We start from the raw sequence: 288,358 nt of genomic DNA on the forward strand, positions 1-288,358 counted from the left end.
ACCAGCTGGTTGTACTTACCTAAACTAACCATAACCAGTCTTTTCCCTTGCCTAACCTTAAAGGAACACTCTTCCCCCAAAAAATAAAACAGATTTATAAATATACATATCCCAAAACTATACAGTCTTGTACAAATTAATTTGGTTTGACATTTATTTAAAGACATAGCCTAATGTGTAACATTTCCGCATTAAAATGTCTAAAAACGACGAGTTGTGTACTTACATTATCCCAAATGTTTCCAACAATGTTCAAACCCAGAGAAAGCCATAATTTCCATCAAGTAACGTTGCATTATTTGGTTGCCTGTCAATGGGGTCACATCCCCTTTACCTCCTTCCTAACCCGCCTGCAGCGAGACAAATTGCTGATATCGTGCTGTGATTGGCTGATTGGCTCTTTAGAGGCGCGATCAAATCATGATTAATTAATCATTGATTGCCACGCTGTTTTCCCATCTCTAATCCCTGGTGCCAGCGTTTCCGACCGTTTTAACGATGTTTGTAGACCCATCGTATATTCTATATTATAGCTATGGAGACATACTATGGCTCATTTGAAATGCTTATATTTATACTCCCAACAGGGAGTTTGTTTCTACATACATCGGTTCCTGTGCAATCCCAGGCTAAAGAGTGGCCATTTCCCAAAAATCCCTGAAAATTTTCTAGGAAGCGAGATATCGCGTCTTTTGTGAATCATGCCCCTGGCTTGGCCCGGTGGTGAGTTCTGGAGTTGGACAAGACACCCCCATGTATTTGTAATCCATAAACGTACCTCATCCATTTTGTGCGCCAGCGAATTTGCAAGAAGGAGGCTGGGAAGAGAAGCACTATGAGGAGCCAGAGCTATAGGCTCAGTCGCCCGCAACCTCTGTGGCCCCGCTTCTGCTTTCGATCCCTTGTCTGGGGAGGCGATGTAAACAGACCCGGTGTGCCCGGAGGTCTGACGATGTCGTTCGGTCCATTGAAAAAGATGGAAATATCCAGTAATCCGACATGTGAACCAATGTCCAGTAGCCCTTGTCTTGTGTACAAAGGGTCAGCGCGAATATACTGGGCGAATAGACTGAACAAACATTAGTATGCAAATAATAGTTGATTTGCCGTTTCTGGCGAGACAAAAAGCCGCTGCTTGATCAAGCACCGCCATCCTAGCAAAAAAATCTACTCAAAGGTAGGCGAGACTGCCACCTATCGGGATTTGATCGTCATCACAGTGTTACAAAATCCATACAGAAGGTCCGGTGGACTGTCTAGTATCATAAAAAATCTAAAAAACATAAAACGAATATACTAGTTTTTGGTGTTCAACGCATGGGCACAGTCAATGAGTTAACAGTTCCCTTTCGGTTGAAGTATAACATTTTATTTCCCCATCATTACTAAAATGTTTAGCTATAAACTACAATATCTGTGTTTTGATTATGCTACAACCAACTGCTGAAAATACTTTGTTCAGTAACAAAACCCCTGCAAAACTCAGTCTGCATGCAGCAATATAGTAGGGTCATCTGTGGCACTTCCGTGACCGTGGAGAGCGAAGGTCCGTTTCTCAATGGATTTGTCATCTAGGAGTGTTAATAAACAAATTTAGCCAGGGTGTATTTTTTAAAAAGGCGGGGAAAATTCGTGAGAGACCAAAATCCAAAATGGCTGCCGTGGAAATTGCTCCAAAAGGGATTTTTTTCAAAATCGTCACAGAGCCTTCATATTAGGCTCTAATGAAAGCTCTGCTCATGATGAGTTGAATAATATACAGTATAAGTACACAGAAGTAATCTCTGAGGTCAATAAAGTCAATGTTTGTGTGTAAACAACAGTTACTGATTTGCGGTTTCCCATTAAATAGGGTAGGCTACTGAGAATATGGTGTCCAGTTCATACCATCACATTTTCTTTTTCTTTATCCACTTTTTCTCCTTATTTTTCTATTTTCCTCCCATCCCAATTTCGTATAGCCAATTCTCCCCTCCCCTGTCTTGAACGTTGCTAGACTGGTTGTAGTGAGGATAGAAGCCTTGCATCACGTGTCCCCTCCGGTACACGAGGAGGCAGCCTGTCGCATCTTTTCACCAGACAGCACGGACTCTCAGTGGAGTAACACGTGGGAGGCTCACGCTGCCCCCAATACTTCCTGTCTCTGCTGTGCAGGCGTCACCCAACCGACCTGTAGGAGTCGCTGTCCAATCCCCACCCATCGACTTCCACCCGCTACCTCTGCCAATTGAGATAGTATGACGACTGGCCCAAGCCACAAGCAATGCTGACACTTTGATTCAAGACCGGAGTCTCTTGCATTGGTGACGAGCGCAATCTCCGCTACGCCACCCAGCCGCCTATACCATCACATTTTCATAATGAACCAAAAATTATTTTGCACTATACCCTAACATAAAATAGTATTCTGTATGCAAAGCTAGCACGGTTAGTTGCTTGAGCCGAATTTAACCCTTGTGCGCTTCTTATTTATTTATCTTACTTTGGTGTTAACAAAAACTCTGGGTCCGAATGTACCACATCACTGGACAGTGCACTACCACTGCTATCAACCTGGGCGTAAATGTCCATGGCATGACAAGGAGTAAAGATCTGGTAGACACTCTAGACACAAGAGTGGTGTCTGCATCAGCTCTGCAGATACACTGCTCCTCTATGACCACTGGGCTCTGATGGATGTGCAGGCATCAGCAACCTGCCCACAGGAGATCGCAGACAGCAAGCCAGCTATCGTGATCATCGACAATGACGACTTCAAGATTGACACTATGACAGGTGTCCTACTACAGGAGCCCATCGAACAAATGTCATGTACGTGCAGCCAGAGAGCTATGAAAAGAAACCAGGCAAAGAGACTGCTGAAACGCTCACCAAGAAGAAGGAAATCTCTGCACAGCTAAAGCAGAAGTGTGCAGAACTGACAATGGTTTGCCAGTACAGATGCCCCCCTGGTAGCAAGAGTGAGCCACCTGCTCGTCCCGGGGTAGATCCACCAGTGGATGGGTCAGCTCCGCAGTGTGCTCGCTCTGTGATACATGCACTGTCTCGTGTAGACAATCATGGTACAAGAACACCACCTGAAGAGCAGCGAGTTCCAGGATACAGTGGTGCCCAGTCGTGCTGTCATCCACCACCCAACAAGAGCAAGCCTTACTACCACACAACATACAATAAACCTCCAAGCAAGTCAGTGGTGAATGACATCATGGTGAAACATGTGGAGGCCATGCGGCTGAAGAATATTCCATTCTCCTTTCTTGTTGGTGACCTGCCCACCTACAAGACGATCACTCAGCTCAAGGCGGAGAATCCAGAAATGTTCAAGGACATCATCTCAATCCTCGGAGCTTTCCACCAGCTGATGTCCTACATCTATGCCATCTACAAGAGATTCAAGGGCTCTGGAGTGGCAGACACTCTGGTTATGGTACTCTGAACCATCCCGCTTCCTCAGGTGTGGGGGTGGCAAGCCGCCATATCAGACCCATGTCTAAAAGGCTCACGTAGTTTTGCGGTTCCTCAGGAACTGGTTCTAGGGTGAAAAGCTCTAACAACTTGCTCTTCACAGTCTTGCGCATTGACCCATCCACATTGAAGAGTGAAAGGCACTCCTCTGTCACTCTTCTCTCAAGGGATGATTCAAGTTGTATCATACCAGATCCCTCTGCTAGGTCCACCAGGGCCGCTCGTCCTGATCTCTCCATATTGGCCACCTGCATATGAGCACCAGAAGGTGCGCAGCTCTTTTCACTTGCAAAATTCCGTCTCTTATTCCTGTGGATGGTTGCAGTAAGAGGCTTGATCTTAGTGAACACCCGCTCTTGCAGAAAAGTCTCAACCTGAGCATGGCCATCTGGAATTGCAGTCTTAAGGTCATGCAGTAACTCTTGTGAGGTGACCAGGCCAGACTGTAGTGACCTCAGTGTAGGTGAGGAGATGTCAAATGGGTCAGCTTCAAAATCCCTCATGCATGCCTGCAGGTCCTGAACTGCTTGCTTATCCTTCTTCATCCTCGCTGGCTGGCATTCGACATGCTTCCTGTGACGACGCTGGCACTGGAGGCCCCGCTTCACAGTAGACTTCACCCTTGCAACGTTGTTTGCATTCCTTGTTGTTGAGAACAGTTGTTTCTCATTCTTTAAAAGCTGAGTCCATCCTTGCTTTAGCTTTGAGTTCAGATTCATAGTTGTTTCTATCCAAAGATTGAGGGGCTGGCAGGAGTAGGGTAGCCCTGTCATCGACTGGGTAAAGTGATCGTTGAAGAACTCCATTTGCTCATCTGACAGTGAAGAGAGCATTGCCCAGTAGTCTGGCAACCACCTCCCATAGTCATGGTTGTCGTATGCCATCAGTCCTGGCAGCATGTTGTAGGTTGACGATAGGTACTCAGAGCCATTTCTTCCATGACATGCATCAAAACATTGTACATGTGGGTCAGACATCTCCAAGAACGAGACCCAAAAGTCCCCGATGTCTGTGCCAGGCTTCTCATAAACTCTGTTGATCAGCTCCTTCATGTCGCCATCATTCTCAAGATCACAGTAAGCTGTCTGTAGAGCCTCTTGAGTTTCAGTCAGTGCATTCCACAGAATGTTGAGGTTCTCCTTGATGTCTTCTGATAGTTCTTTGTGCTCAAGAATCTTTGACAGTTGATTTGGGATAAGAACCTCTCTCAAGAGCAGGATGCACCGCACGCCCCGTCTGTAGTGCTTTCCTCGTAGTGCTTGGTCTACCAACCCCTCCACTACTACCCCTGCTGTAACCAGAGTGTCTGCCATTCCAGAGCCCTTGAATCTCCTGTAGATGGCATAGATGTAGGACATCAGCTGGTGGAAAGCTCCGAGGATTGGGATGATGTCCTTGAACATTTCTGGATTCTCCGCCTTGAGCTGAGTGATCGTCTTGTAGGTGGGCAGGTCACCAACAAGAAAGGAGAATGGAATATTCTTCAGCCGCATGGCCTCCACATGTTTCACCATGATGTCATTCACCACTGACTTGCTTGTAGGTTCATTGTATGTTGTGTGGTAGTAAGGCTTGCTCTTGTTGGGTGGTGGATGACAGCAGGACTGGGCACCACTGTATCCTGGAACTCGCTGCTCTTCAGGTGGTGGTCAGGTACCATGATTGTCTACACGAGACAGTGCATGTATCACAGAGTGAGCACGCTGCGGAGCTGACCCATCCACTGGTGGATCTACCCCAGGACGAGCAGGTGGCTCACTCTTGCTACCAGGGGGGCATCTGTACTGGCAAACCATTGTCAGTTCTGCACACTTCTGCTTTAGCTGTGCAGAGATTTCCTTCTTCTTGGTGAGCGTTTCAGCAGTCTCTTTGCCTGGTTTCTTTTCATAGCTCTCTGGCTGCACGTACATGACATTTGTTCGATGGGCTCCTGTAGTAGGACACCTGTCATAGTGTCAATCTTGAAGTCGTCATTGTCGATGATCACGATAGCTGGCTTGCTGTCTGCGATCTCCTGTGGGCAGGTTGCTGATGCCTCCACATCCATCAGAGCCCAGTGGTCATAGAGGAGCAGACACCACTCTTGTGCAGAGTGTCTACCAGATCTTTACTCCTTGTCATGCCATGGACATTTACGCCCAGGTTGATAGCAGTGGTAGTGCACTGTCCAGTGATGTGGTACATTCAGACCCATAGTTTTTGTTAACACCAAAGTAAGATAAATAAATAAGCAGCGCACAAGGGTTACATTCGGCTCAAGCAACTAACCTTGCTAGCTTTGCATACAGAATACTATTTTATGTTAGGCTATAGTGCAAAATAATGTTTGGTTCATTATGAAAATGTGATGGTATGAACTGGACACCATATTCTCAGTAGCCAACCCTATTTAATGGAGAACTGCAAATCAGTAACTGTTGTTTACACACAAACATTGACTTTATTGACCTCAGAGATTACTTCTGTGTACTTATACTGTATATTATTCAACTCATCATGAGCAGAGCTTTCATTAGAGCCTAATATGAAGGCTCTGTGACGATTTTGAAAAATATCCCTTTTGGAGCTCGAAATTGGCAGCCATCTTGCATTTGAAGGTCAACAATAGGTAAAATCATTATATAATCACCAAATATGTATTCTTTGATCAAAATAAGCTCTGAAACCATGTATTGTGCATCATTGTAGGTCAAACCATTAAAAAGTTAATTTCCACGCCAGCCATTTTGGATTTTGGTCTCTCACGAATTTTCCCCGCCTTTTTAAAAAATACACCCCGGCAAAGTTTTTTTATTGACCCTCCTAGATGACAAATCCATTGAGAAACGGACCTTCGCTCTCCGCGGTCACGGAAGTGCCACAGATGACCCTACTAATACTCCAGCTGTTCCTCCTCCTTTTTTGTTTTATTTTATCAGCCTCCTGCCTATTTCTTACATTTTCTAAATTCAACATTGTCTTCAACAGTACAGTTTTCAACATAGCTTATGTTGTTCTTTCAAACTTATTTAAAAATTTTTTAAAGGGGCATGCCACCTACTTTAAGAATTCATGTATGTTCTTCCTGTGCCCCAGAACAGTTTAGTCAGTATTTGTGAACATGCACCACTCTCTCCTAAAGTTTGAAATCTGAGAGAGAACCCCCCCCCCCCCCCCCCCCCCCCCCCCCCCCCCCACAGAACCAATTGGTGATGTCACTGGGATGTCAAATCCAAGGCTGCTCCATAGACAATGAATGGGCTCTGGCTTTAAAATAAATTTTTTGTCTGAGCTCTTACACCCACATGCGGTTTTAATCTGGGTTCAGACCTTCTAGCAATGCTAGAAAAAATTAATACATTTGGGTGTAAGAGCTCACACAAACATTAACCTCACAAAGTCAGAGCACCATTCATTGTCTATGAAGCAGCATCAGATTTTACATCCCAGTTACATCACCGATTGTGGGGTTCCCTCTCTCTGATTTCTAGCTTTAGGAGAGAGTGGTGCGTGTTCACACATATTGACTGAACTGTCCTGGGGCACAGGGAGAACATACAATGGGGCATAATTATGTCAAAGCTAACCATAATTCCTCTGCACAACGTTTGTGTTAACAGATTATCAGAGTGAATACTACGGTTCTGGAGGACATTACGAGTACTTCCAAGGTCCTCCACCATCCCAGGCCCTGACACCAGTAGACCTCGCTTTTGTTCCCTCCTCTGGCCCCACCGGCGCCCCGTTAGGGGGTATGGACCACCACCACCATCCCCACCCTGGGTACCTCCCAGTGGACTCGCCCTGCAGCCCAGAGCTCAGCAGACCGGGGTCCGATGAGATGTGTGGCCCCAGCACGCCCTACACCACCCTCTCTCTGAGCGGCAGCGGATACACCAACCAGTTGTCCATTCCTTCCTCAGAGATGAGCGAAGGCACCGTCTGGTAGCCTGACAGAACACGGAAGGTAAACAGCACAATTTGATGGCAAAAGAAAACTGTAACTTGTATTTATTTATTTATTTAAGTTAGTTATTATGAATGTATTTATTTCTGTATTTATCAATCTATGAATGTATTTATTTCTGTATTTATTAATTCATAAAATTATTTATTTATTTGTTTGTTTATTTATATTGGTTTATTGGTTAAATATATGTATGTGACTTTCATTCATTCATCATTCCCAAATGATGTGGGCCTCATTTATCAAGTATAACTTACAAACAAATTTGTATAGAGAGAGCAATATAAAATGTTCTTTGTCAAATCAAACAATGTGCTTCTACAGCTGCTATATTAACTCAATCAGTGCCAGCTATTGGCCTCGTACTGTTCTAGCTAGGACACGCTTTAAAAGATAGAAGTGTGTCACCTTGTTTGTAGAGCGAAATCTATATTTTATATTATAGCTATGGGTCCAATGTCATTGTCAATTGACAGTATGAAGGTTCCCTTCAATATGCCATAAAGATTTTTTTTTTTCATCAATACATTCCCGTTTTATACCGTAATGAATATGAGCGTTATATCGGAATGGTCTGGGATCATTCCTGCAAAGCTAGTTATAAGGCACTAAGGTAATAACGTTAAAGCGATTGGCGTTTCGGCCCTGCACAAGCTAGAGTTAAATATCCAAATGCATTTGATTGGTATCATGTTCCATCATGAATGCATGAAAGGGGGGGGGTTCTGATTACTGATTACCAGTAACGGCATTAGTATTGAATGCTAAAAACGCTTAGCAGCCCGATCGGTATGAAAACATTGCATGATCAAGCCAGAATTTACGTCAGATAGTCCTTACCTGTGGCCGGGAGTATTCCAAAAATAATATTCCAATTGTTTGATCACCATCTGGTACATCCAATGTCGATTAGGGCCACGGCATAATCAATCACAGCATATGCATCGGATGCGACCGATTGAACCTATAGCCTTGCCACGTAGTAAAAATCTGCCCCCTGAGACCTTACAGTGTAACACAAGGGTCTGGACCAAGGTTTACTGCAGCTCGATACCGCCACCTGGGAGAATCTGGCCGGTACTGCACCCTCGGCATCGCAGTAGGGCTTCTAACGGGAACATACGGGTCCCTGGCCGAATAGGATATTAAAATCGGAAAAAAATAAAAATTAGTCAAACACGTAATATTACGTGGTCTGGCACCCAACGGTTGTCGGGCAATCACGTAATATTACGTGGGTGGCACTGATTGAGTTAATGTTTTGTAAAGGCCTGATCCGGAGTTCAAGTTTGGTTCCCCTGTTGACCCACTGTTGCCCCAGGCTTTGTTTACATAGTGATTTTTAGTTTTTCACTCTGAAATGTTTTGAATGATCCATTCATACAAGGACTAACAGTAACAGCTAAACATTAATTGCAAATGCTTTTTGAAATTGTTGGGTTACATTTGTATTGCTTGTAAATATTAGGAAAAACATGTTAATTTGAGATTTTCATTAGCAAATCTTACCCTTATCTGTCTATTAAATATACTCCAGAAATTCAGGATCAGGACTTCCTGTGTATTTTGGCCCACCATCCCTGACCACATCTGTCAACATTTAACTCAAACTAAAGTTATGATAAATGAGGCCCATTTGTATCCATGTGTTCAGTTGTACGTATTCAGATTATGATTGTAGATCAACAGATTTGACTGAGGAATTTTCTCAAGGATCTAGTAGCTATTTATTTATTTTAGTTGTGTTCCTGCTGTGTAACATGAGTGCAAACACAAATTTGCCTTTAAAAGGATGACTTCAAAAAGTCAAAAAACCCTTTATATGATAGAAAACAATTTGTATATAAGATGGACTCAACATTGTAAAATGTTGGCCAACCGTATAGAACAGTCAACTGTTTACGTAACTTTACAGTAAATTTACAATAATTTTTGTAACTTTACAGTAAATTTACAATGACTTTAGTAACTTTACAGTACATTTACAATAACTTTAGTAACTTTACAGTAAATTTACAATGACTTTAGTAACTTTACAGTACATTTACAATAACTTTAGTAACTTTACAGTACTTCAGGGGTCTCAATATGAGCATTGTTTGAAACCTCTTCAGATGGAGAAACTGTTTGATGCAACAAACCAAACTTTTGTACCTATTCTATACAGTATAATGTGGTTTATCACTGTGCTAGTTTGTATTAATGTGTTCTCTTTGAAAAATAAAACGTGAAAATACAAATAAACAATTGCCAAATAAGGATCACAGCACAAATACTGCAACTGCTTTGCACCTTCTGCGGTTATGTTGGTACTACAATAAATGTATTACATTTCAATAGTGTCTTCAGTTGTTATTTGGATTCTCAGAGTATGTTATAAGCCGAGACAGTACCCCCGAAATCTGCTTTTTTTTGACGATATTGCAATTTTGTTATATTTTGTTTCTTAACATGTCTTATTTCAAACTAGTGGCAATAAAATATCGAAAACACACAATTAGTTGTTTATTTTACTTCATTTTGTCTGATTGTGTCCATAGATCACAATTACAATACAGAACTTTGAGGGCGTTTTCCCAAACATTTGTTTTCTTACACGCAAGAGATGAAATGTCCCATTTCCCTAGCACCTACACACACACCATACTTTCCAAAAGTTTCATAGTGATATCTATTAAAATATTTGTTTTGCCTATTAGGGGGTACTGTCTCGCCAATAATTGGCTGCAGCTTGCTGAATTGAACAGTCTACAATCTATATCCACATATTTGTGTCTTCATGTAAAAATTCAAATGATTTGACATTGATACCAGCAGCGTCTGTGTCTTTGGAATAATCACATATCCTGTCATGTGTCTTGACTGTTCTAATAAACTTCAGGTTAATTTACCACTAACCTATTAGACCACTGGGTTTTTGTTAGCTTGAATAGTTGCAAAGATATCGCAAGTGCACCCAGTGAACATCACACCTAGACGTGGTGTGTATAACAAAAGGACAGACTTATTATATGGACAAAACAACAACAACCTGGTCATGACGTCAACAACAACAAGGCCTATGCAACATACACACTAAGTAGCTGGCATTCTTCATCACAGGCTATAGTGTTATATTGATTTCATTATTGGCTATTATTTACATTAATTTGTATGTTGCCATTTATTGTGCACCCACTGAAAAATGTGTCACACTCCACCAAATGTCTTTCATGATGACAGAATCTCTCCTCAGTGTGTGTGAGGACATAGACATATACAGTATAAAGGTGCTGGCAAATGGATACCGACGTTGCCACATGGTGGCCATCTTGCCACAGGTAGCATGCCCACTCATAACGTAAGGTTATCCTATAACCCTAGTTACATGAATACTGGCTGAGCGTCTCGCTCTGCCTACTGAGATATATCATTATCTCCAGCACCTAGTGTGCTCTGGGAAACAAAACAAATGCACCCACTTGCACGTGACCATGTCACTCCCATGCGTGCCTCTATATTACGCCGGAGTTGGTCATGCCTCACCCTTCCCAGTTCGAATTCCATACGCGGAAAACATCCAAGGGACCTCAGGGCGCTGAAGAGCGAGACGCTCAGCCAGTATTCATATAACTAGGGTTATAGGATAACCTTACGTTATATTATCATACTGGCAATCGCGTCTCGCTCTGCCTACTAAGATAAAGGGCAGAGCAGACGCGTGGCCACGTCAAATGCACCCCCTGAGGGCCCGTAAGCCCCAGCCAGGGAGGAGGGGAGTCCCGTCCACCCGCCCGTTCTAACGAAGGGGGGGAGGCAGTCAACTCCAACCAAAGTGCGAAAAAAAGGGGGAGCCAGGCACCCCCGAACGCACAGCGCAAGCGGGACCACGTGTGACACAGCACCCCGTGGTCCACACCCACACACCCCTGCTAGCCCACCTGATGGCGGGATGCAGGATAGGTCCCGGACCTCAGGACCCCAGTCATGTCCATGAGGTAAAACCTAACGAAAGGACTCGGGGAGGACCAGGAGGCCGCAGCACAGATGTCCTCCACCGAGGCCCCCCCTAACAGGGCAGCAGAGGCCGCCACACCATGAGTGGAATGCGCCCTGACGCCCCCGGGGGAAACCTATCCAGCCAACGTGTAGCAAAGGGCAATGTCCTCGCACAACCAATGTGACAGGCGCTGCTTGGACAGCGCCTCACCTGCGCGAGGGCCACCGTAACAAACAAACAGTTGATCGGAAGCCCTGAGATCCTGCGTGCGACTAAGGTAAACCCCCAGTGCACGGTAGTGTTGTCAAAAATATCGAAGTATCGATACTAGTGCTGTCAAACGATTAAAATATTTAACTCGATTAATCGCATGATTGTCCATAGTTAACTCGCGATTAATCGCAAATTAATCGCATTTAAAAAAAATAAAAAAATTATACCTTAAACAGATCTTTTTCAAGTTCCAAGTTTTAATACTCTTATCAACATGCGAGTCAACAAATGCTTGCTTTGTGCAGCCATTTAACACAAAAGGATGACCCTCATGCATTGCAAATTTGCATCAAATTCAAAACAGAGTGATGCACAAAATAACTTAAAAGAAAATAATAATTTAAAACAATGAATAAAGTGTGCATGAAATAATAGGGGAAAGAAAACGTTAGGAACTTGTTACATTCACACACACAAGGGCTGATTAATCACACACCCCCCTCTCTCCCTCACACACACACTCTCCCAGCTCTTTTTCTCTTTTGCCCCTTCCTCATCTCTCTCACCCCCCTCTCTCTCTATATCTCACACACACACACACACACACACACACACACACACACACACACACACACACACACACACACACACACACACACACACACACACACACACACACACACACACACACACACACACACACACACACTTCAGAAACAAACATAGTATCAATGAGAGCATCAATAATACACCTGAGTGAAGTCTACTAAAAAAAAAATTTTTTTTTTTTTTTTTTTTTTAGTTAATCTTGAGTTAAAAAAATTAGTGGCATTAATAGAATCGGGAGTTAACGCGATATTAACGCGATATATTTGACAGCCTTAATCGATACATATCGATACTGAATATTTAAAACGGCTTCGATACTCATTTCCCGAAGTACCGATACTTTCTGCAGTATCGGTACCAGCTGGCGAGTGTTCTACCGCAAGTTGTTGACGCGCTGTTCAGAGCACTCTTGCCCCTCCGGCTGCTCCAGCCCTCCCCCTCACAGAGTAGTCTTCTGTTAGTAAACAAAACATTTTAGCTGAAGAAGATGGTACATGCAGAGCCTCCACAACTTGTGCTTGTGGATAAAGAAAACAGCAGAAGTGCTGTTTGGAGGTACTTCGGGTTTGAAGTAAACAACGAAGGACAAGCTAATGATGCCCCAATACTATTTGCAAGCGGTGTTAGAGCAGTGCCAACGCGGATCTCCATAAAGAAATGAGAGGTTCGTGACAGCTGCTCTTTCAACGTCACTGTGACTGAAGCATTAAACCATTAACTCTAGTTTAATACATGATACGTTGTCTACTGATGGCGCATAATATCAACAGCTGATTCGTTGTAACGTTACAGCTTTCAGCTAACGTTAGCTACTGCTAGCAGTTAGCTCCGTTAGCTTAGCTGCCCATTTATAAATACTGCATGGAAACGGAGTAACGTTAACGTTTAAACGTTATGTCGAGGTCATACAATACTACAGTCGACATAAGGTTAACGTTACCCCGTTTCCATCAAGTGTTTAAATAGCAGCAATCTTGTTGAAAATGTAACGTTACTAAAATGCTCCGAGCATAGCCAGCCTCTCTCTCTCTCTCTCGCTATTTGCAAGCGGTGTTAGAGCAGTGCCAACGCGGATCTCCATAAAGAAATGAGAGGTTCGTGACAGCTGCTCTTTCAGCGTCACTGTAACTGAAGCATTAAACCATTAACTCTAGTTTAATACATGATATGTTGTCTACTGATGGCGCATAATATCAACAGCTGATTCGTTGTAACGTTACAGCTTTCAGCTAACGTTAGCTACTGCTAGCAGTTAGCTCCGTTAGTTTAGCTGCCCATTTATAAATACTGCATGGAAACGGAGTAACGTTAACGTTTAAACGTTATGTCGAGGTCATACAATACTACAGTCGACATAAGGTTAACGTTACCTCCGTTTCCATCAAGTGTTTAAATAGCAGCAATCTTGTTGAAAATTAACGTTACTAAAATGCTCCGAGCATAGCCAGCCTGCCTCTCTCTCTCTCTCTCTCTCTCTCTCTCTCTCTCTCTCTCTCTCTCTCTCTCTCTCTCTCTCTCTCTCTCTCTCTCTCTCTCTCTCTCTCTCTCTCTCTCTCTCTCTCTCTCTCTCTCTCTCTCTCTCTCTCTCTCTCTCTCTCTCTCTCTCTCTCTCTCTCTCTCCTCTCTCTCTCGTCTCTCTCCTCTCTCTCTCTCCTCTCCTCTCTCTCTCTCTCTCTCTCTCTCTCTCCTCTCTCTCTCTCGCTCTCTCTCTCTCTCTCTCTCTCTCCTCATTATCTTTAAATAAAAATCGAAACTGTTACTAACTGTAATACAAACAGTTCAGTTTGTCAGGTACATGCAACACAGATTACAGTGTTTACATCTGTCTGCTTGAGAAAATACCATGTTCTGCATTTGCAATAAAAATTATTGAAGTGAGATGAACAGTTATTTTTAAATGTGTGATCTAAAGATAAATAAAGTGTTTTAAAAGTGTTATATTTATCTTCTCTTATAGTACCAGAGAGAAGCAAAATTTGAAGCAAAATTTGTTTAAAAAAAAAATATATATATATATATATATATATATATATTTTTCTTTTTTGATATCGAAATAATATCGAAGTATCGATACTTTTCAAGGTATCGTATCGAAGTCGAAATTCCAGTATCGTGACAACACTAGTGCACGGACAGGACACGACAGGTGAAGGCTCGACTCCAACCCACTAGCGTGAGGAGGAGGATGAAACGCCTGAATCACAATATCCCTGGAGCAAAAAGAGCTCCGGATATTCTTTGGCACGAAGACCGGATTACGCCTCAGAGTCGCACCGCTATCGGCCCGAATAGACAGGCACTCAGGCCGCACCGAGAGAGCACACAGCTCACCCACGCGCTTAGCGGAGGTGATGGCCAAAAGGAACGCGGTCTTAAAAGACAGCCGATCCAACGGCGCCTGCTCAAGAGGCTCAAACGGGGCCTCCGACAACCGACCCAGGACCAGTTGGAGGTCCCAACTCGGAGATAGAGAACGCTCCACAGGCTTGAGACGCAGGAAACCTTTCTTTTTTTATTTTTATTTTTTTTTTAACTTTATTTTTTAGCGTTTATCGCTTTCCTGGTCAAGCATGACCGACAGTTGCAGGGTGAAACGGGAGAGAGAGCAGGGGGAGACATTCGGCAAATGACGGCGAGTCCGGGAATCGAACTCGGAGTCAACCAGATCCGTGACGCAGCACGGAGTCCCGCGACGCAGCGCGGTAACATGGTGTGCTACTGGAGCACCCCCTTTTTTTTTTTTTTTTTTTTTTTTGTGATTTCTTTTTTGGCGTTTTATCGCTTTATTTCTACTGGGCAGTCCAGTAGAGAGAGACGGAGGAGGAATGGGAGACAGAGTGGGGGGAAGACATTCGGCAAATAACGACGGGTTCGGGAATCGAACCCGGGTCGGCCGTGTCGCGGCTGAGCACGCTATGTGGTTCGCCACTGGGGCGCCCCGCAGGAAACTTTTCACGAGGGTGGCTGAACAGCGTACCACCCTCAAAGCCCACGTGACAAGAGGATATAGCCGCGGCGTATACCCTCACCGTCGAGGCCGACAGCCTATCCAGGATAGACTGAAGGAAGAATAAAGAACCGAGTCCAGGGAGCAAGACACTGGGTCCAGGCCCCCAACCTCACACCACAGCGTCCCGTGTGCCTGAGAAAGGGCCCGCGACGACCTCGGAACAGGCCACTGCGGGGCCACCAAGAGCTGAATCAGGGCCGGGAACCACACAGCCGTGGCCCGGTCCGGCGCGACCATGATCAAAGTCCTGCGCTCCTGACGTACCCGCTCCAACAGCTGAGCTATCAGGTGTATGGGGGGAACGCGTACAGAATCCTGGGCGGCCACGGATACATCGAGAAGGCATCCACCCCCAGAGAGGAGTTGTCCTTCCGACTGACCGAGAACCACAAGGGGCACTGGTGGGACTGTCTGCTCGCAAACAGGTCCACCACGGCCTCCCCGAATCGGTCCCAGACCTGTCTGACTACAGTATGTCTGGACGTAGTCCCCACTCGTCGGGGTGAGGACCGCCCCGCGACATCACATCTGTACCCACATTCTCCCTGCCGGGGATGTGGAGAGCCCTCAGGCTGCGCAGATTGAGAGACGCCCATAGCCAGAGCTCGACCGCCGCCCGGTCCTGCCATCTGCCTCCTACTGCGTTGGCCCGACACATCCCCCCCATCCCGTGAGGGAGGCGTCGGTGAAGACCGTGGCGTGTGATAGCCTGCTGCCCATGGGGACCCCGCTGGTGAGGGCCCCAGGCCCCCCCCCAGTGGTTGAGATCCCCCAGTACTGACACGGGAACCTTCAGCCGCTTCCACTTGTCTCTCACCGGGTCTATTTTCATACTGGAAAACCACCTCTGTATCCTCCTCTTGAAGAGGAGGCCAAGAGGGACCACAGAGTGAGCAGATGCCATCATACCGAGCAGGCGCATCACGAACAGCGCCGTAACCTCCTGAACGCGCCGAGAATATCCTCCCGCCGCTGCTCTGAGAGGGTTGCCCTCATGGGCCTTGAGCTTAGAACCAAGCCCAAGTACTCCACCTGTTGACTGGGAAGAGGAGTACTCTTCTTCCAGTTCACACCAAAACCCAGACTGGGGAGGAATTCCACCACCAGCCTGGTATGAAACCTGGCGATCTCCTCTGACCGGCTGAGGACCAGAATGTCGTTGAGGTAGAATACAATTCGTATCCCCTGACGACGCAGAGGGTCCAGCGCGGTCTCCACGCACTTGGTGGATGTGCGAGGAGCCAGAGAGTAGCCGAACGGCAGCCTCTGGTACTCGTACGCTATGCCTTGAAACAGGAAGCGTAGGAATTTCCTGTGAGGAGGGAAGATCGGGATGTGAAAATACGCATCCTTCAGGTCTATGGAGGTGAACCAGTCTCCCACTCTGACAGCCGGGAGTAAACGCCACACATCGCGTCCTCCCTTGGGACCACGACGATGGCCTGCTTCGCCAACAGAGATTGGATCTCATCGGCCAGAGCTGTCACTGCTGCGGACCCTGACAAAAGGGTCTGTACCAAACCCAAAAACGGAGGGTGGGGTTGTGCAAACTGTAACACAAGCCCCTCCCTCAGCGTTCTCTCCATCCACCTCGACATATGGCACTCCTGTAACCATATGTGATGATAATCCCAAAGTGCACCCGCAGCCAACTACCGTAGATAGGTGGCCCGGTCCCTCCCGCTGTGTGTTGCCAACGCTGGACTCGCCAACCGCGCGAGCAGGGTGTCTCGCGGAGCCGGGATATCGCACCCTGACTCTACCAACGAGGCAATCGCACCCAAGGGGGGACCCCGATAGAAAGGGCCGGCCTGATACGGGGAGAACGGCCATCACCCCTGGTGACATAGGCTCCTCCGCTGAGCATCTTCCCGGCATAGACTGCTGAAGACAGCCTGCTCTGCAGCTGGACATGCAAGGTGTGTGGTCCCCACGCTGCCCGATAGGGTGAGTCCCTACACACCGTAGCCCTGTAGTGATATTACTACCACCCAAATCACACGTGCCTGACTGACCATCGCCGGTCTTCCGGTCGGGGGAGGCACTAACGTAATACCCGGCCTGGCGTGGGCGGGGCTGGGGGAACCCACGCTGCGACCTCCTGGGCCTAGAGTTCCCCATCTGACAAATGTTTTTAGATACAGGGAACCCTGCTCCGTCGACAGACACAACACCAGGCTCACCCAACACAGATGCAGGACGTGTGGTGTGGGAGCCGCTTGACAGCACAGCATTCTCATAGACAGACCCAGGCCTAGCTAGCAACTGGGTGTCAGCCCCTGTCTCCATGAGAAGCGAAATGTGAGGCCGCTTGCGCTTCACTGGAAGAACGCGGCCCGCAGCCAAAGGGGACAAATCAGAGCCCTGAGTCCCGTAGTGTAGCGGGGGGAGTAACCGGAGAGCGTGCTAGACACAGCTAGATGGCAACTTTTTTTTAGGGCGTGCCAATCTAATCGTGCTCTCACCTCTGGCTGCGCGTGTGGGGCGGTGTGGAGCCCAGGTCAAATACCGCCCGCGCCCCTGGGGACAGACCAAAAAGTCCATCTGCGGAGACAGGGGAGGGTAGAATTGTACAATACGAAATTGGGGACGGGAGAAAAATAGAAAAATGGGGAGAAAAAGTAGATAATAAAAAAAACAAGCGTTGACAGCATCTTAGCCCTCCCTGCAGTTATAGCTTGCGGCTGGGTCAAAATCTGTATAACCTCAAAAACCCGCGCAATGTTTTTCACGTCGGCTGGCCCTAAGGCCCCACCACCCGACACCATTTTGGACAGAAAAGCAGCCAATTGAGCAATGTTATTGGTTGCTGCTAAATTCCGTCCCGCGGCGGTATAAGCTTCATCAGCCCACTCAGCCACCTGCCGGGCCGACTCGCCCTCCGGCGTCGGCTTCTTTCTTTTTTAAACAATATGTTTATTGGTATTTTCCTTTCTTTTTTTTCAGTTTTACAGCATCAGTTCAACAGTTCAACAACCATACAAAAGAAAATGCTGCCAACTGCCCCCCCTCCCCGAGTTACAGAAAAATAGATACAAAATAACCCCCCCCCCCCCCCTGAAAGAAAAATAATAAATCAATATAAACAAAAACAAAAACAAAAAACTCTAGGCCAGACCCCCCCCTCCCCTCCCCCAGACTAGGACCTCAACAAATTCCCGGCGTCAGCTTCTTGGTGGGATACCGTTCAACCATGCCAGGGCAAAGGACCGATGCTACCTGCTCCTCTAAGCACGGCACACCTGTCCTGAGCCCTGTCGTCAGCCCATCCACCCGTGTAAAGGGTAAAAAAGCCTCAGCAAAACCCTCAACATTAGACACTGATTGACCTTCAGCAATTAAATGGTTAAGAGGAGGGAAGAGTGGTGACAACCCCGGCGGGGCACATGGGAATGGCACCCCAAACATCTTAGCATTAGCATTAGCTGCGACTGCGAGCGCTAGGATACTTGGAAAAACATCCAAAAGTGAGTCATGATGACCACGTTTGTCCAAATATCCCGCCCCCTGCGCCAATACATCACTCGGGGTCGTCTCACGAGACAACGAGCAGTATTACACATGCCAGTACCAATGCCTGCTAGCGCAGGTCCTACCTGGGCGCGACGTGGCTCGACTGCCAACCGTCGCGTGAAGTCCCTCGGTCCGCTGTCATGCGACGAGGAAGTACACATTACCACCCGCGACTCCCGGGGCTCTAGCTCAGTCAATCATTTGGTGATCTCGAAAAATCCTGTACATGGTTGTAGCCAATGAGTGTGGCTTTCCAATGATACCCCACATGGGGATTTAATACGGTCGCTATTGATCGATTTATGATAAAGAAAAGCAGGGTCCCCTTATAAGGGGACCTTACAACTTAACAGGTTAAACAGTAATGTTAGGCTATGGTTTTTTCCCCCTCAGATGCAGTGATACTGACTTGTGAAAAGGAATTAGAATCATAGCTGTGTGTATATGCTAATTCTACTACAATCAATCAGATTGCTTGATTTGAGCTCACTTCTCACATCAAGACATGTCTCATGGTTCTGGATGCTTGGCTTGATGAGGAAATAATGCATCTAAGTATGAGTACTTAGTTTCACTTGGTTGTGTAATTTAGGTAGATTGAGGGGATATGAACAAGTGGCCTTGGGGTATAATTCTCATTGCAAAGTGTAAGGTAAGGATAGTAGGAACCTGGGGGGGACCCTGATGTAAACAAGACAAAAACGTCTTTCTCTGGTCTGCATCCTGTGGTATAATATCTAATGTTCTCATGTAAATATAGTCCCCTCCCCTATATCCCCTTACCTGTGCCCCCCCCCTCTCTGTGGAATAAGACACTCCCCTCCCCTGTGTCCCCATTACCTGTACCCCCCCCCCCCATCTGACCTATCAAATGGGACCACACCCCCTCCTGTTAACTATATAGATCTCCTCTTGAGATCTATCCAGGCTTCTTACCTGGGTAAATTCAGCTGATCACCTGGGGGGAAACCCTCAGCCATTCTCTCTATGTATTCTGTTTGGTTAATAAACCCTTGTTATTATCCAAGCCTCGGTTGACTGAGCACATTCTTCATCAGGATATCTACAAATATCCCACAATTGGCGTCTACGAACTTGTGACGGACCTTTTTGCGTCCTCCCGGCGTGCTGTATCATTTCAGCTATACAGAGAAAAGTGAGTATAATAGACTGGTCGACCAAAAATGTATGGAAAGGAATTAAAACCTTCCCGCTTTTCTCTGTGCCAGGTGAACATTACAGAATGTTGTCAAATATTGAGATCATGGCTGAGTAAGAATAATGTGCATTAATATATCTGATCTGTATTGAGAATCGTACCGGGGAAACGCGTGTACCTGGGTCCTTATCTGGACAGATGTTCTGAAAGGATGGGTTGTCTGTGCTATTCCCGGATTTGGCTGTTGCCAAACCGAAAGTTAGGGCACAAAATAAGGTTGTTGGTTTGCTAACCCAAGTCTAGCTGATGCAGGCTAAAATATAGGCAACAAGGCAAGAAACGTGGGCTTATTATGATGTGATATCCTTGGAAAACGCTACTCTATTGGAACCTATTAATTACCAGAGTAGCGTCATAATATTCATTGTTTCAACCTCAAACTAAGCCCACAATATCTTCCATTCCTGAAAACGATGTATTTGGATTGAATTCCAATTGATTATACAGATAGCGGGAAGATGACCGGCGATGTCTCGGGAGTACGTGAATGTACATTTAACGAGTCGCAGGTCGAAGGGACCGTGAGTGTGATTAAAAGGTATATATAATCTAATATATCGCTGGTAAATTTCGAAGTCAGGTTCGGTCGTTATGACTTTAATAACGATGTGTAGTTAAATCAAGGGATAAATGCCTTGTCGCAGCAGATGTTGGCCGACTAAACGTACAGCGATCCAATACAGTCAGATATACACGCACGTTAACTTATATGTATTATTGTTGTTTTGTCTGTTTAAAGTCTCGTTTGTATTTGCGTGCGCCGAGCATTGAGAGACTAGTACCGTTATACACAGAGAATAACATTGAGGTGCAGTTCACGCGACAAACTAGGATAGTAATTTCCGGAATAAACAAAACCGGCCCACGGGAACGACCATTTGGGGAAGTATAGTTTTATCGTTTCAGTTTGTTTACGTTTCACATATGCACAGGCGCGTTCATTCGGTAACAAAACGCTGGTATAGGAATTCCAGGCTATTGAGAGCTCGTGGGAAAAATACTGTATGAATTGCAAAGCGTTATTTCCGAGGCGAATGAGAACGCACGAACGTCGCATGGAGCAATGACGTGACGCTATGCGCGCCGTTAAGTTATGATTTTATATTAAACTATCCATAGGCAAACGTAAAGTTTAATGTGCCCAAGGCCGAAGGTGCGTGAAATCCACTTGTAGTATATGTTTTATTTGTATATGTATGTGCGCGCTGCCATTGGAAAATGTTGAGCTGCGGTGGCGAGATGCGGGTTGCATTATCCCAGACCACCGGAGAAACGAGCCGAACATTGCATTGACGACACGTAATGGATCCAACGTCAACACAACAGTTGTCCCCGGTGAGTATGAAAATCATAAATATAGATGCTTTGATTGATTGATTGAAAACTTTATTAACAGATTGCAGAATGGGTACAATACAGCACAGCTCAATACACAATTGTTAAGGGGATGCAGACCAGAGAGAGACTTTAGTCTTATTTACATCAGGGTCCCCCATTTTCAATACCAGATTTGTTTACATCAGGGTCCCCCATTTTCAATTCATCAGAACATATTAGGACATACATGACAGACAGATAGTCAGTACTGCTACATCTATACATTTATGACATACCAGATTTGCAAATTCAGTACTTTTTGTGATACAAAAGGAGTCAAGAAAAGGGAGTCATTTGACGTAGAAACTGTACATATACACAACTATCATCTCAGTTACAGCAAATTACAACTATCTCAGATCACTTGAGTGTTTATGTTGCTTTAATTTACACATTATAAGTCACATAAAGCTAATTACAATGTCTGTTTCAGAATTATAATACATCTGTGGGCGTACCGGCCATACTGACCAAAACGGAGAGTTAAACAAACACTCCCGGTTTCCAGTATACGGCAGTACAGGAATTGTAGTCCACATAAACAGCGTTAGATTAGGCTATATAAGCTTTTAATGTTGAAAACTTGAGCACAAACAACATAGATCATGTTTAAAAGTAAGAGGTTTAGGTTATATTCACTTGAGTTAATGTGTTTATCTAAAGAACCAATGAAAGATAACAAGCCCTTTCCATTGTAAGACATTTTTAAACATGATTCAAAATGTGTGGTTCCACATTCATATGATGCTTGTGTACATATGCGATATGATTGATAAATGATAACACTATCATTACATCCTAGGACGGGATGGATGAGAAATAGCTGATGTTTTGTTAAGCTCACAGACAATCAAGGAGAACCCACTCAGATGGTCTTAGAAAAGAGTGGAAAATTAACATGTGTTTGTATTTACAGATCTGGCTCTGAGGCGAGATGCAAAACAGTGCATGACTACACCCAAATTGTATCACAAAAGACAGAAAATCCAACAATTTGCATGTCAACCGAGAGACAGTGCAGAGCTGAGAGACAATCGATTGACCATTTGGAACAAATCTACATCCAAACACCCACATGTAAATTTCTTCAGAGTGGACACTTGAGAGACAAAGCAATGCAAATGCCTGCACTCGTGACCACAGACTTGGTGACTCACCTAGCGGTGGATGGCAACAGAGAGCCACTTAGTTGACATGAATTAGACACAAGTGATGAATTTGCAGTTATGAAAGGCTACCATATTTCCCATACTAACAGAATAACTAACCAGTTGTTTTCATCTCTCTCTTTTCAAGAAGGCACACAAATTAGAGATATGATGTCTGAATAACACCAAACAAAGTAGAAGTGCCTGAGATGAAAGATCAATGATGAAAACAACTTAACATACTATCTCCTCCTTCTATTCTCTGCTTAACCACTAACTCCTTGCAATTTCAAGTACTTTCCATGACTGCAAATTATCAACCACCAAAATTGAAGCACAATTATCTAAATATACAAGATATCAACAACATTGATCATTTAGCTGACACTTTTATCCAAAGCGACTCACAGGTTCTGTACGACAGGACATCAGGCAGGGCACACCTCTATCAGCTGAGTAACAATGGTCATCAAAGTGTTGAGTGCTACAGTGTAGGTTAGTTTATTAGGACAAATGCATGACAGTAAGGTTAGTTAGGGTTAGATGACAAAACGAATGATTGTTTTTCATGCAAAATTAACTGGCTACCTAGATTTTATGTTTTTTCCCCATGCTAAATTATGACGAGCCACGCTGAGACGTGAAGAACAACCGAGAAGTCATGGCGAGGTAAGTATCTTGAAGAAGCACACCATCGTACACGGCCTGAGGTAAGATCAACTTCAATTAACATCACAGACTATGAAGAAAAAGAGCTATTTCATCTGATTCAAGACTTTGGCCATTCATTTACAATTTTATTTAAAGCCTAATGCTGTAAGATCTAGTTAGATACAAGATCTGATAAGATTGTAGTGAATGTGACCTTCTTAACATAAAGAATCACTGCTAATGCAATTGGCTTGCATTTCCTGATTTTATTTACAAATGAATTGAATTAATCCCAAAATGATTTTCTTCTTTAGCAGAAAGGCGTTGAATCATTTATGTGAGGAGGTTTTCTAAGGCAGTTTTCATCATCCTCAGATCATGAATTGGTGAGAGGACAGAACGAGTGAGACGACGCGTGACCTGAACCACGAACGACGGTGCGACCAGGCAAGGAGGAACACAACCCAGCGACCTGAGCGACCCACGACAGCATACTACCACCAGGGACGCCGCCAAGGAGCTGCGGACACAACCAGGGCGACGACAACAACCGTGGGAGAACCACCAGCCCACGCAACACAGACGTCCCCAAAGGAAGGGGAGCAGAGACAGAAAGGACGACATGCAGCCCCACCCCGGCGACCCGCGGCAGACCATCTGCAAACGGGAACCGAAGTCCCCGACCATCAAGGTGGATTCCCATGACAAGATTGTCACCCGTGTGAGAGAGAGCGGCCTACTGACTAGCCACTACACCGGCGGGCCCTCGCCCTCCATCAAGTGGTACCGCAATGACGAGGAGAGGACAGCGAAACCAGCACAACACATTCAAAAACGCCCGCCCCCTCGCCCCTCTAGTACCGCGATGACGAGGAACGGGGGGGACCAACCACCACACAGCACGTTCAAGAACGCCCTGACCACCATGTCTCTGGGCCTGATGGGGGCCAAGCGTGAGCACAGTGGCGGATGTGCGGTGGTGATGGAGAGCAGCGACAGGCTCTAGGAAAAGAGTCTGCAAGACCACTATAGTTGACTGCTACAAGTGACCCTTGACAGGGAATGGACGGCGACCAGTGAATATTCCCGACTGCATCGTCAAGAAGAGACACATAGCAAATGAGACCTGTGGACCAAGAGACTTCTGAACACACATTGTCCAAATTGTTATGTATTTATTTACTTTTTACTGTCTTACTGCCACACGACAGGCTCACAGAAACATCAACTGAATGTACGATACGTTCAACACACAGCAGATCACCACAGAAGGACACATCCCTGGCAGAGAACAGATGGTCAACAGCGACGCAGCAACTGTCAGATTCACAAACAAGAGCTGTTTCACAAAGTTCATATGTATCAAGAAAATTATGAACTAAGAATATGATGAAATACAACCAATAAGATTGCAATAACCAATTTATAATAACAATAAGGAATGATCACAGAGTCACATTGAAAATTATATTGTTAACAAGACAGAACTAGTTGGTTTATTCCAAGTCACCAAGGTTGTTTTGACCATTGATAGTAAACACCACAGCAAAATACTAGAACAATGCATAACGATTATCATAATCACCTTTTATATCAGTTTTTATACAAACCACTAGATTAACGGTTTTAAATGTTTTTGTACACATTAGCCACTAAGTTAATCCTTATGTGTAAATCCTATTCCTAATAATTATGCACACAATTTTGTTTTTTCACCCTGTGCGCTCTGACCACACAGAGACAGTGCATGTATTTAATTGGTTTGTTGCGGTGCCTGTGTGCACGACGATCGCGTTGGCTCCCCTGAGTCACGACATGAACGACTGGAGGTGTGCCGGGGTATTTGCACAGCGATGGCTTCTAATGATTGTGTTGATTGTTGTTTGATATCAGAGATGAGGACCACTCATTGATATAGGTATTTTGAGCGATTAATAAAAGAAAAGGGTGATATCTATTCCCACATCTCTGATATCAAAATAACACAGACCGCAGTCCAGTCGATCATGTCATGAATCATGTATGTAAATAATTCTATTTTAAACTGTTATGCCAACAACCAGATCACATTGGCCAAAATTTTCATTATTTTAATTGTTTTCTATTTTCACTTTTACCTGTTCCAAACAATCCTGGTATATTATACATTAATCTCACCCACATTATAAGAAAGAAAAGTGAGTATTGTGGTATAATATCTAATGTTCTCATGTAAATATAGTCCCCTCCCCTATATCCCCTTACCTGTGCCCCCCCCCTCTCTGTGGAATAAGACACTCCCCTCCCCTGTGTCCCCATTACCTGTACCCCCCCCCCCCATCTGACCTATCAAATGGGACCACACCCCCTCCTGTTAACTATATAGATCTCCTCTTGAGATCTATCCAGGCTTCTTACCTGGGTAAATTCAGCTGATCACCTGGGGGGAAACCCTCAGCCATTCTCTCTATGTATTCTATCTGTTTGGTTAATAAACCCTTGTTATTATCCAAGCCTCGGTTGACTGAGCACATTCTTCATCAGGATATCTACAAATATCCCACAATCCCCTTAACAATTGTATTCTTGAGCCATACTGTATTGTACCCATTCTGCAATCTGTAACGTTTCCATTCATTCATTCAGGACTCATTTACTTAAAGTCGTCGCTTCGATTGGCCGCTTTCATAGCTTTGCCAATCCCTCCATCTGTAGCTGATTACCTAGTATGTAGAGCAGCCTAGCAGTGAGACATGACAGGCATTCTAAACAGAATAATACCTTCTTAGTGGCCTTGCCCACCCACTCTGCAATTTCTACATCAGGCATGTCCAAAATCTGGCCCACATCTCTCAAAATGCCTATAGTCTCCATTAGCTATGTTCAGCCTGGCTGGGGCTATGGTCTAGCATGGTATGGTGTGGCTGGGTTTGTGTCTTTCAAAATGCACACCACTAACTGTGGTACACAAGCAAAACCATGATGATACAACATCCCGACCAGGTTTGGCCAGGTTCTAAAGACAATGGAGACACTCACTGTGCTCACAGCATGGCTAAACCCTGGCTAGTAGTCGAACCCTGGGGTCGCCCTGGTGGCCAAATCCAATATGGCCATGCCCCGAAACAAGTTAGTCTACAGTGGTAGTTTAGTGTTTACAGTCAGAAATAGGCAATTCTTCTGTTACTTGAATTTGAAAATACATATACAAAAAATGAAATGCAACTAGAAATACCTTCTCCATGATTAATATGAAGACAAATTCATATTAATACATCAAGTGATCACACAAACTATGCCCGCTGGTTACCCATCCATGTGCGAGACATGGTTGAGCTGCCTGAAAAAACTCTCGCCATTTATGAAGAACTCTTGAAGGGGTCCGATTTAGGACCACATATGAAAGTGGCCCAAATCCGAATTGAAAAGATCAGATTCCATGTGATTTGTGCTGTTCAGACTGTTCACACTAACCTGAGTCACATATGAGAAAATAAATCAGATTTGGGCCACTTTCACCTGCAGTCTGAACGTATTGCAGACAAATTTCTTTTCCGTTACCTCCAGTCACAAGATCATTTATTATTCTGCAGAATGAACCATTGAATATGTAAAGATATACAGTACATTTATTCTACACACGTATTGTACATTGTTTTTGCAGGCTGCCTGTGAAGCATGCTGTATTCAATCTCTACAGTCATATAAAACTGTGATTATGTCTGCTCATTTTACCCTTGCTATTATTTTACTTATTTTTACTTTTATCTCTACGCCCCACTATCCGCTGGGTGCATACTATAACCTTTATCATGTTTTGTAACAGATTACAGAAGCCTATTGGAACTTGAAGTGATATGATTTGATTAATATATTTCCATTATTTTATCCCAATTTATGCTTTTATCTTGCTGCTTGTTTTACATAGATTTTATGTCTCATTTCTTACTGATGTAAATCACTTTGAACTGCAATCCCCTGTATGAAAGGTGCTATACAAATGAAGTTATTATTATTATTATATATGACTTTTCCACATGCCTCTCAAGCAGCAATTATTGTCATGGATTGTCTTCTAACTGGGCTGTATTGCAGATATGAACTTCAGCGTAACGGACATACCTGTATGAATGTGATTATCTTTTATCGTATTATGCACATTGACTGTAATAGACTGAGCAGGTATGATACCCCAAGTCAAAATGAATGGCCCCGTGGCTCAATAGGTATAGAGCACCAACACTGCAAGGGTTTGGGGTTTGATTTCCACTGGGAGCACCCATGCTAAAATGTACTCATGGTATTGTAAGGTGCTTGTGTTGTCAAGTTTTAAACTGTGGATACCAAACAGAGAAGGTAAAGATGACTTTAAACTGTTAAACAGTGATCCAGAACTATTTTATTGCACTGTAAAAAAAACAGATTTTATATGTCTGCACTTTATGTGCTCATTTTATGTCCATTCTATTCTACAATTTTATTGCACTGCACTATTTTACTCTGTCTATTTTATCTTACTCTTTTTATTATTGTCTATTTAAAACTGAATCAAACCCTAAACAAGGTGGCCTGTTGGGATGTTAGATCCTAATGTGAAAAACTGTGATTTTATGTCTGCACTTTGTGCTCATTTTATGCCCGTCTTTGTTCTGTTGTGAAGCACTTTGAGCTGCAGTTTCTGTATGAAAGGTGCTATACAAATAAAGTTTATTATTATTATGTTAAAACACTAAGCAAAATCAGCGGTGTCCTACATTATAATAATAAGCAGACGAATGTAACCGTACACACAAAGCAGCAGTCAGCAATTAACAGAGGAATTAGTCAGTCTAGCGCGCCCCCACTCAAATGAACAGAAGCCCTCCGGGAGACTAGAGAGACCAGTCAAAGGCGCATTTCCAATTATACAACGAAATGAGTCATTTTCTTAATAGGACTCCTTATAATTGTGGTGGGTATTGGGCGCATGCAACCCAATTTGTCTCACATATTTGTTGGTAGGATGTTAATAGAGTTGATGGAGCCAAGGGGATGGCAAAAAAGTAGATGAGGTGGTGGGGGAGGGGGGGTGAGACGATAAAGATGGATCCCTCGCTATTTGTTTGATCCGCTTCATCAGTCTTAAAGGGGAACTATTTTACTATTTCTTTCACTATTTGGGCACTTTTACACAATTCCTGTGAGTCTATGGAACACCTCTATAATTTTTTTTTATTCATTGTTTTGTATTTCTAATCAAGTCCTCAAAAACAGCATTTTTCTACCTCAAGATCTCGAGCCGTTTTGAGGCTGGGCTCCAACCACGGTGTGCAGCTCATCATGTGCCCGATGCCACACAGCCACATTATCATGCAGCGGTGTCTCTCTGACATCACAAATCAGCACATTTTCAGATGACTCAGTTCAGTGAGGGTGAATATTGTGAGAGGAGAATTGGAAGAATGCGCCAATATGAGAATTAGAGACATAGATCATATTAATATAAGTTCACATAGCTAGGAAACAATGCTAAACACTCAAAAAGGCCATTTATAAGATAGTTCCCCTTTAAGGCAGTTAGTTTAAAACCCCAATCCAAATTATTTTTGACAATATAAATGCACTTTGCACTTAACTACTAAGTAATCTACCTTGCTACCTACTATGCTAATATGTCTATACTATTATGCACTCAAGACTGTAGCTTGGATAAAAGAGTCGGCTGAATTACTAAATATAAATGTACATGAGTTACCGTAATTCCTCTAATAGTAACCCCGGCTTGTATTTGTTTCAACTGTAGCGGGTACCAGGCTTGTATTAGGAGGAGGCCTGTATAAGAGGGAGGCCTATATTTCAAATTTTCAAACGGATCATAATGAATAAATCAACATTTTGTGTCAGTTTGAACCCAGTAAAATGTACTGGGTTCATTTATTGAAACCAAGTACTGTATGAAATAGTAAACAGTGCAATTACAGGTGGTCACTGGTCATTTCAACGTTTTCAAAGTGAAATCAAGTAACTAGCTCAGTATGCAGCTCAGTATATTAGTAACCCGGCTTGTATTAGGAGGCCGGCTTATAATTGCTTAGCTCAAGAGCGCACCCGGCCATTAATAGAGACCCGGTTACTATTAGAGGAATTACGGTATATACATTCTTGAAGAGTTCCAACTTGTGGATGTGGAAATATTAGTTGACATTGATTTCTTATACAGGGGGTGGCAGTGGCTCAGGAGTGGTCGTCTGTGATCGCTCCTCTCTACAGGCCTCAAGTGTCCTTGAGCAAGGCACTGAACCCCTAACTGCTCCCAACGAGCCTCCACCATTAGTGAGTGAATGAGAGGCATGTTAGAAAACACATTGGATAAAAGCACTATATTAAATCCATTCCATTTTGGAACTTTTTGGAAATGAACATAAACCTATTACAGCCCCAAACTATAACAAATACTATTTGAATCAACTAGAAAATAAAAATGAGTCCTTTCCTTTTTTAATCTTTGGTGGTGGGGCTACCCCATTGGTTGACATCTGGATCACAGTTTGAGTCTTTAAAAGCCTGGGGGGCTTTTAGACTTTGTTCAGAGTGTTTAGTTAAATTAATGGGGCTTACGATGATGATGGTATGCAAGCAAAATACAGCGAGTGCAATGTTTTACACCAAAACATAGACAGTTGTGAACTTTGAAGTTAGGTAAACTTTATTACATTTGGTGACTCTGAAAACAGGTGATCAGAGTTCACCGCCATAAATATGTTCTCCCTCCTCATTAATAACCAACCAACCAATCAAATAACCATGTTCAGTAACAGGACTAGCAATAACATGTGTTCAGGACAGACTGAGCACTTCCCATGACACCAGTCATCTTTCATAATTGTTAGTGTGACTGAAGTATGTATGATATGGTACAGGGCTGGGATCAAATAATTTTCAATTCAAAATGTAAACAGAACTTAAGTTTATTGTCTTAAAGACAAAGATTTATTTTCCAATCAAGGGAATATTCTTCAATAAAAAAAAAATTGTAGATAAATGTTTTGGTACTTTATTAACCTCCTAAGGGAAACCATCACCCCATTGAACAATGTTTGGGGATTTCTCTTTTTTTATGCATTTAGTTTTAGCTGTCAAAGTGCAATTTCATTAAAGCCTTTGGCCTCGTGTATCAAAAAGGATAAACACATACAAATGTGAGAACTATGACACTGTTAAATATACATTAATACTAGTTGAGAGAATGACAACATTCTTTTCCATAATCTATCATTTTTCAGGGGTACTTTTCTATATTATTTGCCATTGTAATCCCAATGTCAGGGGCGTGTTATTATCCTGGAAATGCTCTACCTCGAGTCACAGTCATCCTCCCTACAGCAGAGAATTCATCCCTGTTCCTCATCCTCCCTACAGCAGAGAAATCATCCCTGTTCCTCATCCTCCCTACAGCAGAGAATTCATCCCTGTTCGTCATCCTCCCTACATCAGAGAATTCATCCACGTTCGTCATCCTCCCTGCAGCAGAGAATTCATCAGTGTTCCTCCGTAATGAACACGTTAACACAAAACACTTGTTTTCTCCTCAGAACGTCAGTATTGAAAATAAGTAACATTTCACATACATTAACAAGAAAAAAAGAATTAAACATAGTATTACAGTACACAAATTAACCATACCTGACAGTACACAGCATGTGAGTCCAGTGAACAGTACCCTTGTTATTTTAACAAAATTACATTTGATAATTTAGTCACTTTAAACTTAAGTTTAAATGTAGTTAATTGAAAAATATTTTCTATGTAAAAAAGAAAAAAGAAGAAAAAATAAGACAAACTCATACAAACATGTTTCTCATGATTGTTTCCGGGAATAAGCCACAATAATTGGCAAAGACGTACCGCAAAGGAGGAAAGATAGAAGTTTTCAGAATTAGTATGCAATCAATAACCGTGTGTGTGTGTCTCCGCGTGCCAGATTTGATAGCAAAAGCTCCGCGGGTCTGATGCTGAATGCAGTGCGAGCGAACAGTTAGCAGTAAAGTGCATTCAAAGCAGCGTTATGTCTAGTTTGAGTGAGAACTGAAAAGTGGCAGCTAATCCTTTGGCTGTGGCTCATGTTGTATTTGCTGGGTGACTGTAGCTGACCCAATGCTAGGGAAACTGAGACTGAAAGGTCTGACTGGAACCCTGCTGGACTGGGCTCAAAATACTTCCAATTCAAATGACTTCAAAAATATATACTGAACCTATGATACACTCGGATGCTAGGACGTTCTGTATCTGTATTGCATACATTGATGTGATATAGAAAACATTCTAGCGAAAGATTTTCAACTTTTAAAATCTGATGTACTTCCTAGATAGAATTGAAAGTGAACTGAGCCCAAGTCTGGAGCCTTGTCCAATCAGCCCCTCAGACTCTGAGCTTTTCTGGCCTTCCAGAAGCTGCCAGCCCCTGCTGCTGTGTTCCCATAGCTCCTGCCCATGCTCGCTGTGTTCCATCTCTAATCAAGTGTTCCCTATTAACCTGTGCAAAACTCTTATTCTTGCTAGCAAGTCCAGCAATACGTTACCATTGTTGAGACTAACACTCACACATTTCTTGCAAGTAAACCTTAAAAAAAAAGGTGTCTTTCGACTTGACAATGAGATCCCTACTGTACTGCAGTGATTGTTTCCAGTGCAACAGGATAGAGGCCACTAATAATCATTAAAAGCATAAGGAGCTTCACTTTGGCCAAAAGGTGTAATCTCTCTCAACACTCCCAACATTGCATGTTAGCAACTAGATATTTCCGGTGTCTGCTTTTAGCGTTTATTATCCCAATTGCACTTAAATACAGTATACTATACATAATTATATGTGTCAACACTAGCACATTGGTAAGACATTTTGTAAAATGCTTTCATTGACCTCTGTCAACTCAGTTCTCTCCCAGTGAGAATCATTGCCAAAAGCTTCATCAGTAACCCTGTAGCCCCAGAGGGCCGTCATGTTGGCTTTTCAAACCCCAGTTTTCTAAGCCCAGGTCTGGATCAGGTGCAAGGCTCCTTCGGGTGTGGGCTGAGCTCAAAGAGAGTGTGTGGGGGCGCTCTCTCTCTAGGACGAGGCCGGGCTGTCCATGGTGGACAGAATGCGCACCACCTCAGCTCGCTGTGTGGGAGAGATGTGCTGGGTCATGTAAACGATGGAATCCATGGCAACCTCTGGATTGGCCTGGACGAGGCTGTGAAGACAAAGAGGGGGTGGAAATATGAAAGCTGTATTGGGGCGTAGGGGGTGGGTAATGATATGTGGAAATGGGTGACTAAAATAATATCCCATGTCAATGACTTTAATTAAGTAAAACCCACTGAGAACTTTGTCTCGATAAGGATATGGTTGCCTTGGTCAAAAGAACATTGGTTAAATAACTAAACAAAAAAAACATGAGAAACATTTAAAACTAAGCAATGCAGCAGGCTTAAAAATACAAAAGCCTGTAGGAAAAAAACAATAACAGAAAGTTCTACCAAACCTTCTAACACTTGGTAGGCTTCCTAAGGGGTGATGGCTACTATGAGAGTGAAAGGTGGTGTTACCTGCGGATCTGTCTGAGGGGTGATGGCTACTATAAGAGTGAGAGGTCGCGTTACCTGCGGATCTGCTTGAGGATGTGGTCCCTGCGGATGTATTTGATATTCTCGTCGATGACGGACCTGGCACCTTCTTCCTCTGCCAGCTGCTTCTCCAACCACTCCACCACTTCTTCATTACTGTCCCACAGGTAGGCCTGAAGAAGAGATTCATAGGGAATAAAACATCTAAATTGCTCAAAGAGTGTATTGCCATGTTGAATGACCATCTGGTCCGTCTGTGGGACAGTTTGTCTTCTACACTCTGCATAGATAGACATAGACAAAATGTCACTTTAAAAATGTTAATCTTTAGAAACACTTTTAAAAGAAGGAGGTACTGTATAGTTTAGATACATTAAGAGTTAACATTGTAAATTGTATATATTTTTTTGTATTATCTTTTTCCCCCTCCTTTTTCCATTTTTCTCCCATCCCAATGTTAGTCGTTATGCCAATTCCCAATCCCCTTCCTGGTCGTTGCGCACTCTACCCCCTACTGTCGGTCTGGGAGGGCGGAGACTATCACATGCTTCCTCCGACACATGTGTAGCCAGCCCACCGCTTCTTTTCACCTGGCAGCGCGGACTCTCACTGGGGGAGTGTAACGTGAGCAAGGGTCACACTACCTCCCCCAGATCCTTCCCTCGCTGTGCAGGCGCCCCGACCGAACTGTAGGAGTCGCTGTTTACAACGACCAGGACCCCACCCCACTGGCTTTCCCACCCGCTGACAATGCCAATTGTGTCAGTATGGATGGCTGACCAAGCCGGAGGTACCGCAGCTGGATTCGATCCCACCGTCTCTGAGGTGGTAGACAGACGATTAGTCCCGCTGCGCTACCCGGCCACCTGTAAATTGTATATTGCATAGTAGTGTATATAAGAACCAGTTTCTCAGGAACCTAGCATGTCTTTTTTTTACCATGCATATCTTGTGTCTTATCTATTTAATTTTTTCTATGCCTATTTTATTATTGTATTTTGCACAATCAACGCGGCATGACCACCCGCATTTCACTGTATGCCCTGGTATGTATGTGACAAATAAACCTCTTCATTCTTGAGATTTGGAGATGTCTCCTTTACATGTCCCCACTTGCATCTGTCCATACTAGGGGTGTAACGGTACATGTATTCGTCCCGCGACTTCACGGTATGGACGTCATGGTTCGGTATATCCAGCCATACGACGAATACGTCTCATACGACACTAGGTGAAACTAGGGTTGCACATTTTACAAATGTATGCTCAATATCTTTACTTTACACTGGCTTACTTTGATCTTTAACGTTGAATATTAAGCTTGTATTGCCAAATTTAGATGATGAATAAAACATTGAAGCTTGTAAAGGCATGACAACAGGGCTCGAGACTAACGGCGTCCCGTCGTCCCTTGGACGATCAAATATTTATTTGGGACGAACAGAAATCTTTGCCGGGACATAAAGGGACGAAGAGGATTAATTTTTTTTCACAGGAAATGTCAAGTAGCCGACTGTCAGTGCGCGCATATATTGCTGTCAAACGGTGCGTGTCTCGTGCTGACTGTTAGTTGACAGAGAGACGGCAACATTATCATGTGGGGCTAAACGTTGCGTGATTGGCCGAATCCAATGACTATTTCCGCCTACCAACGCAGCGAGCTAATCCAGCTCCTGCCCATCATATCGATACTCTTATTTTGAAAATCCTGTGGCGGGTCTCATTTCCGCCTAAGCGCAGCTCCAGCTATAATAACTATGGCTCCGGCAGCTAGAAACGCTCAGTTCATATCGATACTCTTATTTAGAAAATCCCGTGGTGTCGTGACTCATATCCGCTCGGCACACAACACAGCAGTACTCGTCTCAGTAGCAGCAGTAGCGTCTGGAACACGCACATTGCAACATAGCAAGGCTAGTGTGCCTATTTCACGACGCAAAACAAATCCCTGCTGTTTTATTCCGCAACGGGTCAAATGCATCTAACATGCTTTGCAATCCTCGCCATTCCTTTATGACCACGTCGTGTTTAAGACCGGAATTAACGTTACGTTAGCATAAGCTAACATTACAACAAGCTAAAACCCTGTTCAGAGCGATAGAGAATAGCAGAGGGGACTGGGAAGGAGGGGGGGGCATTCTCCCTTCTGTGTGTGTGTGCACTAGTGATGTGACGATTCATCGATTTGCATCGGTGCGCCGGCATAAACGTTCACAATGCGAGTGCACCGGTGGAATAAGTCCGCATCGGCTACAATTCAGGCTGAACTCGCAATGCATCTTGTTGTAGCGTCTTTGCATCGGTCAAAACCGATTCATTCTTATAATTTCCTCTCATCCACTTCTGTCAGCAGTGCACTGTGACTGCACACAGCAGAGACTATTGCTTCGCTACTACAGAAGGCGAGAGCCGCGTCACAGTTATCAACAACAAACAGTGGAAGTCGAGGAGGAGACATGAATAGAATTGATCAATGGCTAACGCTAGTATCCTCTGGCTAACGCCAGTTAGCTGTTCAGCTAACGCTAAACTACAGTGTCTAACTAACGTGACTCTGCAACCAGGGTTTCCGTTAGAATTTTTTTTTGCAGGTCTGAGTGTCCGGTAGATTTCAATCTACCGGACAAATGGGATACATTCCGGTCAGAGTTTATTGAGCTTAAAAACAATTGATAGACTTATATAAAGAATGACATTCTCAAGGCATTTATAATATTTTAACTTAAAACTAGGCTACTTTTGCGTATATACAGTCATTAATATACCGTACTTTTCGCACTATAAGCCGCACCTGACTATAAGCCGCAGCAGCTAAATTGAATGATGTGTACATATATAAGCCGCACTGGACTATAAGCCGCGTGGTTTTTTTTTTTTTTTTTGATCTTTTTCCCCCTCCATTTTCCTCAGATTTTTTCTCCCATCCCAATGTTAGTCGTATGCCAATTCCCAGTCCCTTCCTGGTCGCTGCGCACTTACCCCCCACAGTCAGATCATCTGGGAGAGTGGAGGCTACCACGTGCTTCCTCCGACACACGTCCAGCCAATCACCGCTTCTTTTCACCTGGCAGCGCGGATTCTCATCGAGAGGGCGTAGCGTGTGGGAGGACCACACTATCCCCCTCAAGTCCTATCCGCGCTTAGCAGGCGCCCCGACCGAACTGTAGGAGTCGCTGTTTACAACGACCCGGACCCACCCCGCCAGCTTCTCCCACCCTCTAATACAGCCAATTGTATTAGTGCAGACGGCCAGCCAAGCTGGTGACAACCCCGGAGCTGTGAGCTGGATTCGAACAGGCGAATCCAGCTCACAGCTCCGGGGTTGGTGACGAACGCAATCTCCGCTCGGCCACCTAACCGCCTAAGCCGCATGTGTTTTAATGTTGAATTACCATATGTAAAGAGTGGAGCCTGCGGCTTAATTTGACTCAACACGGGAAACCTCACCCGGCCTGGACACGGAAAGGATTGATAGATTGATTGCTTTCTCGATTCTGTGGGTGGTGGTGCATGTTCTTATATTGAGCTTTAAGTTCCCACCTCTACAGAGAATGACTCCCACCTCTACAGAGAATGACTCCCACCTCTACAGAGAATGACTCCCATTGGGACACAATACTGTCGGACAAATAACCAGAATTAACTCATTTACAAGTTGTATTAAGTAAATAAGGGAACAGATAAATAACATTTCAATGCAGTAAAAAAAGCAATATTTCGATTTTCGGGTTTTGTCCACATTTAAGCCGCACCGTTATATAAGCCGCAGGGTCGAAAAATGGGGGAAAAAGCCGCTGCTTATAGTCAGAAATAAAATAAGTCCCTCGAGACTTCGTGCTGCTGCCGACTTGAGGTGTCGGTGGGCAGTCTGCCCGACATTAATAAACAGCAGTCTGTTATAATCACATTTTTATGAGCTAACGAATTCCGTTATATTGGACATTTGTATTAATTATATCAAGCGAATAACTGAGAAATTTGGCAGAGAGAGACGGCAACATTATCGTGGGTTTGCATGATGTATATCTCCACCTCCCAACGACTTGGTGCTGGTCATAATGTCCGGTGAAAATAATTCCCTCTAAGCACAATTTGATTATTTGAATTGTATTAAAATAGGCTAAAATTAAATAGCCTATGCGATGAACGAAACAATCATTACATTTGTTTCATCGTTGCTTCACCAAGCAGCCGGTCTAATAATGACAACGGTGTGTCAGCGCGAGCCTGCTGCTAGATTTACGTGAAGCATGGAGCTGCAGACCCACAGAGCAGCAGTGTTTTTAGGTCCGGTCTGGGGACCGCTCAGCAGCGCCCCCCACCCAACAGCTGAATTGCCAATGGCTGAATTGGAGTACTGCACTGTGCCGACAAAGTTGGTGGGTTCTGTGGGTCTGCAGCTCCATGCTTTTCGCAAATCTAGCAGCAAGCTCGCGCTGACACACCGTTGTCATTATTAGACCGGCTGCTTGGTGAAGCAACGATGAAACAAATGTAATGATTGTTTCGTTCATCGCATAGGCTATTTAATTTTAGCCTATTTTAATACAATTCAAATAATCAAATTGTGCTTAGAGGGAATTATTTTCACCGGACATTATGACCGGAGAGATTAAATATGTCGGACTTCAACAGATTTTGCCGGTCAAATACCGGTAATTACCGGCTAACGGAAACGCCGTCTGCAACACCAGTTTTATTAGTGAGGGGGGGTATATTGAAGACGCTTGACAACAGGTTCAAAGATAACTTCACATTTATTGGCAATTCGTTTCCTTATATCACTTCCTCCAGGTTCCACTGTGTTGACACCTCTCTCTCTCTCTCTCTCTCTCTCTCTCTATAATAATATAAGCTACATATAAGGAATACAACCAAATCCTCTGTCATACCATAAAATTGTATCATTATTTTGCATCGTGTTGAATCGCATCGTATCGCCCCGAATCGCATTATGTTTAATCAAATCGTATCGAATCGTATCGTATCTCAACAGGGGGTGAATCGTATCGCCCGGTGCTTCAAATGTATCGTTAATGTATCGTATCGTTGGCACCGTATCGAGATGCGCATCGCATCGGCCTCAGTGATGGAGATGCACATCACTAGTGTGCACGTTTGAAAAGATATGATGAAGTCAGACGAGTATATTATATTGATAGTAAATGTACTGAGGGTGGACAGATAATGTTGATATTTAAACATAAAAAATACAATACATAATAAATGTATTCATGATCATCATGCAACATAAAACAATTGCAGCCCTGCCCTGAGTCTAAGGTAAGGACACATTTAAATCACAGAAGTGTAATGTTAGTCTATTGGAACTGTATAGTTATTGACACGTTCGAGTTATAGCTGCTTATTATCTTTGTGCTCACAATAATCAAAAGGTACGGTACACAGTTGGTCTCACCCTCTGTGCCATTATCAGCACAAAATATGTCCCCATATGATCAAATCGACGTTGATAGATTATATATATATAAAAAAAAATTGGAGCGGTTTACATTCACTTTGGGACGGTTAAAACTGTATTTCGGGACGGTTCTGGGACGGTGGTGAAAAAAGCCCTGGATGACAAGCGGACAGAACAAATTAACAACCGCGCACTCCCTTTTACTACAGGTGTCCCGAATGAAAACCTTGAATGAATGATATGTTTGTAACACAGCAGGGTCATTACATTAGGCTGAAAATGTTCAGCCCAATAATGTTAACCAATGGAAAGACACACACACACCAACTTTCTCCCGCAACTTTCAGTCATAGCTGATCAGAGAAAAAAAAGACTAATGCACTACATACTTTTCCCGGACTGATCATCTGAGCTCCTCTTTAGTCAAGCTGCTGTGGTTTTTTTAGTCAATTTTTTTTTATAAATCCTCTGCCATTGTTGTGTAACATATCATCTCTTCTCTAGTCTTCTTTCTCTGCTTCACGTGAAGTTAAATCTACTCTAGAAGTGAAACTGAAACTTAAATAGCATACACAGTGGGGGGTGGGGGCATGGATGCCTGAACACAGAATGACACCGGTATCACCGAATACCGCAGCAAGCCTATGTGGAACTAAGTATAACTTAATTAACTTGTACCGAACCGTGAACCCAAAACCGAGGTACGTACCGAACCGTTGGCTTCCGTGTACCATTACACCCCTAGTCCATACCAACAATATCTCTTCTCTCCATCAGTTACAACGTGGGACCAGACAAGAGTGCCCTCTCTCTCCTCTCCTCTTTGCCCTTGCTATTGAGCCCCTTGCCATAGCTGTATGCGCTGATCGGGCATCTGGAGATTGTCCTTTATGCTGATATTATATCAGAAGCTGCTACTTCATTACCCTGGGTTCTTCATCTATTAAACAGTTTGGTACTATACAAGCTCAATATTAACATGAGTAAACTAAACCCTCTAAATGTGGATATATATACATTAGAGCTGGGCCGTTAACGGCGTTACCGGGCTGTGTTAACGCCGGACTATTATCGCGCGATAATACAATTGACGCAGTTAATCTATTCTCAAACTTGGGTCTCCTCTCCTCTCTCTGTCTGCCTGGGCCTGTCTATGGCTCAGTGTGATCTCTCCGTTTGAGAGAACAAAACGAAAGTCTGGGTACACTTTACGAAAGTCGATGCAGACAAGTTCGACAACGCACGTTGCCACAAGTGCAATAAAACTTTTACAAGTATGGGCGAAGGACAGTGATGATGGAGCTGAAGGAGATGGGTTTTTCCTGGGACAAAGCGCAGGCCAAAGCACGAGACAGGATTCAGTGGCAGTGTATGATTGCGGCCTTATGCCCCAACCGGGACGAAGAGGATAAGTAAGTAAGTAAGTAAGTAAGTAAGTAAGTATGGGTGGCAAATACAAGCAATTTGTTAAAACATCTGTTGTCAAAACATAACATTAGTCTGCAGAAATGCGCCGTTTTCGACTGCTTTACTCGCAGTGTTCCATCTCCATCCACGTCCACTGCCGGTAAGCCAAGATAATACGGCGTTAGCTAGGCTAATAAAGAATTATTACGAATAGGCTAATAAATAAAATATAATTGCTTAGCTAATTGTTTAGCTACAAATATATTTGAAAGATGACAACTTTTTATAGATCGCCATTCGTCAGGCTGAGGCTGCAGCCACCATGTCCCAGCCCACCCCTCCTCCCAGCCAAGCCAAGTCCCTTCACCCTAGCAGCTAGGAAGGATGACAGAGGATAGGGTGAACAGGGCAGTGACCCAGTTTGTTGTCAAACGCCTGCACCCCTTCTGGAGTCCAAGGGCTTTAGGTAACAACTAATCATTCAGTGTATATAGTTTTTTTTATCTTACATTTGTTGTTTATTATAAAAAGTCTATAATTCAGACATTTAAAACATTGTTGCTGCTGTTGCTGAAGAAATAATATTTATTTATTATATTTATTTATAAAGTTATATAAAAGAACATTGCTGCTGCTGTTGCTGAAGAAATAATATTTATTTATAAAGTTATAAATAATAAAGCAATGTCGATAAAGTACCGAACCGTTAAGCAGTATCGATAAGAGTAGTAGTATCGATAAAATCCTAACGATACCCATCCCTAGGTAGAACACACATATTTTGAATGCCTTCGGCAGACTTCAAATGAGCCATTTTAATCTAGATTAATTCCAGGATTGCAGATAGATTTAAAAAAAATTATCTATGCCCACCTCATATATATATATATATATATATATATATATATATATATATATATATATATATATTACTAATTACTAATAACGCATACATATTTTACATTACCCGTAAACATGATCCTGAGCATAATATTTTAGATGTTTACTTTTACATTTTTGTCATGCAAACTTTATGGTGATAAACCATCGAATTATATAGAAGAAACCTACCCAAAATTATCTCCTAGTTGTGCTAAGAAATTAGTCACTCCTTTGAAAACGCAACACTTTGATGAACATTGTTACTCAGCTGATAGAGTTGTACCCTTCCTGATGACTTGTCGTACAGAACTTGTAAGTCGCTTTGGATAAAAGTGTCAGCTAAATGACTAAATGTAAATGTAAAACATGTTTCTCTCACTCTGTCTCTCTCAAAGTATATACTTCCTTGCTTACATTCATGAACTCACCACTTTCTGGTCCAATGTGCACATGGATTTATTTGACTGGAATGCAAACAATTTGTTAGCGTGAATGAATGAATGAATGAAAACTTTATTTAACAGATTGCAGAATGGGTACAATACAGTACGGCTCAATACATACAATTGTTAAGGGGATGCAGACCTGAGAAAGACGTTTGTCTTGTTTCCATCAGGGTCCCCCATTTTCAATTCATATAGACATATATGACATACATGACATACAGATAGTCAGTACTGCTACATCTATACATTTATGACATACCAGATTTGCAAATACAGTACTGTTTGTGATACAGAAGGAGTCAAGAAAAGGGAGTATATACATTTGACGTAGAAACTGTACATTGGAGGTTGGGTGGGGGGGGTTGGGTACATTGGGATATTGACAACCATACTGGGTAATTTACATTGGAGGTGGTTGGGGGGGGGGGGGGGCGGGGGGCACACTGTATAAACAAGTAACACTGTACATTGAGGGGGGGGGGGAGGAGACACTGTATAAACAAGTAACACTGTACATTGAGGGGGGGGGGGGAGGAGACACTGTACAAACAAACACAATTGTACATTGAACTATAAGAGTGACCGGGGAGATACATTTAACATAGGTTTATCACCATACCGGTATGATCCTTTAACATGAACATATTGCCCACATTTCTTTCAATCTTTTTGAAGGTATTCCAGTTTACATCTACGCTCAAGAGATAATATTTATTCTACTATCAGGAGTAAAAGAGCTTCGTGGCTTAAAAGTGGGGCACCGATCGATGCCTGTGTGACTTGACCTGACAGACATTCAAATTCATTAGTGTCGTCATCTATGATCCCAAACCAAGCAGGCCAGGGAGCTTAGGGAAGATTTATAGGTGGCGTTAATGGTCTCATGCCATTTTAAGAGCACTCTGTCAACCACGAGAACATTTAATGCATACATTAATAATTTTTAGTCTGTTTTCTTTTAATTAAGAAACAGCATGTTGCTCCCCTATCTGTATGTGCCAGGGCTCTGAGTAATTATTGCTTAAAGACAACTGATAGAGTAATGCATTATTAACAAGCAGGAAGAGTTGTAAAAACAGCATAGTAGCTGGGTTGCGTTTGGGCTTCGAATAGACGCAGCTGGGTTGGCTCTTTTTCGTGTGATTTTCTTCTCCGTTTCATCGTCACTAGAAGTGCACAAAACAAATTAAATAAAAGTGGTAAAATAAATAATAAGATATCTCACCTTGACGGCCCCCTCGGCCTCCACGAACCAGCGGCGCAGCATGGCTTGGATCTGTCCGTCGGTGAGTTCACCGTTGGCCCCCTGGATCTTCTTCTTCACCGTGTCCTCCAGCAGGAGGCGCCGCAGACGCCAGTAGAAGAACTGACGAGATGTTTGCCATTCAAGGATGTCCTGGAAAAATGATAATAATAATATATATATATATATAAAGGTTTCCTACATATTTTTCATTGTTAAATGAAAGCCCCATACTTTTATAGACATATTTTTGGATAGATTTATCCTTGGCTAATGTATCAGAGTTACCGGTAAATGCAAATTCCTGAACTATTGTTATTGCTCTACATATAGTATTCAGAAAAAGCATATAAATTAGGGTCATCAATCAAGTAATTTTTTTTAATGGGTTAATTGCATGATTTGCTTGCGTTAATGCATATAAAAAATAGGTAGCAATGCCATCTATAGGAGCTGCAGTCAAAGAAATGCATGAAATAATAGTTATGGAAAGTAATCACAAGTACTTATCGATCACAGGAGTCTTCAATAATGTTGAATGGTGATCCATTTTGTGAATACATTTATTCTCTGATGTAACAATATCTTTGTTGGCAGACAGCTATTTTGGACAAGCTCCATTAACATTACCGCTACCAAGCACAATTAGTAAATGGACTGAAGTAAGCGTAGCTCGCCCTGTGTAACTTAACATTACTTAGTACTTGTGGCTCTGCTGGGAAAGACTTTGTATTATGAAATAAGAAATTTTGGGGATGTCTGGTCACTTATTATTCCGCCAGTCTGCATGTCAAGAGTGATCAAGGAATGTAAACACACTTTCCCACAAGTGGCTTGAGCTATGGGAAGTGGTTAGAGTCAAAAAGGGCAATGTGCGTTAATTCATTGCAATTAATAGCTTTTTCAACAAGTCAAGTTTTAAAAAATGTATTGAAAAATTAACGCATCTATATTGACAGCCCAAATATAAATATATTACCAATAATACAATATACCTAAATATCATAATAAATAACCTACGATTTGGAATAAAATCATGCAAATGAGAATGTCTATGCTCTATGGTTTCCATGTGTGACAGGAGGACCTGGGATGAGATGGTGCCTGTATGAGAAGCTGTTCTGGACCATTATGAAAACATGACCTCATAGCCCGAGTGAGATTAGAACACGACACACACCAGGCAGGTACAGCAGCAATGTCCCCTGATACGGCCCTCTGGGTTATTTTTCATTCAGTCACCATCCACAGCTCCACATGTATGCAAAGATATCACACTTTGTACCTTGTAATACACACAGACACGGCAGGCTGTATCGCTACACTACCTCTGCAGGATGTTCTTATATTACTCCGGTCTGGCAGCTCAGACAGGGATTAAAGCAAAAAAAAATCTCCTGACTGAAACTTTTTTTCTGGCCAAGTCATATTCTTATTTTAACCTCTACTGTATTTTTTTTTAATAGTGTTAGCGTTTTAAGGGAGCCTACTTGTAGAGCGAGCCTACTGTCCTGACTGTGACTATAGACCCTACTGTTGTGTGCTGGAGAGCGTGAATGCAAGTCTTGTGGCTAGCTTCTGATTGATGGCGAGCTAGCACCCCTCCCCACTTTGAACCATGAACTAAACGGCTTGTTATCATACAAACAAGGGACTAAACACGTTTCGCAATTATGCCACAACAACAATGGACAGTCTCCTCCCCACCGTTTGTATATATTTATTTACCACCCACTCACTCACCCCCTCCTAATGTACAGTCTCCTCCTCATCATATGTATATATTTACTGTTAGGATCTCTGGGTAACAGTACTGTATATTTGCATATCGTATATGTGACAAAATGTAACAGTACTATTACTATATACCTGTAAGGCATGTATGTCCCTATGTCATAAATGTCATGTATGTTGTGTATGTCATAAATGTCACTATGAATTGAAAATGGGGGACCCTGATGATGTAAACAAGACAAACGCCTTTCTCTGGTCTACATCCCCTTAACAATTGTGTGTATTGCTACTGGATTTACAAGATCCAGAGTGAATGAATGAATGAAAACTTTATTTAATACACGAGACCCTCTTATTGGGACCAAGTAAGGTTGTCGATAATCCAATGTATAGTTACAACCCCCCCCCCCCCCATCCCACCCAACCACATCCAATGTACAGTTTCTTCGTCAAATGTATATACTCTTTTTAGACTATTTTTGTATCACAAACAATAGGCTACTGTATTTGTAAATCTGGTATGTCATAAATGTATAGATGTAGCAGTATTGTCTATCTGTATGTCATGTGTGTCATATATGTTATGATGAACTGAAAATGGGGGACCCTGATGTAAACAAGACGAAAGTCTTTCTCTGGTCTGCATCCCCTTAACAATTGTGTGTATTGAGCTGTACTGTACCCATTCTGCAATCTGTTAATAACAATCAATCAATATTTAACAGATTGCAGAATGGGTACAATACAGTACAGCTCAATACACACAATTGTTAAGGGGATGCAGACCAGAGAAAGACGTTCGTCTTGTTTACATCAGGGTCCCCCGTTTTCAATTCATAGTGACATACATGACATACAGGTATATAGTAATGTTACATTTGTGACATATATGATATGCAAATATACAGTACTGTTACCCAGAGATCTCCCGGACAAATGGGAGAAAGACGTTTATTGAGCTTAAAAACAATTGATAACGCAAATAACGTTCTGATTAACAAAGTCATTCGTTTTGTGGCATTAACGTTATCTAGATTTATCAACATTCATACATTTATCAGAAAGCGAGCGGCGCAAGCACACACACGAAACACCACCACCAACAACAACAACAACAACGACAACAACACACTGCTTGTCACGTAAATAACGTTCTGATTAACAAAAGGCATTCGTTTTGTGGCATTCACGTTACCTAGATGTATCAATAGCAATAGTAATATATATGTTTCTTTAGACTAGAATAAGTCAAATGAACTTACGGTCTAGTAAAAGTTGCCGCATGTTGTTGATGAGTCAAGTTTACTCGCGAGTAGAGCTAGACGCTAGAGAGTCTCAAAATGGGCGCTTCCCATTGGTGCTGAGCACAGCGGAGGCGGGTGAAAGGGCTGTAAACTCAGAACAATCTCGCCTTCTGGTTGGTTGCATTTGCCTGAGAATTTGCCGATTGCTCGCAAATGACTGTTTGGTGCGGCCGCGGTAGGGGAAAAAAGGATATTTGACGCCTCTGATTGGCTCAGGTTAAAATCCGTCACGACTCCGAATCAAATGACGGAATCTCCAAATCAAATGGACGGATATCCGTCCCAAGACGGAACGCTTTAATGCCTGCAGCTCAGACCTCCTCACCGTGCCCTGAATGTGCCTCTTCAGCACTGGGTTCACGACTGAAGACCCATCTCTTCCACAGTGCTTTCCCTCAGAGGTCCAGATGTGTTTTTACTCATGTGCTGTTCTATTGTTTAAATTCATCTGCTCAATTATGATGTATATTTTATTTAGTATGCCATGTTAAAGCACCTTGAGACTACATTGTATTTTAAAGTGTGCTCCGTTTACCGCATATATAAAATCACATTATATAATATCTATATTACCTACTACAGTATATCATCTGCCAGTGTTTCCCATAAGCTCTACAGTTATATAGTGGTAGGAGGCTGGGGAGGGTAAGATACACATATCTGATCAGCACAAAGATCTGTAACATAATACCACACCAGGGGTGCCGTTAATGTATTTTTGTGTCGGCTGGAGAAATCTGTGGTGGGTCTGTATGATATTGCGGTGGGCAGCCATAAATAAATATGTATGGGGAAAGGCTGGCCGGTTTCTTAATGATTGTCAATCACGACGCTGCGTGACACTTAAGAGCTGTGAATCTTCACTGGCCTCACGATTCGATTACGATTCAGCTGTCCACGATTCGATTCTACGATGCATCTCGATGCAGCTCAATAATATATTAAATCCTCAATTTTATAATCTATATTACTGCACATGGCTACTTTTTCATCAATTAATACAAGCAGTCAGATAAATTAACTTTTATTTAGAAAGTTCTTAAATCAAATGTCAAAATAAATGTCTTTACTAGTGTTGCATGATACACACATACTAAAGGTATCTCGATACCCAGCTGTTAAAAATGGTTCAATACTGTGGTGGTGGTTAGACATAATTCACCCACGGAACTGTTGTTGGGAATAAGGGTTCCACACTGACGTTATTTTCAGTGTTGCTTTCCTGTCGGCAAACTAGTCAGTTAGCTAGCAACCCAGACAGAGTGTTGTTGTTTGTATTCATGCAAAATAAATGTTTAGCGTCATCTTTCGACACCCCACCTCAGACTCCTATCCTTCGGCACTACAATACTCCATTTTATTAGTATCAATACTTTTAGAATAGCCTGATGCTGTATTTTCTATGAGTTGAGTGGATGCATGACCAGAGCACAAGCTTTGTGTAGTGGGCGTGTCAACAGTGTAAGCTGAACACAGACCAAGGCATAGCAATATTCACAGATATCGTTGAATGTCTTATTTCATAATACAACGTTTCTGAATGGACGTTTGGATTAAACCAAGTTGTATGCAGTGATGAGTCTTTCCCAGCGGAACACAAGTTAATTAACGTTACACGGGTCGCGCTATGCATACTTAGCTTGCTAACATTAAGATAGCAGGACCCGTCTGCCAACAAAGATGTTGTTTCAACAAATGGATTCACAAAATGGATTACCAGACTCCTGTGACCAGTAAGTAGGTACTACGTACGTCTAACTTTTAGTAACCATTTTTCACTGCAGCAATTTTGCGCAAATTGTTCTACGTTATATGCGTAAATAAATGTGCGCTCTGTGCCTAAAATCACACATCAACGTTAGTAGGCTATAATAATCGATTATGTTCCGTCACTGCATCGATGCAGGATCGTCCACGTCCGCATCGCGATGCATGTTATAGTCGAGAAATGTCCACACCCCTGTACTGACACTATAATGCTCACCGTGATAACGCCCTTCTCCTGCATGCGTCCTGGGGTGTCGTGGAGGTCGGCAAACTGCACAGCCACCTGGTGGTAGATTGGCAGGAGAAACTCCTCCCGCTCCTTCAGCTGGGCCTCCAGCTCCTTGCGCTCTGCGGGGCTCAGCTCTGGGGTGCCTGGTGGAACCACAGAAAGTTACTTACCGGTATTTATTTTTTCTGGGGAGGGGGTAGACTACTACATGTCTCCTCTGTTGGTCTGGGGAGGATGTAGACTACCACATGCCTCCTCTGTTGGTCTGGAGAGGGTGTAGACTACCACATGCCTCCTCTGTTGGTCTGGAGAGGGTGTAGACTACCACACGCCTCCTCTGTTGGTCTGGAGAGGGTGTAGACTACCACATGCCTCCTCTTCTGTCTGGGGAGGATGTAGACTACCACATGCCTCCTCTTCTGTCTGGGGAGGATGTAGACTACCACATGCCTCCTCTTCTGTCTGGGGAGGATGTAGACTACCACATGCCTCCTCTTCTGTCTGGGGAGGATGTAGACTACCACATGCCTCCTCTTCTGTCTGGGGAGGATGTAGACTACCACATGCCTCCTCTTATGTCTGGGGAGAATGTAGACTACCACATGCCTCCTCTTCTGTCTGGGGAGGGTGTAGACTACCACATGTCTCCTCTGTCTGTCTGGGGAGGATGTAGACTACCACATGCCTCCTCTGTTGGTCTGGGGAGGGTGTAGACTACCACATGCCTCCTCTGTTGGTCTGGAGAGGGTGTAGACTACCACATGCCTCCTCTTCTGTCTGGGGAGGATGTAGACTACCACATGCCTCCTCTGTTGGTCTGGAGAGGGTGTAGACTACCACATGCCTCCTCTTCTGTCTGGGGAGGGTGTAGACTACCACATGCCTCCTCTTCTGTCTGGGGAGGATGTAGACTACCACATGCCTCCTCTTCTGTCTGGGGAGGATGTAGACTACCACATGCCTCCTCTGTTGGTCTGGAGAGGGTGTAGACTACCACATGCCTCCTCTGTCGGTCTGGGGAGGGTGTAGACTACCACATGCCTCCTCTTCTGTCTGGGGAGGATGTAGACTACCACATGTCTCCTCTGTTGGTCTGGGGAGGGTGTAGACTACCACATGCCTCCTCTGTTGGTCTGGAGAGGGTGTAGACTACCACATGCCTCCTCTTCTGTCTGGGGAGTGTGTAGACTACCACATGTCTCCTCTGTTGGTCTGGGGAGGGTGTAGTCTACCACATGTCTCCTCTGTTGGTCTGGGGAGGGTGTAGACTACCACATGTCTCCTCTGTTGGTCTGGGGAGGGTGTAGACCACCACATGTCTCCTCTGTTGGTCTGGGGAGTGTATAGACTACCACATGTCTCCTCTGTTGGTCTGGGGAGTGTGTAGACTACCACATGTCTCCTCTGTTGGTCTGGGGAGTGTATCGACTACCACATGTCTCCTCTGTTGGTCTGGGGAGGGTGTAGACTGACACATGTCTCCTCTGTTGGTCTGGGGAGGGTGTAGACTACCACATGTCTCCTCTGTTGGTCTGGGGAGGATGTAGACTACCACATGTCTCCTCTGTTGGTCTGGGGAGGATGTAGACTACCACATGTCTCCTCTGTTGGTCTGGGGAGGATGTAGACTACCACATGTCTCCTCTGTCTGTCTGGGGAGGATGTAGACTACCACATGTCTCCTCTGTCTGTCTGGGGAGGGTGTAGACTACCACATGCCTCTTCTGTCGGTCTGGAGTTTCATTGGTAGAGTGTAACATGTGTGGAGATTCACGCCATCTCCCCCAGATCCCCTCCCTGCTGAACAGGCGCCCAACCGGACTCATACCCCACCAGCTTCCCACCCGTGAACACTGCCAATGTGTTTGTAGGGACGACTGACCAAGCAGGAGGTACTGCTGCCGGGAATTGAACCCGGGTCACTGCGGTGGTAAGATAGTGCTTAGACCAACCAGCCACACCCCAAGGTATGGATTTTTATTATACAATATATATGGTATTGTAAAATAATTATACATACTGTATATTTTTAAGTTAATCACAAAATTATTCCTTGCAGCAGTATTAACACATTGGTCGCCATAAACGAGTTACGCCGTTTTTGAAATCAATATATAATTTTTTCGCCATGGCATTCATAATTCATCCAGCCAACCTCCGACCCTGCAGCGGGACCCTGAATGCGATTGCAACGCCTCAATACCGCCGCCTGGTGGATGGTCGGGCGAGTTACACTCTCAAAACCGGAAGTTGTGATCGGTGCGTCGAGGAAATCCCTCCGGCAGTAATATCTTGCTACAGAACTACAGACAAACACTGGCGTGCATATGGATCGCTTCCATAACGCAATAATCAATATGATTTCGGCGTTTATTGCGCCATACAAACCGGAAATGGATCTAGGCGATCAGCGTCAAATAATTGGGATATTTTTCTTCCAGTCTCATCGGCGAACGGTAAGAGGACAGTAACGTTATTTTCAGCCCGATTGTGCGTTTCTTTGTTTGCAAACAGTCTGATCAATATATCAACCCATACTACATAAAGCCGTTACTGATGATAAAGGAATTATAGACAACCCCGCCCCCCCTTTCCTCCACGCATGATGAAGCATAATGTATACCGATCATATATATTTGAATTTTTTAATATAGCGTGTATAGGAAAGAAACGGCAATCGATAATCTATCATATGCGTTTGGGCCTATAACTAGCATTTTTGGAATTACAGCAGAAAAGCTTATAAACATACTTATATTCAAGACGGTATTAACACAACAATGTATGAATGAAAAAATATAACGTTCCCACATCCGGAACGATAGATAATCGATGTTGAATGGGCGATAGTAATGCAGATATAGCAATACAATTAAAAAAGTTATAGCCCTGCAAAGAAGGTAAACATCTCCATAGGCTTTTAACGGTGGCAGACTGGCTATATTGATGGATATAACCCATGGCGACCAATGTGTTAAAAAGGGTAAAATAAAATAAGACTATTTTTTATTAAATAGAACCATGACAACTGTATTAAAGATAATGACAAAAAGAAAAATGTGATATCACTGGAAAATAGCGCTATACTGTAAAAATTAAGAGAATGATGCATACATCACAAAGATCAGATACAATGCTCAGTATTTATTTTAGCTACATAGGGAGGGAGCATTTGAATTGTGACTTAAATAAAGGATGCATACGATAAAAACAAAGATAACAATGGTGGGAGTTGAGGCTATCCACCCATTATCTCAGTCCCATCTATGTTTGAGCTGGCTTCCTTCCTACATGGCCCCACTACCATTAAAAATGGGTTATAGAACCAGTGTGAAACACCTCAGAAACAGTGTTTTGTTTGTGTTCTCATGCACCGTGGAACAATGTGATGAAGACGGCACAAAAAAAACAGCAGGCAATAGTGGGTGAAAAAGAAGGACAAAGGGAATGTTCCTTAGGAATCAATAGGCACAGTGGGTGAAAAAAAAAACCATCCCTGTAGAACCCCTGGCTGCTGTCAGCGTAGACTGATTTTGGTCAATTCCAATTGGTTAGCCCTCCAAACCCCTATTTCTAGTGTGCGTATGTGTGTTGCCCGTTTAACCCAGATGAAAATCAATTGGACAGGGCAGGAGACAGGAGAGCTGCCGATTGATCTGAGGCTCCTGTGACTGACACATTGTCCCTGGGGAATGCAACAGGGATGATGGTAATCCCCTTCAGATAAAGAACAGGAGTTTGAGCACACATGTTCCCACCTGATGCATTACCCCCTATCTTGGAGAGAGAGAGAGAGAGAGAGGGGGACAGAGTTGCTATGAGCGAGGAAGAGATGAGACACAAAAGATTTTATTCTTTTACCCGCATTTGAAAAAGAAAAAGAAAAAAGGATTGCTGGCATGTAGTGTAAAACACACTATGGAATACCATTTAAAATATTAGATATCAAAAGACAATTAATACAATCATATTTTAAAGATAGAACATACTGTATATTATAAATATTTACCGTTGCACAGAATATTTACTTCTTGGGATGGAAACCTTGAAATAAAGACTCCAGCTGGAGGACTCACCCAGTTTTTCGGACAGGCCTAAGTAGATGGGGTCTACTCTCCTCATGGTCTTCACCAGGTCTTTCCTCCTGAACTTGATCTCCACTGTTCCTTCGGGTTCCAACACTCCACCCCTGGACAGAAGACAGTGATGAGAAAAGATGCAAGAGAACACGCTGGCTGTATGCAGTGATGGTAACGGTAAAATAAAAACATTGGTAAAACTATGAACGCCAGAAGAAGATATTTACAAGGAATGACTACCGGTAATTGAAACAAAAAAAAGAAAAGAATAAAAAGAAAGAAAAAAACAACTTTTATGTTCTTGAATAGATCATGTTTTCATGTAATCCACAAGGCCGATACCATTTACTATACTGAGTAAAATTAACTAATAGTTTTCATTATCGGGTGTCTCTTTCTTGAGTCCTTTTCATCCCGATTGGGAAATAGACCTGTTCGCTGTATACAAACATACCATGTTCCACATTACTGGTGTAGAAACACTTTCACAAATAAAAAGTGGAGTAAACTCAGTTTATGTTTACCCTCCAATTGGATGAGAATAGATATTGAGAAAATATTAAAAAAAAACAGAAAAAGATTTTTTTTTGCCGGTATAAACATAGTCAAATATCATCATACTTGATAACCTTGGCTTAACACCCAGCCCTGACCGCAAGTCCCACTCACCGGCTGTCCTTGTCAGCGTACATCTCCATGTGTCGTGGGTTGATGGTGGGGTCTATGACCACCCAGGAGCCTCCTCTCAGCTCTGCCTGTGGAGGGATGTAGACCAGCACTGGCTGCCGGTACTCCCTCAGCCCGTCCACGATGTAAGCCCCGAACTTCAACACCTGGTCGTACATGTCTGAAAACAATGAGGAGTTTTCATATGGAGTTTACTGCAAATCTAACTGGGTCCCAGTGTAAGTGAAATTTTATTTGAATGAGTTGTACTACCATACTTTGGTAGTATTAGATAGTTACTGTTTAACATAGTACACTGTTTTCTCTTTCCATTTTATTTTTAATTAACCACTTAACTGGCAACAGCCCAGGCCCTCTTGAGGATGATTTGCCCACCGGCGCGACACGCCACTTTGGTGACCTCTAGCGGCTCGGGTGTGCATATTTTTTTATACAATATATCGAATTAAAGCCCTATTTGTTGCCTGTCGATTGCCTGTCAACTCCCGAACTACGCATGCACAGATTGCCCACGGAGTCTAGGTCTATCAATCTGCGCAGTTCGGGATTAGGTGCGAAAAAGTGACTATAGCTCGGCCGAGAAAGTGCCGATCGACCTGGGATTGGTCACGCCATGTTCAGTAGACTCAGGCGTATACAAATATATTGGATCATGTCTCCAGCACCCTCACAGCCGTAGCAACAACCACTTAATGTCGAGGCTCTCATCCACATTCATTCATTTTCTCCCCCCGCTCTCTCCTCCATGAGCTCAATGTAACGTGGAAGTGCAGTGGTCTATCACGGTGTATTTCAGAGGTAACGTACCTTTCATGCCACCGGAGAAGCCCCTCCAGTTGGCGAACACAATGAGAGGCAGGCCCTCCCGGTTAAAGTCCTTGATGGCCTGAGCTGTTTTGAAGGCAGAGTCTGGGAACCAAACCTGGCCTGCCTGCTGAATGATCTGAAAACAAAAACAAAAATAAATCATTCCCTTGTACAGTATGTGTGTAGAGTTGTCACAATAGCAAAATGTTTGCCTACATTACTATACCAGATAAAGTAAGACTATAACAGTTAGTATTATGATACAACACGATACAGCAGAATACTGTAAACAACCAATAGATTAGAAAGTTCAAACTTATTGTCATCATACAGCACAAGTACAGTACAATGAAAATAAGTTTAGCATCTAACCAGAGTGCAAATGTAACAGTAAAGTGCAATAGTAATATACAAGTACATGCGATTAAACTGGATATAAAATATATAAAGAGTACTACTGAGTAATAGTGCTTATCAGATGTATGTACAGTAAGGCCATACTTGTTAACATTCATTGGTTGGAACAGTCCTGGGTGCAGAGGAAGGCTAATGATATAAACTGGCCTGCTATTCAGCTCAGACAAATTTGTCTCATTACGTTTTTTAAATGTGGATACTGAAACATATATTTTTTTCATACTGTATGTTAACCCCTTAAGCCCAAGCGGTCTGGGACGAGATAAATAGATGAATACAGAACGTATTAATTAATGTTGCGTTTCTTTTTCAAATGTAGCCAAGAGTAAAGAGCCTAACCCTGTCAAAACAGCAGTCAAAGTGTATATTTTCAACACTACGTTTGTTTACCAATGATTGTAAGTGTTATTAGCGAAATATGAGTTTATAAATATCTCGGCGCATCCCGACCGAAACCGTAGGAATTAGCCGGAAATAAAGGAAGCTGTCATAAGTGTGTGTAGTCCTATGAATGAGGAGACCCAGGGCTTTAGAATTTCATAAAACTACACTTCCCAGCTCACGCCAGCCCCTGTCAATCATCTGACTTCCAGCGCAAACTTTAAAAAAATAACAGAATTTACATGATTTTCGGGATTATATCTCACGGGGCGAATAAACCTGAATGTTATTGCCATAAAATAGAACGTAGTTTGTTTCTTTACCTTTCTGTGAACGTCTAGAAAAAAACCATGGCTGAATCAGATGAAAAACGTCCATTTACTTAGGTATGTATTTTTAGGGGAATTTTCAGAAAATATGGCTAGGGCATAACTCATTCCGAGTTTACTCGTTATTGGGAGCCAACGCTTGAACACCAACAACGAGTATACTCGTTATTTGATCGCTTTTCCTTTTTTTTCCGATATTCTTATTCATCCAGGGACCTTGCTGTTACCATAAGGACTGAGTCTGAGATCGCCAAAGTGCAATACCGGCCGCATCCAGCTAGACGGCGGTATCAAGCACCCTTTGAAACCTTGTATCTTGGCCTGTGCAACGGTCACTTTTCTTTGTCGGGCGAATGGAGAGGTTATAACGATCGGATTGAGGAGCGTCAAATGCTCCCGATGCATGATGTGTGGTGGATTATGTTGGCGACACGATCGACACCAATAATGGGACTCACGATCAGATAATTGGAATATTCTTTTTGGGGTACATCCTAGTGAAGGTAATCCTGCATTGATCAAACCATGTCTTCACCCCGATCGCAACATGTCTGTGTAACGTTACTCCACAACGTATGCCGCTGGTGACGATCAAAGCATCAAAACAAAAAACGACCCCCCCCCTTTCATGCATTCATGATGAAACATAATACCTATGATATAGATCTGATTTGGGAATAATAGCGTGTACAGACAAGAAACGGCAACGTTTATAGTAGAATTGACGTATAAGGCTATTACTCAGCCCTTCGGGAATTACCCCAGACCACGCTATAACCATACTTATATTCACCACGGTATAACATGGGAACGTATGGATGAAGAAATTCATTATTTTTCACATATTGAATGATAGATAGGTGATGTCAAATGGGCCATAGTATTGTATCCATAGCTATAATATAGAATATAGTTATAGCTCTACCAACAAGGTGACGCACTCCTATCTTTTAAAGAGTGGCAGTGCTAGAACAGGGCCCGGCTAATCTCCGGCGGTCAATGAGTTAAGAGGTTAATGCTACACAAGCTGCATAATTTTGAATTAAGATACAATGCTTTCGATAATGCAATATGTCAGAAATGTGATTATCACAGGGGAAGTTTGTTATCGGATTATTTCTGATTATATCAAGCATTGTGCAACCCCTAGTGTATGTGTGTGTACAATCAGACTTGCATACGAGTACCGAGCGGTCCTTACCTTCGCATCAGAGTCCAGGTTGGCCGGATCTGCTGGAATCGACAGCTCTACTGATCTCGTTTCCACGGCAACCACTCCAGTAGGTATCCCACCCAGCCTGTGGAGAGAGGTCAGCGATCAATGAACCAAAGGCCAACACTCTGAAAGGTCAGAGTTCAACTGGCTCAGTGGTTTAGGTGACCAGTATATTCAGCGTCAATGAATCAGGGATCATACATATTTACATTTACATTTAGTCATTTAGCTGACGCTTTTATCCAAAGCGACTTACAAGTTCTGTACAACAAGTCATCAGGAAGGGCACAACTCTATCAGCTGAGTAACAATGTTCATCAAAGTGTCGAGTGTTACAGTGTAGGTTAGTTAATTAGGACAAGTGCATGACAGTAAGGTTAGTTAGGGTTAGATTTTAGGGTTAGGGTTAGACATATTGTTGCTAATAAAATTCCATGACTATTTCTGTGACGGTTAAATTCCATGATATTTGCCAGTGTCTATGTTCTAATGTTGTTATGTACTAATGTTGTAAAGCTGACTGTTGTTGTCTTGGCCACATCATCATTTTTCAAAAGCTGACCAGATTCACCAGCCAGGCTTGACGTTGAACACTTCCCACGACTGAAATTCCCATGACATATTCAAAGAGTTTTGGATACAGTAAGTATCAATACAAACGTATCCAGGCTGGGAAAACACATTTTTACGAATTAATTTTCTGAAAATGAAATCTTCAGGTTAGGGAGTTACGAGACCACTGATTCTCAGTAGTCGGCAAGTGAATATATCCAGGGACACGAGGTAGCGAGATTAACAACAAGTTGTTTCATGGGGTCATTAAATGGGGCACATGTTCTCCACTCTTGTGGCTTAAAGGAACACGCCAACATTATGGGAAATACACTTTCTCTGTTCTCCAGAGTTAGACAAGAAGATAGATACCAATTTCCACATTGTGCGTTCAGTAGAAAGCTATCCGGCTGCAAGCTAGCATAGCTTAGCACAAATGAACGGATGCGGATACGGACCAATAGCCTAGCTGTTGGCCAAAAACACCTCTCCCAGAGTTTTAAGCTAGGCTAGTGGTCCATATCAGCTTCCATTCATTTGAAGTGCTATGCTATCTTGCAGCCGGATAGCTTTTGATTTGACTTGACTTTCTACTGAACGCACAGAGTTATCAGACTCTGGAAAAGACGGTAAGCGATGATGTTGGCATGTTCCTTTAACAACACATCAGAGCTGAACTAGTTCACGGTTAGGACATGTTCACTTACCTGGCTCTGCCTACTACCACACTCTGAGCCCAGGGCTGCATGATCTCCATGAAGGAGCCATGGTCGAAGAAGCCACTCTGCCACTGGCCTTTAGGTGCTATACAGACAGAGGGACAATACATAAGGTGTTCAGTCTATGTAGTTCACAAAACAATTACACTGTTATAATACTGTGTCACTCACAAAACAATTACACTGTTATAATACTGTGTCACTCACAAAACATCCACACTGTTATAATACTGTGTAACTCACAAAACATCCACACTGTTATAATACTGTCATTCACAAAACATTCACACTGTTATAATACGGTGTAACTCACAAAATATAAAAAGGAACACAAAATATGGAGGAATATATTCTAATACTGTGTAACTCACATTCATATTTTCATGAATGTAATAAAGTAATAAAACAAATAAAATAAACACAGTTATCTAGTTGTTTCAGTAAATACATTCTAACCCCCAATAAGAGTTCCTGATTTGACACTGCTGTCATCCCCACAGGGGAGGAAGTTGTATATTTTGAAGTGGGCAGAAGCTGTGGATGGATGACTGTGTGATGAGGCTGGCTCAGCTCTTCTGCACTGTGTGAGAAAGATGCACCCGTCTACCAGGTTACCCTTCAATTAAGCCTCTCCTCTCATTCACTATTAAAAAAAAGAAAAAGACACAGGCTCGCTTCCCCCACTGCCGCCCCCCGCTCTCCTCACTGCTCCAAGTTGTAATTACACCGATAATGCAATCTGCTTGGCTCTGACCCGCTGTGTAAAACAAATTGCATTCAATTTAGCGCTATCTTTTGATCTTTACTGTGGTGGGTTGATGGTGGGCTCGGCTTGTGGGTTTCTTACAGCCTGAAATGAGGAACCTAAAACATCAGTGTATTCAATCGCAGATGTATTGGTTGGGAAAACACAGGTGATTGTAATCAAATAACAGGGGTTTATCATTAAATGACAACCACGGTCATTGTGCTGTGGCATTGCGCCGTATTGGTTGGTTGTGAAATGTCATGAGAACACTGAATAGATTCAAATGTATTGTCATCATACAGCACAAGTACAGTACAACGGAAAGATGTTTGGCATCCAACTAGAGTGCATATATAACAGTAAAGTGCAATAGTAATATACAATGTACAGATGGTTAAACTGGATATAAAATATATAAATGAGTATTACTACACTAATAGTAACAGTGCTAATCAGATATATGTACAGTGTTATAGTATTATAATGTGCAGTGATGAAGTATAACGACACTATGGTAGTAAGTCCTACTGGCCAGCGGTGTAACTAGTGAGAGAAGGTAAGGGATATGTACAGATATAGATATAGCATCTACAGATGTGTAAAAAGGATTATATGCAGTTATATACAGACACATGTGGATAAATATATATACGGTCACATTATCACATCCTTAGTTCCTACAACATCTTCCATTTCTTGACAGGAATTAAAAGATGCTGGCTAGTGTTCAGTATGATGTATGCTAACAGTGGCTACTGTAGGTCATATTAAATCACTACAGCTGACGGGTACTTTTAACAATTATATCAAATGAGTGACACTTTATTTTATTTAACCTTTATTTAACCAGGGAGGTCAATCAAGAACAAATTCTTATTTACAATGACGGCCTGGCGAGAGGACAAAAGGGCCTCTCGAAGGGTAACAGGGAAAGGGGACAAACAATAAATAAATAAATACAATAGAAAAGAGACAGACGATGCATACATCACAGAGGTAAGGGAAATAAGTGTGGAGCCGTACGCGCGGCGGGACGGAACACCAGTTTTTATCGGTCATCTTTCCGGACTTTTTTGTGGAATTTACAAAACTTTCAAGAGCAGGACATTTGAAATGGTTTTTCCCACACCCGTGTTGGAACACAGTGTGATTTAGTACTCTACTCACTCTGGCTGGGACGTCCGGCTAACATCCAGCGGGGGTCATAGGGAGCCTTGGTGGGCACAAACTCCACGAGTCGGTCTATTGAATCCTTGGCATTGAGGATGGGCACTGGACTAGATGAACGCTGGAGAGAGGGAAAAGAAGTTACAAAAAGATAAAAAACTTTTTTTTTTACAGAAACAACAATACATGTCCCTGTCCCTGATTATTAACACTTTCGCGGCCAACCACGTATATATATGTTATTGGGCGCCAACGGTTAACGGCCAAAAACGTATATACAGATCCAGCACTGAAAAATCAAACCTCTACTGCGCTTCTACCACTCCTCCACCACTCCACTCCAAACTGATTTTGTGACTCCCGTTGTTCTGGACCGGGCCAGATTTCACACCTCCACTGCCTCCCACAGGCTGGGGAGATTTTCATCTTACATTTTTATTCGTCCCAAACACCCCAGCTCAATTCGATTCCTTATAGTCCAGTCATTATATGAAAAAACCTAGGACAAATTGCAACAGTAGCAAACTCAACTGATTTTGTATCCTTATTATGTCCTTAGTGAGGGAAAAAAAGTCCCAAGGAATCCCATCATGGCAAAGTTTTGAAAACGACCTATATATATTCATATCGAAAAATGCCTGTTATAACATAGTGGTGAAAATTTAACTTTTAGATATCACTATAAAAACTCACAAGCTGATTACACACACAAAGACAAGAAAAAAAGTCAATCACAACTTCATTGAATTATTCTGTTTACTCATGCAAATCACACATTATCTTATTTGATATGCACCAATTAGCATACACGCCAGAACTAATCAAAACATTTGATAAAGAAATTTTTTTCTTCTTGGAATATTAGTAGATAGGCTCTGTGGAGCTCAGTCCACGAGGATGGGGCTCAAGGGTTTATGTCCGTGGGGATAGGTCCATGGAGATGGGTTTTTTTTATAATAGGCGGAAACTACATATTTGTACAGCATGCAAAACACTACATGATTCTTGCACAAAACTACATGGGCTTAACATAAATTTGGTATGTCTGTATAGGGGAGGCTTGTAGGTACCCATGTAACCCATTCCCATTAACATATATTGAGGTAGAAGGCCAAGGGACCATTTGAAAAATGGTGATGGCCACATTTCCCTCCCCAAAAAATCGTCTTAACTTTGAATAATTAGGTATGTAGTAGGGGTGGACGGTATAAACGGTATACGGTATAAATGGTATTAATTTGCTCTACGGTATGGATTTTGACTATACCGTTTAACCGGTAGAGCAGCTCTAAAATAGCAATGACGTCATGTAACCACAGCGCGACTATTTCAATCGCATTTGCCCCTAAAAATAGATAGTCATAGATAATAGATATGTGCAAACTGGAAAAAGTTATTTAGGAGGCTTCGCGCAGTGGGCGTGTCAACACGCAATTGTCATTTCATAATAAACACATATCACCGCGGCGCACAGCAAGTTTCAATTTCAGTTCCTGGCATTTTTAACCAGTGGAGAAAGGTAAGATATTTCCCTATCGTTTTTCTTATATGAATTATTCTACGTTAATAAAACATACCTGGTGATCAACTACAGTTTGCTGTAAACATTACGATATGTGTGTAGTGTTATGATAACGACGGCAGCAGCGGGAGCGGGAGGACGGCTGCAGCAGTGGATTTGCGAATAGCATGCAGCTGCAGAGCCGCAGAGCCAGGGGCTCTTTCAGGTCTGGTCACAGGCCCGTCAAACAGCGCCCCCCCACCCTTGCGCCGTTCTGACCCCCATCGTCTCTAAGCATTTTGTGTGTCAATTTGTTGACACATGTGTCAATTTGTTGACACGTGTCAATTTGTTGACACAATTGTCAATTCTTAAAGCTGAGGATGAGTGGCACCTTTGTCTGAATTCTTATTCAATTCAATTCGCTCTGCGGCTCTGCAGCTACATATGCTTCTAGCAAAATCCAGCCCCGCTGTTTGCAATGGGAGCAGGAGTCTCGACTCGGGACTTATTTTATTTGGAATATAATGACTTTATACGCAAAAGTAGCCTAGTTTTAAGTTAAAATATTATAAATATACATGTCTTGAGGATGTCATTCTTTATATAGCCTGCCTATCAGGCAAAAAAAATTATTCTAACAGAAACACTGATACCGTGATATATACCGTTACCGTCTATGCTTCAAATTATACCGTGATATAAATTTTAGACCATACCGTCCACCCCTAGTATGTAGCCCCCTTTCCAATGAGGTAACATGACATGGTTGGTCTCATTGGAAACCCGAGGTTGTCTAGAATCAAATGGTATCTTTACTTTTGAGCTACCTCAAAATTTGAACGCGTCACAATCTCTGAAAGACAGTGTCGTCAGTGATCCTGCCAGCAATCAAGTACATTGAAAAAAAACACATTTCCCATGATGGGATTCCTTGGGACTTTTTTTCTCTCACTAAAGACATATTGAGGATACAAAATCAGTTGAGTTTGCTAATGTTGCAATTTGTCCTAGGTTTAGCCTAATTCTGGCCTATAATGACTGGACTATAGGGGTAACAAAACATTGAAAAAAAAACACATTTCCCATGATGGGATTCCTTGGGACTTTTTTTCTCTCACTAAAGACATATTGAGGATACAAAATCAGTTGAGTTTGCTAATGTTGCAATTTGTCCTAGGTTTAGCCTAATTCTGGCCTATAATGACTGGACTATTAGCTTTTTTCACTGTTTACTTATCATGCATTGCAACACTAATATATGTGCAGTACCCCAAGTCAGACTGCCCATATTTTTTTCTATTTTAATATCCTATTCAATGTCGGGGACCTGTATGTTGCCGTTAAAAGGCATACTGGGACTCCAAAGGTGCAGTACCGGCCAGATCCTGCTAGTAGGCAGTATTGAGAGTGCAGTAAACCCTGTTCTAGACCGGGTGCTACATTTAAACCGCTCCGGACGGACGTTTATAGTAATGGGAAACCTAGGGCTTCACCCGATCGCATTGAATCGTTTTCGGGACCCCCGATCCATATGTTGTGGTGGGTTATGTCGTGGACCAGATGGACATAGGATGGACCAGATGGCGATCAAATAATTGGAATATTCTTTTTGGAATACCACCGACCACAGGTAAGGACAATCTGACGTCAATTTCAGCTTGATCGTGCAAGGTTTTCATACCCATACCCCTGATCGGCGTGTGTTGTGGTAATAACGAATGACGTTACTGGCAATCAAATATTCAGAAACGACCCCCCCCCCCCCACTTTCATGCATTCATGATGAAACATAATACCTATGATATAGATTTGATTTGAAAATAGTAGCGTGTCCAGGGACGAAACGCCAATGGTTTAGAATTCACTTTGCGCCCTGTAGCCGGCCTCCCAGGAATTAGCCCGAATCATTCCGAAATTATACTTATATTCATAAGTATATATTCAACGGGATAACGCGTGAACGTATTCATGAAAACATTTATTCTTTTTTGCATCTTGAATGGAAGATAGTTACTGTCAAATGACCATGATATTGTATCCATAGCTATAATATAAAATATAGATTTAGCTCTACAAACAAGGTGACGCAGTGAAACTATGTAATGGAAAGCTGGCCCAGCTATAGCTAGATGGGGAAATCGAATGGCCGTGAATGTGTTAAGTGAAATCGTAGTAGAGATGTTTATTTATCAACATTGGGGATGAGAGTGGTCGTCTGGTAATCTGAAGGTTCCCGGTTCGATTCCACTAACTGCTCCCTATGAGCAGGTTGGCAACTTGCATGGTTGCCTCCGCCGTCAACTCCACCAGTCACAGTGGCAGGTAGTTAACATGTCTTCAACTGGTCTTTAAAGTTAGTTAGTATGTAAATAGTAACATCATGTGAAAATATAGTATGTTTTTCTGTTCTATAAAAGGTATTTTTGTTGTATTGTTGGACCCCAGTAAGACTAGCGGCCGCTATGGGCATCAGCTAATGGGGATCCTAATAAGAATGCAATGAAACAATGCAAACAAACACACTACAGGTCACTTTAGAAAAAAAAGGTCACTTTAAAAAACACAACTGGATGTTTTTGTATAGTATAGTTAGTATAGTTATATATAGCATAACTGTATATTGTATAGTATATTGTATAGTAGTATAGTATAGACTCATTACCTTCAATTCGTAAGCTTAGCATTGTATCTTAGTACTTTTTATCATGTCTATTTTATTATGTATTCTATTTTATTCTATTATTATTTGTATTTTTTGCACAATCAAGGCGGGCATGGCCACCTTCATTTCACTACATGTCTCGTGTATGTATGTGACTAATAAATCTCTTGAATCCTTTTTTTTATCTACTTTTTCCCCTCCTGTTTTTTTCTCCCATCCCAATTTAGTCGTCATGCCAATTCCCCCCTCCCCTTCCTGGGCGTTGCTCGCATGTGCCCCCCACTGGTCGGTCTAGGGAGGGTTGATAGATACTATCACATGTCCCCTCCGATACATGCAGAGTCAGCCAGCCACTTCTTTTCACCTGCCAGCGTGGACTCTCATTGGTGAGGTGTAACGTGTGGGAGGCTCACACTACCCTCACCATCTCCCTTCCTCGTTGTGCAGGCGCCCTGACCGACCTGTAGGAGTTGCTGTTTACAACGACCAGATTACCACCCACCAGCTTCCCTCCCGCTGACTCTGCCAATTAAGCCAGTATGACGGCCGGCCAAGCCGGAGGCAACGATGACAGCCGGATTCGATACCAGTGTCTCTCGCGTTGGTGACGAGTCCGCTGCGCCACCCAGCCGCCCTAAATCTCTTGAATCTTGAAATTAAATGTCACTTGGGTTAAAAGAGGTTGTTATTAAAACGTTACCATGGGCATGTAGGAGAGCCACTGCAACAGAGTGAAGACTCCCTCGAAGTCGTCGCACACTGTGCTGTGCGTGACGCCGTTGTTGTGCATGATCTGCACCCCACCCAGCTGGTTGTTAGACGTGTACACTTCCCTGCCCAACACCTGCAGAGGGAACAGGAACATTTATTGTTTATCACATTTAAAAAATTTCGAATTAGATGTGAAACCATTACTTTTCTTGGCTGTAGAATTTATACTAGCGATACAGGTAGCCGAGGTAACCCAGTCTTGGCGGCGTCTGCCACCCAAACCAATGTTAAGAAATAAAGGTGAATTAAGTATTTCAAGAAGCAAAGATTATACATTCATCCAGATAACTCCCAAGAATGATGTGATCGTGGAATTTTAAAGCCTTTATTTAAACTCGAAAGGCAACCGAGGTGTCCCTCATTTACAGACACGTCGAGTGTAAAAACATATAAAATCGTAACAATGAGACAACAAGATGAGGCAAAGAGCAAGGATAATCTTGCTTAGCCTTGCCGTTACGGGGGGGATCGGTGGGTTCTATGTTTTTGCTTTTGGACGCTTTGGGGTGCTGTGGGGGTTGTGGTGGGTTCTTCGTGCTGGGGGTCCCTGGGGTGTCGGTGGGTGGGGTGGGGACTGGCCGTGGCTGCAGGTCATTTCTTCCGTGGAGTTTCGGGGGAGATGGTGGAGTTTCCGCCGGGACCGGGGGAGATGGTGCGGCCAGCGGGGGTGGCATTCCCGTCGCCGTGCATGGCAGTGTGAGTGGCGCGCAGGCTGTTTTCCTTCGGTCATGGCACGCTTTATCGGGGGGTGTGTCTTGGATGGGGATGTGGTGGGGATTGATGTGTGAGGTGTTTGGGGGACTGGCTGTTTCGGGGGGGTTCACATGCCTTCGAGCAACATTGTACTTATTTTATGCCTATTCTTAAGTCTGCACATTTATGTTGCACTACTTTTATTGTCTTTTATACCCATTCTTATGTCTGCAATTTATGCATTGTTTTTTATTCTGTCAACTATATGCTGATTTTTTTTTATGTTAATTTTCATACGAATTGCTGTGGGGCACTCTGGACTGCGGTCCATGTATGAAAAGTGCTATATAGATAGTTATTAATATTTATTGTTATTTTGTAAAAAATGTATGCATTGAAATGTCTAAGTCTCGACGACATCGAAAATGAGTGTGACCTCAATTGTCCTTTCGAGAATAAATAAAGGTTTGAATGAAAATCAATTAAAACATGTACAACTTGCTTGACAAAGGTTGGAATAATAATTTATTTGTATAATAGTAGTTTCTCAGTTATCCCGCTAACAGGGTATCATCTTGGTCCTTGAGGTCTAGGGGAGGTATGGCTCTAGTATAAAGATCCCACACATAGCTACACGTGTGCTGGGGGGGGGGGGGGGGGGGGGGGGATGAGGCTACTGAACAGCCCTGCCAATCCTGTTGATAGGCAACCAGGGATCAATCCATCACAGCCATCACAGTGGGGGCTGACAGCATTACGCCTCCTCTCCTCTCTGAATTATTTTCAATTTAACATACAGAGTCAATTAACACCTGGACTTCCTCTGTCCTGCCACACTATTCAGACTGACGTATTGATGAGATGGAGGTCTGGCTTCTCCATATAATTACTGTAGGAAAACTAGAGAGCAGGATGCTTGGTACCCCACTGGGGTGTGTTGTCCATTCTCGCTGAATAAACTGAATGCAGCTTCTGGGTCCCAGAAATGAAAACTAGAGCATTAAACAAATCAGTATTGGCAGCATTTCCAGCTTGTTTCCATTTCTCAGACGTGGAAGCTGCATTCAATTTAACAGCTGTAAGCGAGAATGTGTTCTCACAGTCAACTTGCCTGGTTGCGTGTAGCTTATTCCCAGCGGAAGAGTGCGTTGCGTGCTTCCGCGTTTTCCCTGATTGGCTGCGACGCCCATGTGACCACGGCAGCGCGAGAGAGCGGCAGTGCGGAAATAGGCTGTCTATTGCCATTCTCTAAGACAAACTCTAACCTTAACCAGCTCCTTAACAGCGCCTAAACTTAACCCTTCTAACCTTAACCAACTCCGAAAAAAGAAAAAAAAAAGAAAAAATGACCAACGGACCGCAGGATCCACAGCACGGCGGCATACCAGTTGAGCTAAGGGTCGAATGAAAAACATCAGGGATTACGGCTACATAATGCCGCAAGCTCTGCCGCTCCGCGGATTATCCAATTCTTCCCTCCCCTGTCTCGAACGTTGCTAGACTATGCCTCCCACCGGTCGGCTGCAGTGAGGACGAAGCCTTGCATCACGTGTCCCCTCCGGTACACGAGGAGGCAGCCGTCGCATCTTTTCACCTGTACAGCGCGATCTCTCAGTGGCGAGGAGTAACGCGTGGGAGGCTCATGCTGCCCCTGTTACTTCCTGATTCTGCTGTACAGGCGCACCAACCGACCTGTAGGAGTCGCCGTCCACAACGTCCAATCCCCACCCACCAGCTTTCCCACCCCTAACACTGCCAATTGTGTTAGTATGAACGACCAGCCAAGCTGGTAGCAACGCCGAGAGCTGGGCTCGAACCCAGCATCTCCTGCGTTAGTGGTGAGCACCTTGCCCACTGCGCCACTTAGCCGCCCCTCACAATGCTATTTGATAGTAAATGTGTTTATATGTCCCACCCTCTGAAGTTGCTAATGTCTTTTTAATTTGGGCCTCACAGGGTTAACCTCTTATGACCGAAATATATAGTGAAAGTGTATATTTTCAGCATTACGTTTGTTTACCAATGATTTTAACTGTTATTAGTGAAATATACGATTATAGAAATCTCAGGGCATTGAGTCGGAAACCGGCGCATATCGACAGGAGGAAGTGGAGCAGCCAAAAGTGAGTGTAGTCTTTTGAAGGAAGAGACTCTGGGCTTTTGAATTTAGAAAAACTACCCTACCCAGCTCACGCCAGCCCCTGTCAATCATCTGACTTCTGGATTAACTTTTTTATTTCTCTTATTTTTTGGGATTATCTCCCACAAACCTGAACGTTATTGCCATAAAACAACGCAGTTAGTTTCTCTACCTTTCTGTGAACGTCAAGCAAAAAATGGTGTTGCAATATGATGAAAAATGGTAGAGAAATTTACATTATAAAAAAGATGGCAGAATTCAGTACTGTATCTACAAAACCTGTTTAATCCCCCTTTATTCATTTGTTTAGATTTTTCAGGTCTGGTACATTTTAGCATGGTGTTATTCACAGTCAACGATAAAAAATATTTTTTAAATATAATCGATATTCTCCTTTGGTTCATTACAATTTACTCAAGCCTAGTAACAGACACACTATTTCTGACACTGGGAATACATTCCCTGAGATCCATAGATGTCCCTAGATTCAGATACCAAGGGAATATTTATGCGCATGCGTGGGAGCATGTGCGTGACGTCATTAGAACACAGTGCAACCACCTATGAAATGACCACTGTGAATAACACCATGCTAACATTGACCCGACATGAAATTGCCACTGAGCTCATTCAGCACCTTATTGAGATCAAGTGCACAAAGAATCTAAGCAAATTAATAAAGGGCAGATGATTTACAGATCATTCTTTTGTAGATACAGTACTGAATTTTGCGATCCGGACACATGCAATTTTAAATATGAATATAGAATATCAGGCCTATAAATTACCTTATTATGGCCATGTCATACATCTATGTCTCAGCCCAAATGTCCCCTTTCCAATGGCAGAGTTAAATCTGGATTTAGTACCACCAGGCACCCAGTATAGGGCAGCAAGTTACTTTTTTATAATGTAAATAGCTCCAAAATTTTTCATCAGATTGAGACGCGTTTTTTTCTAGAGTTTCTGCGGCTGCCGCGGGGCGTGTCGCAGCCAATCAGGGAAAACGCGGAAGCACTCGGCAGCACTCTTCCGCTGGGAATAAAGAATAGGCTGCCTGGTTAGGCAAAGAAAGCTTCAATGGGATGTGTGCATATTATGTTTTTGTAACGGTGCGGTTTGTCATTTGTAGTTATCCTGATGCACTGGAGAGGAGCAATGGAGACCAGAGGAGCTAGTGGAGCACACAGACTAGAGGAGCTAGACAGAGCTAGTGGAGCACACAGACTAGAGGAGCTAGACAGAGCTAGTGGAGCACACAGACTAGAGGAGCTAGACAGAGCTAGTGGAGCACAGACTAGAGGAGCTAGACAGAGCTAGAGGAGCTAGACAGAGCTAGTGGAGGACAGAGACTAGAGGAGCACAGACTAGAGGAGCTAGACAGAGCTAGTGGAGCACACAGACTAGAGGAGCTAGACAGAGCTAGTGGAGCACAGACTAGAGGAGCTAGACAGAGCTAGTGGAGCACACAGACTAGAGGAGCTAGACAGAGCTAGTGGAGGACAGACTAGAGGAGCTAGACAGAGCTAGTGGAGCTAGTCAGAGCTAGTGGAGCACAGACTAGAGGAGCTAGACAGAGCTAGTGGAGCACGGAGACAGCACTCTGCTAAATATTCCATTCCGATTGGAGATAAATTATGTGGGTGTTTCTCTCCTGAGTCGGAGCCTCTGGCACATCATTCCATTTCTATGCAAATGAATAATAACACAGTAATCTTTCAATTGTTCCACAAGGAGTGACAGGCACCCTCAGGATGAAAAGGAGGATTCTACCAGGAGAACAGAGCAACGCAGGAGAAGGCTTGATCTGCTTATTTATTTAAAAAATAAACTGTATGTATTAATTGGTTTAATATTCATCTATACATTAGTCAAAATATTTGTTTCCCCCAATTGCAACATTATTGCACATGTACAGTTCCTTCTCTGCATCATCCTCTTCCTCATATGAAAGCACTAAAGTGAATGGCATGACTGCTTAATACACATTAACAGCCCAATTACAGATTTAAATTAAAATGCATTAATTGCCAGAGCTGAGGGACAAATGTATTTAGGTCATGGAAGAAGGAGCACAGTGCACATCACACATTAACATGACGCCCGCTGTCATTAAAAACACAGGGCAGAGAAAACACCACTAAATTACCTTGGAACCAACCAGCAGTTTAAATAGCTCATTTGAAAACATACTTTTGTTGTTTGCTTAAAAGAGCAACAAATGGCTACCGTAATTCCTCTAATAGTAACCCCGGCTTGTATTTGTTTCAACTGTAGCGGGTACCAGGCTTGTATTAGGAGGAGGCCTGTATAAGAGGGAGGCCTATATTTCAAATTTTCAAACTGATCATAATGAATAAATCAACATTTTGTGTCAGTTTGAACCCAGTAAAATGTACTGGTTCATTTATTGAAACCAAGTACTGTATGAAATAGTAAACAGTGCAATTACAGGTGGTCACTGGTCATTTCAACATTTTTTAAAGTGAAATCAAGTAACTAGCTCAGTATGCAGCTCAGTATATTAGTAACCCGGCTTGTATTAGGAGGCTGGCTTATAATTGCTTAGCTCAAGAGCGCACCCGGCCATTAATAGAGACCCGGCTTGTATTTGAGACCCGGTTACTATTAGAGGAATTACGGTACATTAACACAATGTTAAAATAATTTTACCAGTAATTCAAAGTGCTAGGAAACAACTTCTACAGTTAGGGTTCTTCAGGGAACATGAAGTTCTACAGTTAGGGTTCTTCAGGGAACATGAACTTCTACAGTTAGGGTTCTTCAGGGAACATGAAGTTCTACAGTCAGGGTTCTTCAGGGAACATTACATTCTACAGTTAGGGTTCTTCTGGGAACATGAAGTTCTACAGTTAGGGTTCTTCGGGGAAAATGAAGTTCTACAGTTAGGGTTCTTCGGGGAACATGAAGTTCTACAGTTCGGGTTCTTCTGGTCGCTAGTCACCATCTCCATGCACAGAATAAATGTGAGGAAAAGAAAGAAGGAAAATAAAATATGTAACTGTACCTTGTTGAGAGCTCCTGCTCCGGTGAGGATGATGTGAGAGTTGTCCACCTGGATGGTCCTCTGACCAAGCCTCACCAGGTAGGCCCCAATCCCTATGGCTCGACACGTTACCTGCAGGACAAGACCATCTGTTCTCAGGGATCCATAAAGACATGCAAAGGAGCCGAAAGATGGACATGCAGTAATATTCTGTCCGGGGTGGGAAATTAACACCAGCCACCAGTTAAATGCTGCTACGTTTGTCTACTCTAATAAGACACTTTTGTAAGTCAACAACCAGTCTATTTTCTAAAATGAAAGTGTGTGGTAATTGGTAAATGTATGTACTATGGCCAGTGGATGAACCAGCACTGATATCTATTGTACAATATCCATCTACAGCCAATACCACTGCTGCTACTACTGCTGGTCCAAATACAACTATTTCATACTCATGCTACTACTACTACTGCTGGTCCAACTACTACTATTTCATACTCATGCTACTACTACTATTTCATACTCATGCTACTACTACTACTGCTGGTCCAACTACTACTATTTCATACTCATGCTACTACTGCTGGTCCAACTACTACTATTTCTATTCATATTCATGCTGCTACTACTACTACTGCTGGTCCAACTACTACTATTTCTATTAATATTCATGCTGCTACTACTACTGCTGGTCCAACTACTACTATTTCTATTAATATTCATGCTGCTACTACTACTGCTGGTCCAACTACTACTATTTCTATTCATACTCCTGTTACTGCTACTACTGCTTACCAGGTTCATGGTGATGATCTCGTCATAAGCCAGAGAGGTCTCTCCTGCGATCATTCCAGATCCCTTTAGATTCTCCACACCCAAGCCCTCATCCTTCCCTATGATGTCAGTGATCTTGTACCTGTGTGACCACACACACACACACACACACACACACACACACACACACACACACACACACACACACACACACACACACTTCAAAGACCTGGCTCAAACAGCATTTGCACATTCTTCTTAATGGTTTGTTTGAATTATATGTGGATAGTCTAAGGCAGGGGTGGCCAACCAGTCAGAGATTAAGAGCCACAAAAATTACTGTGGTACCACAAAGAGCCACACCATACACCAGCGTTTCTCAAAAAAAAAATCAGTCACGGCACCCTTCATGCGTTTATACAGTAGGTCTCACCCTCTGGCCTCTGAAGTTGCTAATGTCTTTTTTATTTGGGCCTCACAGGGTTAAAAGTACCCTGTGAGACCCACGGTTGAAAAATTACAAAATCATGTTTAGCCATTAAAAAAAAAAAGTCTGTAAATGTTTATTTAAAAAAATGTAAGGACATGTATAGTCAATTGGTCCTGTTGTTCAGCCTCACAATGCAATCATTTTTTTATCCACTTTTTCTCCCCATTTTCTATTTTTCTCCCATCCCCAATTTCGGATTATCCAATTCTTCCCTCCCCTGTCTCGAACGTTGCTAGACTATGCCTCCCACTGGTCGGCTGCAGTGAGGACGAAGCCTTGCATCACGTGTCCCCTCCGGTACACGAGGAGGCAGCCGTCGCATCTTTTCACCTGTACAGCGCGATCTCTCAGTGGCGAGGAGTAACGCGTGGGAGGCTCACGCTGCCCCCGTTACTTCCTGATTCTGCTGTACAGGCGCACCAACCGACCTGTAGGAGTCGCCGTCCACAACGTCCAATCCCCACCCACCAGCTTTCCCACCCCTAACACTGCCAATTGTGTTAGTATGAACGACCAGCCAAGCTGGTAGCAACGCCGAGAGCTGGGCTCGAACCCAGCATCTCCTGCGTTAGTGGTGAGCACCTTGCCCACTGCGCCACTTAGCCACCCCTCACAATGCTATTTGATAGTAAATGTGTTTATATGTCCCACCCTCTGAAGTTGCTAATGTCTTTTTAATTTGGGCCTCACAGGGTTAACCTCTTATGCCCGAAATATATAGTGAAAGTGTATATTTTCAGCATTACGTTTGTTTACCAATGATTTTAACTGTTATTAGTGAAATATAAGATTATAGAAATCTCAGGGCATTGAGTCGGAAACCGGCGCATATCGACAGGAGGAAGTGGAGCGGCCAAAAGTGAGTGTAGTCTTTTGAAGGAAGAGACTCTGGGCTTTTGAATTTAGAAAAACTACCCTACCCAGCTCACGCCAGCCCCTGTCAATCATCTGACTTCTGGATTAACTTTTTTATTTCTCTTATTTTTTGGGATTATCTCCCACAAACCTGAACGTTATTGCCATAAAACAGAACGCAGTTAGTTTCTCTACCTTTCTGTGAACGTCTAGCAAAAAATAGTGTTGCAATATGATGAAAAATGGTAGAGAAATTTACATTATAAAAAAGATGGCAGAATTCAGTACTGTATCTACAAAACCTGTTTAATCCCCCTTTATTCATTTGTTTAGATTTTTCAGGTCTGGTACATTTTAGCATGGTGTTATTCACAGTCAACGATAAAAAATATTTTTTAAATATAATTGATATTCTCCTTTGGTTCATTACAATTGACTCAAGCCTAGTAACAGACACACTATTTCTGACACTGGGAATACATTCCCTGAGATCCATAGATGTCCCTAGATTCAGATACCAAGGGAATATTTATGCGCATGCACGGCGTGACGTCATTAGAACACAGTGCAACCACCTATGAAATGACCACTGTGAATAACACCATGCTAACATTGACCCGACATGAAATTGCCACTGAGCTCATTCAGCACCTTATTGAGATCAAGTGCACAAAGAATCTAAGCAAATTAATAAAGGGCAGATGATTTACAGATCATTCTTTTGTAGATACAGTACTGAATTTTGCCATCCGGACACATGCAATTTTAAATATGAATATAGAATATCAGGCCTATAAATTACCTTATTATGGCCATGTCATACATCTATGTCTCAGCCCAAATGTCCCCTTTCCAATGGCAGAGTTAAATCTGGATTTAGTACCACCAGGCACCCAGTATAGGGCAGCAAGTTACTTTTTTATAATGTAAATAGCTCCAAAAATGTTCATCAGATTGAGACGCGTTTTTTTCTAGAGTTTTTTCTTTAAAGGTAAAGAAACAATCTACATTGTATTTTATGGCAATAACATTCAGGTTTGTTCGACCCGGAGATATAATCATGAAAATAACATCAGAATTCTTTGCAAAGAATATTTTCAGCAGTTTTCACAGAGGCTGGTGTGAGCTGGTTAGTGTAGTTTTATGAAATTCCTATGTCCATTGGAAGCCCCAGGTCTCCTCTGTCTTGGGACTACAATGCTTTCATGACGCGTTATTTCCTCGAGAGCTCTAAGGAACTGGCCGGATGTATGGAGGATCGAATTGATTGGAATCTCCGCTGGCGAACCAGTCTGAGGACGACCAAATGATGATAATAACACTTAAAATCATTGATAAACAAACGTAGTGCTGAAAATATACACGTTGACTGCCGTTTTGATAGAGTTAGGGTCTTTACTATTGGCTACATTTGAGAGAAAAAAATTCAACATTAATTAATACGAACTGTATTGATCTATTCAATTTCGGCCTTGGGGTTACTTAACACTCCATATATTCTATAGCGTGTTGGGTTCAAGTTTCAAGTTTCTTTAATAGTTGTCATACAGAAGTACAGAATACTTTTATACAAAATGCTTCTTACTGTTACGCTCCAGAGACTGTGCAAGACAAGATAAGTATGAAATAAAATAACATAGTATAGCATGTAAATTAGAAGTAAAAAAAATGAGGTCACAGTGTTCAGTATAGACATGTACAATGTTCGATGCAGAATAGACGTAACTGAGTTACCATATAATATACAGTACTGTGCAGTGTACTAATACAATACTATATAGTGCAAGGCAGAAATGGGATGAGGTGCAATTTAGGTACAATTTACAGTGGGTGTACGAGTTGTAGTGCAAATCCTTTATCAATAAATATAAAGTGTGTTTGTGTGGTTTGAGCGTGTGGGTGTGTGTGCTGTGTGCATTTGATGGTTGTTGCATAGTGTTTATTGTTCGTTTAGCAGCCTGATGGCCTGGGGATAGAAGCTTTCTGTCTTTCTGTGCTCGCCTTAAGACTCCGGTATCGCTTGCCTGACCGCAGCAGTTCAAAGAGGCAGTTGTTCGGGTGGCTCGAGTCCTTAATAATTCTCTTAGCCTTCCCCCTGCACCACTTGTTGTAAATGTTCTGGAGGGTGGGAAGCCCCCCTCCAATTGTGCGTTCGGCTGAACGTGTCACTCTTTGTAGTCTGCTACGGTCTTGTGCAGTGCTATTCCCAAACCAGGAGGTGATGTTGCCAGTCAGGATGCTCTCTATTGTACATGAGTAGAAGTTCCTAAGGATCTTCTGACTGACTTGGAACTTCCTTAGGCGCCTGAGGAAGTAGAGGCGTTGTCGTGCCTTCTTCACAACACTGTCAATGTGTGTGGTCCATGTCAAGTCCTCGGATATGTGGGCTCCGAGGTACTTGAAACTGTTCACTCTCAACCGATTGTAGATTAACCGACTGCCTGGCTGACTGCCCATTGTTCAAACACGCAGACTTGAGTGTCGTGGGCAGGTCCGGCTTCACTAGGCTTGTCCGGTCTTGTTTTCCTCATCCAAACTACACCAGTGAAGTGAATGTATAAATAAATATGTATCGAGTTCACGTCTTTTTTAGAAAGGAGATATTGAGCCTCAATGATACCTCCTGGTTAAAAAAGAAAGAAAAAAGGAAATACTTTATTCAGAAAAAGGTACAGAACAGGCAGTGAGATGAGATATACCTGGACTCCCCCTCATCCTCCACGTGCTCACAGTGGACAGAGTTCAAGGCGGACACCTTCTTGTAGTCCTGAGGGGTGAGGTAGAGGTACTTGAAACCCTGTGGTAGAAGAGCAGGAACGAGAGTTTAGAGGATGACAAGCTGTATCCTTGCCCTGAAGAATCATATCAAAATGAATTAAAATCACTTGGGAGTGAGAATTTGATACATCACCAGAAAGTACTCAAACCTCTACTGTCTTTAACATCTTTCCAATATTGAGTTGGACCCCCTTTTGTACAACCAATGAGACGGTCCTTTCTATACTAGTTTCCTCCTCTTCATGATTAAAGTGAATTTAAAGCAACATTCCACAAGAAAAGTGATTTACTATGACCGTCCATAATCTCACACACAAACTATAACATATTTTGTACAAATGAATTAGTCATTTATTTTCATTTTCATAATTTTATTGAGCTGTATTCAATACTTCTGGGAATATATCACACATTCCAACTCTTGTACAAATTAATTTGGTTTGGGAGTTAGAAGACAGTTTATAGTTAGGGGATATTATGATAAATTAGATAAACTTTTTTGGTGCAATGATCCTTTAAGGCAGTGGTCCCCAAACTACGGCCCGCGGGCAGGATTCGGCCCGCCTCCACATTTGGCCCGGCCGCGTGTAGTCTTTTACCAACGGAGTTGCAGTTCCGCGTTCAGGTTCCGCGATCTGATTGGCCACTGACGTTTCTCTCGGTGCCAATCACGTTACGCCTATTTCTGCCTCTAACAGCCTGCTAGCTAGCTAACGCCTACCGCTAGTTCTATCACTGGTTAAGCTTGGCGACTCTTTCGAAGTTGGTTACGGTTAGAGTTTGGAATCAGGGCTGGTGGTCTATCGCCCTGCTCTAAGACAAACTCTAACCGTAACCAACTTCGAAAGAGTCACCAAGCTTAACCAGTGATAGAATTAGGGGTAACGCGATTGGCGCTGAGAGAAACGTCAGTGGCCAATCAGATCGCGGAAAAAAGACTACACGCGGCCCGGCCCCCTAGAGCCCCGGAGCTTAATTTTTTTTTTTTTTTTTTTTAAGATGGCAGCATCCCCATTGTCTGTGCTGAATGTTTGTTAGGTAAGGGATAATGTATAGCTACGAGGTCATTGTCGCAAAATAATTGACCGACACGTAGTTTAAAATACCGAGCCGCTTCGGCGAGGTGTTTTAAACGTCAGTGAAGGTCAATTATTTTGCGACAATGACCGAGTAAAGCTATACATTATCCCGCTTATTACATGGCTAACTTACTAACAATATACCTAATTAATTTGACAAATCGCAGTTGTTCTGTGGCTCTGTCAGCCCAAATAAAGTGATTATTATTATCGCGGGCAGCCTCTGTTCGCTCCGCTGTGTTCTGGCTCCGCTCGTCGCTCCGCCCCCGTCATCGCCGGCAGAACACCGGCAGTGTCTAATTGCACTGAAACAGTGTGTGTCAGTGGGCTTGATTGCGAACAGCTGCGCACAGCGGTCATTATTGAAAAAACAGCGGTCATTATTGAAAAATAATGACCGCTGTCGGGGGGCTATTGACCAATCACAAGCAAGCATTTCGGCGAATGTGAAAACGCCATGTAATAATGTTTGATATTTTTTGTTGGTTTTTAGTACTTTTAAACATCCATTTTTAGTAAGTAGTAGTTTTCATTTGATCCTATAATTATTTCATTCACCGATTTGTGTCCTGAAAGGCGCCTTATAAATAAAATGCATTATTATTATTATTATTATCATCCAGGAGGGAAAAGACACTTTGGATAGTAGGGACTGCATCTCTGCCTGTCCTGGCCAGAAAACACTTTGCAACTGTGATCTCCTCTGGCAGTAGTTGGATATTGTAATGTGTGGCGAGGGGTTGCAGCAATTCCACTGAGAGAAACTGGTCTGAGGCTGAATAACATGCCTGTATGCCTCTCATACGTTGTTCTCCAACTCATGAGAACCTGCTCTCAAGCTCTTGCAGCATTCTGTCGAGGACTGGATAGAACAGTCCATCTCAGCTGATCTCCTGAGCTGAGGTCTGAGCTTGTGCCACAAGATGACTCTCACTCTACTCGTCCATCCTTTTCTGCTTCCTTCTTTGGCTGGTAGTATGTTCCTCAATCCTAAGGCCATTACATATGGCCTTTGCCCTGTCATACATGTCCACTGCCATCTCTGAGGTGCGATAACCTTTGAATGTGTCCTGCACTGTGCTTTTAAATAGTACAGAGCTAGAGCTAGGTGGTCTGTAGGTACTGTATATTTATTTCATAAATAGTGTTATTTATTTCATTAATAGTGTTATTATTTATTTCCTGACTTTTTTTCTGTGAAGATCCCAGAAAGGGTTATTAATATTTGGTTATGTGTGGCTTTCTGGAAAACAATAAATGTTTACGTTTATGCATGATTGTTTCTGTTACAAACTGACCCCGGCCCCCACCAGAGAAGGGAAAAGTTATGTGGCCCTCACAAGAAAAAGTTTGGAGACACCTGCTTTAAGGTGTACAAATTCAGAGCATCCACCTGGATTCATCTGGTGAGTCCATTTCATGGAAAGAACAGGTGTTCCTTATTTGCTGTACACAGACTTGACCTTAAAATGGTCCGTCTCCAAGCCGCCTGCTGACCTTGTAGGGGTCTGCTGGGTCCTGCCACGCCACGTGGAACATGTGTCTGATTTCTTCCGCCAGGCCGATGCGGGCGCCGCTGTTGGCGGCGATGTACATGCGAGGGATGCCGCTCTCTCGCGCCATCTCTGAGGCCTGCAGGAACAGCACGTCTTCCTGAGGCCCGAACGAGCCGATCTTGTGAGTGATGTCGTTGCTGATCACGATGATCTCCCGTCCTGCCGGGTACTCGGGCGTCCGGAGGGTCATCCGCCATGCCACCATGCCGATCTGGCACGGATAAGGAGACATGACAACAGTGTTTATTCATAGAGAAAAGCAAGAGCAAAACATTCTGGTTAGTGTTTAGTGATGGAACAAGGACGCTTCAGAAGGAATGAAACCTTGAGTAGTTGAGCTTATTATAATTTTTTTTTGTTAACCTCTTAATTCTTTCTGCGCCATACCCGAGATGTCTCGGGTTTCAAATCGAACCGTTGAGCGCCAACCCAGAGATTTCTCGGGTTTAGATCCTTTTGATTTTCACATTCTAAACACTCGCGCGGACCTGCCTGTGTCTCCCTGACCGTTATAATTGCAATGACGATCGAATCGAAAGGTGGCAGTATCGCCTACCTTTTGAACTGGGTCTCTCAGTTGTCTTTCAGTACCTCCAGCTGCAGGAATCCCTTACCCCTCAAAGTGAATCAGCACACAGCTATCTTTCGCCAATCTGCTTGCCTGAAACCTATTGTTTCCCGTATTATAGCCAGACCCAATGCACACGCGTAATGGCGATCGCGATGGAACTACACGGATTATTCATTTTGGAGTACCTTCTGACTAAGGTAAGGTCTATTTTAGGTATATTTTACCGAACCTAAAACATGCTTTTGTATTGATCACAGCGTCGTATTTTACCGAACCTAAAACATGCTTTTGGTAACGATCGCAGCTTCGTGAAATGACCCCCCCCGCCCCCCCTTGATGATTTTGTGAAGAAAGATCTATATATGGTATATACCTTTGATTTGGAAATAATATAGGTTTCAGGTGAGCAACCCGAACGATTTGGGCATATGCATATAACACGTCATATCTCAATATCTAGAAAATGAGACGATGTTTAGCGTGGAATAGCGCACAAACAAAGTATGTAGAAACTAACTGGTTTGTCAATGTTGGACTATAAACAGTGCCCGTCAAATGAGCCATACTATTGTCTCCATAGCTATAATACAGAACACACGATGGGTCCACAAACATCGCGAAAATGGTCAATAACGCTGGCGCCATTGAGTAAAGATGGGAAAACAGCGTGGCGCTCAATGAATTAGGCATCAGACGGCCCGACTCGCAGCACGTCTTTGCGCTCGTCTGCCGGCTGAATTTTTTCGCCTATCATCCAATACACAGTTCGAAAGTTGAATTTGCTCCCTTCGATTGCCACCACACTCAACCAATTGCGTGCTTCGGGTCTCGAGTTACATGATGATATATCCAGTGTCATTTGACAGGCCACTCCGTCAAATGACCACGTCCGGTAATGAACGGTCCTGAACTGACCAATCACCGCTGATGGCGAAAATGACTGATCATTGTTGTAGCCAACGAGCGTCCGCTCCAAAAGCTATCCCAAATGGGCAGGTGAGAGTGGGGGAAGGTGACACAAGAAGATGAAGAAGTCTGAAATAATGAATGGCAGCGGATGGCCATTTTGGATAATCACGCTGTAATTTTACCAGTACACACATTACTAAAACACAAATTGTTATGATTTTTATTAAATTTGGACCTGTACTACATAAGACTTCAGGCTATGGAACCGCTGTGTTTTCAAGCTCCTACCTCTATGCTGGAACTTAAAAACAGGCATCTGGTAACCACTAAACAGAAATGTGAGTACCGGTACACACAACTTTTACTTCAGTTCAATCCTCCATTTCTCTAATACATTAGCAACTTCAGAATGTTACCTTTCAAAAGAGACCAGACTCATGCATGTGCTATAAGTATAAAGTATAAAGCTAAGCTTGGAAAAAAATATGGAGTTGTCAAAAACGGCCCCGTTTTGCCTGATTCTTAACTCAATCCCTGCCAACAACATTTATATACGTGTTTGGCCGACAACCGTTGAACGCCAATCACCTATATATACATTATTTTATCGTTTTTCCTTTTCCTCTATATTTTTATTCATTATTCATCCGGGGACCTCGGTGTTACTATAGGGAATGAGTCTGAGATCGACAAAGTGCAATACCGGCCGCATCCAGCTAGACGGCGTATCGTGCACCCTTTGAAACCTTGTATCTTGGCCTGTGCAACGGTCAAATGTCACCGGGCTCACTTTTCTTTGTCGGGCGAATGGAGCGGTTCTCCCGGTTCCATTGAAGCACGTCAAATATCCTAGATCCATATGTTGTGGTGAGTTATGCCGTGGACCAAATGGACATCGGATGTACCAGATGGCGATCAAACAATTAGAATATTATTTTTGGAATACTCCAGATCACAGGTAAGGACTATCTGACGTAAACTTTTGCTTGATCGTGCAATGCTTTTATACCGATCGGGCTGATACGCGTTTTTAGTGTTCAATACGAATCCATTACTGGCAATCAAATAATCAGAAACGACCCCCCCCCCCCTTTCATGCATTCATGATGGAACATAATACCTATGATATAGATTTGATTTGGGAATAATAGTGTGTACAGGCAAGAAACGGCAACGCTTATAGTAGAATTGATGTATAAGTCTATTACTCAGCCTTTCGGGAATTACCCCAGACCACGCTATAACGATACTTGTATTCACCACGGTATAACACGGGAACGTATAGATGGAAAAAATTATTCTTTTTCACATATTGAACGATAGATGATGTCAAATGGGCCATAGTATTGTATCCATAGCTATAATATAGAATATAGTTATAGCTCTACAAACAAGGTGACGGACTCCTATCTTTTAAAGCGTGGCAGTGCTAGAACGGGGCCTGTCTAATGCCCGGCGGTCAATGAGTTAACCTCTTCCGCTGTGCGGTCCGGAGGCGGACCGCAAATTACATCACGTCATAAATCAAGCTCTGCAGGCTGTCTGACAAAATTATCGTTTTATTTTTCAAACGTATTAAAGTATAAACATCATAACCATGTCACAACAGCAGTTATAATGTATATTATCATCAATACGTTAGTTTACCAATAGGCTAAAGTGTTATTAGTGCGATTTTAGTATTAGTTTTTGTGTTTTGATCGTGAAAGTCGGCCATTTTGAAAAATTTACAGTCGGTAATTGTAGTAATTTTTTCAAAACCTCTATCGGGCTTCAAGCTAATTACTTCTGTATGAATTTTTTTAATATCTCTTATTACTCGGGATAATATACCACAAAACTGAACGTTATTGGCATATATTGGAGCGCAGTTAGGTTGTCTTCCCTATTCTGAGCATTTAGCAACAATCAGATTTGAAATCAATTTCAAAATGGCGACACTGGCAGGAATAAGAAATCTACTGTACATACAGTAGATTTCATTATCTGTTCTTATGCACGCCTGGTACTAAATCCAAATTGAACTTGGGCATTTGAAAGATAAGATTAGGCACAATCCATAAATGTGTAAATTGGCTATAATAAGGTCATTTATAAGCCCGTTATTATTTTTTGATCAAGTAAAATAAAGCCCTCCCTCCCTCCCCTCCCCCCACCCCTATACCAGACAAAATCACTTAAATATCTTAACACTTTGAATGCTGCCGACGACTATTCTCGTCTTATCAGACCCCCCGTTGAGTGCCGACGACGTGTATTGTCGTTTGATTTTTTTTATTAGCGATCTGAATTCATATTTCATCAACCGAGTCTCCCGTTGGTACAGCAGACTCTCTAGGATCTCAGATGGGAAAAAACCGCCCCCTATCGTCTATCCCTGTGTAACTGCAGGTCAGTCGATTATACTGGGAGATCCCTGTGGGGGTGGCCAACTGGCTGCATTGTGCTGGCGAGCCGTCTGATGAGGGATCTGATCGCGAGATGGAAAGCAGCCTGGAATATATATTTACAGCAGCCAATAATCAATCAATAAACGCGATGGATATTTGGAATGGCGATCAGGAATTGGAATCATCTTTTTGGAGAACATCTGATCTAAGGTAAGGAGTCTATGTTACCAGTTTTAGGATAATCAGACCTGTATTCACTGAGATAACAGCGTGTCCCGTATGTGTGTGTGTGTGTGTGATCTTGAGGAAATGGATAATAGATTTTTCAGCCCGCCTATATAGCGTGCATAAGTACACATATACTATCGATAATCTAGCGTTTATTTGAAAAGGATTCATAAATAGGCCGACAAATGACTACGTGTCTAGTGTATTGTAAATGTAAATGTATTCGAGAATATTCCAATAAATGCCGTTTATGGGGGAATCTTTCAATTTTCCAAAAATTTGAGAGAACGATAGCTTTTCAAAATGCTATAAAAAGGATATGAACAGATTAAAAAACAATCCGTTACGACAATGTTGACTGCAAACAAGTCATTGATAAGCGACGGGCAGATTAGACACATAGCCATAATTTAAAACATAGATTATGCGTTTTTAACGCTAACATTGAAGTGGATGATGGCATTCAACGGGGTAAAAAGGTAAACAAGGTCGGCACTGATAGTGTTAAAGCATTTCTTGATAATTGTTTTTCCTTTTAAATCACCAGACAGTAGCGAATATATGCATCTCTTGTATTCTGCAGATAGAGAAAGAGAAAAATAAGAACATAAAAGAATAAGAAGCTGAGAAACGAGGAGGGCCAGTCAAATCGCCTCTGTCACATTATCCGCTTCCATATCCTCAAAGAAAGTCAGGAAAGGATCCCAGATATTGTGGAATTTTTCGGTACAACCTCTGACAGTATACCTGATCTTAACTCGGCATATCTGCAGGCGAAAAGCAAGACAAACGTCTGGTCGATTAAGCATGATGAATGTACAAGTCTGGTAACCCCCCCCCCCCCCCCCTCCCTGACACCTATAAAAAACAAGGTGCCCAAAATACCCTTCAGAAACTAATCCACACATAAGGTGCTTGTGTTGGGGTTCTCTAAAGAGCCAACCGTTCGGGCCCTCGTCGAGCCCCTTAGGCAAAAGAAAATAATAAAGAGAAAACAAAATAGGAAAAAGAAAAGTAAAGGTTTTTACTCAGATCTTGATATTATATCAAATCTTCTGCTGCCCAGTGAGGTACACCTAAACAGGCAAGATAATATAGGTGGCAACGGTAAACGGTAAGCATAATAGTAATATATTAACATCATCACATTGAGTAGGCCCCGGAGTAAGACCGAACACCATACTCCTGAACAAGGGGGACCAGTATGCCCCGTTAAACACAGAGATGGGTGCCTGGTTAGGTAATATAGAACAAATTAGAAGGAGGAAATATATTACTGGAGGCAGGTAACACACAAACGTCAACATGACCTCTTCCTCTGAGCGATAGAACCCATAGCGATAATTGCACATGGGTGAGCACAGTGCCGTCTGGGAGAAACGCGAGGCCCTGTGCGATATTTAAACGCGAGTAGATTGCATTAAAAACTCACCAAACGTCCAAGAGGAAGGAGACAACCGTGGAGATGATAAAGTTCACCAGTCCATATTGTGCCCCCCATTGGGATGAACTTGGGAGTCTGTTCCTAGTTTATCTGCCACACGTTAGCACTCGATAACGTAGCTAACGCTAGTTAGCTGTCCCTGCCTTTAGCTAAGCCGACATGGCTAGCCTGACTGAACTTTCTAACATGCAACAACTTTCATCTTCAGTCCATCTGCCGAACGTCCTCTTCGTCTTGGCATAACCTAATCACTATACTTGGTATTGATAAGCTTACGGCACGCAGCGTTATTTATTCTGCTCCGATGCTGCACAGCGCTCCCGTGGATAGCGCCGAATAGTCAGACCCCGTACGCTTCTATACTTTAAGCAAGTGGCTTGTCCTTCTGCATTCCCGTTTTGCGCTCCGATTGGCCACGCACGTTTCTGGTCATGTGACATGTGCGGAAATTGTGGGACGGCAAGTTTTTGGACGGTTAAGCTTAGGTGCTCTTTCGAAGTTGGTTAAGGTTAGAGTTTGTCTTAGAGCATGGCGATAGAACGCCTGCCCTGATTCCAAACTCTAACCTTAACTGCGAAAGAGTCGCCTAAGCTTAACCAGTGATAAACTAGGCGTTAGGTAGTTTGCAGGCTGTTCGACTCGGAAATAGGCGCAGAACTTGCCATCCCACGATTGGCGCACATGTCACATGACCAGAAACGTGCGTGGCCAATCAGAGCGCAAAACAGGAACGCGGAAGGACAAGCCACTTGCTTAAAATATAGACGCACCCCGTACCTGTAAGTTATGTAACCCCTCCCCTCGTTGAAACCAATAGTATATCTGCAGAGCCACAGAGCTCCAATAGTGTATCTGCAGAGCCGCATAGCTCCAATAGTAAATCTGCAGAGCCCGGAACAAGTCAGACACATTCTACAAATGTGTCTAATGTGAAATATATAAGCATGTAAGCAAAACTAGATTTTAGGTCGGTGATGGAAAGTGATTGTTAACATTCATTTTTTTAATAAAAAAAAAATATATATATATATATATATATATATATATATAAAATAAAGCAGAGACTCGACAAGAGCTCAAACAGACCGCGTGTTAAACCATTGCCAGCTTCATAAGCCTGCTATTCTATAATAATATTTCAAATTGCATTGGTCCGGATGGGAGAATTCAGTACTGTATCTACAAAACCTTTTGTTTAATCATCTTCCCTTTATTAATTTCCTTCGATTTATTGTACACGTGATCTCAAGAAGGTACTGCACGAGCTCAGTGGCAGTGTTTCATGTCTGGTCATTTTTAGCATGGTGTTATTCACTGTCAAAGATGCAAAGAAAAATCATAATTCATATTCTCCTTTGTTTCATCACAATTTAAGCAAGCCTAGTAATAGACACAATATTTCTGACACTGGGAATACATTCACTGAGGTCCATAGATACCAAGAACATGCAAATGGACCTTGTAGAAGTGGAGCAATATTCCATTTACTTATGTATTTTAGGCGGATTTTCAGAAAATAGGGCTCCAGGCTTAAGAGGTTAAGTCAAATCTGCAAGCTTATTATTGGTATACAATACAATAATATAGGTGTGTAATGTGTTGTGAACTGCTTTCGCAATACTGTTAATTTTTCAACATCAATGCCAATAAACAGGGGTGTACAGTGCGACATATATATATCGCACGTGCTACAGCAACAGCTGTCTGTGCGATGGATGGATTTACTTCAGTAGCACTGGTGCGATAGGGATTCGGTTCATATAGATACTCTTATTTTGAAAATCCTGTAGCGGGTCTCATTTCTGCCCACGCGCAGCTCCAGCTAGGCTCCGAAAGCTAGCAACGTTCAGGTGCATATGATACTCTTATTTTAAAAAAACTCTTGTGACAACTCGACGAGTCGTATCCGCCCTATCCGTACTTCTGCAAGGAGCAGCGCGTTGGTCGGTTGGTGCGCACTGCTGCGTTAACACAGCAGTGCGCCTACACGTCCCGAAATAAGTCTGTGGTGTTTTTTCTTTCTCGCAACGGGTCAAATGCATCTACATGCTTTGCACCGTCGCCATTCCTTTATGCGCAGATCGCCCGAAATTAACGTTTATGTACCATTACAATCACTACAACGTTAGCAAGCTAACAAGCTAATCCTGATCAGAGGCGCAGAGCCAGCAGACACAGTGTGGAAAGGGAAATGGGGGGGCACTCTCTCCCCTTCCCTGTGTGTGTGTGCGTGCGTGCGTTTGGAAAGACGATGAAGTCACTAGTCAGGACTCAGGACAGGAGTATATTATAGTAAACTGAGGATGGACAGATAATGATGATATTCAAATATAAACAAGTTTCGAGAGGAGTGAAAGTTTGAAGACAGACTAGACTACAATATGATGCGGGGGTGGTGAGTTGAAACAGTGTGTGTGAATGAATGAATGAAAACTTTATTTAACAGATTGCAGAATGGGTACAGTACGGCTCAATACACACAATTGTTAAGGGGATGCAGACCAGAGAAAGACGTTTGTCTTGTTTACATCAGGGTCCCCCATTGTGTGTGTGTGTGTGTGTGTGTGTCCCAACCGACCCCACTTTTATGTTTCAATAAATTATTTGCATTTAAAACTATTAACGCTGACTCATTCCTTCAGTCCACTAAAAATTATGCTAATATTCCTTATGTTGTTAATGATATTAATTGAAAATAGCATATGAGAGTATCATAGTAATAATAACACATGGCGATATACTAAATGACAGCCAAACATGGCACTGCAACTAAATAACACAAATACAATAGGCACATTTGTGACTGTTACAAATATAACACGTTTTATACTTGTGCTACAAGATTTTGGCCTGTGCTACAAAACTATCAACCTCTGTAGCACCAGTGCTATGTGCAAAAAAAGTTAACGTACAGCCCTGCAATAAAGCACCTTTGAATTTGTATTGAATTTGAGCTGCGTCCTCACCTCGTTGCCACCAGGCAGTCGGTTCATTTGCACCAGCTGACCGGAGTTGTCGAGGACCAGCTCTGTGAAGGTGAGCAGCTCAGAGGGCAGGGGGCACTTGGGCAGCTCTGCGTGGGCCGCGGTGGAGCCCCACAACTTCCTGAGAGCCTGGCAACACAGACAGAGAAACACACTCCATAAACTGTGACACATATATTACCTGGAACAGAGCCACTTAACTTAACTTGCCGGCTCCGGGCTGCGTTTTTGCCGATCAACCAATACATTGTTCGAAAGTTGAATTTTTCACCTTTTTCGATCGTCACCCTACTCGACCTATTGCTTCCAGTCTTGAGTTACAAAATGAAATATTCGATGAGCATCATTTGACAAGCCATTTGGACAAGTGACCATGGCCAGTTTGGCCGGGTCCTAAACAGACCAGTCACGTCTGAGGGTGAAAATGCAGTGAGATCAATCAAAATCCCAAATCCCACTTCAGAAACAGGGAAAGTGGGACTTTATAACAAAGAAAATGTTTACTTTTTGTAATGTTTAATTTATACACACTTGGTAGTAAAAAAAATAAAATTAATGAATGAATGCATGAATGAATCCGAATCAAAAAAAAAGATTGTTAGAACCCATTGTTATAAGCCTTCTTTTTACACACAACACTTTTATACTTAATTTACCAAACAAACTGAATCAAATAGAAACATGAATGGCTGATAATCATATATACCCATGATAAACAGAAAATAATCATACTTGAGGGCCAAACTTAATTTTATTCCCATTGAGTGTATGGGATTGACGGAACATGGACGTCAGATAGGGGGGTGTTGACCCAAAAAAGGTCAAGAACCACTGGACTAGATTATCTAACATGCAATTGTCCAAACCTAAGAAGATATGTTGATATCTAACAATATCGACAAAAGGTCCTGATGAATATTGAGATATCGCTCCAGCCCCTATACCATCATGTGGTTACAGCCCTAGCCCCTACACCATCATGTGGTTACAGCCCCAGCCCCTACAGCCATCATGTGGTTACCTGTCGGAACATTTCAGGGAAGTCGTAGACGTAGGTGGTGCCCAGGGACTGGGCCTGGAAGCGCTTGGACTGCAGCAGGTCCTTGGTGACGTAGGGTGTGTTGATGAGCATGCCGTGCAGAGGACCCTGTTTGTCTCCGTACGCCTGGAACATGATCTGGAAGGTACAACGGGAGGGAGAGAGTGTCACCCACACATTTGAGGCAAGTACCAGTGTACAAAACATAAAGAAGACTAATCCATCAACTGCCTTAAAATGTGAAAATGGCCTTTTCTTGTGCTTTACATTGTTTTTACAGAATTACATTTTAAATGTTAAATATGTGCCTTTTCTACAGTTCAGCTGTGAAAACAACCCTCCCTCTTGAAACGAGCCATTCAGAATTGCGGCCACAATGGCAGTACTTAGTCAGACCTTGTGTGCACGTGTATGTGCGTGTGAAGAGATCTTGATCAAATTTGCGTGTACAAGACAAGGTTCTATTGGTGGAATCAATAAGGGATGATACAGTATCTTTTGTTTGTATCCATTTGATCAGTCTCCATCTTATAGACAGATCAGGTATTCCTAATGTTTTGTACACAAGTGTCAAGTGTTTATTACATCAACATGATGTTAGATGGATCTGTGTATTGAATAGCATATTTCCAAATGGGATTTTGGACCCAAAGTGGGGTTTTCCACAAGGCTTTTTGAATGTGCAGACAGAGTTCAAAATCTGTCTAGGAAAACCCATTGTTAGAAGCCATTGTTAGAAGCCTTCATTTTACAGACAAGACTGACAGGCTTAATTTACCAAACAAACGGAATCAAATAGAAACATTAATGGCCGCCTTATATTTGGCACAATAAAGAAAATATTTGTAATTGTGATTATGAACGAATGCTTAAATTCTGGTAACCCATGTACTGCAAGGTGCAGACACCTTTCCAGTATGAGGTCACTGTTGTCCCATGTCTAGATGGAAGTCACAGTGAATGGGGTGCGACGATGAAAGAGAGATGTGGTCCCCACCTGTCGGTCCTTGGGCCCCACCTGCCCCGTGCGGGCGTCGGTGACCTCTTTGTACAGGCTGATGTCCAGGTAGTAGCCCGACTCGTTGGTCAGGAAGAGGCGGATGGGGATCTGTTTGCCCGTGGGAGTCAGGCGGATGTTGATCTTCAGCTCGGCCTGCAACACGCGCAGCTTCCACAGTCGGCTGCCGTAACGCATCACCATGGAGCGCACGGACTCCTCAATCTGAAGAGTGAAGAGGAGATTATTGAATGACACGAATGCTATGCTTAGCCTACTGAAAAGCTTGATAGTATAGAGATTAAAAGATAAGGTACTTTAGTTAATTTGACATGTAGAATGAACACATTTATTTATTGTTTGTGTAAATGTGAAAACAAATATATACTGTAAATAATCTAAAAAAGGCAGAAAAATAAGGCAATATAAAATAAATTATGAAAAAGAAAAACAATGATTAAAATTTCATGGAGACAGAAGCATGCACAAGAAACCACATATGAATCACAAGACAATAGACCTGTTCACTGTATACAAACATACCGTGTTCAAGACAATCAGCAATACCCACTGAGTCATGTGACTAAGTTGCCCCCTACCTGCGTGAGCTGCTGCGCTAAAAAAGTATGACGTGGCTCTATGGAGAAACCATGGCACTCCCCTGAGTAAAGGTTGTTTCAAACGAAAACGGCTGGATGTCATTTAGCCAAATCAGCATGGCTGTGAGTGCGAGTATTTCACCTTTTACATATCTAGCTTTGGCATGGATTGATTGTTTAGATCGCTAGCATAGTTTACAAATGCAAATATATTGTAGTCTGCCCCGTTCTGACCGGGATTACGTTCCTTTAGAATAGAATAGACTTTTAATTGTCATTGCACAGTATACAACGAAATTTCAGGGGAGCTCCCACAGACCGTAGTACATATATACATACATGAACACATAACACATATAACACTGTACATAACAGAATATTTTAAATAATAAAGTGCATAATGGGTGGTAATCAGAGATTATCAAGTGCTGTGGTAAGTGCATGGTGCACGTGAGGGGACAGTCAATGAGTATTTAACAGTCTGACTGCTTGGGGGGAAAAGCTGTTCTTAAATCTTGTACTCTTGGCATGTATGGACCGGTATCTCCTCCCTGAGGGAAGGAGCTGAAAGAGGTGATGTAGCGGTGGAGGCAGCGGGAGGTGAAGACGGAGGTGATGTTTGGTAGAGGAGTCCCGACGATCCTGCCTGCCGCCTTCACCACCCTCTGTAGAGCCTCTTGCTCTGCCTTTGTGCAGCTGGAGAACCACACAGACACACCGTAGGTCAGCACACTCTCAACCGCACAATGGTAAAAGTTGACAAGGAGATTTCGTGGCAGGCCAGCCTGCTTCAGCTCCCTTAGATAGTATAGGCGTTGCTGGGCTTTCCTGATCACTGAGGCGGTGTTGGTGCTCCAAGACAGGGTCTCACTCACACTGAGACCCAGGAACTTGAACTCAGTGACCCTCTCCACTACCTCGTTGTTGATGAGCAGAGGGGAGTGGTCAGGCCTTGATCTTCTAAAATCCACTATGATCGCTCTTGTTTTCTTTATATTGAGCGCCAGGTTGTTATTGTCACACCAGGCTGTAAGGTCCTCCACCTCCCTCCTGTAGGCAGACTCATTGTTGTTTGTTATGAGACCCACAACTGTGGTATCATCTGCGAACTTGATGATGTAATTGGAGGGGTAGGAGGGGGAACAGTCATGTGTGAGCAGGGTGTACAGTAATGGACTGAGTACGCAACCCTGCGGGGCGCCGGTGCTGTCTCTCAGATGAGCGCACACAGAGTCTGACAGCGAACAGGTCTATAGTCATGGGCAGAAATCTGTAGATGTGCATGGGTTTGGAGTATTCACTGACCTTCGATGGGTCCATGATGACGGTAGGGACAAAGTTGAGGAAGATGTGGTTGCAGTCGGTCCTCACGGTGGTGTTGTTGAAGGCCACCTCCAGCTCATCCATGGCTTCCAGCAGCAGACGCTCTGCCTCATTGTGGAGGTACTCGAATGATGCCTCCTACACAATTCCAAGCAGAAAAGACTTTACTGCCAAGCAATAAGTTGCTGGTGTAGCAGAGCAGCCCTGTCTGATGCCTAGTAGTGTTGTCACGATACCAACATTTCCACTTCCGACACCAGCCTATCAAGAGTATCACGATACCAGTTCTAAAACGATACCACGTCAAAAACTTTAAAATATCAGGAAAAGTAGAGCGGCTACGTGGCATAGTGGGCAAGGCGCTCGCCACAAAATCTAGAGACGCTGGGCTTGCCTGTTCGAGCCCAGCGCTCCACATTTGCTTTCAGTTTAGCTGGTCGTCCGTACTAATACACATTGGCCGTATTAGGGGGTGGGAAACTGATGGGTGGGGATCGGGCGTTGTGGACAGCGACTCCTACAGGTCGGTTGGTGCGCCTGCGCAGTAGAATCAGGAAGTGTCGGGGGCAGCGTGAGCCTCCCACGCGTTACTCCTCGCCACTGAGAGATCGAGCTGCGCAGGTGAAAAGATGCGACTGCTGTTACCTCAAGTACCGGAGGGGACTTGTGCTATGTATGACTTAGTCCACATTGCAGCCGGCTTGTGGGAGGCAAGAAACAGCGTTCGTGACATGGGAGGGTTGAATTGGATGATACGAAATTGGGATGGGAGAAAATATAGAAAATGGGAGAAAAAGTGGATAAAAAAAAAAAATATATATCAGGAAAAGTTATGGAATATAATATATTATTATGTCAATATAAGATCCCAGTAAATGAACTTGCGCACACATTTAAATAAAATAATAAACACAAACATGAGAAACATTTACCAAATGGAGGACAAACATTTATCCTGTTTCCCTATGACCTCACCTTGGTGACCAGATCAGAGTGTCGGATGATGGCTCGTACAAAAAAGCGGTAGTCGGTGACCTCCGTGCCCGCCTCCACGCGGGCCGCCCCCAGGTAGAGGTGCATCTTGTGGTTGGCACAGGGAATAGCGGTGAGGGCAAAGTTGCGCAGGCGGTTTAGCTCCAGCTGGAAGGCCAGAGCGGGCTCCAGGTGACGGTAGATCCTGTCCTCTTCAAACTGGGAGACAAAGGGGCAGCCAGGGACACAATCAAAAACACTAAAACTCTCTGAAAATCTACAAATCTTTGAAACTCAAGAGAAGTGAAACATTTATATGGTATTTTCACAACTGAATAAACAGAAAATTGGGTCCTTGAAACACATTTCTGTTTCACTGTTGTTTTCAATGGCAAGGCCGGCAATTTTGTTGTCAAACATATTTACAGCTATCAAAGTATCTTCTAGGTTTACATTTTATTAGCAGTGCCTCAAAATGTACCTCATTTTATGTCTGCACTTTATGCATTGCTTTTATTTAGTCAATTCTCTGCTCATTTTATGTAAATGACTGCTCATTGTATACCCGTATGTCTATTTTATGTCCATTATGTCTACATTACTGCTGTGAAGCACTTTGGGCTGCAATTATTGTATGAAAGGTACTATACAAATAACGTTTATTATTATTATATTCAAATTATTTTGTTTCGATTCATGATGACAAATTTGAATAATTACAAGAATTACATGTAATAAATACATGAAGTCAGAGAAAATAATTACGCCCATATAAATGTGTTTTGTAAACTAATTGTAGGTTCTGCAAATGCAAACAAATCTCCCCTCATCCAAAACCGCATAGTGCATCTTTTAAGTTGTATCTTGAGGCCAAATATGAGATGTTTTAGAAGTTGGGCAGTCCTCCAATCATGACCTCATTCAATAGAAAGACAAAGAGTGGAGTAAAGGGTTTATAATACAGTAGAACGATGCCCGTGAGCCATAATACACTGCATAAGTGAAATCTAAAAGGCAATCTCAATCTCAGAGGGCTGCTAATGGGTGTAATTTCTCTTAAAATGGGAGTCATAATTAAATAGTTCATTACTGTAATGGGTTCTGGTGGGCACCATTGCAGTGAAACTATCAAGGGGTGACAGAGAGGAAGAGCCATCATTGATCATGATGGAGTGACTTTTACTGCCAACAGGGGGTGAGAAAGTTATTTCTAACAACCATATCATGCTTTTGAACAACCCCTGCAGTCTAGGCTGCTAGCCTAGCTTAGCACAAATGAATAGAATCAATAGATATAGTTCTCGTCTGACAGGTAATTAGTATCCATCTTCTTGTCTGACTCTGGAGAGGGTGGTAAGTGCATTTCCCATAATGTTGACGTGTTCCTTTTAACTGTCAAATAATCAGGAGCAGTAAAACTCAAAGTGTTGGAGAAAATGAACAGTTCTGTTCTGAAGTTACAATGTTAAGATGTGAATGGTTTGACTGCATGGGGTTGTTCAAAAGCATGCTATGGTTGTTAGAAATAACTTTCTCATTGGCATTACAAGTTTAAAAGCTTTCTACTGAAGGCACAGAGAGGAAATTGGTATCCATCTTCTTGTCCGACTCTGGAAAATACATAATTCCCATAATGTTGGCGTGTTTCTGAGGGTTGACATGCTGGTATGCAAACACTCACCTTGTCTCTGGCACGGAAGGTGAAGAACTTGGGGAATTCTCTCTGTGTGAAAGGTAGAGAGAGCGAGACAGAGATCTAATACCTAATAAACTCAATAAAGATCAACAATAGTTCAAATACACACTTGGATTTTCCAATCTACCAGTTATTCAGGTTAGTTAATAACTGGTAGGTTGGAATTATTGCTCGTATTATTGCAATGTTGAAACTTGAATTTTGGCTGCAGAACACTTTCTGGTTGAATCAATGTGCCTGTGAGGGCATTTACATGTACATTATTATTCTGATATAATTTAGTATTTATAATTTGGTACTCAAGTACGGTATTTCACCTTTGAGTTCCGGTATATTAAGATGAGTCTAAGACCTTAACGGGGATGTTAGCTAGCATCCGTAATATGAATGTGTATGTCTAAGACCTTAACCGGGATGTTAGCTAGCATGCGTAACATTAATGTGTTTATAGATTATTCTGTGATTATCAGGAACCCGTTTTACATCCAGTGGTCCCCGAGAGTATTTCATGGTGCAGAATTAACTCTAGATATTAACATAAAATATCTTCTGAGGTTTTGTTTAAAACTGAAGATCAGTCGATATAAATGCAAGACATCTACGGCAACAAACATCCAAATTTAATTTGACAAAATATATATATTAAAAGAAATGTGTTTGATAGTGTTGTCTACTGTACCTAGCAGGGAAATCAAGTCAAATTCACCCAAATTGCATGTTTGTATAATTACAATATAATAACATTTATAGCGCATTGTCCACGATCCTACTGAATAAAACATTCCCCATTACTACTCAAGATATTTTGAATGTCTAAAATGACATTGTTGCCTTGCATGCCGATACTGGGGGTGAAGAGTGTCCCACTTCAAACAATATCAGACTAACTGTAGATTAGCCTAAACAAGTCAAAGCCTGCATTATAATAATGGGAAATGTGATTACATACAATCATGGACCCCAAATGGCCACTGCAAATCTGTATAGGCACAATTTGATGGTGTAAGTGTGTATCACATTCACACGGCACTCTACATTGCACACAGATAACTGTATTACAATGAGAGTATGCAGAATGGTGGAGTGTGTTCAACATCTACTGAATATTACAGATTTGTGTAACAAGTACCACATAATAAGGGTGACGGCAATCAAAGCAATTAGCTCTCATTAGAGCCTTTTCTTCTGTCAAAAAGGAGAATTAGGGGCTTTTGATGCAGAAATAAATCACACCTGGTATTTTCCTTTGAGGTTTTTCTTAAAAATGTCATCCAACAGCATGGTATTGCACTTCATTTACATCTCTTGTTTTTTATTTCAGTGGGTATAGCAGAGGCATTACTACTGTTGGTCACACCTCAGTCTCTGCCAAGAGAGGTCTGGAGAAATTCACTGTTTAATAAGTTACTAAACTTCAATAGAAATAGAATAGAATAGAAATACTTTATTCATCCCGAGGGAAATTTGGCACTACAAATCGCTCATAGTAAACATTTAGGTAGACAAAAACAAAAGTCACAAATAAGAATAAAAATAAGCCTAAGAATAAAATACGGTCCGGGATATACATTTCCTATGTTACATTCTAATATAAAATATACAGTAAAAATATACAGAAATATACAGTAAGTGTAAATTGTACTATGTCGGTTTAAAAGTAAAAGTAAAAGTCCAGGAACATAGTACCGTCACCCTGTGCTCAGTGATGCAGTGAGGCACAGTGATGCATTATAAAGTCTGATGGCTGTCGGAATGAAGAACTTCCTGTGCCGTTCAGTGCTACATCTTGAGAGTCTTAGGGCTTAGGAACAAAGAATGGATTGCACGGAGCAAGTTGCACCCTTAATTAAAATTCATTATGAATTGAAAATGGGGGACCCGTGCAGATTGATTGAAAATTTTATTAACAGATTGCAGAATGGGTACAATACAGTACGGCTAAATACACACAATTGTTTAGGGGATGCAGACTAGAGAAAGACTTTCGTCTTGTTTACATCAGGGTCCCCCATTTTCAATTCATAATGAATTTCAAGTAAGGGTGCAACTTGCTCTGTGAAATCCATTCTTTGTGGATCTAGCCCTTAGTCTAGCACTGAACGTGCTCCTTCTGTCAGCCAAGTCTGTGTATAGTGGGTGGGAGGGGTTGTCCCTGATGGCGTGGAGCTTAGCAAGGCTCCTCCTCTCCTCACCCCTACCACGTTACTAGCCTTCCTGACCAGCTTATCCAGCCTGTTTGCGTCCAATCCACACATCAGACCAAAATCAATTAAGAAAAGTAAACAAAGTGCAATACTTAGCTGGGCTGTTTTGCCTCAAGGTCCCTGTCCCAGATTCTACATTTAAGGTTGACTTTCTGACATTATCATCCTCATTTGAAAGCTAGCTAGACTGACAATCGACCAATCCAAGGTAAATAATGAAAGGGTTTTATTACAAAAAGCCCATTTTGTGTTCATTGGTCATTATTAAAAGAAGATACAAACTACATGCTCTAAAATGATACTTATACATAAAAATAGCTAATAACTTGTGAGATCTGTAGGCATAAGATTTTTCATCCCATCATTCTCTCCACTCACATGAAACCTCTGGTCCACCTCACAGTTGACCTGCTTCCTGAAATCCTATCCGTACAAATAACAAGGCGAAGGCGAGACATACAGGAAGGGGACAGACAGGAGAGAGGATTGGAAATCAGGGGGGGGGAATTTATTTTAAATGAGAATATTTGTTTAAATTATGTCAATTCCTATAATTATGAAGACAAACTTCCAATATTTATTTTGCTCAGTATCTTATTTCTTCCTTTCATTTCTATTATTCCCATAATGATGTCATTCCATACACACAGAACACAAAATTGGTAATTACCCAAAAAGAAATGGGGCGATTGACATTATTTGAGTGATCTTTGAAACTGGTTAATCAGGAGGGAAACATATAATTCAGAATAGGATGAAAAGGAAGTTTCTCACCTTCTGAGCCACAAGGAAAGTCAGTCTGCGGACGCCATGTTCAAACAGCACAGATTTCTAAAAAACAAGAAAAAAAAAGAGTCCATTAATTTAGACGGGAAAAATGCCGTCGGTTGTGTGATAGTAAAGGGCTAACCTTCTGTATTGTCACAGTGAAAGGGTTAACCGGCTGTCGTGTGGCAGTGAAAGGGTTAACAATACATAAATTAAAAACAACATAACTGTGGAACATTGTAAGGTTGCTGATATGACTTTGAAACATTGCCATAGAGACAAATGTGCATCTCAAATGTCATCATTGTGTGGAATATGGTGTTTCTGGTGATTCTTCTGACCTTTGACTGGGTGAATTCCCGGAACATGGCTGCCAGGCCGTCATCTTCAATGTCGCTGTCAGTCTTGATGGCCACGTTCAGTATGTGGATGGGCTCCTCCAGTATACTCTGGACAACATTAACAAACCAAGTTACTCAATGCGATCACGATGAATGTTGTTTGTGTATTAATAAGTTGAGATACAGCCACTCAAAATGTGATATCAAACCGACTAGTGGGCAAGAAAGGCAGCATTAGAACATGGAAAATAATGTTTAACATGCATAGGTACATACCAGATAAATGTACAACTTAAATCTAAGTTTCTAGAATATTCTTCTTGCAGAGTCTACGACAGACTGTTCAAAAGATACAATAAGGGGGCAGGGCAAAAACAGACCAATGAAAGTGCATCTCCCCGCGGAGTCCAGCGACCCCTCTCGCAAGTCTCAATGACAAACGGTTAAAAAGATAACAAAAGTGGGCGGGGACTATGAATAGGGGGCGTGAAAAACATAGATCAATGAAAGAGTACTTTCCCACAAGTCCAACGGCGTGACCCACATTTCTCTACGACAAACAGTTCATGAGATATGAAAGGGGGCATGGGCATGACTTCAGAATGGGGGCATGGCTGCAGAAAGGGGGCATGGGCATGACTTCACAGTGGGTGCCTTCAGTCTATACCGAGTTGACACCTCCCATAAGTCTCTACGGCACACGGTTCTTGAGATATGGATACGGTTCTTATTATTTGTGTATACAATTTAGGCCACTGTTGTGATTTACAAAAGGTGAAGCAGAAACTCAAAGTGCAGCTGCTCTACTAGTTTTGAACATGTTTGAATTTTCCACCAATCATTCCTATGGAGCTATTCAAAGTAGATAGCGTGGTGAAACTTTACAAAAAGTAATAGCAACTCAAGTTGAAGCAGGCCGGTCATTTTGAGTGTGATGTGATTGGCTTTACCAGGTCACTACATAAAGCCGCACAGGGCCATTGCAGGGATCCAAGCATTATGACATTAAGCAGTATGGTATTGTGCATTGGGCAATAGGGATTGGACAGGATGTATTTAGGCATTAAGCAGTATGTCCTTGGGCATCAGGCTGGCACCAGAGGAAAGGTCAAGATAGCTCGTCAGTTTGACCTGATGGTGGCACTAGAGAAGAGGTAATGGAATGACCAACATCAATAGGGTTGTTCCTCAAGAGGTCATGAATATAGACAGCAGATTTTGTGACTACAACTAACAGGGCAGGGAATACACTTGGCTTGGCCTGATGGTGGCACGAGAAGAAAGGTCATGGGTTCGCCATAAACATATGTTTTCCTTTTCTTGAGGTTGTGAATGTGCACAGCAAATTGTATGGCAATCCGGCCATTACTTTGAGATATCTTGTTCTCAATTTGGCCTGATGGTGGCGCTACTGTAAAAGTGATGGATGAAGTTCAGAAATCTGTGTGAGGTACACTGTAGACCCTTTTCACATGTAAAAAGCTGGGCAAACAGGTGCAGTTAACATTAATTGTGAGTCTGCTTGATATAGGTGTGCAGTAGTCAGCATTGACAATTAAAAGGTAAATTTTGCACGATTGGCTCAATAAATTCACGCAATGAATGTTGTTTGTGTATTATTAAGTTGAGATACAGCGACTCAACTTTGGTGTTGATAGGACAATCATTTTTAAAAGCCTTAGAGCTTTGCATTAAATGCAAAATAATTGCATAAATGCATTGCAATTGCATAAATGCAAAAAAAAGCAATTCAGTATGGCACACATTGGTGGTCCTAACAGCAAAGGTGTAGAGCAGGGGTCTCAAACTCGTGGCCCGTGAGCCAATTGCGGCCCGCTGGGTGATATTTTGCGGCCCCCTACTTGACAAAGATTAGTGTTAGTGCAGCACGCGCGCAACTGTTTGCCGAGTCGTTGCGCGAGAGTTGGACGTTTTATTTATTTTATCACTTGTAGGCTACCATAGCGCAGGCTCATCACAGCAACGTTACGTTAGTGACTTGGTTGAAACGTGATTCCGGAGTGATACCAAGTAAAGTGGAAGGAAAATGCATCCTCGCTATCTCCTCTGCATGTCCGGCTGCACTGCCACACTGTCTGTGTCTGTGTACTCTGCTCTGGTCCAATCACATTCAGCGTCCCGTCAGCGTTTTCCCCCCCACCCACAGTCTGCGAATCAGATGCAGAGTAGGGCGGGTCTTAAACAGTCCGAGTCAGAGCAGAGTTGACAGCGCATCTACAGTAGCCTCGCTCCCAGTTTTATCTCCGTGAGATAAATGTAGCTAGTTTCGCCAGCAGGCAGCCAGCAGAAAAATATGGCATGTTCAAAGATGGTCAGTAAAAGAAAAGTCGACTGCAATTCAAAGGTGAATGGGCTGAAAAATATGCGTTCATCCTGAGTCCCAGCACCAAACCAATGTGACTAATATGCCAAGAAACATCGGGGTGGAGGACGCCATCATCTACATGCTCCACAGAGCGTACACGCACCTGGAGAAGCCGTGCAGCTCAGTGAGGATTATGTTCTTTGATTTCTCCAGCACCTTCAACACCATCCAGCCGTTACTGCTAGCGGAGAAGCTCTCTGCGATGCAGCTGGAGCACGGCATGGTGGCCTGGATCAAGGACTACCTCACTGAGAGACCGCAGTACGTCAGACTAAAGGACAGTCAGTCTGACGTACTGGTGAGCAACACCGGCGCCCGCCAAGGAACTGTGCCGTCACCCTTCCTCTTCACCCTCTATACCTCAGACTTCTGCCGCAACTCAAGCGGATGCCACCTGCAGAAGTTCTCAGACGACTCCTCCATCGTAAGCTACATCACCGACGATGATGAGGAGGAGTACAGAGCCCTGGTGGAGAGCTTTGTGGGGTGGAGCGACAGCAACCACCTGCAACTCAACACCAGTAAGACCAAGGAGCTGGTGGTGGACTTCCGGAGGGGCAAGAAGAGGCCCCCCCCGATTCCCATCACCATCCGAAGGGGTGGAGGTGGAGGTGGTGGACTCATAAGTTCCTTGGGGTACACCTGAACAATAAACTGGACTGGTCGGATAACACAGAGGCCCTCTACAGGAAGGGACAGAGCAGGCTGTTCTTCCTGAGGAGACTCAGGTCCTTCAACGTGTGCAATAGACTGCTGCAGTCATTTTACCAGTCTGTAGTGGCCAGCGTCCTCTTCTATGCTGTGGCATGCTGGGGAGGCTACATCAACTCAAGGGACACCAACATGCTCAACAAGCTGGTGAGGAAGGCTAGCTCCGTGGTGAGAGTCGAGCTACCTAGACTAGAGGTGATGGCAGAGAGGGGGATGAGAAGGAAGCTGGCTGCCATCATGGAGAACCCCTACCACCCCCTCTACGACGAGCTAGTCAAGATGAGAAGCTCGTTCAGCCACACTCATACCCCCCCCCCCCTCCCCCCCGACACTAAACTAACCGCCTCGGACAGTCCTTCATACCAGCGGCCATCAGGCTCCACAACAGGGCAGCGACTAGCGGCCTCCAGGCTCCACAACAGGGGGCAGCGACTGCTGCCAGACATTGACCTAGGACTAATAGGAACCCAAGGAGGACAATAACACTACCTTAGCCTTAGGCATACTGCACCTTATGTGGATACTGTGATACTGTGAATAATGTATATTTCAGTGGATACTGTGATACTGTGAATAATGTATATTTCAGTAGATAGTAAATTATAACACTACCTTATGCATACTGCACCTTATAGGACACTGTGAATACTGTGAATATATTTTTCAGTTAGTTAGATAGTAAATTATATTGACCTATTTGTTTACACTGCTTGTGTTGTTTTTACTACCTGTACCCCCCCCCCCCTTCCCCCATGCTGCTATGATGCCTGAATTTTCCCAAGGGGATCAATAAAGGAATATCTTATCTTATCTTAAGAAACGGTAGCTCTTGTGAAGGGTGGCAATTTGAAACGCCACTACGAAACAAAAGTTATTTGAATGCAACCTTTCCTCAAAATTCAGTGCTAAGAACCACAAAAATAAATGGAATGAAATAATCATATCAAGCTGCAAGCAGAATTATTGTTAAATCGATGTCACAATGAGAAAAAGCAACCAAGTCCTCACTGGCATGGGTGTTGGCTAAACACAAGAAGCCATTCTCTCTCTCTGATGCATACATAATAAAATAATGTATGACTGAAGTGATGGAGACCATGTTTGAAGGCAAACAAAAGCAAATCCCCCTCAGATCGCACAGCAACCAGAATAACTGAAATACTGTCTGGTGATTTGATTAAACAGTTTTGTGATAGAATAAGAAAATGCACAGTGCATTTCCATAGCTGTGGATGAGTCCACTGACACCACTGAGAAGCCTTCTGAAGAACCGTTCATGTTCTGAAGAACTGTTCATGTTCTGAAATGTTATTGCTAAAGATTGAGAAGATTGGATCAGTTGTACTTTTTTTGGAATACTTGAAACCCTTTTTTTGTGGAATATTTGATGCGGCCCAGCCTCACCCAGACTCTACCTCCAGCAGCCCCCAGGTAAATTGAGTTTGAGACCCCTGGTGTAGAGCATGTTCAGCTTCAAATGTGTATTACGTTTTGTGTCAGTTAGAGTTGTGTGGTTATGAGTTATGGCCTTTTAAGTTAAATTTGTTACTATAGCGCCACCATCAGGCCGAAATGGGTGCATGGTCTTGCCTGAGTAGTGGGGGGCCACAGGAACAGTAACATGGTTACTTTGGGACAGTTTATGAGCTGCACTTGATTTTAGCAGAGAAACATAATAATCCTTACAATTTGACCCCCAAAAAAAACTAAAACGAAATATGTATCAAATTTGTTTAAGAAATGTATTAATATGCCAAAAGATGCATCTGTCTGTGTGTGTGCTGGGTACGTTTTAGTATTGTTATGAAATGTCTAAATGACATCCTCCATGTCTCACCTTGTTGTCTTCTTCCCCGTACAGCACAGGGTTTCCTCCCTCAGCGAAGGTGGGGCTCGGGGGAGGAGAGTCCGAGAAGCAGCTCAACACGTCCATGATGTTCCTGTAGAGGAGGTAGCATGCAGTGTTTCAGATACCAAGACATCCACCCAAACCTTTTACTCCATGGAGAAAAACAAACCAAATAACAAAATGGCACCAGCAACAACAGGGTCCCCACTTAAATCTAAATCCTTAGTCTGACTTTTCCACATCCATCCTGGTTAAATGTTATTTCCCCCGACTTTTCTACATCTTTCCTTGTTAACTTTATTCCCCTTGACATTTCTATATCTTTCCTTGTTAACTTTATTCCCCTTGACATTTCTATATCTTTCCTAGTTAACTTTATTCCTCTTGACTTCTCTTTCCTCATTAACTTTAATCCGCTCAACTTCTCTATATTTCCTAGTTAACTTTATTTCCTCTGACTTTTCTCTATATTCCCTAGTTAACTTTATTCCGCTAGACTTTTCTCTATATTCCCTAGTTAACTTTAATTCCTCTGACTTCTCTCTATATTCCCTAGTTAACTTTATTTCCTGACTTTTTTCAATATCCTAGTTAACTTTATTTCCTCCGACTTTTCTCTATATTCCCTAGTTAACTTTATTTCCTCTGACTTTTCTTTATATTCCCTAGTTAACTTTATTTCCTCTGACTTTTCTCTATATTCCCTAGTTAACTTTATTTCCTCTGACTTCTCTATATTCTTTATTTCCTCTGACTTTTCTCTATATTCCCTAGTTAACTTTATTTCCTCTGACTTCTCTATATTCTTTATTTCCTGACTTTTCTCTATATTCCCTAGTTAACTTTATATCCTCCGACTTCTCTCCATTTCCTAGTTAACTTTATTTCCTGACTTTTCTCCATTTCCTAGTTCACTTTATTTCCCCTGACTTTTCTATATTTCCTAGTTAACTTTATTTACCCTAAACTTTCCCACATATTTCTAGGTTTCTCCATGACGTCAAGAACGCCACATCAACCAAACCAAATGCATCCAGTTTGAGTGAGAAGCACTGACCTGCTGAACTCCTGGAAGGAGCGGAAGGAGACCATGGCCCCCATGCGCTGGCAGGGCGGAGTGAAGGAGGTGTCCAGCAGCACGTCACTCACGCTGGCCATGTGCAGCATGCCGTAGTGGTTGAGGTTGGACGAGAAGGACATCCTGGGGGGACGTCAACACAGAACCATTAGGGGGGTCTGTTGTGTGCACAACTTTAATAATTTAATAACGGCGGGATGGGTCAGGTTGAGAGAGCGTAGGGGTGTCTACAACGTTAGAAACAGACTTATTGTGAGTGATTGGTGGTCACAACAACAGCATAACAAGGCAGTGTAGAAAAACACGATGCCTCCATTAGATCAGAGAATATTTGTGTCCCTACAAATATTGCAGAAGGCCTATGTAGTGGCCCTATTTCACTATGACAGCATGTGAGCAGAATGGCTCATGGATGGGGGAGGGGGGTAGTCAAAATAAATGGGGATTTTGCTTAGATTTCTTGCTATTGCCAGAGCTGTTAATTAAATAAACAAGGCTTACATATGCCATTTTTCAATTGATTTGACAATCGGTACAACTGAATTGATGAAAAACAGTCATAATTTGAGAATATACAAAGGTCATCCGAGTAAAGACCAATGAGAGTGTCATTTCCCCCTTTCCCCCACATGACGGCAAGATGCGTCCCATCTCCATTGTCACACCATAGTGGAATAGGCCAATTGATTAAAAACGTTGAAAATATTCCCCAAGCCCAAAGATCCAAGTACAGTTTCAGTAGGGTGAAGAATATGTAAAAACAACCAGGAAGACACCAGTTTTGCCCAGGACTAAATTATATTAAATTATATATTCAAGAGTTCCTTTGTTTTAGTCCCTTCTTTTGGAGATTTCTGAATCCATAAGTGACATTAAGAATTACTTAAAGAGGGTTTTTGCGAGCCCAAACCTGTCCACTGATGCCGTATCATCTGAAGCTTTATCCGCCTCAGTGTTAGCATCCTTAGCTTTACTGTCCTGGGTCTTATCGTCCTGTAATTTACTGTCCGTGTTTGTCTTACTGTCCAGAGGTTGAGCAGGCATTCGCCTAATGGGACAGTGACATATTTCAGTACAGCAGAACATTCTACTTTTCCCCCCAACATTACAAGACAAATACATAATATTCAATGCTCTACGTCTGCATGTTATTTTATTGTTGTGTCCAATGTGAGTAGCTGTTTTTCTGTCTAGGCAAATATCTTGCCTGCTTATTTTTATTCATGTTATTGTTACTTGTGTTTATTGAATGTTCTATGTCTGCATGTGATTTCATTGTTGTGTCACTGTCCAATGTGAGAAGCTGTTTTTCTGTCTAGGCAAATATGTTGCTTATTTTTACGTTATTGTTATTTGTGCTGTATGACTAATAAAAAAAATGAAATATAATGTTAATTTATTGGGTGTGTAACCCACGACTCTGCAATGTTCAAATGCATACAATAGTTAAAACATGGGTAACACAACAACAGACATGCACACAGACACACAGTTGCAGGTGTTTTGTACAGTATGCTGAATGCCAGAGGCCATGCTATTGTCATTTAAGGATCATCAAGCCGATCGACAAGAATACATACTCCCATTCTCTGAAATCACATTCATTTAGGTAACACTCAGGATTCTTTTTTTTTAACAATTTACTCAAGGCATTACAGGTCATAATGGTGATTATAATTAAGTGTATTGGCCACAAGAATCAAATCAAATTTATTTGTAAGGCCCGACAACACACGTTAATGTCCCCATGGGCCGGACACGTCTTCTTTAAACAAGTCAAGAAGAAACATAACAATAAGTCAAGAACACCATAAGGTCCAACAAATTTAAAATAAATGCAAAGAAGATCTGGTAATAATCATTATAATAGGTTGTAAAATGTATATCTGGGAAGTGGGAACCCTGATTTAGAGCATTATAAGCTAGTATGCATGTTAAAGCTGCACAATGTAGTTTTGGAATAGAAATTATAATTTTATATAAAAAGTGTCCCAAGAGGAAACTATTCTGGGATTTCTGAAACACGGTACGAAGCTATAAATTATCCATTGGGTGTGGTGTCCTGCCCTCGCACCACATCTACAATACATCAAACAATCTTCTCAATTCATCTTGGTCAAGTAAGATTTCTAAAAGTTAAATTTGTTGAGACAAACGGGTACTAAGCATTTGTAACTAATTATTCAAGTAATTTTCTTTCCCAAAAAAACGATTACCGTATGTATCTTTAATAACCACACTTATAATGTGTTTATAAGTCGCCATAACTTGATCAATTATCACAGATGTGTGCCTTGAGTAAAGTGTTACTAAAAGTAGCGTAGCCAAACAACTTTGACTCAACCATCAGGACCGGTAAGAATAAGTCATTATTTCATCATGACTGATAATACGTCATTGATTTATCATGACTGGTGGGAATAAGTCATTGATTAATCATGACTGATAAGAATTAGTCATCGATTCATCATGACTGATAAGTCATTGATTAATCATGACTGATACGAATAAGTCATTGACTTTGAGAGGATTCAGTTGTTTGACCATGCTGCCAGCTCGTCTAAACAGGAATCTCTAGGCCTATGAATCGGTTGCAATAAGAAGAATGTTTACTGTACCTGTTAAGCGTGGGGATGTTCCCTCTGCAATCAGACAACTTTGATTAATATGTGGTTAGTGACAGGCGATCAGGAGGTGGAGGAGGAGGAGACGGTCAGGGTCTGGCGTGACGTTTGTGTCAATCCATTCATTTGAAACTAAGGAATTTGGTTAATAGTCTAGATCAGTGTTTCTCTAGATCAGTTTCAGAGAGCTGTGAACAGTTGTTTGTTTTGTCTCTAGTAATGCCATTGCTAACGGCTGTAGAACTCGATAACTATTAGGAAAGTCTGACTACTAAGTGTGTCTGACTCTTAACCACCAAAACCTGCACAGACTACAACATATGATGTATATCATGCCAGCTAGGGTACCTCATAATACTGCACCTTGCGTATACCGTTTACTTTTACTCTTAGTATATATATATATTCAGTAGGGCTGACCCCTATTAATCGATTAGTCGACTAATCGGTCGAAAGGAGCCGTAGTCGACTGGCCAACCTCTTAGTCGAATATAATAAAAAAATAAATATTCGAATTTTTTTTTATCATTTTTTCCAAAAGAAAAGAGGCCTAGAAGCGTGGCTAACGCTAATGGCACGCATACCAGAGGCTAACTGCCTACGAAAACAGGCACAGAGGCACTGAAAGAGGATTTCACCCATCTAATGAACACACTAGACTAGACAAATATCAAGATGTATCCATCAGTGGACCAATTGCATGCTTTTGCAGAGGACAAGAAGCCTTCAGTCGACTCCTTCAGACATTAACACTTTGGGTGCCATGGGTTAAATTCATTATATACCATAGGTTGCCGGCTCTATTTGTCTATGGAGAAGTACCCCTTCTTTGCATGGCTATAACTTTTTAAATTCTATTGCTACATTGCCATTATTAGGGCCCATTCAAAGTCCTATATGTATTGTTCATTGTGTAGCAACGTTAAACGTTTTCATTCACATATTCATAGTAAAGTATGGTCTAATGTATAAGTATGTTTTCATCTCTTTCTGCAGCTTTCTCCAGAACGTGATATATAGCCCCAAATGCATTATATTGATGATGAAATACAGTTTGATGGCAATCGGGGCGATATAAAAAATTTCAATTGGACGTACTTCTAGAATGATCTACGTATGATCTGATGATGACCGGATGGGCGGGGGATCGTTTATAATTCCGTGGGCAGCGTTATATCATTCATCTAGTGTGGGTGATATGTTCATCATAACAGTTTATATGGAATACGATCAAAAATAACGCTGAATCTTACCGTATCCTCCTCACGCCGTTGGGCGATGAGCGTGGAACAGTCATTTACCTATTATGGTATGTAGAAATATCGGGTCCATTTCCAGCTTGTATAATAGTATATATGTCCAAATCATGTTGTTTATCGAGTTATTGGTAATCGATCGATATGTATTGTGTCGAGATCGAGTCCCGAGAGCCAAACAGAGTGCCCGGAAGTAATACGGCCGACCAGCACAACCTCCATAGCACTTCCTGTTTGGCGATTGCGCCGATCGGCCACCAGATGGCGCTCCTGAACCGCCAGAGAGCTCAGTGGGTCCTCCTGGTGGATCTCAGGCCAGCGGAGGGGAAATATGAATCCGATCGCAGATTTTTGAAATATTGATATAAGGACGCTGTACAGCGTCCTCCGGCAACTTGAGCATGGCCGGGAATGACGCTGTAAAGCGTTTCCCGGCAGTCAAAGTGTTAAGCACCCTCCCCCCACAGCCCAAATGGATTGATAAAAAAAAATAATAATAATAAAAAAAAAAAAATACATGTTTTTATTTATTTATTTTTTTAAGTCGACCAATAGTCAACTAACGGCAAATTTTGGCCAATCCTAGTCGACCATCCAAATCCTTAGTCGGGGACAGCCCTAATATTCAGATTACAATTCTATATTGCCTATATTTATTGTAACATATAATATAACATACAGACCCTCATCTGCACCTTTGTTTATTTTTCTCACATTTTTATATTCAGAGTTAATTATATTGTTTACACCGTTTCATAAATTTTTTTATTTAGGTCAGGGAGTGTTGAGGTCAGGGGGTGTTGAGGTGTGGAGGTCAGGGGGTGTTGAGGTGAGGGGGTGTTGAGGTCACGGGGGTTTCGTTCCATCGTAATGTGCGCCTGTACATTGATACATCCGAGAAACACCGGTCTAGATCTCAATAGCACAAATCAAACTTCTATCCAAATCAAATACTGGAAATATAGTAAGCTAAGCTACGGTGGTGAAAAAAACAGTAGGTAGCTCTCATTAAAAACACACGCCTCAGATCCTGACCACACCTTCCACAACATGCAACATGATTATACTGGGGCATAATCTGAGACTAAGAGAGGATATCCATGTCATGACTCTCTCATGCAACCATTTAGCTAATAACCAGGAATTACAATGAGCCAATCACAGGGGGTTCATTAACATACATGGAATCAGATTCATGCAATATATGATGATGATGATGATGAGGGTTACAGTAGTTAACCAACTCGTCAGTAAATAAAAAGCACAGCAAAGCAATAGGACAATATGTGCATTCACCCCCACATATTATAGCACACACACACCTGGCATGAGGGGCTACACGGGTCGGATACAAGCAGCCATTTCAAAACGCTGATCATGTTCCAAGACAAACACCTGAGTTTGTCACTCAGGTTCAGAATTTTTATTGGTACAGAGTATTAGAGGCCACTCATTTTACCTAGGACATAACCCTTTCACTACCACACTACCAAATGGTTAACCCTTTCACTGTGACAATACAGAAGGTTTCACTGCCACACGACAAAGGGTTAAAAGAGAGCAACATATAGCACTCTTGATGGTGGGGAAGCTTGTTACTCATTGGTAGGGATGGGCATTGATTTTCAATTGATTTTTATCGAATAGTTTATACGAATATCGTTTTGTCTCAAGAAATATTATATAATGTATTTTCCCTTGTTTTTACCGGCACCTACACTGTGTAGTCTATTGAGAGGGGACCCTATTAACTGTTACACCACTGAACGGCATGCTGGGTACTGCTCGCTAGTTAGCCAGGTAGCATAACAAATCTGTTAACATCTGGGAGAACGGTAAAGAAAGATGAAGAAAGAGAGACCGGAGATGTTACATGGTAGCAACGTTTTGCACATTTAACATGTTGCTCACACATTTCAAGCATCAGTGATGTAATATTCAGAATTAATACTTTTGTTCCCGGAAATACGTTAGCCTGGTACGCTAGCGTTAGCTGTTAGCAATGACAGCAGCCAGCTAGCTCGCTTGTTTGATTGATTATCTCACGTTTTCCATTACGTAAAAACAAGAATAGAAACTTTGCCCATCCCTAATCATTGGCGCTTGCACACTTTTTAGCAAGTTTAGCTAGTTTTGTCAAATGCCACCATAATTCTTCGCCCAGGACTTAAAAGAGAGCGGCTTATCATAGCACTCTCGATGGCAGGGAAGCTTGTTACTCTTTGTCTCTCACAAAGTCTTTAAGCGAGCCAGGAGGAATATTTCTAGTGTTGTTGTCAAACGCCTTCTTTTTGCACACAGGGAGCGTTTACATGGAGTAGAACTGATGGGGGGAGGTAGTGCTAAAGCCATGGCAGTGTGGAGGAACATCCTGGAGAGTGTGGACGCGTATGGTGTGTGATACTGTACCTGTTGGGGTGTGATGTAGGAAGCATAAATTGGAACTCTACGACACAAGTGTTGTCCTTCAGCTGTCGATGCTGAACACTATTCAGCTCGTAGGCGATGTAGGCTCTCCGCACGTACACCTGGGACGACGAGGGAGTGGGAACATGGGAGATAAAGGGTTAAATGTTAAATTCTCAAAGTGCGGCCCACAGGCCAATGGCGGCCCTCGGAAATGTTCCTGGCAGCCTGCGGTTAGTTAAATTGTAAATGCATGCATTGTATTCGGTCGGCTCCAATACAGTTTTAAACCAACCTACATCACAATGTTAGGCCTCTCACACCGGGAATAATTGGTTCGGAACATGAAGAATCGGTGCTCAGTGTTTTCTTAGAGGGGGGCGAACTAAAGCCTCAGTCATGTTACGAACCAATTATTCCAGGTGTGAACGCGCCGGCCGGTTCGAGATTATGTTCGGGAACCGGCTCCGGCACGGACCCCGGCCGGTGTGAAAGGCCTAACAGTACTTTGCTTTTAAGAAGGTAAAACTGCGCCCCCTAGGCTAAGCTGTCAAGTTAGGAATGACAGCTTGTTGAAAGCGTGCTAGGCTACTGGTTGCATGGGCGAGTTGCCTACTCACGAGACAGATTACAAATAATTTTTGGGTTCTGTTTTTTCTTAGTTGGCCCTCAATTCAATTAGTTAGAAAATTGACCCTCAAGTCATAAAAACGTTCAGAGCCCCTGTGATATATGGACCAGCCGACGTCCTTTCCTTACTCGTCAGAACCAAATAACGCAGTGTTTCTTTGGAACTGTGGGTTGGTTGACACCGAATGGGTTTGAGGGATTGTTTTCCTGTGCGTCCCCCACATGACAGTGTAGCAGTTTGTTTTGGTGAAGCCCCCGGGGCATGAAAGAGACTGAAGCTCTTATTATGGGTCCCAGGCTGGAAAACTTTACACCATTTTATTATTTATTATGCCAATACTCTCACACATATCCTAAAATTATAAACTTGTCTTGTAGAAATGCATTTGGTTTGAGAGTTAATGAGGTAAGCAGTTGTGTGATGTCATTATGATGTGAATCCAGGAAGTGTTAAATACAGTTCAGTGAAATTATGGAAATTAAATGAATGAATTAATGGGATATTTGAGAGTTTATGGGCAGAATAAATCAACTTTAATTGTTTTTGGTGGAGTACTTCTTTAAGAAGACCTGAAGTTCAGTAATACTCAGTATATCATATGTAGTATTCAGTATAGTATATAGCACTCAGTATACTGTATATATATATATCCATCTTAATCACCTGTGCATTGTATATTACTACAATTTACATTTGCACTCTGGTTAGATGCAAACTTATTTTCGTTGTACTGTACTTGTGCTGTATGATGACAATAAATGTTAATCTAATCTAAACACAAAGTGCCTTTCAGTAGATTATATTATTAAACATTCTCACCTCCAAGGCTGCCATCCTGACTACCTGGTTACTGTGGTAGAAGAAGTTGGGCAGCACGTCAAAGATGGATGTCTCTGAGAGGATCAGTTTCTATTGGGAGAGAAGAGACAATTCATCAGCATGAACTCTTGAAGGGTTACATTTCCAAAGCCAACATTTTTTTGTCGCTGAAGTTTTTCTTCATTCCGGATTAATAATTGACTCTTTTTGGAGATGCAAGGTTTTAGCCTGAAAACAGCGGATCAAGTGCTGTTAAAAGGGGTTTATTCACTCAATGTGTCCGATGTATGGTCGATTACAACCTCTGAAATGTTAAGATTAAGATAGCAAATGTTTTTTTTTAATTATCGATAAACCCATGGAAGCTAGTCCAGTTCCTCAGTCCATACCTGCAGGTTCTCGATGCAGAACTGGTGGCCGTACATGTCGATGGCAGAGAGGAAGATGGACTCCACCTGGTTGTGTCGGAGCTCATAAGAGGGCAGGTGGGAGGCTATCAGCACCTGGGGAAACATCAATGGAGAAGTTACTTCTGTGCACTGTTACTGTCACGATTTGGGGCACAATTCCCTGTATAGGTCAAAAGATCAGAGCAGGTCTCTAGAGGAGGCAGGATGGCCTAGGTAAAGTGGCCGGCCAGTAACCTGAAAGGTCACCGATTCGATCCCCGGCCCCTACAGGAGGGTGTATTCCAGCTGTGAGCTGGCGACTGAATAGTGACTGGTATTACATCTACGGACCATTCTGTCTAAGTGCCCTTGAGCAAGGCACTGAACCCCAAAACTGCTCCAGGGGCGCTGCACTGTGGGCAACCCTGCGCTCTGACCTCTGATGAGTGTGGGGGACTGTGTGTATGTGTAACTAGGAAGGATATGAGAAAAGACTAATTTAAATTGCCTTGTGTTCATTGGCAATAAAGTCATCTTCTACTTCTTCTAGTACTGTCAAGGGTTGAGGGTTTCTTTCCCACTGGGGCAACACATAGCACAGTGTAAAGCATGTACCTACAGTACTATAAGCTACTTGGAATAAAAGTGGAACTCTGACACTGATGGAGACTCAAAACATTAACTGTGGATAAAAATACCCTTACTTTTCACTGGCCGTTGTCATTCATTCATAATAGATTTATACATATTTGGAGATCGATAAGACGCCATACAGAAATTCAGCTTTTTTTTGTCTCTGGTACAATTGGGATGCAAGACAAATTTGTGGACAGAAAATCCAGGTAGATTGCCTGACCTGTCGGGCACGCAGTGCCACCTTGGCATTGGTGGTCTTGCTGAGCTGGGTGAGTTCAGTCAGGATGGCCATCAGCTCGTCTGTCAGCGTGGGGTCGCGGCCACAGAGCTGGTCCTGGACACATGGGAAGATAACATAATATATACAGGTAGATGGTCCTGGACACATGGGAAGATAACATAATATATACAGGTAGATGGTCCTGGACACATGGGAAGATAACATAATATATACAGGTGGTCCTGGACACATACCATGACATATACAGGTAGATGGTCCTGGACACATGGGAAGATAACATAATATATACAGGTGGTCCTGGACACATACCATGACATATACAGGTAGATGGACCTGGACACATAACATGAGATATACAGGTAGATGGTCCTGGACACACATGGTTAGATGCCAAACGTATTTGTACTTGTGCGTGCTGTATAATGACGATACATTTTAATCTAATCTAAGCCAAAGTCTGTAAGAACACTTACGATCAGCATAGTGACCAGCAGGTTCTTCTTGGTGACCTGGGCGTGGGAGAAGATGTAGTTGAGCACGTTGGCCATGTCGCCCTTGTTCTCCTCACGCAGCGTGAACACACACTTGTCATAGTGTCCTGTAAACAAGCACACATCCGATTCCAGTGTAAGGGGGCTTTCATGCTAATTCAACCTTGCCGACGACTAGGTCTTGTGGGAGGTTTGCCCTGAGTGGGAGGTCCAAAGGGTCAAAGTGGGTATCAAACAGGAGGGAATTATTATTATTGTGTAATAAAGGTGCCCAAGAGACCATAGGAAGGGGGTAAATGTGCTCATGTTTCAAGTGACCGATCTCATAAAGCAAGGCTGTGTTCACATGGTTTGAGATAAGCTGGAACAGAACAATGAACTGAAAAACTGGCTAGTACAAGGATAAAGGCAACTGAAGCCTAGAGGGTAACATGTTTTATTGTGAAGCAGCGCCCTCAAGTGGATATTAATAATAATAATAATAATAATAATAATAATAATAATCTTCATTTATATAGCACCTTTCATACACGGAGTGCAACTCAAAGTGCTTAACAGAGACACGTCTTCTTTAAACAAGTCAAGAAGAAACAACACAATAAGTCAAGAAAAAACAAGAATACCATAAGGTCCAAAAAATTATAATAAACTCAAAATAAATAAATGAATGCATGCATGCATGAAACACTCCTAGAGTGTAACTTAACCCTTCTGAGAGACCCCTGGAAGACACCGCACTGTGGCTGAAGCTAATCTGCTGATATTTCCCTTTACATATACAGACTCTCTGTATTAAAGTACACTGGGTGGAGGTCATTGTTTCCCCGACCAGCATAGACCCTACTGCCAGGTGGAGCCGCCACCCACACCTCAAATATTCACATTGGCTTTGGTGTCAAGTCTAAATGCTCTTTTTGGATGCCTTTCTACAGGGTTCCCACAGACATTGCAAAATGAAATTCAAGGAATTTTAAGTACTTTTCCAAGCACTATTTTTCTATTTCAATGATGTCACTCGAAGGATACAATTTACTTTTAAATGCTGTTTTTTTTTAAGCATTTTCTTGGCCAGCTAGAGCAAGCTAGAGCAACACACGCGAAAAAGAAATGAGGAGGGGGGCGGCTGGGTGGCGTAGCGGAGATTGTGCTCGTCACCAATGCAAGAGACTCCGGTCTCGAATCCCGGTGTCAGCATTGCCTTCGGCTTGGGCCGGCCGTCATACTGGCTCATTTGGCAGAGTCAGCGGGTGGAAGTCGATGGGTGGGGATTGGACGTTGTGGACAGCGACCCCTACAGGTCGGTTGGGGGAGTCCTGCACAGCAGAGACAGGAAGTGGCGAGGGTAGTGTGAGCCTCCCATGCGTTACACCTCGCCACTGAGAGTCCGTGCTGGCAGGTGAAAAGATGTGACAGGCTGCCTCCTCGTGTGTCGGAGGGAACACGTGATGCAAGGCTTCTATCCTCCCTACAACCAACCAGTGGGGGGCATAGTCGAGCAAGGTTCAAGACAGGGGAGGGGAGAATTGGATACACGAAATTGGGATGGGAGAAAAATAGAAAAATAAGGAGAAAAAGTAGATTAAAAAAAAAGAAAAAGAAAAGAGGAAAATGGAGTGCACGAGACAGCGACTCGTCAGATTTAATTAAAACAGAACAAAAAAAACATTTCTTGATTCAGAACAATTTGATCATGGATGAACAAAACATTCAATGCGAATGGTTGATTTGAATTTCAAGGACTTTGTAAGCACCTTGTTAAAGAATGGGCTGTTTAAGGAATTCCAGGCCTTGACTTTTTTGGGTAAAAAAATCAAGCACTTTAAGCACTTCAAGGACCTTGTGCGAACCCTGTTTCTACCCTGCCAAATCAATAAATCTGGAATGGAGGATGGGGGGGGGGGGGTCTCACCGTTCTGGAACTGGACCTCTACTTTGAGGTACTGTCTGAGCAGGTCCATCACCACAGCCTTCATGTGACCTCTGATGGCACTGCGGTACCTGGTAAGAGACGAGAGCAGTCTGGTGAGGGACAGTCAGAGAAAATGTAAAACGGAAACCAAGAGGATAGCTAGTTGTTGGTGCCCTGGCGGCGTCTATGCCTTCTACAACGCCGCTCGGTTTCCGGGTTCCTCTGATTGGCCACGACGCCCACGTGACCCTATGCTAGCACGGCCCCTTATCGCGGCCAGTTCTCGGTGCGGGCTCGCTCTGAGGGAAGAAGGCCGGTCATATTCATTTCTACATTTTATACATAATATCCCAGCGTTTCAACCAGCTGCACATTATACTCACATTATGTGCTCATTAGAAGAAAAGAATTGACGCATATTGGTCAGGAAATGGCGAAACGCTAACGTTATAAAATACCCTGACATTGGGTAGAAATGTAGCGGGGTTAGGGTGACCTATTGACGGGTCTGGGAGAGAGATGCGGGGGGGGGGGGCTGCCTCGCGCTGGCGCTGCCCGCCTCGAGGTGCACACAAGCGGCCGCGCGTCTCACATCACCAGCCACACCTGAACGAATCTATCCCCCCCAAATCAGCAGCCCCTCTCGGCTAGAGACATTCGCCCTATATTGTGCCATGTAGTGCATGTGTGCACTACCTACTATCTGTTGATACAATTATATATAAAACGATATATTTTATATAATATATTTTAGGCAGTTTCGTGGCATGAATTGCATTTCGCTGTAGACTACAAGAAATACAGCGAAATGCAATTCATGCCACGAAACTGCCTAAAATATATTATATACAATATATCGTTTTATATATAATTGTCAACAGATAGTAGGTACAGTAGTGCACACATGCACTGCATGGCACAATATAGGGCGAATGTCTCTAGCCGAGAGGGGCTGCCGATTTGGGGGGGGGGATAGATTCGTTCAGGTGTGGCTGGTGATGTGAGACGCGCGGCCGCTTGTGTGCACCTCGAGGCGGGCAGCGTCAGCGCGAAGCAGCCCCCCCCCCCGCGCATCTCTCTCCCAGACCCGTCAATAGGTCACCCTAACCATGCTACATTTCTACCCAATGTCAGGGTATTTTATAACGTTAGCGTTTCGCCATTTCCTGACCAATATGCGTAAATTATTTTCTTCTAATGAGCACATAATGGGAGTATAATGTGCAGCTGGTTGAAACGCTGGGATATTATGTATAAAATGTAGAAATGAATATGACCGGCCTTCTTCCCTCAGAGCGAGCCCGCACCGAGAACTGGCCGCGATAAGGGGGCGTGTAGGGTCACGTGGGCGTCGTGGCCTATCAGAGGAACCCGGAAACCGAGCGGCGTTGTAGAAGGCATAGACTCGCCCTGGCGTGAGAAGGACAGAGGGATACCAACTTGATTGGAAGGACTGGAGTGAGTTCTGTTCTTGAAGCGTTTGCATTTGAAAAGTGCAGTAGGTGCTCTGAGGCGCTGACAGCGAGGTGTACTGTGCGCTTCAATCTGGAGACTACTGTAGGTATCAAACGATCACAGTGGACTCACCATTCAGGCTACTGCATGTTTACATCGAACCATGAAAGTTACATACTCCTGACATTTCCCTTGAGCAAGGCGCTGGCTTACTCTGAACTGGAGTTTCCCCCGGGCTGCCAGACTGCGGCTGCCCACTGCTACTAAAAAGTATTATTTAATTTTTTATTTTACCAGGAAATCCCATTGAGAGATTCAAATTCTCTTTTCAAAAGAGAACTGACAGGTTAGGATGGGTTAATGAATGCAGAGGTCAAATTCCTGGTACATATGTGAACATTTTTACTTGGCAATAAAGACATTATAATTCCAATTCTAAAAATCAACTACAGTCAAAGACAGTCGGGACCAGTCTTAGGAATCGCAAAATATAAACGGTCCCATGGTTAATGGTGTACTCACTTCTGCACCAGCTGGACAATACTCTGGGTGTTCATGAAGAAGACCTCTCTCTCCGACTTCCTGTTCAGAGTAGCGGCGTGGCTGTCTAAGATGTTGGCGATCTGTGAATGAAGGAGAACAATTGCTATTTACACAGGAAAAACAACACATGTCTAACTTAGCAGAGCCTTGGATGAGTGTTACGTACAATGTGCAACTGTGGTAGGGCTGTCCTCTGTTAAAGACGTGTTTCAAGATAGAGTGCATGTCAGCGCATGGAAGAGTGAACCTGAGGAAGCCACAATGCGAAACATGTTTGCTCCTACACAGTATGTTTTTATTTACGACTATGAATTAAAACTAAAGTGGATTTGAATAACCCTGCACTGGAATACTTGAAATGTTGTAATTCTTCTTGCTCTGGCTGCACCCTGGATGGAGTGCATGGCTGTGCACAAGGCACCCGCCGATTCTAAGTCATAGGAATCGACTTAATCCATTAGTCAATTTAAATAGACAAATCTGCGTTTTCCAACATGCAATCATGCAGAGGTACCTATTTTCCCCCTCCAGGAAATAACTCATTCAGCATGGACAAAAACAACAACATATTACAAAAAAAATTTAATAAGACAAAGTAACAAAGTCTTGGTCGACTGAGATGGGAACCAAGCGATGAATCCACTAAAGTGTGGTACCTGCTGACTGGGGAACTGGCAGAGCACAGAGGTGATGTTGCTGGCATACTGAGCCATCTCCTTCTTGATGGACTTCTCCACGGCAGGGGGGATACGACCGGACACGCTGGTCATGATGTCCTGCAGCTCCAGCAGGGGTAAAGAGGGGTCCCGCATCGTCTTCATCAGCCTCTCCACCCACTCCTTCAACTGGGCAGGCAGGCAGGCACACACGCAGGCACACACACACACACACACACACACACACACACACACACACACAGATTAGATAATGAAGGGGCTGGGATCTCTGGTGTTATGTGTGTATCAGGGTTGTGATCAATTCACTTTCACTATAGTGGGTTCGGGAATAGGGGTGGGACGATAGGAGTGACTCACAATACGATACTGTGATGATATTTGGCCCTTGATAACGATAATATCATGATACACGATATGTGTGATAATCAATATATTGCAAGAAATACTAACTGAAGAAGAAAAAATAACTCGTAAAAAAGGCAAAAAGCAGGAATGATGTATTTATTCACATAATTGACATTATGTACATTGGCCAAATGTACATGAAACAATGCTTTAAAAAAAGGCATAGTGTCTCCTTAACACACTGACCACAACTTTTAACTATTAATTATGTCCCCTTCCCCTAACGGAAAACTTTGTTACCATCTGCAATAGTATACATCTGTATTATCTAATAAGATAAAATGTTCAGTCTGTTCACCTCAGTCAAATAAAAAAATTTGCACCTCATTCCAATCAATTCTTCTTCTTTAAAAATAGCATCACTGTATCAAATATTGGCACACAAAATATTGCGATATATTGCTGTATAAATTTTTCCGCCTGACTGACTTTTTTTTTGCCATGAAAACTTTGCATCATTCAACCCATTGACAAGTCCATGAGAATGGATGTTCCATCATCAGCAAGTAAATGACAATTTCGGTTTACATTTCTTTAATGAACTGATCTCAATCCTGGTGTTTATTCTATAATGTGGGAAAAATACATCACAATTCTCACATCAAGTACAGGGTATAAAAGTCTTACCTTGCCGCTGAAGAAAGGTTCTGGTAAGCAGAAGCCGTTCATCATGTGGACCAGGTGGTCCAGTGTGCTGTGGAAGACCCGGTGTAACTTCTCCCCTCGCAGCGCCACCGCCTGGACGGTGGGGAGGGTCCCTGTGTTCAACTCAGCCTGTAGTGGACAAAAACACAGTGAGTAATGCAAGAAAGGACATAGCTAGTCTCCAGGGCCCTCATTTATCAACAATTCTTAGAAAGTGTTCTATTTTCATTCTTAACACTTTCAGCGCCACGCCTGGTTTTCCGTTTTACCGCTTGAATGCCACCATCGGCGCCAATGTTAAGGTTAATATCGCCTAATCTATGTTTTAAATTATGGCTATGTGTCTAATCTGCCCATCGCATTATCAAAGACTATTTTCCAGTCAGTGCTGTGAAGGCAGATTGTTTTTTTATCGCGTCGTTGCCGTTTCAGAGCAGTTAGAAAAGCCCCCGTTTTGATATAAAAAACAGCTCATTCTGGAGCATTCTATGAAAATAGTCTTTTAGTGGAATATTCCACAACGTTGATATTCGTCAGCCTTTTTATGAATCGTTTTCAAATAAACGCTAGATGATCAATATTATACGTGCACGCACGCACGCACATTACGGCCGCGCACTGATAATCGCTCCGTTGATTTCCTCACGGACTTTTACAGTGAAACCGAAAGAAGACATTTCACAAAACAGCTTATAACTTCATCAAACTTACTCTGATTATCCTACCACTGATAACATAGAGTCCTTACCTGACATCAGATGGTATCCAACTGGTATATTCCAATTCCTGATCACCATTCGAAAAAAATCGATACGTGTATGGATCCAACGCGATACAGTAGAACTCCATGATCCGCGGGGATCTGAGGCTCCAGAATGAACTCTAGTAACCCCGGCTGGATCAGTGAACTGGAAAATGTGGAGTACCGGATTTTTTTCCCCATTCATTTTCATTGAGTCCATTCCAAAATCACTTATGTCATCTGGGAGACGACAGGGGGCGCTTTTTTCCACAGTGATCGCCGGCGCCCCTCGGCTATACTCGGGTAGGCTCGGGTGATGCAATAATTTTTCAGATCGCAAAAAAAATAATAATAATAATAATTCCGAGAAATCTCGTGAGTGGCATGCAACCACCTATAAAAAAACCAGAGAAATCTCGTGAGTGGCACTCAAAGTGTTAAGCACAGAATTTAGAATGTGTGTACCTACAGAAAAATCGGGATTTATCACACGTGCGTACACAGGTTCTACGCACACTCCCGTGTTGATAAATGCCACTTGTTCTACGCTTGTGCACGGTTTTACGTATTTGCATATAGCACCGCCCGTAATTAACCATATATGGTCATGAAACACCCCCATGAAATGTGGAAAAGTGGACTAAGCCGAGCGAATGCCTGGGAGAAATACGCGACAGGCTGACAGACATCTATTAACTTCTTAAAGACCATTGCTGCCTCAGGGCAGCGCAAACACTAATAAAGACCGTTAACCACTGTTTGCCATTGGTGTCATTAATAACCATGCTGGAATATGACTGCTTTTTCTTCGTTTCGTTCGATTAATACCCAGGGATTAAAGTTCTCCGTCAATTTCATTCCAAATCGCGACGGATTTCCATACATTTTCTACCTGCATATGATTTGTAGAGGCATACAATCTATTTTGATGTCGGTATTAGTAGCCTATATAAACAATAATACGAGAGCATATACAAGAACCTTTCTATTCACATAACTGCATTTGTGATGGAGCTTTGACAGCTACATGGGTGGTACAGACAGTAACAGTCTATTGCTCGATCCATCTCCAATATCACGATGGACCGTGCCATGTAGCCTATGTATAGCCTGCCTATGTGATCAATAAAAACACGAACTTGAATCCCATCGTATATATTTATATGTTGTGTCTGTCCACTATGTTTGTTACTTTGTTATTTTTTCCCCCCCATGTAAAGCGACATTGGGTCTCTTGAAAGGCTCTATATAAAATGAAGCTATTATTATTATTATTATTATTATTATTATTATTATTATTATTATTATTATTATCACGTCTGTGCGAGAGCTCACAAATAGACTGTCTTTTAGTCTCAGTGAAGTTTCAACGGAGGTCATCTATTCTAACCAACAAATTGAAGTAGAAAGCATTTCGTTGTGACCAATCTTATTTGGAAACATGACACAAAATAGTATTTCGCTTTTTATTTTAAACAATATTTAATCGTGTTTGGAGGTGGGTGTTCTGCGTCTGCCCCCCTGTGCCAAACAAGCAGGCCAACCTCTTGTTCGAGCGTGAGCCCGTTATAATTACACTACTGTCGCTATTTTACAATTAACTATAATGAATTACGGGTCATACAGAACACGCGCCAGTGTTGGAAGTAATGCACAAAAGCTTATTCCCGCATCTGCAGTCTCCATATTCTACCGCTGGGCGCCAGGTACGCACGGTCGGAGCTGTGCGTATATATATGCACAAAGTCAAGCACATGTTCAAATTGATAAGTCCCACACTTTGCTTAGAAATGATCGTACGCACAGGTTACTCACATATCTGTGCGTACGCAACATTGATAAATGAGGGCCCAGGGCTGTCCCTGGTATAGGGGCACAGCGCCACCATGTGTTTAATCATTTTTTAATTATAAAAATAATTTTCCAGTGAAAGCTTGGGACCATCTTAGAAACCGACGCATCGTCCAATAATATGTTATTGCTCTGTCCTCTGTTCCACTGTGTGTGTGTGTGTGTGTGTGTGCATGCGTGTGTGTTTTCGTGTTCAACGTTAAACTATTGTGCAACCTTATACACTATACTTAATAAATAACCTTCTTGCTATCTTTATTGCAATTTTGTTTTGCCTCCCTTTATTTATTTATTTTAGTCATCCTTCTGTAGGCCTAGTGTGTTGGATAATTCTTTGACAATTCTGCCTCATGTCTGTTCAAGATTGGGAATGTCCTTGTTGTACTGACTATGAGAGGGAATATTAACGTTGATGCTCGAGCACTTATGCACTGAAATGACAAACGACCCACAACCGCACTGGGCTGCCTATCATTTGCTAAACAAAACCAATGCTTTGCTTGTGGATTTTGCCATGTCTGAATCTATATTTACATTTACATTTAGTCATTTAGCTGACGCTTTTATCCAAAGTGACTTCCAAGTTTTGTACAACAAGTCAGCAGGAAGGGTACAACTCTATCAGCTGAGTAACAATGTTCATCAAAGTGTTGAGTGCTACAGTGTAAGTTAGTATATTAGGACAAGTGCATGACAGTAAGGTTAGATATAATTAAAAAAAAAAAATAGATATTGATTGAAGAATTGCATCTTTGGTCAACAGCGAAAGATTGGTCGGGTTTTGGCTGGGAAGTTCGTTCCACCATTGTGGGGCAAGGACCGAGAATAGGCGGCTTCTCTTTGATGACCCTCCCGGAGCTCGGATAGGAGTAGGTCTATATGCAGAGGTTGATTAGCATGAATACTTTGGGAATGAGGAGTTGTTAAATCCCTTACATATCCATCTAAAAGGTGGGAGCTACCTGTTGCACTCTGCTGGGGTCATCCAGCTGTAGTTTGGCGATGACACAGCCAGACTCCAGCACGGCCCCAGCCCTCTTCACATAATGAATACAGCCCGACTCCACCGCAGTCAGAGTCATCACCATCTTCATCACCTGGAACACACACACAGTTTATTAGTATCATTAACCCTTTCAGGTGTACTTTTTCAGATACGAGAACATTCTAATGACGATGTCACTCGGTCATTGAAAGGTATAGGGAGGTGTAGTGGTTACGTCATTGGTGTTTCCTGTGCGGTCCACCCTCCTGTATTTCCAAATAATAAAGCATGAACATTGGCATGGTGTACCTTTCTGTGTGTATTCATCCACAATATATAGCTCAACATGAAAACATTTGCAATTAAATCGTAATAGTAGCAAAATAACAATGTTTATGTTTTTGTTCACCACAGCGTAGACTCCTGGCTTTATTAGGCGACAGCACTGAACGACAGGCGTTCTACTGGTAAGTGTAGTTATTTTTTAACGACAAATTTAAAACCTTATAACTTTATTTCAACCAAAAATGCTTAAATAATAATGTTAGTGATAGAAGGGAACTCATTTTGTGCAAAAATGGAAAGCTTGCCAATGTTCATGAGGCAGAATTATTACAATAGCCGATAATACATTTAGCCAATGATAAATCCCTATACGGGTGGACCGCGTGGGAAACTAAAGTGACGTCAGACTACACCTCCCTATTTGAGTGATACGATTCTGTAAAAACATTCCAGAACACCTGGCCTAGGGGAGCAGTCTCAGGGGGGGGAAGGGTTACACATGAAAAGTGAACAGACACACACCTCTATCTCAGCATAGCACTGGCCAGAAAACACGTGGCCTCCGTCCTCCACCGTGTACGAGACGAGTTTTCCAGCGGAGGGTGAGCGCAGTAGTGACGGATCGTTCTCCTTCTCAAAAACACATGTCTTGTTCCCAATAGTGATGCGATACCTGTAGGCAAAAACAAATGCATATAAATAAATAAAAGGAGGAAAGAACAAAAGACAGAATGAACAAACTAAAGAAAGAAAGAAAGAAAGAAAGAAAGAAAGAAAGAAAGAAAGAAAGAAAGAAAGAAAGAAAGAAAGAAAGAAAGAAAGAAAGAAAGAAAGAAAGAAAGAAAGAAAGAAAGAGGTATTTGAATGAGTATCATTGCCCCCACTGCTAAATTGTCTTTTTACAAAATAAAAACATAATGTAACTCACAGAAGCAAAACACAACATGCACAATGTTTAGATTACGTTTAACATTTCCACCCCTATAATAAAAAGACTCCAGAAAATAACCAACAATTGCCACAAAAGGTAGGAAGATAACAGAGGAGAGAGAGAAACCTCTGATCAGAATTATATCATTGTGATCACTTCTAGTGCATACAATTCTAGTGAAATTAAACTATTCGCATTTGTGTCCCATCAAGGACCCCACACTTTGAGAACCACCGCTCTAAACCACGAGAGTTCCCAGTACTGTTCCGAGGTACCTGTCCACCTCCTCCTTCATGTAGGTGGTGTAGCTGCTCCCATCGTAGGACAGCAGCAGGCCTCCGTCGCTGAGCCGGTGGACGTCCACCTCCACGGAGGAGTTGTTCATGATCACCACGTAGGAGTTGGGTGACTGGCGCGTTACCGTCAGCGCGTACTTGGTGCCTTCGTAGATCAGCTCCACGTCCACCGTGTTCAGGAGCGTGTGCGCCGGCAGCACCTGGCCCCTGGACCGGGTCGGAAGGGGAACGGCGGTCAATATATTCACTACGAGGCAATTTTCAATGTACCGTATCGGTCCAAATATATAACAACCCTGATTATAAGACTCGCTTTTGGAAATAATTACTATTTTGAAGACCTACCGGTAATCTTGTTTTTATAAAGACAATTATTTTATTTGAAAATAATGTGTACAAAACAAATGCCCACTAAACAAACTTCAATTTCTATAATAAATAAATAGTCTAGGGCGGCTACGTGGCGTAGTGGGCAAGGCGCTCGCCACGAATGACGGAGACGCTGGGCTTGCCTGTTCGAGCCCAGCGCTCCACATTGCTTTCAGTTTAGCTGGTCGTTCATACTAATACACATTGGCCGTATTAGGGGGTGGGAAACTGATGGGTGGGGATCGGGCGTTGTGGACAGCGACTCCTACAGGTCGGTTGGTGCGCCTGCGCAGTAGAATCAGGAAGTGTCGGGGGCAGCGTGAGCCTCCCACGCGTTACTCCTCGCCACTGAGAGATCGAGCTGCGCAGGTGAAAAGATGCGACTGCTGTTACCTCAAGTACCGGAGGGGACTTGTGCTATGTATGACTTAGTCCACATTGCAGCCGGCTTGTGGGAGGCAAGAAATAGCGTTCGTGACAGGGGAGGGTTGAATTGGATGATACGAAATTGGGATGGGAGAAAATATAGAAAATGGGAGAAAAAGTGGATAAAAAAAAAAAAATAGTCTACAGATTAGCGAGTAACAAGGTTTTTCTGGAATATCATATATATATTTTTTTGTATTACCTTTCCAGAGAGTGCAGGAAGTTGGACACACTGTTCCTCAGATTGACGTCTGCCACATGGAGAGCCCCGCTTACGATTCCCAGCATAGTATCTGGACGCTCCGCCTGCGCACACATACACAGACACACAATTACACACTCTTCACAATGGAACTCAGTTGTCATCACAAAAGCCTAAAAAAATTACCTAAATACAAAATAAATACAAAAATACCTCCACTCAGGTATTTCCGCTCATGTAACGGCATGTCCGTATCAGTAGTCTATGAACGCTACGTAAAGTGGGCGACATGTTGTTGGCACAATTTGGAAAAGCACAAACATGAACCACTGTTTTTATTTTAGATAACACCAAGCTCGCTTTTAATGTAACAACGTTGCTGACCAGTGCCGTCTTCCTGCAACAACTCATGCCTCGCAAGATTTCTGTTTCAGTGGCACAAACGAGCACTTTGTGATACAAAGGAAAATCAAGCAACCCTCAAAAACCACTCGGTCAGTAGAAACGCCCATCCCTGGCTCCTACCTGCATCTTCTCAGAGATGAGCCTGTCCAGCCAGCCCGTGTCAATGGTGTTCTGTTGGAAGCTCTCGGTCTCCAGCAGCTTAATGAGGTACTCTACCGTGGTCCTGAAGTCTCCTCTGATAGACAGCTCCTTCAAGGCCACCACCATGTTGCTACACAGAGACAGGGATGTCAAACAGACACGTCAAACTAAAAAACTAAAATGCTCCAGTGGATAATCTACTATTGAGGAAGAGTGCTTTTTTTTTAGTAGGGATGATATAGTGTAGGTACAGTATGACAAAAAGAAGGCCATGGGAACCATGTACCGCATTGGTCCGAATATAAGATGACCCTGATTATACGATGACCCTGATTATATGACAACCCCTCTTTTTCAAGACTCATTATTGGGGAAATACAATTCTGTTTTTATAAAGAAATAATTGTATTTGAAAATAATGATAATATAACACATAATAATTCAATGTACTGTAGGTTGTTATTTTTTATCATCTTTTGGTAAAATTATTATTAAAGGTGACATGCATTATAAACAGTGTTGGGACTAACGCGTTACAAAGTAACGCGTTACAGAAACGAAGTTACTTTTTGCCGCAACTAGTACTCTAACGCATTACTTTTGAAATTCAGTAACGCTACTTACGTTACTGAATGGTTCGTCACTGCGTTATTTGCGTTATATACGGCGTAGATTGATAGCGAGCGGTAGTGATTATTATTATTATTATTATTATTATCCTCATATCCTGGCTGCGGGGAACGCTATGCTTGGGGCGTGTTTTGTTTACTATTCCTGAGATTCCTGACTGGCAGCGCCCAGGCAGAGCACTCGCGTATTTATCTTTTGTCGAGCGAAAAGAAAATAACGTTTTAGTTATGTCATTTGTGTTTTGGCTCAAAGATACTGGAGTCTAACGTTAACTACGAGGACTGTCACTCATCCAAATCCACTCGCCACCCGCGTAGAATGATACGAGGCGAGTCTGGCCACTGGCCAATCAGAAATGCGCAAACCAGAAATGCGGCTACGGAAAGAAATAGACCCTCTCTATTGTAAACAAAACAAACGCTCGCTATGAATCTACATAAAAAGAACGCAGTAACAAACTAACAAACCATTTAGCAACTACTTGGAGAGATAATTAATATACAACATGGAAACGAGATAAAGAACATGTTTGAGGCGCTGCTGGAGTCAACTGGACTAACGTAACGTTACTACATCTCGACCACCGCAGACTTTGGTGAGTGCAATGTGTTCACTGAAACTCAAGTTGATCAACGGATTTTGACTGTACGAAATCTGCCAGGGAATCTCATAATACTAATCAAACAATATAAATATAGTCCTTTCATGCACAATTGATATCCTAACTATTCTAACGTTGCAATGCTTTGATTGATATCTTAAACAACGTTGCAACTTGCAAGATGGTGAATGAATGAATGAATGAATGAAAGAAAACTTTATTTAACAGATTGCAGAATGGGTACAATACAATACAGTACGACTCAATACATACAATTGTTAAGGTTTGGCAGACCTGAGAAAGACGTTTGTCTTGTTTCCATCAGGGTCCCCCATTTTCAATTCATATAGACATTTATGACATACACAACATACATGACATTTATGGCATAGGGACATATAGGTATTTAGTACTGATACATTTGTGACATAAACGGTATTCAAATATACAGTACTGTTACCCCTAGCTTTGGGTAGGGCGTTCCACATTGTTGTGGCATAATTGCGAAACGTGTTTAGTCCCTTGTTTGAGCCGAATCTGGGTTTTACATGATTTGTTGAGCTTCCTCTGGTGTAGTGGTTGTGGTATTCACTGACCTTTGGGAAGTATTTTGACATGTACATGGGTACCCCGGTCGTATAGTGTATCTTGTAGACCAGGCCCATTGCAAGTTGCTGTACTCTGTCGTCTACTCTAAGCCATCCTAGGTTGTCAAAGTGGGCAGGGGTGAGGTGGGTTCTGGGGTTCAGGTCAAGTAGTAGTCTGACCAGTTTGTTTTGTGATGTTTGTAATTTTGTTTTAAGCGCCTTTGAGGTGCTTTGGTACCATGAGGTGCACGCATAGTCGTAGTACCCTTGAATTATAATGGTTATAATGAAACGCTCCGGTGACATCAAGGCTGTTCCTTCAACCGGCGCACTTCTTATTATATCGACTCGGGACAACATTTGTTTGTGTCAGATTTGTGTTTGTATCTAGACCACATTGCTTAGCAGAGTTCGGTGATGTGAATGGAAACTGTCAAGTTGATCAACCGATTTTGAGTACTATCTGGGGCATGGGACTCGGGAGCAATCTTTTTTTTTTTTTTTTTTTTTTTTTAAATAACTAAATAGTTACTTTTCACAGTAACTCATTACTTTTGGGTGTAAGTAACTAGTACAGTAACGAAGTTACTTTGAAATGAAGTAACTAGTAAAGTAACTGAGTTACTATTTTTCAGTAACTAGCACAACACTGATTATAAATGTCTTTTTTCAGTGTCTAGCATTGTATTATAGTAATAGGAGTTAGTATCAATGTGTCTGTGTCTCTAAATACCATATTGGCGGATTGCCGTCATTCAGGTCATTCATTTCATTCATTTCCTGCTCCATTTAATCAGGTCGTTCTGATTTGACTCGCATGGTGACGTCACGTGGCGAGGATGGAGCGGATAGTGATCCGATTGGCTCTGTGGTTGTAGCGCACCAAACAGGGTTTGACAGAGAGCGAGCGAGAGAGAAAGGGAGAATCAGATAGACCCTCGCGACAGAGCACACATACACGTGCGCGCGTCGCGCTGTCGTCTCTCGGTCTGTCTCTCTCTCTCCCCCTCTCTATCTCTCTCTCTCGATTCGGGAGCATAACTAACGCCCCGTCTATAGCTGTAGCGCACGGCACAGTGGAAGACTTCCTCAAACGGGAGAGGGAGAGAGAGAAAGAGAAGGGGACCTGCGTATCTCACACGCAGCTGTGTTTACACAGTGCTCTCTCTCTCTCTCTCTCTACTCGCAGACTGTGTGGATGACTGTCACTGAAAGTGCTTATGGGCGGAGCCCAGCCAATAACAGGCTGAAATCTTGAGGCTGGAAAATTATGCTTTTGAGTACCCCATTAGAAATATAAAACAATGATTTTTTTTTTTTAAATAAACCTTACAGATGTCTTCCATAGACTCACAGGAATTGTATAAAGTTGCCCAAATAGTGCCAGGAATAGCAATGCAGGTCCCCTTTAAAGAAATATATAAAAAACACATTGAAGAAAATAATAGGCTGTTGTTTTTAACATCTTTTGGTTAACATCTTTTCTCTTACTGTTTGCATTTCTAAGGCAATCTTTTTGGGTTCGCCATCTTCTAACATTACACTCTGTAACATATTTCTTGGCTGCTCGACAGTTTGATGACTCTGCTTCGTTGATCACCATGATCTTAAAATTGGCATCATAACTCCTCCTCTTAGGCCGTATGGTGAAGGCTGTATCGTTTCATCCTGTCCCCACCTCTGCGAATTACACAATTTTCACTCTGGGTGAAAGATAGATTGGTGTAGATTTAGGAACAAAAAGTTCTCCATTGACAAAATAGCCCATTTTGCGCAATCATCATTTTAAAGTCGGGACTAGATCTTTCCTCGCGAACGGATATTTGGTCACCAGAGTTTTATTTGACGCAATTGGTGCGAGTTCGGTCATGTATCTTGCGCTCGACCAATAGCAGCTCTCTTTGTTGTGAGGATCCTCGCAACAAAGAGAGCTGCTATTGGTCGATCCGGTGTCAACAAAATCCACAGACTAACGTTACATCAGAACAGGATGAAAATGGACACAAAACACCTTCTAAAGTTTGCAAAAAGGTTTTCTAAACAATGTTATATACATCTCACGTCCGTTCAGAAAGAACGTGTACAAGATTTGAACGGTGGGATAGATATAGAAACTGCGTCGAATGGTGGCTTAACCTACCAGTCCAGAATCATACCATTGTGGAGACATACAAACATTGTTTAGAGATCGATTTGTGTCATAAATGTCATGATATATATTTGTATATCTGTATGTTGTGTATGTCATAAATGTCATGATGAATTGAAAACGGGGGACCCTGATTAGATTAGATTGTACTTTATTGTCATTATATTTGCATACAACGAGATTTGGGACTCAAACCTAAGGTGCGGTAATAAAATCACAAGTAATAAAAGAGAAACATAAAATCCTATACAGGAACATTAAATGCTATACAATAAGACAATGTTAGTCCTGTACAATATACAAAATAACAATATACAGAATAGCAATACACAAATAACAATCACAGTGTCAGACGGTAGTGGGTGGGTATTGCACTGTGGATATTGCACATCAGGATGTTGCACAATGTGGGAGGAGGGGGAAAGGTGAATTACCCTAGACCAGTCTACATTTGATGGTCTTAGCAAATATGTGTGCCACCTGTATGGCCAGCCATCAGCTAAGAATGTGAATGATGCCAGATATAAAGCATTCTGCATGGCATCATCGGCTTTGCCAGAACTCTATGCCCCCGACAAGTGGCGCATTGTACCAACACTGCAAAAGGGCAAATTACCAAGCAGCTATAATGAGACATTCATTGAAGCTATGTGTGCCCCTTTACCTGTTGGCAATGGGTGGCATGTCGAGGATGGGGAGTTAACAGTGACTATGACGGATGACTACAAATCCGGCCTCTGATAGTGTGTTGCAGGTAGTCCACTAAGGTTGCAAACAAGGACAATTTGAGACAGGAAGATGTTCATGTGTGTCTGCAAAACTGCCATGTACAGATCTTTGTCAATGCCAAAACTGTGCAAATGTTTCTAAGGAAACCGAAGATAGGGCTACATGGGATGATGACTCAGATGATAGTAGTGAGGATGATTAACATCTGGGAAGTGTGGTGGTGGATGAGGGTGTGGACTGGGGTTGGGATGTATAGGGCGAGGGGATTAGGATTATACAGTAGTAGTGTGATTCGTTTGCATTTGTTGAGATCAGTTTGACACTGATCTCTCCACACACCTCACTGTTTACTAATTTTACTCTGTATTGTATATATGTATATTGAATATTCCTCTTTACTTACTTACTTTTTTTTTACTGTATGAAGCACACTCTCAGGGGCTCATACAGAAACAAGCATTTCATCGTAAAGTACCTGTATTTTATTGTGATAAATAATAAACAAACTTGAACCTTTAAACTTGTGTTAGTTGTGTATGTATGTGACGAATAAACCTCCGGTCAGTCCTTATACCAGCGGCCACAACAGTGGGCAGGGACTGCTGCCAGACATCCAACTACAACTACTAGGAGCCTAAAAAGGACAATAACACTACCGTATGCATACTGCACCTTATGTGAATACTGTATATTTCAGTTAGTTAGTTAATTATATTGACTCGTTATATTGTTTACACTGCTTGTTTTTACTACCTGTACCTCCCCTGGCTCCCCCATGCTGCTATGATGGCTGAATTTCCCCAATGGGACGAATAAAGGAATATCTTATCTTGATTGATTGAAAACTTTATTAACAGATTGCAGAATGGGTACAATACAGTACGGCTCAATACACACAATTGTTAAGGGGATGCAGACCAGAGAAAGACTTTCGTCTTGTTTATATCAGGGTGCCCCATTTTCAATTCATCATGACATTTATGACATACACAACATACATGACATCATGACATTTATGATACAAATCGATCTCTAAACAATGTTTGTATGTCTCCACAATGGTATGATTCTGGACTGGTAGGTTAAGCCACCGTTCTACGCAGTTTCTATATCTATCCCACCGTTAAAATCTTGTACACATTCTTTCTGAACGGACATGAGATGCATATAACATTGTTTAAAAACCTTTTTGCGAACTTTAGAAGGGGTTTTGTGTCCATTTTCGTCCTGTTCTGATGTAACGTTAGTCTGTGGATTTTGTTGACACCGGATCGACCAATAGCAGCTCTCTTTGTTGCGAGGATCCTCGCAACAAAGAGAGCTGCTATTGGTCGAGCGCAAGATATGTGACCGAACTCGCACCAATTGCGTCAAATAAAACTCTGTGGTGACCAAATATCCATTCGCAAGGAAAGATCTAGTCCCGACTTTAAAATTATGATTGCGCAAAATGGGCTATTTTGTCAATGGAGAACTTTTTGTTCCTAAATCTACACCAATCTATCTTTCACCCAGAGTGAAAATTGTGTAATTCGCCGAGGTGGGAACGAGAATCGTTTTCTAGCCACTTCTCACTCAGCTTTCACCATACAGCCTATCTGTTGTTTGTTAACTCGCCCGACTTTTGAGCCACTTTTTTGGAGCTGGTCTCTGTGTGCGTGTGTGCGTGTGTGTGTGTGTGTGACAGACCCCGAAGATAAGACGATGCCCCTTTTATTTGTCTTATATTCGGCACAATACGATACATGGATATTGAAGTGAACTAAACAGATGCAGCACAAGGCTGAAAGAAGGGTTGGATTCAATTCACTTTCAGTTCCAACGAATTCGAGAAGTGGATTTTCACACTGAAAAACCGATTGCAAGCAATGGTTTTCCTATCCAGCCTATTGACAAGTAAATAAGAATTCATGTCCCATCGTCACCAGGTAGACGGCAACATTCTGTTTACATTTCTAATTGCCTGAATTGAAAGTGAAACCCTGACATAGTGGAGCTACTGGCATCGTATCAACATCCACCGGTGGTGTGGTGCTCACGGTGGTCTGGAGATACTGCCAGGGTTCCCACAGACATTGCAAAATGAAAATCAAGGACTTTCAAGTACTTTTCTAAGCACTATTTAACATTTTAAAAGGGCATTTAAAAGGATACAATTCACTTTTAAATGCTGTTTTTATAGAAAAAAAATCTGATCCAATATGTATGGCTTAAAATCTATTTCCGACAATTAGTTAAGACTCGTAAAAAAAAATGATATTTATTGATTCAGAACAATTTTATCATGGATGAACAAAACGTTCAATGTTTAGTTAGGTTGATTTGAATTTCAAGGACTTTTTAAGCACCTTGTTAAAAAATTAGCTGTTTTCAATATTTTTATTTTTAAATAAAGCACTTTAAGCACTTCAAGGACCTTGTGCGAACCCTGGGAGATACTGCGTGTACTCACGAGATGGCTTCCTCGCGATTCTCTCCCCAGGAGAAACAGTGTCCAAACTGCGAGTCGGCGAACTCGTGCAGGCCTCCGGCCGCCGCCACGCTGAAGTAGCCCCACACGTTCTTGTTACTGCGGAAGTTCAGCTCCTGGACCGTCCCGGAGCTCGGCTTGAAACCCTGCGATCAACACAATCAATTCAGCCTTCATCAACGACAACAAAGAAATACACAAACCTAGCATGGGAAAACTACGTTTCCTTCACATTTATTACATCGTTTTGTTTGTTTCGGCCTACTTGCAGATGTGTGGGGTGCAATGAGTGCCAGAAGGTTTTAGATGATCACAGGGAGGAATTTGAACGTCAATTTAGGTCATGAAATCATTAATTAAATTATGTATTTATTTATTAAGAGAAAACAACTTGACCGAGCTCCGATTAAAAAAATAAACGTTGCGATAAAATACCCAAATCTGACAAATCCAATGAAACAAAAGTGTAGAGGATGTGACTAGAGGGAAGGACAGAATATCATAGGTATTTTAAATGGAGGAGTAACTCAATCTCAACCTTTAGCAAAGCACTGAACCCCTAACCTGCTCCAGTGGAGCTGCTCGGTGTCCCAGTGGGGGACTGTGACTGTGCTGGGTAGGTTTGAATGTATGGAACAGTGTAGAGTTAAATAAGAGTACTCAGGTGTGAATGTATGGAACAGTGTAGAGTTAAATAAGAGTACTCAGGTGTGAATGTATGGAACAGTGTAGAGTTAAATAAGAGTACTCAGGTGTGAATGTATGGAACAGTGTAGTGTGTAATCAGAGTTCTCAGGTCTGAATGTATGGAACAGTGTAGAGTTAAATAAGAGTTCTCAGGTGTGATTGTATGGAACAGTGTAGTGTGTAATCAGAGTTCTCAGGTGTGAATGCGTGGAACAGTGCAGTGTGTAGTAGAGTTCCCAGGTGTGAATGCATGGAACAGTGTAGTGTGTAGTAGGGGTGTCGCTGAAAAAAGGACAATGCGATCACAGCTAATCTTCCTCAAGCGACGATTGCAAAGTTGCATCCCGTCTCCGCCAGGACCAGGAGAGAGGGTGGAACAAAACGTACCTCGTCTGGGTTTTCACTGGTGATGCGGGCGGCAATGACGTGGCCCCGCGGGGAGGGGGCTGTGGACAGACCCTCGAAGTCGATGAGAGAGTCCCCCCAGGGCTGGACGGCATACAGCATTCTGATGTCCTTGATCCGATGGAGAGGGATCCCCATGGCGATCTGACGAGAGACCTCACTTCATCAATGTGTAACCCAATGGGTCGAGAACACTACCAACACGTTTAGGGGTTAGGGGTTCTAATCCCCTGTGTGTCCCAATCAGTCGAGAACAGTACCAAAACGTTTAGGGTTAGAGTTTCGAATCCCCCCTGTGAAGCCCAACAGTACCAACACATTTAGGGTTAGGGGTTCTAATCCCCCCTGTGTATCCCAATGGGTCGAGAACACTGCCAACACGTTTAGAGGTTCTAATCCCCCATGTAACCCAATGGGTCGAGAACAGTACCAACACGTTTAGGGTTAGGGGTTCTAATTCCCCCTGAACAGTACCAACAGGTTTAGGGTTAGGGGTTCTAATCCCCTGTGTATCCCAATGGGTCGAGAACATTACCAACACGTTTATGGTTAGGGGTTCTAATCCCCCCTGTGTAACCCAATGGGTCGAGAACAGTACCAACACGTTTAGGGTTAGGGGTTCTAATACCCCCTGTGAAGTGAAATTCAAACCATGCAAACATAAAACACACCGACAACACTTAACTATAGTCTACTATAGTCGAATATATTATTTTGACAATATTGAAATCACGATTATTAACACATTGGGCGCCGGTAATTGTGCCCATCATTATACCCAGTCTGCCAGCGCTGTGAGCCTATGAAGATGTTTACCTTCTTTGCAGGGCTATAACTTTTTAAATATTATAAGGGCGGCTACGTGGCGTAGTGGGCAAGGCGCTCGCCACGAATGCGGAGACGCTGGGATCGCCTGTTCGATCCCAGCGCTCCACATTGTTAGGTTCTCATCAAACCATCCCAAGTCCTTAGATTGATATATATATGGACCAGCTGACAGATTCAAGCGACAAAGTTGTATTTCTCAGACGGTATGACATATTTATACCCTCATGGATGAAGAAGAGAAGGGGAGGGGTGTGTGTGTGTGTGTGCGTGTGTGTGCGTGTGTAAGTATGTGTGTGGGCTTATGTGTGCCTGTGTCAGAAGAAGGGGGGCTAGGGGTAATGGGTTAGAGGAGGGAGGGCTGTTTAGCTGAGATCATGTCAGCAGGTGGCCCAGGGCAGGGTGGCAGAAAGGCCAGGGAGGGGAGAGGAGAGGGATGTTTAGGAGACACACAGAGAGAGAGGGGATGGAGAGACACATGAGACACATGTGAGCTATAGCATGTGAGCTGTCGTCATGCTGATCAGGACAAGAGCCAATTGAGAAAGTGGCTCCATTGACCGGCCTGTGACCAGGCACTGTGTGTGTGTTTGTGTGTGTGTGTGGGGGGGCAGATGTACAGAGAGCCACAGCGACGAGCATGTGAGGCACTGGACCCTACAGCCTGAGGGCCCGGAGGATACAATCATGCTATCAGAGGAGAGCTTCAAATATTAATGAAATATCCTATAACATTGCTTTCAGTTTAGCTGGTCGTCCGTACTAATACACATTGGCCGTATTAGGGGGTGGGAAACTGATGGGTGGGGATCGGGCGTTGTGGACAGCGACTCCTACAGGTCGGTTGGTGCGCCTGCGCAGTAGAATCAGGAAGTGTCAAGGGCAGCGTGAGCCTCCCACGCGTTACTCCTCGCCACTGAGAGATCGAGCTGCGCAGGTGAAAAGATGCGACTGCTGTTACCTCAAGTACCGGGGGGGACTTGTGCTATGTATGACTTAGTCCACATTGCAGCCGGCTTGTGGGAGGCAAGAAACAGCGTTCGTGACAGGGGAGGGTTGAATTGGATGATACGAAATTGGGATGGGAGAAAAATATAGAAAAATGTGAGAAAAAAAGTGGATAATTTTTTTTTTTAATATTATAGCTATATCTGCATTGCTATGGCCCATTCAACATCGATTATCTATCGTTCCGGATGTGGGAACGTTATATTTTTTCATTCATACATTGTTGTGTTAATACCGTCTAGAGATTATAAGTATGTTTTTAAGCTTTTCTGCTGTAATTCCAAAAACGCTAGTTGTATGGCGCAATAAACGCCGAAATCATATCGATTATTGCGTTTCGAAAGCGATCCAAATGCACTCGAGTGTTTGTCTGGACCCACGTAACAAGATATTACTGCCGGAGGAATTTCCTCGATGCACCGATCGCCACTTCCGGTTTAGCGTGAGTGTAACTCGCCCGACCATCCACCAGGCGGCGGTATTGAGGCGTTGCAATCTCAGACAGGGTGCCGCTGCTGTCCGGAGGGAGGCTGGATGAATTATGAATGCCATGGCGAAAAAATTAAATATTGATCCCAAAAACGATTTACGCCGTTGTTGGCGTTCAACGCATGGCGGGCAATAACGACTTACGCCGTTTATGGCGCACAATGAGTCTCATTCCCGAACGAATTTACGACCAAAAATGTCCTCTTAGGCAGATTTCTGCCCATTTAAGACATATTAGGGCTGGTAGCACGAGTCCCCAAATTTTCCTGAGATCAGATTTGAGCGTGGCTGAGAGCAGATGTAAGAGTGCTGAGGAGCACACTTATGATTGATTGACTAATTGAACATTTTATTAACTTGACAGACTGTGTTCTCATAGTGATTCCTTCATGTTAACGCTACAGGCCTCCTTGGAATTAATTACTTAATCATAATTAAAATAAATACGACAATATTTGTATGGTAAGAAATTACGCATTTGATGTCGGAAAAATAAATAATAAGGATTCATCTGATCACAGGGCAGCTGCTTAACCATATCTGAACCAGCTATTTTGGACAAATGTATAATTACTTTAATTACTCAGATATTCAAACACAATTATTGTGAAATGATTGAAATTAATAATTATTTAATGCCTTCTGTGGAATTTGTATTTATTACACATCCGTTTTAATGATTAATTATATACATTTGAAAGAATGCAGGTCAACATGCAATATATCCCATTGATTGGTATACAATGACAGACCTTTGATTGATTGATTGATTGATTGATTGATTGATTGATTGAAAACTGTATTAACAGATTGCAGAATGGGTACAGTACAGTACAGCTCAATTACATACAATTGTTAAGGGGATGCAGACCAGAGAAAGACTTTCGTCTCGTTTACATCAGGGTCCCCCATTTTCAATTCATCATAACATATATGACACACACGACATACAGATCCAGATACAGTACTGCTCTATACATTTATGACATACCAGATTTGCAAATACAGTACCGTTTGTGATACAAAGAGTCCAGAAAAGAGAGTATATACATTTGACGTAGAAACTGTTGGAGGAGGTTGGGTAGGTGGGGTGGGGTTGGGTGGGTGGGGGGGGGGGGGAACTGTACATTGGAGGTGGTTGGGTGGGGGGGGGGGGTAGGAGGGGTGGGTGGGGGACACTGTACAAGCAAAACTGTACATTGGAATATTGACAAAACCATACTTGGTAATTTACTGTACATTGGAGGGGGTTGATATAGCTATAAACCTGCATTCCTTCGAATATATCATTAATCAATTAAACGTATATTGAAATACACTATATAGCCTATACACCAACACTGAAATGACAGTGGATAAATAAATAAATAAGAACTAAAGCTAATCGCATGGAAATAGACTGCATTAATATTCCATAACAAGTCTTGTGTGCGCCAGTATGGCCTACATGTCTAATGAACAGTATAGGCTTAATATATTCTAGTTACTTGTTTCATTAGGATTTAGTAGATACTATATATGCTCTGCCTCTGCCCTACGTACAGTATAAGTACAGACTGTACCTATACTGTACGTAGGGCAGAGCATATAGTATCTACTAAATCCTAATGCAACAAGTCATTAATGGAATAATAAGCCTATACTGCGTTCATTCATTACGCCGTAGGCATTCATGGAATAATGAGCCTATACTGCGTTCATTCATTACGCCGTAGGCTACAGTATACTGCGCACGCGTCCATGCGTGCGGGTGCGCTGCGGCAGGTGTACCACGAGCTGTACTATGATGACAAGCAGTACTGTCTATCTGTATGTCATGTATGTCATATATGTTACGATGAATTGGAAATGGGGGACCCTGGTGGAAACAAGACGAAAGTCTTTCTCTGGTCTGCATCCCCTTAACAATTGTATGTATTGAGCTGTACTGCACTGTACCCATTCTGCAATCTGTTAATAAAGTTTTCATTCATTCATTCATTCACAATACATTAATCTAATTTCGATGGGTCGCGCAAGACTAGCAAGGCACGTCCGCATCCATTTCCACACAGCTGCATCATTACTTTGCCTTATAAGGAGCTCTGGAGGCGTTGTTTTGTATGCAAATGACCTGAACGGGAACACGCTTTTGAGTTCAAGACATAATGCCATTCTCCAAGCAGATATTAGATCATATCACAGGTGCAACCGTTTCAGCCCCTTAAGACATATTACCAGCACATTCGGGACTCAGAGTGAACTTGTCATTGATTCTGTCTCAGTCGGTTCCAAGATAAGTCTTCCAAGAGAACTCTTTGAAAAATGTTGGAGAATGAGAATGTTAAACACGATTACTCGTTGATTTGAGAACATCATATGACGACGATTTAATTAGTTTTTACCTTTCTTCTCGACCAAAGGCTGCCTTTCTTTTTTTCTTTTTTTTTTATTATCTTTCTTCCCCTCCTTTTTTTTCCCCGATTTTTCTCTTATCCCACCCTTCCTGGTTGTTGCGTACTTTCCCCTACTGTTGGTCCGGGAGACCGGAGACTGTCACATGCTTTCCTCCGACGCATGTGCAGCCTGGGGCAGGCCAACCTGGCCGCGCAGGTTCTCACCGGGGAGAGTGTAGCGTGTGGGAGGCCACACTATCTCTCCTTAGTTCCAACCCTTGCTGAGCAGGCGCCCCGACCGAACTGTAGGGGCCGCTGTCCACAACGCCCAGGACCCACCCTTCAGCTTTTCCCACCCCCTGATACAGCCAATTGTATCAGTGTGAGAGGCCAGCCAAGCTGATAGCAACGCCGGGAGCTGGATTCGAACAGGCGAATCCAGTGTCTCCCGGTGTTGGTGACGAACGTAATCTCCGTGCGCCACCTGCCCCCCAAAGGCTGCCTTTCTGTCATCTTCTACAAGTTACCAAAGACGTTTTTAATTTTTTATTTGAAATCTTTATTTCGAACATGTAAATAAATACAAACAAAATAAATAACTAAACAAAAGCAAAACATAACTAAATTTACATGTTCAAAAAAGAGTAGGAGGAAGTATACACTTATTTAATCCTACCCCTTTTCCACTACTGAAATGAGTGTACTAATTAAAAAATTTCAAAACAAATATATATATATATATATATATATATATATATGCAAAAAAAAACTATATATGTAAAACATGAAAGAAATAAAATAAAAATTTAAACACCGGTGAATATCAAGTCCCTTCCTCATCCCTGTACCTCGTGAACATAATTTCCTTATAAATCAGTTTGAATTGTCTCATACTTGGACATTGTTTTAGCACCACATTCAGACTGTTCCACAGTTTCACTCCACGTTTAAAAAGAACTGGAGAAACATGCCGTGGCTCATCCTCCCTCTCTGAAAATGTGTTGAAACTACTGTTTGGGCTTGGGGGGGGGGGGGGGGGGGGCACATTTTCAGTACAGTATAGTCGTTTTAAAGGAATAATTTGCCTTCCAAAACATTTTAAACTCAATACACTGGAAGAAACCCTTACTGACCAGCAGGTAGAGCACAGTTCTGCACATATCCAGTGTCTTTCAGCTTGGGTGCCACTGACCTACATACACACACACAGGCCTAAACACTACAGAGTGGAGCACGTGACCCCACGCCACGAGAGGAGAGTACTACAAAATGTTTCTGCATGGTGGCTCCTTCCTGCCCACTTCGGTTTCCATGGATACACGGCCTAATCCGGGGGCCTAGTCCGGCACCGAGTGGTCAGGGCCGGCGAAGCGTGCTTAACCCCGGACGCCACGGAACAGACACAGGGGGCCTCAAGTACACGGTGTGTAATGCAACACTGTCTAGTATGTCTATGGATCATACGCATGTCATTTCATGTGACCCGGCACGGCCTAGGCCGTCTTGTTAAGGAGCTCACGATTCCTCAGAAAACGTTCCGTCTCAGATGTCGGAGACGAGACGCACAGAAATGAAAAGAGAGGAGATGCACCAAAATCCATTCCAAGACAACAGGCCCAGTACTTTATTGGGAGGTGTGGAAATATGCAGAGAAGTATGGGTGGGAAGAAGGGTGTATCCGAAAGCTGTCTACAACATTTGTAACAGATGATGAAAAAGTGAACAAATAATTAACTGTATTAGACATTTGTTAATGATGAATAGGCTTCACTTTAGATTAGGGCACACAATAGCATCTGCAAATGATTTATAGATGTTTTAAGAATGTCTTAACAAATCATTTGTTGAACATGAACAAATAAATGGAGGTACAGTATACCGGTAGTCGTTTTTTCATATAAATTTTTCAAAGCATCTACAAATGTCTTACTACACATTAAACAACATTATTTAAGGTGAACAGATCAAGTACAAACAATGTTGATAATGAGTTATAAATAATGTAGAACTAATTTGTTATACAAATAGTTATAAATGATTTAATAATAAATTACAAATGTAAATAAATGGTTTGTTCATGATTAGTTCATTATCTACAAATACCTTATAAAGGTCTTATAACCGAGTGTTATTATAAAGTGTTACCAGAATATTTAAGCAATAATACATGAGAAGCCATGGTATGTCATGAATATTGCCACGGCTGCGATACGCCCGCAGGCATCACAGCCGTGGCAATATTAGACATACCACTGGCTTCCGAGTGTATTATTGCTTTTATACAGCAGGTTGCAGCGTTGGGAAAATATGGGATGAATACAGACTAGGGTCTTTTATATCGATTTCAGTGAACTTGGCGTAGAAATCTTTTTCTAAATATGTCTCTTTGCTATGGAATTTCAAATGGAGTAGGCTATCAACAAGCTTGGCAACGCAAACTAATGATGTATTAGTCTAATGCAGGGGTAGGCAACCCTAGGCACGCGTGCCTGCATAGGCACGCGGGGGCATTTCCATAGGCACAGGGGGCAGCATTAAAAAAATTAAAAATTAAATATTAGATTTTTTTTGCATATATATTAGATTGTTTTACTCAAAATGTGTGAGTATTACCAAGTCAACTTGTGTTCTTAAAACAATGACAATAAACATAGTTTTATTAGGTTGAAATAATGTGGTTGTGTACTTATTTTTCTGTTAACTTATTATGGATTGAAAACTGAAAACCTTAATGCACAGTAACTGAACTCAATATTTTTAAGTTCTGGTAACTTATTATTATTTTATTTTTTACAGTGTAGTCTTGCGATCAATCAAAACTTATTTACACGATATACCTCACATTCACCCTCCATTCACATCCTGGTGTTCTCCTGGTGTTCTACATTAGGCCTGTAGGTGGAGCTATGACAGCACACGTACAGTACACACACCGATGGTGTGTGATGTGTCCAAAAATGAATGGGCAAATGTGAGTGAAATGGTAGCACTGTATGCAGCTGTTTGTCTGCATTGCATTCCCCCCCCCAACTCAGATTTAGGGTTGATACAACCATCATAATAATATTGTTAATAATAACAATAACAATAATGATGTAATAATGTAAAAATTATCATTAAAAAGACCCGATTATGAGGGGAAAAAATTACGATGCATGGAATATTGTTGAGGCACACTAGTTACAACTATATTTCAAACAGGCACTCCATGTCAAAAAGGTTGCTGACCCCTGGTCTAATGCAAGCGAAAGCCGGAGAAAGTCATCAGCACCTTGGGGGATTAGCACCTTGGACAGTTCCGGGAGTTGGGCCAGTTCAATGACCAGGCCGTAGACTTGGTGGTGTTAATTTCATTGCGGCTTTCTTAGGTTTTCATAATAATAATCATAGCTACCTACCTCATAGTCTACCCATATAACTCTGTATGATAACATGTACAATAGTGCTGTATATACTGTTACATATACATTTATATTTCATTGAGACATGTAACCGTTGAGACTGACCTGTAGCTGGGCGGCAGGCAGGTTGACGTCGGCCACCATCTCGGTGCAGGGATGCTCCACCTGCAGGCGAGGGTTGAGCTCCAGGAAGTAGAAGCTGCCATCTTGGCCGTAGAGGTACTCCACTGTGCCGGCGCTGACGTAGCCCACCATCTTAGCCAGCTTCACGGCACACTGAAGAGGGGGGGGACAAGTCAAGTCAGCATTCAATGTTCAAAACAGCCCTTTCTCCTTGGAGGAGATTAAATAAACAAAGACGGAAATTTCCATGAAGAAAATAGTACAATTCTTGAAAACATTTCCTAATATTGGGATGCCAGCAACACCTAAGATAAGAAAAAACCATAATTGTATTTACATTTTTTTTTATTTATTATTGAATAAAATAAATATTAAATAAATAATTACTAAATTACATACCGGTAGTTAAAACAAATGGAAATAGCTATACTGTGTAAATCCACACAAATCCTTGACTGAATAGGGGAATCAGGCAGGCCAAGCACAGGACGTGTCATACCTTCTCCATATCCTCAAACACAACAGAAGTGGCGATGGTGGCGGGAGCCTCTTCGATGATCTTCTGGTGACGTCGCTGCACGGAGCAGTCTCTGCCGAACAGGGAGATGGCATTGCCGTACTGGTCGGCGAGGAGCTGCACCTCCAAGTGCCGTGCGTGCTTGGCCAGCTCCATGACAAAGATCGGCGATCCCGGTACCTCGGCCTGAACCTGGAGAAGCAAGGACCAAAATCATCAACGTTTTAAAGAAAATATATATATATATATTTTATTTCCCCCCACAATCGTCCTGGAATGATCCCAAACTACGGTTTCAGTCTGTCCCAAATCCAAAAGAATATGGCTAGGTACAAGGCAACTATAAAAGAAGGAAGGGTCATCATGTCAGATTACTAGATTATGCTCTGCTTGGTGCCAGACCTTGGTGCCAGTTCTATTGAAGCCTGTATTCAAATTCTAAATATACAAGCTATCTGAGGAAATATACATCAACCAATATCAAACGTTCGTTAGTTAGTTAGTTAACAAAACAACAAACTGTAGACAATTCTGAGGTAATAACCTGTTTAAATGACAATGTCATAAACGAGGAGATGGTGATCCCATTCAACTCAATGTCAGCCAAACAAGTTTCCACACTTGGCACCAATGTGGGTTCACATGCTACACAGTGATACACAGTGATGACCCTTCCTTCCTATATACAGTTTCCTTGGTTATGTATGAAATATATTTAAAAGACACATTTTCCAGCCTTGTGATAATCAAGACAGACTTTCTAAAAGTGACTCGATATTAGATGATTTTACCTAATGTTTTTCCACTGTGCAAACATTTATAATTTTTCATTTATTATTATTTCAATTTTGTTCCTTTAGCCTTTATTTAACTAGGTTTGTCTCATTGAGATCCAGGGTAACTTTTACAGGGGAGACCTGGCCAAGAAGAGCAGCAAGACGTTTAAAAATAAACACAGACTTTACAGATATGGCTTCAGCATAGCCTTAAATACATTCAGGGTTACCAAGCTTTTAATTTTAAGATCAGACTATATATTGTCCCAAGCAGTAGGTGCAGAGAACCTAAACACTTTCTTTCCCCATTTCTGTTCGGACTTCAGGAACAACCAAGTCCAGAGAGTGCTTCGAACGGCTTTATAATAATAATATATATAATAATTTCCATCATTCAAATTAAAAAAGAGACAATATTATTATTCAATATTGATATTATAGTAGTAGTACGGTATATAGTATAGTTGTATTGTAGATATAAAGTAAATATTGGGAGGAGATTTGATGGAGGCTGTCCACGTTACCTGTCTGTAGAGGTTGGGGAAGTCATCGGCGCAGTTGACTTTGCGGATGCCCTTTCCTCCTCCTCCCTCGGAGGCCTTCACCATCACAGGGTAGCCCACCTCCTCCGCAGCCTGGCACAGAACAAACACAAGCTGAAGATATGGCCTGAGCATTGTGGGACATTACTCCCTACTACCGTCAGTTCCAATTTGGCACTAAAAGGACCATATCGGTATGGCGATAAAAACAAACCTTCCTATTACACTAACAAAAATGTCGCTACGGAAAGTGTAGAGTTTGCCGACGTAAACGAGGAAGTGCTATGCGAAGAGATTTTTTTTTTTTTTTAATAAAAAGGCAAAAATAAAAGTAAGCTACGCTCAGGAAAATAGTCAGCGGTAATTATTGATTCTGAAGGCTTGGATTCAGGTTTGAATGAGAGGTTCTGAAGGCTTGGGTTCAGGTCTGAATGAGAGGTACCAACCTTCATTCCAGCCTCCACATCGTGGATACAGCCTAACTCATAAAGATCTGGAGGAACATTGATGACTTTCTTCTTCTGGTCTTCTTCTGTCCATTCTACTGTCAGCCCTGAGACACACAGACACCTCAGAATCAGCCACTGACTACATTCATACAAATCATATTATATATAGCCATTTCCTCTGTGATTAGTGCAGACTGTGATTATTGATTGAATGCAGTCAAGATGTGACTCCTTACAAGACATTAGACCACAACTGGTCGAGACATTACTGAAGAAACAATTACGAGAGCATCAATCCAGTGTGCATGGATCAGCTCCTCTTCTCCAGACCTACCGGATCCGCTCCAGGGGAGGGTGGGAATGCCAGCTGTCTGAGCCACAATGGAGGAGGCGATCTTGTCTCCCAGAGCCCACATGGCCTGGCTAGGGGGACCTGGGGGAAGAGAACGCACCATTAAAAACGAATCATGCATTCACTTTATATTTTTACTGTATCTTTCTTCTTCTGCTGCAGGTATACTATACTGTAATGTGTACTATATGCATGTACTATGTAAATGAAAACAAAAAGGGGTAGTCTTTAGGGGTAGGGCCCGACAAGCCTAGTGCTTCTCCCTAGCCCTTTTTGGACAATTGGACAATGCTGCAATAGCAGCTGGTAAAACGTTGGCGATTTTTGGAATGACCATTGTTATGTGTCCAAAACCCGAAATAAAAAATAACTGAACTGAACTGACCGCTGCAAAACTAGAGAACTATTATGAATGTCTGACCACTAAGTGTGTAAAACCTGCACAAACTATAACGCATATAATGCCAGTTAGGGTACAGAGTTCATCAGAGTGCGTCTTCTTCTACAAAGGCGTCGACGTGAGGCAGCGTGTCTTCCAATCAGATGCATCAATACACTGTTTGAGTCGTAGCCTTGATGCTAGCTAGCTAAAACGGAATATTTTGTTCATAGACTGAGCACTGGTATCAACCAGAGAATGCCAAGTAAAACAATAATCCATACACACTGCTGATGCTCCATTTCCAATACTTGTTTTGTGATTTTTGTATTTGCGAGGGAAGAAAGATCTGCATGGCGTTTGTTTACAAGTTTTGGTCCGCTAATTAACACAGCTGTGTGAACACAAACCGAACAAAGGGGCAAGTGCAACATTGTATCATATTAGTCCCTGAATCGGAACAAAGCAAACAAACTACAGGTGTGAAAACGCCCTCAGTTATGCTCAGTCTTGACTTCCGAAGGAGCGCACACTTTTTATTCTATGCACACTGCCAGCCAGGCCTTTATGCAACGGAGAGATTCAGATACAATTGAACACAAACGGTTCCAACAGGTATTAATGTTTCTCTGCATATTTTCACTGCCAACAAAGTAGCCTACTGGGATTTGGTAGCTGTCATTTCTGTGTGTCTCCGTCTCATCTCCAACACTTGAGACCTTAGCCACGCCCCCGCGACACAACTGTAGTTCTTTCCACTGCGTCGGAATAAATACAGTCGGACAATATAACAATAATTAACACATTTACAAGTTGTATTAAGTTTAGCAAATAAGGAAACCGATAAACATTTCAAAGCACTCAAAATTGTAAATTGTTGACCTATTTCTGAATTGTGCAACGTTTTCAGCATTTCTGAAGAATTGTCTCTGCCGAGATATGGCGGCCTAGACCGTGTCACATAGTCTCTCCACATTGGATTTTTTTTTTAAATATTAAGATGCAGGTGCTCGGAAAAAGATGCTATACAGTATGGACACAAGGCCTAAGGCCTCTCTGGAGAAAAGCTTCCACCAAATGACATGTTAAGTTATGTGGAGGACTCTTACCCATGAAGGCGATGCCATGCTTGTGAAGCAGCTCAGGTAGCTTGGGGTTCTCTGAGGCATGGCCCCACCCGGCCCACACCGCCTGGAAATAACATCACAGGACACATCGTTTCTTCTGCACGTTTAAGTCATTAGAACCCCATTGCAAGCGTATTGCAGTAACTTGTGTGTGTGTATGTCAGGGATGGGGATGGGCATGAGTAATGTTTTCCCAGATCGTGTCGCATGAATTACTCCAGTAGTGGGGAAAGTGGGCGACATGTTGTTGGAACAATTTGAAAATGTGCACAAACATGAACCACTGTTATCATCTTTTAGATAACGCTAAGCTAACAAATTTTTTGCGGTAACGTTAAATGTACCATCCAACATTACAGTAAATGCACAAACAAGCACTTTTCCTCAAAGACTCGAGTTCAGTTGAAACGATTACTCACGCCCATCCATAGCATATGTGTTTGGATTTGTGTTTGTAAATCACAGATACAACTCTTATAGCTCTTCCATAGCTTGGCCCTTGTATTGTTTTTATTTGGATAATTTATGACAAAATGTATTGATTATAAAAAGGTTAAATAGCAGTTTTTTTGTACACTCGGGATACATGAAAAAACTGTGAATGGTACCTGGACAGGTATGCGCTTAGCGATGTCCAATATGAGTTCTACGTTGGCGTAGTTGTTGTTATTGGTCCCTCCGGGAACAGGTACGTAATGATCTGCCATTTTGATGTACTCTGTGGAGGACAGACACATGGGAAAACTAATAACATTAATAACATCCTCTCATTGATGAGTTATTTCATTTGATGTTGAATCATTTGTTGTGTTTTTCAATGTTATCATTATTATTATTTTAATCATTCTCTTAACACATTCGGGGCCAGACCCGAGATATCCCGGGTTTTAATCGTTATTTCTTTTATTCGCTATTGCCATTCATAATTCATCAGGGAAGCCTGTGCATACTGTTCTGAATGTGTCTGGGCTGGCAGACGGTCAATACCGCCCTCTAACGCCTTCGGCCACTATTGCACTCCATTTGAAACGATGTAGTTTGTTTTCTGGGCTGAGCCGAGCCGTGCGGACGGGGTTTAAGCCGGGTAACGTGGGACGGACCTCCGCGACCAGTACTTGGAACAACGTGATAACTGGATTTCACTAAAGGGCTATTTTCGCGTCTTTTCCTGTGATTACTCAGAATCACCCAAACTATACTCTTATTCACCACGGTATAAAACGGAAATGTACGGATGAAAAAACAATCTGTTGGGGAGCTCCAGTAGCTCACCGCATATCTCGGCGCTATTTCTGCGTCGGGGAAAACCGTGCTCGTCACGGATCTGGGGGACACGAGTTCGATTCCCGGACCCGCCGTCATTTCTCAGAATGTCTTCCCCTGCTCTACATCCCGTTTCAACCTGTTTCTGTCGTCATACTTGACCAGAAAAGCGATAAACGCTAGAAAATAAAGTTTAAAAAAAAAGAAAAAACAATCTGTTTTTTGCATGTTGACCAGAAGGAACTCACTTACAATCAACAGCGTTATTAGATCCATAGCTATAATATTTCATATATTTTAAGCACTCGCAAACACGGCATTCTCTCCATTGAACAAAGCGCTGGCACGCAACGGCCCAATGCCCATAGCGCCCTCTGGCGGCCAATGTGTTAATGGAATTCAGTATTTGTATTATATTGCTTCGTTGGAGAGGAGCCCAATAATTAAATGGATAAAATAATAAAATTGGCAGCTAATGGGGATCCTGATAAAACAATAAACCACCAAGTGCAAATATTTGTAAACTGACTCCTTCCGATACAGCATTTACTATACTGTATTATTAACATATTTTTTATTTATTTTACTATAGGCATAGTAGCTTACAACACACACAGGTTTATTCTTTATAAACTTCATATGCCTGGGTCAGTTGTCCTGTGCACAGTCCAGGCTAAGAAGAAGGCTGAGAACATTTTAATGGACCCTGTATGCCCCACCTCCTCAACCTCACACACATTATACATACACAGTGTGTGTATTTGTGTATGCAAGATGGTTCTGCAGAATCCGCACCCCCTTCTGCAGAACAAAGAGTTAGCGGAAGTGGATGATCCCTAAAGCCATAACAACACATGCCTAGTGTTGAAAACTAGCACTTGTGCTATAAACGCACAAAACAACACATCTGGTCTGTCCACTGTGACTGGTCCAATGTACTGTAGCTGTGGTGTCCATTTTAAACGTTTTCATTCATTCATTCATTCATGCAACACTCTCAGAACTCATTCTGGCCTGCTGCACTTTACACTCTCAGAACTCACTCTGGCCTGATGCACTTTACACTCTCAGAACTCACTCTGGCCTGCTGCACTTTACACTCTCAGAACTCCCTCTGGCCTGATGCACTTTACACTCTCAGAACTCACTCTGGCCGGCTGCACTTTACACTCTCAGAACTCATTCTGGCCTGCTGCACTTTACACTCTCAGAACTCACTCTGGCCTGCTGCACTTTACACTCTCAGAACTCACTCTGGCCGGCTGCACTTTACACTCTCAGAACTCACTCTGGCCTGATGCACTTTACACTCTCAGAACTCACTCTGGCCGGCTGCACTTTACACGCTCAGAACTCACTCTGGCCGGCTGCACTTTACACTCTCAGAACTCACTCTGGCCGGCTGCACTTTACACTCTCAGAACTCACTCTGGCCTGATGCACTTTACACTCTCAGAACTCACTCTGGCCGGCTGCACTTTACACTCTCAGAACTCACTCTGGCCTGATGCACTTTACACTCTCAGAACTCACTCTGGCCGGCTGCACTTTACACTCTCAGAACTCACTCTGGCCGGCTGCACTTTACACTCTCAGAACTCACTCTGGCCTGATGCACTTTACACTCTCAGAACTCACTCTGGCCGGCTGCACTTTACACTCTCAGAACTCACTCTGGTCGGCTGCACTTTACACTCTCAGAACTCACTCTGGCCGGCTGCACTTTACACTCTCAGAACTCACTCTGGCCGGCTGCACTTTACACTCTCAGAACTCACTCTGGCCTGCTGCACTTTACACTCTCAGAACTCACTCTGGCCGGCTGCACTTTACACTCTCAGAACTCACTCTGGCCTGCTGCACTGTACACTCTCAGAACTCACTCTGGCTGGCTGCACTTTACACTCTCAGAACTCACTCTGGCCTGCTGCACTTTACACTCTCAGAACTCACTCTGGCCTGATGCACTTTACACTCTCAGAACTCACTCTGGCCTGATGCACTTTACACTCTCAGAACTCACTCTGGCCGGCTGCACTTTACACTCTCAGAACTCACTCTGGCCGGCTGCACTTTACACTCTCAGAACTCACTCTGGCCTGCTGCACTTTACACTCTCAGAACTCACTCTGGCCTGCTGCACTTTACACTCTCAGAACTCACTCTGGCCGGCTGCACTTTACACTCTCAGAACTCACTCTGGCCTGCTGCACTTTACACTCTCAGAACTCACTCTGGCCTGATGCACCCTCAGTCAGAACTCACTCTGGCCTGCTGCACTTTACACTCTCAGAACTCACTCTGGCCGGCTGCACTTTACACTCTCAGAACTCACTCTGGCCTGCTGCACTTTACACTCAGAACTCACTCTGGCCTGCTGCACTTTACACTCTCAGAACTCACTCTGGCCTGATGCACCCTCAGTCAGAACTCACTCTGGCCTGCTGCACAGCCAAAGTGTAGGATATCACGTGTACCATATTCGATTTATGTTTGATTAAAAAGGTTCACTCGAGATTTTTTATGAATTGAAATGAGGACTGTGTAGACTCAACCACACACAGTTGTGTGGAATAAAATACTACATAGTCCTCGTCCCAAATTATGGAAAATCTTACAGCATGTTAGATCTCTCTAATGGAGATATATTTATTATATCGAATCTTTTTCTGTTTATTTTTATTAATATTGAAGCCGTGATTATTAAACACAATTACTTGTTGATATGTGAGAACATATGACGACAATTTGTTTTTACGTTTCTTCTCGACCAAAGGCTGCCTTTCTGTCATCTTCTACAAGACACCAAAGACGTTTCAAAATAACTGGAGAAAGGTGCCGTGGCTCCTCCCTCTCAACGCGAGCTGAAACTACTGCTGTGAAGGAAGGGTGCGATTTACAAGACAAAATGAAAGCAACGCGGCATTGGGGCCCAATAATAATTTTATATAGATAGTAGGGCTGATTAGTCGACTAATCGGTCGAAAGGAGCCGTAGTCGACTGCCAACCTCTTAGTAAAAAAAATGAAATTACTGCCACGCAAATGGACGCCAGCTGCCACGCCAGCCCAAATGGAACGATTAAAAAAAAATAAAAAAATTTAAATCTTTTTAGTCAACTAACGGCAAATTTTGGCCAATCATAGTCAACTATCCAAATACTTAGTCGGGGACAGCCCTAATAGATAGATCATCTTGTTTTCATGATCGTGGGAAGCCAAAATCATAATTGAAATTTAAACTTGATTAAATCGCCCAGCCCCATTATATCTCAATCATTTTGTATCCACTGATGGTCTATACTGTAAAAGTAATGGACTGGTACTTGGTATCAACCAACACTAGAAGTTTAGCACCTGGTAGTAACAACAGTGGTATGGAAGCATCCCCAATTCCTACGACCATCTTTGGGAGCACTTAGTATGCGTTTGTTCAAACTCAGTAGCGCTAAGGCTCAGCTGTGTCAGGTGTTTTGCCGTGTCATTAAGCAGCAGAAACAGTCGCCACACCGCCTAAAGGCGATTACCTCAGTAGAGTGGTCACGGTAGTAGTAGCTCACCTGCGTTGGCCTTCAGATCCTCAGGGGTCACCATGACAACGAAACGGATTGCCCTCTCGTTGCGAAACATCTCATATGCCCAGCGACGGATGGAGCGCATGCATTTGACTGCCGCGATGCCGTTGTTGGCGATGAGGACCTGGTGAAGAGGAGAATGAGTGTGACATTTTAAGAGGAGTCAAATATTAGAACCACAGTGATTAAAGTCTAGCCAGCACTGAAGTCATGTATCAATTCAATACCAAAAAAACATAATGACCATTAAAAGGCACAATAACCAATTTGAGGAGAAAAGGCCTCTATACCTTTCTGCCCCAGCTTTCATTCAGTTATTCAGGGTATCTGCGGGTATCAACAAGTTACATTTAAGACTTTTTAAGTCCTTTTTAATACCACTTATACAAATTTCAAGGCCATGCTAAAAAATCACCAGACGAACAAAGCTCCTGGTAACCCTGCAAAAAACAACGACTTAAATACAAAAAAAAAATTTGTATCCACTTTTTCTCCTCTTTTTTTATTTTTCTCCCATCCCAATTTCGCTGTGCCAATTCTCCCCTCCCCTGTCTTGAACGTTGCTCGCATATGCCTCCCACTGGCCGGTTGTAGGGAGGATAGAAGCCTTGCATCACGTGTCCCCTCCGATACACGAGGAGGCAGCCTGTCACATCTTTTCACCTGCCAGCGCGGACTCTCATTGGCGAGGTGTAACGTGTGGGAGGCTCACACTACCCCCGCCATGTCCTGTCTCTGCTGTGCAGGAGTCCCCAACAGACCTGTAGGAGACGCTGTCCAAAAACACCAGATTACCACCCATCGACTTCCACCCGCTAACTCTGCCAATTGAGTTAGTATGACGGTCGGCCCAAGCCGGAGTCAACGCCGACAGCCGGATTCGAACCCGGTGTCTCTTGCGTTGGTGACAAGCGCAATGTCTGCTGCGCCGCCCAGCCGCCTATACAAAAACATTTCATACATTTAACACTTCCAGTGCCACTGGTTAACATGGTAAAACGTGGTTGAATGCCAGCACCCACTTCAATAATAGCGTTGTGAACGCATAATCTCTGTCTTAAATTATGGCTATGTGTCTAATCTGCCCGTCGCTTATCAATGACTTGTTTGCAGTCAACATTGTCGAAATGGATATTTTTATTTTTAATTTTTTAAATTTTTTTTATCGCTTCATTTCCGTTTGATAGCATTTTGAAAAGCCCTCGTTTTCAAGGAAAATATAAAGATTCCGTGATAATCGGCATTTACTGGAATATTCTGGCATACACAAAAACGTTGTCATTTTTCGGCATATTTATGAATCGTTTTCAAATAAACGCTAGATTATCGATAGTATATGTGTACTTATGCACGCTATAGAAGCGGGCTGAAATATCGATTCTCTCATTTCCTGATCAGCGAGCACACACAGACACACACATATGGGACACATTGATATATCTGTGAAAAAAGCTCTGATTATCCCAAGACTGGTCAAATAAATTCCTTACCTCAGATCAGATGTTATCCAAAAAGATTATTCCAATTCCTGATCGCCATTCCAAATATCGATCGTGTTTATTGATTCAGCGTTGGGTACTGTAAATACATAATCCACGCGTTTTCCGGGCCGGCGATCACAATGGATTCTTCAGTTGGCTTGACGGAAAAGTAAAAATGAGGAAACTGGCCCGCCCCCCCATCAGTCTAAAGTAATGGGGTGCAGTTACACAGGGAGAGACGATAGGGGGCGGTATCTTCCCAATTGAGCTCAGAGAGAGTCTGCAACACTAACCTGAGGCTCGATTGATGAAATATGAATTCAAATCGCCAATAAAAAAAAAATACGACAAACAAATGCTATATAGCGTTGCCGGCACTCAACTGGCGGCATGAACTAACGACAAAACGCGTTGCTGGCACTCAGTGTTAATAATTGAAATACCTGTGCAAATGAAATGTAAGACTAATACACTTGAACTCAATGGCCACCAACAACGATTATATACGTGGTTGGTCGACGACCATTGAACGCCAACCACGTATATATACGTTATTTGATACGTTATTTCTTTTATTTGATATTTCTATTCATTACAGGCACACAGACTCTGGGTTAACATGGGGAATCATCCTGAGAATGCCAAAGTGCAATACCAGCCGCATCACGCTAGACGGCGGTATCGAGCACCCTTTGTAACCTTGTATCTTGGCCTGTGGGACGGCCAAATGTTTGATTTCGGAATAATAGCATGTACAGGCAAGAAACGACAATGTCTATAGTGGAATTGACTATACGGCTATAGCTCAGCATTTCGGGAATTACCCTAGACCGCTCTAAAACCATACTTATATTCACCACGGTATAACATGGGAACGTATGGATGGAAAAATGCATTATTTTTCACATATTGAACGATAAGATAGGTGATGACAAATGGGCCATAGTATTGTATCCATAGCTATAATATAGAATATAGTTATAGCTCTACAAACAAGGTGATGCAGTCCTATCTTTTAAAGTGTGGCAGTGCTAGAGCGGGCCCCCGTCTAATTCCCAGCAGTCAATGAGTTAAGGCCTTAAATTGAGAATTATGAATTTAATACTTTTTAATACCCCGCAGACACCCTGTTATCACACACATTCAAGGGCTGGAGGAGTTTTATTCCAAACGAAGTGAGAAGATATGCCAGTGAAGTGAACATTATAGCGACAGCTAGGGATGGGTACCGAATTCGGTACTTTTGAGGTACCGAACCGAAACACGTCGGTACTACCGAGTATCGAATGAAGTGAGAAACCAAAAAAAAAAAAAAAAAAAAAAAAAAAAACATTATTTTTTTTTTACTTTTTTCTTTTCATGTCAACATTCACACGCACAATATATGCTTACCTGGGATTTGACTTGATTCAACAACAAAGCAGTCGGAGCAATGACAAGCCGAAAACTGTCGAAATTGTAGTTATTTGAAGTTTGGATTATTTTTTTTACGACTGAGGTAGGTCAATTACATTTCTTGAGACTAAAGTACCGAAAAAAGGTACCGTTGGGTACCGGTATCGATTCACAGGTACCGGTACCGGTATCGGTTCAAATGTGAAAGGTACCCATCCCTAGCGACAGCACTTTGGAACTTTGTTTTGAAACGTTGAAACATTTTTGCATACCTTCTCGATGACCTTGTTGCCACCAAAGCGGGTGACAAACTCTGCTGGGGAGGCCACCGTGAAATCTCTCTGCAGGTCAATACGGCGCCGGTCCCGGCCCTGCTTCACCAGGTGCAGCCCCGACATGCTTGGCCTGTTGGGAGGCGGGAGGAACGGTGTTACCGTTAACATGTAATCAAGACAGGATTCCCACAGACGTTGCAAAATGAAATTCAATTACTTTTAAGTACTTTTCCAAGCACGTTTTTTTTTTCAAGGATTTCACTCGAAGGATACAATTCACTTTTAAATGCTGTTTTTTAAGCATCTTCTTGGCCTGCTTGCCAGCTAGAGCAAGCTAGAGCATCACACTCCAAGAAATGAGTAAAATAATTGAGGAAAAGAAATGAGGAAAAGCAGTTGGAGCGTGCAAGACAGCGACTAGTCAGATTTTGTAAAAGAAATTCTTGATTCAGACATTTTTTATCATGGATGATGAACAAAACATTAAATGCGATTGGTTGATTTGAATTTCAATTACTTTTTAAGCACCTTGTTAAAAGATTTGCCGTTTAAGGAATTCCAGGCCTTGACTTTTTTTTGTAAAAAATCAAGCACTTTAAGCACTTCAAGGACCTTGTGCGAACCCTGTCAAGACCAATAGGTTATGAGGCAGACAGATTGTTAATGGTCATTCTGGCATTGGCCTGTTGGAAGGTAAACATGTATAGTGTTTTTGCTACCATCAAAATGATCATTACATTTTTCATTAGATTAAAATGTTTCATACTGTAGGTATAAGACCAGCAATAATGTAACAGATGTATAATGCCGGATATATCAGTCATATAACCAGTCCACATTGCAGAGACACGGTAGCCTAAACATTGCTACTAATCTCCATGTTTAGACAGTTAGACAGTTTAAACAGTCTATCCTCAAGCAAAACAAGAGCAACATTTTTACAACATGACCAGTTAACATCCATCATTCCAGCTGATAACATGACAACACCACCACGAGGACTGATAAAAGGAAGACTGGTGTCTGGAGCAACTGATTTGACTACAGTACAATTACAGTTGCAAGGTTGTACCACCTCCCGTGCACAAGGTGTTGGGCTGGAAAAAATAAAAGTACAGCGTAATCTAAAGGCAGAATGGACCTTATTCTACCCTAATAAGTAAAACTAAATATATATATTGTATTATTGTGCAACCTTATACACTGTACTTATTTGGAAGTTACCCTTTTGTTTGCTAGTTTACTAGTATATTCAGACAGATATTTATGTTATACACATATATATACGGTACATACAGCACTATTGTACATGCTATCATACAGAGTTATATGGGTAGACTATAGTATGAGGTAGGTAGTTATGATTATTTGATTAATGATTACTATGATTACAGTGTACGGCAGTTGTAGACAGTTGAGTCTAGGCAACAGAGTTCAGAGTTGGTACAGTGTGGGTAATAGGGCTGTCACTTTAACAAAAAATCTAATTTGAAATGTGTTGCAGAATTGTAGACAAGTTCGAATATCAGTAAAAAAAAGAAAGAAAAAAAAAACCTAAACCTAAAAGAAAGCTAAGCTATTTTCAAAGTTTTGGCAACTTTTTTTTTAACATGGTATGTTTGGTATCATTTTTTTCAGCACAGTCTCACCTATATGACCGGACAGTTTTTTTTTAATTATTATTATTAATTATTATTATTAATTATTATTATTATATTATTATTATTATTATTATTATTATTATTATTATTATTATTATTATTATTATTATTATACTAATATTTAAAATATGGGTAACAGAGCCTAGGGTACAGTATGGTAACAGTCGTACAGTATGGTAACAGAGCCTAGAGTACAGTATGGTAACAGAGCCTAGGGTATAGGCAACAGAGTTCAGAGTTGGTACAGTATGGTAACAGAGCCTAGGCTGTGCATGCCAATTAAAAGACCTCTGAGCAGGTCCTGCATTATTATTATTATTATTATTATCTATGTCTGTCACTATAGCCAATGGAAATGCTAGAAATTGTCATGTGGACTGAGAGAACCAATGGAAAATTCCTATCGTTTCTCATCCAGTCCGCTCCACAGAACGGGCCATCAGATGCTGGTTGCACATAATGTAGGATAGACCGATAGAGAGAGGCGCTTGTCTCTGGTTTTATAATAAAATGGCAAAAGCAAAAAGACAAAGGTATAATGTTCAGTGCAAACATGTAGCCATTATATATAATAATGGAAAGTAGAAGAAATTGCTTGTTTACAGTTTATTATGCCACCTAATGCAGCTCGTTTATTTTTATCCTGCCTCTGCCACAAATGTATGTCTTAGTTAAAAGGTGGTCTGTCACAGAGTTAAGGTTTTTTCACTATCAACTCATTAAATTAGCCATTGATTTTGGTTCTGGCCCGCCATATAATGGGTTGGAAGTTGGAACAAATTTGGCCCGAGGCCAAACTTAAATTGCAGACCCCTGGCCTAGGGTATAGGCAACAGAGCTCAGAGTTGGTGCAGTGTGGGTAACAGAGCCTAGAGTATAAAGAGAGATCAGAGTTGGTGCAGTGTGGGTAACAGAGCCTAGAGTATAAACAGAGCTCAGAGTTGGTGCAGTGTGGGTAACAGAGCCTAGAGTATAAAGAGAGATCAGAGTTGGTGCAGTGTGGGTAACAGAGCCTAGAGTATAAACAGAGCTCAGAGTTGGTGCAGTGTGGGTAACAGAGCCTAGAGTATAAACAGAGCTCAGAGTTGGTGCAGTGTGGCGGGTAACAGAGCCTAGAGTATAAACAGAGATCAGAGTTGGTGCAGTGTGGCGGGTAACAGAGCCTAGAGTATAAACAGAGATCAGAGTTGGTGCAGTGTGGGTAACAGAGCCTAGAGTATAAACAGAGCTCAGAGTTGGTGCAGTGTGGGTAACAGAGCCTAGAGTATAAACAGAGCTCAGAGTTGGTGCAGTGTGGGTAACAGAGCCTAGGGTACAGTATGGTAACAGAGCCTGGGGTGTATAGGCAGTGAGGCCGTCTACAGGCCTGACGCAAGCAGGCAAGGCATGTTCTGTATCGTTAGTGGCTTAGCTTGGCTTCGCCTTCTGCACTATCTCGCGTACGTGCACGCGTACTGAATAAACCACAAATGTACCTCTAATACCAGTATTAGTCTGACCACACCCCTCATCAGCTTACCTTCATAAGCAGGTGTGTGGTCACCTGCTCTCCTCCTTCTCGCTTTCACCACAAGGAAGAGGTGCCTCGGTAGATCCCCACACTTGACACCATGATGGAAGAAATTGGATTAGGAACAGCTTGGGAAACAAGGATACGTTGACATCATATCTTTATTTTCTCTCTCACTATTTTCGAGAAAATACGGCGATATTGTCTTCGTACTGGAGTGTCTAGAAGATGATGATCATTCTACAAACCCTCCACCGGTTTTCGTATTGGGAGCACGCCGCTGCATGCTTCTCAACTGCAGTTCCTTGCTGTGTTTGTTGGGGTGAAACCTGTCAGGCCACAGCTGAACTGTCGGACATGCCGCTGTTGTGAGGAGCGGTGCGTTCCAGGTTGGGTGAGTAGTGTTTGCTGGCAGGCTCCACTTGTCTGTTAGTGCTATGGGGGCTACTAGACAAAGTTTATGGAAACCGGCCCCAGGCTAGGGTCCTTTGTTTAGCCGTCTAGGCGACAGAAGGCCTTGGTCTGGCGACCATTATAGTTTTAACTAGTGGGCCGCGACCATTGACACTGGTGATCCCTGTGTGTTCTGGACGAGTGGATTCTCTCTGTCACCGTGTTAAGACCCCATCTTTCATATCCAAATGAGAGTATTCCTTCACGAGGGGATATGTGCATGTAATGTGCGATAGCGGCAGATTCATGTTCAAAGTCAGCTATACAGGCCAGTTGGTACTGTGCTGATTCCGCCGGACGTGTTAATGTCACCGTTGTGAAGCGGTGTTGACGTCTTGTTTTCTCTTTTCTCTTAAAAAGTGAGGAGGGTTCAGAACGGCGGCCTGTCTGGGTGAGTGTTATGTCATTGTTTACATGTTCATAGCTTACGGTTAGCCGGTCGGTGGCCTGGCGCGGGGTAGCTTAGGCTTCTCGCGCGCCGCCGGGAGCTCGCTCCTGATCGCGTGCGTCGTAGATCGGCGTCTCGCGAGCGGAAGCGATAGCACCAGAACGGTTGGAGCAGCCGTTAGCTTGATGCTATTCTGTTGAACGTGCTTTGATTTTTAACATGTTTTACACTCTTGACCACGACGTCATCTTTGACAGGGGATGTTCGTCAACCCTGCCTGAGCCTAGACGGGGATTGCGTCAACAAAGAGGGCTGTGTTCTACGGTGGCTTATGACTGCACTTCGCTGATCTGCGTTCCGGGCAGGTACGGGGTTGGCCAGACCCTCATAACACGTCTTCTGGTTTTACCTTGCTAAATGTATTGTGAATGACGGTGTTTTTTCCCAAAACGTGTGTTGTTGCAATGCATTTGAGATACGTTGCGGGTTGTGTGTGAGCTGTTTTTGTCACTGGCAGTAGCTTCTCCGTGCAGGTCGTGATGTATTGATCTGGTTGTTGTGTGAGAAACATCATGGTGTTTATGTGTACCGTGTACTCACTACTAAGGCAACTAACCTATGAAGCTATGCTTGGTGACGAGTGAGTAAAAGAATGTTCTTTCTCAGACTGTAATGACAATGGACAGTGAGTTCACACATTAACAGGTTTTCCTGTTTTAACTGGCCGTGTTGAGGGTAAAATAGGAGGATTGTGTTTTTCCCCCCCCGGTTCCCTGGGGACTTTATCACCTCCTATCAGACATGTTGTGCATTAATTGTGTCTTTTGTGTGGTAGGGATACGATGTAACTCTCAGCTTGATTGCTGAGGTTGTGCTAAATCTGCTGGAGAAACTTATTTCCTAAAGGGAAATTGGTTTGGTTGCTGTCGTGTGCTTAGCAAGGCCTGTGGTCGATACTAATCAAGAATGATGTATTCTCTCATTGTGATGATGATGGGTTGTGTGTGTCATGTGACCTACAACTGGGTTGTACTGGCCACAGAAGCACATGTGTATGTTGGACCGGGGTTCTTAGAGCCCTCTCTATTCTGTGTTTTTCCTTAGTAAAAATCAGATAGCAGGTTAGCTCGTGCGCTGTGTGGAGCTGTGAAACGCTTCATAGAGCTGACTATGACTGTGTCATATTCTCTTTTTGTCGTTACGTCGTATCATGGGTGTGGGGTCGTAAAGGGGTGAACTGGTAACCTTTCCTCTCCCCATTGTTCTGTCGGTCAGGGGTACACCCCCTGTCCTTCAAGGTTCCCGTCACGTGGCGGTTCGGCACGTTACGGGGGGGGGGGGGGGGGGGGGGAGGGAGTTCCTGGTCCCACGGCCTGGTATATTGGGCGTGTGCACCGCAGGAATTCCCCCGCCATAGAGTACGTCACCGTGCGCGTCTCTGTTGGTAGGACTTCCGTGTGCTGTTCAGGTCCATGTGATGGATCTGTTTTCAGGGGGGGTGGTCAGGGCTCCTCCTCACCAAGCGCCTACTCAGGCCTTCTGTGAGTTCGGACTCCTTCTTCCATGTGATCCATGTGAGGAAGCCTCCATCAGAGTACAGAGCCTTCCTCCTCAGATTGTCAAAGTGAGTGGACCCTCTAGAAGGGTCCTTTTCTATTGTATGTATATTCGATTCAATTCGTTTATTGAGTGTGTATGGGTTCGGTGCCTCTTCCCCGGAGGCCCTAAAACCAGTTTTTTACATGGCTCAAGGTGCAATATATTCTTTTCAATCTGTACAGCTCGCGTGGGAAGTCTCTCTGGGGATCCCCGTCTCTTTCCTATGGGAGGGTGGTGGGATGTAAAAATGTGAACATTTTTTACCCCGGCTGTGTAGACTGGGATACATACTGTTGATACTTCCTTCTTTCTATTCCAGAAGTGTTGGAGTTAGGGAGTGTCACACCCCTCTTGTCGTTCCCCTGGGCGCCTTGGGGATTCAATGGCAGGTCTAAATAGCCTGTTCATTGATGGGGGTGTGTCCCGACGCACGTATAGTGCTAGCTCGCTGTAAACAGGCGATTGACTGGCACGCCTTAGTTGCTTGTGGTTGAAACAGCGTTTTTATAAAGCAACTGAGATGGGGGTTTTTCCTCTTCCGGCGACCACATCCCATGACCTGGGTGGGTTGTCGACGGATCCTCGTTCATGTCTGGGGGATGATGACGGGATGGATCTGAACATATGTAGTGGGGTCTCACGCCCTTGGGGTGGGCCACCAGGCGCGGTTCGTCCCGACGTCTGGGTGGCGCCTTCTTTTCATGTTAAGATCAACACGCATATCTGCCCTTTTCCTGGGGCATGTCGGCGTGGTTAGGGCACGGGACTGGTTCTGGTCACGCTGGTCCAGATCAGTTGAACCCGTTGTCCGCCGGGGATGCAGATCTGCTGTTCTGGTACCCTGAGGGACTTGGGCTTTTTTCAGGGGGAAAAATGCCAGGTCGGTCTGGGTGTCACAGGGTTAAGCGCTATGGAGACCCTGGTTGGGTATGTTTTTTACTCAGCACTGTCGTCATGGCTTACAGCCATGCCATTCTGTACGCGCTCGATCTCGTCGGATCTCGGCCGCTACACAGGTTGGTCCTGGTTAGTACTTGGTTGGGAGACCGCCGGGGAATACCAGGTACGGTGTGCTTAGGGGCTGGTTCTCCATTGTTTTTCGCTCCTCTCTCACGCATGGCGAAGAGGGGCCTGTGGGGGTGGTTTTTTGACCTCCTCTGGTGACCCTGTGCTTCCCGTACCGCCAGGCCCGGTCCGAAGTGATGTTTGCGACCCGTAGGCCTGGGTTAACCCTTTTTGGAAACTGAAACACTTGTACTGCGGTATAGCCGGTGTATACCCGCAGGTGTGTTTTGGAGTTTTTTCTTGAGGGGTTATAGGAACAACCACCGCATTGGGTAACACCGAGGTGGTTGGTTCCCTGGTGTGTTGGAGCAGTGTCAACTCCCGGGTTCACCGGTTGAGGGTGCCCCTGCACGTTCATGACGTCTGCCAATCGTGTCAGCCTTCTCTGCCTCGACCCCTCTGGGTGGGGGTTGTTAAATGGAGGCTTGGTCATGCAACACCGCCAGCTTACGCTCCTTCCGCCGGGGCGGCTGTGTTCAGCTGTCCCCTCTGGCGCCTGTCTCGTCCGCAGTCTCCAGGCTAGGGTTAACAGCCTGTTGCCTGGTTTTTCCCCGGTGCGCTGCCTGCTTCCGTTGGTTAACCTTTTTTGTGTGCTTACGGCCATGCTGACTGCCTATTCTGCAGGGTCAGTGTGCCAGGCGGTGTACTATTGGGGGGACGGGGCCCGCTCGGCTTACTGGCCTGGTTGGTTCCGCCTGGGAATACCAGGTGCAGTAACTGAGGGGCCTTTGTCCGAATACGCTGGCGATGTGGGGGGCGGGGCACTACGTGCCCACCTGGTGGGGTCTTGATGCTGGCATCATGGACTTCTCCGGGCCCCCATTCCAGGGAGTCCAGTCCTTTTGGTGGGTCTGGGTCTTCCTTCGTGCTCCGCTGCTACGGCCTTGCCACGGGGTTGGGTTTGCCCTTGACCCCGTGATTCTGGGGGCAGTAACGAGGTTGTTCCTCCGTTCGTTCCCGGGTGGCATGCGGGTTGTGCGTGTGTGTAGTCGTGGGTCAAGCCACGGTCTGCTCACCCTGTGCGTTGAGTTGCTTGAGTGCCTCTTCGCACGGTCGGGTCCGTCGCCCTCCCGTGACGTCCCTAATAGGGGGGCTACCCTCCATTAGGGGGGGTCGGGGGGGCTCGGCCCTCCCTGTTCTGATGGTTTTGGGGGGCTGTCAGCGGGGTGTATTTGTCAGCCAAGTGGCTCCGCTTGGCCTCCCTTGTGCAGAAGGCGAAGCCAAGCTAAGCCACTAACGATACAGAACGTTAGGTTATGACTATAACCAAGTTCTGTTAGTTAGGGGCGATGCTTGGCTTCGGACGGCCGCTGCAGCCCTTGACCTCACCTTGTGGTGAAAGCTTGGGAAGGAGGAGAGCAGGTGACCACACACCTGCTTATGAAGGTAAGCTGATGAGGGGTGTGGTCAGACTAATACTGGTATTAGAGGTACATTTGTGGTTTATTCAGTACGCGTGCACGTACGCGAGATAGTGCAGAAGGCGAAGCCAAGCATCGCCCCTAACTAACAGAACTTGGTTATAGTCATAACCTAACGTTCATTCCTGAAAATGAGTTGGGCAATAAGAGTGACAGACAGAGAGGTCCCCTGGATGAACCTCCAGCCTCGAGAGGGAGCAATTGGTAGGACAGAGGGATACATGGAAGGAGGCGAGGGGTGCAAGGGGGGGGGGGGGGGGGGGGGGGGGGTAGTAGATGGGGGAGGGACCACACAGTATTGCAGGAGGGTGTGGCAAGAGCTTGTTTGACTGGTTGGCCTGGTTGACACTGTACTATTGCATCACGTACTGGCATGAGAGACTAGTGACACACAAGTGAATGAATGGTGAATAAATAAATAAAAACTCAATAAAGAGAGAGAGAGAGAGAGAGAGAGAGAGAGAGAGAGAGAGAGAGAGAGAGAGAGAGAGACAGGGAAGTGAGATAGAGATAAAGAGAGAGAAAGAGGAGAGAGAAAGCGAGGAGAGGAGAGACCAACCCCAACCTTCCTCCTCCCTCCTGTGCAGTACACTTCTTGTGAAACTGGATACACAGAACAGTCTGAAGCAATTCCAGCGAGCCTTGTACCCTCTTCATTAGGAATCATGGTCAGGGGGTGTTGGACCTGTGAAGCCCATTGAGAGATGCCATTTAGGACAGGGCCACATGAAAGAATTTCACAGGACGATAATCATCTGGAATTGTTTAAATAAAAAATAAATAAATACCATGATAACTGCTGATGACGTGAGACAAATCGCAAGATAAATCCCTTAACATACTGAAGACAACATTTTAGTTGATATGTAATCGTTATTATCATTATCATTTTAGATAATAGACAATATCATAATTTCATCACGGTATGATCATGATTCAATATGATAGAATTTGAATATAAACCTAATTTGGGCGTTTGCTCACAATTATGTTATGGCCTCACAAAGTCAAAGCTCCATTCATCATCTATGGAGCACTGGAGCAGCCCCAGATTTGACATCTCAGTTACATCACCGATTGTAGGGTTCTCTCTCTGGGTTCTAGCTTTAGGAGAGAGTGGCAGTGATGTACCTGAACGCGTTCAATGAACGATCGTTCATGAACGCGTTCGTATTTTGCGCGAACTTGAACTGAACGTACTGTATATCCGCTAAATGAACGTAATTGAGAACGCGTTCATTCTCAGCCCTGTGTAACGGAGTTCAAAAGTGCGTTCATTCTCAGCACTCTATTATAACGGCGTTCAAAGATGTGCCATATTTCATAATGCATTTCAGCGAAAACTCAGTTAAAACACTGTAAACAGGCTTAAAAATTATGCGTAAAACCACCCGATCTGGCAACCAGCCTGTCACCCCCTGCTGCGTCATCAGACTCCTCTTCACAACAAGCAGTGGAACAGGAATCTGCGCGCAGAAGCAGAGAGCTGCAGCAGCAGCAGCACTCTCTCAGTCGGAGTCAGACTCTACCTCTAGACGTCACGTCGGCGTATGCATTTAAAAGAGTTTACAATTCAAACTATTTGATAAACTTCTACTTTCAGCCCGGAAATGCATTCTGATAAACTGAATTAAGGATAAGCCTCCATTTTTACAAATGTGGTATAGAGAGATCTTCGGTGTGCTCCTACCCCATGAAAGACACTGTGCAATGCATAGAGTCAACGACGCTTCCTTTCAGGAGGTGTGGGCCCCACTATTAGACTATTTTCCTGCTGAAATGTATCGGATCCTTCTAAAGGCCCAGTGCCCCATTGTATGGACAGACCTAGGATAGGAAAAAATAAATATATGTATGTCTACATGTGAATGCGCTCGAGGCAAGTGCAAGTGCCTGTCTTGGTCTGCTTTCCTTTTTGCTTGTTTTTCTTTTTGTTTTGTTTTTGCTTGCTTATGGTGTGGATGATGGCATAGAGATGAACTGGAGGACCCCCCCCCCCCCCCCCCCCTTGTCCCAATGTGTGTTTTTGTAATGTAAGTAACTGTACGTGAAAAATCTATAATAAAAAAAAAATTAAAAAAGAACTAAAAAGAACTCAATTAGTTCATTTTTGAAACCATGAACTTTAGTTCAACATTTTGAATTATGAACTATGAACTGAACTAGTTCATTTAAAAAAAAATTAACTGTGAACTGAACTAGTTCATGTAGAAAGTGAACTTTCCCAACACTGGAGAGTGGTGGGTGTCACACATACTGAGTGAACTGTCCTGGGGCACAGGAAGAACACAATATGTGAACTCTTAAAGAGAAAAGAGAATTACTTTTATTAATCCCCTTGGGAAAATGCATCCTCTGCTTTTGACCTGTCCTAACTACTTAGGAGCAGTGGGCAGCCACACAGTGCGGCGCCCGGGGACCAACTCCAGCTGTAATGCCAGTACCTTGGTCAAGGGCAATGACAGGAGTATATACCTTGCATGCATGTCTTTTTATGAAAAAAGAGAGAGAGGAGACAGGAGACAGGAGAGTGAGATAGTGAAAGTGAGAGTGAACCTATATCTATAGTTAGCACGCATGTATTTGTATGGTGTGGGGGAAACCTGGAGGTAGAGCGAGAAGAACTCTACACAGAAAGGCCCCCTGCCGTGGGTTTCAAACCAAGTTTAAATTTGTTTTTATTTGTCACATATAAGGTACATGTACTTTACAGTGAAATGCTTGGTTCTGTATGAGCCCCTGAGAATGTGCTTCATATGGGCGGCTACGTGGTGTAGTGGGCAAGGCACTCGCCACGAGATCTGGAGACGCTGGGCTCGCCTGTTCGAGCCCAGCGCTCCACATTTGCTTTCAGTTTAGCTGGTCGTCCGTACTAATACACATTGGCCGTATTAGGGGGTGGGAAACTGATGGGTGGGGATCGGGCGTTGTGGACAGCGACTCCTACAGGTCGGTTGGTGCGCCTGCGCAGTAGAATCAGGAAGTGTCGGGGGCAGCGTGAGCCTCCCACGCGTTACTCCTCGCCACTGAGCGATCGAGCTGAGCAGGTGAAAAGATGCGACTGCTGTTACCTCAAGTACCGGAGGGGACTTCTGCTATGTATGACTTAGTCCACATTGCAGCCGGCTTGTGGGAGGCAAGAAACAGCGTTCGTGACAGGGGAGGGTTGAATTGGATGATACAAAAATTGGGATGGGAGAAAATATAGAAAATGGGAGAAAAAATGGATAAAAAAAAAGAGAATGTGCTTCATACAGTAAAAAAGCAAGTAAAGGAGGAATAACACTATACAATATACAATATACAAACTAAAGTACAACCTAAGTAGAATCTAAGTACAATGAGTAAAAAAGCAGACAATGAGGTACAAAAACGTTAAGGCAAGGTGCTAATGCAAATGAGGTATGAATGCAAATCTCTTTAATAAATAGATAAATATAATGTAGTGTTAAAGTGTCTAAAGTGAGTGTGAGTGTTTGTTTAAAGTGAGTGTGTGCATGTGGATGTGTGTGCAATGAGTGTAGATTAGGGTGACCAAGCCGTACGTCCTCTTTTGCCCGGACATGTCCTCTTTTCACGCCCTGTCCGGGAGGTTTTATAAATTCATGAAAATGTCCGGGTTTCATTGTTTTTCACGGCACTTTGCGAGCGTCTGAAAGCTCGGGCTGCATTTTTCGCCGAACATATAAATTACAGAGTTAAAGCTCTATTTGTTGCCGTTCGAATGCCACCTCACTCAACAAAATCTGTGCCTCGGTTCTCTAGTTACATGCCGATATGTCAGGTGTGCAACTTTTTACGTGCACACGTCAGATTATCTCCCCAGACTCCCGAGTCTCCAGAACAGTCAATCATCCGCCGATTGCGAATATGATTGGTCAGCATTGTAACTTGTAGCCAACAATGAGTGTAGCTTTCCAGTGATATCCCACGTGGGGGTGTGCGAATCAGGGATCTAGGTGAAAATTAGCAAGGGAAGACAGGAAGTGATAAAAATTCCTAATGAATTTACTTGGATGAGGAGATGGAGAAATAGAAAGCTTTTTTCTTGGCACACGGTTTACCCGTGTATAGGAGCCAAAGCACTCATGAGTTATACCTTATTTCTATTGGCTTAGTTGCCTACACTGTTAAAGTCTACATTTCAGAATACAATGGGGCTTAGATGTATATTTAGGTTATTGTATTATATGAATGTTTATGTTTATTTTTATAACCTTACATTGAAACGGCATTAGGAATATTGATTGGATTTAGATAGTCATTGAACCGTCTTATTTGTCATAATAGAACATTCTAGAACATTTGTGATGTCACAGTATGATGTCATAATCAAACATTCTAGAACATTTGTGATGTCACAGTATGATGTGATTGATTGATTGATTGAAAACTTTATTAACAGATTGCAGAATGGGTACAATACAGTACAGCTCAATACACACAATTGTTAAGGGGATGCAGACCAGAGAAAGACTTTCGTCTTGTTTACACCAGGGTCCCCCATTTTCAATTCATCAGGACATATATGACATACATGACATACAGATAGTCAGTACTGCTACATCTATACATTTATGACATACCAGATTTGCAAATACAGTACTGTTTGTGATACAGAAGGAGTCAAGAAAAGGGAGTATATACATTTGACGTAGAAACTGTACATTGGAGGAGGTTGGGTGGGGGGGGTTGGGTACACTGGGATATTGACAACCATACTGGGTAATTTACATTGGAGGTGGTTGGGGGGGGGGGCACACTGTATAAACAAGCAAAACTGTACATTGAGGGGGGGGGGGGGGAGACTCTGTACAAACAAACAAAATTGTACATTGGACTATTGACAAAACCATACTAGGTAAATGACTGTACATTGGAGGGGGTTGGGTTAGGATATTTACAGGGGCCAGTGTTGAATTGCAGTCTCCCGTAGGTGTCTCTTGAGAGAGGTTTTGAAAGTGGGTAGTGATCCACATTCCTTTACAGCTTTGGGTAGGGCGTTCCACATTGATGTGGCATAATTGCGAAACGTGTTTAGTCCCTTATTTGAGCCGAATCTGGGTTTAACATGATTTGTGGAGCTCCCTCTGGTGTTGTGATCGTGGTATTCACTGACCTTTGGGAAGTATTTTGCCATGTACATGGGTACCTTGGTCGTGTAGTGTATCTTGTAGACCAGGCCCATTGCAAGTTGCTGTACTCTGTCATCTACTCTAAGCCATCCTAGGTTGTCAAAGTGGGCAGGGGTGAGGTGGGTTCTAGGAGTAAGGTCAAGCAGTAGTCTGACCAGTTTGTTTTGAGATGTTTGTAATTTTGTTTTTAGCGCCTTTGAGGTGCTTTGGTACCATGAGGTGCAAGCATAGTCGTAGTACCCCTGAATGAGTGCTCCTGCCAGAGTCTTCAGGGTATTCTTGTTTACCAGAGAGGAGATCCGGTACAAGAATCGAGTTCGTTGGTTGACTTTTTTTATTACATTGGATGCCATTTTGTCACAGGAGAGATTAGCCTCTAGGATGGAACCCAGGTAGGTAATTTCATCTTTCCTTGTGACAATATTGTCACCCACTGTAACTGAGAAGCCGTCGGTCTTGCTGAGTTTGTTATTTGAACCGAAGAGAATGGACTCTGTTTTGCCCATGTGTAATGATAGTTTGTTATCAGCGAGCCATATGCAGATTCTGCCTAGTTCCGAGCTGAGGGTTTTTTCAACCTGTAACTTGTTCTTGTCAGAGACCAGCAGGGCTGAGTCGTCCGCAAACAGGAACAAGTTGCAGTCACAAGCTGACGACATGTCATTTGCATAAATTAGGAACAGTAGCGGTCCTAGTATGCTTCCTTGTGGAACACCACAGCTCACTGTGAGAGGGGGGGATAGGGTACCGTTTACCTCCACCATCTGTTCCCTCCCCTCAAGGTAGGATTGCATCCAGCTCACTGATAGACTATCAAAACCAATTGCTTTTAGCTTGTCAATCAGAATGGAGTGATTGACCGTGTCAAAGGCCTTTTGTAGGTCCAGCATGACCATGCCGCAGTATTTGCCTGCGTCCACCTCTTGTTTGATGTGGTCATTCAAATAGAGAAGGCATGTGTCAGTGGAGTGGGATGTTCTGAAGCCAGATTGGAATTCGTAGATTAGATTTTTTTCCGCTAGGTACTTTTCGACCTGTTCGTAGACTATTTTTTCCATGACTTTCGAGATGGAGGTGAGAATAGAAACAGGGCGGTAGTTGCCTGGGTCTAATTTGCTGCCCTTTTTGTGCAGAGGGGTCACCCTCGCAATTTTGAAGTCCTTGGGGACGTGTCCCTGTTTTATGGAGAGGTTTATTATGTGTGTGATGATTGGGGTGATGGCGGCTGCTGAGTCTCTGAGGAATTTGGAGGGGATGTTGTCATGGCCAGTGGCCTTGTTAGGTTGGAGGGCGCTCAGTTTCTTGAGTACCTCATCTGTTGTTACCATTTCCAGCTTGAAGTCGTCCTTGCGGACCCCTAGGTTTTTGTAGTAAGCTACTATGTGTTCTACCCCATAAAGCCCTGAGTGGGAGGGTAGTTTGTTTACCAGTGTTGTGGCTATGTTTGTGAAGAAAATGTTTAAGTAATTGGCTACATCCAGCTTGTCTGTGATGAGCGTGTTGTCCGTTTTTATGTTTATGTTTGAGAATCTGGTTTTAAGTTTTTTACTGCATCCTAGTTGATTATTGAGTAATTTCCAAAGTTCACGTGGTTTGTTTTTGTTTTCCTCAGTTTTGTCATTGATGAAATTCTTTTTTGCAGTTTTGATCATGGAGTTTACGTTGTTTCTTAGTCTGTTTCTTTCTAGTTTGAGTTCAGTCACGTGGGCTTGGAGTTCACTGCTCGTGCTTTTAGTAAGCTTTGACTGACTTTTACGAAACTCGGAGCATTTTTTGTCTCTGGTTTTCATAGCGGCCAGTATTTCGGAGTGCATCCACGGCTCAGCGCGATTTTTTACCCTGGTGGTTCTTAGGGGGGCCATGTCGTTTAGTATTGTTGAGAATTTGGTTTTGAAACCAAGCCATGTTTCTTCAACCAGTGTACCATTGAGTTCATCTGACCAGTCCAGGCTCTCCAGTTCAAGGTTAAAGGCCTCGCTAGAGTAGGTTTTGAGGTCTCTAGATGTGACTGTTTTGTGGCAGCCAGCCTTTTGTTTTAGTTTTTTGCGGGTACAGAATATCATATAATGATCACTTAACCCGCATGCTATAACCCCTTTCTTGGAGATCTTGGACTTGTCGGAGGTCAGAATGATGTCATAATCAAACATTCTAGAATATTTGTGTATCTATATATATTCAACAATTCTCTAATGAGTGATTGTATGACAAGAGGAGCAGAGAAGAAGGAGACAGAGACGATAGAAATGTGTTTTGAAGATGAGAAGAAGAGGAAGAGGAGTGTAAACTTTCTCAAGTGTGGGCGAAGCAAGAATTGTGGAGGGCAGTAATACGCCACGATGCGTCTACACTGCCGGAAATTCAAATAAGAAGAAGAAGAAGAAGATCTCATTGTGCATCTTAAAACAGTGCTGAGCAGTACTGAACAGATAGACTAAACAACATAGATTGAAGCCTGCATTTCTAGACCAGGGTGCCTTGCCTACCGTTTTGCTGTGGAAAGAGCCGGCAAGGTGAGGTTTACAGCTTTCAGGTGTGGAGGATTTTTGTCATGTGTCGAGTCGGTGGTGATTTTGGAGACTGGGACAATAGTTTTCTTACCTTGTAGTAGTGACGTGAATATTTTGTGGCAGTAAACAGCCAAACAAGTTTTAGTTTAGGAAAATAGCTTTAGGATCACTTCTGTAAAGAAAGACTTCGCTGTGGAAGAGAAATAAACCATTTGGATATCTTTGTTTTACGCCGGAGCGGCTGTGGACATTATTTTTCTTTATCAATGAACGTACTACTCATGAGTAAGCAACTTTAACCAGTAGAGTGGACCGTCGGCCCTCATAACCTGGATGTCTCTAGAAGACTACTTTCTGAACGGATTTGTATCAAATTTGGACCTGTACTACATAAGACTTCAGGCTATGGATTTGCAGTGTTTTACAGCTTATACAAAAAATATATACTATATATTATTTTGGAATATTGCAACTACTACAAAAAAACGTGAGTACACAAGTTCAAGTTCAACTCAAATTCAGCCCTATGTTACTCTATTTCATTAGCACTAAAATATTCTTTATTGTGTAAGAAACTTCAGAATGTTATCTTTCAAAAGAGACCAGACTTATGCATGTGCTATAAGCATAAAGTATAAAGATAAGCTTTGCAAAACAAAGTATGCAGTCCTCAAGTTCAAGTTAAAAAGAATTGCCGCTTTTCTGGGTGCATGTTAAGAGGTTAAAACAATAAGGCATCTTTGAGTAAACTTTAAATATCATTAAGTATCTTGAGGCTGGGGACAGCATGTCCTCTTTTTTGGAAATCAAAATCACCCTAGGACCCAGGACATTCTTTCTGTGCTAACCACAGTGCTAACCACTGTTAGTGCTAACTACAGTACTACTAACCACCGTTGGTGCTAAGAGTATTACCCACAATGCTAACCACTGTTCGTGCTAACCATGCTACCCACAGTGCTACCCACTGTTCGTGCGAACCGTGCTACCCACAATGCTAACCACTGTTCGTGCTAACCGTGCTACCCACATTAGAAAAGTTAGGGAATGCACAAGAATGGGTCATGTTTCACCCTCTGCACTGTTATCTACCCCATAGATAAACACTGCAATTAGAAACTGGCCCCTGTAAATGTCCAAATCCCCCCCTCCACCAATGTACAATTTGTTCCCCTTCGGGTGTATATCTTTTTTATGATCTCTTTTTACTACACAGTTCTGTATATCTGTTTGTTGTGTATGTCATAAATGTCATGATTAATTGAAAATGGGGGACCCCGATGTAAACAAGACGAAAGCCTTTTTCTGGTCTGCATCCTCTTAGCAGTTTGTTTTGTATTGAGCCGTACTGTATTGTACCCATTCTGCAAAAATAAAGTTTTCAATCAATCAATCAATGTAGTTCAAATAGTAATTGTACACACCAGTAGGCTACTACATTGAAGTGTGTCTGTGAAAGGCTGCGGGGACTGGCTGGGGAGCTCAGTGAGGGTGTTTAGGGGCTGAAGGCACAGGAGCAGGACTGTTCTCGCTCAGCCCGGTAGCACAACGATACAGTTTGGTGGAGCGGAAAGCTGGTGGGACCACATTTTTCACATAAGCGAGAGAAGGGCCTCCCACCACCCAGGGGTGGTCCAGACAGGACGGAACACTGTGTACTTCAGGCCAGAGTAGGGCTGTGCAATATGGCTGGAAAATCATACCACAATATATTCTTCTCATTTATCTTATAAGGTATTTTCTTCCTCAATACAAAATTACACTTGAGATGAGATGTATTTTTGAATTTGACATCAGTGAAATTGTAGTCTATTCTCATCCAAGCCCATTGTAAATTCCTTATAATATACAGTAGTTGCAAATACAATTGTGGTATTAAGTGACTCAGGGGATTTAAGTAATGCAATGAATAAAATATAGTTTGATGACATTATTGTAAGATGCATACCCCTTTATAATAATAAGTGATATTCTTCTTTGCATCATTACAATTTACTCAGGCCTAGTAACAGACACAATATATACATTCCCTGAGATCCATAGATGTCCCTAGATACCAAGAACATGCTAATGGACCTTGTAGAAGTGGAGCAATCTTCCATTTACTTAGGTATGTACTTTTATGTGAATTTTCTGAAAATATGTCTCGGGCTTAAGAGGTTAAATTATGCTGTTCCTTCCAGCCTATTTAGGTCAGAGTTTCCCAAACCGAGAGCACACAAGAAAAACAATGTTGATTAGTTGATGTTTTATTCTCTCTACACGATGTTCTCCTGCGGGACGAAGGAAGTGCAGTCAGCTGCACACAGTGTACCTCAGGCCAGGGCTTCCCGATCCGGACTGATAACACTGTTTCACTGACGATACCTATTCCTACATTTTGAGTATCGGCCGATACCGACAACCGATCCGATCCATTGTTTTTAATGAACAGTACCTACTTATTCCTCCATTAGATAAGATAAGATAAGATATTCCTTTATTGATCCCCTTGGGGAAATTCAGGCATCATAGCAGGCATTAGAGAGATAACGTGTAAAAATTATGCAAATCAAGTCACTTTGCTTTGATCTCTGCCTGGCATGTTGGTATCGGATTTTAGTATCAGGGAAATTCTCAGACAGTGGCCTGCACGATTTTGGGAAATAATCTAATTGCGATTTTTCGGACAGATATTGCGATTGCGATAAAATTTGCGATTATAATTAAAAAATAAATTAAGCAGCCCCACAGAGGTTTATTGTAAAATGTGGCTTGCATCTGGCCTACGCGGTGGGTCTTTTCGGGACACCGAGCCTGAAAATTTTTCTTTTTACCTGGGAATCGATACCGGTACCCTGTACTTTACTCTCCCTCTCTGAAGTCTAAACTTCACAACACACAATCTAAAACCCCTTACCTCCCTCTCCCAAACCGATCTTGTATGTCAATGGGACTTCCTGGTTAAATATATATATATTTTTTAAGTAAAAAAAATATATATGTAATTGCGATTTTTTCTTTTTTTTGCCATTTGATAATTGCATCATTCCAAATCGCGATTTCGATTTTAAATCGATTAATCGTGCAGCCCTAAAATATTAGCCTGCCTGGTATCAGATCCATATCCAATACCAGTATTGGTGCATCCCTACAATAGACCCCATTTAGCACGATTTTGACATGGCTGCTCCATTCTAAGAAGATGCCATATTGTACATGGGCGGTAGGGAGAGTGAAACCTATGGTGACCTCATACTGGCTCACTGTGTCAACTTCTACTTCAGGAAATAACATATATTCCCTATTATTCCAGGGATCCACCTAAAGTCTGCTGGGGGCCAGAGCCGCCCCAGTCTGGGAACCACTACATGAGACAGAAGTTGGCCAAATGCACCCAGCGAAGACAGTGAAGAAGACCTCATATACCTAAGTTTCTACTAAACACCAGGACTGACACCTCCACTTAAAAAATCAAACCAACTCTGCGAAAAAGTACGTATTTTCAAGATACAGATATAGAATCAGTGCATCAATGCTTCAGTAGAATCAGCTGGGTTTACATTACAAGCCATAAACAAAAGGCAACGTAAAAGGCCACAGCACTGACCTGAGGTTATGCAGGGAGCCGTCAAGGTGGTCAAACCCCATGTCGCAGGTGCTGTCCGAGCTGACCGAGGATGGCGACAGGGAGCGGGGGGTCATCGAGCGGGGGGTCGAGCGGGGGGTCGAGCGGGGGTTCATCTTCAAGTCGGGCTTCCCCAGCGTCTCGTCCTCAGAGTTCTCCTCCGACACTGACCCCACAGTGAAGTGGGAGTGCAGCGCGGCGGCGACGGCCGGGTTCTTCTTGGCGGCAGTGGGGGCATCCGGCTCGGCCATGGCTGGACACGGACAGGCTCCAAACGCTGTCGAAGAGACAGACGGGCCGACAGGCGACAGCTACGGTTATAAGAGCACAATGGTTCCAAAAGTCATGGGCAGAGACTGATAGTCCAAAAGGTCATGGCACATGGTGAGACCAGACTGTCTTTTCATGGCTGGCAGACAGTAGGCTGGTGTTTGCCATATTGCATCAGGAGGTTGCACAATCTGAAGCAGATTGAGAAGGCAAGATATATTGCAAAACCATGACCCAGTACTGGCACTAGTGGTGTGGAGAACATGATGTTTCCCTGCCCGCCTTGTGGGAGACAACCACATAATCAGCAGTGAAATAGGGATATAAGAGTTTCTTCCAGTACTGCAATATCATTATAACGAGTGGAGGCTGTGGAGCACATATTCTGTAGCATCAGGCTATTTAGAACATATTAAGAGTACATACTGTACTATAGGATTTACAGAATACCATTGGGGCGACAGTGGATCAGGAAGTAGAGAGGTTGTCTGGTAATCAGCAGATTCCCGGTTTGATTCTGGCTACTCATGACAGCATGTCGAAGTGTCCTTGAGCAAGACATTTAACCACTAACTGCTCCCGATGAGCAGGTTGGCACCTTGCATGGTTGCCTACGCTGTTGGTGTCTGAGTGGATGGGTGAATGTGAGGCATAAGTTGTAAAGCACTTTGGAAAAAAGCACTATATAAATACAGTGCATTTACCATTGCTACTGGATTGTGGCAGGCCGACTGGGAAAGATTGCTGTCTGGAATAGCACAGAACTGAAACAGTTGAGGTACGGCTTTGGGGGTGGTTGTTTGAATTTGCTCTCCCTTGAGGCTTTTGGCAGGATTAACATCTCACTTAACACACTGGTGTTATTATTAATGCAGTGGCCAGCCAGGATACAACGAGACAAACACACTACACCTGCTGGGGGCGCGGTCCGGACCAGGTCTAGACGCTGATGATGGGTGAAGATGATACATTAAACACTGGGATATCATCCCCTCACAAATCCATGTTAATTAGTCTCATATGAACAACAAGTGTGTACCGTTACACATATAGTAGAACTAGGCACACCTTAGCTTCCAAGGCTAACGTTAGCTATCAACTATTACCTTACACAAACCCGCTTGTAGGACCTGAAAAACAAGCATAGCAGTTGCATTGCAGACAAGTCAGAAATGTGAGCACAACTGATTTGGGGGGTAACTGGAGAATTTAATTTAGAGTTAGACTACCTTCTTCTGGCTTGAAATGTCGGCAGCAAAAAAAACGGCTTGCTTGGTTAACTAGCGTTAACGTTACCCGTCAAGTGGAGCTAACCGGCTTTAATGATAACACGTTACAGTGTATACAGACAGTCAGAGGGGAGTGAGTGACAGCTACCTACTCGCAGCTAGCGAACACAGCAATACTATAGAAGGAAGGGTCCTTGCGTCAGAATACCAACGTTCTATGCTGTGCTTGGTGCCAGTTCTATTGAATCCTGTATTTTAGTTAGATAGTCAACAACACAACACATCGGCGATGATTATGTCATCAGAGGTAATAACCTGTTTAAATGACAGGTCATAAACGAGGAGAAGGCTTATCCCGTTCAACTCAATGTCGGCCGAAATTAAAGTGTCCACACATGGCACCAATGTGTGTTCACCCGCTACACCGTGACGTGACGGACCCGTCCTTCCTTTATAGTTTCCTTGACTGTAAGCTAGTACACTACCGGCACGCGAGAAGTAACTCGGTGCAGCGTGGGGTAGATTACTGTATAACAACTCACCGTGTGAGACAAGTCGACACGGAATCCCGAAAACCTTGGCTCGAGAATGGCGATTATATCCAACTGCTATTTCACTTCGTCAGGGTTCAGACATCATGTTCAAGTCACGGATGGTGAGGGGGGGGAATCACACCACGCTGAGCTCGCCGCCGCCGGTACGCGTAGCAGCAGAGAGTGGGGTGATGTGATGATGCTGCGCAGAGCGGGTTTACTTCTGGCCATTCACCCCTGACCTCAGTTTCATCATAGAATTAGAAGAGATAGAAAGGCGCGTCCTCCACGTTTAGTAAAGTAAAGTCCCCCATGCATATGGATGACGTTTGTGAGAAAATAGAATGATTTGTAGAAATATATCATATATATACATTACACACTATATTTAAATAATAAAAGACTACTTAGTTACATATATCCAGGAGTCCAGGACCCTGTAGCCTCACTATTATGGACAGTATAGGCTCAAAAACAATTTGCAATGTGTAGGATGTGCAAAGTAAAGTGACAAAAGGGAATGGTATTATTGCAGTCAATGAGTAGAGTTCCTAAACATATAAGGGTCTTTGTTTTTCTTGTTTACATACCAGATGGCTGGTGGGTAGTGAATGAATGAATGAAAACTTTATTTAACAGATTGCAGAATGGGTACAATACAGTACGGCTCAATACATACAATTGTTAAGGGGATGCAGACCTGAGAAAGACGTTTGTCTTGTTTCCATCAGGGTCCCCCATTTTCAATTCATATAGACATTTATGACATACACAACATACATGACATTTATGGCATAGGGACATATAGGTATTTAGTACTGATACATTTGTGACATAAACCGTATTCAAATATACAGTACTGTTACCCCTAGATCCTGACAGAGTATATACATATGATGGGGAGGGGACTGTACATTAGGAGGGGGTGGGTGGGTGGGAGAGAAATATAAATATACATACGGCGGGGAGGGAATATATACATGCGGTGGGGAGGAGACTGTCTATTAGGAGGTGGTGGGGGTTTTGGGCATTTACGGTGGCCAGTTTCGAATTGCAGCCTCCCGTAGGTGCTCTTTAAGAGCGGTTTTGAATGTGGGCAGGGATTCACATTCCTTTACAGCTTTGGGTAGGGCGTTCCACATTGTTGTGGCATAATTGCGAAACGTGTTTAGTCCCTTGTTTGATCCGAATCTGGGTTTAACATGATTTGTTGAGCTTCCTCTGGTGTAGTGGTTGTGGTATTCACTGACCTTTGGGAAGTATTTTGACATGTAGCCTCTCTTGAGCCTCTGTGTTGTTTACAGCAGTCATTCTCAACCTGTTTAGTCTCAAAAGACACACGCAGCCTGCACAGCAGAGACAGGAAAATGGCGGGGGCAGTGTGAGCCTCCTACACGTTACTCCTCGCCAAAATGAGAGTCCACGCTGGCAGGTGAAAAGATGCGACTGGCTGCCTAGTGCGGGTGCCTACACATGTATCGGAGGGGACATGCGATGGGCTTCTATCCTCCCTACAACCGGCCAGTGGGGGGCACATGCGAGCAACGTTCAAGACAGGGGAGGGGAGAATTGGCACGGCTAAATTGGGATGGGAGAAAAATAGAAAAAAGAGGAGAAAAAGTGGATAAAACAAAAAAAGACCCCCTGAATTGATATAAATTAAGCTTGGACCCCCATTTGATAAGATTTTGTCTCAGGGACCCCCATCTGAGAAGATGTTTGTCGTTGAATGTGATTAGGCCCAGAATTCGGTAGGCGAGGTAACAGTGGAGAAAGTGAAAGTTATGATCAGAGTAGTCTCAGTATATTCTTTCATTTGGGCTGTTGGCCCTATTTTTCTGGGGGCCCCCAAAAGTCCTAATTCTCAATTTAAGGCCTTAAAGGTATACATTTTAACATTTTGAAATAATATAAAATATTTATTATATTTGTATTCAAGTAGTTTTTTGCAGGGCTAGCGGGAGCTTGGTGCATCTGGCGAGAGACTGTATGGAACGCACAAGAATTTCAATTAAGTGTCGCTATGTGTTTTTTTTAGTATGGTTGTGAAATTGGTATTACATTTAGCTCTAAGTGGTATTTATAGCTCTTTACAAAGTCTTAAATCTAACTTATTGAAAGCTGCAGATACCCTGTTACCAGGCCCGGACTGGCCATCGGGAGCACCGGGAGTTTTCCCGGTGGCCTGGCCTGCACGCGTGAACACTTTGGGCAACGCACATGTACTTCTGCTGCATGTATAGTCACTGTGTGTTGTTGTAGCCACCGGGTAAATCGCGATTTTTTTATTTGTTTGTCATGACAAACCAATTACATAATCCAACATGTGTAAAGGCACAACATATTCCAGTTAACGGTATCTTTTTTTAATGATTCGTTACGGCGCAATCAATACTTCCATTTGTATAAATTGTGTTACAAAGGATCAGATTAAACCGAATATATATATTTATTGATTGATATATATTGCATAATATTTGTATATCGTTTGATATCCCTTGTATATTCCTTGTACATATACACGGAATATCCCTTTAGCCTAGTACAGACCATAATATTTCATTCTCCTATTGGACAGCGGTCCACAGGCGCCAAGGCCATGCCTCCAGAGTCAGGTTCAAAGCCACCGTCAAGACATGTCTGTACATGCCCGGCCTTGCCCAAGAATACGAGACAGAAATGAGGTTGGCACTAGATTGTTCGCCGTGCATATAAATATGGCGCAGGTGAATACAGAAGCACTTAGAGAAACTTAGTGTTGTTACCCAATAAGTTGAAGCCTCACTGTTACATCCCAATGTATATATTCCCCAGTGTGTGTCTCCATGTGTGTGTGTTCTCCATTTTGTTTCCTCCCTCCAGCCATTGTTCCCTCCACCATTGGTCCCTGCCAGGCCTGCCCTCACATTATAGCAACACAGCACCGATTGGTGGATGGTTTTCCAGACTCCAACACTCAATCAACACCACCCAATCATGGATCACCCCACACCTGTTAAAACATGGCTTCTCACTTCAGTCACTCTCTCTCTCTGGCATGAGGCTAGGCCTAGTGTGATTTTGTAACCTGTAACTTTGACAATATTGCATTTCGTTTATTGGCCTTTGGTGCTTAGTAGAAATTTCCTTGTGTGTGTATGGCCACAGAGAGAGCATTGTTAGTTATAGTTTGTTTTTGTATATATTCTGCCTTTGTTTTCTGTATCATTAATGTGTTTTTCTCTCTTTCTCAGGAAGCACAGATGGGGTGAGCTGCCATTTCCTTTGGATATTGTTTTCTCCTGTTTTGGTTAGGTAAGAGTAGTTTAGGTAATGTAATTTCTTTTACCATAGATTAGATTGGGTTTATTTGGAGTATAGTGGTGTTTGTTTGTTGTTTTGGCCTGGGCTCACCCTTGAGCTATATGTGCTTCCTTTGCATCTTTCAATAAATATCATTGTTGTTTACAAACGTGGTCCATCTTTTCTGTCAACCAACTGTTATGTTACAGTACAGCCCTTTACCCTTAGACTCACAGGGGTCGTAACATAAATGGGGGCTCTGCCTGGATTTTGTAACCCGTGTTCAATTGTTGGTTGATGGATTTGGTGAACTGTGTTTGTTTACACTTGTATAGTTATTAATTAATTTGTGTGTAAAAATGGCATTTGTGTAAAAAAAAAATAATAATGGCAGTTAGTACTTTTGATCTGGGGAAATTCTTGAGCAATCCTACTTGGGAAGCGCTAGATAGCTGCCGCAAGGCAGACTTAGTGGAGATTGCCACACATTTTAAACTCTCGGTTCAACAGAAGCATCTTAAGCAGGATATCAGGTGTCTTGTGGTAGATAAGCTGTTGGAGCAGGGGACGCTTGTTTTACCTGTGGTCTCTGATGAACATGCAAGTCCTCCTGGTGAACCTACTGAAGCACAGCCTTCTGTATCTGAGGAGCAAGCTCATGGTGAAGGTGCTGAGAAGGCAGGTGTGAAAGTCACATTGCCACATTTTCACTTGACCTCTCCTGTGTCATCTGGACCTCGAGAAGGGGTCAAGGTTAGAATAGCCCGTCTCCAGATGGAGGCTTAGGAGAAGGCACAAGCACGTGAGGCGGAGTATCGGCTTCGTAAAATGGAGCTTGAGGCGGAAAATGAAAGGGCTGTTAACATCCGTAGGTTGGAGCTTGAGGTGGAAAAAGAGCTCAGACTGCGGGAGTTGGAGCTGGGAGACCAAAGGAGTGGATCCAACTCTGCTACACCGACTCCTCCACAAGGCCCGGCTATGTCCTCCTCCACAGCTTATTCATCACACACTTTTGATATAAGTAAACACATTGCTTTGGTGCCTCCGTTCCGAGAGACAGAAGTTGATACTTATTTTAATGTGTTTGAGCGTATTGCTGCTTCATTGCGCTGGCCAAGAGAGGTCTGGCCTTTGTTGCTTCAATGCAAATTGACTGGTAAAGCCCAAGAGGTTTGTTCAACACTTTCCCTAGAAGATAGTTTACTGTATGATACTGTGAAGGCTGCCATCCTTCGTGCATATGAGCTTGTGCCCGAAGCTTATAGGCAGAGGTTTCGCAGTCACAAGAGAGCTGTCAACCAGACCTTTGTAGAGTTTGCTAGAGAGAAGGGAACTCTCTTTGATAAATGGTGTGCAGCAAGCAAGGCCTCAGATCTTAACTCTCTCAGAGAACTCATTCTATTAGAAGAGTTTAAGAATCGTTTGCCAGAGCGTATTGTAATTTACCTGAGTGAGCAGAAAGTGTCCACTCTGCAGCAAGCTGCTGTATTAGCTGATGAGTTTGCGCTAACTCATAAAACTGTGTCTGTAGATAGGCGTGACTCGTTTCTCCCCCATGATTTCTCTCAGAAACATTCTGTCCCCAACCATTCAGAATTCACACACCCCCGACCAAAAATGTCACCTCCACGCTCAAAAGAGGAGCGGACATGTTACTACTGTCATAAGCCTGGTCATGTTATTTCTGACTGTTTAACATTGAAACGTAAGCAGCAACCGTCCTCTCAGAACTTTAGACAACCCAAAGGGGTTGGTCTGATTAAAATGGCACCTGATTCCGATCAACAGATGCACAATGATCAGGATGTTCTCGATCCTTGTTTCAGGCCATTTACTTCCAAGGGTTTAGTTTCCTTGACAGGGGATCCAAAAGATCAGTGTACAGTTCAGATCTTACGAGATACTGGAGCCTCACAATCCTTTATCCTCTCTGATGTACTACCTCTGTCTGAGAAATCTTCCTGTGGTTCTAGTGTCCTGGTTCAAGGTATTGAGATGGGTTTCGTTCCAGCCCCGTTACACTGTATTCATGTACAATCTGATTTGGTCACTGGTTTCTTTAAAATAGGGGTGAGACCTTCCTTGCCAGTTAAAGGCATTTCCTTTATCATGGGAAATGATTTAGCTGGAGGACAGGTGAACGCTGTGCTGGAAGTGTTGGATCACCCAGACACAGATTCTCTGCCTGATGACTTGTCACAGAACTTCCCTGAAGTTTTTTCTGCAAGTGTTGTCACTCGGGCTCAATTGAAAAAGAGAGGTGATGAAATTAATTTGTCTGACTCTGTTTTTGCTTCAGCTTTTGTCAGGGAGGAGTTGCTGGCTCCAACTTCTGATACCGCTGACAAACCACAGACTCATAGTAAGGTACCCCCACAGACAACTGTAACTAGTTCCGACGCATTGAAGTTACCCGTTACTCGTGAAATGCTAATTACTGCCCAGAAGGCTGACCCTTCTCTTGCAAAATGTTTCTCTTCTCTTGAAACAGAACAGAGGAGAGAGTTGCATTCTTATTTTGTGGATGAAGGAGTTTTGATGCGTACCTGGAGGTCCCATGGTACTAGACTGGCAGAGCATGCACAATCGGAGATAGGGCTACCAGATCAGGTGCCAGACTGGAGCACTGTTTATCAGATTGTTGTCCCTGCAGTTTATCGTCAGCATGTACTGTTCTTGGCCCATGACCACCCTTGGTCTGGACACTTGGGAGTCACTAAAACATACAACAGAATACTTCAACATTTCTTTTGGCCCGGTTTGAAGTCCGATGTAGCACAGTACTGTCGTACCTGTAGTACTTGTCAGATCACCGGAAAGCCAAACCAGGTAATTCCACCTGCTCCCCTCTGTCCTATACCAGCGGTCGGTGAACCATTTGAACATGTCATAGTTGACTGTGTTGGTCCGTTGCCAAAGACCAAAGCCGGCAATCAGTTTTTGTTGACAATAATGTGTACCGCCACCCGTTTCCCTGAGGCTATCCCTCTTCGCAGAATTACAGCGCCTGTAATAATTAAGGCTTTGACGAAGTTCTTCTCCACGTTTGGACTGCCTAAGGTAGTACAAACGGACCAAGGCACCAACTTCCTGTCTAGGTTATTTGAGCAAGTGTTACAGTCCCTGGGTATCCGACATATAGTGTCCAGTGCCTACCACCCTGAAACTCAGGGGGCTCTAGAACGTTGGCATCAGACCTTAAAATCCATGCTGCGTAAATATTGCTTAGACACAGAGAAAGATTGGGATGAGGGTGTCCCCCTTGTTCTATTTGCTGCGTGAGAGACCATACAGGAGTCTCTTGGTTTCAGTCCTGCTGAGCTTGTTTTTGGGCACACTGTTAGAGGGCCTCTGAAAGTTCTTAAAGAACGGTTCATGTCAAAGGGTGCCAGCACACCCACTAATGTTCTAGATTTTGTTAGCCAGTTTCGAGAGCGACTGCATCAGGCGTGCTCTCTCGCAAAAGAAGCGCTCTCTTCTTCCCAGAGAACTATGAAACGGCACTATGACGAGAAAGCTGTTTCTCGATCTTTCCAGCCAGGTGATAAGGTTCTAGTCCTGTTACCTATCCTTGGTTCTGCTCTTTCCGCTCGTTTTTCCGGACCGTATGCAATAGACAAGAAGATAAGTGATACAGACTATGTGGTTCGCACCCCTGATCGTAAACGTCACTCTCGTGTTTGCCACATCAATATGCTTAAACCATATTTTTCCAGAGATAGTGTGCAGGTGAAGACCTCAGACCAGACAGCCGGACTGGCCGTCTCTGCTGTTGCCTCAACTCCAATAGTTCCGGACTCTCCTGACGTTAGTGGTGAGGATGTAGATGGCTTAGAGTTGCGCAATGCAGCCCATCAGGGTGCTAGATTGTCCAACACTGAGATGTTATTGAACCTGCCCACTCACTTAGCACACTTACCTGAGGAGCAGCGAGAGGACATCACAAATTTGATTCAGGCCTACATGGCTCTGTTTGGTGATGTTCCCTCCTGTACTTCTGTATTGGCCCATGATATTAATGTTAACAATGCTGTGCCTATCAAGCAACATGCATACCGTGTTAACATCACCAAGAGGGCCATGATGCAACAGGAGGTTGACTATTTGTTAAAACATGGTTTAGCCAAGCCAAGTTGCAGTCCCTGGAGTTCACCTTGCTTGTTAGCTCCCAAATCGGATGGAACTCCTAGATTTTGTACTGATTTCCGAAAGGTAAATGCCGTGCCTGATTCCTTCCCACTGCCCCGCATGGAAGATTGTATTGACAACCTTGGATCTGCCACCTATGTTAGCAAACTAGATTTGTTAAAGGGTTACTGGCAGGTCCCTTTGACCCCCCCGTGCCTCGGAAATCTCGGCGTTTGTTACTCCTGACAATTTTTTGCAATATACGGTAATGCCTTTTGGAATGCGTAATGCCCCGGCCACTTTCCAGCGACTGGTGACCCTAGTCCTGGCTGGTGTTCCAAATTGTAATGCCTATCTCGATGACCTGGTTGTCTATTCGACCAACTGGCGTGACCACATGACAACCTTACAAACTGTCTTTGACCGCTTGGCTGGAGCCTCCCTGACCCTTAACCTTGCCAAGTGTGAGTTCGGCAAGGCTACGGTTACCTATCTTGGTAAGCAGGTAGGACAAGGCCAAGTGCGTCCGGTGGATGCAAAAATATCTGCAATCACAACTTTTCCAGTGCCTACTACTAGGCGGGAATTGCGTAGATTCCTTGGGATGGCTGGGTATTACCGTGGTTTTTGCCGAAACTTTTCTTCTGTCGTCACTTCTCTCACTAGCCTGTGTAGCCCGTCCAAACCATTCATTTGGACAGCTGATTGTCAAAATGCATTTGATAGTGTTAAAGCTCTCTTATGCAGTTCCCCTGTTCTCTCTGCTCCAGATTTCTCCCTGCCGTTCCAGCTGGAGGTGGATGCCAGCAGGGTGGGAGCTGGAGGAGTGTTATTACAGGAAGATCACGATGGTGTCAGTCACCCGGTTTGTTATTTTTCCCGGAAATTTAACAAACATCAACTAAACTATTCCACTATTGAAAAGGAGACTTTGGCTATGTTGTATGCGTTGCAACATTTTGAGGTGTATGTCGGTTCGAGCGTATTACCAGTGGTAGTATACACCGACCACAACCCATTGGTTTTTCTGTCGCGGATGTACAACCACAATCAGCGCCTCATGCGTTGGGCGCTCATAGTGCAAAATTATAACCTCAGCATAAAGCATAAGAAGGGGTCTGAGAATGTGTTGGCGGATGCTCTGTCTCGGAGTTAAATCTCTGTTGCTGTCGACTCGTTGTCTGTTGCTGTCGACTCGTTCTACTGTATATTGCTGTCGACTTGTTCTATTTTGCTGTCTACTCGGTCTGTGTTGCTGTGGACTCGTTTTATGTTGCTGTCGACTCAGTCTCTCTTGCCGTCAACTCGTTCTGTCATTGTTGACCCGAGTGGTTGTTGTACCAACTGCTAGTTTTTTTATAGCTCTTTGTTTTGAAGTACATGTTATCTCAGAGATGTTATCTCGTTGTTAAAAAAAAACATGTTTAGTTGGTGTTAAGTGTCAACATGTTTTTGTCTTATGTATGGGGGTGTTACATCCCAATGTATATATTCCCCAGTGTGTGTCTCCATGTGTGTGTGTTCTCCATTTTGTTTCCTCCCTCCAGCCATTGTTCCCTCCACCATTGGTCCCTGCCAGGCCTGCCCTCACATTATAGCAACACAGCACCGATTGGTGGATGGTTTTCCAGACTCCAACACTCAATCAACACCACCCAATCATGGATCACCCCACACCTGTTAAAACATGGCTTCTCACTTCAGTCACTCTCTCTCTCTCTGGCATGAGGCTAGGCCTAGTGTGATTTTGTAACCTGTACAACTGTATAACTACATACAACTGAACAGTGACATCTCCTTAGCAAATGACCTCAATACCTTCTATGCGAGGTTTGATGCTGGTAATAACAACACCAGCTCACAAGCCACGGCAATGGGGGGGGGGGGTCGGCTGCTGATGGAGGCGCAGTGTTCAGGGTAACAGAGCATGAGGTGAGGCGGACCTTTAAAAAAGTGAATATCAGGAAGGCAGCAGGTCCGGACGGCATCCCCGGCCGCGTCCTAAAAGTCTGTGCCGACCAACTGGCCCCAGTATTCACTGACATATTTAACCTGTCCTTAGAACAGGCTGTCATCCCCACCTGCCTGAAGAAGTCCACTATTATCCCTGTACCCAAAAAATCCAAGCCTGCTTGCCTCAACGACTACCGCCCTGTAGCTCTCACCTCCATAGCCATGAAGTTCTTTGAGAAGCTAGTAAAGGGCTACATCTGTTCCTCCCTCCCCATCAACATGGACCCCCTGCAATTTGCATACCGCCCCAACAGGTCCACGGAGGACGCCATAGCCCATGTGCTGCACACAGCAGCATCACACCTGGACAAGAGGCAGGGGAACTATGTGAGAATGCTATTCATCGACTACAGCTCGGCATTCAATACCATAGTCCCCTCCATACTCATAGCCAAGCTCAGGGACCTGGGCTTGGGCTATGACCTCTGCCAGTGGGTCTTGGACTTCCTGACTGGCAGACCCCAGGTGGTGAGAGCAGGCAACTGCACCTCCTCATCCATCACCCTCAACATAGGGGCCCCCCAGGGCTGTGTTCTGAGTCCCCTCCTCTACTCCCTGTACACACACGACTGTGTGGCTCAGCGGAGTAGCAATACAATCATCAAATTTGCTGACGACACAGTGGTGGTGGGCCTGATCTCTGCCAACGACGAGAGGGCCTACCTGGAAGAGGTCAAGGTCCTGGCGGGATGGTGCCAGGAAAACAGCCTCTCCCTGAACGTCAGCAAAACAAAGGAGATGATTGTGGACTTCAGGAGGTCGGGGGTCAAGGACTACAGCCCCCTCAGCATCGACGGGGCACCGGTTGAGAGAGTCAACAGCTTTAAGTACCTCGGAGCCTACATATCCGAGGACTTGACATGGACCACACACATTGACAGTGTTGTGAAGAAGGCACGACAACGCCTCTACTTCCTCAGGCGCCTAAGGAAGTTCCAAGTCAGTCAGAAGATCCTTAAGAACTTCTACTCATGTACAATAGAGAGCATCTTGACCGGCAACATCACCTCCTGGTTTGGGAATAGCACTGCACAAGACCGAAGCAGACTACAAAGAGTGACACGTTCAGCCGAATGCACAATTGGAGGGGGGCTCCCCACCCTCCAGAACATTTACAACAAGCGTTGCATGGGCAAGGCTAAGAGAATCATTAAAGACTCCAGTCACCCGAACAACTGCCTCTTTGAACTGCTGCGGTCAGGCAAGCGATACCGGAGTCTCAAGGCGAGCACAGAAAGACTCAGAAGAAGCTTCTATCCCCAGGCCATCAGGCTGCTAAACGAACAATGAATGAACACTACACAACAACAACCACCAAACGCACATAGCACACACATCCACACGCACACACTCACTTTAAACAAACACACTGTAGCACCCACTCCACACACTTTATAGCACACACCCACTTTAAACAAACACACTGTAGCACCCACTCCCCACACTTTATATTTATTGATGAAGGATTGCACTACAACTCGTACACCTTACTGTAAATTGTACCTAAAATTGTACCTCATCCCATTTCTGCTTTGCACTAGATAGTACTGTACATTAGTACACTGCATAGTATTGTATATTATATGGTAACTCAGAACATTGTACATATGTCTATACCGAACACTGTGACCTCATTTTTCTTCTTCTAAATTACATGCTATATTATGTTATTTGATACTATCTTGTCTAGCACAGTCTCTGGAGCGTAACAGTAAGAAGCATTTTGTATGAAAGTATTCTGTACTTCTGTATGACAACTATTAAAGAACTTGTAACTTTGACAATATTGCATTTCGTTTATTGGCCTTTGGTGCTTAGTAGAAATGTCCTTGTGTGTGTATGGCCACAGAGAGAGCATTGTTAGTTATAGTTTGTTTTTGTATATATTCTGCCTTTGTTTTCTGTATCATTAATGTGTTTTTCTCTCTTTCTCAGGAAGCACAGATGGGGTGAGCTGCCATTTCCTTTGGATATTGTTTTCTCCTGTTTTGGTTAGGTAAGAGTAGTTTAGGTAATGTAATTTCTTTTACCATAGATTAGATTGGGTTTATTTGGAGTATAGTGGTGTTTGTTTGTTGTTTTGGCCTGGGCTCACCCTTGAGCTATATGTGCTTCCTTTGCATCTTTCAATAAATATCATTGTTGTTTACAAACGTGGTCCATCTTTTCTGTCAACCAACTGTTATGTTACAGCCCTTTACCCTTAGACTCACAGGGGTCGTAACACTCACCCACGATACTCCGTCCGGTGAAGTATGGCCTGTTTGGCCCCAAATAAGAGCATTGAGACCGCGTGCGAATTAATAACTGAATTGTCAGAGTTTGGCGCTATACCGTCGAGTGCGACATATTTCTATTAAGTCAGTAATAGTCTATTTGTGTATAGTGTATCGTGCGGCTAAAGTTCTACAGTGACCAGCATCACCAACGCTTCCTCGTATCAGCTAGAGAGCTTATCCAGGCTGGGCTGCTTTCATGGCGCTTTCACCCGAGGAGCCCTAGACGAGAACCGTGTGGACATGTACACTGGATTAATCTACCCGACGACTACATAGCCCTTTGCGGCTGGATTATATTTGCTTTTGGTCCTGTGATTAATGGAGCGGAGAATCGCCGACGCCTACACGTGTGTGGGATTTACCCTGTGAGGAGCCACGTCGAGTCTGCGCCTCAGAGAGCCTGAGGCAGGCTAGCTTTCTTCCCTGTGGATCTACAGGCTACGGAGAACAGCTGTATTCGTCTGTGGATCAAGATCTTATTGCACCGTCTCCCGTACTCGGAGTCTCCTTATCATCGTTGACCCAGGCTCTACTACCGACAGATCCTCTACCCTGCTGGCTTACAACCGGGGGGACCCTTCCAGTATCTCCCGCTATATATTACTAGTGTACCATAGATATAATTCCCTAAGATTCAGGTTGTATAATTACCTCCTGCGTAACCAGAGAATGGACATTCATTATTGATTTGCCTACGCACACTCCTTTGCCTTATAAGCGCGTCCAAAGTAAAATAGAGAAGTATATTATGTACCTTTTGCTGCAATAAATACTTAATTACAACTTTGTGTGGAACCGATTCATTGTGGGAAGTGTTCATCATATTTATATATCATGTACTGTATGGCCAGTAATTAAAGTACATAAGACGGTAGTGGTTTAATGATACCATACTTATCAATACAGTCAGGGAATTGTACCCCTCAGTTACAAATTGCGTTCGGGACCTCCATGTTTTGGGGGTATTCATCAGAAAAATCGGATCCGGGATTCGGCTCCCATCAGTCGGGCAAGAACTGCGGGTTTTCAGCCTCTCTCCTCTCTCCTGGAGCTTAGCGCTCGGCCAATCAGAGAAACGCGGAAGGCGCTCAGCCAATCGTAGAAACGCGGAAGTAAATGTGCGTTGCCCAAAGTGTTCACACGGCCTGCACAGATAAAGAAAAAATTATATAAAAAAAATATATATATATAATTTTTTTTATTTTTTTATTTTTTTTGCCAGGCCATTGTTTCTAGTTGTGGCGGCGCGATAGTTAGATAACCTAGGTTGGTGGGGAACAACCAGAATGTCACTGTCTGCGACAGAGTTGGAGAACTATCTGAGATCTCTCCCTCTCGCGGATCACACACACACAAATGGAGCCGTGCTGCCGCATGTGATTGGTGGAGGCGGGACCAGGCGATACAACTGATTGACAGCGGAGGCGGCAAATGGAATGGCAGATGGCACTCAGATGCAGAATAACAGCCAGGCAGTGAGCCAGGTAGTGAGGGACTCGGGAGAGATACAGTAGAGCGAAAGTCAATTAACGTCGATGTCAAGATGGACAGTGGAAGAAAGAGAAAGGGTGGAGCAGAGAGGGATAAAACAAAGAAAAAGAAAGGCCCTTACAGGAGATGCTGCTAAATCCGGCAACATGTATCAAATGTTTTCTTGCACCAAGGTCAAGGAACCAGCAGGTTAGTCAGTGATAAAAATAAACATGTGGATGTTAGCTAGCTAACGTTACCATGCAATGCATCATCTCCCCTGTCAAAAGCCCAATGTTAAATCTGCCAAGAAACAAATAAATAATTTAACCCTTGTGTCTGAAAACTAAAGTGTTATACTCTTACCATATTAGGGGACTAAATTGAAAAACGCCATAAAAAGATTATATGTTGAAATAATTTCCCACTTTCTTTTCCATAAATATTTTATTCAACTTCAGATTAAAAATGAAATACTCACACTTTTCTGAAAGGAGTTGTTAAATCTGACATTACAAAAAACCATATGTGGTGGTTATGATCGGGCTGAAGTTGAATAAACAATTTATGAAAGAGAAAGTCAAAATAATTCCAAGATAATTCAAAGATTACACACCTTTGCCACATATATTGGCTACAAACATAATCACTGCAAAGTTATCAAAAAATAAGAATCTGATCAGACACAAGGGTTAAGTTGTCCCTTTCTAATTTCCTCAAAAACATCTAGTCTAGTTAATGTGATCAATATTATTTGACAATTGATGCTTTTTGTTGGAAATTTCAGTCAGTGAGCTCATACTTTGAGCTCATTTTATAGTTAAAATGATTGAGACAACGCAATCTTCTGTCTTCGTTGTGCATGCATGCGTGTGCTCACCACACGCGATACATGTGTCACTATTCGGCAGTACTGTTATTATAGTATTGTAATGAAAGGTCTGTTATTTAATGTTTGTGTAAAGGGCTATTTTAACTGTTGATGGGTAGTGCATCAGTAAAGTGAATATGGTATTGTGCTCTTGCTCTGTTTGAATAGGTGGAGAGAGTGGTTAACTGTATTATAATAGTAAATAGAAAAATATGTTGTGCTCTTGCTTTTTTCTTTTTGAAGGTGGAGAGAGTAGCATTGCTATTGCCCCAACAGTTTTATTTGAGGTTCATAACAGTACATTGTACTAAGCAATTGTTGGCTCATTCGTTTGTGATTCAATTTCACATGCACTAAAATTCACCAGAATGCAGGAAATGAAGTCTTTGTAAGACAAATTTTCCTGGTGGGGGACCCCCAGACCCCCCGCTTAAAAAGTGGCCTGACTGGGGCTATATTTCGCGCTATATCTCCCGGTATTATTTCCCCAGTCCGGCCCTGCCTGTTACAGTATGTAAATGCATTAAAACTCACTTTTAGTTGTACCATATAGTCTATTCTTGTATCAAGAGCTCACTCAATCAATTTGAGAATAAAAAAAATGATCTCCAATATCATGGTTTTATTTTCAGTGGTGGGGCAACCCGTTAATTTACATTTGGATCACAGATTGCACCTTTAAAGCCCAGATAATATTTTTCCAACCCTAAGCTAGTGGGGTGTATATTTAAGATCAAAGAATGTTGGGGCGCCTGGGTAGCGCAGTGGAGAATGCACTCACCTACAGTACCACTGCAGAGACTCTGGGATCGAATCCAGCTGACCTCCGGCTTGGTCAGTCGTCCCTACTAACACAATTGGCAGGGTTAGCGGGTGGGAAGCCGGCGGGGTATGTGTCCTGGTCATTGTAAACTGCGGTTCCTATACTGGTCGCTCAGGGCGCCTGTTCAGCAGGGAGGGGATGGGGGGGAAATAGCGTGAACCTCTGCACGCGTTACATTCCCCCAGTGAGAGTCCTCGCTGTCAGGTGAAAAGAAGCAGCTGGCTGACTCCACATGTATCGGAGGAGGCATGTGGTAGTTCTACACCCTCCCTAGGCAGACAGTGGGGCAATGCACGCAACAACCAGGAAGGGAATTGGCATAACAACTAAATTGGGATGGGAGCAAAAATACAGAAAAAGTGAGAACAAAAAAAAATTATTAAAAATATCAAAGAATATGATCTTCAGATTGAACATAAGATTTTTGGATCATTAAATTTGACAGATTTGAGCAAATTTTTTACAAAAAAAAAACATTTTACAAAAAAAAAGGGCACACCAACATTTCTTTGGTGGTGGGGTTACCCAATTGTTACATTTAGAATTATTCTTCCAAGGGAGGGCTGGGTTGGTTGCCTTGCTGTGGAAGTAGAAAGGCTGTTGGCGATTGAAAGGTTAGTTGTGTTTGTTTGGATAGCCCTCCTCCCCATCATATGTAGGCTATATATTTTCTGTTAGGATCTCTGGGTAACAGTACTGTATATTTGCATATCGTATGTCACAAATTTAACAGTACTATATACCTGTATGTCATGTATGTCCCTATGTCATGATGTCATGTATGTTGTGTATGTCATAAATGTCACTATGAATTGAAAATGGGGGACCCTGATGTAAACAAGACAAACATCTTTCTCTGGTCTGCATCCCCTTTTAAAACAATTGTGTGTATTGAGCCATATTGTATTGTACCCATTCTGCAATCTGTTAAATAAAGTTTTCATTCATTCATTCATTGATCAGAGTCCCTTCTCAGCACAGTCCAGGCTGTTACTCATTCTACTGTAGTTCCGATTGTTTAGCCACAAGCTAATGTAAATTCAAGATTCAAGAGATTTATTTGTCACATACACATACAGACATGTAGTGAAATGAAGGGGGCCATGCCCGCCTTGATTGTGCAAAATACAATAGTAAAATAGAATAATAAAATAGAATAGATAATAAAATAGACATGATAAAAAGTAATACGAATAAGATACAATGCAATGCTAAGCTAAGATGCATTGTAACACACTGTATACAATATACAGTTGTGTTTTTTAAAGTGACCTTTTTTGTAGTGTGTTTGTGTGTGAGAGAGTACAAGTGAGGTTGTGTGGTGTGTGTGTGTTCATGTGTGCTTGTGTGTGGAGAGATCAAATTAAATGGGGTCAAGCTCCTGTCTGTACAAGCTGACTGAAGGACACTCACTGAAATAGAATTTGTTTGCACTGTGGAGTAAATTTCAGTTTCCTTCAATGAGCTTGTACAGACAGACGCTTGACCCCATTGACTTTGCATCAGTTTGTGGCTAAACAGTTGGAGCTAGAATGAGAAACACAATGGATTGTGTGTGAGAAAGGATGCTACAGAGCAACAACATCATCATCATCATCATCATTTTGATGATGGTTTTTATTTATTTGTACATGGAATTGTTACAGTCCAACAGTGTCTTCAGTAAATATAGTTCACTTAATAATGATCCACAAAATTCCATGGCCGAAAGGAACAGGAAGAAGAAAACTCTTATTGTACCTGCCCCTACATTGATTGATTGATTGAATTGATTGATTGATTGAAAAGTTTATTAACAGATTGCAGATTGCAGGGTCCCCCATTTTCAATTCATTATAACATATATGACACACACAACATACAGATAGACAGTACTGCTACATCTATACATTTATGACATACCAGATTTGCAAATACAGTACCGTTTGTGATACAAAAAGTGTCCAGAAAAAGAGTGTATATACATTTGACGTAGAAACTGTACATTGGAGGAGGTGGGGTAGGTGGGGTGGGGTTGGGGGGGGGGGGTTGTACATTGGAGGTGGGGGGGGGGGGGGGGGACACTGTACACTGTACATTGGAATACTGACAAAGCCATACTTGGTCATTTACTGTACAACTGGGTTAGGACATTTGTAGGGGCCAGTTTCGAATTGCAGTCTCCCGTAGGTGTTCTTTGAGAGTGTTTTTGAAAGTGGGTAGTGATTCACATTCCTTTACAGCTTTGGGTAGGGCGTTCCACATTGATGTGGCATAATTGCGAAACGTGTTTAGTCCCTTGTTTGAGCCGAATCTGGGTTTAACATGATTTGTGGAGCTCCCTCTGGTGTTGTGATCGTGGTATTCACTGACCTTTGGGAAGTATTTTGACATGTACATGGGTACCTTGGTCATGTAGTGTATCTTGTAGACCAGGCCCATTGCAAGTTGCTGTACTCTGTCGTCTACTCTAAGCCATCCTAGGTTGTCAAAGTGGGCAGGGGTGAGGTGGGTTCTAGGACAGGAGTCAGGTCAAGCAGTAGTCTGACTAGTTTGTTTTGAGATGTTTGTAATTTTGTTTTTAGTGCCTTTGAGGTGCTTTGGTACCATGAGGTGCAAGCATAGTCGTAGTACCCTTGAATGAGTGCTCCTGCCAGAGTCTTCAGGGTATTCTTGTTTACCAGAGAGGAGATCCGGTACAAGAATCGAGTTTGTTGGTTGACTTTTTTTTATTACATTGGATGCCATTTTGTCACAGGAAAGATTAGCCTCTAGGATGGAACCCAGGTAGGTAATTTCATCTTTCCTTGTGACAATATTGTCACCCACTAACTGAGAAGCCGTCGGTCTTGCTGAGTTTGTTATTTGAACCGAAGAGAATGGACTCTGTTTTGCCCATGTGTAATGATAGTTTGTTGTCGGCAAGCCATATGCAGATTTTGCCTAGTTCCGAGCTGAGGGTTTTTTCAACCTGTAAAACCTACACACATACAGTACACCGATAGACTGTTCATAGTGCAATGTTTACCAAACCAAACAAAATGTACATACTTATTTTGCAGAAATGAAAACATCAACACAATTAAATTAACATCAATAAATACCTTTTGTGTATCTATCAGTTAAATTGCATATTTACTGAGGTTCATTCATTTATACACACACACACACACATTTATCTATAGTACACTGTTCTATTATATAATGTATTATTCTATATTATACTTCTATATACTATAATACTATATAATTGTATTATTTAAATTGTATTATACTATAACTAAATCATTCTATTTATACTACACTATATTATATTGGTATACATCATTGTTGAGTAAGAAATAGGGCTAGGGTTCTATACATCAGAACTATCGTGGTAGGGGAGAGAGAGAGAGAGAGAGAGAGAGAGAGAGAGAGAGAGAGAGAGAGAGAGAGAGAGAGAGAGAGAGAGAGAGAGAGAACTGAGGGACAGTGAGTGACAGTCACCTGACATGTTTACGCCGTAATACTTGATGTTTTATTTTACGATGATATTTTGTATGTACTTATATCTGTTTGTAATCCATGTTTATGTTTAATATTGCTTTGGCAACATGTAGAAGTACGTCATGCCAATAAAGCCATTTGAATTTAATTGAGAGAGAGAGAGAGAGAGAGAGAGAGAGAGAGAGAGAGAGAGAGAGAGAGAGAGAGAGCAAGAAAAGGAGATAGTGAGAGTCGAGATAATGAACTAAGAGAAAACAGCTCAGTTGTGTCGGTACCGGGTCCGTGTACGTTTTGATAGTTCGTTTTTCGTTTCAAACGGAAAAACGAAAGAAAACGGAAATACGAGGTGTTTTCCTATTTCCGTTTGAAACCAAAATCGACAAAACCTGAAATACGGCGCTGTTTTTTGGTGTCAGAATCAAATGAAAAAAAGGGGTACATAATGGGCCGTGTACTTTTGATAGTTCGTTTTTCGTTTTTGATGTGAAGAATGGAGAACGGAACCACGTGACAAGTACATTTTTCAATGTAAAAGCCATTCACGATCTAACGTTAACGAATATGTATAACGTTATGAATAAATACACATGCATACAGATCTATACCAGGGTAACGTTATATACATAAATTTTTTGTTTTGTGCATTTCATTTAGACATGATATTGTATGTGAAGTAATAGCCTAATAATATGGAAATAGCCTGTGTGGTCTGTTTGATTGATTGATTGAAAACTTTATTAACAGATTGCAGAATGGGTACAATACAGTACAGCTCAATACACACAATTGTTAAGGGGATGCAGACCAGAGAAAGACTTTCGTCTTGTTTACATCAGGGTCCCCCATTTTCAATTCATCAGGAATGTCCCAAGCAGTGTTGTCTAAACGCACGTTATACAGATATCCTAGTTCAGTGCAGTGGTCGGCAATAGGCGGCTCGCAGGCCGAAATAGGTCCGCCAGCAATAATATCTGCCGGTCAGATTATTTTGAGAATATGATTTGTGATGAAGACTCGCTTTATTGTATCGGAATCGGGAGACTTAGGTAAAGTTAGAAAGATATTCACAGATTCGAATTTCCGCGTCAATAATTCTTAAGCGAAATGTTTTTAAAACACAAAGGACACCTCTTTCCTATCGTAGTAAGGTAATGAGCTACAACCTTACTTTCACCTAAACGAGGCGAGCCGGCCTCGGAGCTGTACATTTAATATAATACTAATTGATCTATATGTGCAGTCGCAGTCGGCCTTGATGAGGCAAGTGCGCAGCCAGGGACCGTCTAAAAAGTGCAACACCGAAAAGAGGCACTGCAAAAAGATTCAATAACTTCACGTCATACAGTGTATAGCAGGGCTATTCAACTAAATTGTTCAGGGGGCCACATTGTCAGAAACCCAAGGGGCCAGGGGCCGGACTGCCACGGCGCCTCCCCGTGCTATGAATATATGTACACTTGACACAACACGCAACCACATTTTCACAACTTTTATTTAACTACATTGCAAAAGTAGTATACTTTTCAAAAAAAGTGCTTCATTTATGTGCCACATCTGCAACATCTCCTGCAAAAAGTGCTTCATTTATGACTGTGCAACAACTGCAACATCTCCTCTTCAACATTTCAATATAAAAATAAAATAAAAAACAAACAAGTGCATGATGTGCATCTGAACATTCTAACATCAACACTTGAACAAAAAAACACATTTATAGTGCAGCTGAGCTTATGAAAAAGTGCTTCATGTCTGTGCAACAACAGCAAATCACAGCATCTTATTAGCACTTATTGTCCACTCTTAACTCTCAAACATCAGGGGGGTGGGGGGCAGACAGGCCTAGCCTACATACACACATCTAATGAGAGCGATTGCACTTCTTTGACTGGGCAATGGCAGAGAAAGAGGGTTCATAGGAAGTGAGGGCTACCCGCAAACAGTGATGCAAATGCTCATTTGTCAAGGAGGCACGGTTGCTTGTTTTTATGGTATTCATGTGAGAGAAACTGGATTCACAGGTGTATGTTGAGCCAAACATTGTTAGCACAGATATTGCCAGCGTTTTTATTTTGGGGAATGTCTTGACATGAATACACTTTATCCAAAATGTTGTGGTGGATTCATTCTCAAGTGCCTGCTTCAGAGCAGATGATGCTTGCATGTCAATTATTTCAAGTTGCAGGAGACCTTCATCAATGTGAAGTGATGCAAGGAACTCTTGTCCTTTTGTGGAAATAGCAGCTACATTGGCAAATGGGTTGCTCACAAAATGCATCAATTCTCTGGACATGTCAAATTCATCAAATCGACTTGCAAAGTTTTCCCTCAATTTATAAATGAAATCTGTCATTAATTGAGTGACTTTTGGCTCAATTGTGCGTGTTAACGTTGACATGAAAAGAAAAAAGTTAAAAAAAAAAAAACATTAAAAAAATATATATTTTTTTTATTTTTTTTTATTTTTTTTTATTATCATGTAATCTTTGGTGGGCCGGTCAGAATCATCCCGCGGGCCGGATCTGGCCCGCGGGCCGCCAGTTGAATAGCCCTGGTGTATAGTGTCACCAAAATCACTGCACACATCATCAATGGTATCCTATTGGTTATACTACAACACTTAGATTTGAAAAAAATGCTTTTTCATAATTCTGGGGATTTTGTATTGGAAAAAAACATTAAATATCTTCACTCAGAGTGTAGTGTCACCAAACTCACTTAACAGATCAATTTTATCCTATTGGTTATACTACAACACTTAGATTAAAAAATATATATATATATATATATATATATATATATCCTTTTTCATAATTTGGGGGATTTTTGATTGAGGAAAATAGTATAAAATAGTTCACTCTTGTACACTGTAGTACCACCAAATTCAGTTAAAAAAAGCGTTGCAAAATCATCACAGTAGAAAAAAAAGATTGCACATCGGCGGAAAATATTGCACATGAACCATTATTGCATTATCCCAACATCTGTCATATTGCACATACAAGTATAAATTATAGTGAGGTGGATGTAGATGTGGTGGCAACAATAGGGGGGGGGGGTGATTGTTCAGTTCAGTGATGGCTCTCGGCAAGAAGCTGTTCTGCAGCCTGGAGGTGGAGCTTTGAAGGCCCTGTATTGCCTCCCAGTTGAAGGCCCTGTATCGCCTCCCAGATGAAGGCCCTGTATCGCCTCCCAGATGAAGGCCCTGTATCGCCTCCCAGTTGAAGGCCCTGTATCGCCTCCCAGTTGAAGGCCCTGTATCGCCTCCCAGATGAAGGCCCTGTATCGCCTCCCAGATGAAGGCCCTGTATCGCCTCCCAGATGAAGGCCCTGTATCGCCTCCCAGTTGAAGGCCCTGTATCGCCTCCCAGATGAAGGCCCTGTATCGCCTCCCAGTTGAAGGCCCTGTATCGCCTCCCAGATGAAGGCCCTGTATCGCCTCCCAGATGAAGGCCCTGTATCGCCTCCCAGATGAAGGCCCTGTATCGCCTCCCAGTTGAAGGCCCTGTATCGCCTCCCAGATGAAGGCCCTGTATCGCCTCCCAGATGATTAGTTTGCACAGACTAAAGACAATGCCTAATTTCCTCTACGAATGGAATGTAACACATTTCATTCACAAGTTTTGTGTGAATGTATCTGAGAACGTATTTGAACACACTTGACGACCTGAGCTATTGTTATGCAAGGTATAGCCAGGTGGGTACTTAGCGAGTTGGCGCATCAGTCGAGTGCAGCGCATTCCTCAGGTTTGGTGTGAACGATGGTCTGACTCAGGCAGAGCACCGTTCACACCAAACCTGTGAATGTGATTGCCATGAATTGTTATGCTTATGCAAGGTAGCCAGGTACACGCGACGAGTCGAGTGCAGCGCTTTCTTGCGTGCACGCGCTTCTGCTCACAAAAGCTTGGTTGCCCGGTGTGCAACCCCGTCCCATGAGCAACGCACCAACACCATGGAACTAATGACCAATTTTACAACGTTCCCTGTCAGAATAGTCAGTCATTTTATATAGTGCTAGCTAACGTTTCAACATACTTGTCTTGTTCCCCATCAGCACTGGCAAATGCACTATTACTAAACTAGTTACAGTAGGTTGCTAGCTACATCTGCTTCCACGTCTTGTGTTGAATGTCGGACTGGGACTTGACATGACATTACCAACATCTTTGAATATTTATTTAAATTTTTTTTATAGTTGACCAATGAGGTCAACAGGCTACTACCGGCAATCTATGTCTGTAATAATAATAATAATAATAATAATAATAATAATAATAATAATAATAATAATAATAAAACAAGAATAAAACATAAAAAAAATGTAATTACAAAAAAAATTATAATAATAATAATATTTTTTATCTTAGGGGGGCTAATATTACATTCAGCCCCCCTAAAAAGGGTCTAGAACCGGCACTGGCTTGCACACAGATGGTTATTTTTGAAAATTATTTTGTTTATGGAATTAATTCTTATATACGTATATAAAATTCATAAAAAAAAATCAGAGTTGATAACTTGACACTTTAGGGAGTACAATTAACACTCCCAAATAGTAAAAATGTAACTTGGAGCAGTGTTATTTATCTAATCCCCTTAGTGTTACTTTAACTCTGTTTTGGAGTTAAAGAAGGAACTGGCATAGTGTTAAATGTTTAACTATTTTACAAGTGTTAATTGGAGCTATATAAACCCTGAAAAAGTGTTGAAATCAACTCTGGGAGTTAATTCAACACTGGTCTTTTTGCTGTGGGCCGGTCCTTCAATGTGTCCAATAGACTGCTGCAGTCATTCTAGTCTGTAGTGGCCAGCGTCCTCTTCTATGCTGGGGGCGCTACATCAACTCAAGGGACACATGATGTAAACAAGACAAACGTCTTTCTCTGGTCTGCATCCCCTTAACAATTGTGTGTATTGAGCCGTACTGTATTGTACCCATTCTGCAATCTGTTAAATAAAGTTTTCATTCATTCATTCATTCGTTCAACAAACTGAACAAGCTGAGCTCTGTGGTGGGAGTCGAGCTGGTCAGACTAGAGGTGATGACAGAGAGGGGGATGAGAAGGAAGCTGGCTGCTATCTGTGTTATCGAGACATGCACTATGGTACCTACTGCATTCTCGAAGTCAACTTCCTGCCTGTTGTTGCTACGCAACTGCAGCGTGGGGGGAAACTGCCCAGCCTGGTACATTGTGTACGGTTCATTTAGTGCAGAAACGGATGGTTAAAGCGGCAAATTAAAGACAATCAAGCGGAATTTTCTTCAGTCCTTCACAATGCCAAAGAGCTGCTGTGTTACGCGTTGTACTAATGACAAAAACAGAAATCCAAATCGCAAGTTTTATACCATCACAGAGGAAAAAGTGGCTGTGGCTAACTTTCGGCTAACTCGCTCTGCTGTTGTGGTCGTGGTAGCTACATGCTAAGCTAACGTTAATCACATCATATCGAACCGATAGGAGCTTATTTTATCTAATCTTACATGGATGTTTGATCGGGTAGTGGCACACGTGGTACCACCACGTAAGATTAGATAAGATAAACTCCTATCGGTTCGATATGATGTGATTAACGTTAGCTTAGCATGTAGCTACCACGACCACAACACCAGAGCTAGTTAGCCGAACGTTAGCCTCCGTGATGGTATAAAACTTGCGATTTGGATTTCTGTGTTTTGTTTTGTTATTAGTACAAAACGTAACATAGCAGCTTCAATTTGGGTATTCGAGAGATGGCCATGTCTGTATGTGTTTTGTATGGACATTATGTCAAGTCAATCAGGGGGCGCTTCTTTGAATCATATCTCGCCTTAGAATCACCAGAAAGGCTTTCGAAATAGTGAAATGCCATGTTGGCCTCAATATTTTCAAAACAAATCGTATGAAAATGTTATGATATGAACAAGAATGTGATAAAACATGTAATAAAAACGGACCTCAACACATGCATTTGATACTAGAAATCCGTATGGCCCCCCTATACCAAGATGGCGGCGGCAGGGGCGGAGCTAGGGGGTGGCTACCTGGGCTCAAGCCCCGGATGTATTCTGAAAAGCCCCGAATCTATTTAAAAAAAAATTAAAAAAAATTAAAAAAAATAAAAAAATAATTTTTTTTTTTTTTTTTTTTTTTTTTTTTTTACAATTCATCATTGTTACATGAAAATATGTTTGCACCAGATTTAGCAGAAGCTAATTTCCATCTGTGGTCTATCCAGCTGCTAACTGTATTTGAGTGAGTTAAGTCTTGGTGTTATGGTAGACTCAGACCTAAGATTTAAATCACAATCAACAAGTTGACAAAAACTTAATTCTTCCACCATAGAAACATAGCTAAAGTACGGCCATTTATAAATCAAAAGGACGCTGAAAACCAGATCCATGCCTTTATCTCAAGCCAACTCGACTACTGTAATGCACTCCTTACCGGCCTCCCGAAAAAATACGATGATAACTATTTTATTGCAATGCACTATTGCATTATTTTATTCTATTTTACTAACTATTTTATTGCACTGCACTATTTTACTTTGTATCAGTGAATCATAGACGCCTGGCCATAAGAGCATTCGGAGCATCTCTGCTCTCCCACTATTGAACTTGGGGGAGCAAAGGTATGCTCTTGCTCCACCACTTTTTGATCATATGAAAAATATTATATATCCCCCCCCAATATATAAATCTAACCATAACTACGTTATGGTTAACTGAGTTTTATAGTGAAAAGAGCAGCTTTATTGGTCAAGATTGAAGGCTCTATATTGCAGGAAATTGCACGTACAGGTTAATTAAATTCAAAGAAAATCTGTCGTGGAGGGGGTCGTGCCTGACCCCCTCCAAACCACCCCTTGCCTGCACAAAATAAAAAAAAAAAAAAAAAAAATGTAAAAAAAAAAAAAAAAAAAAAAAAAAAAAAAGGGGGGCCCATCTGGGCTAAGCCCCGGATCTCCTACAATCCTAGATCCGCCCCTGGGCGGCGGTCTCGTGACATCAGAGTGTCTTCGAGAATATCACTACACTATCCACTACACTATCCTGGAGAATCCCTCCCCCACCCCTTCTACTAGGATAACCAGTAGGATAACATTGATGTGTGTGCAGTGAGTTTGGTGACACTACACTCTATAAGCAGGCATGCGTTGTTCATGGGACGGGGTAGCACGGTGTTCCACCCCATGATAAGTACTCGCTATTTGCATATCAATAGCGCCGGTCGTCAGGTGTGTTAAATACGTTCTCAGACACATTCACACCTAACTTGTTGTGAAGACGTGTTACATTCCATTCGTAGAGGCAATTAGGCACTGTCTTTAGTCTGTGCCCTAGCGAGGGGACATTAAATGCGCATTCGCGGGAGCGCGCGCACGCGCCCAGATGATTTCAATAACGCACCACTGTCTATAAGAGTGAAGATATTTAATGTTTTTTTCCAATACAAAATCCCCAGAATTATGAAAAAGCATTTTTTCAAATCTAAGTGTTGTAGTATAACCAATAGGATACCATTGATGATGTGTGCAGTGATTTTGGTGACACTATACACACTGTATGACGTGAAGTTATTGAATCTTTTTGCAGTGCCTCTTTTCGGTGTTGCACTTTTTAGACGATCCCTGGCTGCGCACTTGCCTCGTCAAGGCCGACTGCACATATAGATCAATAATTATTAATTATTATATTAAATGTACAGCTCCGAGGCCGGCTCGCCTCGTTTAGGTGAAAGTAAGGTTGTAGCTCATTGTCTACCTGTGACGGGTGGCATTAATGAGAAAGGAGGAGGGGCCTCAATGAGCCAGGTTCCGTTATAGGGGGATACCTGCGGGAGGAACGTTAGTTGGAATTGTTTGTTGCGGCCGGTGCAGTGAGGTTGGTGCACACCTCACTCCGGAATGCAGGAACAAGCATTACACGCTAAGGTAGGCAGTGGTAGTATTATGGTATAGGAATAGCAGGTTTTAAGGTGCTCGGCAATATGTGTGACATGGAGTGTTTGTTCCAGATCACTTGCCTGGTTCCCAGCGGGATTGAAAGTAGTCGGTAGGATTATAGGACCACCGACGAACCAGGTATTTTAAATGTAGTACTTTGTTTTAGCATGTAATGTTGTTTAATAATTATGCGTGTTATTGTTTTAATAATAAAGTGTTTTAATACTGTTGTGTTTGTTTCCCGGCAGAGCACCAGTGGTCCAGCTGCTCTTGTCGTGAAACACTTTTAGTATATTGTTTGGTAGTTTAATATAATGTCTAATCCGCCCGGGCCAATGGGCCGGTAGACGGGCAAAAAGAATTGGGTCTTGCCCTTGGGCCGGATTAGTTTTCTTTACATGTATGTTTATTTGTGTGTCCGTTTCCCCCCCACCATAACACCAACCCATGTACAAGGTACCTCTCTCAGACGTGAACACGGGCAGGCTTAGTGTGCCATTATCATATGGATGCCGTGGTTATGCACAGTTTGCACAAGTTGAATCACAGAGTGGTAGGATATCTGTTTACTTCATTGTGAGAAGTTTGACATCCCTTTTTATACAGTTCTTGACGTGGTATTTATTGATGTGTGATAAAGTTTCCTTCATTGTGTGAAGTGCTATTTATTAACAATCGATATCGTATGAAGTGCTATTTATTGACAATTGATCGTATGACATGCTATTTATTGACAATTGATATTACTCTCCTTCATTGTGTGAAGTGTCACCAGGTTGCTGTGAATAAAACCCTGCCCGGTCAAGACTGATTGTGGTTCCTGAGCATGAGGTTGAAGTGGGCTTATAGAAATGTTGTCCACTCCTTTTTATGTAATAAATATTATGGTTAAATTAACCTACACTCTTGTGTCTTTCTTAAAGCTAGGAACTTAGCGGGTGTAACATACCTTACTACGATAGGAAAGAGGTGTCCTTTGTGTTTTAAAAACATTTCGCTTAATTATTGATGCGGAAATTCGAATCTGTGAATATCTTTCTAACTTTACCTAAGTCTCCCGATTCCGATACAATAAAGCGAGTCTTCATCACAAATCATATTCTCAAAATAATCTGATCGGCAGATATTATTGCTGGCGGACCTATTTCGGTCTGCGAGCCGCCTATTGCCGACCACTGCACTGAACTAGGATATCTGTATAACGTGCGGTGAGAGACTGCGGTCAAGTGAGCCGTCTTTTGCTTTTGCGTGGTCAAGTGAGCCGCTCTTGTTTTTCGAGTGCGCGATTAGTTCCAGGTTTACGGTAATGCATTCAAACAACCCTGGGAGGCTGTTGTAATGAACCGACGTGACTTTTGAACACAGTCTCGCAAGTAGATCTTACAGAAATACTTAATATGACATTGAATGCGCATCGAATCAATAGGACGTTTAGTCTAATCAATAGGACGTTTCGTATGTGCAGTATTATTGAACATCGAATCAATAGGACGCGCAGTATATTCGACCACTAAACAAAAGCTACAGACAATTCCACAGAGGAACACTTCCGGTGAGGATTTCAAAGTAAAGGATGGCATGTGGTTCATTTCTATTATTTCATAAGTAGTTTATTACACTGCCATGTTTGTACTTAATACTTCTCAAGACTACTTGCACAAATAATATTAACTACTTTTACTGTGTACTTTGAGTAATTTGAGTTTCAAAGTCCTTTTTATAGAACAATGAGTATTTTCGACTAACTTTGATGTGGGATAAAAAAAAGATTTTCCCATAAGCACTTTATGAAACTTCCATGGTTGTACTTAGTACCCCTTAGACTACTTGTACAAATTATATGAAATATTTTTACTGTGTACTTTTTGAGTAATTTCAGTTTTAAAGTCCTCAGAATCAGCATTTTCGACTAACTTTGATGTGGGATAAAAAAAGATTTTCCCATAAGCACCTTATGAAACTGCCATGGTTGTACTTAGTACCTCTTAGACTACCTGTACAAATTATATGAAATATTTTTACTGTGTACTTTTTGAGTAATTTCAGTTTCAAAGTCCCCAGAATCAGCATTTTCGACTAACTTTGATGTGGGATAAAAAAAGATTTTCCCATAAGCACCTTATGAAACTGCCATGGTTGTACTTAGTACCTCTTAGACTACGTGTACAAATTATATGAAATATTTTTACTGTGTACTTTTTGAGTAATTTGAGTTTCAAAGTCCCCAGAATCAGCATTTTCTACTAACTTTGATGTGGGATAAAAAAAGATTTTCCCATAAGCACCTTATGAAACTGCCATGGTTGTACTTAGTACCTCTTAGACTACCTGTACAAATTATATGAAATATTTTTACTGTGTACTTTTTGAGTAATTTCAGTTTCAAAGTCCCCAGAATGAGCATTTTCGACTAACTTTGATGTGGGATAAAAAAAGATTTTCCCATAAGCACCTTATGAAACTGCCATGGTTGTACTTAGTACCTCTTAGACTACTTGTACAAATTATATGAAATATTTTTACTGTGTACTTTTTGAGTAATTTCAGTTTTAAAGTCCCCAGAATCAGCATTTTCGACTAACTTTGATGTGGGATAAAAAAAGATTTTCCCATAAACACCTTATGAAACTGCCATGGTTGTACTTAGTACCTCTTAGACTACTTGTACAAATTATATGAAATATTTTTACTGTGTACTTTTTGAGTAATTTCAGTTTCAAAGTCCCCAGAATCAGCATTTTCGACTAACTTTGATGTGGGATAAAAAAAGATTTTCCCATAAGCACCTTATGAAACTGCCATGGTTGTACTTAGTACCTCTTAGACTACGTGTACAAATTATATGAAATATTTTTACTGTGTACTTTTTGAGTAATTTGAGTTTCAAAGTCCCCAGAATCAGCATTTTCTACTAACTTTGATGTGGGATAAAAAAAGATTTTCCCATAAGCACCTTATGAAACTGCCATGGTTGTACTTAGTACCTCTTAGACTACCTGTACAAATTATATGAAATATTTTTACTGTGTACTTTTTGAGTAATTTCAGTTTCAAAGTCCCCAGAATCAGCATTTTCGACTAACTTTGATGTGGGATAAAAAAAGATTTTCCCATAAGCACCTTATGAAACTGCCATGGTTGTACTTAGTACCTCTTAGACTACGTGTACAAATTATATGAAATATTTTTACTGTGTACTTTTTGAGTAATTTGAGTTTCAAAGTCCCCGGAATCAGCATTTTCGACTAACTTTGATGTGGGATAAAAAAAGATTTTCCCATAAGCACCTTATGAAACTGCCATGGTTGTACTTAGTACCTCTTAGACTACCTGTACAAATTATATGAAATATTTTTACTGTGTACTTTTTGAGTAATTTGAGTTTCAAAGTCCTCAGAATCAGCATTTTCGACTAACTTTGATGTGGGATAAAAAAAGATTTTCCCATAAGCACCTTATGAAACTGCCATGGTTGTACTTAGTACCTCTTAGACTACCTGTACAAATTATATGAAATATTTTTACTGTGTACTTTTTGAGTAATTTCAGTTTCAAAGTCCTCAGAATCAGCATTTTCGACTAACTTTGATGTGGGATAAAAAAAGATTTTCCCATAAGCACCTTATGAAACTGCCATGGTTGTACTTAGTACCTCTTAGACTACCTGTACAAATTATATGAAATATTTTTACTGTGTACTTTTTGAGTAATTTGAGTTTCAAAGTCCTCAGAATCAGCATTTTCGACTAACTTTGATGTGGGATAAAAAAAGATTTTCCCATAAGCACCTTATGAAACTGCCATGGTTGTACTTAGTACCTCTTAGACTACCTGTACAAATTATATGAAATATTTTTACTGTGTACTTTTTGAGTAATTTCAGTTTCAAAGTCCTCAGAATCAGCATTTTCGACTAACTTTGATGTGGGATAAAAAAAGATTTTCCCATAAGCACCTTATGAAACTGCCATGGTTGTACTTAGTACCTCTTAGACTACCTGTACAAATTATATGAAATATTTTTACTGTGTACTTTTTGAGTAATTTGAGTTTCAAAGTCCCCAGAATCAGCATTTTCGACTAACTTTGATGTGGGATAAAAAAAGATTTTCCCATAAGCACCTTATGAAACTGCCATGGTTGTACTTAGTACCTCTTAGACTACTTGTACAAATTATATGAAATATTTTTACTGTGTACTTTTTGAGTAATTTCAGTTTTAAAGTCCCCAGAATCAGCATTTTCGACTAACTTTGATGTGGGATAAAAAAAGATTTTCCCATAAGCACTTGATGAAACTGCCATGGTTGTACTTAGTACCTCTTAGACTACCTGTACAAATTATATGAAATATTTTTACTGTGTACTTTTTGAGTAATTTCAGTTTCAAAGTCCCCAGAATCAGCATTTTCGACTAACTTTGATGTGGGATAAAAAAAGATTTTCCCATAAGCACCTTATGAAACTGCCATGGTTGTACTTAGTACCTCTTAGACTACGTGTACAAATTATATGAAATATTTTTACTGTGTACTTTTTGAGTAATTTCAGTTTCAAAGTCCCCAGAATCAGCATTTTCGACTAACTTTGATGTGGGATAAAAAAAGATTTTCCCATAAGCACCTTATGAAACTGCCATGGTTGTACTTAGTACCTCTTAGACTACGTGTACAAATTATATGAAATATTTTTACTGTGTACTTTTTGAGTAATTTGAGTTTCAAAGTCCCCAGAATCAGCATTTTCGACTAACTTTGATGTGGGATAAAAAAAGATTTTCCCATAAGCACCTTATGGAACTGCCATGGTTGTACTTAGTACCTCTTAGACTACCTGTACAAATTATATGAAATATTTTTACTGTGTACTTTTTGAGTAATTTGAGTTTCAAAGTCCTCAGAATCAGCATTTTCGACTAACTTTGATGTTGGATAAAAACAATTCTTCCCATAAGCACTTTATGAAACTGCCATGGTTGTACTTAGTACCTCTTAGACTACCTGTACAAATTATATGAAATATTTTTACTGTGTACTTTTTGAGTAATTTCAGTTTTAAAGTCCCCAGAATCAGCATTTTCGACTAACTTTGATGTGGGATAAAAAAAGATTTTCCCATAAGCACCGTATGAAACTGCCATGGTTGTACTTAGTACCTCTTAGACTACTTGTACAAATTATATGAAATATTTTTACTGTGTACTTTTTGAGTAATTTCAGTTTCAAAGTCCCCAGAATCAGCATTTTCGACTAACTTTGATGTGGGATAAAAAAAGATTTTCCCATAAGCACCTTATGAAACTGCCATGGTTGTACTTAGTACCTCTTAGACTACCTGTACAAATTATATGAAATATTTTTACTGTGTACTTTTTGAGTAATTTCAGTTTCAAAGTCCCCAGAATCAGCATTTTCGACTAACTTTGATGTGGGATAAAAAAAGATTTTCCCATAAGCACCTTATGAAACTGCCATGGTTGTACTTAGTACCTCTTAGACTACGTGTACAAATTATATGAAATATTTTTACTGTGTACTTTTTGAGTAATTTGAGTTTCAAAGTCCCCAGAATCAGCATTTTCGACTAACTTTGATGTGGGATAAAAAAAGATTTTCCCATAAGCACCTTATGAAACTGCCATGGTTGTACTTAGTACCTCTTAGACTACGTGTACAAATTATATGAAATATTTTTACTGTGTACTTTTTGAGTAATTTCAGTTTCAAAGTCCCCAGAATCAGCATTTTCGACTAACTTTGATGTGGGATAAAAAAAGATTTTCCCATAAGCACCTTATGAAACTGCCATGGTTGTACTTAGTACCTCTTAGACTACCTGTACAAATTATATGAAATATTTTTACTGTGTACTTTTTGAGTAATTTGAGTTTCAAAGTCCTCAGAATCAGCATTTTCGACTAACTTTGATGTGGGATAAAAAAAGATTTTCCCATAAGCACCTTATGAAACTGCCATGGTTGTACTTAGTACCTCTTAGACTACGTGTACAAATTATATGAAATATTTTTACTGTGTACTTTTTGAGTAATTTCAGTTTCAAAGTCCCCAGAATCAGCATTTTCGACTAACTTTGATGTGGGATAAAAAAAGATTTTCCCATAAGCACCTTATGAAACTGCCATGGTTGTACTTAGTACCTCTTAGACTACCTGTACAAATTATATGAAATATTTTTACTGTGTACTTTTTGAGTAATTTGAGTTTCAAAGTCCTCAGAATCAGCATTTTCGACTAACTTTGATGTTGGATAAAAACAAGGCTTGCGAAAGGTAATGTGTGTTTTCATGCCTTTTACTTATCCACACCTTGTAGAGCCAAATTTGGCTGTGAAATGGCTTACTTGCATGTGTACATTTTGTGTTATAGTACTTTGGGTTTTCTATTTTGTAATTTAATATACAAATTGAAACACCATGATTTATTTTTAATAAAATAAGGCATCATATTCCTAAGAGAACTTAAAAGTATTTGTATTGCTGTTATAGATCAACTTTAATGATTATCAAGCTGTGATCGCCTTTGTAAATGTTGACGAAACACACTGGAAGTTGCTGGTTAGTGATTGTTTTCATTCAGAAATCCCTTTCATTTAAATATGTATATAATGTTCGATGCTGTTTTGAAATAACATCACTTTTTTTTAGTACGTATTTCCTGCCATAGGATCAGTATTTTTGGTGGATCCAGCGGCAAATACCAAAGAGCAAGCAGACTCGGAAAATGCTGCGAAAAGAGTACGGTAAGTCAGCAAATTAGATATTAAGTGATCTTAGAATTATATTTTGTGTTTAAGTAAACATGTATAAGTATGTTAACAGAAGTTCCCAAACCCACACCACTGAAGCATTTATTTTGTGCTCGGTGGTCTCAGCTGTTTTTTAAATGATATTTCCTTATCCCGCCCTTAGTATCTGTGTACACAATTCTAAATGAAGTAGCTCAGTAAGCAAGGTAACCTACAATATTTTCCAGTGTCCATATTGTTCGAATGGAGTGTTTTTATTTTACACAATATTTAAAGATTTGTATTCTACATGTGTCTGTTGGGAGTTACATTAGAGACTATTCCACAATGTGTTTTACAAAGGGATTACTTCAAGATGAGGAGGACCTGCTATGGCAAGGAGGACTGGGGGACTGTCAAATGGAGAGGAGCAACCATGAACCATCCAGTTCAACGTGATGGCAGTAGCTGTGGGGTCATAGTTACCATGGTAACATCGTTTTTTACTTTAACTATATGTAATATTTATGCTTCTGCTACATATATATATATTCTTATATTTATTTCAGTCGCTTGATTATTATACAAGTTTAAAGAATAAAATAGTCAATGATGTTAAAAGATAAGTCATTCATTTCTAAATTATCAATTTTCAGTTTATTTTTTAGGGGAAAAGTGATGAGGGCTGGTTGTTGACACAGCAGTTTGTCATGTACATTCTTCAAGTTGTGTTAATTACCTCATTACAAGTATTAGTTATTAATAGTTTGATCCTTTTTATTGAAATATCAATTCAATTTATAAATTTTATTGGCAAAAACGATGTAGCGCAGAATAGATGACAAGTGTGATTGTGTGTGTTGGTGTGTAGATGGCAAGAGCAGTGATGGAGGCCTTTCCTGCATTACCAGTTATGTCCTTTGGGACATCCAAAAAGGAGATGGCTTGTGAGAGGAGAAAGTGTGCACTTTCAATACTCAATGGTTCAGGTTTGTAAGTCATTTGTCCTGCTTTATGTTATGGTTCTTAGTTAGTTGTTATGGAAATAATTATCTTCTATTAATCCAATGCAATCAAACAAATCTACAATAACTACAGCCTGTAAAATTGCCTTTGAGTCCACACACTACAGCATTTATAGCCTACAGCATCATAGATTTTAAGCACAGGGCCCAAACCAAATATCCCATACATATCTCACTTGAACCCATAACTTATATTAATTTTACTTATATTGAGACATTAACAGTTGAAGAATAACTTGTTTTCCTGCTGCAATAAGGAATGTTGACACTTAACCTGTCACGGTTTGTATCAGGAGAGCAGGGAAGAGGAAACGAATACAGATTGTTCCAGGCATCCAGGAACAGTTTATAGGTGGTTTATTGAAAAAAATAACAGAAGATTGATTGATTGATTGAAAAGTTTATTAACAGATTGCAGAATGGGTACAGTACAGCTCAATACATACAGGGGTGTTAAGGGGATGCAGACCAAAGAAATACTTTCGTCTTGTTTACATCAGGGTCCCCCATTTTCAATTCATCATAACATATATGACATACATGACATACAGATAGACAGTACTGCTACATCTATACATTTATGACATATCAGATTTGCAAATACAGTACTGTTGTGATACAAAAAGTGTCCAGAAAAAGAGTATATACATTTGACGTAGAAACTGTACATTGGAGGAGGTTGGGTGGGGTCGGGTGGGTGGGTGGGGGTTGTACATTGGAGGGGGGGGGGGGGGGTTGGGGTAGGGGGGGACACACACTGTACAATGTACATTGGAATACTGACAAAGCCATACTTGGTAATTTGCTGTACAACTGGGTTAAGACATTTGTAGGGGCCAGTTTCGAATTGCAGTCTCCCATAGGTGTTCTTTGAGAGTGTTGCTTACAGGCAGAGTGGCAGGAGGCATGGGTGAAATATGGAACACAAAACAGGGCTTAGAGTGAAACAGTGACAAATATTAATTCCTGCATTTTTTTATTTGTTGCATACAGGTCATTGCCTAGTAATGTTTCGAATATTACGGATTGTTTATGTATGTCTGCTTATATGTTGTTCTGTTCTGTTAACTGTATACATATACAGTATGTCTAAATAACATATTTTCTTTTCCTGCAGTGTTTCAAATGGAGGACAACTGTGCAATGTGCTCTGCCTCAAAGCCCCCAGGATCTGGGCCTCCCACTACAGATTGGGTGAGTGTTTGTCGTAGTGTATAGTGTGTCTAATCAATTCTAATCAAATTCTATTTATGATATTAGATGTATTTACAAAACTGTTGAGTCACTGGGTCTATCCAGATCAGGCGGTCCAGTGAAAATGCTGCAGGGCCATGCTTCGATTTCTACTTTTCGGCGCATGGCGAATAATGTTTTTACGCCAACCTCGTGCGTCAGCCCTGCTGCAGCCCACACACATTAACTCTATTCAAAATGACTGTGTAACCGATATAAATTGATTTACTAACAAAACAGTCAAGACAACTTCTCTCAGATAAATGGTAATGTATATACATTGTTTACACATATAATGAACAGAGAGAATATAAAATGTGATGAGTAGTGGAATAGGGATACTGACAATTCTAATCATGTCTAATAGCAACATATTAAATTAAAGTGTAACTTCACCCCAGGTTTGAGCCTAAGTCCACCCACATGATGACAATAGCCTCAATGCAGCGTTGACAAAGCTACATTAGCTTGGAAAATAGCAATATGGGGCACTGAATTAGCACACCCCGCGGTTCCTCCACCTCACTCTACGCCGCTGGGAGACTGATGGTACATGTCCACCAGATCAGGCCTGGAAACCAAATTATACCTTGAGGCAACACAAATTGACCACTTGGAGAGAGGTTTGTGTGTGTTATCTGCTGGTGTCCTCTTTCACACACCAACATCCTGTAAGTCACTATTAAAACATGGGAAGCAGGGAGAAGCAGGTCGTATGCAATACATAACTGACCAATGAATACCAAAAGGTAACTACATTATAGTGATGCAACATGGGGTTTTCCCAGAACTATAAATCTTCTACCTATAACTACCTAAAAAACATTTCTATTTGAAAAACTGAAAATTTAGACATAATATACTTATTTTCTGATATTATTAAACTGGTGTTTGAGGCGAGTATGCTACAGACTATAGCTACATGTAATAAAGTTGACATGAATCTAATTTTGCCAAAATTATTCTCTATTGCACTTCATTACTTCATCATTTCCGATGACAAGATGTATCAGATTTGATGGTGACTCATTTCATTTTACAGCTACAGTGTGACACCTGTGAAAGATGGTTCCATGAGCAGTGCCTGGGGGTGAATCAGGACCAACTCCAAGAAGCCAGGAAGCCAGGAAGCAATTGGAATTGCTGTCTCTGCAACTAGGGCAGAATAATTAAGAAAAAGGGGGGAAAATCTGTGTTGACAGAGTCACATGGGGAGCAATAACTGGTCATGACGACGAGGTCTCCTTTAGCCTTAACTGGCGTGGTTTATTTAATATGTACATTTGCGCCACTAGACCTGCTCTCCATGAGAGCTAGAGAGAGAGAGAGACAGAGGGGCAGGGAACAATCCCTTATACCTGATACCTGACGTCAGTTACAATAGCTGCGTCTCCTTACGCCTATAGCGCCCTCTTACTGTGGAACAGTTAAAGTGCAGTTACATGCAAACATTAATACTGTACTTACACTTAACAATCTGTTTGCCTGTTTTTGTCATACATAAACACAATCACTGAATGACAGTGTTTCAGTTGATAAGCTTTCATTTTTTGTTTTTAATATTTTCTCCTTTAGCCTTAACTGGCGTGGTTTATTTAATATGTACATTTGCGCCACTAGACCTGCTCTCCATGAGAGCTAGAGAGAGAGAGAGACAGAGGGGCAGGGAACAATCCCTTATACCTGATACCTGACGTCAGTTACAATAGCTGCGTCTCCTTACGCCTATAGCGCCCTCTTACTGTGGAACAGTTAAAGTGCAGTTACATGCAAACATTAATACTGTACTTACACTTAACAATCTGTTTGCCTGTTTTTGTCATACATAGACACAATCACTGAATGACTGTTTCAGTTGATAAGCTTTCATTTTTTGTTTTTAATATTTGCTCATCTCCTATGCTTATCTATGTAGTTTAGTTGGATATTCATATTTTTATTATTGGCATGACTACTTACTTTTAGTAGAATGTATATATATAGTTAAAGGTGTTCATATTCATTTTATTTTCAAATATATGTTATAAGTATCTACGTTTATTGATATTATATGTGTAAATAGTAATTTTGTATTTCAAATACATCATGCTAATTTCAAAGATGCTTGTATGTGTGTTTTTATTGCAACATCAAAGCAACCTAGGTAAGTTGAACATCAAATGCCAAAACAAAAGTTAAAAAACAAACTATAAAAACTCTAATATTGGCACGTGCTACTACAGTTATACTGTTTTAAAGGTAAAAGTTAAAATATCTTCTTGCAATACATCCAAAAATCATTTTCACTGTGTTTCGTGAAATTTTGACAATGCAGTCTAAAAGTATAATGAACCAACCCTGTTCATTTGTGCTAGATAATCAAAAACAGTCATTCCACAACTACATGTTCATGACTTTTTGCTAAAACTATTGTATTGATTCAATCATTTAGAATTGCAATGTCATTGTGAAATAGAAATGTTCATCATATTTTTTTATTCAGCACAAAATCAAGACAGTACAGATATGCAGATATACTTTACAACACGTTTAACATCATGTCTGTACCGAGACTGCTATGCTTGGGGAAGGGGCGTGGGGGAAACATAAAAAGAAAAAGAAAAACAGGTACACCAGAATTTGCAGATAAAAAAATACAGTACTGTTGAGTCCAGAAAAGAGAGTATATACATTTGACGTAAAAAAGACGTACATTGGAGGAGGTTGGGTAGGTGGGGTGGAGTCGGGGGGGGGGGGGGGGGGGGTTGGTTAGGCGGGGTGGGTGGGGAACACTACAAGCAAAACTGTACATTGGTAAGTATTACTGGTGAGATAAATCAAACACATTTTTAAAAGAAAATGACAATCAAATGGGAAATAAGATGAAAATAAATATAATGCAGTGCCTTTATAGCCCTATACGCTCTATACAAGCCCACTTTATATCGAACTGTTCACCTTGCAACCTGATCAGATGAGTCATCCTCTCCATGTCCTGAATTTCTTTAACTTTGTTTAGCCATTGGTTATGTGTTGGGGGACTGTGTGATAATTTTCTTGGCAGCAGTTAACAGTATTTGAAGAAGATACACACTTTTCCTTCCCTCAATGCCCTCCGTTATGACTCCGAGGATGGCAGTTTTGAAATCTTGTGGGATGTCCATGTCGAATACTTTTTTTTACATCCCTGAATGCAAAAAGTCCAAAAGCAGGACAACAGTAAGATTTTGGTGGGACAAAGTGGGACAGATAGATAATGTACATTTTTGTATTAGAATAACTCGTCTTCACCGAATAGATTAAGGTTAAATCAAAATAAATACAAATTAAATACAGAATTATATCTCTCCACATTCATCTTGGCACTGGCAGCCGGCTTGTTACCACCTAACATCTGTTTTAAATATTCAAACTTTATCACTTGACAGGAATGTCTTGTGTTCGATTTTTGCTTCGAAAAGAGGGACATCCTCTCAATACGTGGGACGCGGTCTCAAATGGTGGAAACAGTACAACCAAAAGGGGGACACCTGGTCACCGTACCCAGAAGTGACATAATTTTGGGCATGTCCAGAAAATGTATGGTTAATTTGTTCACCACATCCCCTCCAGCATTGGCTTGTGGGAGTTGTACCTGCTTTAGCAGTCAATAAGGGGGTCTTGAAAAACATACTAATGACCTTCCATATATATTCTCTCCAGGAGTTAGAATTAGTCACCTTATGTAATTCAGTACAAACATCGAACCACTCCTCTTCTTGTGAGATCTCCTGTTGGAGCTCAGCCTCCCACTTCAACTTAATGTATAGCGAGTCGTTGGGGTTCATTGATATTAGGTTTTGATATAATTTAGAACGAATTTTTTGTTTTGAAGCATCAATTTGTATATTAGCTATAAAGCGTTCTATTGGAGAAGGGTGTCGAATTTTTTGTCCCAATCTTCCTGGTTTTCAAAAAAATGCCTTAATTGGAGACATCTGAAAAAGTCAGTACTAGGAAGGCTAAACTCCACTCTGAGTTGTTGGAAGGATTTAAGCTGGCCGGAGTGAATAAATTGGTAAACAAATTTCAGACCCTTTGTCCTCCATCCACTGAATCCTGCATCCAGAGTTGATGGTGTAAAGTCCCCAATGAAACCAATTGAGGTCAGGCCCGATGTTAAAGGCAAACTGAACTCTTTCTGGACCGCTCTCCATATTTGTATCGTAAATCTCGACCATGCTTGGCCAGCTGTAATGTTTTAAAACGCACTAGGTAATTTCCCCTGCCATATTAAACGTGAGAGTAATTGATTTAGTAAATTTAGTAAAAGTGTGGTTACCAATTGGGATGGCCAGCATTAGAAACGGATACAGTAGTCTAGGGAGTATGTTCATTCTGATTATTTCCACCCTCCCTATCAAGGAAAGAGGCAGAACAGTCCATCTATCCACGTCCTCTCTGATCTTATTGATAAGCCTCGTGTACTTGGCTTTATACAAATTGGTCAAATGTGGGTGTTATGGTATGCCTAAATATTTAATACCAGTACTTGGCCATTTAAAAGGGAAGAGGGATATGGCCTGTTGAGAAATGTTCCCCCCAATAGCCAGTGCCTCTGTTTTGTCTATGTTAATTTTATATCCAGAGTAATAACCAAATGTTAAAATTTTACTCATACGGCATGGAATCGACCTCGAAATAGAAATGTTCATTAAAAGGAAAAAGGAAAAATCTAAACCCAAGTACTAAGTACAACCATGGCAGTTTCATAAGGTGCTTATGGGAAAATCTTTTTTTATCCCACATCAAAGTTAGTCGAAAATGCTGATTCTGGGGACTTTGAAACTGAAATTACTCAAAAAGTACACAGTAAAAATATTTCATATAATTTGTACAGGTAGTCTAAGAGGTACTAAGTACAACCATGGCAGTTTCATAAAGTGCTTATGGGAAGAATTGTTTTTATCCAACATCAAAGTTAGTCGAAAATGCTGATTCTGAGGACTTTGAAACTCAAATTACTCAAAAAGTACACAGTAAAAATATTTCATATAATTTGTACAGGTAGTCTAAGAGGTACTAAGTACAACCATGGCAGTTTCATAAGGTGCTTATGGGAAAATCTTTTTTTATCCCACATCAAAGTTAGTCGAAAATGCTGATTCTGGGGACTTTGAAACTCAAATTACTCAAAAAGTACACAGTAAAAATATTTCATATAATTTGTACAGGTAGTCTAAGAGGTACTAAGTACAACCATGGCAGTTTCATAAAGTGCTTATGGGAAGAATTGTTTTTATCCAACATCAAAGTTAGTCGAAAATGCTGATTCTGAGGACTTTGAAACTCAAATTACTCAAAAAGTACACAGTAAAAATATTTCATATAATTTGTACAGGTAGTCTAAGAGGTACTAAGTACAACCATGGCAGTTTCATAAGGTGCTTATGGGAAAATCTTTTTTTATCCCACATCAAAGTTAGTCGAAAATGCTGATTCTGGGGACTTTGAAACTGAAATTACTCAAAAAGTACACAGTAAAAATATTTCATATAATTTGTACAGGTAGTCTAAGAGGTACTAAGTACAACCATGGCAGTTTCATAAGGTGCTTATGGGAAAATCTTTTTTTATCCCACATCAAAGTTAGTCGAAAATGCTGATTCTGGGGACTTTGAAACTGAAATTACTCAAAAAGTACACAGTAAAAATATTTCATATAATTTGTACAAGTAGTCTAAGAGGTACTAAGTACAACCATGGCAGTTTCATAAGGTGCTTATGGGAAAATCTTTTTTTATCCCACATCAAAGTTAGTCGAAAATGCTGATTCTGGGGACTTTAAAACTGAAATTACTCAAAAAGTACACAGTAAAAATATTTCATATAATTTGTACAGGTAGTCTAAGAGGTACTAAGTACAACCATGGCAGTTTCATAAAGTGCTTATGGGAAGAATTGTTTTTATCCAACATCAAAGTTAGTCGAAAATGCTGATTCTGAGGACTTTGAAACTCAAATTACTCAAAAAGTACACAGTAAAAATATTTCATATAATTTGTACAGGTAGTCTAAGAGGTACTAAGTACAACCATGGCAGTTTCATAAGGTGCTTATGGGAAAATCTTTTTTTATCCCACATCAAAGTTAGTCGAAAATGCTGATTCTGGGGACTTTGAAACTCAAATTACTCAAAAAGTACACAGTAAAAATATTTCATATAATTTGTACACGTAGTCTAAGAGGTACTAAGTACAACCATGGCAGTTTCATAAGGTGCTTATGGGAAAATCTTTTTTTATCCCACATCAAAGTTAGTCGAAAATGCTGATTCTGGGGACTTTGAAACTGAAATTACTCAAAAAGTACACAGTAAAAATATTTCATATAATTTGTACACGTAGTCTAAGAGGTACTAAGTACAACCATGGCAGTTTCATAAGGTGCTTATGGGAAAATCTTTTTTTATCCCACATCAAAGTTAGTCGAAAATGCTGATTCTGGGGACTTTGAAACTGAAATTACTCAAAAAGTACACAGTAAAAATATTTCATATAATTTGTACAGGTAGTCTAAGAGGTACTAAGTACAACCATGGCAGTTTCATAAGGTGCTTATGGGAAAATCTTTTTTTATCCCACATCAAAGTTAGTCGAAAATGCTGATTCTGGGGACTTTGAAACTGAAATTACTCAAAAAGTACACAGTAAAAATATTTCATATAATTTGTACAGGTAGTCTAAGAGGTACTAAGTACAACCATGGCAGTTTCATAAGGTGCTTATGGGAAAATCTTTTTTTATCCCACATCAAAGTTAGTCGAAAATGCTGATTCTGGGGACTTTGAAACTGAAATTACTCAAAAAGTACACAGTAAAAATATTTCATATAATTTGTACAGGTAGTCTAAGAGGTACTAAGTACAACCATGGCAGTTTCATAAGGTGCTTATGGGAAAATCTTTTTTTATCCCACATCAAAGTTAGTCGAAAATGCTGATTCTGGGGACTTTGAAACTGAAATTACTCAAAAAGTACACAGTAAAAATATTTCATATAATTTGTACACGTAGTCTAAGAGGTACTAAGTACAACCATGGCAGTTTCATAAGGTGCTTATGGGAAAATCTTTTTTTATCCCACATCAAAGTTAGTCGAAAATGCTGATTCTGGGGACTTTGAAACTGAAATTACTCAAAAAGTACACAGTAAAAATATTTCATATAATTTGTACACGTAGTCTAAGAGGTACTAAGTACAACCATGGCAGTTTCATAAGGTGCTTATGGGAAAATCTTTTTTTATCCCACATCAAAGTTAGTCGAAAATGCTGATTCTGGGGACTTTGAAACTGAAATTACTCAAAAAGTACACAGTAAAAATATTTCATATAATTTGTACACGTAGTCTAAGAGGTACTAAGTACAACCATGGCAGTTTCATAAGGTGCTTATGGGAAAATCTTTTTTTATCCCACATCAAAGTTAGTCGAAAATGCTGATTCTGGGGACTTTGAAACTGAAATTACTCAAAAAGTACACAGTAAAAATATTTCATATAATTTGTACAGGTAGTCTAAGAGGTACTAAGTACAACCATGGCAGTTTCATCAAGTGCTTATGGGAAAATCTTTTTTTATCCCACATCAAAGTTAGTCGAAAATGCTGATTCTGGGGACTTTAAAACTGAAATTACTCAAAAAGTACACAGTAAAAATATTTCATATAATTTGTACAAGTAGTCTAAGAGGTACTAAGTACAACCATGGCAGTTTCATAAGGTGCTTATGGGAAAATCTTTTTTTATCCCACATCAAAGTTAGTCGAAAATGCTGATTCTGGGGACTTTAAAACTGAAATTACTCAAAAAGTACACAGTAAAAATATTTCATATAATTTGTACAAGTAGTCTAAGAGGTACTAAGTACAACCATGGCAGTTTCATAAGGTGCTTATGGGAAAATCTTTTTTTATCCCACATCAAAGTTAGTCGAAAATGCTGATTCTGGGGACTTTGAAACTGAAATTACTCAAAAAGTACACAGTAAAAATATTTCATATAATTTGTACAGGTAGTCTAAGAGGTACTAAGTACAACCATGGCAGTTTCATAAGGTGCTTATGGGAAAATCTTTTTTTATCCCACATCAAAGTTAGTCGAAAATGCTGATTCTGGGGACTTTGAAACTGAAATTACTCAAAAAGTACACAGTAAAAATATTTCATATAATTTGTACACGTAGTCTAAGAGGTACTAAGTACAACCATGGCAGTTTCATAAGGTGCTTATGGGAAAATCTTTTTTTATCCCACATCAAAGTTAGTCGAAAATGCTGATTCTGGGGACTTTGAAACTGAAATTACTCAAAAAGTACACAGTAAAAATATTTCATATAATTTGTACAGGTAGTCTAAGAGGTACTAAGTACAACCATGGCAGTTTCATCAAGTGCTTATGGGAAAATCTTTTTTTATCCCACATCAAAGTTAGTCGAAAATGCTGATTCTGGGGACTTTAAAACTGAAATTACTCAAAAAGTACACAGTAAAAATATTTCATATAATTTGTACAAGTAGTCTAAGAGGTACTAAGTACAACCATGGCAGTTTCATAAGGTGCTTATGGGAAAATCTTTTTTTATCCCACATCAAAGTTAGTCGAAAATGCTGATTCTGGGGACTTTAAAACTGAAATTACTCAAAAAGTACACAGTAAAAATATTTCATATAATTTGTACAAGTAGTCTAAGAGGTACTAAGTACAACCATGGCAGTTTCATAAGGTGCTTATGGGAAAATCTTTTTTTATCCCACATCAAAGTTAGTCGAAAATGCTGATTCTGGGGACTTTGAAACTGAAATTACTCAAAAAGTACACAGTAAAAATATTTCATATAATTTGTACAGGTAGTCTAAGAGGTACTAAGTACAACCATGGCAGTTTCATAAGGTGCTTATGGGAAAATCTTTTTTTATCCCACATCAAAGTTAGTCGAAAATGCTGATTCTGGGGACTTTGAAACTCAAATTACTCAAAAAGTACACAGTAAAAATATTTCATATAATTTGTACACGTAGTCTAAGAGGTACTAAGTACAACCATGGCAGTTTCATAAGGTGCTTATGGGAAAATCTTTTTTTATCCCACATCAAAGTTAGTCGAAAATGCTGATTCTGGGGACTTTGAAACTGAAATTACTCAAAAAGTACACAGTAAAAATATTTCATATAATTTGTACAGGTAGTCTAAGAGGTTCTAAGTACAACCATGGCAGTTTCATAAGGTGCTTATGGGAAAATCTTTTTTTATCCCACATCAAAGTTAGTCGAAAATGCTGATTCTGAGGACTTTAAAACTGAAATTACTCAAAAAGTACACAGTAAAAATATTTCATATAATTTGTACAAGTAGTCTAAGGGGTACTAAGTACAACCATGGCAGTTTCATAAAGTGCTTATGGGAAAATCTTTTTTTTTATCCCACATCAAAGTTAGTCGAAAATACTCATTGTTCTATAAAAAGGACTTTGAAACTCAAATTACTCAAAGTACACAGTAAAAGTAGTTAATATTATTTGTGCAAGTAGTCTTGAGAAGTATTAAGTACAAACATGGCAGTGTAATAAACTACTTATGAAATAATAGAAATGAACCACATGCCATCCTTTACTTTGAAATCCTCACCGGAAGTGTTCCTCTGTGGAATTGTCTGTAGCTTTTGTTTAGTGGTCGAATATACTGCGCGTCCTATTGATTCGATGTTCAATAATACTGCACATACGAAACGTCCTATTGATTAGACTAAACGTCCTATTGATTCGATGCGCATTCAATGTCATATTAAGTATTTCTGTAAGATCTACTTGTGAGACTGTGTTCAAAAGTCACGTCGGTTCATTACAACAGCGTCCCAGGCTTGTTTTAATGCATTACCGTAAACCTGGAACTAATCGCGCACTCGAAAAACAAGAGCGGCTCACTTGACCACGCAAAAGCAAAAGACGGCTCACTTGACCGCAGTGTTTAGAGTAGACAACACTGCTTGGGACAGACCACACAGGCTATTTCCATATTATTAGGCTATTACTTCACATAAAATATCATGTCTAAATGAAATGCACAAAACAAAAAATGTATGTATCATAACGTTACCCTGGTATAGATCTGTATGCATGTATTTATGTATTTATTCATAACGTTATACATATTCGTTCACGTTAGATTGTGCATGGCTTTTACATTGAAAAATGTACTTGTCACGTGGTTCCGTTCTCCATTCTTCACATATCAAAACGTACACGGCCCATTATTGACTCGTTTTTTTCATTTGATTCTGATACCAAAATACGAAAAACAGGTCCGTATTTCAGTTTTTGCCCGTTTTTTCGAGTTTGGTTTCAAACGGAAATAGGAAACACCCCGTTTTTTCGTTTTTCCTTTTGAAACGAAAAACGAACTACGAACTATCAAAACGTACACGGACCAACCACACACACCCCCTCACTCTACAACACTGGGCAACAGTAGAGATAGCATTTAGGAGGGTCCGTGTACGTTTTGATAGTTCGTTTTTCGTTTCAAAAGGAAAAACGAAAAAACGAAAAAAAACGGAAATACGAGGTGTTTCCTATTTCCGTTTGAAACCAAACTCGAAAAAACGGGGAAAAACTGAAATACGGACCTGTTTTTCGTATTTTGGTATCAGAATCAAATGAAAAAGAACGAGTCAATAATGGGCCGTGTACGTTTTGATAGTTCGTTTTTCGTTTTTGATGTGAAGAATGGAGAACGGAACCACGTGACAAGTACATTTTTCAATGTAAAAGCCATTCACGATCTAACGTTAACGAATATGTATAACGTTATGAATAAATACACATGCATACAACAGATCTATACCATTACCAGGGTAATGTTATATACATAAATTTTTTGTTTTGTGCATTTCATTTAGACATGATATTGTATGTGAAGTAATAGCCTAATAATATGGAAATAGCCTGTGTGGTCTGTCCCAAGCAGTGTTGTATAAACGCACGTTATACAGATATCCTAGTTCAGTGCAGTGGTCGGCAATAGGCGGCTCGCAGGCCGAAATAGGTCCGCCAGCAATAATATCTGCCGATCAGATTATTTTGAGAATATGATTTGTGATGAAGACTCGCTTTATTGTATCGGAATCGGGAGACTTAGGTAAAGTTAGAAAGATATTCACAGATTCGAATTTCCGCGTCAATAATTCTTAAGCGAAATGTTTTTAAAACACAAAGGACACCTCTTTCCTATCGTAGTAAGGTAGACAATGAGCTACAACCTTACTTTCACCTAAACGAGGCGAGCCGGCCTCGGAGCTGTACATTTAATAATAATAATAATTGATCTATATGTGCAGTCGGCCTTGACGAGGCAAGTGCGCAGCCAGGGACCGTCTAAAAAGTGCAACACCGAAAAGAGGCACTGCAAAAAGATTGATTGATTGATTGATTGAAAAGTTTATTAACAGATTGCAGAATGGGTACAGTACAGTACAGCTCAATACATACAATTGTTAAGGGGATGCAGACCAGAGAAAGACTTTCGTCTTGTTTACATCAGGGTCCCCCATTTTCAATTCATCATAACATACATGACATACAGATAGACAGTACTGCTAGTACTGGGGGGGTTGGGTAGGGGACACACACACATTTTACACTGTACATTGGAATACTGACAAAGCCTTACTTGGTAATTTACTGTACAACTAGGTTAGGACATTTGTAGGGGCCAGTTTCGAATTGCAGTCTCACGTAGGTGTTTTTTGAGAGTGTTTTTGAAAGTGGGTAGTGATTCACATTCCTTTACAGCTTTAGGTAGGGCGTTCCACATTGATGTGGCATAATTGCGAAACGTGTTTAGTCCCTTGTTTGAGCCGAATCTGGGTTTTACATGATTTGTGGAGCTCCCTCTGGTGTTGTGATCGTGGTATTCACTGACCTTTGGGAAGTATTTTGACATGTACATGGGTACCTTGGTCGCGTAGTGTATCTTGTAGACCAGGCCCATTGCAAGTTGCTGTACTCTGTCGTCTACTCTAAGCCATCCTAGGTTGTCAAAGTGGGCAGGGGTGAGGTGGGTTCTAGGAGTCAGGTCAAGCAGTAGTCTGACTAGCTTGTTTTGAGATGTTTGTAATTTGTTTTTTAGTGCCTTTGAGGTGCTTTGGTACCATGAGGTGCAAGCATAGTCGTAGTACCCTTGAATGAGTGCTCCTGCTAGAGTCTTCAGGGTATTCTTGTTTACCAGAGAGGAGATCCGGTACAAGAATCGCGTTCGTTGGTTGACTTTTTTTATTACATTGGATGCCATTTTGTCACAGGAAAGATTAGCCTCTAGGATGGAACCCAGGTAGGTAATTTCATCTTTCCTTGTGATAATATTGTCACCCACTGTAACCGAGAAGCCGTCGGTCTTGCTGAGTTTGTTATTTGAACCGAAGAGAATGGACTCTGTTTTGCCCATGTGTAATGATAGTTTGTTGTCGGCGAGCCATATGCAGATTTTGCCTAGTTCCGAGCTGAGGGCTTTTTCAACCTGTAACTTGTTCTTGTCAGAGACCAGCAGGGCTGAGTCGTCCGCAAACAGGAACAAGTTGCAGTCACAAGCTGACGACATGTCATTTGCATAAATTAGGAATAGTGGCGGTCCTAGTATGCTTCCTTGTGGAACACCACAGCTCACTGTGAGGGGGGGATAGGGTACCGTTTACCTCCACCATCTGTTCCCTCCCCTCCAGGTAGGATTGTATCCAGCTCACTGATAAACTATCAAAACCAATTGCTTTTAGCTTCACGTCATACAGTGTATAGTGTCACCAAAATCACTGCACACATCATCAATGGTATCCTATTGGTTATACTACAACACTTAGATTTGAAAAAAATGCTTTTTCATAATTCTGGGGATTTTGTATTGGAAAAAAACATTACATATCTTCACTCAGAGTGTAGTGTCACCAAACTCTCTTAACAGATCAATTTTATCCTATTGGTTATACTACAACACTTAGATTAAAAAAAAATATATATATATATATATCCTTTTTCATAATTTGGGGGATTTTTGATTGAGGAAAATAGTATAAAATAGTTCACTCTTGTACACTGTAGTACCACCAAATTCAGTTAAAAAAAGCATTGCAAAATCATCACAGTAGAAAAAAAAGATTGCACATCGGCAGAAAATATTGCACATGAACCATTATTGCATTATTGCACATGTCCCAACATCTGTCATATTGCACATACAAGTATAAATTATAGTGAGGTGGGTTGTAGATGTGGTGGCAACAATAGGGGGCGGGGGGGGGGGGGTGATTGTTCAGTTCAGTGATGGCTCTCTGCAAGAAGCTGTTCTGCAGCCTGGAGGTGGAGCTTTGAAGGCCCTGTATCACCTCCCAGTTGAACAGTTTAGTAATAGTGCAACAGTAGGTTGCTAGCTACATCTGCTTCCACGTCTTGTGTTGAATGTCAGACTGGGACTTGACATGACATTACCAACATCTTTGAATATTTATTTTTTATTTTTTTTATAGTTGACCAATGAGGTCAACAGGCTACTACCGGCAATCTATGTCTGTAATAATAATAATAATAATAATAATAATAATAATAATAATAATAATAAAACAAGAATAAAACATAAAAAAATGTAATTACAAAAAAAAAAAAAAAAAAAATTACATTCAGCCCCCCTAAAAAGGGTCTAGAACCGGCACTGGCTTGCACACAGATGGTTATTTTTGAAAATGATTTTGTTTATGGAATTCATTCTTATATACGTATATAAAATTCATAAAAAAAAATCAGAGTTGATAACTTGACACTTTAGGGAGTACAATTAACACTCCCAAATAGTAAAAATGTAACTTGGAGCAGTGTTATTTATCTAATCCCCTTAGTGTTACTTTAACTCTGTTTTGGAGTTAAAGAAGGAACTGGCATAGTGTTAAATGTTTAACTATTTTACAAGTGTTAATTGGAGCTATATAAACCCTGAAAAAGTGTTGAAATCAACTCTGGGAGTTAATTCAACACTGGTCTTTTTGCTGTGGGCCGGTCCTTCAATGTGTCCAATAGACTGCTGCAGTCATTCTAGTCTGTAGTGGCCAGCATCCTCTTCTATGCTGGGGGCGCTACATCAACTCAAGGGACACATGATGTAAACAAGACAAACGTCTTTCTCTGGTCTGCATCCCCTTAACAATTGTGTGAATGAATGAATGAAAACTTTATTTAACAGATTTCAGAATGGGTACAATACAGTACGGCTCAATACATACAATTGTTAAGGGGATGCAGACCTGAGAAAGACGTTTGTCTTGTTTCCATCAGGGTCCCCCATTTTCAATTCATATAGACATTTATGACATACACAACATACATGACATTTATGGCATAGGGACATATAGGTATTTAGTACTGATACATTTGTGACATAAGCGGTATTCAAATATACAGTACTGTTACCCCTAGATCCTGACAGAGTATATACATATGGTGGGGAGGGGATTGTACATTAGGAGGGGGTGGGTGGGTGGGAGGGAAATATACATACGGCGGGGAGGGAATATATACATGCGGTGGGGAGGAGACTGTCTATTAGGAGGTGGTGGGGGTTTTGGGCATTTACGGTGGCCAGTTTCGAATTGCAGCCTCCCGTAGGTGCTCTTTAAGAGCGGTTTTGAATGTGGGCAGGGATTCACATTCCTTTACAGCTTTGGGTAGGGCGTTCCACATTGTTGTGGCATAATTGCGAAACGTGTTTAGTCCCTTGTTTGAGCCGAATCTGGGTTTAACATGATTTGTTGAGCTTCCTCTGGTGTAGTGGTTGTGGTATTCACTGACCTTTGGGAAGTATTTTGACATGTACATGGGCACCCCGGTCGTATAGTGTATCTTGTAGACCAGGCCCATTGCAAGTTGCTGTACTCTGTCGTCTACTCTAAGCCATCCTAGGTTGGCAAAGTGGGCAGGGGTGAGGTGGGTTCTGGGGTTCAGGTCAAGTAGTAGTCTGACCAGTTTGTTTTGTGATGTTTGTAATTTTGTTTTAAGCGCCTTTGAGGTGCTTTGGTACCATGAGGTGCACGCATAGTCATAGTACCCTTGAATGAGTGCTCCTGCCAGAGTCTTCAGGGTATTCTTGTTTACCAGAGAGGAGATCCGGTACAAGAATCTAGTTCGTTGGTTGACTTTTTTTATTACATTGGATGCCATTTTGTCACAGGAAAGATTTGCCTCTAGGATGGAACCCAGGTAGGTAATTTCGTCTTTCCTTGTGATAATATTGTCACCCACTGTAACTGAGAATCCGTCGGTCTTGCTGAGTTTGTTATTTGAACCGAAGAGAATGGACTCTGTTTTGCCCATGTGTAATGATAGTTTGTTATCAGCGAGCCATATGCAGATTTTGCCTAGTTCCGTGCTGAGGGTTTTTTCAACCTGCAATTTGTTCTTGTCAGAGACCAGCAGGGCTGAGTCGTCCGCAAACAGGAACAAGTTGCAGTCACAGGCTGACGACATGTCATTTGCATAAATTAGGAAGAGTAGCGGTCCTAGTATGCTTCCTTGTGGAACACCACAGCTCACTGTATTGAGCCGTACTGTATTGTACCCATTCTGCAATCTGTTAAATAAAGTTTTCATTCATTCATTCATTCGTTCAACAAACTGAACAAGCTGAGCTCTGTGGTGGGAGTCGAGCTGGTCAGACTAGAGGTGATGACAGAGAGGGGGATGAGAAGGAAGCTGGCTGCTATCTGTGTTATCGAGACATGCACTATATGCCTACTGCATATCACTACACTATCCACTACACTATCCTGGAGAATCCCTCCCCCACCCCTTCTACGAGGATAACCAGTAGGATAACATTGATGTGTGTGCAGTGAGTTTGGTGACACTACACTCTATAAGAGTGAAGATATTTAATGTTTTTTTCCAATACAAAATCACCAGAATTATGAAAAAGCATTTTTTTCAAATCTAAGTGTTGTAGTATAACCAATAGGATACCATTGATGATGTGTGCAGTGATTTTTGTGACACTATACACTGTATGACGTGAAGTTATTGAATCTTTTTGCAGTGCCTCTTTTCGGTGTTGCACTTTTTAGACGATCCCTGGCTGCGCACTTGCCTCGTCAGGGCCGACTGCACATATAGATCAATTATTATTAAAATGTACAGCTCCGAGGCCGGCTCGCCTCGTTTAGGTGAAAGTAAGGTTGTAGCTCATTGTCTACCTTACTACGATAGGAAAGAGGTGTCCTTTGTGTTTTAAAAACATTTCGCTTAAGAATTATTGACGCGGAAATTCGAATCTGTGAATATCTTTCTAACTTTACCTAAGTCTCCCGATTCCGATACAATAAAGCGAGTCTTCATCACAAATCATATTCTCAAAATAATCTGATCGGCAGATATTATTGCTGGCGGACCTATTTCGGTCTGCGAGCCGCCTATTGCCGACCACTGCACTGAACTAGGATATCTGTATAACGTGCGTTTAGACAACACTGCTTGGGACAGACCACACAGGCTATTTCCATATTATTAGGCTATTACTTCACATAAAATATCATGTCTAAATGAAATGCACAAAACAAAAAATGTATGTATCATAACGTTACCCTGGTATAGATCTGTATGCATGTATTTATGTATTTATTCATAACGTTATACATATTCGTTAACGTTAGATCGTGCATGGCTTTTACATTGAAAAATGTACTTGTCACGTGGTTCCGTTCTCCATTCTTCACATCAAAAACGAAAAACGAACTATCAAAACGTACACGGCCCATTATTGACTCATTTTTTTCATTTGATTCTGATACCAAAATACGAAAAACAGGTCCGTATTTCAGTTTTTCCCCGTTTTTTCGATTTTGGTTTCAAACGGAAATAGGAAACACCTCGTATTTCCGTTTTTTTTCGTTTTTTCGTTTTTCCTTTTGAAACGAAAAACGAACTATCAAAACGTACACGGACCTAGGAGGATGTGAGGACGGCTGGTGTAAAGTATATACAGCGAGTGCGACCATTGGGTAAAGATAATAATAATAACATTATTTGCATAGCACCTTTCATACAGGGGATTGCAGTTCAAAGTGCTTTACATCAGTAAGAAATAAGACATAAAATCAGTGTAAAACAAGCAGCAAGAGCAAAGCATAAAGTGGGATAAAATAATGCAGATATATTAATCAAATCATATCAGAACCTCACGTTCCAATAGGCTTCTGTAATCTTACAAAACATAATAAACGAGTATGCACCCAGCGGATAGTGGGGAGTAGAGATAAAAGTAAAAATAAGTAAAATAATAGCAAGGGTAAAATGAGCAGAGATTAAATCACAGTTTTTCACATTAGGATCTAACATCTCAACAACCCCTTGTTTATGGTTTGATTCAGTTTTAGTAGAATAGAAAAGACATGAATGATGAAATTAGCACAAAGTGCAGACATACTATTAAAATCACCGTTTTTTACAGTGCAATAAAAAAAGATGGAAACTGATTAGTATTTCTCTACAGCAAAACTGTCCTCTTGGATTGGACATTAGGGAGCTCCATAGTCCTGAATCCTCTGTGTGCCTTGTCCTGTGTGATTGTGCCCTCTACTGGAATTCACTCATTAAAGCCTCTGATTGTGACCTTGATTCACATGCCGTTCCTCAAAGTGACATAGTAGGTTAACCCTTTCAAAGGGTAACCCTTTCACTGCTACAATACAGAAGGTTAAACCCTTTCACGGCCACACTACAGACTGTTAACTGTCTGTAGTGTGGTAGTGAAAGGGTTAACCTTCTGTAGTGTGGTATTGAAAGGGTTAAGTGAAGCACAAGTCCGTGGAGGTGCCCGTGGTTAAGAACATAGTGTTCTATATATATCTATGGTTAAGAAGTGCTCCTCTCCTGTTCAGACAACCTTTGACCTCTTAGTAAAACCGGGTCAACTCTACATGGACATTGGTTCTGGGTGAGACGTGACTACAACAGCTCAATGCCACCTGGAAAAGCCTGCAGTTCAAAAGCAGATCGATATACACGCAGCTATATAGAAACACTATGTCATTTTACATTTAGTATTGAAATCACATGAAGCTCTTCTCTCTTTACATGAATTTACTTTAGCAGAGATTTGTATTGTGTCTTCAGTTCTCCGCTGCAGGTATAAGCTGCTGATATTTTGTGAGGTAGAATTGTATTATATTTGTTGTAGTAAAATTGTAGTTTACATTCAGTAATTGGCAAAACTGTGGTATTCTGTAGCAATGAGAAATAATAACCTTTAATCTGTCCTACACATAGTAACCCATTATGTTTTCCAGTTCTCTCTAAGCTCCACCTCTTGTTCTAAATACAGGAAATAAACATCTGTGTCACCCGACCCTGAGATTCACCTGACTGCAGTAAAACATTCCAGACAAAACCCACAGCTCGTACTGAAGGAGCAGGACTAGCTTTAGACAAACAGAGGAAGGAATAGTGATCAAAACAGTGACTTCAACCAGCTGCTGACTGAATCAAAGTAAGTTTATAACAATCGTGATTGAAAGAGAACGTCAGGGAACAGTCCAGAGAAAGGAGTGTTACTGAGTGACAAAATGGCTTCCATGTTGTCTCATTGTGAAGAGGATCTGTCTTGTGCTGTTCTGTGTGCTGTGACATAAAGCAGGGGTGTAAAGTACTTGAGTAATTGTACTTCGTTACAATACACTACTACTGTTTTGGGGGATTTGCACTTATTAGGTTTGTATACGTGTACTTTTACTCAATTACATTTCAGAGAAAAAAAACATACTTTTTACTCCTTACATTTAAAATGTAGACCTACAAAGTACAAATCCTGCAGGTCCAACCATTTGAATTACATTTGTTTCTCTGGCCGAACTAATGTTAACGTTATTAATCCTGCGGCCGCACTTTATTTAAAAACAGCTAATCAAATCCCCATTATAGGAGCACATGAGTTATACCTTATTTCTATTGGCTTAGTTGGCTACACTGTTTAGGTCTACAGTTCAGAATACAATGGGACATAGCTGTATATTTAGGTTATTGTATTATATGAATGTTTGTTTATTTTTATAGAACCGGCTTATTTGTCATAATAGAACATTCTAGAACATTTGTGATGTCACAGTATGATGTGCAACTTGTTCCTGTTTGCGGACGACTCAGCCCTGCTGGTCTCTGACAAGAACAAGTTACAGGTTGAAAAAACCCTCAGCTCAGAACTAGGCAAAATCTGCATATGGCTCGCTGATAACAAACTATCATTACACATGGGCAAAACAGAGTCCATTCTCTTCGGTTCAAATAACAAACTCAGCAAGACCGACGGCTTCTCAGTTACAGTGGGTGACAATATTGTCACAAGGAAAGAAGATATTATACCTACCTGGGTTCCATCCTAGAGGCAAATCTTTCCTGTGACAAAATGGCATCCAATGTAATAAAAAAAGTCAACCAACAAACTCGGTTCTTGTACCGGATCTCCTCACTGGTAAACAAGAATACCCTGAAGACTCTAGCAGGAGCACTCATTCAAGGGTACTACGACTATGCTTGCACCTCATGGTACCAAAGCACCTCAAAGGCGCTAAAAACAAAATTACAAACATCTCAAAACAAACTGGTCAGACTACTGCTTGACCTTACTCCTAGAACCCACCTCACCCCTGCCCACTTTGACAACCTAGGATGGCTTAGAGTAGACGACAGAGTACAGCAACTTGCAATGGGCCTGGTCTACAAGATACACTACACGACCAAGGTACCCATGTACATGTCAAAATACTTCCCAAAGGTCAGTGAATACCACGATCACAACACCAGAGGGAGCTCCACAAATCATGTTAAACCCAGATTCGGCTCAAACAAGGGACTAAACACGTTTCGCAATTATGCCACATCAATGTGGAACGCCCTACCCAAAGCTGTAAAGGAATGTGAATCACTACCCACTTTCAAAAACACTCTCAAAAAACACCTAAGGGAGACTGCAACTCGAAACTGGCCCCTGTAAATGTCTGAACACAACCCCCTCCAATGTACAGTAAATTACCAAGTATGGTCTTGTCAATAATCCAATGTACAGTTTTGTTTGTACAGTTGTACAGTGTCGCCCACCCACCCCTCCTACCAAACCCCCCCCCCCCCCCCCCCACCCACCCAACCACCTCCAAATGTACAGTCCCCCCCCCACCCCCACCTACCCAATCCAATGTACAGTTTCTACGTCAAATGTATATACTCTTTTTTTCTGGACTCTTTTTGTATCACAAACAGTACTGTAATTGCAAATCTGATATGTCATAATAAATGTATAGATGTAGCAGTACTGTCTATCTGTATGTCATGTATGTCATATATGTTGCGATGAATTGAAAATGGGGGACCCTGATGTAAACAAGACGAAAGTCTTTCTCTGGTCTGCATCCCCTTAACAATTGTATGTATTGAGCTGTACTGTACCCATTCTGCAATCTGTTAATAAAGTTTTCAATCAATCAATCAATCAATGTCATAATCAAACATTCTAGAACATTTGTGATGTCACAGTATGATGTCATAATCAAACATTCTAGAACATTTGTGTATCTATATATATATATATTCAACAATTCTCTCAGAAGAGCTCATTGTGCATCTTGAAACAGTACTGAACAGATAGAATAATGGAAAATGAAACCCACCTATACTCATGCTGATTGGTCCTTGTGCAAGACTAGAAAGCGAGGATCTTTGATTAAACACCTGCTATCAGAAGAATAGACTTGTCAGAAAAAAACATTTGTACTTTTTAGTACATTTAAAAGTAGAAACTTTTTTACTTTTACTCAAGTGTGTTTTTAGCCTGATACTCTGACTTTTACTTGAGTACGATTTTGAGACGGTACCCATACTTTCACTTATAGTAAGTATAATTTCTGGGTACTTTTTACACCCCTGCTATAAAGATCCTGTTGTCCTGTCATGTAGCCACAGCTTCTGTAAAGTCTGTCTGCAAGAATACTGGAAAGAGAAAAAAGAAAAGAACTGTCCAGTTTGTAGGCGCTCTTCAACATTTGAACCTCCTTGCAACTTGGTTTTGCAGAACCCGTGTGAGGCCTTGATGGAAGGAAGCCAGAAAGTGTCAGCAGGCTCTGAGGTGCTCTGCAGTCTGCACAATGAGAAACTCAAGCTCTTCTGTCGGGATGATCAACAGCCCATCTGTGTGGTGTGTCAGACCTCCAAAAATCACAAGAACCACAACTGCTGCCCCATAGAGGAAGCTTCAGAGGAGCACAAGGTACAGCAACATCATTATTATACTACTATTCAATACTACTACTTATTACATGGCGTTTTAACATTCGCCGAAATGCTTGATTGTGATTGGTCAATAGCCCCTGACAGCGGTGAATTGATAACTCACCTCTGCCATGGGCAACGCGCAATAATCACCGGTGATTATTGCTTTTCGCAGCTGGAGCAATCAAGCCTACTGACACACACTGCATCAGTGCAATCAGACACACCTGCCGGCTGCCGGCGATAATAATAATCACTTTATTTGGGCTGACAGAGCCACAGAACAACTGCGTCTGCATTTGATCTCGTCTTGTCGATGGTGTAAAATGAATTAGGTATATTGTTAGTAAGTTAGCCATGTAATAAGAGGGATAATGTATAGCCTATACTCGGTCATTGTTGCAAAATAATTGACCTTCACTTCACTATGTTTAAAACACCTCGGCGAGGCGCCTCTGTGTTCTAAACTCCGTGTCGGTCAATTATTTTGCGACAATGACCTATACATTATCCCTTACTTATTCAACATGTGTCAAATCCAACTTATGATACATTACATTGGCTTCAAATAAAATGTATTAATCATGGTAGATCAAACTAAACTCTGGAGATGTACAATGTATCGGCACAGTGTTCAACATATTGGTTTGTTTGCTTGTTCATTTCTCTGTATGTCACTTCAAACACAAAGGAACACTTACGTGCTTATCCTTCAAAGTAAAAGCATATTCCTATTGAACAAAATGCTTCACTGCAGGAGGAGCTCCGGATTGCATTGAAGGCCTTAAAGGACAGGCTGAAGGCCTTTAAAGAAGTTAAACAAGAATGTGACCGAACAGCAGAACAACTACCGGTACATATAAACTTCAGTAGCAATGAAATAACAATAATAATTCAATTGTGAGAAGTTACATAATTGTAAATTTCTAGTCTATTGTGGGACAGAGGTAAATGTTTAACCCCATGTCTCCAGGTCCAGGCCCAGCACACAGAGAAGCAGATTGAGGAGGAGTTTAAGAAGCTTCACCAGTTTCTACAGGAGGAGGAGAAGGCCAGGGTAGCTGCAGTGAAGGAGGAAGCTGAGGGGCTGAGCAAGCGGATATCAACCATTTCAGACACAATCAGAGCCATAGAGGAGGAGCTGAGAGCTGAAGACGTCTAATTCCTGCAGGTCAGGACTGTTCTCTCCAAGTTCATATGGAATGACTGGCTGAGGATGTTTAGTATTGTTTAACTTAATCTGTCTTTACCTCCACAGAACTAAGCCCACAGCGACACTGACTCCTGAATGTTCTTCCAGAGCTCAGTACAACCTGCCAGATCCACAGCACTGATGGACGAAGCCAAACACCTGGGCGACCTGACCTTCAGAGTCTGGGAGAAGATGAAGGAGAGGGTCAAGTTCACTCCCGTCATTCTGCACCCAAATCCTGCAAACCCCAATTTCTCTCTGTCTGATGATCTGACCAGTGTGGGAGGTGGAGGTGGGAGACCAACCTTTCGGTTCGAGTTATCACCTGAGAGCTATGGGGGCCCTCGAAACTGCACGCCGCCGTAATTTCTTTTTACTTTTTTATTTTCTTTTTCCTGAAATTGCGGCCGTTTTCGAAGTCATATTTAGAGGAATATCTCATTAGGATTAGAGTCTAATACTAGTGAGTAAGGGCATCACACAACAGTCTAATCATTAGACTATTGTGTGATGTCATTATTCAGTCTAATTCTTAACCATCAATATTTGCTCATTTTCGTACTCACCTCTGATATATAATGCCATATTTACTTATTTGCATTTTGCATCTGATAAAATACAACAATTGAATTTGACAAATGAGATTTTTTTTTATCAAATCTTTTTTATTACATTTTTTCCACATGAAACAAGACACAACACAATACAATAATAATACATACAAAGACATCACAGGACAGTAACTTATTACAATAATGACAAGACAATAATTGAGACAGACTGTATAGTGACCATATGAGACAACATTTATTAACTTGAATGAACATTTATTTAACTCTGTCTGCACTTATAAATCAAACTAACCAAAAAAAAGGAAAATAAATAGTTGTATGGCACATTTATCAGGATACAGTAACATCGACGGATAGAACATAAAATCATAAATACTTGTATGAATCAAAATAAATAAATTAGTGCTGTCAGGCGATTAAAAATTTTTATCTAATTAATTACAGGATTTGTAATTAATTAATCGCATTTTAATCGCATAACCAATTTTTAGGCCTGATATTCTATATTCTATAATCATATTTCAAATTGCATGTGTCCGGATGGCAGAATTCAGTACTGTATCTACAAAACCTTCTGTTTAATCATTTGCTTAGATTTTTCAGGTCTGGTCAATTTTAGCATGGTGTTATTCACAGTCAAAGATTAAAACAATTTAATTGATATTCTCATTTGGTTCATTACAATTTACTCAAGCCTAGTAACAGACACAGTACTTCTGACACTGGGAATACATTCCCTGAGATCCATAGATGTCCCTAGAATCAGATGCCAAGAACATGCAAATAGACCATATTAAAAAAAAAATCTGTAAATGTGTATTCTTATGGAATGAATGAGTAAAAAAGAAATCTATATATATATTTTTTGTAATTAATTTTGAGTTAATTTTAATAACGCGATAATTTGCTGTGTAATTAATTAATCTAATTAACGCGATAAACTGACAGCCCTAAAATAAATGTTATAAACAAATGTGCACATGTATCAAGAACAGATTTTTTTTGCACTGAACAGAAGGATATTTCAGTAGCGGCATCTTCTTAGAACAACAACAAAAAGTATACTACTGCAGCATATATTAAAGTATATTTAGTTTTTAAGAATTGTAAAGGATAGGCAAAAATAAGCATGTGCTTCAGCCTATTCCTTTTTTCGGTCATTGAGTTTGGATTTTGTGTGTGAGCTTACTTTGAATATGAGCTGACCGCAATGCGGTCCACGTTTAGCCACATACTCATCCCCGCCGACATACCACAAAGCGCATTTGGGCAGTCCTTTGTGCCGGTGGCAATCAGGCTCCACAACCAAGCAGGGCCAGGACGGGCCAACTGCTGTGAACTGGAGGAGCTGGGTTGTGGACTGTAACAAATTAATTTAATTATTTAACAACACATTCATGATTGGACTTGTTTCTTTTCACCACTCTTTTTGAGCAATTTTTAGTCCTATTTTAGCTATTTTTATCCCTGTGTACTTGTCCATCTTGTTTTAACACATGTATGTTATGTATAAACTTTTTTAATTGCTGTTTTTAAATTGCTGTTACCTTAATCTCCCCTCTGGGATAAATAAAGGTTTTCAATTCAATTCAATACATTTGTGATTTTTTCTTTTCCTTTTGAAAGTCCACACGTGTGTTTTTGATTTATCTGTAAACAAAGACCGAAAATAAACTATTCATCATCATCATCATCATCATCATGTCACAAAATAAGCAGCAACATTAAACAACAGTAATAAAATGCATTCTTCAGTCTCAGTTCAGCTCTCTTGTCTTCCTCCGTTTCAATATATATTTTTGGGTGCAATTATTCCTTTAAGCCAGGTATGCCTACACTCTATTCACTGTATTATTTTACAGATTACGTTTGTTTTTCTACTTTAAGTGTAAATACCATAAAAATACAGTAAATAACCTTTGATACAAATATTAACCATTAAATAAAGGTTGTAATCTGTAAATTGATTTAATGAGAAATAATCTTTTTTTTACAGGATTATTCCATTGCTTAATTGTCTTGAATGTTAAATTACATGTAAAACACCTATACATCCTTTTATTGTATGTGAAAATAAGGCAACTTTCAGTTTTTTGCTGTTAAACTTTAAATGTAATGTTAAATAATGTTAAAAAATAAAATAATATAATTAAAAAACAGTAAAAACCTTCAGTTATTCTACAGGTAATTCTTTTTAAATACATGTATTTGCTTAATTGTGTTGAATGTTAAATTACATTGAATTGTATGTAAAAACACATAAGATACTCATAATTTTACTGTATGTGAAAATAAGGCAACTTTCAGTATTTAAAAAAATTATGATCAAACACCTTGAATAAAGTGACAGAACTTAAAGTTCAGCAGTGAAACACTGTTATTTCATAAGTTTTTCCTACATTTACGATGAAACACCTTCAATTAAGTGACAGAACTTAAAAGTTCAGCAGTGAAACACTGTTATTCTTCAGGTTTTCCCATAATTATTACAATCAAACTCCTTCAATTAAGTGACAGAACTTAAAGTTCAGCAGTTAAACACTGTTATTTTACAGGTTTTCCCATAATTATTACAATCAAACTCCTTCAATTAAGTGACAGAACTCAAAGTTTAGCAGTGAAACACTGTTATTTCACAAGTTTTTCCTACATTTACGATGAAACACCTTCAATTAAGTGACAGAACTTAAAGTTCAGCAGTGAAACACTGTTATTTTACAGGTTTTCCCATAATTATTACAATCAAACTCATTCAATTAAGTGACAGAACTCAAAGTTTAGCACTGAAACACTGTTATTTCACAAGTTTTTCCTACATTTACGATGAAACACCTTTAATTAAGTGACAACGAAAGGTTATCCTATAACCTAGTTATATGAATACTGGCTGAGCGTCTCGCTCTAGCCATAATGAGATATCTCTTATCTCCAGCACCTACTGTGCTCATGAACAAACAATTGCACTCTCATGCACGTGACCAGGCCACGCCCCCGCGCCCTACTATATGACGCCGGACATGGTCACACTCCCCCTTCCTCAGAAAAAGTTTCCAACACTGAAAACCCAACCAAGGGACCTCAGGGCGCTAAGAGCGAGACGCTCAGCCAGTATTCATATAACTAGGTTATAGGATAACCTTTCATTATATTATCATACTGGCCAATCGCGTCTCGCTCTAGCCATAATGAGATATGGGGCAGAGCAGACGCGTGGCCCGACAAGTGTACCCCCTGAGGGCCCGCAAGCCCTACTACCAGGGGGGAGGGGAGTCCCGTCCACCCGCCTGTCCTAACGAAGGGGGGAGGCAGTCAACTCCACCAAAGTGCGAAAAAGAGGGAAACAGAGACCCCCTAAAAATGCACAGTACAGGCGGGACCATGTGTGACACATCACCCCGTGGCACACACCCACACACCCCTGCTAACCCACCGACAGGCGGGACGCAGGGGAGGTCCCAGACCTCAGAACCGCCTGGGAGACAGAACCCCCAGTCATGTCCATGAGGTAAAACTTAACGAAGGGACCCGGGGAGGACCAGGAGGCCGCAGCACAGATGTCCTCCACCGAGGCCCCCCTAACAAGGCGGCAGAGGTGCGCCTTGACACCCCCAGGTGGGGCCAGTCCAGCCAACGTGTAGCAAAGGGCAATGCCCTCGCACAACCAATGTGACAGGCGCTGCTTGGACAGTTCCTTACCAGCGCGAGGGCCACCGTAACAAACAAAAAGTTGATTGGCAGCCCCGAGATCCCGAGTCCGACTGAGGTAAACCCCCAAAGCACGGACACGACACAACAGATGAAGGCTCGCCTCTAACCCACTAGCGTGAGGAGGCGGATGAAACGCCTGAATCACAATATCCCTGGAGTGAAAAGAGCTCCGGATATTCTTTGGCACAAAGACTGGATTAGGCCTCAGAGTCGCACCGCTATTGGCACGAATAGACAGGCACTCAGGCCGCACCGAGAGAGCACACAGCTCACCCACGCGCTTAGCGGAGGTGACGGCCAGCAGGAACGCAGTCTTGAAGACAGCTGCTCCAACGGCGCCTGCTCAAGAGGCTCAACGGGGCCTCAGACAACCGGCCGAGCACCAGTTGGAGGTCCCAACTCGGAGACAGAGAACATTCCACCGGCTTGAGACGCCGAGCGCCAAGCAGGAACGTCCCACGAGAGGGTGGCTGAACAACGTTCCGCCCCCACACTCGACCATACGCCACTCCCCAGCGTAAGCCGTGGTAGAGGACGGAGCGCGCGCATACCGGATAGCGTTAACCACAGAATAGTCAAGACGCATCCCCACCAGATTCACAGCAGCCAAGCCTAGATGCTGCCCCAGAACAGGAAGGCAGAACAGAGTTCCGCGTGCCTGAGAGAGGGCCCGTGGTGACCACGGAACAGGCCACGGCGGGGCCACACAGAGCTGAATCAGGGCCGGGGACCACACAGCTGAGCCCCGGCTCGGCACGACCAGGACCAAGTCCCGCGCTCCCGACGTACCCGCCCCAACAGCTGAGCTATCAGGTGTAAGGGGGGTAAAGCGTACAGAATCCCAGACGGCCACGGAATTGGTCCCAGACCTGCCCGACTATGTCTGGACGTAATCCCCACTCGTCAGGGTCAGGACCGCCCCGCGACATCACACCTGCACCCACATTCACCCTGCCGGGGATGTGGAGAGCCCTCAGGCAGAGCAGATGGAGAACGCCCATAGCCAGAACCCGACCGCCGCCCGGTGCAGACGGGGGGAGCGCACTCCACCCTGTCTGACAATATACGACGCTGACATCGTGTTGTCCGTCCTGACCAAAACATGCTTGCCCACCACAAGGTGGTCGAGCCGTTTGAGGACCAGAAGGACTGCCTTCAATCCCAACACATTGAATGTAGCGCAGACCGGGCAGCATGGCAGCTGCCCCCTACTGCGTTGGTCCGACACGTTCCCCCCCCATCCCGTGAGGGAGGCGTCGGTGAAGACCGTGACGTGTGACAGCCTGCTGCCTAAAGCAGTCCCGGCGCCATGGGCGGGCATTAGGGGGCCGGGCCCGCCCACTGAGTCAACTGTGCCCACCCTGGTAATTTTTTTTTTTTTTTAATCAAAGTCAACTATCCAAATCCTTAGTGGGGGACAGCCCTAGTGGGCACTGATGTCAACAACAACACTACTGAAGCTAGCACGGCACTCTATGAGAATTCGTTTTCTACCCTCAAGAACGTCTTTACCTCTCCGCCACCCTCGCTAGAGTCCAGCTCCACCCCAACCACGCTACTGGCCTTCTTGACCATCTTATCCAGCCTGTTTGTGTCCCCTGCTCTCAGTCCGCTGCCCCAGCAGGTCTGTTATATATATCCGTTCAGACTATTTTTGTATAAGTGAAAGTTCTTAAGATAGAGAGAAATTAGATTTTTCAATTGCCTCTCTGCTGTTTAGTTCAGCACCGTGGGCAGCGCCAAGCAAGCCACAGCGCCGCTGTCCCAGCTGAAACGTATAAAAGGGAACCTGTGTTGAAAAACCATTGTGCCCCCCCGAGAACATTTTATGCCCCCCCACTGATTTGTTTCTGCAGCCTGGTCTGGCCTAAGGGGACCCCGCAGGTGAGGGCACCAGACCCTCCCCAGAAGACGATGTCCCCCAGTACCTTCAGCCGCTTCCATATGTCTCACACCGGGTCCATTTCCATACTGGAAAAAACCACCTCTGCATCCTCCCCATGAAGAGGAGGCCAAGAGGGACCCCAGCAGCAGGCGCATCACGGACAGCGCCATAACCGTCCTAGGACGGAACCTCCCGAGCGCGCCGAGAACCCAATCACTCGCCGCCGCTCCGAGAGGGATGCCCATATAGACCTTGAGCTTAGAAAAAGCCCAAGTACTCCACCCGTTGACTGGGAAGAGGAGAACTCTACTTTCAGTCTACAGCAAAACCCAGGCTGGTGAGACACCACCCACCTGGTATGAGACCTGGCGATCTACCCTGACCGGCCAAGGAGCAGAACTTCGTCCAGGGCAGAATACACTTCGTAACCCCCGACCACGCAGAGGCCCCAGTGCGGTCTACACGCACTTGGTGAAGATGCGGGGAGCCAGAGAATAGCCGAATAGCCGAAGCTAAGCCCTGCAAAGGAAGCGTAGGTAAGCCCTAGGATGGAAGATCGGGATGCGAACACGCATCCTACAGGTCTATGGAGGAGAACCAGGCCCCCACCTGACAGCGTCTAACAGGTGGGAGACAGTCAAAATTCTGAACCTTCCATGGGACAGGTCCAGTATGGGTCTGACACCCCCCCCCCCCCCCCCCCCCCCCCCGATTTCTCGGGCACCAGAGAATACCGGGAGGAAACGCCACACATCGCGTCCTCCTTTGGGACCACGACGATGGCTTGCTTCGCCCACAGAGATTGGATCTCGTCGGCCAGAGCTGTCACTGCTGTTGACCCCGACAATAGGGTCTGTACCAAACCTGAAAACGGGTGGGGTTGTGTAAACACAAGTCCCCGCCTCAGCGTTCTCCATCCACCTCGACATATGGCACTGCTGTATCCCAAGTGCGTTCTCCATCCACCTCGACATATGGCACTGCTGTATCCCAAGTGCACCCGCCGCCACTTGGCGCTGGTCCGCCAGGAACCATAGATAGGCGGCCCGGTCCCACCCGCTGTGCGTTGCCAACCCTGGACCCGTCAACCGCGCAAGCAGGGTGTCTCGCGGAGTCGGGATATCGGACCCTGACACTACCAACGAGGCAATCGCACCCAAGGGGGGACCCCGACAGAAAGGGTCGATTTGATACGGGGAGCTGGGTTGTGGACTGTAACAAATTAATTTAATTATTTAACAACACATTCATGATTGGACTTGTTTCTTTTTCACCACTCTTTTTGAGCTCTTTTTAGTCCTATTTTAGCTATTTTTTATCCCTGTGTACTTGTCCATCTTGTTTTAACACATGTATGTTATGTATAAACTGTTTTTTAATTGCTGTTTTTAAATTGCTGTTACGCTGCTTATGCTGTAAAGGACATCTTAATCTCCCCTCTGGGATAAATAAAGGTTTTCAATTCAATTCAATACATTTGTGATTTTTTCTTTTTTTCTTTTCCTTTTGAAAGTCCACACGTGTGTTTTTGATTTATCTGTAAACAAAGACCGAAAATAAACTATTCATCATCATCATCATCATCATCATCATCATCATCATCATCATCATCATCATCATGTCACAAAATAAGCAGCAACATTAAACAACAGTAATAAAATGCATTCTTCAGTCTCAGTTCAGCTCTCTTGTCTTCCTCAGTTTCAATATATATTTTTGGGTGCAATTATTCCTTTAAGCCAGGTATGCCTACACTCTATTCACTGTATTATTTTACAGATTACTTTTGTTTTTCTACTTTAAGTGTAAATACCATAAAAATACAGTAAATAACCGTTGATACAAATATTAACCATTAAATAAAGGTTGTAATCTGTAAATTGATTTAATAAGAAATAATCTTTTTTTTTACAGGATTATTCCATTGCTTAATTGTCTTCAGTGGCGGCTCGCCACTATATGCCCCTGGTTATATGAGAGAAGAACAAGAACATTTTTTTTTTAGTTTTTTGTTTTATAGCGCTATAAATAATATAAACATGTTTAAAATGAATAATATTTACTAATTTTAAGTATGTTTGTGTTTCCAATGCACAATATAACGTTAATATATAAAATAAAAAATACTCGTTTTCCTGAACAGGAAGTGACTCATTTTTTTTTTTTTTTTTTTTGTATTTCTCGGCCCGGGCTAGACGCAATAACGCTCTGAGTGCGCGTCACTGTTTGATCGCTGTATCCGTCGCAGCCAATCAGTGCGTAACGCGTTGTGCGTTGAAATATGACTATTATGTTGGAATCCGGGCGCGATTTGAAGCGGTCTAGGCAGCAGCGTCAAGAATTTCTGTAGCCGCATTTCGCGGAGACGCTCTCTGATTGGCCGACGTCAGTTTTTTTTCTCCGTAGCAGCATTTCGCGGAGACGATCTCTGATTGGCCGAATCCAATTTCTATGTTCCAATTCTAGCTTGGTGGTAGAGATGGTTGTGTTGTTGTGACTGAGATGCGAGCTATTTGTCTTAGAGCGTGACTGCAAGGTCTTTCGACGGTTAAGCTTAGGCACTCTTTCAAAGTTGGTTAAGGTTAGAGTTTGTCTTAGAGCATGGCGATAGAACGCCAGGTAGTTTGCAGTCTGTTCGACGCGGAAATGGACAAAGAAATCAAGTACTGTCTTGTTGTGGTGCTAACAGCTAACAAGCTATATGGCGGATCGGATGCAGTCTGGACAGTGGACAGTGGTCTGGATATACATCATCAACAGCGGATTATACACTTTATCAAGCCCACCACGTTTCAATTAAAGGGGAACTATCGTATAAATGGCATTTTTGAGTGTTTAGCATTGTTTCCTAGCTATGTGAACTTATATTAATATGATCTATGTCTCTAATTCTCATATTGGCGCATTCTTCCAATTCTCCTCTCACAATATTCACCCTCACTGAACTGAGTCATCTGAACATGTGCTGATTTGTGATGTCAGAGAGACACAGCTGCATGATAATGTGGCTGTGTGGCATCAGGCTCATGATGAGCTGCACACAGTGGTTGGAGCCCAGGCTCAAAACGGCTCGAGATCTTGAGGTAGACAAATGCTGTTTTTGAGGACTTGATTAGAAATACAAAACAATGAATAAAAAAAATAAAAAATTACAGAGGTGTTCCATAGACTCACAGGAATTGTGTAAAAGTGCCCAAATGGTGAAAGAAATAGTAAAATAGTTCCCCTTTAAACAAAGTGAGTTTATGCTGTTGTGAGATGCAGCTATTTGTTGTTATCTCACACAGTACTTGTTGGCTATAAGCTATATATGGATGCAGTGTGGAGGGACATGCACAATGGACACTGCCATGGAGTGGATATATACTTTATCAAGCCCTGCTGCCTGCTCTGCTGTCAATTTAACAACAACAACAAGGTAGATTTGCAATACTCTGTCTTAGCTGGTGAGTCGCGATCTTTTCCTCTCTCTCTCTCTCTCTCTCTCTCTCTCTCTCTCTCTCTCTCTCTCTCTCTCGCTCTCTCTCTCTCTCTCAGCCACTCAGCTAACGCTTCTCTCTCTCTCTCTCTCTCTCTCTCTCTCTCTCTCTCTCTCTCTCTCTCTCTCTCTCTCTCTCTCTCTCTCTCTCTCTCTCTCTCTCTGCGTGTGTTTGGAGACGGAGCGAGTTTTGTTTCTAACTTTTCTATTTATATATTGTTTTTTTTTTTTTTTTTTTTTATTTATTTTTTAGCGTTTATCGCTTTCCTGGTCAAGCATGACCGACAGTTGTAGGGTGAAACGGGAGAGAGAGCAGGGGGAGACATTCGGCAAATGACGGCGAGTCCGGGAATCGAACGCGGAGTCAACCAGATCCGTGACGCAGCACGGAGTTCCGCGACGCAGCGCGGTAACATGGTGTGCTACTGGAGCACCCTATATATTGTGTTTCAAGTTGTGAATTAGACTGTACTTTATTTGACTGGTTGTTGTGTGTTGTTGTAGTAACAGCTGAGCGACTCGTTCATAAGAGCCGATTCATTGCCGTGAGCGTGAGTCGAATCGCTCACGTCTTGCCATGAGTCGGTTGCGTGGTACATGTTTGCAAAATGTTTTGGTATAGCGCCCCTAGTGGAGAAAAATCCAGCAGCCACCACTGATTGTCTTGAATGTTAAATTACATGTAAAAAACCTATACATCCTTTTATTGTATGTGAAAATAAGGCAACTTTCAGTTTTTTTGCTGTTAAACTTTAAATGTAATGTTAAATAATGTTAAAAAATTAAATAATATAATTAAAAAACAGTAAAAACCTTCAGTTATTCTACAGGTAATTCTTTTTAAATACATGTATTTGCTTAATTGTGTTGAATGTTAAATTACATTGAATTGTATGTAAAAACACATAAGATACTCATAATTTTACTGTATGTGAAAATAAGGCAACTTTCAGTATTTAAAAAAATTATGATCAAACACCTTGAATAAAGTGACAGAACTTAAAGTTCAGCAGTGAAACACTGTTATTTCATAAGTTTTTCCTACATTTACGATGAAACACCTTCAATTAAGTGACAGAACTTAAAAGTTCAGCAGTGAAACACTGTTATTTTTCAGGTTTTCCCATAATTATTACAATCAAACTCCTTCAATTACAGTAAGTGACAGAACTTAAAGTTCAGCAGTTAAACACTGTTATTTTACAGGTTTTCCCATAATTATTACAATCAAACTCCTTCAATTAAGTGACAGAACTCAAAGTTCAGCAGTGAAACACTGTTATTTCACAAGTTTTTTCTACATTTACGATGAAACACCTTCAATTAAGTGACAGAACTTAAAGTTCAGCAGTGAAACACTGTTATTTTACAGGTTTTCCCATAATTATTACAATCAAACTCCTTCAATTAAGTGACAGAACTCAAAGTTTAGCAGTGAGACACTGTTATTTTACAAGTTTTTCCTACATTTACGATGAAACACCTTCAATTAAGTGACAGAACTTAAAGTTCAGCAGTGAAACACTGTTATTTTACAGGTTTTCCCATAATTATTACAATCAAACTCCTTCAATTAAGTGACAGAACTCAAAGTTTAGCAGTGAAACACTGTTATTTCACAAGTTTTTCCTACATTTACGATGAAACACCTTTAATTAAGTGACAACGAAAGGTTATCCTATAACCTAGTTATATGAATACTGGCTGAGCGTCTCGCTCTAGCCATAATGAGATATCTCTTATCTCCAGCACCTACTGTGCTCATGAACAAACAATTGCACTCTCATGCACGTGACCAGGCCACGCCCCCGCGTCCTACTATATGACGCCGGACATGGTCACACTCCCCCTTCCTCAGAAAAAGTTTCCAACACTGAAAACCCAACCAAGGGACCTCAGGGCGCTAAGAGTGAGACGCTCAGCCAGTATTCATATAACTAGGTTATAGGATAACCTTTCATTATATTATCATACTGGCCAATCGCGTCTCGCTCTAGCCATAATGAGATATGGGGCAGAGCAGACGCGTGGCCCGACAAGTGTACCCCCTGAGGGCCCGCAAGCCCTACTACCAGGGGGGAGGGGAGTCCCGTCCACCCGCCTGTCCTAACAAAGGGGGGAGGCAGTCAACTCCACCAAAGTGCGAAAAAGAGGGAAACAGAGACCCCTAAAAACGCACAGTACAGGCGGGACCATGTGTGACACATCACCCCGTGGCAGTGGCACACACCCACACACCCCTGCTAACCCACCGACAGGCGGGATGCAGGGGAGGTCCCAGACCTCAGAACCGCCTGGGAGACAGAACCCCCAGTCATGTCCATGAGGTAAAACTTAACGAAGGGACTCGGGGAGGACCAGGAGGCCGCAGCACAGATGTCCTCCACGAGGCCCCCCTAACAAGGCGGCAGAGGCCGCCACTTCCACGAGTGGAGTGCGCCTTGACACCCCCAGGTGGGGCCTGTCCAGCCAACGTGTAGCAAAGGGCAATGCCCTCGCACAACCAATGTGACAGGCGCTGCTTGGACAGTTCCTTACCAGCGCGAGGGCCACCGTAACAAACAAAAAGTTGATTGGCAGCCCCGAGATCCCGAGTCCGACTGAGGTAAACCCCCAAAGCACGGACACGACACAACAGATGAAGGCTCGCCTCTAACCCACTAGCGTGAGGAGGCGGATGAAACGCCTGAATCACAATATCCCCGGAGCGAAAAGAGCTCCGGATATTCTTTGGCACGAAGACTGGATTAGGCCTCAGAGTCGCACCGCTATTGGCACGAATAGACAGGCACTCAGGCCGCACCGAGAGAGCACACAGCTCACCCACGCGCTTAGCGGAGGTGATGGCCAGCAGGAACGCAGTCTTGAAGACAGCTGCTCCAACAGCGCCTGCTCAAGAGGCTCAACGGGGCCTCAGACAACCGGTCGAGCACCAGTTGGAGGTCCCAACTCGGAGACAGAGAACATTCCACCGGCTTGAGACGCCGAGCGCCAAGCAGGAACGTCCCACGAGAGGGTGGCTGAACAACGTTCCGCCCCCACACTCGACCATACACCACTCCCCAGCGTAAGCCGTGGTAGAGGACGGAGCGCGCGCATACCGGATAGCGTTAACCACAGAATAGTCAAGACGCATCCCCACCAGATTCAGGGCCAAGTCCCGCGCTCCCGACGTACCCGCCCCAACAGCTGAGCTATCAGGTGTAAGGGGGGTAAAGCATACAGAATCCCAGATGGCCACGGAATCGGTCCCAGACCTGCCCGACTATGTCTGGACGTAATCCCCACTCGTCAGGGTGAGGACCGCCCCGCGACATCACACCTGCACCCACATTCACCCTGCCGGGGATGTGGAGAGCCCTCAGGCAGAGCAGATGGAGAACGCCCATAGCCAGAACCCGACCGCCGCCCGGTGCAGACGGGGGGAGTGCACTCCACCCTGTCTGACAATATACAACGCTGACGTCGTGTTGTCCGTCCTGACCAAAACATGCTTGCCCACCACAAGGTGGTCGAGCCGTTTGAGGACCAGAAGGACTGCCTTCAATCCCAACACATTGAATGTAGCGCAGACCGGGCAGCATGGCAGCTGCCCCCTACTGCGTTGGTCCGACACGTTCCCCCCCCCATCCCGTGAGGGAGGCGTCGGTGAAGACCGTGACGTGTGACAGCCTGCTGCCTAAGGGGACCCCGCAGGTGAGGGCACCAGACCCTCCCCAGAAGACGAGGTCCCCCAGTACTGACATGGGAACCTTCAGCCGCTTCCATATGTCTCACACCGGATCCATTTCCATACTGGAAAAAACCACCTCTGCATCCTCCCCATGAAGAGGAGGCCAAGAGGGACCCCAGCAGCAGGCGCATCACGGACAGCGCCATAACCGTCCTAGGACGGAACCTCCCGAGCGGGCTGAGAACCCAATCACTCGCCGCCGCTCCGAGAGGGATGCCCATATAGACCTTGAGCTTAGAAAAAGCCCAAGTACTCCACCCGTTGACTGGGAAGAGGAGAACTCTACTTCCAGTCTACAGCAAAACCCAGGCTGGTGAGACACCACCCACCTGGTATGAGACCTGGCGATCTACCCTGACCGGCCAAGGACCAGAACTTCATCCAGGGCAGAATACACTTCGTAACCCCCGACCACGCAGAGGCCCCAGTGCGGTCTACACGCACTTGGTGAAGATGCGGGGAGCCAGAGAATAGCCGAATAGCCGAAGCTAAGCCCTGCAAAGGAAGCGTAGGTAAGCCCTAGGATGGAAGATCGGGATGCGAACACGCATCCTACAGGTCTATGGAGGAGAACCAGGCCCCCACCTGACAGCGTCTAACAGGTGGGAGACAGTCAAAATTCTGAACCTTCCATGCGTGCTCATCTAATGTAGCCGATCCCTCTGCCGCCAAGGCTGCCGGCCTTGCGATCACCTGTTGTATTTGTGTCCAGGGTACCTCAGGCGGGGGAAACATGGCCTCTGGTTGAGGGCCTCGCCACAGCCGCTGGTGAGGCCGTGCCTTCACCTCTGGCTGTGCGGTGTGAGGCGGTGTGGGGCCTAGGTCAAATACCGCCCGCCCTCCTGCAAAAAGACCAAAGTCCCTCTGCGGAGAGGGGAGCCCTGAGGAGGGAAAACACTTCTCTCCTCCTCAAGGGGAGACTGATCCAACCAAGATGTCTGTAAACAAGCGTTGACAGCATCCTAGCCCTCCCTGCGGTTATAGCTTGCGGCTAGGTCAAAGCTAATAACCTCAAAACCTCGCACGATGTTTCGGCCCTAAGGCCCCGCCAACCGACACCATTTTTTACAGAAAAAACAGCAATTCGAACAATGTTACTAGTCGCTGCTAATTCTATACTGTGGCGGTATAGGCTTAACAGCCCACCAGCCACCTGCCGGGCCGACTCGCCTCATGGCGTCGGCCGGGCAGGACACCGTTCCACCATGTCAGAGGCAAAGGACTGATGCCACCTGCTTCACAAGCACTGAGCACCAGTGGTGGCTGCAACAAAAAACTACTACTAGTGAAGCACTGCCTCACCAGTATAAATGCAGCAACCTCCACTGTGGTGTGCACCCATGAATGGGTAAATGAATAAACAAACGAAAACTCCACTAACACACTGCAGAATGGGCTAGCCCATACACACAAATGTTAAGGGGATGCAGACCAGAGAAACACCAGTCCCGCACACAATTCATAGATTCACAAAAAGCACACCAGCCCTAGGCCTCAGCCCATCCACTCATGAAATGGTAAACAAGCCCCCGTCAAAACTCCCAACAGTAGACATCGATTGACCGTCAGCATGAATGGTTAAGAGGAGGGAAGACCTTTTAGAAAAGACAGCCCTCGGCGGGGAACAAGAACGGAGACCCAGCATTGTAGCATTCCCAAATATTCTGCCCCTCGCGCCAATACACAACTCGGCTGTCTCACGGGACAACGAGCAGTATCACAAATGCTAGCATTAACACAATCGCGGCCACTGGGATGAGTCTAATAAATCTCAAGAGGACCAGGAAATGTAAACAGACGTGGGGCTGTTTGTAGAGCTAAATCTATACTTTATAGTATTGCTATCTGTCCATTCTCATTGTCAATTGAGACCATAAACCGTCCCTTCAAAATGGTTTAATACGTTCTCATTTTATCGCGCTGTGAATATAAGCGTTATATGGGATTTGGTCTAGTATATTTCCTGGAAGGCAAGATACAGGGCTAATAGCTACTACCGTTATATCCAATGGCATTTCCGTTATACATATGCTACAGAAATAACTCAAACTGCATATGATCGGCACGATCCTCAAGCATGTATGCATGAAAGGGGGGGGGGGGCGGGGGACGTCGTTTCTGATGATTGATTACCAATAACCGCGTTAGCCTCATTAGCCTCATTCATTGATCGGATGGATAGCTATCAAAACAAGGGATGTACTTTACGTGAAAAAGATCTTACCGTGGGCCGGTGGGATCCCCCCGAGCATTTCCCCATTATCGATCGCCATCTGGTAGATCGATATGTCCATTGGCTGATGATAAATCCCCTTATTGCATAGTGAAATCTGCGACCCAAAACGTAATCCAAGCTACAGGCTGCACATCCAGAATCGAGCTAACTGAAAACTCCATTGAAAGTAAAAAAAAATATTCCACGTTCAGCCACAGGGCACACTCCATTATCGCGACAGCGGCCCTAAGAGGATCTGGCCGGTAATGCACGTTGGCGAATTCAAAGAGTAGCGTAAATCTGCAGTGCCACTCGGCGACCTTGAATAGGTTATTAAAATGGAATAAAAGCAATAACAACTTGCCACGGATATATCCGTGCTTCTGTCCACAATGGGTGGAATCGAAACACGGAGATCTCCGTGGTCGGGCGCCATTGTGTTAATGCCTGGCAGCGCAGGCCCTACCTGTGCGCGACCTAGCCCGACAGCTAGCCGCTGCGCGACGTCCCTCGGTCCGCTGTCACAAGACGAGGAAACCCAGGACAGGCCCGATGCGCTGTTAGTATGTGCCGAGAAAATTCCAGGGGCTGGTGAATCTCCGGCGAAAACCCAACATTGTGTAATTTCTCTCTGCATTTCATAACAACTAGTTCATGGAGTGCACTGCAGCGTCCATGTTGGAAACAAAAAAAAAGGAAGGGGGAGTGTGACCATGTCCGGCGTCATATAGTAGGATGCGGGGGCGTGGCCTGGTCACGTGCATGAGAGTGCAATAGACCTGTCGCTAAACCACGCCCCAAAATAGAATTTGTCCAATCATATCACAGCAAAAATCCTCGCTGCAGAAACCTCGTCAACTCGGTTTGTTGGCTGTATCAAACCAGACGGCTGTGATCGAAACCACTGTGTAAGAGTTCAGTTTATATGTTATTATCTACCTAATATCCGATGGTGAAACGCTGTGCGTGGGGTACCTGTAATTCGGACACCAGGTACCCTGAAAGACTGGATGGAGGAGTATATTTCATACCTTTCCCAAAGCCCAAACGGAAACTAGAGAAATGCAAGCGGTGGATTATGTTGTGTCGTCGACCACATACACAACTGAATGTGAAGACCATTACCAAGGACACTTACAGTAGAAGCCCTCGAGAATCACGTCCCCACTGCCACTCATCTACCACTCCAATGTCACTTTAGAACTCACTCAGGTGTTAATTTTCGGGGGCTGGTACTTAATTTAAGTGCTTCCCCAGGGAGGGGGTCGGGGGCTACTGCCCTCAGACCCCCAAGATCATTTTTATATGGGCAGTCTGACTTGGCATACTGACCATATATTAGTGTTGCAATGTATGATAAATAAACAGTGAAAAAATCTAAGAAATCGGATGGGGCTGGGACATTTGGGACGAATAAAAATGTAAGATGAAAATCTCCCCAGCCGTGGAGGTGTGAAATCTGGCCCGGTCGAGAACAATAGGAGTCACAAAATCAGAGTGGTGAAGTAGTGGCAGAGTAGCAGTAAATGCCTGACTTCTAAGGGCTTCTACTGTATGTTTGCTCAAAGGTAAGGTCAATTCATAAAGACATAATATTTGACGGCATGTATTAGAAACGTAGACCAAACTATTAGTTTGCTAACGTTTGACTTTGACTGCGAACTAGCTATCGTATATCCAGCCCAGTTAGCTAACGTTAGCAGCTAGCTAACGTTAGCTGCCAACATGTTTGCTATCTACTCGTCCTCGCTAGTTAGCTGGTGTTTTTAGCTAACTTTTGCTTCTGTCTTTTCACCCCAAAGCACTTCAGAGATGGGAAGCCAACTCTGGAAAATCCAGATCCCATCCGACCCTCACCCAAAAAAAGTTAGCCTTCTGTATCATAAGGTTAGCTTTCTGCATCGTAACGTTAGCCTTCTGTATCATAAGGTTAGCTTTCTGCATCATAACGTTAGCCTTCTGTATCATAAGGTTAGCTTTCTGTATCATAACGTTAGCTTATACTCTGGACTGGATTTATAGCAGGGCTAGTACTAGTAGAGCCAGCTAGTTCCCCATCTCATCAGCAACGTTACCGCAAGCCAGGTGCATAACAGTGGAAATGATGACCAACAAGGACAGTTATAGTTATAGATGTAATGTAGTGACCACCATTGATAGTATAAAGAACTGGCTAACAGACAACAGAATACTAATAACATGAATACTACTACATGCACTAAGAATGCTCGATGCACTTCAGATGCCATAGTGCCACTTGAAACCAGTAACAGCAGGGACAACGATGTAAATAAGTCTGACTTTTCATTTTATCCCTGACAAGGCAAATACAAATGTTGATCTGTCAAAGTTGTTATGTTTGTTGTCAATAAAATCCACTTTGAGCTGCATTTTATGTATGAAAGATGCTCCATAAATGAACTATTATTATTATCTGTCTATGCTTAGCTAATACTCAGCTTTTTGTGTTTTTTTCACAGAATGAGGTGTGCTGGAGATGTTACTGCCCTCACAGAGACAACACAGGTCAACCCAAGACAGGACATGAGTGACAATGAAAGAGGTCTGATTTATGTTTTTGGACTAAAGTGAGCATCATGGAATGTGTGCAGCTTTACAATCATGTCATTGATGAACTGAATAATATCCCTCTCTCCTCATTCACCTCTCCCCCTCATCCCTCTCCCCTTATCCATCACCCCTCTCTCCTCCCCTCTTAGTCCAGATGAGGAGTGCCGGCCTGTGGGCACCAGGCTCCCCCAATGGAAGGTGGACATTACTAGAAAGCTAAACAGAATGCTTAATAGGAATGTTAGAGGTTCTAGAAGGTACTACTATAACATCATCACCAACGTTCCAGAATGATCGGGCAGAACTAAGGTTCTATAATGTACTGCCATGACATCATCACACACGTTCCAGAATGTTCGGGCGGCACTAATTTTCTAGAATGTTCCTAACAATAGGTCCGTGGGTGAATTATGTACCATTACAATCACTACAGTACTGTATTAAGTTTCAAAAGTAAAAGTACAGTACATATTCTATAGGGTGTTCTTGTATTTCAGTGTTTGAATGTTTCTCCTTCCAAGGGTCATCAATAATCACAGCAAATGTTGTGACTATGACTAACGGGTCAGGAGATTGACAATGTGCATCCAGCGATAACATTTTAATTCGATTTGTGAACTATGGGTGTGAGGTTTTGCCCGCTGCTCACCACCTTCTCTCTGTTTCTTTAAAGCCTACTGTTAGAAATTCCCTTCTCACTCACTCTCTCTAGCCCCCACCCTCTCGTTCTTTACTCTCGTTTACTCTCAGTGGCCACACCTGGACTATTATCAATTACCTCTCGCACCTGTGGTGGCAGGCTAATTAGTTCCCCTGTGGGCTTTAAATACCAGGGCTCTTCCCCTCGTTTCGGGTGGGGTCGTGTTGTATTCATGCTGAGTCATATTCTCTAACATCTAGACTCTTTCGGGAGATCCTCTGGTCTACCAATGCTGTACATGGATTTCTCCAGCCTTGAGATGTTTTGCTCCAGCCTTCATCTGCTGTCGCCGTAGCCTGTGGAGGAGACTGTTCTGCGCTCCCTGTAACTTCCACGGGAGGCACCCCAGCGTTCCTCTGCAGACCCCAGCGCAGCTGTTCGTCCTGACGCACATCTAGACCAACGCGCATCTTCCGGACCCTCGGGCTTGGCACGCTCTCCAGTCACCAGCGCGCAACGCGCATCTGCAAGGGCTTGGCACGCTCTCCAGTCACCAGCGCGCAACGCGCATCTTCAAGGGCTTGGCACGCTCTCCAGTCTCCAGCGCGCAACGCGCATCTTCAAGGGCTTGGCACGCTCTCCAGTCTCCAGCGCGCAACGCGCATCTTCAAGGGCTTGGCACGCTCTCCAGTCTCCAGCGCGCAACGCGCATCTTCCAAGGATCCTCGTGCTTGGCACACTCCTCCTCGCAGACGCACCCCGAGGCGTCTCTCGGTTCCGACGCGCACACCAAGGTGTGGCGCGCACTCTGTTCCTCGGCTCCGACAGCGGCTACCCGGTGGACGACACCCTCGCCACCGCCACTGTTCCGACGCGCACACCAAGGTGTGGCGCGCACTCTGTTCCTCGGCTCCGACAGCGGCTACCCGGTGGACGACACCCTCGCCACCGCCACTGTTCCGACGCGCACACCAAGGTGTGGCGCGCACTCTGTTCCTCGGCTCCGACAGCGGCTACCCGGTGGACGACACCCTCGCCACCGCCACTGTTCCGACGCGCACACCAAGGTGTGGCGCGCACTCTGTTCCTCGGCTCCGACAGCGGCTACCCGGTGGACGACACCCTCGCCACCGCCACTGTTCCAGCACTCTGTTCCTCGGCTCCGACAGCGGCTACCCGGTGGACGACACCCTCGCCACCGCCACTGTTCCAGCACTCTGTTCCTCGGCTCCGACAGCGGCTACCCGGTGGACGACACCCTCGCCACCGCCACTGTTCCAGCACTCTGTTCCTCGGCTCCGACAGTCGGCTACCCGGTGGACGACACCCTCGCCACCGCCACTGTTCCAGCACTCTGTTCCTCGGCTCGGACAGCCAGCCACCCGGTGGCGATGCCCTCGCCCCGCTGCTGTCCCTGTACCATTACGCATACGCCTGGGTGAGTTTTGATTGTGATGTCACTCACCCAGCGTAGTGCCCTTGCCCCCGTTCCCGCTGCTGTCCCTGTACCTTCACGCATACGCCTGGGTGAGTTTTGATTGTGATGTCACTCACTCAGCGTATTGCTTTTTGCCCCCGTTCCCGCTGCTGTCCCTGTACCTTTACGCATACGCCTGGGTGAGTTTTGATTGTGATGTCACTCACTCAGCGTAATGCCTCTTGCCCCCGTTCCCGCTGCTGTCCCTGTACCTTTACGCATACGCCTGGGTGAGTTTTGATTGTGATGTCACTCACTCAGCGTAATGCCCCTTGCCCTCGTCCCGCTGCTGTTCCTGTACCATTACGCATACGCCTGGGTGTGTTTTGATTGTGATGTCACTCACCCAGCGTATTGCCTCCTTTAGTTCTTAGTTTGGACATTTCATCTCCCACTCTGTTTTTGTTCTCACTTAGATAGTATTTTTGGACATTACATCTCCCCCTGTGTGTTTGTCACACGAAGATATTATTACTTTGTTACTTTGATTATTTGGACTGTTCTGCATCTGCTCTGTTTGTTCCCTTTTGAATATTAACCCTCTCCTCTGTTCTGCAGAGCGGCCCAGATGTTTTCCCACCAGTCCCCAGTTCCTCCCTGTCCCCAGCCCGCCTCCGCGGGTCTCTGTCCCCAGTTCCTCCCTGTTCCCCAGCCCGCCTCCGCGGGCCTCAGTCCCCTCTGTCCCTAGTTCTCCTAGTCCCTAGTCCTCTATTCCTAGTCCCTAGTCCCCTATCCCTAGCTCTCCTAGTCCCTAGTCCTCTCTCCCTAGTTCTCCTTGTCCCTAGTTTACCTAGTCTCTAGTTCCTCTGTCCCTAGGCGTTCCCTTAACCTTCCCTTAGGCGTTCCCTAACTTTCCCTTAGTGTTCCCCTTTTCCTGCCCGCCTCTTAAAGGCACCTTTCCTTCCCCTCATATTATATTCCTGTATTTGTGATTCTCCCTTAAAGGGACAGTGCCCTTTTCCCTGTTTTTCCCTGTTGTTCAATAAATATCTGTTTCTTGGCAAACCATCATACCTGTCTTGTGTTGTGCGATTGGGGTCGGTTACAAACCATAACAGTACGACCCCACCAAATCGACGACCCCAGCCAGCACAGACGGTGTATGTTGAGTTTGCCTTTTTTTTTCTTGTTCCCTCTAGCTCCCCTGTTAGCTCCCCTGTTAGCCCTGTTGGCTTCCCTGTTAGCCCAGTTTAGCTCCCCTGTTAGCCTGTTAGCTCCCCTGTTAGCCCTGTTGGCTTCCCTGTTAGCCCTGTTTGACCCCCCTGCAGCTTGTTAGGCCTCTACTACCAGCATGGCCCCTGTCAGCTAGCCTTGCCCTGGCAGCTAACCCAGTCCCTCAGCAGAGCCCCAGTCTGCTAGCTTAGCCCCGGCTGCTAGCACAGCCTCTATGTTATTGCAGCCTTGCAGCTGGCATAGGCCCTGTAGCTAGCCAGGCCTAAGCAGCTAACCCGGTCCCTCTGCATGGCCTCCACTTTTTTGTGTAGTTTCCCCACTGCTAGGACTGCCCTTTCAGCTAGCAAGGTCAGTATTCCCACTGCTAGGACTGCCCTTTCAGCTAGCATGGTCAGTTTGCTCCCACTGCTAGGACTGCCTTTTCAGCTAGCAAGGTCAGTTTATCTCACACAGCTAGGACTGTCCTTCCAGCTAGCTTGTGCTCTCATGCTGGTCCAGCCCTGTCTGCCAGCCTAGCTCCGGCAGCTAGCGCAGCCTCTATGTTGATGTAGCAGTACAGCTAGCATAGGCCCTGTAGCTATCAGTGCCCTGGCAGCTACCCTTTCCCTCTGCTAGCCTGGCTCCGGCAGCTTGCGCAGCCTCTATGTTGATGTAGCAGTACAGCTAGCATAGGCCCTGTAGCTATCAGTGCCCTGGCAGCTAACCTTCCCTCTGCTAGCCCTTTCCCGGTGCTTCCATGGTTACCCCTTAGCTACCCTGCTCGCCCCTCAGTTCCTCTAGACCAGTTGCTCTAGACCAGTTCTCTAGACCCAGTTCCTCTAGACCAGTTCCTCTAGACCAGTTCTCTAGACCAGTTCTCTTGCCCAGTTCTCTAGACCAGTTCTCTTGCCCAGTTCGCTAGACTAGTTCTCTAGACCCAGTTCCTCTAGACCAGTTCCCCCAGTTGCCCCTCTGCTACCCTAGTTACCCCTCGGCGACCCTGTTTCTTTTGCTAGCCCCACTCTTGTGGTGGCTTCCCCTGCTGGCTTGGCCAGTACCTCTTGTTTTGCCCCCTGCCACTCTGTCTGTATTTGTTTTGGGTCGCCAGGTGGCTCCCGTTGAGGGGGGGGTACTGTGAGGTTTTGCCCGCTGCTCACCACCTTCTCTCTGTTTCTTTAAAGCCTACTGTTAGAAATTCCCTTCTCACTCACTCTCTCTAGCCCCCACCCTCTCGTTCTTTACTCTCGTTTACTCTCAGTGGCCACACCTGGACTATTATCAATTACCTCTCGCACCTGTGGTGGCAGGCTAATTAGTTCCCCTGTGGGCTTTAAATACCAGGGCTCTTCCCCTCGTTTCGGGTGGGGTCGTGTTGTATTCATGCTGAGTCATATTCTCTAACATCTAGACTCTTTCGGGAGATCCTCTGGTCTACCAATGCTGTACATGGATTTCTCCAGCCTTGAGATGTTTTGCTCCAGCCTTCGTCTGCTGTCGCCGTAGCCTGTGGAGGAGACTGTTCTGCGCTCCCTGTAACTTCCACGGGAGGCACCCCAGCGTTCCTCTGCAGACCCCAGCGCAGCTGTTCGTCCTGACGCACATCTAGACCAACGCGCATCTTCCGGACCCTCGGGCTTGGCACGCTCTCCAGTCACCAGCGCGCAACGCGCATCTGCAAGGGCTTGGCACGCTCTCCAGTCACCAGCGCGCAACGCGCATCTTCAAGGGCTTGGCACGCTCTCCAGTCTCCAGCGCGCAACGCGCATCTTCAAGGGCTTGGCACGCTCTCCAGTCTCCAGCGCGCAACGCGCATCTTCAAGGGCTTGGCACGCTCTCCAGTCTCCAGCGCGCAACGCGCATCTTCCAAGGATCCTCGTGCTTGGCACACTCCTCCTCGCAGACGCACCCCGAGGCGTCTCTCGGTTCCGACGCGCACACCAAGGTGTGGCGCGCACTCTGTTCCTCGGCTCCGACAGCGGCTACCCGGTGGACGACACCCTCGCCACCGCCACTGTTCCGACGCGCACACCAAGGTGTGGCGCGCACTCTGTTCCTCGGCTCCGACAGCGGCTACCCGGTGGACGACACCCTCGCCACCGCCACTGTTCCGACGCGCACACCAAGGTGTGGCGCGCACTCTGTTCCTCGGCTCCGACAGCGGCTACCCGGTGGACGACACCCTCGCCACCGCCACTGTTCCGACGCGCACACCAAGGTGTGGCGCGCACTCTGTTCCTCGGCTCCGACAGCGGCTACCCGGTGGACGACACCCTCGCCACCGCCACTGTTCCAGCACTCTGTTCCTCGGCTCCGACAGCGGCTACCCGGTGGACGACACCCTCGCCACCGCCACTGTTCCAGCACTCTGTTCCTCGGCTCCGACAGCGGCTACCCGGTGGACGACACCCTCGCCACCGCCACTGTTCCAGCACTCTGTTCCTCGGCTCCGACAGTCGGCTACCCGGTGGACGACACCCTCGCCACCGCCACTGTTCCAGCACTCTGTTCCTCGGCTCGGACAGCCAGCCACCTGGTGGCGATGCCCTCGCCCCGCTGCTGTCCCTGTACCATTACGCATACGCCTGGGTGAGTTTTGATTGTGATGTCACTCACCCAGCGTAGTGCCCTTGCCCCCGTTCCCGCTGCTGTCCCTGTACCTTCACGCATACGCCTGGGTGAGTTTTGATTGTGATGTCACTCACTCAGCGTATTGCTTTTTGCCCCCGTTCCCGCTGCTGTCCCTGTACCTTTACGCATACGCCTGGGTGAGTTTTGATTGTGATGTCACTCACTCAGCGTAATGCCTCTTGCCCCCGTTCCCGCTGCTGTCCCTGTACCTTTACGCATACGCCTGGGTGAGTTTTGATTGTGATGTCACTCACTCAGCGTAATGCCCCTTGCCCTCGTCCCGCTGCTGTTCCTGTACCATTACGCATACGCCTGGGTGTGTTTTGATTGTGATGTCACTCACCCAGCGTATTGCCTCCTTTAGTTCTTAGTTTGGACATTTCATCTCCCACTCTGTTTTTGTTCTCACTTAGATAGTATTTTTGGACATTACATCTCCCCCTGTGTGTTTGTCACACGAAGATATTATTACTTTGTTACTTTGATTATTTGGACTGTTCTGCATCTGCTCTGTTTGTTCCCTTTTGAATATTAACCCTCTCCTCTGTTCTGCAGAGCGGCCCAGATGTTTTCCCACCAGTCCCCAGTTCCTCCCTGTCCCCAGCCCGCCTCCGCGGGTCTCTGTCCCCAGTTCCTCCCTGTTCCCCAGCCCGCCTCCGCGGGCCTCAGTCCCCTCTGTCCCTAGTTCTCCTAGTCCCTAGTCCTCTATTCCTAGTCCCTAGTCCCCTATCCCTAGCTCTCCTAGTCCCTAGTCCTCTCTCCCTAGTTCTCCTTGTCCCTAGTTTACCTAGTCTCTAGTTCCTCTGTCCCTAGGCGTTCCCTTAACCTTCCCTTAGGCGTTCCCTAACTTTCCCTTAGTGTTCCCCTTTTCCTGCCCGCCTCTTAAAGGCACCTTTCCTTCCCCTCATATTATATTCCTGTATTTGTGATTCTCCCTTAAAGGGACAGTGCCCTTTTCCCTGTTTTTCCCTGTTGTTCAATAAATATCTGTTTCTTGGCAAACCATCATACCTGTCTTGTGTTGTGCGATTGGGGTCGGTTACAAACCATAACAATGGGTCTGGGGTTGGGACAAAATAATTTTTTTTCTATCCACTTTTTCTCCCATTTTTCTATATTTTCTCCCATCCCAATTTCGTATCATCCAATTCAACCCTCCCCTGTCACGAACGCTGTTTCTTGCCTCCCACAAGCCGGCTGCAATGTGGACTAAGTCATACATAGCACAAGTCCCCTCCGGTACTTGAGGTAACAGCAGTCGCATCTTTTCACCTGCGCAGCTCGATCTCTCAGTGGCGAGGAGTAACGCGTGGGAGGCTCACGCTGCCCCCGACACTTCCTGATTCTACTGCGCAACGATTTATATTTGATATATTACACGTTATTGTGCATTTTAAACACAAACATACTTAACTCATTCAGCACCAGGGATTAGCCGGGTCCCGTTGTAGCTATGCCATGCTTTAAAGATAGGAGTGCGTCACCTTGTTTCTAGAGCTATGTCTATATAGCTATGGAGACAATACTATAGTCATTTGACACTGACTTTCTTCCATCGAACATGCAAAAAAGAGATAATGTTTTCATGCATATGTAGACACCTGAATATGTCTGACAATAATTCAATGTGTCTAACGCTAATTCCTTGCATTCCCTGTGTTCGCGAGGGCGTTGTGTAACCGGCTGACCGTTCTTGATCCTTCCTACCCTAACATTGACACTTAACTTGCTACCTCTCTTGATGGGTCCCTATCCTAACATTGACACTTCATAGTGGGACAGGATACAGGTGCCGCCAGGGGGAGCTGGTGACGACGTTGGGCAGGGAGATACAGGTGAAGAAGGATGGGCTCAAGGGCGGCGCAGACGGGAGGCACTTCCTCTTCAGCGTTTTCCACAGAGGGGAGAGGACGCACGGAGCTAGAGCTCCGGAGATCAAGCACGCGAGATATAAACCCTGTTACGAAGCGGGTTAGTAATGAGTATGCGATAGCTTAGCTTTTAGTTAATGCAGAAGAGACATTGTGAGCGTAGAAGCAGTCGAGCGACTGCCGAAGAGTGTGGTAGAGATTGCCCACATTGCGTTTTAGTAAGTATATGCGTCATGACAGGGGGTTCACCACGATCCACAGCTTAGCTTTGTTTAGGCTAGCACCACAGTTTAGCCCGCACGTCGGCCACCTTCAGCCCAGCAGCGGACGTCACTACACTGCACGCTCCTCCAGCCCCTCCGAGCCGTTGCCCCAGCAGTCACCTGCCCAACGTCTACCCAGCCCGGCTGCCTGCTATAACGGGACCTCGAGACTGCCATCTCACCACACGGACGGTTGGTGGTGAGAGCGGGCCTGCCATTTGGATAAGTACAGCAAGCGCTCCGAGTGCTGAAGTTTTATTGGTAGACATTCGCCACTGGGCGGCGCAGGCTCTCTAAGGGCGAAGAGAAAACAGTGCTTTGAACTGACGCTGATAACAGTGTCTAGGGGCGCCCCGACCATTTATTATTTTGGGGAAAAGCCGGCTATACAGTATATAGGACTTTTATTTGTAACGTGGGCCCACTGTCATTTGGTTGAGTGTAATAATAACGTGTGTTCTTTTACAAAAATCCCATTGAACTCCTTTATCCCTCTCCCTCTTCTTCCCCTCTCTCCCCCACCTACGGAGAAGCGGAGCAGTAGATAACCCTTAAAGGGAAGAGGTTATTACTGTGTCTAGCCCAGTGTGGGAATAACTTGAGTCTGTAGTATAGAGCGAGAGCACTAGGTGCCCAGTGTGGAAATAACTTTCATAGGTGTGTAATAATCTGTAACGTGCATCAGACTTCCAGTAAAGGAGAAGTAAATGGGACCACTGTGTGCGTGTCTGTTAATGTGCATTCTGTCTAACCCTTTCCTTTCCGGGTAATGCTCATTACAGTTTAACCCTTTCCCCACCCCCTGCCTATAGTTCATTGTGAAAGGTCTCTACTCATCATTAAGGAAGGGTACTGCTTTGGGGAGCAAATATATCATCCATCTTTACTGCCATCGGGTGTGGGAGGGCCCAGGAAGTATTGGGGAAAGTGTGGGTGTGTGGGGAGCTACTGCTGATCGCCCTGGAGGGCAAGAAGGACCAGCGTAACACCCCTAGGTCAGTGAATCCTAGGCCCCATCCGCTCCTGCTGCTCGACCTCCACTTCAACATTCCTGGCCTAAAGTCGGGGACTCAGCTGGACCCAGCTCTTCTGCGTCCTCACTACCAGGTGGCCGTGTACATTCACTCCCATAAAGCAGGGATAATCCACCCTGCTACACATACATTTGTGCGTTATCCCGTGGTGAATATAAGTATAGTTTAGGAGGGATCCGGGATAATTCATGAAACGCTGAGTTATAGGGCGCTACGTGTATTCTACTATAAGCGTTATTGTTTCTTGCCTGGACACGGTACTATTTCCAAATCAAATGTATATAATAGGTATTATGTTTCATCATGAATGCATGAAAGGGGGGGGGGGTCATCTTTTTATGCTTTGATGGCCAGTAACGGCATTCGTGTTGAACACTACAGAAGCCGATCAGCTAGATCGACATTGTTGGATCAAGCTGAAATTGATGTCAGATAGTCCTTACCTCTGGTCGGGGGTATTCCAAAAAGAATATTCCAATTGTCTGATCGTGATTTCCAGTATTGGTGTCCATCTGGTCCCGGACATAATTTGGCACAACTTATTGATTGAGTGTGCCAGATGCGTTTTGAAGTGGTCGGCTGAAGCGATTCATTCGGCTCCGTCTAAATATAGTGCCCGGACACATTTGAGGGTCTGGAACAGGGTTTACTGCACTCTCGATACTGCCACCTGGGAGGATCTGGCCGGTACTGCACCCTCGGGGTCCCAGTATGCCTTCTAACGGCAACATACGGGTCCGTGACATTGAATAGAATATTAAAATCGAAAAAAAAAGGAAAAACGATCAAATAATGAGTATACTCGTGGCGCTCAACCGCTGGCGGCCAGTGCATGTGAGCGGATCGGAGCGTGAGCGGCGCGGGGCGCGGAGCGGCCGGTTTTGACGTGAGCGAGGAGTGGGTTTTAAAATGAGTCGGCGCGACGTCCGGAGCGAGAGTTCTCCTCCGCTCCAATCCACTCCAGGCCGCTCACAGTGGTTTAACACTGTTGATGTAATATATACATGCAGTACAATGTCAAAGCAACAGATGGCGATGTACAAACATGAAGGCCATTTTCAACCAATGAGAAGGGTTCAGGCTTCGTCACTGTAGAGACGCCCACCATAGATATCTATGACGCCCACACTCACTCTCCTGTTAGAAAAGGTATCGACGCCATTGTTGTTGACGTTAGCTTACATGCTAACGTTAATGGCAGCGACCATAGCATTGTGGCTCGGCTAGCCTATCATCGCTTAATAGAACTAGTGAATGGATAAACAACGTTATTTAACATTGCAGAATGGCTACAATTACAATGCGGCTCAATACAAACAATTGTTAAGGGGCCCAGGGGGTGTAGACTGTTGTAGTTTGAGCTCATTTACACCATGCTCCAAAAAAGAAAAAGAAAAACTGCCGAGCGATCTGGCGCGGGGAGCGGGGAGCGCTCGATTCAAGGTGAGTGGGGAGCGAGCGGAGAGCGACTTGGGGGCGGGGTCAACATGAGCGATTAGCGGAGCGGACCAAGCTTTAAAGAGCGAAGAGCGGATTTCTCGGCCGCGCCGATCCGCTCACATGGTCTGCTGGCGGCCAATAACAAGTATACTCGTTGTTGGCGGAGAAAGTATTAACATGAGTAATTATTATTTATTTTAAAAATGTTTATTATATTTTTAGGGGTCAAAATCTAAAATCCAAAACCACTATTTCTTCTTTCTTCTTCTCTCTCCACCAGGGGGGGGGGGGGGGGGGGGGGGGGGGCGGTGCCCTAGCGCCCTCTATGGACCAGCCGCCACTGCCTGAGAGAGTCCTAGTTACACGGGAAGCGACACAGGTTTTGACCACACACTCACCCACAGAGACTAAATATATTGTTTTATGGGATTTATTGGATATTGGATTTATGTTGAAACTGCAGAGGATATTTTTGTTAAGCTTAAAGCAAATAAATGTGATTTTTGTTGTAATTTTAATGCTGGATCTCTGCTTATTATTTTCTGGATTGTGGAGGATTTGTGCGTCAAGAAAGTTTGAAGAAACCACCCGCTCTAACTTGGACGGTGGCTAATGTTTTGTTGAAAAGAAGCCACTACAGTATATGCATACACACACACACACACACACACACACACACACACACACACACACACACACACACACACACACACACACACACACACACACACACACACACACACACACACACACACACACACACACACACACACACACACACACACACACACACACACACTACTAAACAATATGGACAGAGAGGGAGAACAGATTCTAGCCAACACAACAGTGACTGAAGAGCATGTTATTTCTGTGAAGCTGTGGTATATATAGGCCACATGTTGCAACTACAGTGGTCTGCTATCACAGCAGTAATCATGATCATATAATTAAAGTAAAATATAATGAATAAAATAACTCATTGATAGCCAAATTGGGTTCTCAAAATAAATGTTTTCTTTTCACTTCTCTTTCCATTCTGTGTGTTTCCCCCTGACTCGTGTGTGTGTGTGTGTGTGTGTGTGTGTGTGTGTCTGTGTGTGTGTGTGTGTGTGTGTGTGTGTGTGCATGCGTGCACGCGCGAGCGTGTGTGTGTGTGGTGTAATGTGGCCCCAGGGGAGAGTATTGTCCTGGTCCACTACAGCAGCACGAGACAGACTGCCTCCTTTGTCTACAGAGAGAGAGAGAGAGACAGAGAGAGAGAGAGAGAGAGAGAGAGAGAGAGAGAGAGAGAGAGAGAGAGAGAGAGAGAGAGAGAGAGAGAGAGAGAGAGATGGGGAGAGGAAAAGAGAGAGATGGGAGTGGGATATAGAGAGATGGGGTGGGTGGAGTAGGAGAGAGTGAGGCAGGGAGGGAGATGAGGAGGCAGGGAACAAGAGGAGGAGGTGGGGTGGAGAGGAGAGGAGGAGGCAGGAAAGGAAAGGGGGAGGTGGACAGAAAGGGTTAAAGGAGGATGAATGTAGCGTTACAGCAATATAACCCCTCATTCTTTCAGATATTGTGAAAGATATACATGAATGGGAAGATGGAATCTTTTGAGGATTAGTACACACAGTATGTAATATTTACAAGTAATCACTGCTGTAGATACAAAAACATACTTGTATCTACAAAAGGGTAAATGTTTTAGAATTCAATAAAAAAAAACTTGGTTTTCAGATTGACAGCCATGTATTTTTTAAGTTATACACAGTAAATTTCGCAGGGTAAATTTTACTCAAACTGAGTAAAAAAAATTTACTCTGCGAAATTTACTGTGTACAGTACATTCTTTTTTGGATGGTTCAATGTAGGTGTGTGTGTGTGTGTGGGGGGGGGGTCATGAAACCTGCTCACACAACATAGAGCATATTTTTGTGTCAATAGAGGCCTCTCGTGGAATGCTTAGATTTTGCCCATTTGTCCTTCATTGTTGGAAGAATCAACGGTTGCCATGTGCCGATATGATAAATATATGAACAAAGATCTATGAAGTGTCTTATTACTGGATCTTGTAAACAAGTCGCGGTGGAACAGTAATATGTTTTTCCAGTGTTTTACCTAATCTGCCACTGCACAGAAATTGGGCATTTTCTTTTGAAAGTGGTTACCAATGGTTACAGGCAGCCATGTTGGAAGAAGGAAAACTACACAGACATTCTGTGCAAGGCCTCCATTCAATTAGAAGCATGAAAATTACCTGCATTGTAGATACAAGGCTTTCACCCGACAGCAGGAGGTACCAGGCTTTCACCCGACAGCAGGAGGTACCAGGCTTTCACCCGACAGCAGGACGTACCAGGCTTTCAACCGACAGCAGGAGGTACCAGGCTTTCACCCGACAGCAGGCGATACCAGGCTTTCACCCGACAGCAGGAGATACCAGGGGGACATCCCCATCAAAATGAAGAATACCTATACTGTAGGGGAAATATCACTGGAGTTCATGCCTTTATTTATTTCATTACTGCCACGTTGACTTCACCCGAGTCAAGCTGAGGAATAGCTTAATTTCATAATTATTTAATAGAAGCTAGCGTTAGCAGAATAAGAATTGTGTTTAAAAGAAAAAGTTTAAGAATGACTATTGTGATCATATCATACTGTCACTCTCCAATGATATCTCCCCAATTAAAGTATACAGTTCATACAATTATGGACTAAATGATAAATAACAACAAGTCTTCTAAGATGAGTGTCACTGGAGTGTGGGTCTACATGATGAATTGAAAATGGGGGACCCTGATGTAAACAAGACGAAAGTCTTTCTCTGGTCTGCATCCCCTTAACAATTATTTGTATTGAGCCGTACTGTATTGTACCCATTCTGCAATCTGTTAACAAAGTTTTCAATCAATCAATCAATCAATACTGTAGCCTTGCCCTTCTGGTCACACGGATAACAACACTGCCATCTGTCGGCCACTTACAGCATGGGGGGAACCATGAACAGATAGATCAACGTTTTACAATGAAGGTACATAATTAGAATAGAGCCTGACATCTGAAGATATTTACTTTTTCCCCACATCGTTGTTCAGCTGTAAACGAGGTAAATGGGCTTGGGATTTCAAGTAAACTGTTCGCTGTCATTGTCGCTATGTCCAGGCAGTCTCGCTTATTCTAAAGTGTGTTCAGTATTTTTAATACAAGGACCAAACTGATCCCAATGGAAAATCGCTCTGAGATCCACAAGTGTCTGCATATGATTTAGGCTACATGTATTGGCCACTAGGGGGAATGTTAGTAAATAAATATGTACATGTAACTGCCCAGATTGTATTAAATTACCCTTACTAGCGAGACACACCTCCATGGTTCTAATTAAATCCATTTGGGATCTAAGTCATAATTTGAAGTATTTGCTGAGAAGTCTGTGCCAATTTCTATCCTTCAACATCCTCGTTGGATTTACAACACTGGCAGCCTAGTGTCTGCAAGTCTCACACGTCAACTCGAGGGTATCAACCTCCATTATGCTTTCACGCAAACTAGTACAGTAATGCCCTCTAGCGTGTGTTCTTAACGCCATCCTGCCATTCTCTGCTGCTGCCGCTACAACAGCGAGACGCGCATGGAGGAGCCCCGCCAGCCAGCGGCGGTTGACCAGTCTCTGCAGCAGCATCGGTGCGCCCTGCAGCTCGCAGCCGCTCTTCTATCCCGAGACGCAGGTGAAGGAATTCCATACGTTTGAAAAGGTGAGTACATTCAAATAATCTATATCTGTCCTCTTAAATGCAACGTGTAAGTGTTCATCATACGGTACCGGCGTGGCGTGTCGATGTCGAGAGCGGAGACATGAATGATATTATACGGGCTGCTGGGTGAACTTCAATGCTGCTCCATCGCGGAGAGAAAAGAAAACGCTCATGGAAATGGTCTCCTTCTCCACAAGCGATCATCATGTATACGCTCTGTCCAGCCGCTATTTCAGCTTAATTATCCTACATGAATTAGGCTGTATTCTTTATCGGCAATGCAATGCAATGCATATATGCATTTATGTATGTATTTACTGATAATTTAAAACAGTGCAGATATGGCCTGCGTGTTTTTACAGGCTACCCCAAAACGCTTCGGGGTGACAGCCTTCCTCCGGTGCTCAGGACAGTGAAACGAGATAGTGTGTGCCTGAAACAGTAGCTGTGTAACGGAGAGGCGGTATAGAGAGAGAGCCTCTCAGTCCTTCCCCAGCCTTCAGCCTGAACCAGTTCCAGTGCAGGGTGCTTTGAACTCCACACCGTCGCTTTAGGGTCGCTGTCTGTTTCACGGGGGTTCATTATTATAGGTGTCATGCTATACGTCGTTCATTTTGACAGCGGGCTGTGTGTACATAGCTGGAGCAGCCCGGTACCGGTGGCTTGACTGAGGCTGCTTCACCGGGGAAACGTCTGAAAATCTGGTATGTCATAAATGTATAGATGTAGCAGTACTGTCTATCTGTATGTCATGTGTGTCATATGATGAATTGAAAATGGGGGACCCTGATGGAAACAAGACGAAAGTCTTTCTCAGGTCTGCATCCTCTTAACAATTGTATGTATTGAGCTGTACTGTACTGTACCCATTCTGCAATCTGTTAATAAACTTTTCAATCAATCAATCAATCAATCCGCACCGGCTCGTGCCTCTCAGCGGCAGTATAGCAGGTGTGGTTTTCAACGGAGCTCAGCGGGGTGTGGAGCTCAATACATGGAGTGTGACACTGTGTCACCGAAGTCACTAAAGGTAAATAATGATGCTATTTATAAGGATAAAAGCGTCCACCGAATCGCACTGTGCGGCCAGGAGAGCATGATGTGACCCCGGCACCATCCAAGGAAATGGTCATTATTGGCAAATTATTATTATTTTATTGGACTAAAACAGCTTCATGGCTTGACTGACTGTCAGCCAGGAACAGGGATTATAACTTCAAACGCCTCTCAGCCACATCTCACTACTCCTTTTGTTGCCAAATAAATCCTACTGTGTTGACAGTCTGCTATGGGGCGACAATAATATGTTCATGAGGCATGGTTTCTATCTTTAGCCATAAACAGCGTGGTTTATTTCACATGCTCCACAGCAGTACATGATACATCCTTCTCTTATGAGAGCGAAGGTGGAAGAGACAGAGGGGGAGTACATCTCCTTAAATACCCTCTACCTGGCGGCAGCATTAACGGCTCCGCCTATAGCGCCCTCTTGTGGAATCAGTTATATACAGTTAGACAGACCCGAGGATAGTCGGGTTATCTCGCCACCCGTTCAGCGCCAGACCCGAGTATAGTCGGGTTTTCATCGTTATTTATTTTATTCGATATTTCTATTCATTACAGGCACATGGACTCGGGGTTAACATGGGGAATCATCCTGAGAATGCCAAAGTGCAATACCGGCCGCATCCTCCCAGGTGGCAGCATTGAGAAGCGTCTAATGCCCCTGATGCATCTGTTGTGGTGGATTATGTTGGTGACACGATGGACACCAATACTTGGACTCGCGATCAGACAATTGGAATATTCTTTTTGGGGTACCTCCTAGTGAACGTAAGGACTAAATGATATCAATCCTGCTTTGATCCAACCATGATTTCACCTCGATTGCAACGCATTTGTGTAACGACGTTACTCCACAACGTATGCCGTTGGTGACGATCATAGCATCAAAAAATTACCCCCCCCCCTTTCATGCATTCATGATGAAACATAATACCTATTATATACATTTGATTTGGAAATAGTAGCGTGTCCAGGCGAGAAACAGCAAAGCTTTTAGTGAAATTCACATTTTGCTGCATATCGTCGTTTTCTGGGATTAGACAGGATCACTCTAAAACTATGCTTATATTCACCACGGTATAACGCGCAAACGTATTGATGAAAAAAATTATTCTTTTTCACATATTGAACGATAGATAGTTGATGTCAAATGGGCCATAGTATTGTATCCATAGCTATAATATAGAATATATATAGCCCTGCAATAGGGCTGGGCGATATGGCCAAAAACTTTATCATGATAAAATAATAAAATAATTTTCATATCACTCGATATCGATAATTATCGATATACATGAAATAATTATTTCTGTCAAGTTTAATTAACTTCTTATGCCCGGCGGGCTATTAACACATTGAGTGCCAGCAGGGGGTGCACGATTTATCGCTTAAATGCCAGCCTTTTGCGACTGTTTTTCCGATATTTCATGATTTTCGCGGAGCTATTTCTATATTCTATATTATGGCTGTGTCTAATGCGCCCGTCGCTTATCAATGACTTGCTTGCAGTCAACATGTACGAAATGGATTGTTTTTTCATCTGTACATTTCCGTTTTATACCGTTTTGAAAAACGGAAGTTTTTGGACATTTTTAGAAAAAAAATTATTCTGCAGGAATCGTCCTTTAGTGGAATACACACAACACGTTGTAATTTTCCGGCTGATTTATGAATCGTTTTCATATAAACGCTAGATTATCGATAGTATGTGTACTTATGCACGCTAGAGAAGTGGGCTGAAAAATCGATTATCTATGACCTGGTCAGCGCTAACGTCATATACACACAAATAGGGGACACGTTGTGAAATATGTGAAAAAAACATCTGATTACCCCAAGACTGGTAAAATAGATTCCTTACCTCACATCAGATGTTCTGCAAAAAGATTATTCCAATTCCTGATCGCCATTCCAAATATCGATCGCGTTTATTGATCCAACGCTATGTACTCGAAACACATATTCCACGCTGAGGGTCCCCAATGAATGCAGTAGTCTCGGGTTACATTGCCTGAGAAGTCAAATGTGGAATCCGGGTTTTTTCCCCCCCATGCATTTCCATTGAGTCCAATCCAATGGGTGCAATACCATCCGGGAGACGATAGGGGGCGGTATTTGCCCTTTTCGAGGTCAGAGCCAGTCCCAATGATAACGTGAGGCTGGATTGATGAAAAATTAATGGATATCGCTAATAAAAGCAATAACGATTAAATAACGAGATTTCTCGTTGTTAGCACTCAACGCATGGCGGCCAACAACGAGATTTCTCGTCGTTGACACTCAATGTGTTAACACTTTAATCGCCGGAAACGCCGAAACTCGTCATTGCCCGCCATGCTCATTCTGCCGAAGACGCCGTAACACGTCTTTGATATCAATATTTCAAAAATCTGTGATCGAAATCATATTTCTCCTCCGGGGACCTGAGATATACTGCTGAGCTCCACTCAACTCTCTAACGGTTCAAGAGCGCCATCTGGTGGCCGATCGGCAGATCGCCCAACAGGAAGTTATGTGGATGACGTGGTGCTCACCCATATTTCGTCCGGGCACTCGCTATCATTAGCAGGACTCCATCTTGACACAGTGAACACCGATCGGTGCAAATAACTCGACAAACAACATGATTTGGACGTATATACTATTATACAACCTGGAGATGGATCTGGTATTTCGACATCCCATAATAGAAAAAATTCTATTCCACGCTCATCCCCCAACGGCGCGAGGAAGATACGGTGAGTTTCAGCGTTATTTTCTAATGTCTGCTATACTAACTGCTCTGATGATCATATGACCCACACTAGATGAATGATATAACGTTGCCCACGGAATTATAAACGACCCCCCGCCCATCCGGTCAACATCAGATCATACGTAGTAACTTCTAGAAGTACCTCCAGTTGAAATTTTTTATCTGGCACCGATCGCTATAAACTGTATTTGATCATCAATATAATGCATTTGGGGCTATAAATCAAGTTCTGGAGAAAGCTGCAGAAAACGATAAAAACATACTTATACTTTAGACCGTATTTTAGTATGAATATGTGAATGAAAAAGTATAACGTTGCTACACCCTGAACAATAGATATAGGACATTGAATGGGCCATAATAATGTCAATTTAGCAATACAATTTAAAAAGTTATAGCCCTGCAAAGAAGGGGAACTTCTCCATAGACAAATAGAGCTGGCTAGGGATGGTAAATTATGAATTTAACCATGGCGATCAAAGTGTTAATAGACGCACTTTTTTGCTGCGGTAGAACGAAGTAGAACTCAACGTCACTACGAGTTGGAGAGCCGTCGTGTGTCGAGCCAACCCTTTGAGAAGCTTTGTGGTCCTGGCTTGAATTCTCCATGAATGTGTCTATATTAGTGCTGTGAATCGATTAAAATATTTAACTTGATTAATCGCATGATTGTCCATGGTTAACTCGCGATTAATTTTATCGCATTTTCTTTTTTTTTACCATAAACTGATATTTTTCAAGTTTTAATACTCTTATCAACATGAGAGTCAACAAATGCTTGCTTTATGCAGCCATTTAACACAAAAGGATGACCCTCATGCATTGCAAATTTGCATCAAATTCAAAACAGAGTGATGCACAAAATAACTTAAAAGAAATAATAATTTAAAACAATGAATAAAGTGCATGAAATAATAGGGGAAAGAAAACGTTAGGAACTTGTTACATTAACCCACACAAGGGCTGAGAACTCTCCCAGCTCTCTCTCTTGCCCCTTCCTCATCTCTCTCACCCCCCTCTCACCCCCCTCTCTATCTCTCTCTCTCTCACACACACACACACACACACACACACACACACACACACACACACACACACACACACACACACACACACACACACACACACACACACACTTTGAGTCAGAAACAAACATAGTATCAATGAGAGTATCAATAATACACCTGTTTTGAAAACGTTAATCTTGAGTTAAAAAAAATAGTGCCGTTAATAGAATCGGGCGATAACGCGTTAATACCGCATTAACTTTGACAGCCTTAGTCCATATATATATAAATCCATTCTGTTAGATACAACACTGTCTGAATGTTTCTTGTGATCCGTAGCGCCGCTACGGAGGTGCTTGCAGTTGCAGCACAAGCTTCACTGGTTCTTCTTGGCTGTCGGCTAACGCCACCACTCCTTTCCGACTAAATTCGCTTGCATTCAGTGTACTCTAATGGGTGATACTGTTTCAGGTGATGGAACATGTTTGTCGTGTCGGTGTTACCCATTTTGGTTAGCACCGGTCTTCAACACATTTTGCAACGAACGCTGCTCTGATTCTTGTCCGACTTTAGAAACCCAAAATGTGTCCATACTGCCGACGTTGAAACACCTTTCTTATTTACAATTTCTTCTACATTTTAGCTAAGGCCGTAGGGTTGTCGTCTCCTTCGCTGTCGCTCGAATTTTCGTTCATTTTCCTAATCTCCTCAGAATAATAACGAAACAAAACAGTAGCACATGGACTGCTGTGGTGCGTGAGCGCATCATCATGTAACGTAGCTCTATTCCTGATTGGTTGTTAGTGCGTGTGCATGATATCCAAGCATGGAAAATAGATATATCGAAAATGTGCGACCACGTTTCCTGTTTATTTCGAGGAAATAATTTATCGCGATAATTATCGTTATCGTTTTATTGCCCAGCCCTACCCTGCAAACACCGCCACTTATTCCTATCTTTTAGAGCGTTGGCGTGGTAGGAACAAACAATGCTCAAGTCAGTGGCGTCCAATGAGTTAAGAATGAAGTAATTCTTTTTGGCAATGTGGATATTCTCCATTATATAATTTAAGTATTAATTAATGTTCTCACTTGGAAGTGGCGGGTAGGATAAGATAAGCTTAGGCTTCTTTCTACTCCTTTTCGAACAGTGATATCTATATTTTTCGTTGTTTGTCTTTTTTATTCGTTTAATTTTTTTTAAATGATGTTCGAAATAAAGATTCATTCATTCATTCCTGCTGTTGCTCTTGAGCAAGGCACTGGCATTACAACTGGGGTTGGTCCCTGGGTGCCACGACCACCTCAAACAAGAGGTGGACGCGGGCAAATACTGCACCATGGTCATGCTGGAACTCCAAAAGGCTTTCGACACTGTCAATCACTCCTTTCTGATTGACAAGCTAAAAGCAATTGGTTTTGAATTTTTGATAGTTCATCAGTGAGCTGGATGCATTCCTACCTGGAGGGGAGAGAACAGATGGTGGAGGTAAACGGTACACTAATCTTTCCTGTGACAAAATGGCAACCAATGTAATCAAAAAAGTCAACCAACGAACAAGATTCTTGTACCGGATCTCCTCTCTGGTAAACAAGAATACCCTGAAGACTCTAACAGGAGCACTCATTCAAGGGTACTACAGTACGACTATGCTTGCACCTCATGGTACCAAAGCACCTCAAAGGCACTAAAACAAGATTACAAATATCACAAAACAAACTGGTCAGACTACTGCTTGACCTTACTCCTAAAACCCACCTCACCCCTGCCCATTTTGACAACCTAGGATGACTTAGAGTAGATGACAGAGTACAGCAACTTGCAATGGGCCTGGTCTACAAGATACACTACACCACTAAGATACCCATGTACATGTCCAAATACCCAAAGGTCAGTGAATACCACGACCACAACACCAGAGGGAGTTCCACAAATCATGTTCAACCCAGATTCGGCTCAAACAAGGGACTAAACACGTTTCGCAACAATGTGGAACGCCCTACCCACAGCCGTAAAATAATGTGAATCCCTACCCACCTTCAAAACTGCTCTCAAAGAGCACCTACGGGAGGCTGCAATTCGAAACTGGCCCCGGTAAATGTCCAAACCCCACCCCACCCAACCCCCTCCAATGTACAGTTTCTTCCCCCTCAAATGTATATATTCTCTTTTAGAAACTCTGTCTCTTAAACAGTACTGTATATTTGTATATCTTGTATGTCATAAATGTCTGGATGTAACAGTACTGTATATCTGTGTCGTGTATGTCATAAATATTATGATGAATTGAAAATGGGGGACCCTGATGTAAACAAGACGAAAGTCTTTCTCTGGTCTGCATCCCCTTAACAATTGTGTGTATTGAGACGTACTGTATTGTACCCATTCTTCAATCTGGTAATAACGTTTTCAATCAATCAATCAATCAGACTGTGGACGCCCACTGCTCCTAAATAGTTAGGATGGGTTAAATGCGGAGGACAAATTCCTTTTGTGAGCAAACATGCACTTGGAAAATAAAGAGATTCTAATGAAAATGTAATTCTAAGTCAGGGGTTCCCAAACTTTTCAGGCCGCGACCCCCAAAATAACAGTGTCAGAGAGCCGCGACCCCCACTATTATAGGAGGGGGGGGGAAATAATTATAATATATATATTTTTTTATAAATGGAAATGTATGGTTGAAACATGCAAACGTTCAAACGCACACACACTAATAAGCATTGGAGGCTTTTAACCAGGGCCGGACTGCGGAAATCATTCAGGCCAGGAAATATAGTGCGAAAATATAGCCCCAGTCAGGCCACTTTTTAAGCAGGGGGTCTGGGGTTCCCCCACCAGGACATTTAGTTACAAATACTTAATTTCCTGCATTTTGGTGTAGTTTTTTTTTTATTTGTACCCTTTAAATGCCAGTGTTTGTGATAACGTCACAAATTATTGTTAAAAAATAGGCTAGCATAGATTAGCAACAACACTGATTTTGATGGATTTTTAGTTTTGTGTTAGGGTCCCGTGTGTGTGTGTGTGAGCAAGAGAGAGATAGAAAGAGATAGTTCTCCAACTTGTGTGAGTTGCAGTGATCTCCTGGTTGTTCCCCACCTAGGTTATACTATTGGCCTGGCCTGCTTCTAAGTTCAGTGGCCTAACTGCATTAAATTATTTTTAATTTTTTGGATTTTTTATTTATATATATATTTTTTTATCATATGGCGACCCCCCCCCCCCCCCCCCCCCCCCACGGCCAGGATGCTGTAGCCTCTCATACGGTTAGTAGAGGAGATGGGAGGGGCCAGGATGCTGTAGCCTCTCATAGGGTTAGTAGAGGAGATGGGAGGGGCCAGGATGCTGTAGCCTCTCATAGGGTTAGTAGAGGAGATGGGAGGGGCCAGGATGCTGTAGCCTCTCATACGGTTAGTAGAGGAGATGGGAGGGGCCAGGATGCTGTAGCCTCTCATAGGGGGAGTAGAGGAGATGGGAGGGGCCAGGATGCTGTAGCCTCTCATAGGGGGAGTAGAGGAGATGGGAGGGGCCAGGATGCTGTAGCCTCTCATAGGGGGAGTAGAGGAGATGGGAGGGGCCAGGATGCTGTAGCCTCTCTGCATCATCCAATAGGAGTCCTAGGTATGATGACGATAAGTGGGTCTACTTTCCCACTGAAGTACACTGCAGAGGAGGTGATGAAGCTGGGAGGTGTACTGCGGAGGAGGTGGTAGGGAGGTGTACTGCGGAGTAGGTGGTAGAGCTGGGAGGTGTACTGCTGAGGAGGTGGTACAGCTGGGAGGTGTACTGCAGAGGAGGTGGTAGGGAGGTGTACTGCTGAGGAGGTGGTAGGGAGGTGTACTGGTGAGGAGATGGTAGGGAGGTGTACTGGTGAGGAGGTGGTAGGGAGGTGTACTAGTGAGGAGGTGGTAGGGAGGTGTACTGGTGAGGAGGTGGTAGGGAGGTGTACTGGTGAGGAGGTGGTAGGGAGGTGTACTGGTGAGGAGGTGGTAGGGAGGTGTACTGATGAGGAGGTGGTAGGGAGGTGTACTGGTGAGGAGGTGGTAGGGAGGTGTACTGGTGAGGAGGTGGTAGGGAGGTGTACTGAATGAGGAGGTGGTAGGGAGGTGTACTGGTGAGTAGGGGTGGGACGATACATCGATTCAGATCGATATATATCGATCTATTATCAATAATCAAATAGGATCGATGCAACGTAAAAAGATCGATTTATATTGCGATACTCTTATTTTGAAAATCCCGCGAGTCATATCCGCCGGCGCCCAGTATTGTGAAACTCCGTGAAGACATTACAGCAGTGTTTGCGTCTGCTGTAAAGCACTACAGAGCGTCTATTTTGCGACCCGATATAAGTCTGTGCAGTTTTTTCCCCGCAACGGGTCAAATACATCTAACATGCGTTGCATCGTCGCCATTCCTTTATGCCCACGTTGCGTTAAATATCTAAATGAACGTCACGTTGGCTGCTTAAGCTAAGCAGCTAACCGTGAGAGAGAACAGGAGAGAACAGAGGGGAAGGTGGAGGGGCGGGGGCAGTCTACCTTTCAAGTCAAGTCAAGTCAAGAGTTTTAATTGTCACGGCATACAGGTATACAATGAAATGCGGCTGGTCTTGCCCGCGACGATGTGCAATACAGTGGTACAACATATAATAGAATCCAATAAAATACAGTGGTACAACATATTAATAGAATCCAATAAAACAGTGCAATAAACAGGTACATGGTGTGCCATCTCGGTATCTGTACATTAGTATTTACAGAGCATATAGGACATGCTAGGTAGCTTTAGTAGTGCAATACACTGTTCCTGATGCTATACTACTTTAAGTGGCCTTTCCTCTGGCCAAAAGTGTGCGTGTGTGCGGCATGAGTGTTAAAGTGGCTGCTAGTGTGTGAGCGTGCTCAGCGTGCGTGTCGTGTATGTGCTTGTGTGTGGATAGTTCAGTTTCTGTGTCTCTCAATGTTCATTGTTCAAGGCTCTGATGGCCTGGGGGAAGAAGCTTAGCCTAAGCCTCTCCGTCCTAGTAGCTGGAGTTCGCAGGCGTCTGCCTGACCTCAGCAGCTGGAACAGGCTGTTATTGGGGTGGTGGGGGTCTTTCATTATCCTGCAGGCTCTGGATTTGCACCTCTTGTTGTATAGAGCCTGCAGGGGAGGTAGCGCAATACCTGTGGTACGCTCGGCTGAGCGCACCACACTCTGTAGGGCCTTCTTGTCCTGTGCCGTGCTGTTCCCATACCAGGCAGTGATGTTTCCGGTCAAGATGCTCTCTACAGCTCCTGAGTAGAAGGACTGGAGTATCTTCCCCGATACTCTGAACTTCCTTAACTGTCTCAGGTGGTAGAGGCGCTGCTTCGCTTTCTTTACTACTGTGTTTATGTGTGTTGACCATGTCAGGTCCTCTGAGATGTGGACCCCCAGGTACTTGAAGCTGCTCACCCTGTCCACGGTAGCCCCGTTAATCGTCAGTGGTGTGTGTGTCTCCTGCTGTCCTCTCCTATAATCCACGATCAGCTCCTTGGTTTTACCAATGTTCAGGAGCAGGCTGTTGTCCTGGCACCAACGTTCCAGTACCTCAACCTCCTCTCGGTAGGCCTTCTCGTCGTTGTCCGAGATCAGCCCCACCACCACCGTGTCGTCGGCGAACTTCACAATGGAGTTGGAGCTGAACTTGGCCGCACAGTCGTGTGTGTAGAGTGAGTACAGCAGGGGGCTTAGAACACAGCCCTGGGGGGACCCGATGCTCAGGTTGATGGTGTTGGAGGTCTGACCCCCCACCCTGACCGCCTGGGGTCTTTCACTCAGAAAGTCCAGTACCCAGGCGCTCAGGGCGGAGCTCAGGCCTAGCTCGATCAGCTTGTCCACCAGTCTGGTGGGGACTATGGTGTTGAACGCTGAGCTGTAGTCAATGAACAACAGTCTCACATAGCCCCCCTTCTGACGGTCAAGGTGGGAGAGAGTGCTGTGCAGTACCTGGGAGACCGCGTCATCAGTGGACCTGTTTGTCCTGTATGCAAATTGCATAGGGTCCATATCACTGGGGAGAGAGGCACAAATGTGGTCCTTGACCAGCCTCTCGAAACATTTCATGACCACAGAGGTGAGTGCCACCGGTCTGTAATCATTTGGACATGTTGGGGAGGGTTTCTTCGGTACAGGGATGATGGTAGACATCTTGAAGCAGGCAGGGACTACTGACTCCGCCAGGGATTGATTAAATATGGCGGTGAACACCGGGGCAAGCTGGTTTGCACAGGACTTAAGTATGCGTCCTGTTATACCATCTGGGCCTGCAGCCTTCCTGGTGTTCACCTGCATAAATGCTCTTCTCACACTGTGTTCCGACAACGAGAGAGCGCCCCCGCCCCCCCGCGGTTGCCCCCCCCCCCCTCCACAACAGCCGGTGCGCCAGTGACGTCACTAGCCAGAGGGCTAGCGGCGACACTGTCTACACCGAACCGAGCGTAGAAGGAGTTGAGTTTGTCCGCTAGAGAGGCGTCGTCGCTCCCCATTGAGGGGGCGCTGACTTTGTAGTCAGTTATTGTCTTCAGTCCCCTCCACAAGCCTCTTGTGTCGTTTTGTGCCATTTGTGTCTCCAGTTTCTCAGCATATGTCCTCTTAGCAAGTTTAACAGCCTTGCGCAGAGTGTAGACTGAAGCCTTGTACTCTTCCATATTTCCTGACTCTCTGCCCAGGTTATAAGCCGTGGTGCGTGAGTTTAGGGCTGTTCTTATAGTGCTGTCCACCCAAGGTTTCTGGTTTGGGAAAACCCGCGCCTTCTTTGTGAGGACAATGCCGTCTACCACTGTTGCTATGTAACAAACAACGGTATCAGCGTACTCGCTGACGTCACTGGCGCTTCCTTTAAACATGTCCCAGTCTGTATCCGCGAACGCGTCACAGAGATCGGTCTCTGATTCGTCAGACCACTTTTTTGTCTCACGTGACACGACGACGTCACGCGATCTTTGTTTGTATGCTGGAATTAAAAAAATGGAGTCGTGATCGCTCGCGCTTGTAGAGCCCATCAGTGGCGGAGCCGCTACAGCCTTGTAGGCAGCTCTGAACGGGGTGTAGCAGTGGTCGAGTGTGTTCCCCCCTCTTGTGGAGCAGGCGATGTGCTGAAAAAAGGTCGGCATCACTTTTTTCAGGTTTGCCTGATTGAAGTCACCAGTCACTATCGTCGCGGCTTCTGGGTGCTTGATCTGCTGTTTGTTGATGTAGTCGTGTAATTCCCCCAGCGCTTTGCCAGTATTTGCCTGTGGGTGAATATACACGACGGATAAAATGACCGCGGTAAACTCACGGGGTAGGTGATACGGGCGACACAGGATCTGGAGATGTTCCATATCTGGGGGGGACTGGGGGAGGGGCATTGTGTGTGCGTGTGCGTGTGCGTTTGTGTGTGTGTGTGTGTGTGTGTTACTGAGGATGGACAGATAATGTTGATATTTAAACATGAATACATAATAAATGTATTCATGATCATCATGCAACATAAAACAATTGTAGGAAGTTTGGGAGAGGAAGGGGTTTTAGCTTGCGTGTTGTGAGTTCCAAAACATTTTACTTAAAGTTTAAAGCTCAATATATAAAAAGTTAACAGGTCTATTTGTATTAAAAACAATAGATTGTTTTTCATTTAAATGTCTGGAAGTGCTAAAAAATAAAAACATCAATTGATATTTCCTTAGCCTTTTTTTAGTTGATCTAAATGTGACTGATTGTGTTAAATGGGCACATAATATCGCCTCATATCGATCGATGTTTATGTTGTCAAGTTTGAAAAGTACTGTATTGCACACGTTACCACAACGCTTTACGGTATTTTCACAGCACTGTCGCAACACCGTTGTGATCCACATACACAACAGTTAGCTCTCAGAATAGCCAGTTAGCCCGCAGCACCAGCAACGGTAAGCGTGTCTCATTTAATTTCCACCACTGAAGCGGGTTTCCCCCTATCGTTTGCGTCTTCCTGTGTGTAGACAACCAGCTCTGCGTGTGCTCGCTCCACTAGTGAGGACTGGTCTCGCCCTCTGCTGGCGTGTGCTGTGTGTGCACTACAACCAATGCCGTGTAATAGAAACTGAAACGCATCTGTGATTTTGACGGTATTGATTTTCAATACCGTCGAGATTTCTAAATACCCTGGTTAGGGGTGGACGGTATAATTTGAAGCATAGACGGTAACGGTATATATCACGGTATCAGTGTTTCCGTTAGAATATATTTTTTTGCCTGATAGGCAGGCTATATAAAGAATGACATCCTCAAGGCATGTAGATTTATAATATTTTAACTTAAAACTAGGCTACTTTTGCGTATAAAGTCATTATATTCCAAATAAAATAAGTCCCGAGTCGAGACTCCGTGCTGCTCCCATTGCAACAGCGGGGCTGGATGCTGGATTTTGCTAGAAGCATATGTAGCTGCAGAGCCGCAGAGCCAGGGGCTCTTTCAGGGCAATTCAGCCGTTGGGTGGGGGGGCGCTGTTGAGCGGCCTGTGACCAGACCTGAAAGAGCCCCTGGCTCTGCGGCTCTGCAGCTTCATGCTATTTCGCAAATCCACTGCTGCAGCCGTCCTCCCGTCCTCGTTATCATAACACTACACACATATCATAATGTTTACAGCAAACTGTAGTTGATCACCAGGTATGTTTTATTAACGTAGAATAATTCATATAAGAAAAACGATAGGTAAGATCTCTTACCTTTCTCCACTGGTTAAAAATGCCAGGAACTGAAATTGAAACTTGCTGTGCGCCGCTGTGATATGTGTTTATTATGAAATGACAATTGCGTGTTGACTGCGCCCACTGCGCGAAGCCTCCTAAATAACTTTTTCCAGTTTGCACATATCTATTATCTATGACTAATTCTATCTATTTTTAGGGGCAAATGCGATTGAAATAGTCGCGCTGTGGTTACATGACGACGACGTCATTGCTATTTTAGAGCTTCTCTACCGGTTACACGGTATAGTCAAAATCCATACCGTAGAGCAAATTCATACCGTTTATACCGTATACCGTTTATACTGTCCACCCCTAACCCTGGTATACCGTAATACCGTCATACCGCCCAAGCCTAGTATAAATGTTGCCCCCTCTCAGTCAATTAGTCGATAAATCTGTCAGTTTGATCATAGTCCATAAAAACTCAGTAGATTTTTTAAGTAATTTCTTTTTATGATTTGCACCCATCCCACCCAAGTCGTTATGCCCTTCCTGGTCATTGCGCACATTGCCCTACTGTCGGTATTGGGAGGGTGTGTAGACTATCACATGCTGCCCTACTGTCGGTCTTGGGAGGGTGTGTAGACTATCACATGCTGCCCTACTGTCGGTCTGGGGAGGGTGTAGACTACCGCATGCTGCCCTACTGTCGGTCTGGGGAGGGTGTAGACTCACATGCTTCCCTACTGTCGGTCTGGGGAGGGTGTAGACTACCACATGCTGCCCTACTGTCGGTCTGGGGAGGGTGTAGACTACCACATGCTGCCCTACTGTCGGTCTGGGGAGGGTGTAGACTCACATGCTGCCCTACTGTCGGTCTGGGGAGGGTGTAGACTACCACATGCTGCCCTACTGTCGGTCTGGGGAGGGTGTAGACTACCACATGCTGCCCTACTGTCGGTCTTGGGAGGGTGTAGACTACCACATGCTGCCCTATGTCGGTCTGGGGAGGGTGTAGACTCACATGCTGCCCTACTGTCGGTCTGGGGAGGGTGTAGACTCACATGCTGCCCTACTGTCGGTCTGGGGAGGGTGTAGACTATCACATGCTGCCCTACTGTCGGTCTGGGGAGGGTGTAGACTCACATGCTGCCCTACTGTCGGTCTGGGGAGGGTGTAGACCACAGGTCGGCAATAGGCGGCCCGCGGGCCGAAATTGGCCCGCCACCAATAATATCTAATATAATAGAGACACACACACACACACCCCGAAGCAAGATGGCGCCTGTGTCGGCCAGCCGTCGGCCTCGTCGGTACTGTCCGTTTAGTCTCCTGCTTGTTATTACTCTGCTTCTATGTATCTTCTGCCGAGACATCTCCACCCTACTGGTTTATGATCGACAAGCTCTTTTAAATCTAAGAGCCTTCAGCGAAACGCTTTCATCACATTGTTTGGGTGTGTGGGATATTTGTGGATATCCTGAAGAAGAATGTTTCTCAGTCAACCGAGGCTTGGATAATAACAAAGGTTTATTAACCAAACAGATAGAATTACATAGAGAGAATGCCTGAGGGCTTCCCCCCAGGTGATCAGCTTAATTACCCAGGTAAGAAGCCCTGGATAGATCTCAAGAGGAGATCTATATAGTTACAGGAGGGGGTGTGGTCCCATTTGATAGGTCAGATGGGGGGGGGGGGGTACAGGTAATGGGGACACAGGGGAGGGGAGTGTCTTATTCCACAGAGAGGGGGGGGGGGCACAGGTAAGGGGATATAGGGGAGGGGACTATATTTACATGAGAACATTAGATATTATACCACAATACTCACTTTTCTTTCTTATAATGTGGGTGAGATTAATGTATAATATACCAGGATTGTTTGGAACAGGTAAAAGTGAAAATAGAAAACAATTAAAATAATGACATTTTTGGCCAATGTGATCTGGTTGTTGGCATAACAGTTTAAAATAGAATTATTTACATACATGATTCATGACATGATCGACTGGACTGCGGTCTGTGTTATTTTGATATCAGAGATGTGGGAATAGATATCACTCTTTTCTTTTATTAATCGCTCAAAATACCTATATCAATGAGTGGTCCTCAACTCTGATATCAAACAACAATTAACATAATCATTAGAAGCTATCGCTGTGCAAATATCTTGGCATACCTTCAGTCGTTCATGTCGTGACTCAGGGGAGCTAATGTCATGGTTGTACATATACAAACATAGTAATATTTACAATAGACATTACCTTAGTGGCTAATGTGTCAAAATAAAATTGAAAACCGTTAACCTAGTGGTTAATATAAAAGGTGATTATGATAATCGTTATGCATTGTTCTGTGGTGCATACTATCAATGGTCAAAACAAATTGGTGTCTTGGAACAATCCAACTGGTTCTGCCCTGTTTAACAATACCATTTTGCAATGTGACTCTGTGATCATTTCTCATTGTCATTATAAAATTGGTTAATGCAATCTTACTGATTGTATTTCATCATATTCCTAGTCAATAATTTTCCAGATACATATGAACTCTGTGAAACAGTTCTTGTTTGTGAATCTGACAGTTGCTGTGAAGTGTTGATCATCTGTTCTCGGTCTGTCGTGTGGCAGGGCCAATACATACATAACAATGTGGACAATGTGTGTTCAGAAGTATCTTGTTCCACAGGTCTCTGATGATGTCTCTTCTTGACGATGCAGTCGGGAACATTCACTGGTCGTCGTTCATTCAGAGGGGGCCTACAGGAGGTCGCCGTCCGCTCCCTGTGTACCTTGTCAAGGGTCACCGGTAGCAGTCAACTATAGTGGTCTTGCAGACTCTTTTCCTGCAGCAATTGTTGTTCTCCACCACCATCACATGTCTGCCACTGTGCTCACGCTTGGCCCCTATCAGGCCTAGAGACATGGTGGTCAGGGCGTTCTTGAACGTGCTGTGTGGTGGTTGGTCCCCCCCGTTCCTCGTCATCGCGGTACTAGAGGGGCGAGGGGGCGGGCGTTTTTGAATGTGTTGTGCTGGTTTCGCTGTCCTCTCCTCGTCATTGCGGTACCACTTGATGGAGGGCGAGGGCCCGCCGGTGTAGTGGCTAGTCAGTAGGACGCTCTCTCTCACACGGATGGCAATCTTGTCATCGGAATCCGTCTTGATGGTCAGGGCTCTGGTTCCCTTTTGCAGATGGTCTGCCGCGGGTCGCTGGGGTGAGGTTGCATGTCGTCCTTTCTGTCTCTGCTCCCCTTCCTTTGGGGACGTCTGTGTTGTGTGGGCTGGTGGTTCTCCCACGGTTGTTGTCGTCGTCTCTGGTTGTGTCCGCAGCTCCTTGGCGGCGTCCCTGGTGGTAGTATGCTGTCGTGGGTCGCTCAGGTCGCTGGGTTGTGTTCCTCGTCCTGTCCTCTCACCAATTCGTGATCTGAGGATGATAAAAACTGCCTTAGAAAACTCCTCACATAAATGATTCAAAATAGTCTGTGGTGTTAAATTGAAGTTGATCTTACCTCAGGATGCGTTGGGTGTGCCTCAGGATACTTACCTCGCCACGACTTCTCTGGCGTTATTCACGTCTCAGTGTGGCTCGTCATAATTTAGCATGGGGAAAAAACATAAAATCTAGGTAGTCAGTTAATTTTGCATGAAAAACAATCATTAGTTTTGTCATCTAACCCTAACTAACCTTACTGTCATGCATTTGTCCTAATAAACTAACCTACACTGTAGCACTCAACACTAATAAAACTAACCTACACTGTGGCACTCAACACTTTGATGAACATTGTTAAGGCGCTCCCATAGTCCAGCAGACTGTACACAGAGCAGACTCCGCGGATGTCCGCGGACGTCCGCGCGGACTCTTGAGCTTTGATCTCAGCGGACAGCAGACCCACAGGTGCGACGCTCCTATTTTCTGAGGCGCGGACATCCGTCACACAAAACTGGTTGACATCGAACTGCATTTAATGTGACGCCGCGCGAGCGATTGGTGGCGCGAGGAGAGAGATGAGCCCGTGAAGCGCGCTCTCTCTCTCTCTCTCTCTCTCTCTCTGTCTCTCTCTCTCTCTCTCCCTCCCTCTCCCTCTCTCTCTCGCGCTCTCCCGCTGATAATGTTCCCTCTGATCTGCAGTAGAACAGACAGAATTGTGGGAAATGTAGTAAAACTGGTGCGAGAAATGTAGGAAATAGACCGCGGACGTCCGCTGAGATCTGCTCGACTATGAAAGCTCAAAGAGCCGCGCGGACATCCGCGGAGTCTGCTCTGTGTACAGTCTGCTGGACTATGGGAGCGCCTTTACTCAGCTGATAGAGTTGTGCCCTTTTTGATGTCCTGTCATACAGTGTCAGCTAAATGATCAATGTACGTGTATACCTTGTACATTTAGATAATTGTGTTTCAATTTTGTGGTTGATATTTTGCAGTCATGGAAATGTATTAGTTGTTAAAAGAATAGTCTAAGGAATAGTCATGCATGTTATTGGTTATAAACAGAGAATAGAAGGAGGGGATTGTAAGTAAAGTTGTTTTCATCATTAATCTTTCATCTCGGGCACTTCTCTAATTCATGTGCCTCTTGAAAAGAGATGATGAAAACGACTGGTTAGTTATTGTTAGTATGGGAGTTAGGTAGATTTTCATAACTGCAAATTCATCACCTGTGTCTAATTCATGTTAATTAAGTGGTTCTCTGTTGCCATCCACCGCCAGGTGAGTTCATCAAGTCTGTGGTCACGAGTGCAGGCCTTTGCATTGCTTTGTCTCCCAAGTGCCCACTCTGAAGAAATTTACATGTGGGTGTTTGGATGTAGATTTGTTCCGAATGGTCAATCGATTGTCTCTCAGCTCCACACGACCTTCGGCTGAGTCTTGTGGTAACAAAGAGAAAATCTGCATCTAAAGCGATACTTCCTACTATACTAAGTGGAGATACTAAGTTGAGTCTCTATAGGTGTGGTCAGACTGGCTATTTGCATTGTCTTTCACTCCACATCGTCCTCAGCTGGTTTGAGTGAGTGTTTTAAACCCTGCTTTGCAATTCAATCCAGAGGCAAATCCGTCTGCCTCTCCTAATTGTCTGCCTGTTTCCTGCAAACACAAAAATATGTTAGTGACGCTTTGACTGTCTGGGTTGTGTTGATTAGAATCCTATTTAAAACTATAGCTTCTGCATCTCGTCTCAGAGCCTGACTGAAAATAAAAACACATGTTAATTTTCCACTTCTAATACCATTTGAGTGGGTTCTTTGTTGATTGTCTGTGAACTTAACAAAACATCAGCTATTTCTCATCCATCCCGTCCTAGGATGTAATGATAGTGTTATCATTTATCAATCATATCGCATATGTACACAAGCATCATATGAATGTGGAACCACACATTTTGAATCATGTTTAAAAATGTCTTACAATGGAAAGGGCTAGTTATCTTTCATTGGTTCTTTAGATAAACACATTAACTCAAGTGAATATAACCTAAACATCTTACTTTTAAACATAATCTATGTTGTTTGTGTTTCAAGTTTTCAACATTGAAAGCTTATAAAGTCTAATCTAACGCTGTTTATGTGGACTACAATTCCTGTACTGCCATATACTGGGAACCGGAAGTGTTTGTTTAGCTCCCCGTATTGGTCAGGGTACGCCCACAGATGTATTATAATTCTGAAACAGACATTGTAATTAGCTTTATGTGACTTATAATGTGTAAATTAAAGCAACATAAACACTCAAGTGATCTGAGATAGTTGTAATTTGCTGTAACTGAGATGATAGTTGTGTATATGTACAGTTTCTACGTCAAATGACTCCCTTTTCTTGACTCCTTTTGTATCACAAAAAGTACTGAATTTGCAAATCTGGTATGTCATAAATGTATAGATGTAGCAGTACTGACTATCTGTCTGTCATGTATGTCCTAATATGTTCTGATGAATTGAAAATGGGGGACCCTGATGTAAACAAATCTGGTATTGAAAATGGGGGACCCTGATGTAAACAAGACTAAAGTCTCTCTCTGGTCTGCATCCCCTTAACAATTGTGTATTGAGCTGTGCTGTATTGTACCCATTCTGCAATCTGTTAATAAAGTTTTCAATCAATCAATCAAAGCATCTATATTTATGATTTTCATACTCACCGGGGACAACTGTTGTGTTGACGTTGGATCCGTTACGTGTCGTCAATGCAATGTTCGGCTCGTTTCTCCGGTGGTCTGGGATAATGCAACCCGCATCTCGCCACCGCAGCTCAACATTTTCCAATGGCAGCGCGGCCTTGGGCACATTAAACTTTACGTTTGCCTATGGATAGTTTAATATAAAATCATAACTTAACGGCGCGCATAGCGTCACGTCATTGCTCCATGCGACGTTCGTGTGTTCTCATTCGCCTCGGAAATAACGCTTTGCAATTCATACAGTATTTTTCCCACGAGCTCTCAATAGCCTGGAATTCCTATACCAGCGTTTTGTTACCGAATGAACGCGCCTGTGCATATGTGAAACGTAAACAAACTGAAACGATAAAACTATACTTCCCCAAATGGTTGTTCCCGTGGGCCGGTTCCGGAAATTACTATCCTAGTTTGTCGCGTGAACTGCACTTCAATGTTATTACCTGAACTTCAATGTTATTCTCTATATAACGGTAATAGTCTCTCAATGCTCGGCGCACGCAAATACAAACGAGACTTTAAACAGACAAAACAACAATAATACATATAAGTTAACGTGTGTGTATATCTGACTGTATTGGATCGCTGTTCGTTTAGTCGGCCAGCACCCTGCTGCGACAAGGCATTTATACCCTTGATATATAACTACACATCGTTATTAAAATCATAACGACCGAACCTGACTTCGAAATTTACCAGCGATATATTAGATTATATATACCTTTTAATCATACTCTCGGCCTCTTAACCCGCGACTAACGTCCTGTTTAATGTACTTTCCGCGACTGATGTCCCGTTTAATGTACATTCACGTACTCCCGGGACATCGCATAATCATGTACTACTAGGACATCGCGTGATCATCTTCCCGCTATCTGTATTGATCAATTGGTTAATTTAATCCAAAATACATCGTTTTCAGGAATGGAAGAGATTGTGGGCTTAGTTTGAGGTTGAAACAATGAATATTATGACGCTACTCTGGTAATTTCTAATTATGATTCCATCAGCTTCTCGGTCCTAACTTCCCGCCTCTTTGCAAAGGAATCACAGAACGTTTTTAACAGAGTAGCGTTTTCAAGGATATCACATCATAATAAGCTCACGTATCTTCTTTTGTTGCCTATATTTTTAGTCTGAATTAGACTTGGGTTAGCAAACCAACAACCTTACTGTGTGCCTTAGCTTTTGGTCGGCTCCGACTCGACCTGGAATAGCACTTCAACCTTTGTGCCTAAACTTTTGGGACTAGCACATATAACCCATCCTTTCAGAACCGCCTGATAAGGACCCAGGTGCACGCGCGCCCTGGTAACGATTCTCAATACAGATCAGATATATTAATGCACATTATTCTTACTCAGCCATGATCTCAATATTTGACAACATTCTGTAATATTCACCTGGCACAGAGAAAAGCGGGAAGGTTTTAATTCCTTTCCATACATTTTTGGTCGACCAGTCTATTATACTCACTTTTCTCTGTATAGTTGAAATGATACAGCACGCCGGGAGGACGCAAAAAGTCCGTCACAAGTTCGTAGACGCCAATTGTGGGATATTTGTGGATATCCTGAAGAAGAATGTTTCTCAGTCAATCGAGGCTTGGATAATAACAAAGGTTTATTAACCAAACAGATAGAATTACATAGAGAGAATGCCTGAGGGCTTCTTACCTGGGTAATTAAGCTGATCACCTGGGGGGAAGCCCTCAGGCATTCTCTCTATGTAATTCTATCTGTTTGGTTAATAAACCTTTGTTATTATCCAAGCCTCGGTTGACTGAGAAACATTCTTCTTCAGGATATCCACAAATATCCCACAGGTGAGAAAGTGACAAGTCTCCCCCCGTTCTCCTGAATATACCTGCTCACCTACGCCGGCCTCCCTGTGCCTCCCTACGTAAAAAACGTTACAGGAGAAGGGGAAAACGAGGTGGTGTACACGTCAAAATCAAGGCCTACCTGCTGGCCTCCTCGTCCAGGATCAACGTCGGTCCCCTCTATGATGGATGTCATCTCCCTGCAGCCAAACGCTCTCTGCTCCCCAGAGACCGCTGGCTCCGTGCTGTTCTTCCTGAGCCGCCACTCTCGGGACCGGGACTGTCTGCCGTCACCCCCTCGCCTGGCCCTGCTCCCCTTGGGCTGACGCGGGACCCCCCGCATCAGCGCTGTATTCCATGGACCCGCAGGCCGAGCGGTGGTGTGTGTTTTGATGTCCTTCGGCGGCTGGAGCGCGCCCCACCGCCGGCTAGCCCAGAGCTAAATTTCCACTTAGCCCTGTTGAATGCTAGGTCGATAGCCAACAAAACGTTCATTATAAATGACTTCTTCACCTCCCGTGGCCTGGATTTCATGTTCATTACCGAGACGTGGCTCCAAGTTGGCGAGCTACTGCCGCTCTCTGAACTTCTCCCCCCCGAATGCACTTTCTTCAACACTCCTCGCCCCTCGGGCAGAGGGGGTGGAATAGCCTCAGTGTTCAAATCCACGTTCCACTGCCGCCTGTCACAGCCGGCAGCGAAGTACACTAGTTTCGAAGTTCAATCTTTTGAAATAAACTTGTCATCCGTTGTGTTCTGCGCCGTCATATACCGCCCGCCTAAATACAACCAGGACTTTTTAAATGACTTCATGGACTTCCTCTCCGGACTGATGGTTAGATACGATCACATCCTCCTATGCAGCGATTTTAATATCCATGTGTGTTGCGAATCACATCCCCTGTCGCGAGATTTCCTAAATCTCATTGACTCTCTCAACCTCACCCAATCTGTCACAGTACCAACGCATGAAAAAGGACACACACTTGATCTCGTTCTGTCATTTGGGCTATCTGTCAATATAATTGACATATGTGCTGCTGCTTTTTCTGACCACTCACCTATTGTTTTCTCCATTAAAATCCCCTGCTCTGCTATTTCCCCTCATGTACCTACAAAACAATCCCGCACGTTTACCTCTGACACTACTGCCCACTTTTCTGAAGCCTTCTCCAGCTCCCCAATTTGTGTCCTAAATGCAAACAGTGTCCCAAATATCGATGACTATCTCTCCATGTTCAATGAGTCATGCACCGATATTTTAAATACTGTAGCACCTTTTAAAACGAAACGCGTACTCTCAGATGTGCATGTAGACGTGCCGAGAGGAAGTGGAAGAAGGACAGGTTGCATGTATCCCTCCAAATCCTACACAGCGCTCTGTCCATCTACCAAACGGCTGTCAAAACTGCAAAAACAGCTTACATTTCCAACTTAGTCATAGCAAATTCAAACAAACCCCAGGCCCTGTTCAAAGTCCTAAACTCCCTCACCAACCCCTGTGCCACCCCCTCTATTGTACCTTCATTAGCCCTATGCGAAGGCTTCCAACACATCTTCATCAGCAAAGTCTCTGCCCTTAGATCTCTCTCCCCCTTGCCCCCCTTGTCCCCCCTACCCCCCCTCCTCCCCCCCCCACCCACTGCCTGCTGTTTTTGACCAGTTTGCCCCGGTCTCCCTCTCCTCCCTCTCTGATGCCATTAAACACCTGCGACCAACAAATTGCCCCTCAGACGCACTCCCCTCACGCATTCTAAAGGAAGTACCTGACCCTGTCCTCCTCACATTACTACCACTACTAAACGCTTGCCTCAGCACTGGATGCGTCCCGGCTGCCTTTAAGCACGCTGTGGTCCAGCCCCGGATAAAGAAGCCCAACCTCGATCCCTCTGTCTTCGCCAATTTTAGACCCATCTCACAACTACCATTTTTATCAAAAATCCTGGAGCGCATAGTCTACATACAGTTACAATCATTCCTTGAACACAACAACATCCATGACAAATTCCAATCTGGCTTTAAACCACGACACAGCACTGAAACTGCTCTCCTCCGTGTCTTAAATGACCTGATTACAGCTGCTGATGCAGGAAACTCATCCCTACTATTACTCCTTGACCTCTCAGCCGCCTTTGACACGGTAGACCACCACATCCTTATAGCTCGCCTCGAGCATTACGTAGGCCTTAGGGGCCCCGTCTTAGACTGGTTCCGGTCCTACCTGAGTAATAGGACCTTCTCTGTCCAACTCGGTGATCTCACTTCCTCTGTGGCCCCCCTCACCTGCGGGGTGCCCCAAGGCTCGATATTGGGTCCCACTCTCTTCCTCGCTCCTATACATACTCCCCCTAGGCCAGATCTTGGCAAAACACAAGATCTCATTCCACTGCTTTGCAGATGACGTGCAGGTTTACCTCCCCTTAAAGCCCACCCAAGGGAAGACATCAATAGAACCACTGCTTGACTGCCTGGCAGAAATCAAGTGCTGGATGTCCGAAAACTCCCTGACATTGAACGAAGGGAAAACCGAGGTCATTGTTTTTAATAGTGCCCCCCCGCCCCCCCTCATTGACGCACTTGGTCCCCTGGGCCCAAACCTCTCCACCTCTGTCAGGAACCTCGGGTCATCTTCGACAGTAATTTTAAATTCGATAGACAGGTCAGCGCCGTAGTGAAAAATAGCTTTTACCACCTTAGACTCCTGGCGAAGACAAAGGCATACCTCTCCCAAAGTAACCTAGAGACGGTGATACATGCCTTTGTCACCACCCGCCTCGACTACTGCAATGCTCTGTACACTGGCATTGACAAGTCCCTCCTCCGCCGCCTACAACTGGTGCAGAACGCAGCCGCGCGCCTCCTCACCAAAACAAGAAAATACGAACACATCAGCCCAGTTTTGGCCTCGCTCCACTGGCTGCCTATTAGCTTCAGGATCGATTTAAAATTAGCACTAAATGTTTTTAAATCATTAAATGGCACGGCTCCCTCCTATCTGTCCGAGCTCCTGCACCGCCACACCCCCCACCGATCCCTCAGATCAGCTGACCAGATGCTATTGGTGGTACCCAGAACCAGGCTCAAAACTAGGGGAGACAGAGCTTTCTCCACCGCAGCGCCTAGACTGTGGAACAGCCTCCCCCTCAGCGTACGGACTGCCCAGACCGTACAGGCTTTTAAATCACTCTTGAAAACCTACCTGTTCTCCTTGGCCTTCCCCCCTACTTAACTACCACTAGACCCCTGACCCTTCTATCCTCTTTGTTTTACTGTGTCCTACCAGTTTTTATTACTTTCATTGCTTTATTATGTTTTTAATCTTATATCTTGCACCATATTGTTTGTTTTGTTGCTTTCATTGCTTTGCTATGTTTTTTTATTTCTTTCTTTTAATCTTATACCTTGCCTCACACTAATTTGTTTTTATCAACCTGCTTGTGAAGCACTTTGGTGTCAGCTGCCGCTGCCTGGAAATGTGCTATACAAATAAAACTGACTTGACTTGACTATCTGGCCCCTCAGATTATAAGATAAAACTTATTTTTTTATATACAGTATATCAGACCAACTAAGCTAGGCTATACGTTAGCTATAATGTCCAAATAGAGAAACTACCACCACCTAAAGAATGCTTATACTTTGTTTTATCCATGTTGAGAGTGAATAACAGGTAGGCAGCGAGGTGCAATGTAGTGCTTGATCAACATGAAAAAAGTCGGTGGAGAGCACCTGGTGCTGAAATAACAAACGAGCAGTGTGGTGTGAAATTAAAACGCCAGTTCAGTAAGTCATTAAAACTTTATCTTTACTTATATATGACTGTGATGGCACCACACATGTGAACAGTAACAATGCAATAAAACTGAAGTCAAATCGGAGCAAAAAAAGCTGAATCCGCTTCAAGAAGATGCGCTACATTAGG

General features: G+C 43.0%; 4 protein-coding genes across 6 annotated transcripts in view; 3 read left to right on the forward strand and 1 right to left on the reverse strand.

The window, feature by feature from the left end:
- LOC311233088 (LIM/homeobox protein Lhx1-like) overlaps window positions 1–7,393 on the forward strand; it is a gene marked incomplete at both ends in the record, with an annotated part of 22,316 nt that extends 14,923 nt beyond the window's left edge. The window contains one exon of the mRNA XM_084319963.1: window positions 7,065–7,393. Within this exon, the coding sequence (XP_084176089.1) occupies window positions 7,065–7,393 (329 nt within the window). The remainder of the gene's footprint in view (window positions 1–7,064) is intronic.
- Window positions 7,394–29,779: 22,386 nt separating this feature from the next.
- acaca (acetyl-CoA carboxylase alpha) lies at window positions 29,780–172,924 on the reverse strand. 3 transcript variants are annotated; one of them, XM_084320847.1, is made up of 55 exons: window positions 172,788–172,924; window positions 170,729–171,023; window positions 151,395–151,527; window positions 148,232–148,370; window positions 144,018–144,127; window positions 143,392–143,473; window positions 141,886–141,984; window positions 141,549–141,655; window positions 141,085–141,195; window positions 139,767–139,976; window positions 139,250–139,420; window positions 131,029–131,190; window positions 129,937–130,100; window positions 122,768–122,918; window positions 122,243–122,346; window positions 121,225–121,452; window positions 120,541–120,691; window positions 119,711–119,845; window positions 116,138–116,284; window positions 115,085–115,273; window positions 114,408–114,508; window positions 112,431–112,519; window positions 110,504–110,628; window positions 110,010–110,123; window positions 109,154–109,267; window positions 108,765–108,854; window positions 107,318–107,436; window positions 103,647–103,670; window positions 101,939–102,076; window positions 101,008–101,151; window positions 99,939–100,041; window positions 95,005–95,112; window positions 94,670–94,726; window positions 94,274–94,318; window positions 91,677–91,718; window positions 89,999–90,214; window positions 89,006–89,161; window positions 87,102–87,326; window positions 86,087–86,242; window positions 85,048–85,194; window positions 76,481–76,750; window positions 73,826–73,923; window positions 69,803–69,923; window positions 69,029–69,139; window positions 63,097–63,240; window positions 58,231–58,351; window positions 56,304–56,400; window positions 55,030–55,126; window positions 52,702–52,837; window positions 51,877–52,054; window positions 51,205–51,317; window positions 47,117–47,271; window positions 42,077–42,247; window positions 32,731–32,867; window positions 29,780–32,321 (listed from the first exon to the last, which is right to left on the reverse strand). In XM_084320847.1, exons 2-55 carry the CDS (start codon window positions 170,995–170,997, stop codon window positions 32,195–32,197), a joined length of 7,251 nt encoding a protein of 2,416 aa, XP_084176973.1. In that variant the 5' UTR covers window positions 170,998–171,023; window positions 172,788–172,924; the 3' UTR covers window positions 29,780–32,194. The 3 variants fall into 3 exon arrangements, with proteins under 3 accessions (XP_084176973.1, XP_084176974.1, XP_084176975.1); XM_084320848.1 differs by lacking the exon at window positions 172,788–172,924 and adding an exon at window positions 172,246–172,354; XM_084320849.1 differs by lacking the exon at window positions 101,939–102,076.
- Window positions 172,925–205,589: 32,665 nt separating this feature from the next.
- Window positions 205,590–210,061, forward strand: LOC311232778 (uncharacterized protein). The gene is made up of 6 exons (XM_084319576.1): window positions 205,590–205,609; window positions 205,700–205,794; window positions 206,143–206,269; window positions 206,651–206,768; window positions 207,922–207,998; window positions 209,080–210,061. Exons 3-6 carry the CDS (start codon window positions 206,156–206,158, stop codon window positions 209,194–209,196), a joined length of 426 nt encoding a protein of 141 aa, XP_084175702.1. The 5' UTR covers window positions 205,590–205,609; window positions 205,700–205,794; window positions 206,143–206,155; the 3' UTR covers window positions 209,197–210,061.
- Window positions 210,062–226,401: 16,340 nt separating this feature from the next.
- On the forward strand, window positions 226,402–230,820 carry LOC311233032 (E3 ubiquitin-protein ligase TRIM17-like). The gene is made up of 5 exons (XM_084319887.1): window positions 226,402–226,566; window positions 229,138–229,332; window positions 230,092–230,187; window positions 230,308–230,505; window positions 230,593–230,820. Exons 2-4 carry the CDS (start codon window positions 229,156–229,158, stop codon window positions 230,494–230,496), a joined length of 462 nt encoding a protein of 153 aa, XP_084176013.1. The 5' UTR covers window positions 226,402–226,566; window positions 229,138–229,155; the 3' UTR covers window positions 230,497–230,505; window positions 230,593–230,820.
- Window positions 230,821–288,358: the final 57,538 nt, after the last annotated feature.

This window comes from Notolepis coatsorum (assembly GCF_963971535.1).
Source record: "Notolepis coatsorum genome assembly, chromosome: 8".
Lineage (NCBI taxonomy): Eukaryota > Metazoa > Chordata > Actinopteri > Aulopiformes > Paralepididae > Notolepis > Notolepis coatsorum.

Coding starts and splice junctions, on each gene's coding strand:
- acaca (XM_084320847.1), bottom strand. CDS start 170,997: ATGGCCGAGCCGGATGCCCCCACTGCCGCCAAGAAGAACCCGGCCGTC. Junction 114,509..115,084: donor GCCAGTTCCCCAGTCAGCAG/GTACCACACTTT, acceptor CTTCATTCACAG/ATCGCCAACATCTTAGACAG. Junction 101,152..101,938: donor GATACGGCATCAGTGGACAG/GTTTGGGCTCGC, acceptor ACGTCCCCCCAG/GATGTCCTTCTCGTCCAACC.
- LOC311232778 (XM_084319576.1), top strand. CDS start 206,156: ATGAGGAGGACCTGCTATGGCAAGGAGGACTGGGGGACTGTCAAATGG. Junction 206,270..206,650: donor GTGGGGTCATAGTTACCATG/GTAACATCGTTT, acceptor GTTGGTGTGTAG/ATGGCAAGAGCAGTGATGGA. Junction 207,999..209,079: donor GGCCTCCCACTACAGATTGG/GTGAGTGTTTGT, acceptor TTCATTTTACAG/CTACAGTGTGACACCTGTGA.
- LOC311233032 (XM_084319887.1), top strand. CDS start 229,156: ATGGAAGGAAGCCAGAAAGTGTCAGCAGGCTCTGAGGTGCTCTGCAGT. Junction 229,333..230,091: donor AAGCTTCAGAGGAGCACAAG/GTACAGCAACAT, acceptor GCTTCACTGCAG/GAGGAGCTCCGGATTGCATT. Junction 230,188..230,307: donor GAACAGCAGAACAACTACCG/GTACATATAAAC, acceptor CCATGTCTCCAG/GTCCAGGCCCAGCACACAGA.